The sequence below is a fragment of the Cinclus cinclus genome, chromosome Z (assembly GCF_963662255.1).
Source record: "Cinclus cinclus chromosome Z, bCinCin1.1, whole genome shotgun sequence".
NCBI lineage: Eukaryota > Metazoa > Chordata > Aves > Passeriformes > Cinclidae > Cinclus > Cinclus cinclus.
The window spans coordinates 77,752,022-78,040,379 of NC_085084.1; the positions used below are offsets into that span (position 1 = coordinate 77,752,022).

At 40.4% G+C, this 288,358-nt stretch overlaps 4 protein-coding genes across 40 annotated transcripts in view; 2 read left to right on the forward strand and 2 right to left on the reverse strand.

Annotated features, from left to right (window-relative positions):
* Positions 1-11,798, forward strand: part of LOC134057016 (aquaporin-7-like) — a 14,206-nt gene extending 2,408 nt beyond the window's left edge. Inside the window, exons 3-9 of the mRNA XM_062513985.1 lie at positions 237-309; positions 2,487-2,612; positions 6,309-6,435; positions 8,328-8,465; positions 9,166-9,284; positions 10,616-10,833; positions 11,639-11,798. Of these exons, the coding sequence (XP_062369969.1) occupies positions 237-309; positions 2,487-2,612; positions 6,309-6,435; positions 8,328-8,465; positions 9,166-9,284; positions 10,616-10,833; positions 11,639-11,798 (961 nt within the window). The remainder of the gene's footprint in view (positions 1-236; positions 310-2,486; positions 2,613-6,308; positions 6,436-8,327; positions 8,466-9,165; positions 9,285-10,615; positions 10,834-11,638) is intronic.
* Positions 11,799-13,540: 1,742 nt separating this feature from the next.
* On the reverse strand, positions 13,541-34,855 carry TPGS2 (tubulin polyglutamylase complex subunit 2). Of its 6 annotated transcripts, XM_062512772.1 has the most exons (9): positions 32,591-33,599; positions 31,707-31,762; positions 30,223-30,302; positions 25,520-25,579; positions 22,142-22,229; positions 20,648-20,779; positions 18,409-18,522; positions 16,590-16,750; positions 13,541-14,873 (listed from the first exon to the last, which is right to left on the reverse strand). In XM_062512772.1, exons 1-9 carry the CDS (start codon positions 32,611-32,613, stop codon positions 14,646-14,648), a joined length of 942 nt encoding a protein of 313 aa, XP_062368756.1. In that variant the 5' UTR covers positions 32,614-33,599; the 3' UTR covers positions 13,541-14,645. The 6 variants fall into 6 exon arrangements, with proteins under 6 accessions (XP_062368756.1, XP_062368757.1, XP_062368758.1 ...); XM_062512773.1 differs by lacking the exons at positions 25,520-25,579; positions 31,707-31,762; positions 32,591-33,599 and adding exons at positions 23,283-23,369; positions 34,783-34,855 and having other exon boundaries at positions 30,217-30,302; XM_062512774.1 differs by lacking the exon at positions 25,520-25,579.
* Positions 34,856-35,114: 259 nt separating this feature from the next.
* Positions 35,115-203,873, forward strand: KIAA1328 (KIAA1328 ortholog). The gene is made up of 11 exons (XM_062513410.1): positions 35,115-35,173; positions 39,690-39,725; positions 41,422-41,561; positions 45,247-45,341; positions 53,451-53,566; positions 103,950-104,077; positions 148,883-149,568; positions 152,423-152,518; positions 170,227-170,411; positions 176,983-177,091; positions 203,460-203,873. The coding sequence occupies exons 1-11, from the start codon at positions 35,122-35,124 to the stop codon at positions 203,674-203,676; spliced, it is 1,860 nt and encodes a 619-aa protein (XP_062369394.1). The 5' UTR covers positions 35,115-35,121; the 3' UTR covers positions 203,677-203,873.
* A 69,277-nt stretch (positions 203,874-273,150) lies between these two features.
* The window catches only part of CELF4 (CUGBP Elav-like family member 4), a 670,482-nt gene continuing 655,274 nt past the window's right edge, over positions 273,151-288,358 (reverse strand). For all 32 annotated transcript variants that reach the window (XM_062512653.1, XM_062512652.1, XM_062512635.1 and 29 more), the window contains one exon: positions 273,151-273,278. In XM_062512653.1, the coding sequence (XP_062368637.1) occupies positions 273,151-273,278 (128 nt within the window). The remainder of the gene's footprint in view (positions 273,279-288,358) is intronic.

A 288,358-nucleotide genomic window follows, 5' to 3' on the forward strand; every position in this document is an offset into this window, starting at 1 on the left:
ACTTGGCTTGCACTTGCTCAAGATCACCACATCTGGATGCAGGGAGAAGGGGCAGTCCAGCCCACCTGGCAGTCATGGGGGTGCGTTGGAGCCCATCACTCCATGTCTGTGTGCAGACACTGAAGGGAAAGTGCCAGTATTTAGAATGACTCATTAGGTTGAGCCTCAGATGCTTATTTTAGGTGAGGAAGAATTGCCCTTTGGAGCTGCCTGTTTTTCTCTGCTTATAAACTCAGGCACAGGCTCACACACTTTGGGTTTGTGTACTCACAGAGCAGAGGTGCTCAGACCAGCATGACCTTCAGAAAGGTGATGGTTTCATTATTTTACAGTCCTTGGACACTAGCAGGTCACCTTAATGTCTAAAAATGGCCAGCAGAACCTCAAAATTAAAGGACTCTCACATTTTCATCAGTCAACAGAGGAGCCCTATGAACATCTTGAAGGGAAAAATTAATGTCTCAGTGCCATCTTGTGGAATGACCTGTATAAAAGGACAAGCTCTTAGAAACATGCTGGAGTTTTACGGAGTTTGGTGGTTATGTTGGGAATCATCACCAATAATAATTGGTAATAACTGTTACCAAATGTCATCACCAAACCAAAGATTTTTGTTTCAAACTGGGATCACTTTTTTCCCAGAGAAGACTGCAAATCCATGGGAACCCAGTGTTCCCAGAAAGCACCTGTCCATTTTTCCGAATGGACAGAATCAGAATATTGAGATGCCTACAGCTGATGCCTGAATGCAGGAGACAAAGCCTATCAGATACACAGCAGCTTCACTCTTTGCCCACAGGGAAGGAATCTACTTGGAAGGCTCCCTGAAGTCTAGCAGAAAAAACAAAGTTGTAGGGCCAGTTGTGGGTGTTACTGACCCACTGACACCTTGTCCATCTGAGAAAGGCTGTGAGATGTCCAGTACATGCAGATGTGAGGATCTCAGGTGACATGTAAAGTCAGCTGAAAACCAGCTGGAAGTCACCATGTGCAGAATAAACTTGAGGGTCTTGTCACTACCCCAACCTGATGCTACAGGACACGTGGTTTGTGCTCTACCAACAAACATTTGCATGGCAGAGAATGAAGTGACCTAGCAAGGGTTATTCTGTGCTACAGCATAGGTCACAGACCCACAGGACAAAAACCTTCCCTCCCAGAAATATGCTGTAGAAACACCCTTGCAAGCAACATGATTATCATCCATCAAAATTAAATGATCCTCAGTATCAGAGACAGACCAGTAATTTACTGCATATTTAGCCAGGTGTTCACTGAGGTCAATAGTTAATCTGTCACTGGAGGAGGGATTGCCCCAGTCCATAAAACTCTCCCTGCCACAAGACATAGAATCATCTGTGGAACAGAGAGGAGAATCAGCTTCCCAGCTTCTTCCATACAGCTGCTGAGTGTACTGTGGGTGAAAGAAAAGCTCACGAACTTCTGCCATGCAGTAGAGGAGTGGGAGGCAAGGCCAGGGGCAGCATGAGCAGAGCATCATGTCCCCATCAGGCCACCTGCTGACACCTCTGCAGAGCTGTCCCCTCCAGAGCTACACTGAGAAGCTGCAGTAGGTTGAGAGAAAGGTGAAGAAAACCAGCAAAGAACCAGAAAAGGCTCAAGGGAAAAGGTCTTGAGTGTTCAGTGGATATAAAATTTTCCATGATTAATTGAAAGTATTAAAACCCTTTCACCGTGGAAAGGTAAGAGTGCCTGGTGTTCAGGGAGATAGGTAGAGGGAATGAGGAGATGAAGGAGAAATCAGGACAGCAAAGGTTCTGCTCTGGCAGCCAGATAAGACTGAAGATCTCTTGAGACCATTGCTGAGGTTGGTTTCTCCTTGCCCTATATGAGAGGACAGACAGGGTGGCTGGTGGCAAGGCTCACTGTGAGTGTGATGGCACCTGCAGACACAGGTGAATTCAACAAGAGCAAATTTTCTACCTGAAACAATTCATTGTGCTCTTCCCAGCTGCAGACAGCAGGGCATACAATCTCCAGACAGAGCAGCTTTGCTGCAGAAGAGGCATCCAAATAGCACAGGCAAACAATCCAAATCCAATCTATTTTAGAAAAAGTCACTACCAAACCACCAGTCAATGGGTTACAGTGCAGAACACAGCAAAAATTCCTGTTCAATTCCTGTAGAAAAGGTTAAGGAAGAAGACAGGTTTCAGGAGCACACCAAAGCTTCTGACAGGTCCACTGTTCTGGGGCTAGGCTCTCCTGGGCAGAGGTACAGTGTTACCAATGCCCTCATAAGAGAAATACTGCATCCCTACCGTACAGCTTTTATAAGATGGCATATGGGGGAGGGAGGGAGGGAGGGAAGGGGGTGGTGGGGGAGGAAGACTTCGAAGCTAGCTGCTGCTCTATTGGCTTGTTCATCTTTAACCAAAGGAGAGAAGGTGTCTGGGGGTGAAGAGAGGGTGCCAAGTTTCAAAGGGTAACCTGGCTCAGTGCAATGAAGTGTGCCGTCACAACAGGAGCACAAAGACAGCATTAAGGAGTCCAGGAAGACAATGTGGGAGAAGATTAAGAAGGTGTTGAGGATTCGTAACAGTACCATAAGAGAGATGCTGGCAGAAGCACTGGGAACATTCATCCTCATGGTAAGGAGGGGTCTGTGCTTGTGTATGAGTGTGTGTGTGTGTGTGTGCTGCCATTTAAAGCAGCAGTTTGTAAGGTCAGTGGTCTCCTACCACTTCCTCAGGGTTGCCCAGAGGTTGGTTGCTACTGCTCACCCCTCTGCATTGGTGGGATGACAGCTTCCCAGGAGGCAGACCATCTGCCAAAAACCTTCTGGAGCAAAAAAGTAATGCATGGAAATGGAGGTGGGTGCTGGGAGAAGATGAAGAAGGTGGGATAGAATTAAAATATCACAGAATCATTTAGGTTGGGAAAGACCTCTAAGAGTTCAAGCATTACCCTGGCACTGTGGAGGCCATCACTAAACCATGTCCCTAAGTGCCACATCTACATGTCTTTTAAATACCTCCAAGGTATTATATATATTTTTAATATCTGTAAATCCACCACCTGCCCCAGCCTGTTCCAATGCTTGACAACCCTGCTGGTGAACAGATTTTTTGTAATATTCAATCTAATCCTCCTCTGGCACAATTTGATGCCATTTCCTTTTGCCCTGTCACTTATTACATGGGAGAGGGGACCAGCCCCTCCAGCTACACCCTCCTGTCAGGGAGCTGGAGAGAGTGATCAGGTTCTCCTTGAGCCTCCTTTTGTCCAGGCTGAGCATCCCCAGCTCTTGCAGCTGCTCCTCATCAAACTTGTGCTCCTGTGGACCCTTCCCCAGCTCCTTCACTGGACTTCTCTGGACTTGTTCTTCTTCCAGTTCACTTCTAGGAGAAAACTGAGAAAGGAGTTAGGAATGAAATCAAAGAGCAGAGTCTACAAAGCTTGTGCCACACCCCCTGGAAGATCCCATGAAGTGAATGGAGGCTTTTCCTCCTGCTGTGCCAGAGGTGTGCTGTAGTTGAGGGGGCGGGGTGGTGGTGGGGCTGTGAACAGGTCTGGAGAACAGACCCAGACTCTGCTATCACTGACAGCTGCTGCAAAATGAAAACAGTGTTCATCCATCTTCAGGGCTGCCAGGGTAATGAACTTTCCACAGAGATTCTCCAGAACCACAACCCACCATCAGGAAATGAAATTACAGGGTGTGTAGCATGCCAGGGTTTCACTTTTTTCTTGCTGCCAATCGAACAGTGCTTATGTAAGTCATACATAAACTGCCCCCGTGCTTATGTAAATAATACATAAGCTGCCCCCTTGCCTGAGGGATCTGTTTCACAAAGAAATAATTAAGTGGGTTTGATATCCTGGGCTGCTTCAGAAATGTTTGGGTAGAGGATTAGGAAGGTTTTGCAGTCGCTGTGGGGGCTGGTGGGAGTGAAGTACCCACTGGGACCAGAGATTCTGAGTGTTTGATCAACAGAGCAGCAGAATGAGATCCTCCCTCTGAAAAGGTCAAGTATCTCTCTGTGCCAATTTGCTACACTGGATTTAGTCTGAGACACTTTAGGTTGTACAGAGGCTGGCATGCAAAGGGCATAATCTAAAGGCTGGGCATAATCTAAATAACTTGTACTTGGAGATTTAAAGAGGAAGAGATTAAGATTTGTGTAAGCACAGGGATTTTCTGGCACAGCTCTCTGTACCAAGAAAGGCGCCCATTTCCAAGGGCAACCGCTGCCTGTGCAGAGCATGGCTGCTTTTTATCACGTAATTTTGCACATACAGCTCTTTGAATTTCACTCCCAGGCAGTTTTGCACCCATAGCAAGTCTGAGTGTGGACATCTATGACTCCTCTGCAGCAGCTTAGCAAACTATTTTGCTTTTTCAGTTCTCTGTTATTTGGTGGCAGAAGTTCTCAGGTGATAACAACTTGAGGGTCATCTGGGCAGGGAAGCAGTACAGGTGGAGACTTTGCACTCTGACAGCTCAAGTCAGATTTTGCAGCCTGAAGCTCACACTGGCTCTTCCTTCACTGATCCCTGTGAGGGAAGAGAGACAAGGAGGGCACTACACATGGACCCCATCAAGGGCTGAAAACAAGCAGCACCCAGCATCAGAACAAAGCATACAGCACACCGGACTCTACAGCAGCACCTCTGCAACAGGCAATGCCCTGGATGAACCTCCAGGATGCCTGAATGGCTGTCATTTGGACAACAACCCTCACCCCAGGGCTTCTCAGTTTAATGGACAGGCAATGTTGGTTAAGAGGAACCAGGCAGTACGACCAAGCAGCACAAGGACCAGGGAAGAAGGAATTAAAAGAAATTGTGTTTTGGGACTGTGAGGATACAGGAGGAAGACAGGAGTTGATCTGTGTTGAAAAACAGATTCTGTGTCCTATCTTGTTGTTTCAGGGTACAGCTGTTCATGCACAGTCATGTCTCCCTCCCCTGCAACCCTCACTCTGCACCTGTGTGCTCTCCTGCAAAACCTGTGCCTTACATATTTGTATCTCTTGTATCTGGCTTTGGAAAAATCAGAGATGAATATACAGGACTTGTGTAGCTTGCAGATGTTAAGGAGATGTCACAAACTGTTTCTGGGGGCTTTTGCTGAGGAAGAAGGGCTCACACTGTGGGGGCTGTAACTCTGCACAGAGCACAGAGTGTGGTCTATGTCTACAAGAGAGATAAGAATTGCAGCATCTCTAGGGAACAGGGGATTTGGGTGATGTCTGAAAGCAATGAGAGGAAGCAGACACATGAGACAAAATTTGGATGCAGGCAGAGTAGCTAGAAAAAAAAATAGTTAAACAGTACAAGCCAAAGCAGAAATTTATGTACTGGAGAACATTGACTTTATTGTCCTTGAAAGACGTGTCACCTTGGATAAAGATCAGCACTATCCAAAGAACAGGATACACTTGCCAAACCCTCAGTGGTTTGTGAGGCAGAAACCTCAAAAGATGCCTTGTCCTTCTCCAGATTTCAGTGTAAGAGCATTCAAAGAACTGATTTTTCCACTCTTACCACATCAAAAGCAGGAAAAAGAATTCTCTCTTTCAGGACAGAGCAATGTCTTGGATGTGTGTTTTCCTACTGGAGAGTATTAACCTTTAGTTTTTTTCCTGGTTCTCCTTCAGTAACTAAAACAACAACAACAACAACAAAAACCAAAACAAACAAACAAAATTCCACAAAAAACAAAACAAAACAAAAAAACCCAAAACCAAAACCAAAAAGCAAAACAAAACAAAAACAAAAAAAAAAACCCACTGAAACTTTGGCTGTCTCCAAACTGAAAATATAAGTGTTGAACAGAAAATTTAAAACAGAATTTCCTTTCTTGTTTTTTGCTGGAATGTCACCAAATTAGAGTTGAGTCTGACAAATAGCGGCGTACTGCCCAAATTACATATTTAATCAATAACCTGTAGACCAGGAAAAGAAGGACAGTAAGAATTTGGACATTTTCTTCTAGTGGTCCACAGTGATGTTCCCCCAGTTCATGTGCCTGGTTTCAGGCAGAGTCATGTGCAGTATGGCTGTGTGAATGATCCCCAGCTCTTGGTGTGAGTGTTTGGGGTTTGTCTCCCCATAACCAATCATAATGAGAGTGCCCAATTTGGTTTGCTGGGCACCAATCTCAACCATCACTTCAATTTTTGCAGGGCAAGGTTGCTCTTTGTGTTCTGACCATGGTCACCTTAAGAGACTTCCTGTCTTTGGGAGCTCATTACTTTTGCAGAAAAAATAGCAAAGAAACCCAGTCTTCTACAGCAACAAGAATACTTTTAACACTCCTTTCTGTCTTGCTTTTTACGCAGGTTTTTGGCTTGTCCTCTGTGGCACAAGTGATATTGGGAAAAGGAAACAATGGTCAGTATCTGAGCATCAATTTGGCATTTGGCATTGGTGCTACCTTGGGCATCTATGCAGCTGGAGGAGTATCTGGTGAGCAGCACTGTGAGGCATGGGACGTATCCATGTCCTATAAAGGCCATGTGCACTGAGGACAGAAGGAATGGGGTGTGGAGGGGTGTGTTGTGGCATGGGCAGTGCCCTCACCTACAGTAAAGCCAGTCCTGGAGTCCCCAGGCAAGAAAAGCAGGTGAGGCCAGGGACAAGGCATGCACAACACATGTACAGGATACTGACCCCAAACTTGTGTTCTGAGCTGTGACAGGGCAAGTGGGACAGGGAGAGGGGAGGAGATTTGGCCAGACCCTCCTGTTGTGGCCAGCAGAGCCAGGTTTCAGCAGCTCCTCATTTGGGACATGCCAGCAAGGCCCAAGGAGACAGGGAGCTCCCAAAACCTGCTGCTGATATGACCCTTGGGGAAGTAAATACTTTATTGCAAAGGAGAGCATATGGCTGATGTTGCAAAAGGAATGGTATGCAATTTTTCTCCTTATCACACACACCCATGCACAGATGCCCCACAGGAACTCAGAAGTGGGGTTTTGGGGCCATAGGGTGGCATCCCTCACATGACAAGAGCATTACCTTTGCCTTCTGCTATTTCTGCATTCATTTGCACCAAGAGAGAACACTAAGGACTAATGGGCAGAGAATTAAAGCAACTCCTTGCTTTTGAATTGTTGGAATAGGCAGAAGTCCAAACCTGGGGCTAGCATGGAAAGGAAAAATTTTCCATATGAGCTGTCAGGAGCAGTCAGCCCTTGATTTTCTTGTCCTTTTGGAGCTGATGGAAACATCCTGGGGAAAGCAGACTGAGGAAAGCAGGTTCTGCAGTCCCAAGTGACTCTTGAGGAGGAGCTGATCTATTGAGGGCAGAGGGCAGTACAGAAGGGGTCTCAGCTCAGCCAGCAGTAGTATGGTTACAAAACAAACTTCAGATCTTCCTGACATAGTAATTTGGATTCATCTGTGTCACAAGGTGCTTTTTGGGTTCTCTGAAATGGCTGGCCATACCCACAAAAGAGCAGAGGGTCTAAGAAGGATCTGCCCCCACTCCAGTAGTGGCTGTTGGATTGTAGCAGGTGCTGCATGCATTTCCATTTCCCTCTGTCCTGCACTTTGATGAAATGATGGGTGTTTGCATCTTACCACTTTTGGAGTCTGGAGTATAAGATGGTCATGAAGGCTGGATTGTTTACTGACCCTCAAAGTTTATATCTATCAGACAGGAAAAATAAGTATTTTCTTTAGGCTGCTGGGGACCTCCTGGGGGCCTGGAGAACACATATGGTTTGCACCCAAGGGCACGAGACTGAGACCCATTTAGTCTTCCAAAGCACTGTTGTGATATCAACCTCCACAGAAAGTGTTTCATCAAAACAGAGGTCCTCATCGACCTGTAGCTACTTAAAATGTGCTGAAGTTTGGGCTCTTTTTAATGGGGTCAGTAGGGAAAAGGCCATTGAGAAACTCATAGGGAACCTCATGCCATCCTAAGAGAGCTATATCTGACAGGTAAGATGACCCAGTCTCTGGAGGCAGCCTGTGGTCTACAAAATTTTTAGAAGACTAGCTAGGAGCTCTTTGACCTGCATGATTCAGCTGTCAAGAGAGAAAGGCTCATTTTGTGTCTGTGCAGGAGTAAGACCCTGACCTGAGAGAGTCTTGCTGTTCTGAGTCAGTGTCTGGGTGATTACTGCAGGGCATGGGGCATAGAACCAAAGAACAGTTTGGGTTGGGACAGACCTTTTAAATTCATCCAGTCCAACTACCCTGCAATGAGCAGAAACATCAACTAGAGCAGGTTGCTCAGAGCCCCGTCCAACCTGGCCTTGAATGTTTCTAGGAATGGGGTACTCACCATGTCACACGGTCCAAAACAGCTGCATCAGTGTTGAGGCCTCTCTTTTTCTGTGATTTTGCAGGAGCTCATCTGAATGCTGCCATCACCATCACACAATGCATTTTAGGAAACATCTCTGGGACAACGCTTGTAGCATATATAATCGGCCAGTTCCTGGGCTCCTTTATAGCAGCAGCCACAGTCTTTGCTGTCTACTATGGTAGGTTTGTGTCTTTTGTCAGAGGTCAACTCACAGTTTTGTCAAAAAATGTCCTTTTACAGTACCCAGCATGATTTATGGGTGAGGAGGCCAAGCTCCTGGCTTGTGGGATAGACCACAGCTCAAATTCAGAGCAGGTCCTCTGAGGACGATATGCAGCTCCTGGAGACCACAGTTTCTTTTACTCAGGGCATTCCCAATTCCAAGACCTGCCTTCACCAGAAGGGCGGTAGCTGCATTTTGTCAGCATTTTGTTTCCAGGTCTGCAGGGGCTTTATTTACATGAGCTACCATGTATTAGGTGCTGTTGGAGCTCTGGGGGGACTCTGCTGCTCTGTGGAACACAGGTTTGCAGCCATTGGGGGTTTTGTGCTGTAAGCAGAGGACCCACCACCACTGTTGTCTCAGTCTCTGAGGGGCAGAGGGCTGGAGGCTTGCAGTGCATCCAGACCATCCAGGCTATCCTGGGCTCCTGGAGCAGGGATAGGAAGCTGGTAGGTGTAAGGAAGTGACTGCAGACCAAAGTTTGTGGGTAACAGGTACTGGTGAGATCATGCCACGTGAGGAGTGTGTCACCTCCATCACATCCTCTACTACCTCCCTTCTCCCTGATGTCTGTGCTGGCTGCAACAGGTAGACTTGTGTGCATGTCCTGTGAGATGAATGCTGTGCTAACTTCCATAATTCCTACTTCTCCTAGATGCTATTTATCACTACACCAATGGGAGTCTTACAGTGTCAGGACCAACTGCCACAGCGATGATCTTCTCTACTTACCCTGCTCCCAATGTATCCTTGCAGGGAGCTTTCTTCACAGAGGTCAGTGGGAATGGCCGTGGAGTGCTAGGAGAAGGTGGGTGGTTACAAATGCTGCTTCAGGGCTGCTACGGGTCTCCACAGCCCTACATGCACAGACACATTCCTCCTTTACCAAGAAGGCCAGCACCCAGGCAGGCACCTGAAAGGTAAGATCCAAGGCACCTTGGTGGCTGGGCAAGCCCAAAGGGTTTGGCCTAAAGCCTAATACATGTAGGCTGCTCCACAGCTTGGTCCAGGGGCTCTCCAGACACCTTCCTTGCATGCTGTGCAAGCAGTGAGAAGCTGAGCTGTATCACCAGCCATTTCCTCTGGGTTCTCGATGAACTGTTCCTTCCCATTTGGATTGTACACACAGTCCATGCTCCTTGGCAGCTGTGCTGGCTGCCCCTCTCCAGCACAGAGAGCCTGGGACTGTCTCTACATGAGCACAGCATGGACTGAATCTTTATGCTTGAACAGATCCATTGAGACTGTGTGCAGTGAATTCCCAGCTTACAACAGAGTGTTCAGCTGCCCAAAAATAGGAAAGGGATTCTCCAGGGGATGTGGGACACTGAGACACCAGAGAAGGAAGATTAGCTTCCATTACAAATCTTTGGAAGCCTGTGATTTGAACTGAGCTGACAAAACTCCTGCCTGGGTATGATGAAGAGGATGGTGGAAAAGCTTAGAGGTGGGGAGTGGATCCCCTCAGGCTCCTGTGGACGAGGTAGTGTCCTTGATGCACAAGGAACCTAGTAAGAGTGACAGTGCCATAACAAAAGCTGCAGTTTCTGTTTTTGCTGGTGTCTGTACAAACAGTTCAAGTCTCTCCAGCTGCATTTTCTGAAGCAGAAAGAGACAGGTGTCATCACCTCTATCAAAAATACGCTTCTTGATGTCCTGGGCACTGCAAATCTACAAATACCAGCTACGTAGTTAGTCACTGATGGGAAATTCAGTTTCCCAGGTGAGAACATGCTATCTGATACAGGCTGTACAAAATGTTACTTCCTCAAGGGATGATCAGGTTTGTCTTGTGAGCAGTTTGTTATGGCTCTGCTTCTATTAGAATGTACCTAAAATAACCCATTGCTCTGACTTGAAAGATAGAGACAACATTGCTGAGAAATTTGTATCAGTCTTAGTGATGAGGTTTTTGCTGAGATAAGAATATTTTTCAGTCCACCTGTGAGGAGAGAGTAATATTTGGGTCCCTCCTACCTTGATCAGACCACGAATCTCATCTGTTCTTTCATTCTGGGGAGTCTCTCCTGCTCTACTGAGCGGGATCTTTCAATCTTCCCCATTCTCTCTCCTGACCTGTTCTTCTCCCTTTTCTCCTCCCACAGTTTACAGCAACAGTTATGCTGATCCTGGGTGTTCTGGTCATCCATGACGAGAAAAACAATGCAGCCATCAAAGGCATTCAGCCCATGCTCACGGGTATGCTGGTCCTGGGCATTGGTCTGGGAATGGGGCTGAACACAGGCTATGCCATAAACCCTTCCAGGGACCTGCCCCCCCGCATCTTCACAGCAATTGCTGGCTGGGGAACAGATGTCTTCACGTGAGTGACCTATTTTGCTCTTACTCTGCTTAGCCTGCCAGGGGAGAAGACAAACACAAGATAAAATGTGTAATGAAGCCTTTTTTCTTTGCATGAAGTGGTCACTGCAAAGAGGGTTGTGGCTACAGGTGCCTTGTGCATTATGTACACAAAATTTGGAGTACACTTATCTGGCATGGGGCTCACCTTGACACTCAGATACCTTGGTTTAGGCACCAGATTTTCTGCCTGTTCACTGGAGATCCAGCTGGTTTTTGCAGTGAGCAGAGAGTCAGAATGCAGCTCACCTGCATGCAAGTGGATTGCTGAACAGGTCTCCTAAATTTAGAGTCTGACTTTGAACATGAAACCTTGCCTTCCTCTAGTAAGATGGTGTCATGTTATGGCTTTTCCTAAGGCGAGATCATTACCAGAGTCTCCTGTCCCGCATGCCCGTTTTCTACAAATTCCCAGAAAATGTATTTGAGGGCTTGGTAGAGGAGTCACAGATTTTATTGGAAATGGGGAAGAAAAATGCCTACGTCTGTCTGAGAGTCCCACTCATCAAGACCACTCAGCACATTTCTTTTGGAGAACAAGAAATCTTCAGTGTGGAGCCACCCTTCCATGCTGATGGGGAAAATGACCTTCCCCCTAGCAGTTAAATGGGGGGACAGTGAATTTGTCTAAGACAATTGTAGGGTTAGTGCCTGGAGTGGGACAGACTCCTCTGCTCACACAGCTCACTCCTGTCCCAGCAGGATGTGGTGGCAGGGCAGTGGTTCCAGTTGGGCTCACCAGCTGCCTCTTCTGTGTTTCATTTTAGGGCTGACCACTCCTGGTGGTGGGTCCCAGTCGCAGCTCCAATTCTGGGATGTCTTGCTGGTGTTTTAATCTACAAACTCTGCATTGATTTTCACAACCACCCTGCCCATGAAACTGAACATGAGAAAGAACAGACAGGCATGGAGACTTCCAAATTGTGATGGCCACGTGCTGTGATGACACATGAGAAAGGCACATCTGTTTGTCCACTGTGCAGGTGGATGGGGATCATGTGATGGATCAGGGATGAGAGACTAGATTTCAGTAAACCTACTCTGCTTAAACAGACAAACTTGGTATCTGAGATACTGAGCAGGCCGGTGTAGGGCTAGACCTGACTGTGATCTGAAGAAATTATTCAATCTCCCTGTGTAAAAATCTACATAAAAACCCCCAAAAGCCCATAAAACCCAATCCAAAACTCAACTCCCAATCAATCATCATATTCTGAAGAAAAGCAAAGCAGAGCTACAAGTCTCCATATACATATATATATAAATTTACATCAAAATACAGGCATCAATAGTGGCAGATACAACATGATTTAGTTAATTAATGCAGAAATTCTGACCTGGAATATTCTTTGGTAAGAGGCAGATACTACAGTGATGAATCAAGGGTCTTGTCACGCCTGTCACCCTAACAAACACCAAGACAGAACAGAAGAGAGAAAAACAAGGACAGTCTAAAATAGAAACATGAACCTGTTGGGTTTGGGGTTTTTTCATGCTTATGTTTTTTTGTATCTGAACATTCAGAATGCATTAAAAAATTACTGAAGTAAACTACAGAGTCTTCTGAATCCTGCCACAGTTCTGCTGGAACACGCTGGCATCAAAGAACCATGTGTGTACTGACACTTTAGACTTGAGCTACACCAACTATCACCACAGAAAAGAAGTCAGAGAACTTCTGTGACAGTGACTCCAAAAACTTGAACAAACTGCCCCCGCTTATAATTTTTTTCTACTCTGAAAGAATGAGAAATGTAAGAGGTTGCCCTGCTGCTGCAGGAATTCTGCTACCTCCATCTGGATGAGGAAGTGGGCTTGTGACAGCCTTACAAGTTTGAGCTGTCAGTGGATTAAAAGCAGAACACTATCAGAAGCTGCCTGTTCCCAGGAGGGTGACAAGTCTTTAACTTTTCTAGAAAGTGCTTAAACAGGCATGGTATGTATGTCAAGCACATAACTGCAGTCCCAGGGCTGGGTGCTATGAATAAACAACACAGAGTTCTCCAAGAGTAGGAAGTGACAGAACATCACTACTGCATGGCATTCCAGAAAAGGGCATTTAATGGCTGTAATGATCATTCCCATCCCAATATGAAAAGGATAACTGAGCTATTGCTATGGCATGGGGTGGGGTTGGATGGGAAGTATTCAGGTGTGCTCTCTTATTCAAGCTCCCTTTATATCAGTAGAGCAGCTACAACAGATCTTCACCTGTCTCAAGATGCATATGGGCCTGAGAGGGTGCATTAGAGGATTTCTTGTCCTCTGGGGGTGGCAGAGAGTGGCTGCCAGGCAATGCAGCAACAGCATTTGAAGATGGGCCTGAGCAGGGGCTGATGGCTGCAGAGATTTTGTACAGTGACTGCAGGATACAAGTAGAACAGCTGCCATACAGTTCAGTCTTTTGGCCTGTGTGAAATAAACAGGGAATTTCTGTGTAGCTCAAGAGATTAGCTAAAAGCACTGTAGCCCATCCCTTTTCAGTGACAGATTCTCTACTGCATTAAAAAAACCACCCCAAACATTTAATCCTGAACATTGCTCTTGCCATACATCCTTTGCATCCCATGTCCATGTGCTCCCCCAAAGCATACTCAAATACCCGATCACTTTGGATGAAAATATTCAAATATTTATTTAAATACTATTAAGCACTTACAGGATGGCTTCATCTTTCTGAAGGCTATACAAATACTCATGAAAGCCTCACAACATCCCTGTGAGGTAGGTTTGTCTTATGTAATTATGTGGTGGTTTCAAAAATTAAATAGTCAATGCATACTTGAAGACAGTGATTTCAATTTCCATATTCAGGCACAAAATGTGTTGGGTGCTACCATGATTCCAGCCTATTTGGAAGACAGAATAGCATAGAAAAGTAATGGAAACAAACAGGAGTAACTGATAACCAGCAGTGAATGGATTAAAGTGCAGCTCAAACCTGAAAATTTACAGTATCGAAAACAGCATTGGGGGTCTCTAAGGCTGTAGGATCTCAGTGGCTCCTGATGAGATCCTGCCCAACTGAAAAGTGTCTGTTTCAATGGTCAGCTTTGCAAATGAATGTGTGACAAACCAAGGGGTCCTCCTGGCTGATGGGACTCAACACCACTGACTCTCTGCTCAGCAGTTCCCACAAAAGGGAGGCAACAAAGGATCTTGTAGCTTCTGCTTCAGGATTATTGTAAATCATGTCATCATCTTAAAAGATACAGCACAAAGGTCCAAAAGTGGTCTGGGATGCAGAGCAAGTGGCTAGATCAGTGCAGAGACATGGAAGTCCCAAGTCCCATTGTACCGTGTATCTTAGAGAAGAAGTTGGATGAAGCACAGGGAAGTGCAGAGTTTGATTCTATCTGGACTGAAAGATACTTCTGCGTCCACTGGGTTCCAGTCTGCTCTGACAACATGCAAGGTCAGGACAATTTTCTGTCAAAGGACATGGCAGAAACATCTTCACACCTACTTCAGCTTAGGTCTGTTAAAGTTACAGTGAATTACATTTGCTTTCATTTTGCTGCTGCAGTTGTACAAAAGCTTCCTTATGGAGCAGTGACATCAAAGGTTTCTTCATGCCCTCTGAAAAGTACATGCTGTTTTAAGTCTCCAGGAACTACATCCACATCACAGCTATATTTCATGCAAGTGCTGCAATGTGTTTTTCAATGGGCACATCTATTCATGCACAAGGAACTTGGTCTGAACCACTGAGACTCTGCAGCAGAAAACATCAAAGCTTATTGCAAGTGTTGTCCAGGGCCAGATCAGGTGGGCTTATTTCCTTGAAGAATTCCCAGCTAGTGAGGATGTCTTGGCAGACGTTGTGCTACTGTGAGTCTTTTGGGAGCCTGGTGGCTGTGAAGGTGGTTTCTTCTTGAGCACTGGAGTTTTGTTCTTGCTTTTAAATACCTTATTGGGGTCCAGCTTGTTCACAAAGGAGTCAGCTTCTTCAGACAGGAGTGCAGTGTTGATGGTTATGGGTTTATACATGTTAAACCATTGCTAAAAGGCAGGATGGTGGGAACAGGTTAAATTCAAACTGCAGTTAGACAATTCCACCTTGCTCCCCATCTTCCCCAAGACATGATCTTAATCCTACGCCACTTATCAGTTTGCTGTTTACAAGACTTGGAAGAGTGCTTGTGATAAGGATACAAAAGGCATGGCTACAGCCCCAGCCCTGGAACTGCATTCCAGATAGGGAAGAGGAGTACCAGACACAACCCTAACACCACCTTTCCTGCAGTGTAACTCCTATCAAAAGTGAATCCTGATTTACGCAGCAGGAAGAAAAGCAAAAGGAGGGCATGAAACTAAGTAACATTTATTTAGATTCAGATAAGCAGAAAGGAATTTAAATGTGCTTATAAACTGAAAACCAACTAAATGAATTTCTCAAAATGTAACCTTCCTCCCTCTCTTCACACAGAAAATAACAATTTTTAAACTGTTTATACAAAGAATTTTGTGTTTGTTTGTCTTATTGTTTCTGATTTCCTATCTACAAATAACTGTAATGATTTGGTTTATTTTGGTTGCAGCAGACACCGCAATGTTATGCCCTACAGTTCTCAACTCTTTATTTTTTTTGTATAATTTTTCCATTAACAAAGTAAGGAAATAAAACTATAGTACTTATGGTATTACAAATCACAGTGAAACCATCAGCAAAGTGTTGAACAAGATAAAGAGAAGATCAATACCAAGATATAGATAATCATCTATTTATGTACTGCTTAGTGGAAAGCAGCTTTAATATACCCCCTTCAAAACCTTTAAAATGATAATGGTTAACATTAATGATAATTAGTTAACAACTAGGAGGATTTTAACTAACAGGGCCTGCAAATGATTAGGGAATATACAAATGATTCCTCTTAAGGTTTGCAAATATACTGAACGTAATAAAATATTTATAGCAGGGAAGTTACAGAAAGGCAGAGCACAGTGCCACATACACAGCCTTGACTGATAAAGTCCAGTGCAGTGTAACAGGGAAGGCAGGAATGAGAAGAACCAAATTCTACAGCTACTGTCTGATGGGAAGTCAGGAGTGACTTTAGTAATTCCCATGAGCACATAGGACCAGGGAATCTCATGCTGGTAAAGCCAGCGGTCATGCCTGGGTGAAGTGCAGGACACTCAAGTCCCAACAGGTCTTGCCAAGGTGCACTGACACTGTGCTGGCTCATGAGCTGTGTTCAGTAGGACCATCAGCTCCATTCCCTGACCTCCCACAGAATGGGGGCAGGGATAGGGCTGAAGGCCCAGTCAAACATACAAGAACAGCAGAAGCCTCTAATAGCAGCATTTTGGCATGGCAGAATACTAATTTTTATTTTTTAAATAATAATACTAATAATAATAATAATAATAATAATAATAATAATAATAATAGTAAGTGACTGGAATGCTCACGAGGTTTTATGTAGAGATCTTCTGTAACTAACTCTAGGACTTCAAATTGCCCTTCCTTGGGCATAATTTTTATCAAGGCCCAACTGCTGAGAGAAAAGCAGGGTTAACACAATATTAGTGAATTCCAATTACTGTGAAACAAATGACTGTTCACATGTTACAGGGAAAAAAACTTATGGTCCCTTCTGTGGCTCACCAGGGAGGCCCCTTGAGCTGACAGACAGCTTGCCAAAAGGAGGAAGATGTTTTTCCAGTCTATACTTACGCAAAATACTGACAGGCTGGACACTACTGTCCTACCTTGGCCTGGGGGCTGACCCCATAGCTGGTGAAGGCATACTGCCACTGTGGGAGACCCAGGTGGGTGATGAGCAGGCGGTAGTAGGCTGTGAAGGTTTTGGTGAGGAAATGCCAATACAGAGCTCTGTCTAGGAACCAGATCTCTGTGTCTGGGGAGACCACTAGAATAAAACAAACACAAGTTACACTGTTGCTCTGCGGTATTAAGATTAACCCCTGGCCATTGTCAGGTGGGAGAAACAACACACTCATCAGAAGGGCTGTTTTATGTACACCCAGGCTTGTTCCAGCCCTGGTGCAGAATCCAGAACCTGACTTTGTTAAACTTCACATGGCTGGTGGTTGCACATCTCTGATTTGTTGAGGTGTCTCTGCAGGGCCTTCAAGGGAGACATCAGCTCCTCCCAATTTAGTATAATGGACAAACTTAGTTTCCTTTCCAGACCTGTGTCCAAGCTATTCATGAAGACACTGAAGAGCACTGGGCCCAAGACGGAGCCCTGCAGAGCCCTACCAGTGGCCAGCTGTCAGCCTGATGTGATGACTATTGTCTATTTAGCCGTATTTACTATAACCTTTTGTGTCCTACCCATCAGCCAGTGTTCATCCACATGCACGGGGTATTTGACTAGCTGTGCTCTGGAAAATGAGTGCAATGCTGCACCTTTGCAACCTGTGAGTGACACACTACATGGAATATTCTTGGACATCAGCAACTTGGTAGTATATGTTCAAAGTACAATTATGGCAAACATTTATCCACCCCACGAAGTAAAAAGCAACTAACTCAATTGTCAGTCATCTGGATTACTGAATAGAGTCCAGAGTCTGGAAGTCATGGGAGTGTGTGCTGCCAACAAAAACACATTTTGCAAAATCTTTCCACAGTGCTCAAATATTTCTCTGGTGGTGACATCCTTTGTAGCATAAAAAGAAGTTATATTCTTGGAAGACTGAGATGCTGAACACTGTAATTTAAATGGATTGCTCCTACGTTGACATTGACACCTGTAAGCAATGCTCCCTTCCCTTGCCCAGGTTATCCACTGCATGTGCTGAAATCACTAACACTGGGAGGGAAGAGGACAAGAACTTCCTACCATGGCAGTTGTAGTCCCACTCAATGAAATGCACAAAATAATAACACAAGATTTTTCTTAAGAACCTGCATATTGCACAACTGTACAGAGTAAACACACATACATCTAGTGACCTGTACACTGTGTCAGATGGCAACTGTTTTACATGTGCCTTGGGTGTTTCACTACTCTCCCACTGGTTAACAGTTACGTCTGTATCTGTCAGAACAAACAGCTCAGATCCCATTTCTTGCTCTCCCATTAACTCTTCCTGCCACATTTTGGCCTAGTTAGCACCTGGAGGCTCAGCATCCATACACAAGGTGGAAGACCCAGTCTAATTCTGTCCCAGCCTTTTTTTACCATCTATAATTTGTTTCTAAGCAGAGTTATACCCTTTTTCATCAAAATGTCATGGCTTTATTCCAAGCCATATAAGTAACTGGATTAGTGGAGCTCTGTATTATTTCAACATAATTTTCTGTAGGTCACATGTGAATACTTCCCTGTTTCTATGTATGCAGAAATCGTAATTTATAACTCAGACTCCAACACTAAAAGGAGTGAAAACGTTAGCTCTATTTAAGATTTAGCTTCTGACTTCAGTGGAGATGGGACATCCCAGTAAAAGTTTCACTTGCAAAATGCAAAGAAGATCAGAAATACTAGATAACTCTCTGTATGTGGCCTCCAGCTACAATCCACAAGAGTTAGCTAACTTTTCTTTTTTTCAGTCGTACCTGGTTCAGCATGCTTATAAACAAGACAGACTTTCCCATTCCCATTGCATGGGTCTAATTCAAAGATAAGACTACGAGAATCAAAGTGTGGCTTCTCTGGTTTGTCTCCATTACCTGAAACCAAGGAAAAGAAATTATGGGACATGTTTGGAAAACTGACTGTGAATCAGTTGCAAAGACTCAATCTGTTTTATACATTAATAAATCAGCTGACAAAGAACTGAATCAAACTATTACATTTATACTTCTTGGAAATTATTAAGTTCCCTGTGTTTAAAATAAAACCAAGAAAAAAGAAAAAAAACGTGACAAAATTTTTCATCTCTTTTAGGAAAACACACCACAGACTCAAAATCAGATGGCTGAAAATAGACAAATTGACTTCTAGCTACTCCCTGGCATTAAGCAATACAAGGTTTACAGATGTCACTCGTGAGGTTTGTCTAATCTTTTCCTAAAGTTCTCCAGTGTTAGAGAAGGTACAGCTTCTAGGCACTCAACCTAAACCCACCACTTATCACTTAGAAGTCTTCCTCATGGATCCTGAATCTTCCCTGCTACAATTGAAGCCCATTATTTCTGTTGTATATATGATTCCATTTTTCTGTCTTGATTTATTTTTTCTAAGGAGGACAGGGAGAACAATTTATTCTTTTTCTCTTGGGACAAGACTTGAATGAAATTGCAGAGATATATATTTCTCCATACATTTCAATGTGACATCAGCATCCTTCTCAACAACCAGATCTGACTCTTATTCAACTTGTAACCCTCAACCACCACTGAGCAGTTCTACAAAACAATTTTGGGATTGTGTAGCTGCACGTTCCTGCAGAATGTAATTTTGAAACCTAAACCTGATGGGGAAGAAGTGGGACATAAAACCTGTACTGTTCAGAAGAATTTTCCATGAACGTCAACTTTTATGGGGATGTTATTTTTTCTCAATGTACTTTATAAATGCATCAATGAAGGTTTAAACCACTAAACAGAAGCAGAATTTGGTGCATTTCATTACAATGCCTAGAAGATGAGGACTGCAGCCAAACTGGAATGTCCAGAAATACTTTCAGCCACATTTAGAAGTTAGAAGACCTTATAGAGATCCAGAGACAAGACTGAAATCAAATAGCAATCAAATAGCATTTTAAGAAATTGGTATGACACCTGGCTGTGTTCTTCTCTTGATTTTTCCAGCTGGACTGTGAGAGCTCTGACAAATGAGTGGGCTTTCTATTTCTCTTTTATTCTCTCCAAAGAGCAGCATTCATGCATTTTTAGGCATCCTGGAACATGTGTTCCAGGGTAACCTTATATGTACATATCAGTTACTTTTCCAATTCCAGCTGTCTTTTCACTACCAAAAAAAACCTGTTATCTTTTGTTCGTGTAACACCATAAGCACACAAAAACTCTGGAAGCTGAATCACTGGAGCAAGGCTCAGGTGAGAGTTTAAACAGGGAAAAGGCAGAACAAGCTGTTAAAAGAGGATGCAAATAACACTAATCCCTATTACATTTACAGCATACAGAACTATCTGCCAAGGCTGTAGGGAACTAATAAGATACATAATAGATCCAGCCAGGAGACAGAGAGTCATAGAATCACAGAATGGCTTGGGCTGGAAATGGACCTTGAAGATCATCTTGTACCAACTGCCCTGACATAGACAGGGATACTCTCCTCTAGACCACGTTGCTAGACCAAGTAACCCCCATCCACCTGGAGTGAACTTTTCTGTTGCTGTATTTTAGAATGGAAGGGATGTTAAAGATCATCTTGTTCCAATTTCTCTGTCATGGGGAATAGCTGAGGTGCTAAGAGAATTGGGTTTGTACAGCATGGAAAAGACAGAAGGCTTCAGGGTGACCTAAGTGTGGCCTTGCAGTACTTGGAAGAAAGCCTACAAGAAAGATGGAGAGGGACTATTTACAAGGATATGTAGTGACAGGACATGGGGGAGTACCTTTACACTGACAGGAGACAGATTTACAGCAGATATTAGGAGAAAATTCTTTACTGTGAGGGCAATGAGGCACTGGCACAGGCTGCCTGGAGATACTGTGGATGCCCCAACCCTGGAACTGTTTAAGGCTACGCTGCATGGAGCTCTGAGAAACTTGGTCTGGTAGAAAGTGTTTTGGTCCACATATATATGTATATGTGCTATATCCTAACATTAATAGAACAAAAGGGATGAGACAGAGAAGGTTATCTAGCCTGTTAACAGTGCCTTACCTTCCTCGTCTGTATCATCTTCCAGGTCAGCGAGAGTTGGAGCACTAGGCAGAGTGTACATAGAGGAACCCCCAAGCCGACACAGCTTCGAGACACTGTTAATCACCATGGAGCCCAGGGGCATTGGGGTATCTGCAACAACACCAATCATTAATCACATCACATTTCTGTCAGGAAAGAATGGGAGGTATTTATTTTCCTCCAGACATCAACCTCTGTTGGGTAAAGATACATGTTTATACCCAGAAGACTTGGACATTTAACTTAAGTAAGACTCCAAATGAGCAAATGTGAGGCTTTTTCAAACACTGTCACTTACAAAAACTGTCACTTACATGTGATGCAACACATTCTCAGAGCTGTAAAGGTATGAGAAGTACACTGCTGGCAAGGACTGTGCTGCAGTTGTTAGCTTCGTCCTCTGAAAAATTAAAAATCCTGGCTACAGGATTTCAGCTACAGCCTCTTCCTCAAAGCTCTTTTCCCTGCTACTGCTGCTCCCATCAGAAACCACCCCACACACTCCCACCTTACTGGGTAGCTTGTCCTCTTCCTCTCTATTTACCTCTTCAGGGTACATCTTCTTGGTTCCCACTTCCAGAGGATTTTATCAGTGTGTCAACATGTGGGTGCTCCTGAAAGAATCCTACAGGACTTGTCACTTGTCCATGTTTCTGAGGACTCAGATTGTTACCAGACATCAAGGTAGCAAGCACCCTGTTCAGACATGTGCCAATGTGATGGGTGTCAGAAGGCACTGCTGGACGTTTGCTCAAACAAGACAGTTGTACCAGCAGTTGTGGTATCTGTGCATTTGCGAGCCCTGAAAACAACACTCCTCAGAGGTCTTAACACAGAAAGCCCCACCTGAGACATGATGGGAGTCACTGCAGGTGCTAAAGACTGATGTCAACTGTCCCTGAAATGTCACTTCACTTCCTGAGGAAGACCCTGCATTTGACAACCATCTCCAGAAGTCAGCGGTGTGCACAGCCTGAAGGCAGTAACAGCCAGGATAACAGCTGCAGAGTGAACAAGCTACCTGAGTTTTGCCGAACAAGGATGGAAAATTGTGCTTTAGCTGGTAGAAAGCAGAATTGGGCTCCAACATGTACATACACATTTTAATGAGAAAGAAGCATCATAAGAGGGTGACTCTTCCTACTTTTTTATGATGGCATAATGAGCTACAGCTGTTTCTCTCTCCATGAACTACAGAGAGTTAAGGTATGAGGTTTAAATGACACACCTAAATCTGAGCATCAACAGATGGCCAGTGTATTACAGAACACTATTTATGTCCTGAATAATCAGTTTCTTGACAATGTTCAGTGTATGTACCTCTTCTGCAGGAGGCCAGAACATGCAAGCTAGAGATTTTGGTCTGAGAGATGTCTATTGATTGTGCTGAAAGTAAGTTTTAAATTAAAGAGCAAAGGAAGGACTGGCTGCAATGAAATGAGTTTGTCAGTGGAGGGGAACAGAGGGACTCACCATCGGTTTTCACACTCCAGGTCATCTGGAAGCCATCGGTCATGAGATAGAAGTTCTTTAAATCCTCAGGTAATACACAGGAGTTTTTCTGCAAATTACAATCAAAGCGTAATGGGAAAATGCCGAACATGTCTAAAACTTTAAGAACAACTGAAAATTAGTAGAGATATTTGCCACCAAGTTTTTTTGCTTAACTCCAAGGTGACTCAAATCAGTTCAAATATCTCATTCTAATACCTTGAGAGAAAACTGCATATTTCTTGGGAGTCTGCTAGTCTTAACAAAGGCAGCTTGGGAAAATTTTACAATGAGCAATTAGTCATCACAAAATTATTACTGCACTGCTCCCAAACTGAGACATCATATTACCATTTGAGATTAGCAGCCACTCCAAAATCACATAAATCAGAACAATCAGCTTTTTCATACGGCTTAAAAGAGCAGGGTTTTGCTTTAAGTGAAATCAGACTAAACTTACCTGTTCCACTAAAGCATGTACAAAATTATCACCATATCTCTCTTCTTCTGAGGGATTTCAGCTTCAAGTAGATGAAAAAAGCATAGACTCAAAAGTTGCACATACTCAAGTAGATTTGATGTTTCACTTAACAAAAAGTATGTGTGCAAACACATGCATATAGCCAGACTCACAAACCTGCTGGTCTGGCTTCATCTCTCTGAACTTCCTTGCATGGCTGTGGCTCCTAAGCCTGCTTCCTTCTGAGCCACCAGTGAAAGAAACAATCACAGTGAGCTCGAGTCTCTAGAAACCAGAACACTTCTCCTATACCTGTCTTGGTTGTGGAAGGAATCTTTCTTAACTTAGACTCTTCAGCTAAGCTGCAAATACAAGGAAGGAAGGATAAAGGCTTAATCCTCAGAACAAAAAAACAAGCCCAAAACCTACAGGCATCTGTAGATGCTGTTTCTGGGGACAGGACTGGCTGCAGACTAGTGACCCTCTGTACTTGCTGAAGTGTCAAGTACATAAAATTAAACAGGATGGAAGACTGACAGCTTTAGTAACACAAGCAACAAGCGTGACTAGAAGAGTTACCTGTTGGACTGTTTTGTAACTGTTTTAGAGAAAAAAACAGATTGACTCCAGTGAGCTCAAATTTAACATAGCCACACTCAGTACTTCAAAAGAATCAGATCTCAAAACTCTGAAGAGTGTCCCATGAGGTTCCACAATCTGTACATGTTGACTTGTCCAAGGGCTGCACCACTCCCCTTGTGGAAAAGTTTATTAAATAAAGACAGAATATTCTAGTAACCAGTAGCTAAGGAAATGGAAGATGCACATGCAATTCAAGTGTCTCTGCTTCACTTGGGACACAAATTTTTTAACATTGCAAGAGAAGAGAAATGTTTCTCTCCAGCAAGAGCAACCTGCCAGCTATGCATCCAGCTGCAATGCTGGCCTCTAGTCATCAGCTACTGGCTGAGCAAGGGTAGGTCTCATCCTGTCCACATGTCTTCCCTCCCTTAGGACCAGAACAGCCTTTCTGCCTGTTGAAGCCGTGTTCACAGACACTTTCTCTGGGCTGTTACAGTCTCTGTCCCCTGAACTGGGGAGTATACACTATGTAGGATCCCCTAATCTGCCCACAACCTTGTGCTTGTTAATTCACTTTTAAAGCACATCCATTAATTTTGACTGGCTGCTACTGACAAGTCCCAGACACTAATAGCTTTGCAGCTTGCAATAGGGCAGGTCACTTGCCTCATCAAGGAGCCTGGTCACTAGCTCAGAGCTTTCCTAATCCAGATAGAGAAAATTTTCAGGGTCCACAGGTCTTAAAGCAGATAACCTGACACTGCAAAGGCTGTTTTGAGAAGAATGTACCATCCTATGACAAGAGTCTGCTGATGACTGAGGACCTGGTGGTAAGTCTAAGGCGATTAGTAAACCACATAGCCATATCTGAAGTTCTTCAAATATTTTAACAAACACACCTTCTTCTGTGGTTCTCCTCAGTCCTAAATATTTATAATTTCATGCTATGTTTTCATCACTTCCAGCTTCAAGCCGTACCTGTAAGCACAGTGACTATGACTAAAACTATGAAGAAAGAATGACAGACCTGCTACAAAGCCTCAGGAGAGTACAAAAGTTTACTTAACACTCTGAATACATTTCAAATCCCCCAATTTGAACCAATTCATTGCAGCAGTAAAAACATGTATGCGAATGGGTCTCTTGGCTTCAGGGGGTGTTCTTCTCTGAGCAGGAGAACCAGATCCATTGGAATGACATCTAAGATTCTAAAACTTCCACTGTAGTATCCAGATAAATCCTGCTACAACTCAAGACACAGAACAATTTTGCAAATATAGTTGACTAAGACAACAGAAAAATCACATCTGAATAACTTATTTGCTCAGAAGCCTCCTTTTGAAAAAGATCAAGATGAGCATGTTTCTCCAGATGGCTGCCCTCTGAACTTATTTCAGGATTATCTAAACCATGTCCCTCTGCATGAGTTTCCAAATGATAGTGCAAAATATATGGGTAGAAGAAAATGCAGTACCAGAGCAGGGGGTCCATAGGAAAAGTCCTGTAAATTGAAAGCTTTATTAGCATTCTCTCATTCGATGGAAAGGATTGATTGATCTGTCATATTATGCTTAATCACATGATCATATGACATCAGAACAGTAATCTTCTGACAGCAGTCAGAGAAGCCACTATATATTAAAAATGGCTTATCAAACTCTGTATTCCTCTTGCTCAACTGGTAGTTCTCAGGGTTGTGTTCTCCAGCACCATAAAATACACTGTTCCTAAATAACATGTCAGAATTGGCTTAACCACAGCCCTGGCAAGCAGTTGTTTTCATTCCAGTTATCTGGTTATCCTCATCAGCTCATAAAACAAAATATCCCAAGTGCTTAATATGGTGTGTGGGGTCTATTCCTTTTGTTTGTTCTCTGTTATATCTCCAAATAGTCTCCTACGAAAACACAAACCATTGAGTACAGAGAAAAATACTAGAATCTGATTTCTGCTGCCAGGACCTGATTAGAACTGGATCCAAAGCTAAGAATCCTGACATAAGGCAATTCACTTGAAACACCATTGAAACAATACCTCTCAAGCAAATTTAATAAAGAAACACAAAGCAATCAAAACATTTAGCTCTAGAGAGACTTTTCTAAAAGCATGAATGAGTTTTATCCAACTTTTGGGGAGAAAAGGAAGGCATTCGTGTCACTTTAAGGGCTTCCAAGCATTAGACCACATCAGCAGCTACCTTTCTCTCTCCCTCATGTCCTGCTTGTTTCATGGCTGGTTTGTCCTAGCTGCCAGTGAATGCTGATGTTAATTTATGTAACACATTGACATGCTTTTGTTGCACCTTTAATAAATCTCACCTGGAGGGCTCCCAGGACATCACCTGGATTTTCTGGGGCTGGAGTAGACTTGATCCCCTGCTACAGAGAACAGTATTTAAAAATTCTCTTGAGGATATTGTTGTGTAGCCAGTTTTTCTGTAAGTTGTAAAGCTTAACAAGAGGGGTAACACTGTGTAAGAAACACTATCTATCTCCCAGAAGTCCTCCAGCCTCTTACCCACTGTTTAGGTTGAAGAAATGTAGCTTTCCTCATATGCTGGCCCTGCTCCACTTCTTTGCCTCTCCCACAGTCACAGCCATAAGGCAAGCTCAAGGTGGATAGATCCTGTACTCACAGGGATCGGGGTGGCAGGCTTGACTAATGTTAAGAGAGGACAAGATAGATGCCAAGAAGGACTGCTGGAGATGTGCGTGCATATTTGGACTCAAAAAGAGATGTGGTAGAATCAAGGATGGTGACATTTCAGATGTGCTGGAAAACACTACACTAGAGAGGGAACAACTCAGGAGGCCCCTGGACTGTATGTAAGGGTTTGAATGAGGAACTAGACAACTACAGGTGTGTCAGCCTGACCTTGGTACTGGGGAAGCTCATGGAATCATCTTGAGTGCCTATCACATGGCACATACAGGAGATCCAGGGGATCAGACCCTGCCAGCATGGGTTTGTGAAAGGCATAACTGCCCGACCCAGTCTCCTCCTGTAACACGATGACCCTTTTCGTGGATGAGAGAAAGTCCAGGGATGTTGACTTCCTAGACTTTAGAAAAGTCTTTGACACTGTATCCCATAGAATTCTCTTGGAGACTCCAGCTGCTTGTGGCTTGGATGTTCTCTTCTCTGAATTAAAAACTTGTCTGATGGCCTGGCCCAGAGAATGCTGGTGAATGGAATTACTTGCAGCAGGCAGCTGGTCTCCCGTGGTGTTCCCCAGGGCTCTGTACTGGGGCCAGCTCTGTTATTTGTATTGATGATCTAAATGAGGGAATCAAGAGCTCCTCTAGTCAGTTTGAGGACAGCATCAAGTTGGGTGGGAGTGTGGATCTGCTGGAGGGCAGGAAGGCTCTGCAGAGGGATGTGCACAGGCTGGATCCGTGGGCTGAGGCCAGTTGTGTGAGGTTCAACAAGGCCAAGTGTCGGGTCCTGCCCTTGGGTCACAACAACCCCCTGCAGCTCCAGGCTGGGACAGAGTGGCTGGAAAGCTGCTGAGAGGGAAAGGACCTGGAGGTGCTGGTTGAGGACAGCTGGACATGAGCTGGAGTGTGCCCAGGTGGCCAAGAAGGCCAATGGCACCGGGCTTGTGTCAGCAATAGTGTGGCCAGCAGGAGCAGGGCAGTGCCCATCCCCCTGTGCTGGGGGCACTGGGGAGGCCACACCTGGAATCTTGTGTTCAGCTTTGTTTCCTCACAGCAAGAAGGGCACTGAGGTGCTGGAGCATGTCCAGAGAAGGAAGTGGAGCTGGCAAAGGGGCTGGAGCACAAGTATGGGAGGAGTGGCTGAGGGAGGTGGGGGTGTTCAGACTGGAGAAGAGAAGGTTGAGGGAGACCTTCTCACTCTCTACCACCTGAAAGGTACTGAAAGACCCTGAAAGCCAGGTGTGGCTCAGGCTTTTCTTCCAAGTAACAAGTGAGAAGGACATGAGAAAATGGTCTCAGGTACACCTCTGGGTTCCTCTAACAAAGTGCAATTTTCTGGTTTTTGAAAACCTAAACAATTATGTGAGTGACTCATTTTTCTTCTAGTTGAGGCAAAAAGAAAATGTGATTCAGACATTGCACTGGAGTGCCTCCTAGCAGTATTTTAGTGCAACATCTATTTCTAAAAACTGCATGTGGAAGGGAGTAGGGCCATTGCCAGACTAATTTTAGGAGTGGAAAGGGTTCATAGGATGATATACAGCTATTAGCACTGTTTTTCTGGTGAACAGGTACCTCTGTTTCCACTCCCTCTTCTACTGCTTGTCTCTCTTGCTTGGAGAAAAAGTAACATCTTAGTAGGTTTATATATGAGGGAACACTGAAAAATTATCTGCTTTTATTAAAATATATCGAACTGCTTACAATTTTTGGGGAAGTGATGCTTCACCCATGTAAATACACTTGGTAATCATATACCTTAAATATTTTCATGACTATGCTGATTTCTAATAAGTTCTTAAGGAGTGATTTCAAGCTTGATTTCCTGAGCTGTCACACTTAGCAGCTCTTTCTGCTTTGGGAAAAATCTATTCTGCTCTCCTACTTAGTTACTGCACTAGCTGCTGTCACGAAGCTCAGCTTCCCCTGCAAAGCTTCACAGCAGCAAAGGGACAATCAACAAGCTTATGATTTTTAAGATTTTTTTAATCTCAGCAAGGTGAGAATATAAAGCACCACAGTATCCAGTTACATAGTAGCAAAAACATGGCACAGCACAATTTAGAAAACATGACTGATGGATAAAAAAATGCATATACCCAGCATGAATAAAATATGCTAATTAATAACTTTTAAAAGGCTGATTTTAAGAGCTTCTGAACACTCGGATTTTTTTCCTCAGTAAAAAAACCTTTCCTTGCAAGACTGAAATACAACTGAAAAAATTGATTCCATTAAACAATAAAGAATAAAGCTTTTATTTGGTGAGTTTCAAGAGAGAGAGAAGTTGTTGGGGGAAATATAATGTCATTTTGGCAAAAGTTTTGCCAGTTTTTCCTACACCACAGAAAAAGTCCTGCAAATAGTTTCATAACCAAAGATGTGGAGGGAAGTTAAAAATATACTCTGACAAAATCTTGTTTAAAATCTCAGCCATGGAGAAATGATTACGTGCATAAGTATTGCCACCTAGTGGCCAAATATCCGATAAAAAAAAAAAAAAAAAAAAAGACTGACGTATTTGAATTCAAGAAAGCAAGTTTCAGGAAAAATAAGGTATACAAGTTAATCCTGGAATGGCTTTGTGAATTGTTGAGTGCATTGCACATTTTTTTCTGCAACTCTGTAGGCTGGGGTAGATTTACACTTCATCCCCAGAGCTCAAGGAAAAAAAAAAAAGGAAAAAATCCAGTTACCTTTCAATTTGAGAAGGGAGCTTTAATTTGTCAATGCAATTGGAACCAAAACCAAAGAACCAAAGCCATGTACTTCACTATTAGAAGTACAACTCAACTGTACTCATTTAATTGTCAATATTTACTTCCTCAATTGACTTAGTCCATTGCTGGTTGTGGGGGAGGGTGGGAACTGAAATTTTGTTTAGGTTTCTCTTGAATGAAGTGTTTCAGCTACAGCATTTGTTTGGCTTTACAAGAACACCTCAGTTTTGAAATAAACTCATTTTAGTTGAGAGGAGACACCTGAAAATGAGAGTAATGAACACTGTGTCCAGGAGAAGCAGTCCTCTCCATTCAACAGAAGAATGAGCAAATATCACTCTGTTCCCAGACCTGAGCTGGCTTACAGCCATGGTGCCTCAAACCTTCCAGCTCAGTTAACCCAACACCTGAACAACAGCTACAGGAAACCAGGAATCAGTTTACACAAACCTGAAAAACAGGACATTTCTCCCTGACCACAATTGCTGACTTCTGGACAAGTTTCAGTAAGTAACACACAGGTTTACACCACACACATTCCAACCTGGAATATACATATACATATACATATACATATACATATACATATACATATACATATACATATACATATACATATACATATATTCTTGGTAAATATCACTAATTGGAATAGGGCATTACCAAAACTAATGTAAGACTTTGCCTCACTGTTTAGGAAAAACAGTAAAAGGCAAGGTGTCAAAGGGGAAGGTATTTCATGCAGTAGTAACTAGAGCAGCCTGTGGGAGTAGTTGCTTGAGGCCAGAACCAGGGTTAGAGCAGAGGGAGGATGATTCACTCAACTTCATCCTCTGCCATGTCCCTTTCCAAAGGCCAGAGAGCTTCTACTGTCCTGTCCCTACACAAGCAATACCTACCAATGCAGTTATTCCAACATGGCCATAGGCTTAATGAAGATATGTACATTCCAAAAGGGGATGAAAATGTCATCTCTGCCCATGAGAGTCACACAACAATTTTCAGGAGCCCTCTGATCACACAGACTGATGCAGTAAGGTCAGATAATGCAGAGTGAAGGAAGCACGTGTCCTTCACAGACTTCTAGAACAGGCAGTGGGACATGCCCTGGCCAAAAGATTGGGCTGGGTAGCCAAAGACAAGGTGAGAAAAGGGATATTAGAAATTGAAGTGAATGGCTGAGACTAAAAAGAGAAACAGATAATTGGGACAAACTGCATAGCTCAGTGTTATTTGCCAGTTTGAGACCTTTACCTTTAATGGCCATGGAAAATAAAGCGCTGCTTCATTTTGTTTGAAAGGGAGTTGGAAAATGTCTTCAGACCTGAGTCAGAAAAATGTCTGCTCCCCACTGAGTCACCACTGTAGCTGCCTACTACAGTTATGTGGTTTCTTTTTAGAGCTGTCATGCTGAATGTACCCACACTAATGATATCTCTCTAACAGACAAGGTGCATGTGACAGTCTTAGAAGAGCAATACCTGACTAAGAAAAACCCAACACCACCTGTTTAGGCTGCACTGCACATCCAACTTGGTAACAAGCTGTCTCATAAACACAAGGTTGCCATTGCATTTGACATTCTCCATGGGCTGCTGTACATTCAAACTGACCTCATGGCAGTTTTATCAGGAAAACACTCACTTGCTCCCAAGACACGATTGTGTGGCGTTCAGCTGGCTCCTTTTCCACAAAAGTCACTTCAGCAACTCCTGGGGAAGTCTCTGAAAGAAAAAGAGAAGCATGTTTGCAGCTGGCATGGGTGATGCCAACACTGTGAGACAGACAATTTTGCAAGTTAATTTGAGTGACAGCCAGAGAAAAGGCATTAATGATTGCAAGCATTGTGCTGCTGACTGAGCAGTCACTTTCTTTTATCTGTAACTGTACCCTGCATGTCTTGGCATGAGGAGGTCTAGTGCTGCAGAAAATGTTATCCTTTCATTTTTTTTGTACATATATATGCACATATCAGGATATATCTAAACATATACTGATTTAGTGGGTGGCATTCCTGCCCAGGGTGGGAAAGGTTGGAACAAGATGATCTTTAAGGCTCCTTCCATGACCCTATGATACAAGCACACACCATTTGTCTTCAAGGTGTAATCTTTTGCAGAAGTTTCATGGAAAAGTGGAAAAAAAATCATTGATGAGTTTTGAGGCAAACTCTTTCACAGGGATGATTCTTTATTTGTAAGCATTCCCTGTGGTTTCTGTTGGGTAGGTATCCTCAGCTGGGGACAAGATGTAGTGCAGTGCTGCTGTAAACTCCTAGCAACCTTATTCCACAAGGACAGGTACACTTCAGCTCTGGATTCAGTGGGTTTGAACAGACACAGAACCTGATCCTGCTGAAGGGATCTGCATGAGCAAACATCAGTTCCCTGGAATCTCAACTGGACACAACGAAATTTGTTACAAGCCCTGAACTTCTATCAATCTATAAAAATCTTCTGAATATTTTATGGGAAAAAATGCTATATAAATGTAAGATACTAACCCACATGGTGCTTTCAGGTGTGTGATGGCAGAACAGACTCCCTTACAGTTACTATTTTATAATGTTTTACTTCATCCCCAGCCAACTGAAATAATTCCCACTGAGATAATTCTCTTTGGATCAAATCCAGAAAGACTACTAGCTTTTTGTGGGAACTGCAAGCCCAGCAGACAGGGCCATGGAACAGAAGGCATAACTATGCAGGGCTTTCAAGACTGGCTCTGCTGTGAAAGTATTGGCCCCTAAAGCAGTCACACACATTACAATTGCTTTCTGGTAAAACATACACAGTGCATCAGACAGGAAAAGCAGGCACTAGAGAGCTTTGGTTTGTTTTTTATCTTCAATGCCAGGCTTTAAATTCTATCAATAGCATTGTCCTTCTCTGTTCTGTTGGTGGAAGAGTGGCTCTCAGTTTCAGAAAAGCTAAACTTCACTTCAGTTGGAAAAATTGATTGGTACATTGTTAGATAATTGAAAAGATAAAACACAGCATCAGAAAAAAAAAAACCTCTAAGTTAAAGACATAAAAGAAAAATCATAGTTGGTCACATAAGTAAACTTGTCTGGCCAAGGGGAACCTTCAACATTCAGAAGACTCTGACGTTTCACCAAGTGGACTCACCACTTCTGGTAGTGTCCAAGGCAGAGTGATCTGTCTCTTGCTCAAATATAAGCTGTCTTAACAAGAGAGTGGAATCAATTATCTGACTGGTCTTTTCCATCCAAGCTATGCAAACCTTATGACAAGTTGAGGAGATTATAATAATAGCGTAATTGTTATTTCCGTGATCAAAGAAAACAGCAGGGGTGTTTAATTCATCATGCACAGCATCTTGGCTGGGATGGCAGAAGATTAAGTATCATATCAAGTCGATGTCTAGAAATGAGAGAATGCAACTTCTAAAGAGGTCTGAACCAAATCCAAGATCAAAAGAAAGAGAAATCCCATTTTAAGAGCCCAAATATTACATTAAAAATATACTGTGGGTAAACTGAAGACCTTGTTTAACAGATGCCCATAGGTATGAATAGGAGCTCTACTGAACATTTAGGGTTAACTTTGCCATGAGCTGCTTTTCCTTCCAGATTGAAGAAATTAAGAAGCCACTTTAATGGAACCTAGATGCATGATAAAGCTTAACTTCTTCAGACTCCACCCTATAAATTAATCTGAATCAAGATCATAGTAAACTCTGCTGTATTTCTAGGACATTTCATGTGGAAGCTTCCAAAAACGCTTGGCAGTATTAATCAGAAACAGTCAATGTAATGGTGTGACACAAAGCAGAAACAGGAAATTACACGATTTTCAGTCTTTACAATACTGCTAATACTGTCTGTAAGTTGACTAAACTCTCAGTGTAATTTTAAAATGTTTGAACAGTTATGTTCTTACCTAATAGAGAGTGCTAGCAGGTTCTGTCCTGGGTAGTCCAGAAGAACTAATACCTTCCATTCTGACTTAATTATGAATAATAAATCTTTCTGGAATTTTCTATTACTCACAGAACTTCAGCCAAATGAATCATACTGGCACTGGGGAAGATCTCTCCCTTTTTTTCCTCAAGGTACAGCCTCCACAATGCTTGTGAGAAATAGCCCTTCTTGTAGGGACTTCCACAGAGACTAAAGTTAAAAAAAAAAAACAAACAAAACAAAGAAAACCCCAAACCAACAAAACAATGTCTGATTGTATTCTACATTAGGCAGAAAATACCAACTGACTTCCTGAGACTTTCCAAAAGATTTAAAGATAGGTTCTAATAGTACTAAATACTGAGCAAGATGTTCTGAATGAGATGCCCTTTGTTATTTGAAACAAACAAGCACTGAGCAGACTGGTAATGTTTCCCAATTAGCTAAGAAATTCTAATTAATTTGGTGGCACAGTTGAAATGCCTTGGACTACTTCACTGGAAAAAAATGTGCCAAATTCCCAGAAGGTGTGAAGAGACAGAGAAAATAAGAGAACTAAAACATCACTGTGATGGACATTGGTGCACTGTACAATACAAATTGTCAGAGACATAGACAGAAAAATAAGGAAAATACAAACCAGGAAACACCTTCCATGTGAAACGGATGTCACAGGACTTTCAGAGCCATACCTGCATTGCCATGTTGTGCTGGTGTAGACAACACAACAACCCAAAACAGTTTATATGGCAACATGACATTTGGTCACAGTTCACATCTCACAGCTTTCACACACCTGAGGGTAGTGAAAATGTGGGCAGGGTAGTAATTTTTTAAAAAGAGCTACTTCAAAGAAGCCTTTACAATGATGATGATCATCAGTTTCACTCACAGAGTAGAGATAATTCTGACCTCACAACAAGCAAAACAGAAAAAAAAATCCACCCACCCCCCTCTCAAGAAGTCAAACAATAAGTCAGTATGACAACACTGATCAGAGATTGAGGGTGAAATCCTGTCCTCACTGAAGCTCAAAGAAAGAATTTAACCCTGATCTTTTAATCTCATCTGTCTGAGCAGCTATTCAAACCCATGTGAAACTACAGAATCACTGAGGTTACTAGGTGAAACTCACTGTCCTGCAATGCAGCACTGGGGTGAGATAATTACAGAGCTCACTTTTGGTTCTAAAATTCCCAGGAAGAAATTCCAAGACTGCAACTTGTAATCTTGTTGTACACATGGTTTGGGATAGATGTATAGATTTCCAGCCTAAAAAATAAGACAGTCCTGTGCTCTGTGCTGCTGAGGTATGAAAGGTTTAAATCTGAAATCCTTTGCACACACAAATACTTGCACAAATCCTTGTGATTCCGCTGTTATGACTCAAGTTTTGTCTGAGAATCCTTTCTTTGGATGCCTTGCAGTCCTGCTGAACTTCAAAGGGAGCTGAGGGGATGCAAGAAGGCTCAAGATCTGACCAAAACCTGGAAATGGCAAGCAGGACATTTTGTGGAACAAATCTCACAGTACAGGAATGAGCTGCAGGGCAAATATTTATGGGGATCTGTTCCTGAGCAGACTCACAAATCGGCCTTCTACCAGAACACAGAACCATGCAGAATTCCCAGTCATGGGGCACACTCCCTGCTGACCCCACACTGTCACAGAAGATCAAATTTAGGCACAATTTACACAGGAAGGTAGTGTGGAGACCTCATAGGAACATTGCAATATCTGGACGGGGCCTACAGGGAAGCTGGAAAGGGATTCTTTGTTATGAACTGTAGTGACAGGACAAGGAGTAATGGATACAAACTGAAAGAGAGAAAATTTGGGTTGGGTATTAGGCAGAAAATCTTTACTCTTAGGGTGGTGAGACACAGGCAGGTTTGCCCAGAAAAGCTGGGGATGTCCATCCTTGGCAGTGTTCAAGGCCAGGCTGGATAAGACCTTGAGCAAGCTGCGGTAGTGGAAGCAGTCCCTGCCCTTGGCATCAGGGCTGGGACTGGATGATCCTTGCGGTCTCTTCCCACCTTCTAACATTCAACAATTCCATGATTTTCCATAAAACACCACCTTCTCCTTCTCTGATGTTCATGAAACTCGTAAAGTCGAGAGATTCGGGGTGCCTGCCGTTGCTTCCAGAAACAAGGATGCGTCTGTGTGTGTGCATGGGCTGTTCAGCTGCGCGATTCACAGGAGGGGCCGTGACAACCTGGTGGCTCCCCCCGCCCCCGGCCTGCCCCCGCCCCTTGGGGCTGTAGTTCAACGCCACTCACCCAATATCCTTGTGACGCCCAGGGTGAGCTTGTCTAGGTAGGGCTTGATGCCGGTGGGGAGTTTTTCCTCCATCCTCCACGGGACCCTCCTGCCTCTGCCCAGCCCGACAGAGAACAATGCCTTTCTGTCCCCCCTACTTCCCCGTAGCCGCAGGGCACGCTGGGAATAATAGTTCTTCCGGGCGGTGCCCCTGTCGGCCCACGGCGGCAGCCAGCGCTCAGAGGACCACGATTCCCGGCATGCCCCGCAAACTCCGCGTGCCTCCGGCGCAGACAGCCAATGGGCGGCGAGAGCCGGGGAGGCGGTGGGGGTATGCGGGGAGTGGCGGCTGTTTCAGGATGGCGGCGGCGGCCGCCGCTGTGGGTGGAGGTGCTCGTTGGAGCCGGGGCTGTATCCTTGCCTGGGACTCGGTGTGACGGGACAGGGGCGGGCGAGGCCGCCAGGGGCGTGCGGGCGGCCTGTCGGGGGCTTTGGCGTGGAACCGAATGCGGCGCTGTGGGTCGGGTGGGGTTCTGTGGCGGTGGCAAAAGCTGTGTGGGGGTTCCGCTGGGGAGTGTGGGGGGGCTTGACCTGAGGAGAAGGATTGGGTATGTGCCTGTTTGTAGAGGGTACGCGGTATGTCAAAGGAAGAGTGATCTGGGAGAGAAGGAAAGGTCGTAAGACCTCTTCAGTGTGACCTAGCTGTGAAATTCCGGGTCAAGTAAATATATAGGAAGTGGGAAAATTGCGTTGAGCTTATGGGAACTTGTAAGGGAATCAGCAGAGAGGGTGACATTGTACAGCCTGGACAAAAGAAGGCTGAGGAGTGACTCTGTCACACTCTACAACTGCCTGACAGGAGGTTGGTTTTATCTGTGTTGGTGGTCGGGCTCTTCTCCCAGGTAACCAGTGACAGGACAAGAGGACACAGTTTTGAGCTGCTCCAGGAGAGGTTTAGGTTGGACATTAAAAAGCATTTGTTCACACAAACGGTGATTGGACATTGGAATGGACTGCCCAGGGAGGTGGTGGAGTCACCATCCCTGGAGGTGTTTAAGGAAAGACTGGACTTGGCACTTGGTGGTTGACACAGTGGTGTCCGGTCATAGGTTGGACTTGATCTCCTGTCTTTTCCAACCTCATTGATTCCATGATTCTTTAAAACTGAGGCTAGAAGCTGAGGAAGGAAGAGATGAGTCTTTTGTTTCTGGCACCTAAGCTTGACTACAAGCATAACATTTTGGGTGAGCCCATGCGGGACTTGGAGGGCTCTGTCTGTGAGGGATGAGTGTGAGTTTGGGGTGGTTTCATCTGCAAAGGATCTTCAGGCTCCTGTTGTGGGACACTACATGGGGTTGGACATGTAGATGGTGTGGGTGGTGACTGTGGTGTTAGGAGCTCAGCCCGGACAAGCCTGGCTAGGGAGAGATGTGCTTGTGTGGCTCAGAGAACCAAGAGTTGCCACTGATGTTTGGGCTTGGTGGCTGAGTTGGAGGCTTAGCAACTTGAAGTTGTTGGGGTAGAACTGACAGACTGGCCTGGTGGAAACTTGGAAGCTGATAATTTAGTTTAGTTATGAGAGGTTTGAGGCATTCCTGTTAGTCAGACGGAGAGTGGGATTTCAGCATCAAATGGAAATGATTGGGAAGAAGAGTATGTGTGTGTGCTCTTTTATCTATGTTTGACTGCACACCCACTGGGACAATGTGCAAGTAAAATGGGCCAACTGTCCCACAGCCTGTTTAGGGAGCACATCATTATGATTTCCCATCTGTATAAAGTAAAAAAGATTGTCTACAACTTTTTCTGTGCTGTGAATGGGATGAAGGTGTGTGACACATACCAGATTCATTGCTACACTGTCACTATTCTGCTCAGTAGTGGAAGTGTTGATGCAATTACATTGGCTGTCTATCAGTTATTAGGTTGTTTCCCATGACTAAGTATGGTTTCTTGAGCCCACCAGCAGACTCATGCATCATGATATTCCAATAAATTAAATTCTTTCTGACGAACATTTCCATTCTGCATGTTTTGGTGAATAGGCAGTGTTGCCTCTGATCTTGGAAAAGTTTAAATTCTTAGAAAAGCACATGACATAATTTAAAAATAATGGTAGTGTATGCTTTCAAAGAAACAGGAGCGGGTGGGGAATTTGGTAGGTTGTTTTAATACATTTGGAAAACTAAAATTCTCTCCATCGTTGAATCGACTCAGCACAGTAAGGCAGGTTGTGTAGGTGAGCTGTACCCAGGTGTTGAGTTTCTCCAGTTTCTCTCTCTGCTGTTGCACTGAACATTAGCCATGGTGGTACAAAGTTTATAATAATACTATAGAGCCTTACTGGCAGTCTTGGGAGGCACATGGCAGCAGATTAATGTTAAAAGGTTAATGATGGTGCTGTCCCCAATCTGTTACTCTGAGGCAAGAAGATTGCTTATGAATCATTCTGTGAGTCATTGTGATTTTCAGTCCAGCTGGTTGAGGTATCTGCTCTAACTTTGAGCTGTTCTTCTGGGCTGCAAAGCTTCACCAGGAGACTTGTCCTGGTAGCTGGGGAGTAATAGCGACAGCTTTGACTAGTCCTTGCATCCTGCTACTAGGAATTTATCCACAACAGCTGGCAGTACCAGAGGGACACTCTAAAAGCAGGATGTTGATTAGGCAGATAGATTTATTTCCATGTGTTGACATGCAGATTAACCGTATGTCAGTTGAGCAGGAACTGCCTGTGCTGAAGTTTTTTGTTTCCTGAAGCAGTGTGAGCTGAACATACACTTCTCAGTACCCTGCAGCTTGCTGTTGTGGTTGTGCTGACACAGCTGTTTGGGCTGGGCTATGTTCCAGACTCAGACTTTTGATCCACCTTGGTGCTTTTTGAAAAGAGGGTACACACAGTGCCTCCACAAAGTGGAGTTTGTTCAACTTCCTTGCCCCATTCGTGCTATGCCCCCATGATGTGTTCTGGCAGCTGGAGGTAGCAGGCTGCAGCTCACTAGAACAGAAATGGTCTCGGTGTTTGTACAGAGCTGGCTTTGACAGCAGTATTCACTGAATGTGTTTTTAAACTGGTGTGAGGTGGATGTGTGATAAAATTGTTTACAGGTGATAAAATGTTTCAACAAGATGGTAAGTGAACCTGAGATCAGGCCCTTCCAGTGTGACAGGTACCAGTTGTATCATGGGCAGTGGGTGTTGATTGAAGTTGCTATCCACACGGGGAAACTCCTAAACTTTTCCTAGTTTTCTCCACTGTGTGGTAATTTACTAAATTAAGTTTTTGAGATGATATTATCAGAATCAAATTCTAGTTAAGGCAAGAGTTTTTATAGGGTCATTGAAATATTTTCACACTTTTACTTTATTGTATGAATACAGCTGCAAAACCTTAAATTGATTTATCTGTTAACAGTGCAGAAATTAGATAATTGAGTAAATTGTCCAGCACAGAAGGTTGAGGAAAGTAAAGGGGTGTAAACAATAGATAGTGGAGGAGAATTTTGTGCCCTGTGCTTTTGTTTTCCACTTTAGTATTGCCCTGGTTTCAGCTGGAATAGAGTTAATTTTTTCACTTGTACTTCGTATACTGTGTTTTGTGTTTACCATGAGGATAATGCTGATAATATGCTGATATTTTGGATGTTGCTCAACAGTGCTTACCCAAAAATATGGACTTGAGTGACCCATGCTCTGCTAGCGAGCAGATGCAGAAGAAGCTGGGAGAAATGCTGTCCAGGAGAGCTGACCCGAAGTGGCCAAAGGGAGATTCCATAACAGAACATCATGTCCAGTACATAAACTGGGGAGTGTTGGCTGGGAGCTGCCAGTTCCTGCTGGGGAAAGGGTTGGGCTTTGCTCAGTGTGTGGCTACACTGTGCATTACTTGTTTCTTTGGGATTTTAATTGTCTCTCCCTCTTCCCTGTATGTTGTAATTAGTATTATTATCCTATTTTATTTTATTTTGTTTCAGTTATCAAGCTTTTCTTATCTCTACCCATGAGGTTTACTGTTTCTCTCTGATTTTCCTCCCCACTTGGTACAGGGAGGTGGACAGGGAGTGTCTGTGTGGTACTGAGTTGCTGGCTGGGATTAAGTCACAAGCCTGTTATTTATGTGGGAGTAACAATCTTTACATTCAGTTAAGTGAAACTGCTCCTTTAAGGAAGACAGCATGATTTACAACCTTCCCTGAATTATACTGAGTCCTATTTTTAGTGGCTTTTAGGAGGCAGGGATTCAAGTTCACTGACTGCTAACAGTCACAGTGACTGCTAATAGCACAAATAATATGATGCCCTGTTGTTTCTGATTCTAAAGTGTTCTTTGTGGTCGAGTTATTCAGTAGTTAAAACCTCTGAGATATTTGAAAGTTCTTGAAACTTCTTAAAGAAAATCAGTCCTCAGGCTTTTATGTATTACTCATCATGTGATGATCAGATGGGAATGACCATTTTGAAACCTTTTGCATTTATCCTCATTTGTGTTTCTTAGATTGTATTGTTCAAAATGGATTTCATTGCAATATCAATGAATACGGTTTCAGAATTTGCTTTCCTTACACATCAAGATGTTCCCTATACAACAATAAACTGTTTAAATTTAGATAAATATTGTTAGTTCACTATCTTAGTAATTGCTCTTGTAACTGGGGCTGGTCCCTGGGATCTTTTGCAAAGGTGGCCTCTAAGATGATCTTTACAGGCTGAAAGTTAATGCGCAGTAAAGAAGAAGTAAGGTCTTTTGTTTTAGCAATCTCTGTGGTGCTTTTTTTTTTCCTAATCAAGTTTTCCTTTCTTTTCTTGCTTCCAAAATGTTGATAGTTTACTTATCAACAGCTGTGTATAATGAAGAGCCCAAATACTTTTTACAGTCCTGTTTAAAGAACCAAGCTTGCACTCTTATTTCCTTTAACAAAGCCACATGCAGCTTCTGATGAAGAAGATCCACTGATATCTGTTTCAGGTATGACCTTCTAATAGACACAGACAAAGTTGTTGGTTTTTTTTTTTTTTTTTTTTTTGTTTTCTTGTGGATGATAGAATTTGCAATGTCTTTTCATGTATGTGGTCTGTGTACGTAAGTGTGTTTAAGGTAAAGAGACCTTAAATTAATTGTAAGTTGTAATGGGACATATATGATTATAGCAGAGGATTTATGCTCTGCTGCTTAGATAAGCACACTATATAAGATGAATGGTTCCAGGGGAGTTGTTTCTGTTGCAGGTACAGCATGGCTTTATCCAATTTATAAGGCAAGGTGAATATTTAATGTGGTCTCCAAGGGTGCTGAAGCATTAGAGGTGTTAAGTCTTTCGTAAATTTTGAAGATATCAATTGAAATGAAGATTCATTGTGTACAGATAAAGCAATTATTTTTTTTTATTATTATTTCTTTTGACCTTGATTTACTGAGTGCATGTTTGTGTTCATTGCTGGGAAAAAGATGAATGTTCTTAGTTCCCCTTCAGAATTCTCTTAATTGTTTTCAAACACAGCTCTTTAAGTGACACAAGGTCCTGGTAGGATATCTGGGGATGGTTAACTGTAGACTGAAACTGTGTGTGTGTCATCCAGCAGTTACAAATTTTGAGGAATTTTACTCTTTAGGCTTGGGGTAGCATGGTTTATACTTCAAAACTACTGGCCAAACATCTCTGTTGAACTAGAAAGAAAACACATGCCAGGTGATGTTGGATTGTTTTTCTCTGTGCCCTGGAAAGAAAGCAGGGGTTATAAATTATGGAAATTGATTAACTCTGGGAAGTTTTCTACCACTTCTGTGGAAGAGGATTTCAGGGCCATTGTTTTTCCTTGTGTATGAGCATGGAGATGGTAGAGTTTATGATTTAGTTCTTTCACTTGAATTGCTGGTACACTTCTGAAATAAATTACCCAAATAAATGTGATCTGCTAGTGTGAAGTTAGTGTTTTTTTTTTTTTGAAACTTTTTGCACTTCTGAACAGTCAAAAATCAAACCTTGAGGTAGTACCAAGTAGCTGTGGGCTTTAATCTGGCCCTGAGAGGTTTTAGTGTTAGTGTCTGCATTGGCACTTTGTAATTGCAGCATCAGGATTTTCAGTGCTTTCATGTTCTTACCGTTTGTAGTGGTGATCTAATTCTAATTATGTCAGGAAGTGTTTGACAAATGATCTGTGGAGTGTGCACTGCAGTATTGCCTTACTCTTGTGCCTGGTCCCAAAATGAACAAACAGCTTGAGCATCAGCAGGTTGGCTGTGTAACAGAAAAAGTGGTGTTTTATTATATGAGTGATACTTTTAACAGCTTTACTGCTGGTTGGTTCCTTACTCTCTTTGGGTATCAAAGCAGAAGCTCAATTTTATGCTTTTGCGTCTTAATCAAACAGTTTATTTGCACTGAACTTCAGTCTGAAGACATAATGTGCCTTTCAGAATTTATGAAATGATCATTGTGGCTGGGTGTGCTTCAGTGCCTCTTTTTCTGCTGATGCATTCATCTTAATGAAATTTTGTATGGAGTGAGAGGCTGGGGGGAACTGCAGGCATATTCCTGAGGTGTTCATTCTTATCAAAAAAAGAGCTGCTAAGGCACGGTTGCCTTTGTGGCAGTCTGGTTATACAAGAACAGGGCCCCTTTTCACTTTATAATCTCTATGTTCTGCTTGTCTTTCATTTACAGGAGTGTCTATAAAAGGAAATTTAAGACCAAGATGTGTGCCAAAATATCAAACTGGTCAAACCGAACTGAAGGTGCCTGTAGCTGTTGCTTCTGTTTCCATGGATCCTGATAGAAGTACAGGAGGTGTGAAAGGGCAGCAGGTCAGTAAAGGAAAATTCTTCTTGCTCTTAAGAGTGCACATAGTGTAAAAAACTATGAAAAATTCTTAGATTGGAGACTTTTAAACTGTTTTAGAGTAGTTATTTTTATAGTCTGTTACACTTTTTGCCTGCTTCACATGGTGGGTTTCTAGCAGAAATTATCACATAAAGGGAACAAAGGCAGAATGTGCTAATTTGTGTAAATGGGGCTGTGTGAAACAAATTATTTATATTTCTGTGTGTGTATTTGTACAGAGACAGTGCATATAGCCCTGGGTAGGGCCTAAGCTATACTTTACTAGCTAAATGTGCAAGAAGTTTTGTTCAATGTATTCATTTTCATTGCTCTAGTCATCTAATTTAGAAATAACATGAGTAAAAGCTCATTTTAGAGACCCTTTTGCTGTGCCTGCTTATGTTAGAAGGGTAAAATCACTTTTTGTTTCTGATAGTAAAAGTTCAAAATGCATTTGAGCAGTAGAAGTCAGTTGATGTCAGCTGCTTTGAATTTTGTGGTCTCCTCCTGTGAGACTAGGTGATGTTTTCCTCTAGTTCCTTGCATTAGAAATTCCAAAGCAGCAGGGTTTCCTTTGGAAGACTGTAATATATTGTGATAGATGCTATAATGTTTAGAAATCTTTTGAGAGATGCCATTTTTCTAATGTGTTTTGTGTAGTACAATGACTGTGTAAGTAATTTCAGTACTGTTGAGTCTCTTGCCTAGCAGTCATCCTGGGCCAGCCTGTAAATCACTGGGGTTTGGCATCCTCCCACTTGCAGGCAGGATCTAAAATCTTTGACTGCTTCTGCATTGCTTTTATTATCATGTAGTTAAATTTTGTTCTTCATCTAAGATGTCCTTCTCTGCCTTCTGTGTGCTGAGTAACTGCTGTATGCTGCACATGTAGGTTCAAAACTCTGATGTGAAGACAGGTTACTCAATTCTTGTTGCTTTGACAGTGTCATGGTCCTTCAAATCCTTCAGATGACACATGACTAGTTATTAAACTAGTATTAGTTTTTAGGGCTTTTCCTGACTTGTATATTTCCCTTGCTCTGTTTATCAGTGCTTGTTTTTAGAGGCTGGTATGTACCTCTACTTTGCAAATGATGCTGTTAAGTGGCATGCAGATAAATTCCACAAATAGCCCCCATTATGCAGAGTCTTTATGTAGAAGCATCTCTTCATAAGTATCTACAAGCCTGCTGCCTCACAGATGCCTTCATATGTCACATTAAAATCTGTTTTGTTGAATGGTGCATTGATTGCGTTACTTGTTGTCTAGAGAGTTTTTACTCCTTTTTTGTGAAAGCCATTGTATAAATGGGTTTTAGTGTACTCTTTTTCTAAAATGTAATGCCTGATATGTAAAGTCTTAATTGGTGACTCGTGCTTTTGTATTATTGACAAGATGCATTCAAAGCTATGTTTTATTTTTGTCTGTTTAAACCTTCTGTTTTTCGCTTACCTTGCCAAATTCTCATGGAAATTTTGTACTTTGAAGATAAGCTTTGAATACGAGGAACAAAGAGAACAAATGTTTTTACTTGTTATTGAAGAAGAACTACTTTTGCATGGAATTTTCATCAACAACACAGCTCACTTTCTGCAAAGTGTTGTGTGCATGTCTAGGGAGAGCTGATGGCTTTACTATGGCATAGAGTCACAGAATGGTTTGGGTTGAATGGGACTCTAAAGATCATCCAGTCCAACACTCCTGCTGTGGGCAGGGACACTTTACACCAGTACCAGCTGCTCAGAGTCTCATACAGCCTGGCCTGGACATAATTCTGAATAAAACGCTCTAGGCTGGAGTAGGTGAGCTGCTGTGGTCCTTTCTGTGATTCTGTATGATTTTGTCATGCAGATGTCACCTTCCAAGGTGTGGACATCTCCTCAGTACTGAGTTACAAATTTCTTCTATCCTGAGCTGTGTAGAAAGGACAGAAGTCTGGGAGAAGGTGACAAAACAGTCTTGGCCTCTGCCTCCTTTGTGGTCTTCTTTTGATGGTCGAGCTGTTGCTGTGCATTATTCCACAGCTTTATTTTGATGTGTATTAAGTCTGCCTTTGAGAATTTCTTTTGTATCATGTGTGCATACCTGTGGGTGATAGAAAAAACTGATTTTCCTCATCATCCCACAAAGGTTTGTCTGACAATATGTACATCAGTTTGTGTAGTAGTTTTAGAGACCTTCCATTAAAATCTCCTTCACTATTGTGATAAATCTTAATTCTCTTTTTTGAGAACTGTAACTTTTCATTTTTTCTTAAAGGAGTTCCATTGTCTGTCTAGTAAAAAAAAATGTAATTTAGCATTTGTAGCACAGGAAGTGAAATTCCTTTGGTTGAGTTTAGTCAAGTTAGACATTCTCTCTTCATTTATAAGTGATATGTTTGGGAAGAAAGATGTGAAATTAAATGCCCCTTGAGAAGTGCTGAAATTTGCCTTGTGAAATTCCTTTCCCCCTAGCCCCTGAGAAGAATCCACTGAAGTTAAAATGAAGGGTCAGGCAGGTGTAACATGAGTCTGTGGGAAAACACCACCTCTCTTTGTAATGGACATTATTTTTAAATTGTTTTTAAGATGCTGTCGAAGAGGCAATTAGCTGAGAAGGGGTCACTTCCTCTCTGGTGTACGTAGATCAGCTGCTGTTACTGATAATGAGAGAAGTCCAGTGGTGGTGTGTTCTTTTGTGCACGGTTGTGTTGACTTTGCCAAACTGCAGAGCATCTGGTGGCATTCTTTTATCTGATGCAAAGCACGGCATGCACTTCGGGGGCGTTTTGTAAAAGTATAAACTGAAACTCCTTCAGATTGACTGGACATACCAACACTTGCCAAAATCCTGGACAGAACATTACGGCTCTTATTGCTGCGTTTATCTTCGGGTTCGTATTTCGTGCTTGCCAATAGCACTGCAGAACTGAATACCCGGTATTAAGCCGGTATAGAGGAGTTTTTTGGTGAATAAAACCAATTTGGAGCCGTTTCCTGCGTGGGAGCAGCGGCAGTCGGGACTGCCGGGCGGCAGAGTGCCCTCTGGTGAGCACACATGGCAAGTGCAGCGGTTCCCTCTGCGGCCCCGGCGCTGTGTGGGAGATCTCAAGTGCTGCAGCTTTCTTTTCAAAGGCGTTATTTACAAAACTACCAAATAAACCTTTAAAACCAAACAATAGCCACATGTGAAGGTGTGTGGGCGCTTTTGTCTGTATTAGAAGAGTGAAGTAAGGGACTTGCTCTCTGCTAACAGCATTTTGCTGTTTTGTATGCTTTGGTCACGAATGCTAAGGCAGAATTTTTTTTCTTACTCCCTGTGTTATGATCTTAGTATGATAAAGTTCGAAGTTGGATTTGGATATTGCTGCACTAGATTTCCATTACTCCTCTTTATCTAGTATGAATCAAGGAATAGTGCGTGACTTAAAATGTTACCCAGCATGTTTTAGTATTGAAGCTAGCAGCTTGAATTTGAATTACAAATCTCTTAAAATAATTCTTCACAATTTGGTAATTTGTTTCATTGAAATGTACTTACGTTTTAAAAAATATGAATTTTATTTCCAGTTGGAATTGATCTAGTTTCAGCTTCTAATTATTAGGTCTTGAAATGCTTTTAATAGCTTATGAAATATTTGTTTTCTTTTAAACAGTACATTCTAAAATGTAACTTTAAATTTTCAGAGTGCTAATGAAGGAGGAATGAAGAGTGCTTCTTTAAAGGATTTGTGTCCTGAGGACAAGAGACGCATTGCGAACTTAATTAAAGAACTTGCCAGGTAAGAAGAAGCATCACCTGAAAACGCATTAAATTTAAAGAGTCGTTTCTCTAATTAATGTCAAGCAATGTAGAGCTGTATTAAAAACCTGAATTTTTGCACAAGGTAATTTTTCTTGCTGGATAAGGTATGAAGCAGCCTGGTTGATTTTTTCCTTGCTTCCTGAGACCCTAAATATGTATTTAAAACAGAGGCCAAAATTTCATGACCAGCAGTTAATGTCCTAATGACAGGGCTAGGATTTTGTTTGTTTTGTTTATCAAGTGCTATAAATAAACACATTCTGCTTTTGGGACAGACTTTGCTGCTATGAAACTTTGTAATACTTATTATTTGGCAGAGGTAAGCTTTTATGTGGAAGGCCACATTAAAGGTGCATTGCTGATCTTGTGGCTCAAACATATTGAAAATGATTTGCCTGTGTAATTTCTGCTTACAGTGTCAAACTTCTTCTTGGTTCCCTTAAGATCCAAAGATTCTACCTGTTCCTTGAAAGGAGAGGTAGAAATAATGCAAGTTTCTCAGCTTTAGCAGAAGTATTTTCTAAGTTTCATTCCAGTACTAGTTACATTCTCAAAGGTAAAGGAGGTAAAAAAGAGGTTAGATTAAAGTGATGAGATTTTTGTCCTACTTTTTGTCCCTAACACCTCAGAATCTCTGGAAATCTGTTTCTTACAGAATAGGTGTAAAAATGAGGAAGAGCACATGGGCCATTGGCAGGCTTTGCCCTGTCAGTGGTGAAGCTCTTGTAGATGATCCCAGGTCTTTTGAGCTAAAAGTTATTGTACATACTCAGAATTTTTAAAGTTTTTCTAGAAAAAAATGTAGGTTCTCTGGTAATAATTAAATACTTTTTTGACATAGATCCCTCATGTCTGTGCAATAGTTGGCAAGCATCACTGTCCTTTTTCATTTCATATAGCAAAATTTGGAGAATTAGAGAAATGAAGTGACTTGTTCAAGGTCATGCAATAACTCTCTGGTGCAGCTAAGAATATTTTATCTCTGATTATCCTTATCCAGTGGACCATTTTACCTGCTAATAATTTGTACTAATACAGAATTTCTTGCCATACAGTATTTTAGTAATTTCTGAAGTTCTTCAAGCTTGCAACTCTATTTTATCATGCCTTGTGTTAGAAAATGTATAGTTAAGACTGTCATAAAGAGTAGATTGGTTGGAAGCCTGGTTACAAATTGTCAGATGTTGGAGCTATTCGGACACTGTTGCCACTGTTGATATATAGAGGTATATTCTAGTATTAAAAAAAGCCTTTCATTACATTGTTCCTTATAATACACTGCTCCCTAGTGAATAGTTTTACAGTAATTCATTTGAGCATGGGATTCTTCTTAAATCTCAGATGCTGTGATTTTTCCCTGAGGACAGTTTGATATTTCTGCCTGACATTTCTTTGAAGAAAAATAGAAGGTGCAGCAACATTAATTTTGAAAAGTAAAATTAGTGGAACACTATTATTTTATACTTAGTTCTCTTTTATTTTTAAACCTAATCATATTTTTATTGGATGTAATTAAAAGTCCTTTGCAGAGTAATAGGGAAGTTGAACTTTAATTCCGCTCACCTCGTCACTTTTTTAAAACTCTCCATAATTTTCATCCTTGGTTGTGCAATATAGAGAGTTTTTACAAGCAGTAGAACATTCTTAGCTACTTTGGAGAAGAAAAAGGAGCAGCAGAATCTTGAAAGTTTTACAAGAATGCTGTCCTGCAGTAAATACTTGGAATAATAAAGGTCTCACTTGGACTTTATCTCACTGTTCCTTATTTTGCAACAATTTATGAATGGTAGTTGATGCTCATTTGTGCACGTTTGTTTCAGGATGGTGAACAGAAATAGATTGCTCAGTAAGTAGATGTATGAAGGTTCTTGTAAAGTGGTAAAATTCTGTTTGTGTGGAAACGAGTTGCAAATTATGATTGACTCCTGAGGCCTTAATTTCAGCCAGGTCTTGCTGAGCAGTTCAGGGTAGTCTTTCTCCAACTTCTGTGTCTGCTGAAGGAGAGAGTGTTCTGGACTTTTCTTCCTCTTCCAGTGTTTTACTTCTCTTCCTCCAACTCTCACTCCCACTGCATTTTTGAATATTGGGGTTGTGTGTGATAGTGCATTTGTTAATTTGCTGAAGTGTGAGACTTTGTTTTGGTATGAGTAAAATCTGATGCTGGCTACGTTAATATAATTTCCTCTGAAAATAAAGAGCTTCTGGGCCTTAAAGACCTGCTGCTGGGGATTCCGTGGCTGACATCACCTTAGCTGTTTGTAATTTTATGGAATTGGATTTTGAGATAGGGTCTAAAGAAAGAACTCAGCTGTATTCTTTCTAATCGTCCTTTCTAGGCTAAGTAGTTGTAGTTTTTGATCTGTGCTGCCACCTGTAAATCTAGCCATTATCTTGCCCTTCTTTGAATGTATCCTTTTAAGGTGAAATGAGAGTGGCAGACTGGAGACAAAGTTTAAAATACTCAAAAATGTTGCAAATTTGAGCTTTTTAATTTATTGTGTCAGCAGATTCTTGTAAAATTGCTTTTGTAGAGGAATTTCTGAGAAGAATGAGTCATGCAGATGAATGCCAAAGTGCTTTGTGAGTAAGTGGGGTATTCTTGAGTGTGATCAGTCATTATTTTCCAAGACAACCAGCATGGCACCCTTATGTTTTCAGTAAGGTCTTCCTGGTGTAGTGGTGAAAGTGGCACAGTAAGAGGAAGTTTTATCTCTCCCTGTAAAGAAAGTCCTTTCAAAAGGGGTAAAGAAGACTCTGAGCTTTTATTCCTGCAGGCTACTCCTGAAGCAGCCATCGGGTTATGTAATGAAATGAGCAGTGACATGGTGAAGACACAGAAAGATTCTTAAGCTCGTGCTCGCTGCTGGTGTCAGGACACATTAGCCTCTTCTGAGAAGGAGCAGCTCAGGGCCTGCTGGGATGCAGCCAGTTGACTGTTGGACATTAAGGACTTGCTAGACACCACACTGAGAATGATTATGAACTATTCTTGAGTGAAATACTTTGAGTGATATGCAGATTTTGAGAGCTCTCTCTGTCTTGGCGTTTGGCTGAATAGAGAAGATCATAACTCCTTAGCACAGAGAGTGGATGTGTGTGTGTGCTTGCAAGTATTCACTTTGCTCCTAACTGATATACAGCCAGAGTTCTGTGACTTTGGGCCTCCTAGTATGGCAGGTACATCAAAAATACTTCTCCCCTGATCACAGATGCCTGTACAGCTTACATATGAAGTTTGCCTTTTGAGTGAGCAGAGGCAAATGATGAGAGTTAAGTGATCACTTAACTAAGTGATGTAGAATGGTTCATGAAAATTTAATTTTTATTTTTAGTGGTGAAAATTGCTATCTAACTATTTTGCACTCTTCTTTGAATAAGATAAACTTGGAGAAAGCTTGCTTCCTGTTGTCTTTGCAAACAAATCTTCAGAAGCAATTTAGGTAGAAAGGTATCATAATACCCTTGTGCACCCATGGGAGGGAGTGATTTCCCTTTCCAAGTGAGATACAAGATGGCTTTTGCTATTATATTAGAGTTGTTCTGGCTAAGATCACTGGCATGCCCAGAATGACTTGTAACTGGCAGCTACTAAAACAGCCTTCAGGCAGCCCTTTATCCCTTACTGAGAAAATGCTTCCCTCTTCCCAAGACCCTGGATTCCGAAACGCTTTGTAGGATGCTAGCAGTTTGGGAACCTAGTCTGTTCTGCTGTCTTTGATGTGAAGATAAAATTAAAATTTTCTAACAAAAGGTGAAAATGGGTGTCAAAACAGAATGTTAATTTGGTTACAGAACTGGAAAACATTGCAGAGGTTTCAGTAAAGCTATTATAGTGTATATCTGCTGTTTTTCTTCCAGTCTTTAAGATCTTAGAAGGAAAACTTACCTGTGGTTTGTATTACAAATCTTGTGTGTTTGGCTTCTTGTGTTGCCTTCTCTTCTGGGTTGCACTACTTCATATTTAACCAAATTGTTACCTGGTTTTAACATAAAAATCTTTTCTCTTTTTTTTTTGTGTGTTACTTTAGGGGCAATTTTGTGCTGCAGTTTTCTTAATTGGTCAGGCAGTGAGACTGCAAATGAGATATCCCTAAGCTTGGCTGGAAATTACTTTGTGTTAATAGGTAAAGCATGCCCAGGATTATTGTATCACCAATCACACTTACTTTCTGTGGTTAAAAAGTCATTTGTAGCTATAAATTCATGCTGTGAAATCTAGTTTTGTATTTTGAAGGTTGCACATCATGAAATTTATCCTATGTGTAGCAATTTCAATTAGGTTTTGAGCCCATAGCATTTTTAAATTACTTTTTTCTAATGTGTACAAGCTGCATATGATGCTTGAGTAAAAGGTGTCAGATTTGTGAACTCTGATGCTTGGACAAAAACTCTATTTCTTTGTTTCCTCCCCCTCTGTCCCCACTCTGCATGGTGATCTTCCCTGTTCCAGGTCCCATTCTTTGCCTGGAATTTAAAACCTGTAGTTTTCAAGAATGGTCACCAAACTCTTTTCATTTTTGGTATCCAGTTGGCAGACTAATACTAGATTGGTGTTTACTGGAGGATTAGTGTTCCCAAGGAATGTAGGAGTGATCAGTGAAGTTCCAAGTGTCTATATCTCTGTTATTTGTTTAGTTTATCTTCTGTCTTAACTAGCTGAGCTGCAATGTTCTTATTGCATTTCAGACTTCTCTTGGTAAAAGCTAATTTTTAAAAATTTTGATAAATATAAGATGCTGTTTTTCATTTTATTTTTCAACTCTTCCTTCAGTCACAAAGTGCTGCGTTCTGTCCCTAGTGTTGTGTTGATGTGAGTATTATCATGGCTTTTACTTGTGCATGTCAGATTTTCATTAAACAAATAAAACTTGAAGTGGTGTTGACTTGTGCAGTGCTTCAAAAATTCCACCTGGAGAGCATAAGTCCTGCTTACTCAGTGGAATGAGTCAGTGTCATCAGCAAACTCCTTGATCAATTCCTTCTTTAGATCAGACAGAAATAATGGTATCAGCAGTCGACCTGGGAGCACACAATAATAATTGGAACTGGTGAACTAGGAATTAATTTTAACTCTAAGGTGAATGTCCTAGGAGGGCTTTTTGTCAATATATTTGCCTTACAAGTTTTTCTAGAGGCTACTCTGAAATAAAATTATTTATTTAAATGCATCTAGAATTATACAGGCTTTGAACTGTTGAATGTAAAACAAATCTTGAACAAAGATGGTGCATGTCCTGTGGCACAATATAGGTGAATGTGGGTTGCATGCATGACAATGTTGCAGACACTGAATGGAAGCAGCAATTCCACTGATTCATCATCTTTGCTCTCAGCTGTCATTTGTCTGTTTGATCCTGGAAGAAAGAACAATGGAACTGGATACCAGCATGTTGCTCAGTTGAGCCCTTTGTAGTTGTGTCTTCATTCTTTCACTGCTCTTTTCTGACTCAAGTGGGTGAACAGAGGGTGAAATTACTTTTCAGGAGCATTATATGAGCCTTGTAATGTTTTTTTACAGCATCAGTGAAGTCCTCCATAGTTCTGCTAAAAATCATCTGTTTTTTACTGCCAGAAGGCAAAGAAATAAATTTATTTTAAAAAAATCCAACTCACAGAGCTATTTATAGGAAGTGGCATAAATCCAGCATAATCTGATGACATTCTTGTATTCCTTTTCTCTAACTTCGTTTTGCCACTTCCTGTGAGTAACCGTCTTTTGTATCTTGCTTGCCCTTTATGGGCTGTCTCCTGCTTTGTGATACATAAACACATACTGCCACATTTCTTCTGAGATCACTTACTGTTCTCAGTCATTTAATGTTTAAGATATGTGACACAATATATTCATGTGTCTGGGAGTGTGACAGCTTGTTGTGATATGTGTTAAATACAAACATAGCACGTGAATGTGATGCACACTGATATAAGCAACAAATCAAGGAATCTAGAGATGAGGAAAGCCTGCTAGGTTTTGTTTGATTTTTTTTTCCTAGTGCTCTTTTCTTTCATACCTTTTTTTCTTATACTGTTGTTCAACTTCAGTGTTATTGGGTGCCAGCATAGCCCAGTGTTTGTTGCCCCAAACCCTTTTCTCATGCAGCATCACTTCTGCAAGTTACTGAGCAAGCCTCCTTCCTTTCATAGAATCCTGGAAACTTGTTCTCTCTTTCCATTTGACCACCCTGCTCTTGTTTCATTCCTGTCTTTCATCCATGTGGTCATTGAGTTCTTCATTGGGGTTTTCTAATTAACAATTTTTTGGTTTTGCATCTTTCACTGATTATTTGAAGGAAGGTCATATGTTCTGTAGTCATTTAGGTGGTTACACTGGACTCAGAGGAAACAAATGGGCCATGGTTAGCAATGAAAGCCTCTATCTGCAGCCTGTGGCAAATGTGCTGTGGCTGTTACTGCAAGGATATGTGGAGGATATTCCTCAAAAGTTTGCTTGCTCCTAGCTAAGGAGTGCAGAGATGTTGGTGTGGATCCAGAGTTTATACAGGTGTTTCCCTTTACCACATTTCTTTAATGCACAACCGTTCTGACACCCTGTGAGTGGAGGGGAAGGGGCTTAAGAACAGGTGAACTCATCACACCTTCCCAGACTGGGCCCAAGATTGTAAGTGAGACCTTGTGCATTTGATTAATGGAAAGCTTTTACACTAAATCTGTGTCTTTTTTCCCCCTGCACATTAGAAACTTTACAATTAATAGTTTGATCCAAGCTTTAAAACCACCCTAATTTGAAGGATTATACGGTATCTGTTGTTTGTCTCCCTCTAGGTTTGTAGAGAAAAAGTATGAGTTTCAGTATTACTGTTTCCAACTTCGTGGAGTCTGCTTGAGCTGATATGGAAAGGGCTGGAGGAATACTGCTTGTCTATAATTCACTCCAAGGGAGTGATCCAGGTGTGGTAGAAATGACTTTTCAGCTGGAAGATCAAAACATACCTATGCCCTCTTAAGGGAAACAATGATAACAAATGTATGGCTCAGTCCTTGAATGAAACATTCTGTTAATATTAATCTAATGGGATGAGTGAAAGGCTTAGTCTAACACTTATACATATTTCATTTTTTCCCTCCTCTTTCCTCTTCCTATAAGATTGTTCCACTTTAAGGAAGTTAAAAATTGGAGTTTTCTAAAAGTTGTAATGCTTTGGTTTCCTATCACCTGTGTTGTGGCAGCTGTTTCATCATCATAAAAGACTGAACTTTAAGAGCCTTCAGCAACAGAAATTGCCTAAGTGCAGAGCAGTAATATTTATTAGTCTAAGCTCATTACTTAATATTTTTGTGGAGCTTTTATAGAACCATCATTTCCAAACCACGTTTTTTAGCATAGTTACAGGATCATCTGTGCATAATGATCTTATTGCCGACGTGACACCAGAATAATTGTTTTTACAGCCTGCTCTTGAGGTGCAGAATAAATGGTCATTGTAAGCGTTTCTCACATTGTCATCTTTTATTCTTGATCCAATTATTTACACTAAGAAGCAAGACACAGGGTGCCATACCCCAGACAGAAAGGAAAATTTACTCTTGCAGCTTGATATTTGAAAATCCTCAGAAAAGAACAAACTATTTTGTTTGGAAAAAGCTAACAAGAAAAAATATTCTTTCCTGGACTTGTATTTAACCAGTGAAAGAAGGATTAGTTTATAGATTAAGAAACAGAAAAGTTCTCCAGAATATTCTTCCTGTCATGTCAGCTAAACTGTCCTATCTGAATTTTCTGTCTTCATGTCCTAGGTTTGTAAGTATCTCAGTGAATCTTCATTATCACTGCAGGGAATCAGACTGAACAAACCTGATTGTGGGTTTAGGTTCTAACTTTGTTCTTCTGTGCTACCCATTAATGTGCATGTACTCTACTGAGACCAGTGTTTTTGGGGAAAAAAAAAAGGATTGCATAAAGTCATACACATCTTCCTGTGTAGTATATTAAAATAAATATTGTGAGTAACTAACTGGCTTAGGGGCGGAGATGTTGTTATCCATTTACCTGTAAAGTGGTGGAGAAGTTGGAAGTCAGGCACTGTGGTTATGGGCATATATTTTATTTTTCTCAAATTCTTTTCAGGGTAAGTGAAGAAAAAGAGGTGACGGAAGAACGGCTGAAAGCTGAACAGGAGTCATTTGAGAAGAAGATCAGACAGCTAGAGGAGCAAAATGAACTTATCATCAAGGAAAGGGAAGATATCCTTTAAAAAATGGCTCACTGAAATAAAAAGAGAAGTACAGAGAAATAATTGTTCTAATTTATGGCGTAGAATAAATCTGCATGTGCTGTCATTCAAAAGCAATCAGAGAAATGACTTGTCAGCATGTGACATTGGTTCATTTGAGCTTAAACTGCCATCCAGCTGTTCCTATGATGTTGTTTTGCTATGAAAGAAATATTTGTCAACTAAAAAATGACAATAAGGAATTTACACATTAAAATATGATTATAGATTTAAAAAAAAACCCAACCTGTTAGGTGATTATAATCTAAAACTTGCATGGTATTCCAGTTTTCTCCATGTCCAGAGAAAGGGAATCCACACTAAATGGATATAAATTAAATATATGTACTGGGAGGTTTAGCTAGTTTAGACTTTTTATTTGGTGTAGGGTTGATTTGTTTGTTTGTGTGTAAAAGCATTTAGCAGATTCTCTTTTCTTGCTGACTGTGACTTGCATTTCCTTAAGATGCATATGCTTAGTCCCAATCCTGGAATATCACATGCAAAGTCACTATTGCAGGAATTGCAATTTTCCTTTTGGGGGTATGACAGACCTTTACAAAGTCCTCTTCTTCAAATAATTTCTATATCTGACAGTGATGCTTTGTTCTTAAATTTCTCAGAGCGCTAAGGATTGGCTGCAGTGGGATAGGGAAGAGACAGGCCTGTGGCTACAGGAAAAGCAAATAATGTGTGGTTTGTTGGGAGCTGCTTTGCCAATAGGGAGGGTAGTAATGTTGTTTTAAAAAAGCCCAATGTGCAGTACTGTTTTCAGTCCTGAGCCATTATTTGTTCAACTTAAAAACAAAGTTACTGACAAAAAGAGGCTCTTCAAGCTATGGGGCAGTGTTGAACCAGAAATAGAGATAATTCAGAAACTTAAACATGAATTTAGAGGAGGGTTCTTGAAAATTCCGGCAATCTTATTCCACAGTTCAACACTGGGAGGCTTAACAAAAACAGTGCTTTCTTTATGATGGAACTTGTTGGGCCTGGGAAAGGCATGTGTGGTCTCTGTCAGGACAGCATTGCCCCTGATGACCTAGAACATCCCTTTTAGCACATTGGCTGCTTATTTTCCTGAAAAGAATTTTGTCTGTTTGTCCTAAATAATATATTCATCAACAAACTTAGCTGGCTGTGAGCTGTTACTGGAAAATAGTAGATCTGAGGTATTTCAAGAGCCATTATATGTGACAACAGCTCTTTGACATTGATTTCACTGAAGCCAGTGTTTTGTTGTGTATTACATCTTGTGTATTCAGTCAGCTCATGAATGTGGGTGGGATGTTCCTGATTTTTTGTTATTTATCCACACAAAGATTTCACTAATTCACATGAAGTTTATTTGGCTGGTGGAAATAGGCATGCTTGCTTTTTTTTGTTTTGTTTTGTTTGTGGTTTTTCTCCCTTTCTTTTTTACTTTTACCAGAAATAGATTGCACAAGCATGAATACTTTTCCAGAAGTCTGGTAGACATGGCAGAAGGTTAATGCATGCAATTTTACACTTCATAAAACTCTGTAAAACCTAGATATATAAAACAAGGTTATAATTTAAAACAATGTAATTTTAACTGCTGCAATACTTGCCTATCATACATGAATGATTCAAGATCTTCAGTGTAACTCTTGATCACTTAATTTTTTTAAACTTGCAGAGACAAGGAATAGTAGAAATGACTTGCTGAGGCTGAATACAGATTATGGCCATTTCAAGTACAGCAACTTGAAATTCTTTAATTTCTTCTGGATTGTAGTGTCCACTTGCAAATAGGATATCAGGGATATAATACCGTAAGAAAAGATTTTCAAGTCTGTTAAAATAAATTTTAACTGTTTTTACCCCACATAGCTGATTTATTCTCTATGACAACTTCCTTGACTTCCTGCAGTACTAAATAAATAGGTAATAAATTGGTGCTTCTGATAAAACTGCAGCTATGCAGCAAACTGCAATTTCAGCTTGGTAAGAGTTTAGTTCACTTAGCCTGGGTACTATGTAGGTTTTTTTCAGCAACATGTATTTTTGTTATTCTGTTTTTTTCCTTGAGATTGTTGCAGGAGAAATATTGTTTGGTGCTTGAAATTCTGACTTAGGGGAAAATCCATCCTTATTTTGTTGTGGTTGATTTTTTTTTTTTTTTTTTTTAATCTCTGAGAGGCTGTGAAGACCCCTCTGTTCAAATTTGCTGCTGATGAGCTATGACAGAAGCTTTGGGTACGGGGAGATGGGTGGTGTGCAATGATCTCACTACAAAACTTTGAGTAACTTATCAGCATTTACAAAACAGCATCTGTGTGCAGCCCAAGGTCACACGGGCTTTGGAACTGTTCAGTGCTGTCTGGGTAGGGAACAACAACTAAAATTTCATGCAGATTTAGAAGTCAATTCTACCCTTCATTAGCAGATGAAACTTTGAAAATTGAGTACTTAATACTAGGGACTTCAAATAGTTGGTCTACACCTTCTGCCTAAAGCAGTATTTAGGCCTATCATATTATAATTTGATCAAAAGTAGCTGTTTTGGCCTGGTTGGTCTCATGGCATTTACACTTGAGACTTTTTTCAAAAGAAACTTGATCCAAAGTGTTTCAAATAAAGTGTTCCAAAACCAAAAGAGGATCAAAAGTTTGTTCTCTTTTGCTTATAATAAACTGGAAAGTTCTAGTGCTGCTGTTCTTAGATATGGCACTTAGTGGTGTTCAGGTACGTGTGCTGGGATGACATCTCTTGTTGCTCTTACTAAAATTTGCCCAATTGGCCTGAACTGGATAATCTAGGAGCAGCTTCTCCCACTCTTTTGATGCCCTCCCTAATGAAAGCATCTTACGACTATGAAAATGATAGAGTGTGTATTGGGAAAGTGAGATATAGAATGTGTCTTGGAAGAAAGACTTAGAAAAGGAGGTTGGGCTGAACATGACTGATGTGAAAGCAGCAAAAGCCTGTGACTGATGGGTTCAGAAATGTTTGGGATAAACAGTCAGGGTTAAAAAGAGCTGAGATGGTGGCAGGTGACCTAGGATTAGTCAGACAATTGTAAGACAGCTGATGCAAGCAGGGATGTGTCTGTTTAGGGTATTCAAGCACCCTCTGAACTTCTGAAATAGAATTTGAGACTAAGCTCATGTGAGAATTATTGCCATGTGTGACCTCCTGTGGTGCCTTCTGCATTGTCTGCTCTTAGTATTTGTGTTCTGTTTGCTGCTGTATGGTGACTAAACTGCTTCTAGTGGCAGTCTAGATTCTGGCATTGGCTTTGGAGTATGTGGCTTGCAACTTCCTTGTTCTTATTTGTGTTATTTCATTTGCATTTTCACAGTGAGGGATGAGCAGTGTGCACCACATTTTTCACTTAGACTACTTGTGCTGCATCTTTTTTCCTCTTTTGGTAGGAGCTGCTAATAGAAAAGCTTTTGGCTTTCTGTTTTTTTTTCCCCTGATGTATTTTCAGGCAACTATTATTAATTTAGGTGCCTGAAAATTATAATATAATTTACATGTTATTATAATATAATAAATATAATAACTTAACAAGTAACAAATTTGATTTAATGTAACAATCAAGAAAAAAGCCTTTGTAAGATGTCCCAATACTGTCATGATATATGTCTTATGAAAAAAAATTATAATGAGATTATTAAGAAACAAATACTGCTAATACTTCGTAGCTCAAAGAAATTTTGTGGTCTTTAGCTTTTCTTGTTATCACCACTGGGGATTTTTCTCATGTAAATTTGATGCTCTTTCATAAATGAAGAAAAAGCATCTGTAACATTTCTGTAAGAACTTACTAATAAGGGAAGAGAAAAAATAAGAATTGGTTATTGAATTCTAAGCTCTGCTTAAAATATTACTTTATATAGATAAAGAATAGGCAAATAAAGGAAAGAAGAGATTATGTTTATTATGGACTTGTTTTTCTTTTTTGTAGATTTAAGCTAGTCAGCTGTGCTATGCTGCTGTTTTGGTTAATATTTAGAATGTACCTGGGTTACATAAGCATTTTGTTGGAATTATTTTCTTACATAGACTTACAAAATGGTTTGACCCTGAAATATCATCTAGGTCCAACCCCTGGACAGGGACACCTCCCAGTAGATCAGGTTGCTGAAGACCCAGCCAAATTCACACAACAAATCCTGTATGTTTTACTTAGTTGGTCTTAAAATTGATCACAGACTCTGTTTACATATGTCCTTAATGTTATATAACTACTTAATTAGTTGGTTTGGCATGCAGTTAGCATGAATATTAATTTGACTAAAACAGTTCATTTGCTTATAGTGTTAGTGAGACATAGAATATTAATTTGCTGGAAGAATAATGAGCTTTATAAGCATTATCTAGAGACTTTAATAAAATGCTTTTAGTTTTGCCATAGTACTGTTCATTACATAAGTCTTGCATACATAAATTAGGGCCACTTAGATATTTTCTCCTTTTCCTTTCTTACTGTGTTAATGTAAATTGAGTGGTATTTTTCAGAAGAGAAAGAGTTACTGGCTTGCTTAATGCAAAGAATAAAATGTTAGAAAAAGGAGATATCAGAGTACAGAATTTGTTTGCTGGTTCTGCCTTTTTTTCCCTGTAATCGTAAATCTGGTCTTTTGAAACACTTCTGCTTCCTTTCCTTTTTTAATCAGACCCACCAAGCTGCCATCAGAGGTGAGGGAAACAGAGGTGGTCTTACACAGAGGGGCTTTGGCCCTGTGTTTTGTTGGATGTGTGGTCCCAGTGTCCTGTGTGGCAGATTCTGCACTCAAAATGACAGCACAATGTCAGAGGGAGGTGGGGCACAGATATTAACACTGGAGTTAAACGTCTGTATGTGAAAATGGCTCCCTGCCTTGCTGTGCCCCTACCCCTCCCCCCTGGAAAAAAAAAGAGCAAGCAAGAAGAAAATTTCTATATAAAAGCAAATTTGCCATTTGTAAGAAACTTGTGCTTTTGAAAGTCAGGCTATTTATTTAAAACTCAGTAACAGTTTTAGAGATTAACTTTGGATAAGTCTGTTCCTGATGGTATAGTTTTTGACAAGTTATGAACTGAGGGTTTGAAATGACCGTCATTATTTTTCTTTTATTTCTTAACTTGGCTCCCTCAGCTTATCATTTGAAGTTTTTTCCCCTTTCTATTTTTCATATGTGAATACATACTATATATCTTCCTGTGCATCATAATTTGTTTGAAGGTGTGTGAGGAGAATGGAAAATTAGTATTTTGCTCCTTTCTTCCACTTTATCCAACTACTTTACTTTTTGAAGGTGTTTCTCTTACTGTTACTTCAGGTATCCTACTAGTAAATGTTTCTAAGCAACCATTGTTCTCTGTTGAAAAAAAGCTGCACTTATTAAAAAGTCCCTGAATATTTATATGCTATTCAGTAACTGCAGTATTGGCTAAATAATGTATGTATTTACGAACTTAAATGCAGAAGAATCAGTCAAGGACTATTGGGTAAATAAGATATTTTGAATTTTTCATGAATTTTTAAACTAAAACAAGGTGAAACATATTGCAATGTTGAGTATTCAAATGGATCAATGGCTGGAGATTAATTTGAAGCTTTCTGTGCGTAATTCTAGTTAGTGCCATATAGCACAATCTAGTAATACTGACCATGTTACGAAAATACCCAGAATGAGCAGGCAGCATCTAAGCAGTCAACAACCGCCTCTGTAGAATATGAGCTAGACAGGTTTTTTGCCCTGAAACTCCTCACTTGGTGGCGCAGGATTGTCTGCGAGATGGTGCTGTCAGCATAGAAATACAGCTGTGGAATAGGAGAAGTGTATTTGCTCTGTGTTTTGTACCAAGGGTGGAATGGTGTTCTGTGTGAATTTGACTGAAGCAGGGATGTTCCCACCCAACAGCTCTTGTATAGAGTTTTGGAGTTCCCCTGAGGTGAGGGTTGAGGGCTACTAGCATTCTCTCATCTCCCATGTTTCATGATGTTTTTACATTGTGATCTGTACCTGGTACTAGAGACTTTATGATCTTGAAATTGAATAAGAGCTGGAGTTCTGCCCTGCCAGACTGATATCTGTGGGTAGCTATATGCTTCCCAGACAACCTGTCCCCCAGCTCTGAGTATCTGAAGCACATATTTATGGTATTAACTGTATTAACTGTGTGGTGGGCATATCAGAAATGGATATGATGATGGGCTGCCCCTGTTTAAACCAAACAGGAGACACCTGTCATTGGTAATGCACCTTCAGCCATGGCAGTCTCATATATCAGTATGAGGTATTTTAAGAAAAAAAGAAAGTGAAGTTGTTCAGGTAAAAAAAAAGTAAAAATCTGTAGGAGTCAGGCTGGTCAGTTTAAGTGTTTCATGTCAAAGACAGATCTCTCTGCTTTTTCCAGATACTTAAACTGACCAGGCTACTTACCTGACTGAATTTGATTTCTGGCTTTGTGGTTATTGCTGAAACATTTGGCTGTGGGCATATGAGCTTTCAAAGTGACGTTTGAGTTAAATTTTTTCTTTATGACATTTTGCTCATTTGGAAACAAAGACTGAGGCCTTTTAAAAGGAGGCACAAATGGGAAAATGAGATCATTAATTGTTGAAGCTGGTACTGTAACAAATTGACTAGAAATGTGAATTCAGAGAAATTGATGTACTTTATCCTTCTAAACTAAATGAATTCTCCATCTGCTTCAGCTTCTCAACTATAATGAGGACGTAGGGCTGACTCTGCTATTGGTTTCTCTGTCTTCCTGCACTATTTTGGAAAGTTTAAACATTTCTTGCATAATTAAATACACTTTCAATAAATCAATCTCATAATAATTGTTGTTCAGGAGAGTTCATTATTCAGTTCAGTCTTTTAAATTACTGTTCTTTAAAGGATTCTTCTGACGTAATGGCTTCTTCTAAATCCATTTGCCATGCTCTGGCTTGTAATTACTTTAGATTTGAAGAATAAAATGAATGGCTTTATTATTAATCAGTAGCAAATTTGTCTTACTGTTTTTAGAGTGGCCTTCACTCATGAAATAGTTTTAATGGTCTAGATAGCAAAACACTTCATACCTCTCTTTCAACAGAGATTTAGTGAAAGCAATCAGATAGTTTTGTGGGCTTTTTTTCTTCCATCTCTCTCCCATCAAACATTTGTCACAGTGACTGTCATCATGTGTTTGCTGTTGTATTCTGTGAGCTGCTGGCTCTCTGAAAGCCTTGTTTTGCTGCCTGCTTTTAGATTGGAAGTCTTTCAGGCTGGGCTAGGCTTTATTTCTGCCTTGCACTCTGGGGAGTACATTGCACTTAAGTATAGCGTTAATTTAACACTGGCTTTTAAGGTGGACATTGGCCTTTAAGAACTTTGTCACTGTTCAAGCATGATGAAAACAGCGTCTGTTTCTTAACCCCTTTCTATTGATGTGGGATTTCACAGTCCTTAGTGGCAGTACTTTTGTAGTTGAGAGTTGCAAGTCTGTGCCTTCCCATAGCAAAATGCCGTCTTGTTTTACAGCAGCTGAGACTGGACAGGTAACTGTCCTACACTAATCGTCTCCATTTGACAAGAGTCATTGTCCATAGTCTCTTGTAAGGTTGCTCAAATCCATCCATAATTTTAAACTGTCAGTCAATGGAAACGAATATAAATGCATTTCTAGCCTTGCTAAACTTCTTAGAATCTAGTGGATGTTACACTATTATCTCATTTCCATAGACTACTTAGAAAATGAAAGTGGGTTAGTTGTAGAGTTATAGACATTCAGTAAATCTCAGCTTTTAATTTCCTTAAGAATTCATTACTCTAACAGCACTCTTGGTTTTGTTTCCTTTATCAGTTGTGATGTTTAACTAGGGTTAAGTATTTTGAGTAGTACTGAGGAGTCAGAGAAACATCCAAAGAGGAATGAATAGCATCCTTAAAGTCTTAATTCCGTGGCTCTCTAGGAGGTTATTAAAAGTGTAAGTGTAAAACTGGATAGAATTTATTTGGATACAAGGAATTCATTGAAGACGTCCACATATACCTTTTATCCTTAATTCTGTTTGCATTATACTTTGTTCAGTCTGGTTTCAGGAGTTGAGTTTTTCATTTCATGTTTACAGTTTTCAGCTCAGATCCTAGTGTGTATGTGTTTATTTAAATACCTTTTTAACTGTGGAAATGGTAAGCTTTTACTGGTGGCAATATGGTCACTTTCATTGTACATATGTCAAGAGATTTACATAAAAGGTCATCCCCTTCTTGGGACAAAAAATACCCCAGGGTTTATAGAACAGGGAGTACTGTTGTAGTAATAAGGATTATGTTGCTGGTAAGTTCCCCTCAAGGCCCAGTGATGGTAATACCCCTATATTTTGTCTTTAAAGAAAACTGCTGAGAGGCAATAATTTTTTTTGTATGTGTCCCATTTTCATTAATGCATGGTAATTGATGGAGTTGCAGTGACTTGTAACAGTAATGAGTTCTAAACATAAGAATGCACTCCTTTCTAATAAGTGAGCACTGCTGGGGTTTAAAAGCGTACTAAATCAGTTGCTTTAGTATGAATTTATTAGTTTTTTTCAGCATTAGCTTTAATAGTAGTTATTTACATAAGCGTACATCCCATTAACCGCCATCAGGGCTGGAAAACATGCTGAACTGTTCATATTTTCATATAATTATTGAACATAATGGTATCATTTGCATTTCTAAACAGTGATGTTTCTGTCAGGCTTGGAAATAGTGTCTTTACGCAGTCCCTATTTCACATCCACTTATTTGACATCGTTAAATTTTATGCTAATGTGCTTCCCTAGAATGTCATCAGTAGGACAGATGCTTGCACTTTAATATACAAATCAGTGATGCTTTTCCCTCCCCCCTCCCCTGAACTGCAAAAGAAATAAAAAAGCATATCTGCACTTTTTAGATATAGTTTGTTTCATTCTAAAGAATCTGTAAGAAATGAAATTTAGCTTTCACCCCTGTTAGTCATTTCCAAATGTTCTAATAATGGATGCCTTCATTTTGAACAGGGGGAGATTGTCCTCTACCTGAAGGAGGAAGAGTCTTCTAAAATTCAAGGCAATTTTCTTAAAATAAAATCTGTAGCCTTGAGCTTGCCAGCTGTGTAAGGTAGGGAGTCTCATAGAGCAAGCTGCCTGGTCAGGCACTGGTCCATGGATTGGCTGAGCTGGCAGCAGAGCTTGACTGTAAAGAAGGTTAAGGGAGGGAGCAGTTTCACCTCCTAGGCTTTGTCAGCAGAAGTGCATTTTGAGTTGTACATTGTCAGGTTTCTAGTCTTACGCTTAAAATATTTTTTTCATTTTGCAGACAGGCAATGGTATATGAGCTCTTGCCAGCTAAGTGTGGATGGTAGTTGTTGTATGAACAGTATTGACTTTTCTATTTGTGTATGTAAGAGCTTTGATGCTTGTACTGAAGTCAACACTGAAAGCAGAGCATCAGGAGCATTGCCAATAATTATAGGTCTGAATGTGGAAATGATGGAATAAAAATAAATAAATATGATCAGCACCACAACCAAAACCACACTGATTTTCTTCCATTTAAAAATTAAATTAGTGTGTTGCTTCTGGTTCTGTAAACTTCATCTTGGGATGGCTTGCTTATCATTGCAAGTAGAGCGCTAAAGGTAGAGCAGGTGTGTGCAACCTGCAGTATGCAGTTGTGGTCACAGGAAAAATTAACTTCTGAAATACAGATTATGTTGCTTACAAGCCAGACATGACCCATGTGAATGAGCCTGGAAATCCAGTGGATCTCTAGCCTAAATCTCTGATTTTCCTGGTTTACCAGATGTGGAGCTGGGCAATTCTGCTGTTTTCTTTCCTGCCCACCTGTTTAAAATTTTGTGGTGCTGCTTGCTGGCCTTTGTGTGACATGAAGGTTAAATGTAAGCATGTTACTCAGTTATGTTATTTCAGGGACACACTCTGAAAATTTTAAATGTAACTAAAAATCTTGGTGTCAAGGAGAAGACTGAAACAAGTATATTACTCAGGTTTGCAGTTTTCATTGTTTTATACATAAAAATACATGTTAAAGAATGCCTTTCTTGGTCATGTCTTAAAAGAGGGTTGGAAGGAGGCACACAAGTAGAAAAAGGTACTTGGAGTTAATTGAAAAGGCATATTTTATGCATAAAGGGCCATGTGAGCAAACTGGAGATGTACTCGGATGGGTTCTGGGCTTACTGTGTCTTTAATTATAGATGATTAACAATTAGGTAGTTGCTTTGCAGACAAGTATGGAGACAAAAAAATCCATGCTGGGAAATGCTTGCAGTCTAAGACCTCATTCTGGTGGTGTGTGTAGGGGATGTGTTTTACATCATGAGAAGTGGCAGTGTTAAAACAACAACAAAAAATTTGCTTTCATTATGCCAGAGAAGGCCATAGGATTTTTGAAGGGTTTTGGTCAGAGTTGTGAGCTTGCAATAGGACAACCATTTTATAGCAAACAGTTTGGAGCCAGGTGCTTTTTGGTACACCTTGTACTCAGAATTAAATATGGACACACCAATGTAGAGTAGCAAATTGGTGAGATATGCTAATTTCTAGGCTGCAGAGTGCTGGGAAATTTAAAGAGAGCACCTCTGGCATGTAGAGCAGGCTGTTGCACTGCAGAGAGTCTGAGCTGACCTCTTGTCAATGTCTCATTTAAATCCTGAAAAGAAGACTCTAGGTAATTGGCAAATATCCGTATTTTAATATGTGGTCATAAAAAGGCAACGTATGATGATTTTTAACATCAGAAGATTAACACTTTACCTTTAAATAAAATATGATTAACTGGTACAGAATTAAAAGTAATATAACTGAAATATTCAAACTATGACTCTGTGGTGTCAGATTATGCGTTGAGTGTGGCAGTTTAAGTACTGAAGTGATTTAAAAAATGAGTCAGCTGAAGGATATATATCCCAAGGAGTAAGAATAAAACGGAATAAAACAATTGTGGCTATCAAAACTTTCTCAAAACATCCTGGCTGAGTGAACCAGGAGACCAAAATGTGGTGTTGTTTACAGTGACTGGGTCTTGCCTGGGTGCCAGTGCAGATGCAGTGAGGGAGTAGTGTGTGTTGTAATAGCATCCTAATCTATAATTTTAAGCCACTAAATCATGATTATGCTTAAATTTAATACCCAGGCCAAGACTCTTCTTGGCTGCTGGGTTCATCTACATCCAGGAAGGTTCAAATATGGTTGATTTAGCAATGCTTCTTTTTTTTCCAGCAGTTTGCAGTCAGCTAGACTTTTTCTTATCCCTGTGCAATTTAATTTCTGGTGGATTGGCACATGTTTTGATACATGAAGCTACATGTTTGGCATCTGAATTACTTAGTGTACTGGAAATGTGAAAATGCCATTGTGAGGGTTTGTCATTTGACTTCTGCATATTTTAAGTCCTTGTTAGTAAAAATGATGCTTTTTCTCTCCACCTCGTAGTTCTGTAAACTCAGCTTGAATTTAACAATGAAGTGGCATCTTGCTGTCTTCTGAAGTCCTGTAAATGAATTTTTTGAATGCAATTTGGGCATTTACTGATCTGCTTGTAGGGGTTGTTTTTGGCATGTTTGTGCATATTAAGCTGTGACACTTTGAGATTTTGTAGGAAGAATCAAGAGGAGGATTGGAATATGGCTTATTCCAAAATGCAAAAATAAAAGAAGGGGTAAAGAAATTATATTATGGTCACAAAAATTGGCAGGTCTAAATTTGTTTACATCCAGGGAACTTATTGAAGTAAGTGTGCTGCTTTCAAGTAGTTTATTCAGAGAGTAGAATTTTAGTAATAATATAAAAATGCAAACAAAGCATTTAACAGCCTTTAAAATACATTAACTCTTCCAGTGTGGGTTTCTTCATATTTCATTATCTTCAGGGAGAAGTTTTTGGTTTCTGTAAGTATTGCTGGACATATTGATGAAATATCCTTAGATGATTTTAAAGATGTTAGTCAACGTCTCTTAATGGTGCAGGGTAAGACTCAAGTGAACACAGCTTTAAATGTCCAGCTGTCACTTCAGGTAACTGGACAAGTCCTGCAAGGCCTTATTGCTCTGTTTCAATGCAAATAACCGTACTTAACTTGCCATTCTTCTTTGCTTTAACCTGCTAATAAATCTACTGCATTAACCTTTCCTATGAAAAGAGGGAAGTTAAAAATGAGAAATATGTTTCGAATTATCTGCAGACAGAAGTTATGGGAGCAAGTGAAGTGAATTTACCTTCAGGACCAGATTTGATTGTGGGAAGGATTACCTGGTATTGTCTCTGGTAGTGTGAGGCTAGATTTGGTAACCCAGAAAGGCTCGTGGTTTCCTATTTCCCCAGAAACCTATCTGGTATTTCCTAGGTTCATCTGCTCTGATGCACACACAACCTTTGAATCCCAGTTGATTTTAATGAACTGTTTGTATTGAACTTCTCTTATGTTGGCATGGTTCATGTTACTGTATTACAATTCTCTTTCTGGAAACAACCACAGGATGGGGCAAAGATTTTAACAGCAATATAATTGCATTGTTCTGACTGGACATTGGATGCATTCAAGATTCTCCTGGCTCATCTGCAGGGAACAGATGACTATCAGGAGCCTTCTGGCTCTTTAAAACAGTCCTCTTAACATATTTCTGTTCCTAGAGGTGTAAATATCTGCCTTGGTTCATTTGTTAATTCTCTCCTCTGTGCCATTTTTTAAGGATCAGTGTCTTAGAAGAGCTTCTAATTTTTTTAATGACACCTCCTAATTTTCAGGCTAGACACAGTCACAGATAGCTTAAACATGCTTGTTCTTGTGCTAGTGTTTTGCTTAAATAGATCTTCCTCTCTTTCATGTTTATGTAGGAGGGATTAAAGCAATAGACATTCCCTCTCTCAAAGGGAAAAGAAAGGACAAAGTGAGAGAAGATTCACTTGTTATATGAATGATGGGAACTCTTGGCTTCTGGATTAGAACAGACTAGAAATCTGACTGAAATAGAACAAGTCTGAGAAGGATTGTATGACTTAAATGTCGGAAAGCTTAGCAAAGTCAGAAAAGCAATGTGGACTAATTGGGATTTGTTTGCTTTTTTTTTGCCTGTAGAAGTTGTCTTGATGAAGTTCATCCTTGCAAAGCTAGATAGAAAAACTTCTGATTGGTGTTCAGAAAGTCCCCAAAGGTCAGATTGGATGCAGACGTATGTTATGATTAAAGGTTGGTTGTCTAAAGTAACTGAGATGAGCAGAACAAATTACAGTGTGACCTTAAGTTGACCTCTTGACTTCCCCCATGGCAAAGGTGTCTTCTCAATTCTTCCTGTTAGGAATTCTGTTCAGTCTTGCTTGATCATCAACCAAGGACACACCACTGTGGGTGTTCTTTTGCTTGTTGCTCAAGGACACTGAGCTGTTGTGTATGGTTTGAATTTTCAGGAAAAAAAGGCATAATGTAGCTGGATTTGCATTAACTGTTTAGCTAGTGGTATGTCAGAACTGTGAATGGTGCTACCCACAGTAAAGTCAGGGTTTGCTTCCCAGCTTTATAACTTCTACCTTTTAAATACCCATAATAAGGTAATCGGAGGTTTGGGACCCTCAGCTGCAACAGATTTACTTTTTATTTGCTTTCCACGTTGTGAGTTTTCAGTGTCCGTGAGGAAATAAACATGGCTGAAATAATTCTGACAGAAATTTACAGGACAACTGATGATTAATTCAGAGTTGCTAAGTGCTGTCCTTGGGTGTTTATTTGGGCTCCATCTTTGACTTCATCTGTCCCTCTTTTGGATGATATGCCACTTTTTAGCATTGCCGTATCTGTTGCTCTTTGTAGACACTAAAATAGATTCTTACCTCACGTTTCATAGAAAACATATGAAAGGAAAGCTCTGCAATTAATATCTTAGTGAATGAGTCATTATTTTCTGCTGGTCCTTGAAATTAAGTAGAGTGGGTAACTTGAATTGCAGGAGCTTTGCACTTTGTAGTTTTGACGTATAATTACTGTGGGCGTGCTGAATCAGTGGTATTTTGTCTTATTTTGTATCTTTTGGCCTCAAGAGCAACCCAAAACATGTTTATGGGCTGTAAACAATACTGGTTCTTTCCCCTTGCTCTCCCCTTTGTCCAAACTGCATTACTTAAGGTGTTCTACTTCCTTTTTCTTTCAAAGTCAGGAATTTTATTTTAATAGGACTTGTGAAATCTGGAGACTTATGGAAGATTACTAAATCTGCCAGAAATTTATAAGGCTCATGAAAAGTATATGAGATTATACGTAAACTCCTTTTCACTCTTTGGATCTGCTTGCTAGATGATGTGAATCTTCATTCCCTAGGAAATAAACTTTCTGCTCAGTATAGTCTCCAAATTTTCCTGGAAGGTAATTAGTCTAACTGTCTTTGAAATGTGTTCCTTAATGTGCATCTATTTTTCAATGCTGTGTATTTTGAAAGGGCTGTGTTGTGTATTTGCTGTGGGTTTATTCAGTTTGTGTTACTTTGTGTCATATTTTGTATATGCTGGAATTCAGCATTACTTTTTCATGTCTGTTTGTCATTGAAAATTGCTTTTAGTCAGGAGTAGTATGGATGTAGGAGGAGGCAGGAAGTTTTAAGGGAAGGCACATAATGGTGTGAAGCACAAGGCTTTGTAGTGTATTTGGGTAGCTGTATGGAGGACAAACATTTCTCTCCCTTGTGGTCTGCAATTACACTGTTACATCACGTGAAGAGGAGTGGGGATGATATCCTGGAGTTTCTACTCCATACATTCTGAAAAGATCATGCTTCTGGATATGTTATCTCTGGGACTTTCTGATATACTTCCTAAATGATAAATGTAAGTGATGACCCACATGCTGCCCATGCAGTCTAAGCTATAGTGAATGCTTTGGAGAGATAAGCTGGAGGCCAGGTTGCTCAGTCCTGCTTCTCACCCTTGGCAGTGTTTGGCTTGCCCACCTTGATCCCAGTGTCATCTGTGATCCAATGCTTTGGGTGGTCCTGCAGCTGATGTGTTCAGAGAGTGCTTTGTGTGCCTGTAATGTGGGCATATCCAGAAAGGAGTGCAGCAGCCAGTCACAACACAAATTGCGAGTGTAGCTCATGGAATCGTTCTCTCCTGACTCAGCTATAAATTTATGTGAATGCACACAGTATTTATCTTTTTCTGCTCATCTCCCATTTGTCAATTATGTTGTAATGAATATACAAAGAATGGAGAAACTGGGTAGTACTAGTTTATTGCATTAGATAAATTTCCCCTGGATTTGTTAAAATTTGTTGTTCATCTTTGGGATTAGTGTTCTTTGATCTCAATTTTATCTCAAGCAGAGTCAGTCTTCAAAAGTAATCTGGGTAATGGACAGTAGTTTTTCCATGCTTGTAAACTTTTATACCAGAACAATCATAATCAAAACACTTATTTTTTCTTTTTTATTTTTTGTTATGGACTATGGACATAACAGTTTCATGTTTACAAAGCAAATTTGAGAATCAAATGTAGTATTAAACGTAATGCCAAGATAAGTTGTGATAACAGGAGAATAATTCACTGTAACATTTTTGTATGTTAAGCTGCACTGAATTCACAGTAATAAAACAGATACATAGAGGGATGGTGTCGCACTGCAGGATGTTTGTCAGGTTGTTTTCATTGGCCTGTCAGAACTCCAGTATGAAAGGTACAGAGTGTGGACAGATTCAGTAATGAACTTGCATACCAAATTGGAACCCTGGTCAACTGGGAACAGACTTGCTGACAGAGATGAGACTCCTAGTATAGCCGTGTGGTGCTTTGTCTTATTTAAAACTCAGTTGGTCCCTTGTTCTGTAAGTTTAATAGAGATGTAGCCTCTATTGCCACAATGTCAGTTTTGCTGCAGTTTGTCCTGCAGAATATTGAATGCTATATGAAAGGATGCATTAGGAGTCTTGGAAAACACAGCAATGCTCAAAATAAATTTTGATTGAGATTCATTTACAAGAGGAGTCTCCCACAGTTTTTATAGCCTTGAACAGACAGACAATGGTTTGATGAAATAAACTGTTATGTGCAAAAACTACAGCGGAAGGTATAGTGGTTAGACAGCCTTGGTGCAGTGTTAGGATATTGTTGTTAATTGATCCTACCATTTTGTTATGATTAATTTTGTCTAGAAAAGAAAACAACTTCTAGCATGTTCTTTATTTTATTCTTTCTTTTCCAGTTGTTTCTTAGATTAGGAATAGAAATCTCTTCCATCAAGCTTTTGACTTATGTAGTAGTTGTTCTTCAGCAGGCATTGAAAATTAAGTGAATTAAAGACAAGCAACAATTTTTTTTCATGTAGAGCTGGTCAGCATTTTAAATTTCTACTTTGAAGGCATTGTTAATACTTTGAAATGCAATTTTGTTTCAGTAAAATGTATTTCAAACAAATTCAAAGATGCCATGTTTTGGTTTTATGCTCTTTCATGACATAGTGAGAGACTCATGTTGTGATCCTGCTGTTCTGATGATTGTGCTCTGACATAATGGAAGTGATTTATTTGTTTTTTGAAACTGTGTCAGTCTGTCATTGCAACATGCATGGTGTATCAATACTGAATCAGTCATCCAATTAGACTTTCAGCTGCTGCTGAAAAAAATGTGGTTTTTTTTTAAATTAGCAAAAGGTGACAATTTGTGATAAAAGAAAACTTTGACAAGCAACCAAACATCTGATACAAAATGAAAATATTGTCTTTGAAAAAAGGGAGGATTTTCTTAAATTTCAGCATGTTGGTTTTCTTCTGTTTGAAAAGTGATTTTGATGGAAGGTTGGTGTTGTTAGCAGCATATATTAGAAAAAAAAAACATCCTGAAAGAGATCTCTAGTCATCCTTTTTCTTTTCTAACAGAGGATGGATCACTATCTGTCTTTCTCTCTGACTGCTAGTTCTTTGTACAGATAGCCTGAATTTAAGTTTAGATTTTCATTCTGATTTGGAGGCTTTGCCATAATTGCAACCCTTTGTCTAGAAATTTGAATTGTTTCTCACTCAGCAAATTAAGCTCTGGAATGTCTACTGCTGATTAGCTTTTCAAGCTTTCCCATTTCCTCTGTCCTCAGTTGTGCTTTGTGAAACGCACTGCAGTTTAGGTACCTATCCCATAGATTTGTGGTAGGGGTTGCAGAAATGGTGAAGTTGGGCAGATTTCAAAGGGCCGTGAGTATATTGTGGGGAAAGTGACAGGTGGGTTCTTTGATCAGCATTAACTACAATGCCAGTAAACCTTTAACTTAGCTGCTGTTAATTCAGCCTGACTGAAATAACATTTAGAGTTAATGAAACTAGTTTTAACACAATCTGCAATGCTTTCTCTGTGTGAATGTGTGACATTTTACAAGTGCATTGCAAAGACTAAATTGATTCTTGAAGAATACATTTCTCTAGTCCAGACAAGACCTAATAGATCTTTTTCCTAGATAGCAGACTTAACTTTTTCCTAATTTTCTCTCTTGATTAAAATCCTGAATGGGGGGAGGTTTCACCTAAATGTCTGCTCAAAACAAGCTTAGAGCAAATGGAATGTCAGCCTTAAAAATGTCACTTTAATAAGGTTTGACAGGATAAAGTCCTAGAAGTCTCCTAATGATATATATGCAAGTATGGAGTATGTTTGCTTGCTGTATTTGGAATCAGTGTGTGCAGGAATGTATATTCCAAAACTATTGATGACACTGTGCTGGGGAGACTGCTAGGAATACGGAGCACTGGCAAAGAAAAAGGACTGGAAAATCCAAGATATAGAGGTGGATGAAAGGGAACTGAATATTTAATACCGACAGTAAAAAAAGTGGTATCAGGCTGTTGGGACCAAGAGGTAGATTCCCTATGAAATGGGAGAAAACAGCTCTTGTAAAAAAACCCCTGCCTATTTATACTTAGATTTCAAAAGGGAAGTGGTACCATTCTAAGGGATATTTATGCTTTTAGGTGTGAAAATGGAAACAATTTCCTTTGTGTCTCTATGTATGTGTGCAAGCACTTGTATTATTCTAACTTTTTTTTTTTCATAGTGCTGACTATTTTTTTAGTACAGAATATACTCTAGTTTTGCTAAGTTAATTTTTGTCTATCCATAAAATTCTGCTGACTTCTCTTTTGTGTCTAAATACTTGACTGATTATTGAATTCTATGCATTTATGTGTACTTCAGAAAGTCTTATTTAACAATTAGTGTCTGGAAAATCAAGGAAAGGCACATGTCATGCATGTGCCACATATTTAAATCACACTTTAAAAAAGCCATCTGCTCAACACTTCAATTTTAGACTGTTCTCTGCTCTACAGAGAAGTGTATCATTAATAACAGTTCAAAACTAACTTAGGTATACCTATTAGGCATAGATTAATTTTATTTATATATGTATATATGTTTGTGTGTATGTGTGTATTACCAGATGCCTACATTTCCAAACCAGTGACAATTTAGGTGACATTTTGCAGCTATTAAGTAGCAAGTTACAGAGTCTGGACAAAGACAGTGGAGTTTCATATTGAGCTGTGAGCAGCACCCCCTCATAAAAATCAAATTTTTATTAGTGATTATTTTTCTGTTTCTACATAATTTGAAATTGGGTAACAATTCTTTGGAATAAACTATAACCACTTACGTATTTTAATAATACAAGGTTTTGCAATATTGTCCGAGAGTTGCTGAATTTTTTTTTTTTATTTTCTTGGTTCAGAGAAGGGACATTACTCAGGACTTTGTTTATCTGAAACTGTTATCTAAAACAGTATTATGGCAACCAATTATTCTGTGTTTAATGTTGGTGGGCAAATTCCCCGGACTGTCTAAGCTTGTTTAATATCCCCTTGCAGTGTTTGGACAATGGACTGATGTTATTACAAACTATGAATCAAAGTTAAATTGAGGGTATGAATCATGTTTAAACTGCAGAACAAAATCATGATGATGTGAAAGTGCAAGTAAGTAAAGTAAACCATAGGATAAAATAATTGCAGCTTCTTGCCTAGGTGCAGGCTGGTTAAATCCTTCCTGATGGGTGTGCATCTTGCACACGTGATGCCTGCCCTGTGCTGCATTTGCCCTGTGCTGATGTGGCTGTTCTGAAAGCCCCTGTTCTGCAGCCTGGCCATGCTGGCTGAGCCAGCATGGGGGTCCTCTGGTTCTCACTTACATCTGAGAGGGGTGGAGATACTGCAGATGGTCGAGGTGTGCCTGCCTGGTGCTGTCGATGCTGTGGTGCCTTCTGCTTGGCAGCTTATGGTGCTGCCATTCCTGCTGGAGACACTTGAGGATGATATGGGGAGGATGTAGGGGTTTGCAGGAGAAGCAGTCACTTCTGCTTTTTGAGATCAAGAGGCAAAAAGGACTGAATAAAATTGAATTACTTTCATGCTACTGAGACTTCTGAATTTGATCAGTGAAGCTTGGGTTAGAAGAATAGGAATAATTTTTCCTCGATCTTATAAGTTTCTGTGTTTGCTTTCTTCCAAGGTAGGGTAGGTGATGTGGATGCATTTCTGTCTGATCCCAAAGTTTGCATTTCCTGAAACATGCTTTTTGTGTTCTCTACATCTCTGAAATATTTTTGTTTTTTGTTGGCTACTCATAAGTTATGTCTTTATTCCTGCTTCTTCTGGACTGAGTATTTTCTGTGTCCCATTGTCTTCTTTGAGGAAGTGTTTTGGTTAGAGTTGGTTTGAGCTTATTTAATGGAAAAATGTGTGTATTTGAATATGCACATGTATGTGTTCAAATACTTAGCTAGCAGTCCTAAAGCAGCAGGATATATGCATTTCCACATCCTTTGGATATATCTATCTCTGCATCCATTTATGGCTGACAAAAGTAGATGCTTATTGGTGTAATAAGTTCTTTTCTGAACTACACAGGCCAGGTCCAAACATAACAACTTGTATTTGACTGCCACTAAAGAGTGTGGGAAGTATTTAATGCAAAAGCATGGGCGTGTGTCTTGTAAAGTATTAAATCCAAGAAGTGCAAGGAAGAGCAATGAGAAATTTAAAATAAGGATGTTAATTGTAACTCAAAGCCTCACATTTCTTAAAACAGTAAAACCTCCTTCCCACAATCTGTGTGTTAACAGATTTTGTGATTTTCAGTTGAACTCTGGATGCATGTGTGCTGATCTCTATGCAGAATCTTTTCAGTAATCCATGCTGTTATCACTGCGTTGGTTTTAAAAATGTTCGCTCTCTACAGCACTGAGCAACTGCATGGTAAACAAGCCTTTTTGCTTATCCTTACCTTAGACTTTATGTGCAAACCTTAATACCATATTCATATAAGGTCTGACCTTTCCTACAGTTGCAAACAAACCTCCAAATAAACCTTGAATTATTAAACTACCCTTTATGTGAATGTAATGTAGTTTCATACTATTTTATATTTCTCTAGCTTCCATGCTTGTATTGCAGAAATGCATTCAAGTGGTAGATCTGTTCTTTATAAGCAAAATAAGTTTATCTTTTTCTAATTAGGCAAAAAATTCAGTCTAAAGGTTTTATTTGACCAGAACTGAGATCTTGTAATAAACATTGTAGGCACAGAAGAAACTTCTATTGATTTGTTAATAGATGTGTAGGGGTCTGTTACAAGTCATATTACAGGACTACCATAATAAACATTGAAGATTAATGTTATTAATTTAGAAGACAATCTATGACAGAAGTTCATGTTCTAGTAACTATGTTGTTTTTGTTTAATTGTGTGCATGTGTGAACAAAATATTGTCAGGTTGCAGTGGTGTGTGTATTTTTATTTGCATTATATTAGCAATTCATGACGGGAAGGTGAAACCAACAGTCATAGGCTGAGGAGCTGTTATGCCAAATAGAATTTTTTCTTCCTTTAAAGGCACCCTTTCTCTGGTAGTCAGTCTCATGAATTCCCAGTCTTAAATTTCTGCCGATCACAAATGGAATTTTAGTTTTTGTGATGGGAAAGGTAGAGATGGGCAAGTGGGAGTGAAATGTATGAGGACAGACGTGTTCTGTCATGAAAGGAAACTGTCTTAAAAAGTAAACTCAAGTTTTTGATTTGAGAAAAAGAAGAACCACATTTCAAGTTAGCATTTTAGGTTTCCTCTAAATGCAAGTCGGAAGCAATTTTTGCAGCTGTTTCTGTAAAAAAGTGCAAAAGTTTGACTTGTAAGGTTTTTGGCAGTATTTGAAAGATTTCTGTGTACTCTGTAAGAGTGCTGCTTTCAGTTATGGCTATGGCACACGCATAGAAATGGAGACGGCTTTGATTTACACTGCTTCATTGCAGGTATCTCCTTCTTTAAGTCAAGGTTCCCAATTTAAGGAGCCAGCCAGTCTCCTGAGTACAAAGGCAAAAAGAGCAGGAGAAGAATTATGGCTTATGTTTCCCAGGTCGTCATGATTCCATTAGAGGCCCTAGGAGTTAAAATTTCTCTTAAGAGAACATATGACACTTGGAGACAGGATATGTGAAGTATGCATATGTTAATTACAGTTAATGAGAGATGTGAGAAGGAGCATGAGTTGTGCTTGCTTCTTCACCTTTAATATGCAGTAACATGAGCCAAAACACCCCAAGTGTGGGGGGATTGTTAGTGAAACAAATCTAGGAATTTTACAGTAGGTCTTAGTGAGTTTTTTGGATATATGGTATAAATAAGTTCATTGTAGAATTTTGAAATGTTTGGTTTTTCAGTTATGCATGGTTTTATTTTACGCGTTTTAGTGAATTGTGTTGTAAGTCATACAGAATATGTGGCATGGCTGGAGTAATGTTTGTACTGAACTCTGAATTTTTTGCATGCCTTGCTGCTTGTTACTTTCTTCTTGTGAGCCTTAATGGTGGATTAAAATGTTTTCATTTATTTTGCCTTAGATTTTGATATATTTCAATGAAATTGACAACCCTTACATTATTATCATAGAAGCCACAGAGAAGGTATTCAGTGTCCAGAAAGAAACCACTTTAGTGTATCTCACAGAAATGCTTGAAAATACAGAAGAATTTCTATTCTGAAACTATAATTCTAGGCTTGTCATTATTGCTTGTCTAGGCAATAATTCTAGCCTTGTCATCCTAGAAAGGCACCTTCACACATCTTTAATTTCTGTAACTAGTTTTAATAATTTCCATGGGACCATCCTGAAAATAGACCTTTTCTCAGCTATGCCCTGGTTATGCAGGTCAAACTGATTTATTTTTTGCTATCACTTTATTTTTGTGATCTAGATAAGCATGCATAGACATGAAATTATGGATATTAAGCTGTATCTAGCATTTTGTATTCTTTCCCATGCAACTTTTTCCTTTTTCAGAGGACAAACCATAAAATCAACCTGATGAATACTTTACTTTCTGGGCATAGTACTATGCAATCTACCTTTAGAGTAGGTAGGCAATTCTAAGAATTGTTCAGCTTGTAACAGCGTTGTGTAGAACTCTGCATGAACTTGGAAACTATGGTGTGTCTTATGAATTGCAAAATTACACTTATGTTTTCAAGGAAGAGGGATAGTGTTGTTAAGGACATAGGAAATTTTGGGTGGCTTTTTGTACTTTGCAATTCTAAAAATAGCCTGAAATTTGTTTTTGTATGCATCATGGCTTTTTTCTTTCAGTGTTAATAAAATTAGAAAGGTGATTTATGTATGTGTCTCTATATAAATGTTTCAGGCTTTATGAGAACATAGAGGATTAGTGAATTGAAATAATGTAGCTGGAACTCCATGGAATGATCATCTTCCTTTGCAATATAATTAGGAAATGCAGTAGCTTCCATTTTATGTGTGCAAACAGAAAATGTATATATGGAGCCAGTATGTATATATCTGTACTAAACTTTATATTTACTCAAACCTTTTGACTGTATTTGAATCTTCTTCTAATTTCTTTCTTGTAACTAATTTACATAATGCTGCTGCTCACTTAAAATCAGCTCATTCTAAGGAGTGATATAATGTGTTGTGCTAATCTAGGTCCTTTCGTTCTGGGAGATCAGTGGTTTGCAAATGCTCATAATTCTGTCCGCATTCTGTGAGTTAAAATGTATTGCTGCCATCTCATCTTCATAAAAATGAAGAAAATGAAGTAGAAATTTGAGAATTTTTTCTACATTAAAGGAGGGTTGTAGTAGGACTATGTTTAAAATTCAGATGTCTTTATTCTGCCACTTGTGTTTTCCTTTGATTTTTTTTTTTTTTTTTTTTTTGGTCTTAATATCTGAGCTTGCACAGTAAAACTCTGGGAGAAAACTTTTGCCTTCACTGAAAGCAGAAGGACTAGGACTTAATTCAAAACCACATGAAGATGAGTTCTAGTGCCAATTAGGACAGCCTGCAGGAGTCTTTAAAAACATTCTTTTGCTCACAAAGAAAGGCAGCTTCAGATTTCCCATCCAATATTGCTTTTGAAGTCCCTTTCCTAAAGATGTGGTATTAAACCTGCTTATGTCAAACTGTATCATTTTGCAACTTGCAAGAACCTATCTGACAATGGTTCTTGCAAGTTACTGCTGCTTTTGTCTTCTTATATTTTCATTTCAGAGTCAGCCTTAATCTCCTCCTGGAACATTTAGGCATTTTCCATTTATCTGCACATGGACATTAATTCCTTAGACAGCTTTAGGGTTTCTACAAAATCAAGTGGTGCAAATTGAAACAGTGCCTTTTGCCATTTCCATGTTAAGTATCTGTTTGGATGTATGGCTGCTGATACTTTATCTTGTTCTTGAACAACTTTATATTGCAAACTTAATTTATTGTCTAGTGGAGATAAAATGAGTGCAGTATGGTATCTGTCACCTTTGGCAACATGGTCCTTGAGTAGGTGGAGGGATTTACATCAGAGAAAATATCTTAATACTTGTATATTGATACTTCCCTTTTCCAGGAGTAGTTTTAAAACACAGAGGAACCTGACTGATGGTTTTTCTGGTTGCTGTCTAGGGATCCTTGATAACTTAAGTTACTGCAGAGTGTCCAAGAGCAGCGCTTCCTTTTGTTTAATCATTGCGTTTTTATTCCCTCTCTTAAGAGGGATTTTTGGTGATTGGTGGCAGCCTGTATGAGGAAGCTGCTTTCAGACCATGTCCAAAGACTTTTCTTGAACAATACACCCATCTTCAAAATATTTAGAGTGTGTTTTTGTAACTCTTCTTTGTATGTACAATTTTTGTATCTTTTCAATAATTAGAAATTATTTCTTTCTTCCCTCCTGCTTAGGGAAGGAAGGAAAAGACTTGCATACCTGTGGAGAGGTTTGTGACACTGCCTGCGTGTTTGGTGGGACTTGCACAGATTTCTGTTCTAGCTGGAATTATGTAGTGGGGGAATTGATCAAGTGTATAATGCTAGGCCACTTTTCCTCTCAGAGGGGAACTGCCATTTGCAGACAGATATCCAGCCTGGTATGATCCAAGCCTAACGGAAGACCTAAATTTTGGGGATCTAATGGAACACTTCTAAAATGCAGAAGCCTCAGTTTGGCAGGTGGAGAGATGTAGTGAAGATTGTGGGAAACGTGAATTCTCTTTTAAAGTTGAATGCAAATTATCAGCAGGATTTCTTTATAATATCAAAACTTTAGAATGATTAAGTTGGTGTGGCCCTTACATGAGCAGGCAGGCAGGTGTGGATAAAAAGTGACATGAGTAGCAGTCCTCTTTCCTTGACATCAGGGAACAGCCTTCTGTGGCTAAAAGATTGTTTGTGTAGAGAATGCAAATGAGTTCCTCTTTGTTTTTGCTTAAATCCATGAGGATGAAATTTCTGGCACAGAATTGGAGCTTTTTAAGGACTTTAGAGTTCAAATGAAAATATGCCTGAATTCTCTCATTAGCAGCTCATCTGTGCAAATGCAGGGGACAATGGCATCCAACAGATTCCTTTCAAGTAATGGCAACCCTCTGGTTTTTAATGCCTAAGCTGTGTCTTCCTACTTAAGACTTCGAAATTAATTGCTAAAATTACAACCAGTCTTGTTTTGGAAGGGAATATGCAGCTGAATATCCATACTGAAAAGGATGAGGATGGAAGATTGTTCTCTGAGCAGTGAGAGGTGCTGCAGGGTGGACAGCTACCATGCTCTCAACCTTTCTATGTAGGTGGGTCTTAAAGAATTGGTAAAGCACCAGCAGGAGGGATTACCTGGGGGGAAAATGCTTCTTTTGCGCTGGTTAAAAGTACAGTTCTTTTGCCAAAGTTATCATCTACTCTCATTGCACAAGAATGCTGTGTTGCGTGCTAGAGGCAGGATGTTCTTTTCAAATGAGCTGCTTTTCTCCTCTCTTAGTAGTCACTTATGCTTAAATATTAGTTTTGAGGTTAATACAGGGTGATGTAAGCTCTCTGGAGGTAAATGTTGAGAATAAACATTGGGTGGTATCTTACCTATCTTCAAAAAGACATTCCATACTTTCCATCGTTACCTTCTCTTTGCAGATGATTATGAAGAAAATAAGTGAAGGTATGGTATTTAAAACTTGTTCCTCCTGTAATTTTCTGACAGCTCTTTACCAGACAGTGATCTTTATGATCCTCTGTCTCATTATTAAAGATGAAGGTCATAGTTCAGGACCTTCTAATAAACTCCAGACTGCTGTACTTTAATTTGCATCCATGCTTTCTTTGAGCCAAATCTCAGTTAAAGCTTAATTGCCCATATTGTGTGTCTTGATCTCTGAAGGTGGCGGATTCTTTTCAGAATGAACAGCATCAACATTATTGCTTTGTATAATGATATCTCTTAGAAAATAAAAAAAAGAAAATTCTGCTGTTCATTCCACCCTGAGGTTGGGACCTTTCTGTACTTTACTCAGAGATACTGTCTTCAAACAGGGTTCAGCTTTGTATTGCAGTAATCCCAAGTAAGATGTGCAAGGCTTTTTTTCATGGGTGTCTTGTCAGACACACTTAGTTAAGATTATCCATGTTTTTCTGCATCAGATAATACAAACATTAACCCCATGAGGCATTACCCTTACGAAACAGATTTGCTCTTTTAGGAGCCAAGAGAGTAGAAGTAGATAAGCATATGGTAGTATTAAATTTGGCAGAAGCAGAGTAATACAGTTGTGAAAAATAATCCAAGTTGTTTAGTAGGTATGTATTATTGCTGTCAAAAGTGTTAAACATTTCAGGCTTGTAAATTCTAAGTCCTTCAGGGTTAGTGAACATACTGAAAGTGAAATCTGTGGACAGAAATGTGACAAAATACCCCAAACTGGTTAATGATATCTATGATAGATCTTACAAGTTGGAGTTTGAATTTAGTTTCATATCTCTGGTGTTTGTCATGTCCCATTCTTGAGGCGAAGGGAGCACCCAAAATTTGTAGATGCTCTTGGTTGAAAGGAACAACAGGAGTCAGAGGGTCTGCAAACAATCGCAAAGTTATATTAATAAATGGCATACTTGGCATGAAAATTGGTATGTCAGTCCTTAGCCTGCTAAAAGCACATGGCAGTGCATTTTGGGTAAAAGGGTAAGGTGAAATGGAAGAGAGAGGGAGAGAGATATTAATTAAACAAGGGGAGGAAGAAAGGGAGAGAAATCTCCGAAGAGATCATCAGTTCTGGCTCCATCGCTGATGCAGCTGATGGGGTATGCAGAGTCCTGGTGTACACACACACACGGGCTTTGTGAGAGTGTCTTTTCATAGATGATTTCCCTGCACTGGAGGTAAATTTTCAGTGTAATTTAACAGTCACATGCAGTCAATTCTTCCAGACTTTTCTGGAAATGAGTTGGAGACTTCAGGGTATTTGGTATATCCTTGTATAGCCCATGCCTGCCTCTTGACCTCATTCCTACACTTGTGCTGTGCTGTGTTGTGCTTATTTCCAGGAGCCAGGACAAGGAAGTTGGTCCTGGAAAAGTGCTGCCCTATCCCTATGTCCATCTTTCTCCGGACACATCCTGGTTTTTTTCTCATGCTATGTTAGTGCCAGCTATCCTTAGTTATTACCAGCAATTCTTATCCATTATTACCAACAGTCCTTGGTTGGCTCCACAGCCATCTGGTTGTTGGTGTTTGAAATGTACATATGAGCTTACTTGCCTTCTGGGATACTAGAGAGTTCCCTATCTTCATGGATTAGTCAAGTGTTACAGAACTTGGGTGAAATCTGTATTTTAGGAGTAACTTGAACTGGGATGACTGTGCTTTAAAAGAAACAAACCAAAAATCAACAGAGAGGTGGAATTACCAGAATGAATGAGAATACTCAGTTGAATGGAGCACAGGTTATAGAGAAGTAACACTGGAATATGTGAGATTCATTAGTCATGGTTACTGACTGTGAACTTTCATGAAAGCTGAGGCAAGACTGTTTACAAGAGCCTGTAGTGACAGGACAAGGGGGAATTGCTTCAAATTAAACGTATAGGTTTAGATTAGGTGTTAAATTCTTTGCTGTGAGGTTGGCCAGACATTGTCACAGGTGGCTTAGGGAAGCTGTAGATGCCCCATCCTTGGAACTGTTTAAAGCCAGGTTGGATGTGGCTCTGAGCAATCTGATCAAGTGGAAGGGGTCCCTGTGCACGGTAGGGTGTTGGAGCTAGGTAATTTTGGGGGTCCCCTTCTAACCCTAACCATTTTATGAGTCTATGACTGACCTGAGAATGTGCAGTGTCTTACTGCAGGAAAGGGCGAGTTTTTGGGGCATTGAATGAAGCACCACATTCTGTGGGAAACCTCTAGAAAAAGCTCTTCATTTTCATATCCCCAAAGTTCACATTTGTGCTGAAAAAACAGATAAAAGAAAAGGCAGAGGAAAAAGGGGGAGTGGAGATGGACTCACAAAAACAATAGGACGAGTAGGCGTTTTTATCCTGTCAGGATAGCAATTACAGCTCTGTGGGCTGTTGTTGGTTTGCAATTTACTGTATGCATTCAGGGAGAAGAGAATTTCTGATCTTTATAATTTAGAATCATGATGGTGATTAGCTACAGAAGAAATCAATATGTTTCATGTTCAAATTGAGTTTACCAACTTGATTATTACACCCCCTACTTGAGATTTATTTTGAAAGCCGATTGGAATATTCTGCTTGGAGCACTGCTTGCTGCTTATTGCAGCCGTGTGAGCCATGCTGAACATGGCACACTGGAGATCTCTGGTCTACTCCCCTGTTTCATCCAAAACTTATCTCAAAGTGCTGGTGCTTTACTTTTGCAGCCTCAGTTTGGCTGGTTCAAATGTGACTTGCTCAGAGCTGTGTTTATGCTTTTGTATTAGGCACATGCATTTACAGTGTTTTTACTATGATATTTCCCATCCAAGTATCTTGCAAACCAAGACAATTAGAAATGGAAACTTATTAGATGAGATTGTGGGGTAATCATTAGTGATGAGGGCAATCTGCCTATGCAGAACATCTTTGAAAGCAGGTAACAGATCCTCTTTGAAGTCCAGAGAACAATGGGGGTAAAGCCTGAAAACATTGTGGGTAGCAAGCAAGATAGAGAAGTAAAGCACTGAAGTCATAGGAAGCGGTGGAGAAGCCAAGAAATGACAGCTGAGACACAGATACAATCAAGATTGAACATTAGATTGAACTAAAATAATGAATTCCTAAAGCTGATTGAATTCAGGATATGTTTGGGGAATCTCATTCAGAGAAAATACAAACTCCAGCAGTTGTTTTATGATCATGATGAGGAAAGAAATAAGGTGCAAAGTTTACTGCAAAGATTGTATTCAAGTGCGAGTTATTTGGAACAGGTACAGTCTTTCTGTGCTGCATCTGAATTTCTAAGGCAGTAGGTACTTAGCCAGAGTTATACAGGCAGTGGACAGTGATACAAGTTTACCTGAATCTGACTTTCTAGTAAAGATGTGGATAGGAAGGTAGAAATCTGAATGTAGTGACAAAAAAAAAAAAAAAAGGGTAGTGAAAACAGTTGCAGTCAATCTGCAGAGCCTATGGAGTAAAATGCTCAATAACAAGACAATAGTCGTATGAGGTTCCCAAGAGTTACAGAAATAGGAGAACAATTGCATGTCTTGTGGTTCCAATTAAAAATTTACAAATTGAAGAGGACATTACAGATTTAAAACAACAGAAAACACAGCAAGCTGAATGTGTTATGGAGACCTGCTGAGGGAAAAATGATTTGATTTTGATTGTCCTCCTGACTTGTGACATTTTCAGAAACAAAGAGGCACTAGAATGAGGATGCAGGGACTGTGTGCTGCATTTAAGGATGCAAAAAGTTAATAAAGAAAGTGTTGTTTCACTTAACAAAAGGAAGACTTTCAGTGAGCAAGGTCAATCCATTGCTGGAGAATTATGAGAAGAAATAATAAAAATCCGCTTAATGGTACCTTCTAGTCAGAAGAAAAAGAAATCAGAATTAGAAAGGCCTGAGTTGTGCCAGTATGGCCATTCATAGCTGCAGTATTTAAATTATTTAGAAAAATAAGCATGTGCTTTGTGAATTCTTTCCCCATAGAGTTAAAGAAAGAAAACTGACATAAGTAATCTTATGTTTATTGAAGCTGGTGCTAAATTACAGGGTTTCCATTGTTAGCATTTTAAAAAACTAATTTATTTATTTATTTATTTATTAAATTCCAAGTGCTTCAGGCTTGCCAGACCCTTTTACTTAAAACTGTAATCTAGACTAGTTGAAACTTAAAAGGTGATAGTTGCTTGGAGCCAAGCTTCGAATAGGATTTCTTGCCTTCAAAGCTTTGTCATTCCTGACAATCTTTTGTGCCTGTAGAACTGTCTGCATCAGTATTTTTTCTAATTTGAGACTTCAGCTATGGCATAATTCTTACTAGTTCTTTGGAGTTCTGTTCTAAAGTGTTGCTCCCTGTTGGCCAAAAGGATTTTAAAGCAAATATCATGTAACTGTGTTGTTTTTGACATGAAGAGGTGCTGTGCAGAAAGTGGGAAGCTGGAGCTATGCGTTGTCTGGAGAATAAGCCTGGGATGCTGCTTTATAACATAAGTCCCTGTTTCATGTGTAGCCTGTAGTACATTTTCCTAAAACATTAACCTGCTGTTGTTTTTGTAGACTTTAGTTTCTCACTTCCATGAGCATAAAGGTATGGATGCTGTGAATCTGTGAGAGTTTCACACCTGGGTTCTGGAATCAAGATGAATGGTCCAGCTTTTCAGAAATGCCTGGTGCATAGGGAGATGTGGCGAAGAACATTATTCAGGTTAGGAGCATGAACGCATGAGGTGGGAAAGGACAGTGATGTGGCTGGTTAAATGCCTTTGGGAGGCTGTGAAGTACAGAACAGGGTATTGTTCAGGTGAGTGTGATGTGGTTAAATAATATGTCTCAGCTGAACCTGCTCTTATGCTGAGAGTCTCCCAAGGAGGAGCTGGGCTGTAGGGGTCACTGGGAATGAGAATGGCAGTGTATAACCTTTCTTTTAGGCAGGTTGAGAGTTGCTGTTCTTACATTTTCAGATTAAAGGCTGGGATCTAGCTTATGGCCTCTCTTCATTCTCATTTTTGAAGTAGTTTGATATGCACAGCTCTGTTGTTACTGTGCAATTCTTGTGTTCTGTCTGTCCTATTCCCAAAGAAGTATCTATTTCCCTTGATTGTTTTACTCAGAAGAACTGGTTAAGATATGACTTTTTTTTTTCCTGTGGATTCAGGTAGTTGTCTCATCCTGCTAAGTTTCATGTAGCTCTGTCAGTAAGACTTCTGTGTTTGTCTATGTTCTGTTTGAAAAGCTAGAAATTGTACATAAATTCATTGTTATGTATTTGGGTAAGTTTCCCTTTGTCTGGAAGAATGGCCTGTGACTTTGAGGCATTTTTGTTAATTGATCTTGAAGCAGCCTTAGTTTATTTATCTTGAATTAATTTTAAAATTACTCTTTATCTTCTTTCTAAAAATCAAATGCACCACAATTAATTCCATTGAATGTGTCTTGATTGGAGATTGTTTTTTGTTCTTGTAGTGGTAACAGTTTATTTAGAACGTTCTGGTCAATCTGTTTGGGACGATTGCAGAAAAGCACAAACACAGACGGAGCAGGAAGCGTAGAGGGGTTTTTCTGTGTCCAGAGTGGTGATCCAGGGGTTGGTAGCTGTGGAAGGGGACAGAGCGGGTGACATTCCCGAATCGTGTTTTTGGGAGCCGGAGCTGTGTCGCCGCTCCGTTTGGCCACCAGGTGGCAGCGTTGGCCAGCGAGTGCCGTGTCCAGGTACCGGGAATCAAATGATGGCTTTGGGCTTTCTTTTGTTCTCCTTCTTCCCCTCTGTCCTTTTATTTCTTCATTATCCTCTGCAGCCAGGAGCTCCACATCTGAACAAACCACAGGTTTCATCTGTCTATTGCAGCGTTAATTTGTGAAAGGGTCTGTTTTTTGGCCATGGTGCAGTGTGCTAAGAAATCATTCTGAGGAGTGTGAACAAAATTTCTTTGCAGGAGGGTGCAGAGTGAGGGGAGACACTGCTTTTTTGCTTGGCTCAAGAAGGTTCGTTCTTATCCCAAACCACATACATCTGTCCTTCCTCTACCTACTTACAGTACAAAATGTCATCTGGAAAAAAAAAAAATTAGTTATAATGTAGCGGCAAAACTGTTGCCTGGAGAGTGTGCCTGCTGAGAGCCAGGCGCAATTTGGAAACAGTAATAAGTTTCCCTTGATAGGATTATTTTCACTCTGCTTTCAGGGGGAGAGAGGATGGAGAAGTGTTTGTTCCTAATGGGAATGCCCTTGAAAGAACAAGTAGACGCAATCAAGCGAAAAATATACATATTCTGCAGTTAAGATTGTAGTTCTTCTATAGACTAAATAGATTCTAGTTAAATTAGAAAAGAGGTGGATTATGTGCCTAAGTTCAGTGCAGCAGTAAATGTCAGCATCTCAACAGTGATAAGTGGTGTGTGGTGTTTGTGGCATGAGATTATTTTGGGGTTCTTAGTCAATGACTTCATTTATGAAGCAGGAAATACAAGATATTTGTACCAAATTCATATTATCCTTAATGCAAAGCGCCATTAAGCACCGTTTTTCCCCCCAACCCTGTCTCTTGTAAATAACACCCCATCAGTTTCTCGGGATGAAAATAAAAAAAAGCATTGGCTACATTGCATGTTCTATTCCAGGTGTTGAAAGTCATCTTTTGTTTTTGCTGCCTCCCGCGCCAATTTTGCATCCCTCCTGCATTAAGGAAGTGGAATAAAAAAGCAATTGTCCATTTGTGGTGGTCGATAACTAAATTGGCTGCAAAATATGAGAAAATTCTTTTGGTGTTCTATGTTGTGCATATATAATCTATAATCTACTATATATAAATCTATATAAATCTATATAAACTGTAATTATGGGTGGGCTTATTTGCATGTATAAGGTAATTGGGGTAGTTCCTTTTGGTCTTTGGAAATATATTGAGACCACCGTGGTAGGATTTCCAAATCATTTAGAAACCATGAAATACCAGCTTCTCCCTCTACAAAGTCCCCAGGTAGATTTGGAGAGATGTAAAACTGGTGGGAATGGTCCTTCCCCGAGACACTGGAAGAAAATAAAAAAGAGGAAGTACACAAAGTGATTTTTACATATTTGGTATGTATTCACATTGTAAATACCCGCTGCTGTAGCTTTGACACAGTCAGTATTGCACTGGGCCTCCTGCTGTGTAATGAGTGCTTTATCTTTACTTTTTGTCGCTTAGTTTGTACCTTCTTTGCTTGTAAATAATTCCTCATGAGAGAATCTCTGGTAAATCAGGGCTGCATATTCCAAGTTGCCTATTACATTAGTGTGAATCTGGTGTATAATTCAAGCAAATCACTAGTAAAAGATTTAAGCCTTTGTCAGTTAGCTGCAATGACTTTAGCCAAATTTCGAACTAGTTCACCCAAAGAAGTGCTGATCTATCTTGTACCTGCCTACAGTATATAGAAGGTTTTTCCATTAAAAGTAGAGTAAGAGACATATTTTCCCTGAGCTGTGAGGAAGGTGGCAGCAGTACAAGTGGCATCTTAAGGGTGTTGTACCAGTTATTTTCCAAAAGAAAGGCTTTTCAGACTGTTTGAATTCCTGGCAGGAGGCACTAGAGGGCTCAGATATGATCCATTTTAGTATTGATTAGCCCGATATACATAAATCTGCTTCTGTTTTGATACCTGCTGCAAAAGTGACAGTCTCTGTACATTTTCTCTGGTGTGGTGGTGTGGAGGCTCCCATACCTTTCCTGCCACACACCAGACCAGGATATGCTGTGGACAGCTGATTCTCATCACTTTTTTGGGACTGAGGTTCAGAAGTCTGCTCTGAAAAGCAGTTTTTATTCTGGTTTTATTCTTTATTCTGTTTTTGCAATGCATTTTCTTCCAGTTATTATTTGCCCAACTCTTACTTGTAGGATGTGACAAATTTTAGAGTCCCAGGACTGCCTGTGTATATTTCTGCAAAAATTTCAGCTTTTGTAAATTAAAAACAGTGCAAGGACACATCATCTAATATCAGTGTGAGGCTGACCGAATTAGTGTACGTTAAATTGAATATTGCTGGTACATAATGGACTTGAACAATGTGGTTTTTTTTTTCTTCTTTTTGATGCCATTTTCTTTCAATTTCAGTACAAGCTACAAGAAACAAAGAATAATTTGTAAAAAGTTTTTTCAACCAAAATCAATTTTTGGTCAGTCAAGATGTTTTTTAATGTATTTTGTGTTGTGTTTATGGCTTTATTGTTTGTGAATCTGTTGTCTTGACCCTTGCTAGGAAAGAAAATATTATTACTAGTTATAGACTCTTGCAAGGAGAGGAAAGATTTCTAGTTCTGTGTTTGGCCTCAGACTCTTCACCAAATGTGATCGTGTTTTTTCAGGGGTGGAGAATTTATGAAGAACTGTGAGGATAATTACTTAGTTTAGCTTAAAAATATTAGTAAGTTAAATGAGAATTTATAAATCTGTTGGATTTGAGTGTAATTTGGTGCATTTAGCATCTGGGTTGTATGTTACATGGAAAAGCTGCAAGGGCAGACATACCATTGACATCAGACAAGCTGGACAAACATATTAAAAAAAAAACCCTAAACCCCCTAATACTAATACTTTCCCAGTGCAGCAGTATACAGATTCACCAGTGTCAATGAATATTGTTCTGCTAGTATATTTCTTATTTCATGCTTCATTTTCTCTTCTCCCAGAGCTAGAAGTGTCATAAAGTGTTTTGCATTCTAAGTACTAGGGATATAGTGTAGAGACAGTATTTGCCATGTTCTAAGAAACAGAAGGCACACAGTGGAATTTAAGAAATTGAATAGACAGTTACACCTCTACCATTTTATAAAAGAAATTGGCAAGAAGTAAACATGTGGGCATGAGGAAGAAACTGTGCCTGTATGTGGATGACTTCTTTTTTCCCCCTGTGCATTAGAACTGAGAGAGGCACTTGCCATAGTCAGGTCTGTACTTAGGCTTTGCATATTAGCCTTCACAGCAGTTAATGATATTTAGGTTCAGCCTAGCTATCAAAAGGCAGGGAAAAGAAAAAATGCAATAAAGAAGTGGCTCAGCTTCTCTCAAATGGGCTTTAATTGAGCTTTTTGTGATGAAAAGCTAATGCTGTTTCCTAGAGATGACTAATTCTGTGTTCCAGTTGTTAACTGAAGAGATAGGACTGTAGTTAGAGACAGCTTGTACCAAAATATGGTAGCAGGCATTTGGTCTTTAACTAAAGATTTTAAATATATTAAGTTATGCTGGAGGGGGAGGAAGAAAAAACTATCTATTTTTGTTACAGGTTGTACACTTAGCTGTAACAAATAGGAACACTATGGCTGGTGCTAGACAAATATTTTTAACATGGCTGTTTCCTGCCCTAGTTCTTAGAACAGGAAGTAAACATCTGTATCAGAGAGGATTTGCTATTACCACTGATAATTGCAATGATTCTCTTCTATGAAAGCTCCTTAACTCCAACAGCATATTTAACTACGTATTTTAACATATTTGTATGGCGTGCATACAAATAAGGTCTATTTTCAGTAGTATTCTATACCTCATTTCTGCATTTATCAGCTGTAATACATTCCAAGTACTTCTGTATATCATTGAAATGAAAGATTTTACTGCAACTTAAGAATGAACATTTATACTTCCAGCTTCCTCCTTTCTTTTGCCAAGGTTTCTTCGATCCAAATATGGTGAGGTGCAGAAAAAGGATAGTCCCAGAGACCAGTGGTACTCGAAATACCAGTGTCTGAAAGTATTGCCTCAGATTGGTGAGCTTATTCAGGCAGAACAAATGAAAACCAAAAATGCAGATTCTGTCAATAAGTCTGCACTTCATCTCTTGCTGAAGCAGGGAGCATTACTAGATCTCATGTTTCTCTGCTTGTTTAGCTCTTTCTGGAGAAAGTGAGCCTTTCTTGCTGTTGAGTTAGAGGTATCTGCTTTAACAGTCACAAAGGAAATGTGAAGAAGTTGGACATTTAAAATTGGTCATATTGCTTATTTGTGCTTAGACCTGCACAATTTCTTTTCTTGTGAGAGTTTCAGTCTAGGAGTTGGAATATTGGCACTAATGTTCATTTGCTTCTTATACTACAAGCTGGAAGATATTTAGCTCCCAGAACACTACTTAAGATTAAATTTGGGTGTTTTTTTACCCCTCTGTTTTACATGTTTGAAAACTCTGGCACATTATAGGCTCAAAAAGTTGCACAAGAGTGGATCTCTCTGTGTAGTGTAAGTGGAATGGGCTCTGTTCATGAAAAAGGAAAACACAGTAAAACCTTTGTATCAGTTCCTTTATGGCTGAGTCTGCAGTGAGCTTCAAACGTCTTGCATCTTAGGAAAGTGATGGCATGAAGAAAGTATTCTGTTATAAGCGAGAAAATAGAAGATAAGTTGGGAACTATGTCTAGTATGAAAGGTTTTAGGAACAGAAGGCATGAAGGTGAGAGCTGAAGGAGGAACCAAAGGGAACAGTTATGGCCATAAATATGTTATGATGACTGTAGCAGGACATGAAGTGAAAGAGAAGCTGGGTGTTGTAGGACTGTGAGGAATGGATCATGAATTCCTGTGTAAGGTACTGGGCAGAGAGCTGTTACCTCACTGTCGAGGTGAGACTGCATCTAGCAGCTGTGAAATTTGAGGGCACGTGCTTGTACTGGGGGCAGTTGTGCTGTTCCATTTAATGTTTACCCCGGGGTGTGTGTGCACAGCCCTGATTCCAGTAGAGGCTGCATTATCTAAGTGCAACTCTGCACCAGCAGACCTGCAGTAAGCATCAAGCATCACTGATAGAGTTATTTCTAGCTCTTCTAGTTGTGGAGAAGGTGGCTTTTCCTCTCTCAATCAGTATGCTGCTGAGGTGCGTGGCCTATGGCTATGTGGATTGCAAAAATACTGAAGAAGTCTGAACTTCAGCATTCATCTTATAGAGGTGACTGAAACTCCTTGTCCCTGTCCATCCATTTCAACACCAGAACTTTCACTGAAAATCAAAATTTGTGTTAAACATAATTCAGAGCCTTATAATAAAACATGTCACGTGGTTAACCTTTAATACAGTGTAGCATTTAAAGAATAGTTTGCATCTTTTGCTGGTAAATTACTACATAAATATTTAGATTAGGTGTGAATAGGAATGTGGCATTATTTATGGATCCATATTTCTCTGGCATTTCAGATGCATGGTTGTTTTGCTCCTTAATAAATGCAGACATTAAAAGAACAAGCATACACAAAGTGCTAATTTTAAAGCTTTGCAGCTCAGGGGAGGAAAATCTCCCCATGTTTTGTTAGAACTGCTTGTCGTCTCCTTTCACACAATAGAGGGAAATCTTATAAAACAGTAAAAATTACATTAAGCTCCTTTATTTCTGATACTTGTCATGGAGTGACATGTCTCACCTGCCTAGTGCAGATTGCTAGCAGAGCAACCTGTCAGATCTGAAGATATTTTGGTGCTGTCTGTTCCTTCCTGCTTCAGAGGCAGATGTGTTCTGGTACAGTTACTGCTTTAATTTTTGTCCCTATTTTGCTTCAGTTCTTTCTCACCTTAATACTCAGAAGGGGAAGATGAGAATATATGAAATGTCTTACTCATGAAGACTTGGAAAAAAGAAGAAAGTGCACATCCATTTTTTCCTGGTTTAACCAGGGATTGGACTGTTAGGGAGGCTGCCCAGAAAGCCACATCAGCAGCATGGAGTGAAACAGGTCAGAGAGTGGTGCTGACAGAATGGCACTGTGGGCTCCTGTGGAAGTACTCTCAGGTCTGATATGTGGGTTTTCTTATTTCTGTCAAGTCCTGTAAATCACATACCTTGCCTGTATCTCAGCTTCCCCCATATCAAATGTGACCTCCCCTGCAGAGTGAACATACAGGGATGATGACAATAAGTCTGTTGATACCTATAAGCTGTTGAGATGCTGCAGTGGTGAAGGTTTCTGGCTATTAATACAGGAATAAATTTCCGTTTGAGATGGAAAAGCTATGGGTGTTTCCTTGATCTGTTGAAATTAAGGAGAGATACTGAGCAGCTCTGCTACTGTTTTGGCCTCTAAATTAATCCTGCACTAAAGAAGTTAAGTCTTTGGGGGCTATTACTCCTCCATAGACTCCATGATGTTTATCAATCCGAAAATCTAACTAAATGTTGAGTGCTTTTGTGCCCTTTATTTGTCTTCTGTTTTGAACTTCTGTGAGGAAGGTAGCTATAGTCTATTATTATAGTCTGTATTTATTTGTTTGTTTCTTCAATTTTATTGTGGTCCTTTTTCTGAAAGCCAGTCACTTCTAGTCTAGGCTCCTTGCAAGTTACTCACATATAGTAATTTTCCTTTTCTTCTTGCTGTCAGGAAGTAAGCATTCCCATATAGCTTGGTGTGCAGGTTACCTTGATCACCTCTTGGTCTGGAACATACCCCTAATTTCTCTGATTTTTCTAGGGCCCTGTTATATAAAACCTTTTGTGTTTGATTTTTTTTTCCCTATTTCCTTCTGTTGTATTTGATTTGATGGCTTAGAAATTTATTATAACCACGGGAATGTATTTGACAAGAAGGCCTATTCCATTCCTGAGTTGACTAAGCTCTTCTAAGCATCCGTGGTGATCCCTGCATTATCAGCAGTTGCTGTATGCATGGAGTCATCTCACTGTGATTCTGACTGCGTTGCAATAAGTAAAGAATTTGCCAAAGAACTATTTGCTTACTCAAATATTAATCCTGTGAGAGGAGTATATTTGAAAGTATCATTTTCTTGCTGCCTGTAACTGTCTTTACGCAAACTCTTTTCAGCTATTTTTTCTTCTGATGAGCACTTTTGAGTTTAGATTCAGGAATTCCTGTCTCCAGGAGTAACAGCCCTCCAGCACTGATACCCTTAAGGCTAACACATAGCAATATTTCTCTCAGATGAATGGAGAACTATAGTGGGAGGGGAGAAAAAGTTATAGCTAAGGGGAAGAGGTTTTCTCTCTTACCTACCAGAACCTTGGGCTTCTGTGATCCATACAAAATCAACTGTGTACCTTAGTATGCTCCTTTTAAGAAGCCAAGAAGATCTCCAGGATGTCAGCTCTTCTTTAGCGTTAATAAATGTGAGGCTTTAGGGATGAGTGTTTTTTTTCTTCCAGGAGGTAGCAACTTCCAAAACTTCGTGACTGTTTTTACCTGAAAGCATGGATGATTCCAGAAAGCCTGAAGTTGAGTGTGAATGGGTCACTCTGGCCTATCACAGCAAATTGCATTTTCTGAAACAAAGTTAATCAGCCAGAGTAAACATTTTTATCTCTAAGAAGAGTAGAAAAAATCTTAGGAGAAGTACATTTGGCCTGTGGAAGTTAAGTCTTTGCTATCAGTACTTCCCAGGAGAATCATTCCAGGTAATTAATTTTCTTTCTTTCATGAAGTATTAGCCATTTGATTTAAAAACCTTTATGATACAATAGGGTGGCTTCAGAAAGTAAGGTGTGAAGGAAAGGGAATTTTGTAAACATGCTTTCTAACAATGTACAGGAAGTTAAAATTCTTCTCAGATGGTTGGAGAAGATGTATCTTCACTATTCTTAGAATGTTTTGGTATGTTTAAATTACTAATTGTATAAACATAAAACAAAATACATCTGTACTGTATTAAAAGTTCAGTTTTACATTACAATACAATACAGTGACCACAAGCATATAGCAAAGTATAAGTGCAGGATAATACTTAACCCCCAAAGTCTCACAAGGTCCAGAGACCTGTAAATAAAAACTGCAGCCAGAATGTTTATCTGTGTTTGATAACACTGGATGGTGTTGGTGGTGGTGGTGCTTTTTTGTAGGATTTTTTTTTTAAAGTGAGTCCCTATAAACATTTGCAGCCTTCTGTGGAGAGCAGTTCCACAGCTTAGGGGAACTCAGGAGGGATTTTAGACTCCTGAACCTGCTCAGTTGCTGGACAAGTTGCTGGCATTTTCTCTGTCCTGAGACACAACTTGCAAGCTCGTAACAGTTTGTGCAAGAATAGGGGCCAACCTGCAGCCTTTGGTCTCCCGAGAACATGAAAGTGGATATTTTTTCGCCCCCTTCATATAATTTTAAGCACATTGTTCTGGCCTGCCCTGGTATATCTGTGGACACAAAGGAATGTATTCTGGGGAAGTGTTGTACTGTTCTTACCTTACAGCTTCCTTTTCTTCTCTGATTATCCAGATCTGAAGACTTTTTAAATGCCTTTTAATTTGAGGAGCTGTGGGTCACTTTATCTACTTCTACATTTCAAATTGCCAGGAAGAAAGGGTACCATCATTCATTAGGCTGAGAAAGCAGAAGTTTCCTTATAATATTGCATAAGGAATATAATACTATAATATTTGAATGGTCTGGGTGTGAGGGAACTAAAATCAATTAATGAAATCCAGAGTGTTGGCAAAACAAATTATTTTTATTTTAAATTTCTCCCGGTTTTAGCCAGCCCTGTTTACCTACATGTCTCTATTTTTGAGTTGTGAAGCTTATTTTTGAGTTCTGTTACTGCAAGAAGAGGCTATCACCAGGAAGAGCAGCAGAACACACCCTGTTTCAAGCAATAATATTTGATTCCTGAGTGCTGTAAATGATGTAGAAATGTGCATGTATTAATGAAGGGTATAATAGGTTTGAGTGAAAGTGGGAGATAAGATGTGTTAATCTTGTATATTAAATAGTCCTACAACAATGAACCTTATAATGAGGCTGTTATTAAATCTTTCCTTCACTGGCCTCAGTTCAGTGAAACTAGGGCTTCTGATTTTGGCATGTTTAAAGCCAGATTTCACAAGACAGGACCAGCTTTCTCAGATCTTTGTCATTTTGAAGTCCTTACCACATTAGAGGTGTGTACAACACATGGTGGAAAAGATCTTTCCAGCACTCCATCATGTAATATTTTCCCTTTTTTGGGTTTGAGGACACCTCCCTTAATATTAGTGTGCTGGTATGAAGTCTGTTTTGACCTCAAGTGTATCTTGGGAAAAGGAGCACTGCATTTCTCTCGTCTGCATCATGCAAACAGATTGTGTTCTAACAGGGTTAGAAAGACTGTCAAAATAGCAATAGTTTTAAAGGAAAAAATTAATTATCTAGAATGATCTGTGATTTTTACATTTGGTGTTCTTCTAGCTGTAGTGCTGAATATGTTTCTGTAAGAAGGGCAAGATTCCTTGGTTCACTGGTATTTATTTCTTTTTCTATTTTTGTCCAGCACCATTTACAGGTTTTCATCTTGCCTCTTGCACCATTTGCCAATAGTCAGTTTAAAATCTGTATGCTGCTGTCTGATTAAGTTCTAGTTTAAAAGGAGGAAATAATAAAGTTTAAATACCCAAGCCTGATGCCCACTGTGGAGGATAGAGTGTGACAACCATGTTAGGAAGCAGCAACAAAAACTTTCCCTAGCATTCAGATTTCCTTTCCAGTAAGAACCCAACTGAGGTGGTGGGAACTGAGCAGAAGGAGAGACTGATTTTCTCCATCAGCATTATTCCTGTTTGAGAGTAAGGAAAAGGTTCAGTGAAAGATATCAAATATATAAAATTAAGAGCGATGATTGAATGTTACCTGAAAGGACAGACACCATTGTGTATTCTCAGATGATCCCCACTGTGATAGTAACCAAGACCAAACCTGATTAGCTTAGTTATAACATGAGTTGATGTTTTGTGATCTTACATTCTCATTCTCTGCAAAGCAGACACCTTTTTGATTTACTATGCATGTTCTTCAATTGAGATGGAGGGGCTGTTGTAGCTCTGCTCTCAGTAAGTTCAGCTTTTACATTCTGTTTCTCTTTTGCCTCTTCATCCCCTTTTCTCCAGGCTCCTGACTCCTACCTCACATTTATCCTGTTAAATAACTCCTCTTACTGTTTCTAAATGTAAGAGGCTGAGCATCCTTTCTCAGATACCTCCATTCCCACCTTATCTCTCCTCGGCCTTCTGCCAGGAGCTCCATTGTCAAATTAGAGTAACGAACATGTCTGTTGTAATATCGAGTAGGACTGAGATGACAAATGGCTTTGTGTAAACGGTAACAGTGTTTTTAATTCTCACAAAGGCCTGCAACTAAAACAGCAAATACTCCCAGCGATGAGTGTTTCACTTAAAGCCGTGACTGCCTCTGCTGGTGGGGCGGGGTGTAATTTGATGAAGAAGAGTTTGCTGAAGCAGGAGGGTCGCACGGCGGATTTTCACCTTTCAGAGCGATGCTTTTCGGTGAGAGAATGAACCCCGAGCGTTTGCCCGGGCGCGCCGCGCGGGCCGGGCAGCGGCAATACCCGGGGCGGGCACACGGTGGCGCCACAGCCCCGCTTTTGGCGCGGCCGGGGCCGGTCAGCGCCGCTGCCGGCTCTGCGGATGCACATATGGCACAATATTATCATTTTATGGTTACAATTATGAGCAATTTGATACGAAATGAAAGCTAAATTATGCAGTGTTCCTTTTATTTGTTTAATTTTGCGCTCTAAATATGTAGAAGGAAAAATAGCCCCGGTATTGTGTGGATGGTGATAGGTACAATGCCTCCTTTTGGCTTCGTGTTCTCGCAAGGCGCAGGTTGTGATTATTTTCTCTAGTGCGTGGTGAAATGTGTGGAGTTGTTCTCAGGTGCTGGGACTATTTCGCACAGAAATTGTGTATGCCTGAGTCTCCAGGCTCCTTTCTTCCATAAAAAATGCATGGAACATTTTACTGGCGGGCAGACAAATACATAAGTAACAAGTTCTTTCACAGTTTCCAGTGGAAGAGGCTGGGTAGCTGTGACGTTTAAGCAAATGCCAAAGGAAGTATTTAAATTCTGAAAGTCACTATAGTTGTTGGCAGAGCGTCCCTGAAAGGGGCAAGTATGTTCTGAAAAAATTCCTTCTTGCCAGTGAGGAAAATCTCCTGCCATTGCAGTTATTAAGCTAAAAGTAAAAATGTTCATGGCCCATGCCAGGACCAGTATCTTGGTACAATGATCTGTGGGGTCTGTATTTTGTGTATTCAGGTTCTTAGTTTTTCTGTCATCAGATCCCCTATGTCCATTATTATGAAAATGCATATTTTTGCCAGTATATGTAGCAGTGTAGCTTGTCTTTTGTGTGTTGTGTTATGTTGTTCCTTCCTTTTCAGTAAAAGACAGTTGTTAGCAGAGCCAGGCTGTAACATAAATCTTTGCTTTATTTTTTTCTTTGCTTGTAAGTATTCTTTTGTTTGTATTAATGAAGATAAGGCTGGAGATGTGCTTTCCACTTGGAATAGAAAATGCAAACTCTGAGATGGTATTTGCATTTATTGATCCAGGCACATCTGCTGGCATACAATGGCGTGTGATATTTTTGTCCTTACCCACCTTTGAACCAGAGAACATGGCAGATAAGCTGTCCAGCTTGATTGGCATATCCTGTGGAAAGGATTTTCAATATGTAGGATCAAATCCCGTACCCTAAACTTTTTTGCATTTGCATTTTGAAAGTATGTTAGAGGCTTTTCTGAGTTCATCTGCTATATTGGGAATTAGATTTAGGTTTAAATGCCTTCCTTGCTCTCATCAAATCATACGGGCTATCTTCTTCTTTGGCCAATTTTAGATACACTATATTTGTATTGTACATCTCAGTATTTTCCAGGGTGTTAAAAGCAAACTTGGGAATTTCATCATCTGTGTGGAACAGAGTATCTTGGTTGATGATATAAAACTTAGGCTGTCTCTAAAAGAAATTACAAAATTACAAGTACTAGGATAAATCATACTGGTGAGTTTAACCAGCGTAGGAAATCTTGTGTCTTTTATTGCTTCTTCTTTGGGATTGGTTTTAACAGGGGCTCTACAGGTGCTATAGGTGGAAATGGAAAGATTATTTTTTGAAAGCAACTCTTTAGCTGTTTAGGAAACTGTATTTTTTATTTTTGTTCACACCTGACATCTGCGATTCCAGAGACTAGATTTGAATTTGATGTTTCTTGCTTCCTGAAAGCTCCAAAGGACTGCCCTGGCTTTGTCCCTAACTTTCTTAACTCGGTAGCTTTTCTGTAGATAGGTAACCATAACTTAACTAATTTGTATGCACCATATGCAGTCTCGGCTCACTTCAAAGTGTAATCAAGTCATGAACTAATTACAATACCATATTCCCAAAGAATGTAAATTTAATTTTCCTTCAAACAGAATGGGAATGTATTAAGCAATTCCTTTATATGAGAGCTGTGGCATTCAACAACATAATGCTGATGCTTCAAACAGAAGTGAAGTTCTTAACTTCTGTGGACCTTGTGACCTTTTTCCCTATGCATCTTCCCTTTTTATTCTTGCATCTTGAGTTAATTTACTGACTGGATAACAACATTAAAATATTCAAGTGTAAATTAAAATGTAACTGTTGGGCTTCAGATTGGAGATCACTCTGTCTTATTGTATGTGACTTGCTTCTTTATAGTGTTTTCAGAATTGTGCTTCCTAAGGCATTTGGATCAGAAGGAAATTGTGTTTTGAATTGGATGCTCATAAGGTTTAGACGCTCACCAGATGATTTCTTTAATACATTGAAAAGTGGATGCATAGAAGGTTCCCTACAGGTTCTTAGCATCACTGTGCCAGAGAGTCCATATAAACTCAGATATACAAGAATATATAAGAATAAGCAAAGTGAAGTTGTTCATAAAACATTTTATTACCTTCAGTCTTTGCCGCAACTTCAGAGTTTAGATAATAAACCTTCATAGAAGTTACTAGTCTCTACCCTTTCTCAGAACAATTATTCACATAGAGATAAACCACTTATTTTATTTCTCCTAATTTTAAGGCAGAAGAAACAGGGTTGACTTTGATTCGTGCCTGGATAGTCTGATTTCTAAAGTGCGGTCCTGTTGTTTTTCTGAGATGAGATTGTCAAAGCACAGGACTGTATGTATTAAACACAAGTAGTATTTTAAAATTAAATGTGGGTCAGCTCCCAAGAAGTATGTAATTGTTAAGTGCTAAAGGAAAGAGCTTAGAATATCTTAGTTTATATTTTAAAGTGTTCCTTTTAGATGTTAATTCATTAATACCAGCAGTTTATTTTTATTCATATGACTTTTCATATGTAAGTAGTTGAAGCTGCATTATTTTAATCCTTTCTTTGGTTAGGAAGAAAAAAGCCTGCAGGTGGAAATCAGAATGACATACATATTGCCTCTTTCCCAAAAGGCACGGTATGTCTTTCGTACTGATATGCAAAATATTAAGGCAGAAAATAAACCCCATTGCTTTATGTGTCAAAATTCTGTGAAAAATAAATGCTTGGTTGATGTATGAAAAAAAGTGTGGGTCCACTTCAAACTGAACACACATGTAGTGGAATTTGCCATCAGTCTGTCATGGGTCTTTGGGGCTCTGCAGACTCTATAAATTTGGTTCCTTTGTACTATGACTGTTTAGATGTAGCTTGAGCCTTACTTGTAGCTATAGGGATAGCACTGTGAGGACACCCAGCTGCATGGATTTTAGCCTTTGCCTGCGTTTGTTGAAATGCTTTCTTACTCTTGCAGCATTCTCTAAAGTAATTTTTGGGCTGCTAACTGTACAGTGAAATGTAGTGGTACATGGTGCCACAGTTATGGATGCAGTGATGTGTCTGTTAAACAGCTGTGAGCTTGCTGTGGCATTCTTCAAGTGCCAGGCATAGGCCAGCAGCTTTTTGCAAGTGGTGTAATGTTGCTGTTGCTGCCAGAAAAAAGCCCAATCCCCAAAGAAGTCCCACAAAAACATCAAAGCAAGGTGAGTCAGATCAGGCATGTGGTGCTTGATGCTGTCCTGCTGGGGTTGTGCACAGCTCCTTGAATGGTCTGACGCACACACCTGGTTGGAGAGCATGCAGACAAGCTCAGGTCTGCCTGCAATTCATCTGAGTAGAATTTTCTTGAGAGAACAAAGACCTCTCAGAGCTTAGTGTAGCTTCATCCACCCACTGTCAGTGGCATTTCCTCAAAATCTCCGTCCTTGTCTAGTTTTTCTTACAGCTTTTATTTTCAAGGGACCACTTTGGGCAGTGAAAAGAGTTGAGTCTGCTGAAACTGCCAACATGATGATAACTAGTCAGGTTTCTAGATGCATGTCCTTCAGCAAGAATTTAAAAAGGCCAGTGCTTTGTGGCTATTGGGTCATGATTGCACACGTGAAGAAACTTTCTTCGTTACATCACAGAACGTTTCTTGTATCTTTACCACAGAGTTCAGGTTAATGCTGTCTGATTTAAATTCCAATCCAATTTGTGTGTGTTTGAGTTTTTTTCCCCTTTGATTGCTTTATTCATCTTTGCATATCTCTGTAATAGCTCTGAGTCTCTAGAGAGTCTTCCATTGGATATGGGAGCTGATGGGACTGCAGCATCTGGTGTCTGAAGATGGAGATTCAGCTCCTGTGTTCTGTTCTGGCTATGGATCAGAGAAGGCAGCCCTGAATGAAAGGACAGTCCAAGCTGAAGCTACAGTCAGGGACTACAGGAATGAGTCAGCTCTGGGCATCTTGTTTGATGCTTGGGAGGTCTGTTAGGGCTTTTCTGCCTGGGTGAATGCAGGCAAACTCAGACTCTGAGCAAATTGGATGCAAGATGAATCTGGTCTGTTAATGCTGTTCCTGAGCTCTGCTAGTTTACCATGCAGCTGCAAGATGCATGTCCTGGAGCTGGCTTGAGGAGTGTGGGACTGCTGGGCTTCACCTGTGTACTCAGACATGCCCAAAGACTCCCCATGACAGTTTTCCCATATGTAAAAAGGGGACAATAGAGTTGCTGCCTGTCCCAAAAATGCTCTTCGCAAACCAATGAAGAAAGTGTCACTTGGTGGTGAGTTCTCACAAACACTCTGAAATTACAGAAGGGCCTTTGTTATTAGACTGATTGCAAAGAATCTTGTTAGCTGTGTCCTCTTCCCTTGCTAGAAGCTTCTAGAAGAGTTTTTTTTCCAGCCTCAGTTTGCTGTGATCATTAGTTGCTTTATTTTTTTTTTCTTTTAATAAAGTGAGATAAAACTGAACACTTTTTCCTAAATGATAAAGGCCCCCAAAGAAATCTTTTAAGGAGAAGATTATCTATCTTGTGGTTTGGTTGTCTTTTTGCCTCTTACAAAAGGTGATATAAGAAAAGGAGAATTTTGGTAAATAGTCGGAGAACTATTTACTATTTAGTGGAGCAACCTGATGTTTTCTATGTTTGAAAACCTGGATCTGAAGAGACTAATAGTCATTTGAATTGCTGTAGCATGAGCAGTGCTTGCATAAGTATGTGCAGGCTGATGTGTAGAATTCAAGAGCCCAGTATGGACTTCACTTCTACTCAAAGTGGCAGTGGGAACAGTGGACTGGGAGCAGTGAAGGAAGTCAGTGGACATGCTAGACACTGGCCCTTCTCCTCCCAGTTTCTGGGGAAGTAGGAACTGTGGTTTTTTTCCTGCTTCAGCCTGTGGAAGGCTGACAGTATTTCCGCAAGGAGTAAGCTGTGAGTAATTGAGCTAGCCATGGAACAGATTTAATAGCCTGAGGATTAAGAGCAGAACTGAAGGGAGGGGTTGAGATTTTGCAAGGTGAATAAACACTCCCAGAGAGGTAACTGTTGCTGGAAGAGTTGTCCTCTGCTCCAAGCTCCACTCCCTCTGCTTGCCTCATGCCAGATCTGGTGCCTGGCTGTCCTGCCTCACTGGGACAGTTTGCTCAGAGTGAGGGGTCTGGGTGGTAGCAGGGCTGGTGTTGGATGGAAGGAATGAGTGGGAGACTATCTTTGGAAGCAGCTGAACATTAGGGTGGCTGTGCCTTCTTGTGAAGCTTCACCCCAAGGAAAAGCTCTTTGTTCCCTGTCTGGCTCCCTGGACATGCATTCCTGTCTTCTGTAAATGTGTCAACATTGTGTGCTGGCTGGCAGCTCCTGCTCTCAAAGCCAGCTATCTTCACTGAGGTTATTATCTCTTAAGAGTCATAAATTAGCTCTTAATTCTTTGACTTACATTCAGTAAAAAAAAATAACTAATTTATTCTATAAAATATGTAGCACTTGCAGTATGACATGTAAATGTGGCTGTTGAAATCCTAACCTTTGCATTTCCAATTTTATTTTCTCTTTGGTTCCCCCCCTTCACATACAACCTTGATACTTTAATAATAAACTGCATAAAAAGTATTAGTCTAATTCATTCAAATGCATATTTCTTGGACATAAAACTACTGTTCAGTGAAATGCCAAGTACCACTTCTCCCGGGTAACTAACATCTTGCAAATCCAATATTTGTGCACCTGAACATGAAGAATTATCAAATGTGTCCATTTATGTGTATTACCTTTTTTGGAATGCAAATCTGTGGGACTTCTCCTATACTGTTTTTTCAACCTTACAACTTTTTTTTTATTATGTTTAAAGCAGATTATGAAAATATTTATAGCGTGCATGTCTGTCCAAAGAGTGTACTACCTTAGCAGGTGCGTGATCTTGTTATATCTGAATGTCTTAAATATTTTTGTGGCAGTGTTGTGTGCCTGGTTAATTTGTAGGAGAAAAAAGGAAATCATCTTGCTGCTTTTAGCAAAAAATTCAATAGAATGAGAGAGTAAGATCTAATATTAAGGCTTTTTTTCCTTAAGAAGATATTTTGCAGTAAATGTACCAGCACATTTTTGAGAATTGCCATACTTTTCAGCTATTCTGCGTATGTCTTAAACAAATGAACTCTTTTTTCATATTTGAAGCTTCATGTTTACTTAGTAAGCAAAGCAGGGCTTTAAACTCATAGACTGTTGTGGCTCTAACAATACTTTGCTTAATGTAGAGTGATTGTGTGAATGAGGAAGGTTTTAATTGTCTAATGCAGCGAGTTTTACCATGGCTGACCAAATCTCACAAGAATTTCAGGGACATCTTGGCCACCATTTTAGCTCATGTGAGCAATTGCTCTTCTCGCTCATGATCACATAGCTGGCCTTTGGACAATCAAGATTTGCTTGCGTACTTTGCTGATGTTAACTTTGTTCATCCTGTTTTAAAATGTATTTTAAATAAATTTGGCAGCCACATGCAGGTGGTGGCATCATGTGTACCATGAGGGCTCTGCAGTCTGTAAAACACAAATGGGGTATGTTTTTAATGGTGCTTGGGAGTGTGGGAAGTCTTGCCTGGCTCTCCAGTAGGACTGATACCAACACTGTAGCGAGAGTGAGGATGGCTGCCTGGCTATAACTTGTGTGCCCTGAGGCTGTTTAGGGTGCTCGTTTCTGGTGCCAGCAGTGTGCCAGCTAGACGGGGGAGAGGGCAAAATCTGTTTTGTGGGGAAGGGGTTGCTGGAAGCAAAGTGAATTAAGAGGACTGTAAAAAATTGATAAAGATAGATAGGACTGTCCGTTTTTATATTCTGCCACATAACATGGGTTTAAATGAATTTCCCTATAATTTGTCTTCAAATACCGACATTTAACTCTTAGGCTGTATAAATGAACTGGCTTTTGCTAGAGTAAAATTCATGCCCTGCGTCCAGGCTAATATGTTCACCTACTATAAACATTACTGCCTATGGTTACAACTGGAATAAAAAATTCCTTTTATATACATCATAGCTGGCAGAGACTCCTGAGACCACCACAAATCACTTCAGCCTTTTGGTGCTCTCTGACGAAATGAACTGAAATGTAAAACAGCTCCAGCTTCAGGCAGGCTGGCTCTGGAAAGCAATTAGCTTGTTAAGACCATTGTTTGTACCCTCCCATATTTCCAGGTGCTGAACAAAGGTGTTATGAGGCTCTCCTGATTGATTTCAGCATTGGGGTTTATTAACCTCCATTCCTTCCTAAAATGTTTTGCTTATTCTCTTGCTAGCCTTTTATTTAAAGGAAAGAAAATCAACCAAAAACCAACAAAAATAAATCCCTGGCAAGGCCAACCCTCCTGCAAAAAAATAAGAAGGGGGTAGGGGGTGGGGGGGAGGCAAGGCAACAAAATCGAACCAAAAAAAAACCCCTTAGGGTCATAACAGGGAATAACAAAGCAGTGAGTTATTTATGCAGCCATGATTGGCAAAAGTGATTGCAACATGAATTTGCCCAGAAGCAATGATTAGATCATAAAAATGTTAAGGAAATCTGTAACTCAACACCGTTTTAAAGACTGAAGAAGTTTTTGTTCCCTACCTTAATTGCAGTGACTTGTTATTAAAGTATTTATTCAGAGTAATCTCTTTGGACAGCGAGCCCTTATCCCATCTGCATGCATAATTAAAAGTGAGGGGGGAGAGAGGGGAGCATAAATGGTTTACCATGCTACATGAGCAAGGGAGGGAATTACACAATGACAGGTGAAGAGCAGATTTATCTCCTGTTGGAATTTCAATGCTGCAAGCAAGGCAGGACACTGTTGCTAATATCCTTGCAAACACCACAGTTGCTGTTTCTCCAGATTACTGTCCAAAAATTATTGCTGGTCTGTAAAAGGCCTGTAGCACTGCATCTGTGGCTGTGGGGTTTTGAGCCATTGGCACGCAAGCAAAGAGATTGGATTTGGGTATGTGGACTTGTGAATCGATGTCTGTGCTTAAAAATGGACTATTTACTTACTTGGCTGCCTATTTATTTATTTATAAATAAACATTGGTAATGGCTGACTTTGCTGAATACGAATAAGTGGGTTGTAGCTGTTCCAGCTGAAACAATGTCATCACCTGCCTCCTGCTGCTGTCCCTTTTCCAATGATAAAAGAATTTGGTGCAATTCTTTTTCTACTCTGAGTAGGAAGACGGTTGTATTTGAACATTCATCTCTAGGCAGATTTATCATCATTAGGCACTACTCAAACACACGGTATCTGTTTTTAAATTGAACTGTTATGGACCTCAATCAGATTCACACAGAGTAAGTTGGTATATATTTGGCTATAACTGTTCGCTAAAGAGTGATTTTCCCTTAACTTCTGATGCCTCACCTCTGCAGCAGCAGTACAGAGAATGCCAAGAACTCTTGAGCCTTTATCAGAAGTACCTGGCTGAGCAGCAAGAAAAACTATCACACTCCCTTTCTGAACTCAGTACTGCCAAGGAAAAAGAGCAGAAGGTAAGCTTTTTTTTTTGTATTTTTTTTATGACCTAGTCAAAACATCTTTTTGAGTCTGTGAGCATATTATCTTACATCATAAGTGTTGAATACTATTTTGTGATTGGCTTCCCATGAGTCCTTGCCTCAATACATGAATTGCAGGAAAACAAAGAGAAAAACCCTGACAAGTTTTGGGTCAATAGAATGGTTGAAGTTAATTAACCATGTTATAATGGAGTAGGAATCATGGGAACCCACACCTTTGCCAAGGAGAAAGTTAAGATGCTGTTTTGTTTTTGGTTCTGTTATTTAAACAGGAAAATAATTGCAGTTACTGTAGATATAGCCTTTCACATTTTCACTGTCTTTTGATGATTGAAAAGGGCATTACAGATGATGTATTTGGTCAATAAGAGCTTTCTCAAGTCTTTAAAGCAGCTCATCTGATTTGAGCTATTTATAGAAGACCTGTAGCTCTACCTACAGTTAAAACCAGAAAACTTTGACTAGGGATACATGTTAAATTAACTGATAAAGTGTTTCTCAGATGTAGGTGCCCAAAGCCTTTAGAGCATGGTTGCTTGAGATTTTCTTCTGCTGCTCGGTTTGCATCCCTGCTGATGGCAAATAATGCCTTGGAAGACAAGACTGCCTATGCAAGTGCTCTACCCCAAGTTCTTGCTTGTTCTCTGGTAGCAGCTTCTATCTGCAGAGCTCCAGAATCCATCCTGCCTAAGACCATGCCTTTTTATAGAGGTTATGCCAAGATCCCCTCTTCTGCTGGAACAGTCTTAAAGGCTTGTTTATAACAGGGCTAGAAGTAAAGTCATCAGCACAGAGTATCCAAAAGGAGGCCTGATTCTGGGATGTCAGTGGTTCCCTGCTGTGAGAATTATACAGGGAGATCCTGCTTCTCAGGAGACTGGAAGCTGTGCAGGAAGGAGTCTTTTAATTCTCTCAGGAAGCAGGTAACAATATTCTGTGACTTCACTGGCATCGGGAATGTTTTTGCTTTTTTTGTCCTAATGATGTGGATTTTTAGCCATTTTTAGCTTTTTTTTGGTCCAACATTGTTGGACACTGAGCTGTTAGGCTTTTAACATTTTATAGATATTTTGTTTCTTTTGTGTTTTTATCTGCCACCCATTTTTGTGATGGCGTTGAATTAAAACAAGAATATCCTCCCAGAATGGATGATGTCTTGTATGATGTGTTGCTGCTTGTATGACATGCAACTTGCTGGGAATCTCCATGAAAAATAGTCCAGGGAAGTCCATATAGTCCAAAAGCACCGTGGTAGTTGTGTTTTGGGTGATGCGAATCCTTCTTTCAGGTTTTGCCCTGAATGTTTAATTTCTAGCCTTTCAGCTTCAAATACATTTTCTTATAGCAGATTAGCCCTTAGTATTGAGGGATCCAGTGTTATCACATCCACTGGACAACAGCATGGAAGCAGATAATAGGAAACCTTCGGCCCACTGACTGTCAAATTAGTTCAGCAATCCACATTCATCTCCTCTTGTTCTTCTGTCTTCCTAATCACTCTATCAATGTATACACAGAGACTTCTTTAAAATTGTTTTTCTGGTTTTGTGTGCAAAGTTCTATCAAGCTTGTCGTTGATTCCATTATTTCTTTTCTCTATACTTACAAGTACTTTTGTCCACAAATGCAAATTCAGATATTATATTGGGCTTTGCCTTGACATTTCCTTTATGGTGACATACTCTACAGCTCCTGCCTAGCAGGCCTGAAATTACCCTAGTCCTGTTGTTGTGTGCAAAGCATTGTAGGCATAGATAAAAACCTGTCAAAACATGCTTCAGCTGGTTTTTCTTAGTGTGCAAAATGTTTCTGATGTTTCTGACCTTCCTCTTCAATTTTCTCATTCTTTGCATTTGGCTTTATAAATTGTTACCATTTTTCACCCAAACAAGAACTTTGTGCTGTGTTTCTCCTCACAGTTTACAAACTGTGAAGAGGTGGGTACGGCTGCCCAGCTCTGTCCACCCGTTCCTTCATGGGATAGCTTTTGAAACCCAAGAAGTGTCACTGGGTGCTTCTTGATGGACTTGCCTGTTAATTTCATGCATCTTTTCCTACCTGAACTGTGAGATCTTAGTGTCCTGATGGTTCTCTCTGTATTCTCTTGGGGTGTTGTCTTCACACAGTAGTTCAGGCCAGCGCTGTTCTGTCTGCCTGATGGGATCTGCCTAAGGGGAGCGCAGCAGTGGAAGATTTTTGAAAGGAAAGGATTGGAGGAGGACAGACCCAGAACACTTCCCTCCTTTTCCAAGTACTGCCCATGCCAGCTCCTTCTGCCCCATGGGAACTTTTGTGCTCCTCATTTCTATTTTTAGGAAGACTTTGACAAGAGCAATCTTATTGAAATGTTAGGATTGTGAAAGTCTTAGTGAGTTTTGTTTGAATCCAGATCCGTTTGAAATCTTTTCCTTTTCGCTTGATTTTGTCTGAGTTAAGGAAAACTTGGATGTGTCTGGGTTTAAAGCGAGATAACTAGCTTGCTACATAGTTTTCATAGAACTGTCTAGGAGACATAATCAGTGTTTCCTATTTCAGGACACTGCTGATCTTGTCGGGATCTCTGTTTCAATGTATGATGTTGTTCTGATTTTCCTGTTTCTTGCAGAAACATTGGACTGCACAGCTCTACTCTGTAATGAAGCACTTCTTTGTTCTGCCTGTTTTGAGCTGTTCTTTCTTGTTTCTGTTCACTTCCCCCCCCCCCCCCCCCTTTTTCTTACCTGTTAGTTTGGAGTAATTTTTTAGTGCTACACCTCTATCTTAATGCCCCCTGCTTCTGCTTGTCACCTGCCTGTCTCCCTCATTCTTACCCTACCGTAATTCAGATCATGAGCTGTCACTTTCCCCTGGGCTTAGATAGGTATTTGGAAACATCTCCTTTCAGTGTTTAAATGCAGGGTTTTCTGTCAGAATAAGACAATTGACAGGTCAAGAGAACAGCAGTGTTACCAAACATCGATGGCATTGTTGTAAAGAGAGGTTGAGTTCTCTAGGATGTAAACCTAAAGGATGCAGTAGCTGTGTGCATGTGGTTGAAATGCAGCCCTGGTTTGTAGCTGTACTGAACTAATGCAGATGCTTTGGTGCTAACTTACATTTTTGTCTGTTTTAGTATCACCTAACGATGGCAGTAACTCTGAAACCATGTTTTCCTCTTAGCTAATATTGCTTCTTTATAATGAAAGTCAGCCCTCAAAATGTAAAGAAGCATCCTGGTAGTAGTGAAATAAAATTGCTGGGAGATGGTGGTAAGATGATTTAAGTCAGAACTCTCATGAAGTCAATAATCAGTAACTGGAACATGGAACTTGCTTTTTTTGTGAGATAAAGTTAATTCCATTTGAAAAGATACTTAAGGTGACATGAATTGAATTATTCAAACTGGCCTCCTCAGCATTAACTCTAGGTTAATATCTCATGATGCCTCTGGTTTCATTATAGGAGTTTTAAGTACATAACTTTTTATAATAAATTCAATACCTAGAAGCTGAACTGAAATTGGTTTACCTTCTACCAACCCATAAAAAGAAGCATTAATTGTAAAGTGAATATTAAAGTGGTCACTAAAGTTGACTGAGATTCAGAGAGATAGCACTTCGGTTAAGGAAGAGCTCTACTGAAAAATAGGCTTCTGCCTTGCTGTTAATAGAAAATATCATTCATATTAAAATGTAGTTAAACTTTTCTATCAAAAATTGTTTTTGGATATACTCTCTGCAGCACCCAAACGTTCAGCCTTTGCCATTTTCAACAGCTTTACACAGACATGTAAAGAAAATTGCCCTTGTTCTAGGTAATCATGTCTGACCTAGTTTATATACTCACTACTTCACTGCCATCTCAAACAGTGGCAATAATCCAGTTTGATTTGGCAAATTCTGGCTGATGAATCTGTAGATTCATGTGTAGATCTGCAGTGTAGGTTAGGACTTGAGGCACAAAAGGCAGCTGCAGAACTTGGGTTCTTGAGGTCCATCACCTTAAGGAAAGATAATACCTGTAGTCTTAGCACTTCTTATTAATGCTAATCTTTGAATTTACAAGTACAGCTGGCAGCATTTGCTTCTTATTTGTCGAAGATTACCAACACATCTGCTAATTCCCTTGATTCACAGACATGCTTGTGTGTGTGAGGCTTCAGTTCTTCCCTTGTGTAGAAGCATGGATATGGAGTGAGATTACAGAAAGAAAGGAATATCAATAATTTGTTTTCAATGGTGTATCATCTCCCCTCTGCCTCTGTGTTGTTTGTCCCCTCTTCTGGGATTTGCCAGTGGCTCTCATCAGGAAGAAGGTACTGTTCAATGATAAGCACGGTGCAAACATCCTGAAAGGCATGGTCTGCTTTGGGCATATGGTAAAATCCTAACGAAATATACTTTTGGGAAGGCTTTAAAAAAAAAAATAATCTTTTTTTAATAATTTTTCTATTTCTCTTGAATCACTTCTTAAAAATTTTTGAATGCAGTTGTATCACTTTACAGTAAAGTCTGAAAAAAGTCTTTGCCTACAAACACTAGTACGCCTTGCTTTCTTTTGATATTGTCAGCAAAGATTCTTGTCCATTGTTTTTTGGTTTTTTTTGTCTTAGTAAGGTTGATTACATGCTAAAGATTCAAACATTACTTATTTTATTTATTAATTTTTCCTTTGAAAAAGATATCAAAAGACATGAATTTTCAGAAGCCTTTCCTTTGTTATTGTCCCCAGACTTCCCCAGTTCCATTTTTTTCAGCACAGGTCACCTTTAAACACATTCTCAGGTTGCTTAAAGAAAAAAAATCCCACATATGTGAAGTGTTTTGAATGCTGTAAGGTAAACCTTCATGATAGAATTGACTTTGTCTGTTTACCCAGCTGTATGGGAGCAATGGATGAGCCCATCTGAAAGATACTTGAAAACTGGGATAATAAATAAAGAACTAATTTGACTAGGGACTCAAGGGTATTGGAATAATTTTGCAAGGCCAGACAGAGACAGTTTTAGCATGAGTAACTGTCAGGAATAGCCTTGCCTTACCTGTGTTACTTTCTGCAAATCCTCTGATCTCTCTCTGTGCCACTCTTATCTGTAAAAAATGAGATAATGTTTTTATCCTCATTCTTTCTGTTTTTTTTTTTTTTAAACTGAGAATGTCAGGTTTTGGGTGCTTTTTCATGGGTGTTCAAAGTGATTAGCAGTGATATTTCAAAGATAGGGTGGTCTGGAATAGACTACCCTGTAATAGCATGAAGAAAAATAATGTTTTTTTTCCTTTTACCTCTAAGATATTAGGTCATATTTAATTTACCTGTCTTTTCTAAAAAATGTTAACACCGAACAGGAATGCAGATAGATATAAATATTTAAGCAAAAAGGAAATATCAGTGTTGCTATACCTGTGCATTGCTAGCATTCACAACAGAATTCCACTCACACTCAATCCCCTGGGATGGGTGCCACAGTGTTTGGCTTGCCCAGTCTATTTTTTTGATGTGAATGACACTGTATTCCAGGTGATAAGCACTTAGCCCTCAGCTCACCTAGTTCACTGCTTAGCTGAAATCTGTGCCAGTTCACCATCTCTTTGTTCCACAGTTTTAATCAGCCTTGTCCTCTAGTCTCTTTTAAGGTGTTTTCATTAATCTTTTGTTTTCTTTGAATATGCCTCTTTCAGTTTCATCCATTTAGCTTTAAAAACTGTCCCTCCTATGGAAATCTTTTCCTTGGGTCAACAGTCATCTGTGGTGTATATTTTTCTTTTGGGGGATAAATCTGGAAGGAAGACAGTGCCTTCCTTTCCATTCTCTGAGATCAAAACATACTCTTGGCTTTGTAGGCTTCTGATGATACTGTTACACTTGTGAAGCATCACCTCTGGATTTACATGAGAATTTAAATTTGCAACAGAACTGCTTGTCCTTGAGAAGCACTTTGCAAACTCTTAGATCTGATATTGCAATTTCTCCAGTTTAATGTTGTAGTGGCTCTTGGGAGAGTGAATTGTGGCCATACTCACCATCATCCTCTGACTTTGAAGTGGGAGTAAGGCTTTCTTCAGTAGATTCAAGGCTGCATATGAATGCACTTGCTGTCAAGATTCTGTGTTATGCTACAGGCCTTGAGGAAGGAAACTTCTGTTCTGTCCATCACTTTGTGGAGTTACCCGTTTACCTGGCAGTCATTAGGAGTGTAAGCATGCCAGCTGCCTAGCCATATGCTGTCACTGCTGTTGTATAGTCCATTTGGCCTGTGCACATGCCCTTTGATTCAGCAGTATTTAGCTTTTTTCAAAACTTGAGACTCTTGAAAATCAGTTGCTCATGTACTTACATCCTTGATTCACCAGTTCCCAGTTCCTAGACTTGTCTGATTCCTCCAAGTGTGGCATGTGCTTCATGTTGTGATTAACATTACTTTTCTGAGCTCCAGGAATATCGACACTGGCAGCTTTCAAAGTCCAACTGAACCTAACTTTATTAGGCTTGAAGCTTTGAGACTTTGAAGCTTGCCTTGTTTTGGTGCAGTGTAGACCAAATAATTAGCACAGTTTCCATCCAACTTGAATTTTTCTTTGGCTGTTGTGTATTCTCTTTTCACCAGCCTTTCAAGAGGGAGACCATCCTGTGAGAACATATTCTGGTAAAAAGTGAAAATGTTTCTGGGCCAATCCAACGATTGAAATTCTATTTCTGAAAATGCAAACAGAGTTGCCATTTCTTGCTTTTGAAATGAATACAGTCTGTAACTCATCTAGGTTTTCATAATCTAAATACCCTTATTCATCACTGTAGATTACAGATAGTGTGATATAAGTGATTACTATATTGAAAGATAAATTGCTTGCCATCTCTTGCCTGCAAAGCACACATTTTTGTGTGTTGATCAGGTTGTTTAATTAGAAGTGTCTTTATTTAATGAAAGCCAGGTGATTATCAGTTCAGGGCACTAAAGGTTGGTCTTTGTATGGCAGAAAGATTTTTCATGAGAGCCGAGGGTGTAATTTTCTTTCAGCTAAGAAGGTGGGAATTCGTTATCTGTCTGTACCAGGATGATTGCCTGCAGAAATATCTCTTCGAGTTAGTTCTGAATACCCTAAGATTTAGCTTGAGTCTTTCATTTTGAGCTGCAAAAAAGTTTGAAATTAAAGTTTTTCTGATGCACAGTTTGCCATTTGAAGTTTGTAAGGAGTCTCCTTCTGGGATTATATCCACCACAGGACAAATTTCTTAAGTTCTTGAGACATCTGGACTCACCTCCTTATATAAGGAGAATGTAACTGGTGAGGTGGCATCAGCAGAGACCAGGCATCTACAGCATTTACTGCAAGTCTGCATATATGTTGCATGTGGTTTTTGGCTTATAGTAGTGTGATTACCTGTCTCTGATCTAGAGAATGCATTAAATATCATTGTATTGCAATTTTTGATTGCTGTCTGTTTACGGCAAGTGCCAGAAAAGGTCTGATGTGTCTCTCTGAGTTATAGTAACACACATTGCTCTTCGTTTGGAAACTTTGTTTGTATAATTTCAGATTTTGGAACATGGGTAGACATTCAGTGCCATCATGTGCCAAGGATTTTCCAGAGTGCAATCAACAAAAAAAGGGATGCATGAGTTTCTCCTGTCTGTGCAAGAAAATACTGAATCTGAAACATAAGTATTCAAAGTAACCCGCACATATGCATGGGCTCTCAGGATGACTGATTTACTTACTAAGATTTAGAGTACGGGAAAGCAAATTATGTCCTTTGACCTCTCTTGGAAGTCTGGATTACCTTGAAGTTGGTCTCTGCCTTGAAATAAAGTAATTTCTCATTAATCTTTAATAGATGCATTAAATTACATGTTAAATTTTCCCCCATCAGTTCTGCATAAATGGTAGCAATTCTATTGACTGGAGCAGACCAGAAAGAAGATGATGTCTTCTGTTTTCTGGTGTATAATTTCAAAAACTGGTCTTACCCTCTGGAGCTGAGTGATTAACATTGTTACCTTAATTATAGGATGCACCTGATAAATGTCTCTGCTCTAACACTTCAGAGGAATTTTCACAAAGATCTGCTTGGTGGATTAGACTGGAACTGGTGGCTGCCTGTAATTTAATAAAGCTTTTGACTCTGTCTTCTGCAACATTCTCCTGGAGAAACTGGCTGTTCATAGGTGGGTGCACTGGTGACTGGGGAAAAAAATACTGTCTGATGGCCTGGCCCAGAGAATGCTGGTGAATGGAATTACTTGCAGCAGGCAGCTGGTCTCCCGTGGTGTTCCCCAGGGCTCTGTACTGGGGCCAGCTCTGTTATTTGTATTGATGATCTAAATGAGGGAATCAAGAGCTCCTCTAGTCAGTTTGAGGACAGCATCAAGTTGGGTGGGAGTGTGGATCTGCTGGAGGGCAGGAAGGCTCTGCAGAGGGATGTGCACAGGCTGGATCCGTGGGCTGAGGCCAGTTGTGTGAGGTTCAACAAGGCCAAGTGCCGGGTCCTGCCCTTGGGTCACAACAACCCCTTGCAGCTCCAGGCTGGGACAGAGTGGCTGGAAAGCTGCTGAGAGGGAAAGGACCTGGAGGTGCTGGTTGAGGACAGCTGGACATGAGCTGGAGTGTGCCCAGGTGGCCAAGAAGGCCAATGGCACCGGGCTTGTGTCAGCAATAGTGTGGCCAGCAGGAGCAGAGCAGTGCCCATCCCCCTGTGCTGGGGGCACTGGGGAGGCCACACCTGGAATCTTGTGTTCAGCTTTGTTTCCTCACAGCAAGAAGGGCACTGAGGTGCTGGAGCATGTCCAGAGAAGGAAGTGGAGCTGGCAAAGGGGCTGGAGCACAACTGTGGGAGTAGTGGCTGCAGCAGCTACAGGGACTCTGCCTGGAGAAAGGGAGCCTCAGGGGCACCCTCTCTGCAATGACTTCTTGTCCCTCTTCTCACAATGACCTTGAAAGGGTGTAGCCAGGTGTGGGTCCATCTCTTTTCACAGGTAACAAGTGAGTTGGATATGAGAAAAAATTTCTTCATTGAAAGAAGGGTCAATTGTTAGAACAGGCTGCCCAGGGAAGTGATGGAATTACCATCCCTGCAAGCATCTAGAAGATATGTAGATGTAGCAGCGCTGGGGATTTGGTTTAGTGGTGAACATGTCAGTGCTGGATTAATGGTTTGACTTTGTGGTCTTAGAAGTCTTTTCCCACCTAGGTGGTCGTGTGATTCTAAGAACCTTGATCTCTTCTGTGACAAGGTCAAGGACCTACTCTTGCAGGCTGTCACTTTTAAATCTGAGCAGAATAGCTTTTATTTACAGTAACATTGAGAACATAGTTTTAGTCAGGAACCATTTATGTTCATGGTTGCAGAAAATGAGACTGAAAATTTTAAGGGAGAGCTTGTCTCATTGAGTGAGAGCACAGACTGCAAAGGTAGTTTGCAGTTTGCCTGTGAGCAACTGAAGTCACTCATTTGGATGGTAAGTGGCGGGTGTGGAGACAATTTCTTTTCAAGAGATCCTTATGTTCCTTGTGTGAAATGCAACATTCTGCAGTTAATGTGGCTTTTAATAGTTATCCCTCAGAACTTATTCAGCTCTGGGACTCCTTGTCATTTTTGGTTTTGGTGTATTTGGGAGTGTCCTTTGTAATGAGTGCACATTTAGGCATGGGGTTGAAGGAGGCAGAATGGTTGTTTTTAGCTGCAACTTTTGCATTGTGTGAGTACACTTCCTTGGTGTCCCTGGTGATTTTGAGGTTGAGAGGGATGGAGGACCTGGGATGTACAGCAGTGTTTTGGTATCAGCATACATGTGGGAAGGGCTTGCTTCTGAGCAGAACTGCATTGCTGAAAGCTACCTCTTCTGTGTTCCTGGGTGCATGTGCAAACTTCATGTGAACAAATACACAGACTGGCTTGTAAGTAACCTTTTTTTTAGGAAACCCATGTTTGAACCCCCCTGTTGAAGACACAAACCTATGTCTGAAACATCAGCACCATTTCAGCATTCCCTGTCGGGCTGATATATATGTGAGCAAGCTTTGACTATAATAATCTGTCTGGTTGTGTGACTATAATATTTATAATTTTTTCTAAATCTTAACACAAAAATAAGTCCCAGATTTATTTATATATTTATTTATTTATAACTTGAACATTCTGGTTAATCAGCCAGTGTCAGCCTTTTGAATCATTATTGTATGCTCTATCTGTAGATTCCAAGCTTCAAGGTAAAATCAGAGCCAGGAATAGGTCTGGAGGCAGTCCTTTTTATTTGCAGAAATGAGGGTTCAGACACACATTTAAAAGGGGTCTTTAAATATTTAGGCCATTGTTTTTAATTTTTTCCATGGGAATATCATTAAAGAGACATGAGAAATTTTGATTAATATTTTTCATTACCTGTGCTGACTATGAGAATTCTTCATGCAAGTGTGCAGCCAGGACTGCTACTGTGGTCTACCCAGATAGGTGAGGACTGGCAAGCAGATGAATTGGGATCTAATTCTGTTCTGTTACTGTGTTGCCATCAGATTATTTAATTGTTTTCTGGATTAGTTCGTTGCTCTTTAAATAGGAGATGATGCCCAATGTTTGTTGGAGAATGTAAGCTCAGTGAATTTAAAATGCTGTGTAAATGCAAAATTGAATTGTAGGTCTAGTTGTAAGATAACATAAGAAGAGCTTAATTAGCCTGGGACTCCTCCATACATAAGCTAATTCTCACAAAAAGCTAGTCTTTTTGCTTGTGCTGGGTTAGAAAAAACAAGTACTTAACATAGGGGAAACTCCTCCCTCCAGTGCTGTATGATGCAAGGCAGATGCACATATTATAGGATCCATTTCAAAGGTGTATTTATTCATCAGAAGTAAAAAGAATAACATATCTGAAATGGAGAGTATGTGCTTCTGTGAGTAGAATACAAGAAGATGACTCTGGAGTCCTCTATTATATAGACACACTCCTATGCATTTTTATTATCAGTTTATTTAAGGATTAATTCTGTTATAATAGTGTTTGAAAACACTGTGGTTGTAATAGTGTGCTTATTTAAAAAGAAGTAAATGTAGAGGACTACAGATGTGCTTTATAAGAAGTATTTGCAAACTTGTAGCTTTTCCCTTTCAGTGCTTTGTCAGTCAGATCATGTAACTTGGTGGACACATGCATATTGGAGAGTTCCTGCCTGATTCCTTCCTTCTAAATGATGAGTGACAGCAGTGTCAGTCACTCTTGGGTCCCTGTGTACATGGCAAGAGTAGAAGTGTGAGGCACCTGCTGAAAGTTACTCAAATCCAGCAGATGATTCATTTTTAGATTAATCTGGGAATCTTCTTTCAGAAGTCCTTGTTATTTTTTTATTAAATATCAAGATACTCCATTTACTTTTTCCTGAATGATTAGATGACATCATCACTAAGATATGAATACTGCATGTGATATACACAACTCTGAGTAATAAGCAGGAGCATTCTTTTTTCTGGTTTGGTGTATTGATTTTCAGAAATATTATTAAGGATCTTTTACATGTTGAACTAATTCTTTCTCTTAAAATTAGTAAGTATTTTGAGTATTCCTTTTAATTCATCTTCAACCTTTGGACCCATAAGTCTACACTTTTGTAGAGGAACAAAAGGCAGATAGCAAGCAGGCTGTCAAACAGACCTGGGCAAAACCAGAGATATTCTGTATTATCTTTTAACCCTTCTTTCTCTAATAGAAGAAAGTTAAAATATTGAATTAAGAGATTAAGGCTTCTGTTAAAATAAATATGAAATAAAAAAAACTTAAGGATGTTACAAAAACACTTGAAAATGCCAGAAACATTGTAAAGTGGAGGGCTGGTATTTTTTTAAATTATCAAAAGCCTAAGAGAAACTTCTTTTTACTTTGGGTGTAATCACCATTTTTTTTTTTTTTTAATCTCTGTGTTAGTGAGGAGTCTTTCCATATCATGATTTGATGGACAGGATAACTTGAGTGAGAGCTCAAGTGGAACTTGCCAGCCATCACAGTAAGATGCACTATTTCAACAGCGGTAGGGGGCAGGAAAGTTTATTATGGGTACATCTGGGAGCAAGTAAGGCTCAGTTATTTGGGTGGCAAATGCTGTTTGAAGTACGAAAGATCTCAATGTGTGTGTGAGCAGATGTGATCTGTTGCAAGGCCAGTAAGTTGTGGGTCCATGTGATACCCCTCTGGGGCAGGAGGCCACTGTTCCCTTGGTGCCAGGCACAGAGCTGGGAGCTGCTGCTGCCATCACAACCATCACCATTGTAAGTCGGGAAAATTGCCTTTCTCTGATGGCCGTATTCAAGCAGTGAAGATTTAGACACCTCTAACAGAAAGCTGTTCCTCCCAGAAACTGGTCCTCACAGTTACAGTTTTTACATGTATTTATCTCTTTTCACAAAGGGGCAATTAAACTCCCATAAGTCTGCCAAATTTATTACATTCTGTCTACCTAAATATTTCCTGTCATTTCAGTTGAATGTGGCATTTTCCGGTTCTTTTTATCTTGCAACTGCTTAACTGTCACACATTCTTTCTGAGCTGGCTAAATGTCGAGGGTGGAATAAATTATTACTCACATACTGTTATTTGTATAACTGTACTATTTGGATTGGGGACCAGTATCCTCTTGTATTAGGTAGGCATCTGAATTTGAATCTGAATGATGGTCACTGTTCCAAAGAAGTCACAATGTTCATGTGTTGAAGCATTTTTTTTAAATCAGTTGGATATGAAAGCTGCTTTGAAGATAAATGCGGCATGATTAAATTAAGTATTACTTACTGATATATATTTCTTGCATAAATTTGATTTTCTATTTACATTGCTTCCCTGAAAATGCCATTGTTAATAGAGTTCTGACATCTTATTTCCCTTATTGCTGTCTCAGTAGCATTTTATTTCTGATGCTTTAATAACTCAGTGTAGACTGAAAGGATAAAACTGAGGGAATTGACTGAACTAATTAGACCCTGATTTGTCTGGCTGTCCAGTGCCTGACAAACGTGTCTTTGACATAAACAGAATAAAACATTTCTGCTATTAGCCACTTGCAAATATCTATTTTGGCAGAGCTTTGAAACTATTTAATTCTCAGGGCGTATTGTGCTGGGTAAGGAACCAATTCAGGATTTTTCTTTTGCCATTGTGACTCCCCCTTCCTCTCTGTCTTGAAATAGAGTCATATTTAGTAGCTTCACAAAAACTCAAAAACAGTTAATGCACTTAATACCCTAACAAACTGAGTATTTCTGAGAAAGTGGAAATGTTCCTATTTCAATTTCTGGTTAATGACACACTTGAGTATGGGATCTGAAATGTCAGTCTTTGTATTTTCAAACCTGTAGAAACTTGAATAAAGCTTATACATGAGAGCAATCAACTCTGATAGGAGTAGGCTAAATATCAGTTTCTGAAAATAAATTTTATATGAATCTATTCTCCAGACAATTTGACTTTTAAATGTTTAAAAATGTGACATCTTTATATAAGTGAATATAGATTGAGGCAGGAGCTATAAAAACTTGTAGTTTCCATGCATCACCTACTTTTCACTATCACCTGTTAAACAGCACAACTGGATACAATGTGGCTTTACTACTTTCCATTGCAATAATTTACTGCCCTTCTGACCTATAAACAGATAACCATTAGCATGACTTGATATTGTTAGAAGTTTGGACACATTCTCAGGTGTAATTCATGGTTTTAAATATTGTATGTGTGAAAGATTTTATAACCCAGCATTTGGAAGACGGCAGCATTACATTTCCTTGAGCAGTGTTCTGGGAGTAATGATTTGTCACTGCAGCCTTGTTACAGGGCTTCCAGAGTGAGTGTCTTCTCACCTCCTCCTGGATTGCTGTATCCTTATTGTAAGGACCATTGAAAAATTCATTAAGCACCTTCCCTTTTGTCATTGCTTTCTCTGAGGGTGACTTCACTGCAATCTGCATGCAGAAAGTTTTTGGTGACCTCAGTTATTGATTTACACTTAATAACTTTCTTAGAGTGGGGAGGGGGGGGATGGAATTTGGGAGTGAATGTAAGTGGCTCCTTGTCCTGCATCTGCTACTGATTCGCTCTGTGACCTTTGGATAATTACTTCAGCTTTCTGTGCCAAAGCTCACTATTTGTACAGTGAGGTCAGCTGTGCTTCCCACCAGCGCTTGTAAAGCTTTTCAAGTTCTGTGCTTGAAAACCACAAGAACAAAGCACTGTCATGATTCATAATGGCATTACTCCCTTTCTACCAAAGTCCTCTATTGAAATAAGAACAGCTGGGCAGGGGTAAGAGTGGTGAACCAAGTCTGTTGTCCCTTTTCTGTTTTTGAGATATAAAATAGCCATGAGAAGTGTTCCTGCAAAATGGCAAACTATTTAAATGCTTGCAGGGTTGCTTTAGACTCCTCAGGTTGCTGCTTCAGATCCCTGTTTCTCATTTTAGTCCTAAATAAGGCCCAGAGCACCAGGTGACACATGGGTTTTCACAGTAATTAAACGGAGGGGGCAGTAATGTGCTCAAACTGTGTGCCTGTTCATGGAAACTGAAGGATTGGCACCAGGTACTGGTGCTGACTAAGCAGTAAGCTGATGACCAGTGACCACTTGGTAAGGTTAATTTCATCATTGTACTAGTCAGCTATTTAAAAAGGTTAGGGGCATGGGAAGTAGTCTTAAAGCATGTCAGCTAAAAGGGGTGTATCCTTTGAAGAAGAATGCATGGAAGGATCTTGAGTGACTAGCTGAAGACTGTATGTTAGTGAGACCTGAGACGGTTAATCTTTATTTCTCTTATGAACTTAGTTTTTAAAGCTTCTTTTAGGACATAATTGAGAAGAGGACTCATAGTAGTTGACAAATACTTTCCTTGGTAAGAGAATGTAGCTTAAGAATGGTTGAAGATAATCAGAAGACTTCTGACATTTACATAATGTTTACCTAAAGCAGGCATTGTGACTTGTTTGTAACATAAGTTATTACCTGGAGATTAACAGTAAATATGTGAAATGAGAATCTAAGAGCAGAATAAGAAAAAGACAGAGGGTAGAAACAGGGAGATGATGTAGCTATACTCTGTTGATACTTGTGAACTATGATAATGCTATCTCAGTAGATACTCCTGGAAGAAGAATTCATCCAGGTTATTGTTTCTTGAGAGGGTAATCTTCTGAGATAGTCATTGTGAAGAATGTCTGTAAGTGTGTGGTAAGAGGGCTTTGTGGATATCCAGAAGTGATATTTCTCTCAAACTTGGGAGAAACTCTGTCATTTACTCTATAAGTAAGGGTAAGTATGTGCCTTTGCTACACAGCGGATGTCTTCAGTTTGCCAAGTTCAGCTGCCCATCAAAGATGAGATCATTTAATTAAAAAAAGGCTTTTATGCTTTTGTGGTAAGCTGTAGAGAGAACGTGGGTAGGGAATAAAATGATTGGAGGAATAGTAGAAAGTACGCAACATAGGTCAATGAGAGGTCTTCTATAATGACAATAATTGTTGGGAACATTTTAAAATACACTTAATCAGTACTGGGATTATAAAGATTTAATATCTAACAGGCAGAGATTTCTACATAGTATAATCAGAGAGCTTGTTTAGGCAGTGTAAGATCTCCACTGAACTAGTGAAAGTTGGGTTAGGGTCTGATTGTGGCCTAATTTTATATCTTTAAGATTTTGGAGGCATGTTGGGATTTGGTGTAGCAGTTATGCTGCATTACTGAATTGAAATTAGTTTTTCATACATCAGAAGCAAGTACTACACACTTGTAGTTTTACTGAAATATTAATACAATAAAAAGCCCTTTCATTCCTCAAATGCTCTTAAAATGTTCTTCCTAACAAGATAATAACTGTAACCTAACAATTTTATATGCATAACCTTTTGTAGGCCAGGCAGGATGTGCAAGCAGAAATGGCAAGTTGTAAAAAATTAGTGTGGATGTTTGTATTGTGTTAGTGTTTAGAAGCTCAAGCTCCATTCTTTTAGGTATAGCATGGATACTAAAGGAAGATACAGATTTCTGGCCCATGTTGCAATTTTGCAGAAGCACAGCTTCATGCTCACATCTGTGTATGGGTTCTTCACTGGGCAGTCTGGTGGTGTTCTGAGCATGGAAATGTGTGCTGACAGCCAAGGGAGCTGTCAGGTTTTGTGAACTGTTGTAGTAAACTAGAAACAAAATTCAGGTTTTCTGCTTTATTTGTGTCACTGCAGTGGTGCAGGAAAGTGGAGGGGCCACAGTCATCAATGTTGGAGTAATTTAGGAAGGCACTGCGCATGTAAAATAACAGAGTTCCTGTCCTGTCTGGTTTATGGTTTGGAGTGCAAGTAACAGAGAAATGAAAGAAAAATATGTAGGGTGATAGCAGAGATGGAAAGACAAGGATGTCCACAGAGCATATTGCCCTATGCTTGCTGGGAGCACAGTGGTGCTCTGTGCCTGCCTCACTGTTATCTTCCAGCAGTAGTAGCCAGCCGTTGTTGTTAGCCCTAGTGGGGTGTGCTGTTGTGGTTACAATCTTGCTTTTTTCCCCCTGAGCTTGGATTTCCCATGTGATTTTAGGAATATTCTTATGGAGAACTGTTAGAGCAAGATAGGAAGCAAATGTTTTATGGCAGTTCAAATTTGTGCTGGAAAATGGCTTAAAGTGTTCTCTTTTAACCTGAGCACTTTGGTACAATATTTGTGGCAATCAAGAATGCAGGAAATGAGGATGCTTTGTAACAGAGTTAATGAAGAAGTGTGTGCAAAACCTTGTCTGCAGTTATGCTAGTGCTCAGAAGGTGCTTATTTTCCTGTCTTTCAGTAAGTCCTTCCCTGCTCAGGCAGTCTTGCTGGAGCATTTTCTGTCTGTGGCAGATGAGGCACAGAGGAGAGGGCCTATGGGAGATCACATGCTGGGTCACCGGTGAAGAAACAGGATCTTTATTTGTTGTTTGTTATCAGAAATGAATTACTTGAGGCCATGGTTGTGCCCTGCTTTGGTCAGGTACCCCCTGAACAGGCTGATATGTTGTACCACATAGTGGTATTAGCTCAGCTCCCAGAAGCAGTAGAGCTGCATCAGTAATTAGTTCTTCTCAGCAAGCTTAATTAGCAGGCTCAAGCAGATACTGCACTGACATGGATACTTAACTTCTGGTTCCCCAGCCAGCTTAAGTATGTGTGCAAGAGCCAAGCGCTGTGCGGTGTGAACCTAAAGTTTTTCCATCTTTGCTTTATTTCATTTAAGAAACAGACCTTAAATCTCCTTTTAAACTTCTTTCCTCAAACTTCTGCTAAAGCCAATATTTTTGGAGGTCCTTTTTATCTATGTGAGAAATGAATAAGTACTGCTTTAAACAAGGCCCACATGTCTGATTAGAGAATATTATTTTTGATTAAAATCCATTGGTTAATTATTCAAACAATTTTTTTGTTGCTTTTATTATTATTTTTTAAATCAAATCACATTTCAGTCATCTCTTTAGACAGGAGATGATATATATGAAATGATCTTAGTGTTTATTTGAACACCCAAATGCAATAAATCTGCTCAGCATTTCAATAGTATGCTTATTAATAGAACACATTATTCTGTTCAATATTGCATTGTCTTTAAAATTTAACAGAGCATTAGTAGTAATGAAAGTAGCTTAAATCAATATATCCCTGTTATGAGCCCATCTCTGTGAAGAAGAAAATTCAAAAATTAGCCTGTAGCACAGTAACTAGGTGATGATTGCACAGATATCTAAAAGGAAGACTTTCAGTGAACTTATAATTTTTAATTTACAGTGTGTGCAGATCACAATATATTAACATTAGTTTTAATAGAAATCTTTCCAGAATTAAAAAAAAAAAAAAATTCCCCAGAAAAAACTTTAACTGCTTAGAATAAAATTTTGGTCTCACTGTCAATAATGCAAAAGCTCCAACTAACTGGAATAGGCTTTGTAACTACACCACATGCAGCGACTAAATTGAGCATTGTGAATACAGTCCAGAAAATATCACAGATATTTTCCTATTCAGTTGCAGAAATTGTATGAAAAAACAAGTGCGCAAAGAAAAACTAAAATTAGATTTAACATTCTCAGCTTGGCAATCGCACGCTTCCATTAAATGTATGGGCCAGAATTTTTATACTTAGATGTCTAAAATTAAACCCCCAAATAAAAGACCTGATTGTAGAAAGTGCTTAAGCACAATGTTTGTAAAGAGATGCATGACCTAGTTCAGATAGTTTAATTTTAGTTTTCTTGGTGGGTTACTGTCACTTCATTTAACTCGGCGATGCCACAGAACAGTGTCCTGTTCTCTTGACTTAGGCTGGTTGAGTTGAATGGCAGTGAGTGCTGGCATGTGCCCTTGCAGCACATGGACTCAGGTGGGTAGAACTGTGTCTTACCACTGAATATTTACAGGTAAGGAGACAGAGAGAAGACCACTGAAAGTCAGACCACTCGTTCCTTCTAGGAAACTCTTAAAATGTGAAGTAACTTGCTGTTGTTGTGGGGAAAAGCTGCTTGGTTTCCAGTTTTGAGAACTAGATTAACACACTACACAAATTGATTCTCCAGTTTCTAAAAGGCAATTTGGGGTTGCATCTCAGTAGTGTTTGCTAAGCATACTTACATATTGAACACTTGGTGGCTTTTAATGTGTTTTGTTTTTTTTTTTTTTTTTAATTTTATTTTTGTTGTTGTTGTGTCTTGCCTGCAATTTTTTTGCATTGATTTCAGCTTGCTTGAATCCTCCAGAAATACCCACTACCCTCCAAAAACCAAATTAAAACAAAATAACCCTCACCAAAGACCCCAAAAGCTCCCTCCCAAAACTATGGAGATACTGTGGAGAAAGCAGTTTTCTCCTCTTCTCTATCATCCTCCACATATGGAGCTGAAGATCTTCAGCAAACATTGCCTCACAGTGCTTTCCTGGGGTGGGTAAGTAGTAAAGTATTGCAGATGGATATCTTGAGTCATGAATGGGTTGAGTGATTCACTGTTGAGATACCAGTGGAAGAGACAGATGAGTGGCAGCATTCCTGCTCATGAACTTGCTAGCTTTTTCCTCTTCTTAAGATGTTGAAATGTAATGAAACTTAAACATTTTTAAACAACTTACAGATTAAAGTTTAATAGGAATGAAAAATGAACAATATTCTTACAAGTAAGAAATGGTCTTCATTATTTTTTAAAGTTCGTATCATAAGGAACAGCACCATTAATAAGAGCCTTGAGTTTTTTTATATTATGTACACTGTTCAGATAGAAATTTAACAGGGAATTTTAATGAAATGATGGCAGAATTCACATTTTTATTACATCCCTTTGCAGAATATTTCCTGTGAGACCAAGATAGAGAGAGGCCAAAATTAATGGCTTTTCATAGGAACTCAGTGATAAGTTATGGAAAGCTTATAGAGATAATAATTTTAGGCTGCTGTTTGGATAGCTAAACAGCCTTATGGAGAATTGCTGCTTAATAGACATATCATGGGAATTAAAGACATTTGGATGTTAATTTGTATACTTATTTTTGGTATAGGACCACAAAGAGAAATTCATTTTACAGATACTTTGCCTGCTGCTCTGTAGAGAGAGGGAAAGAATTCACTTAGTGGATAGTTCCTGTCACTCGACTGCTTAAGAGAACAGGGAGAGTTGTCAGGGGGCTGCCTCTTTTTCCCTTTTTCTCCCCTCTTGTGGTTTTTAATCTGAATGTAAGAGAGCATGATAAGATCTTGCCATGGTTTTGTTCTCATTAAAAATTAAAGAAATTGTTATTTTGGGAAATGAGAGTTATGTTTAGGGAAAATAAGCACCAAAAATATTTATGAAAATCTAAGCAATCTAGCATATTATGTTGACTTACAGTTGAGCTTGTATTGCCCACTTGGCAAATATATTTTACCATATTGCTGTACAACTATAATAATAAATGAACATATACTAAAGCCCCCATATACTATGGCAACTAGCATTTTAAAAGCACTTCACGTGCTCAGTTTCCTGTATTTTAAATGCAGATGTTCATCCAAGTTTTAATACCAATGGGAGGCTCTGTTCAAAACCTGCATTAGAGTGAAGCACAAGGTGGCAATAAACTTAATTCGGGCTTTTATCTTTCTTGGTTCCACCTCAAAGCTTTTAAATATTGCAGTTCTGAAGTGCGAATTTCTTTTGTGTTAGTCATTTCTGCGAACACCTGCAAGCGGCTGGGTTTAATTGGCCTACAGCTGGCACTGACTGTATGGGCTGGGGGAGGCATTCCTTCGCGGAGGGCAACATTATCTCCTTGCCTTCCTTTTCAGTCCCTTAGCTGGTTTTTTTTTTTTTTTTTTTTTTTTTTTTTTTTTTTTTTTTGTTGTTGTTGTTGTTGTTGTTTGGTCTTACATACAGGTTTGGAAGGTTTAGGGATTAGGGACTGAAAATAGAAGGGGCTCCATCGAGATTTGATGGCTGCTGGATGAAGTAATTTCGGCAAATATATCTGCATCAACACCTTATTGCATCACCACCTAAGTCAAGCGTGGATTTGCTAATCTTGTTAGTCAATTTGCAATACTTCTGTGGCTTTCATAGAGGTAACTGTGCCAAGGGCCAGGGAGGCTGAAGTGCACAGCAGTGACAGCAGGATAGAATGTGGGAGTAAATATTTTAAAAGTTCCTTCTCCATGTCAGCTGTTACCAGTGTAGTGGAAGGTGTCACCTTATGTATGGCTGAAACAAAAAGAGTTCAATCCTGTACTCTTGGTGGGATGGCTTTGCTTTAGTAACAGACGGTCTCATTTTCATGGAAATCTCTGGATCTCAGTAACTCAGTTTAAATTGACAGACTTTTTGTTTTCCTGAGTGTTTTGTCCTTCAGCTTTGAAATAACTGTTGCTCTGCTTTTATTTGATTTTTAAGCTGATTTTCAGAATTAGGTACTGGCATGAGAAATCTTATTTTATACATGGAACTGCAGAGTGCTTGATTAAAAGTTAAGAGGAAGTAAAGTGTTCTTTACCAGTTACTGCTTTGTAACAGATCAGTACATTGTTCTCTACCTATTGGCTTCCCTGTGCTTTAAAGATAAAGTTGAATTATATAATCTTTTATTGAAACAGAACAAGGGAAGGGAGAAATGCAGCCAAACCACTTGAACTAAGCCAAAATGCCCTAAAGGTCATATTTACCAGTGCTAAGAAGGAGAAAATAGTCTTTATATGGAATACATTATTCACTACAGGAGCAAAACTGAAGTTTTGAATCTAAATTGAAAGCTGTGAACAGCCGCAAGCCTATAAATACAGCTTTTGAATTATAATAGGCCTTATAGTCTTTGTGTGTCTCTTACAATTTGTAATTTGGAGAAGGGTGTAGTTTGTGAATCTGGTGAGTTTACTGCATCTTTTTTTTTTTGCCAGGTGTATTTCCATTAGGGATTCATTGTATGTGGCCTGTAAGGGCCCTTCATGCCACTGCATTGTGAATCCTCTGCACTTTGTAGCTTAATGGTCTTCTGCCAGGTGAGACTTAGTCTAGAACAAAAAGATTACTTAAATAGGCATGAAAACTAAGGAAATACCGCTTTACTTTCCTACTAAAGCAGCACATATGTTACTCTAGCTAAATTTCTTCATTTACATGGGCCACAGTCTTGTTGATGATTGACTTTATTCCAGCAAAAGGCATGCAAGTATTATTTTTGAGCAAATGGAGTTACAAAAAATGAATGCACACCGGGTGAGCTGGAGATACAAGGTCAATTAATAAACTCTCCTAACTTTATTCCTTGTTCTTTTTTCTTGCTGCTGTTTTTCTGGGATCTCACTCCTACTCTTTATGTTAAACTCGTTGCTTCCCTCTAAAATATTTTTCAGTGCAGATAGATACTTTAGGGAAATGCCGTTCTACAGAGTGCACCATTGCTAAGCAGAAAAGTGATGCACAGTGGAAAGAAAGAAAGGGTAACTATAGACTGAGCCTGTATGTGTTGCTCTGTTGAAATACATGGACAATATTGCTGAGATAATTTAGGTTGGGGAGAGCTGAGTATGGGGATTTTTTTCAATCTGACTTCAGTATAATGTCTTTCATCCTTCAAGGTTTCCATTAGACACTGTCAGTGTGACTGACTGCATGCCCAAGAAAGTGTAGCAGCATTCCCTAACTTCAATACAACTTGTTCAAGTTTCCAATTTGTGTTACCCAATTGTGTTTAATTGCAATACATTAATATAGCAGACACCTTGCCTTCGTCTAACCAGATTTAGGGCTGAGAATGAGTAGAAAGGTCTTATCTTAATGAAAATGAATTTTCTTCTGTCTGAACAATAATGCAATAAAATGATCAACCTTCTTTTTTAAGCTGTTAATTGCCTGCATGTGTAATGCTACCTAGCGACAGTTTTAGCGGTGCCTGGCGAGGTCCCTGCTGTTGGTCAGAGATTTTCAGAGAGGGCTGATAGATAACATTATTAGTAACAATTAAGACAAATGTTTCTTTTGTGGCTTGAAGAAAGCTCATTTAGCAAGATTTCTCAAAGGCAAGGCACTGAGCATTTGCAAGGCTTTATTTATTTTGTAGGAAAGTAAATTGTTTGAGGGAAGGGAGGAACTGTAGAGTAGATTGGACCCATCGTAGCAGCAGTCAAAGGCATTCCAGTAATGGCACCAGTGCAGGCCCAAGTGCAGAGGAGTGGGATTTCATATACAGTAAAGGGTGAGAAACAGCTACCTCAAATATTCTTCTTATAGTAACAGAATGCTTTAGTTCCTGAATTAATTAATCAAAGGCCCTAGACTGCAATGTCATTATGTATAGTCAGAACATTTTCAGCTTGGTGCTTGGCTCATCAGTCTGGCAGACACTGAACTCTGTCAATCCCTATTGAAGTTGTGCCAATCTTCTCAGATGAAGTTGATTGATGTGAGCTCTTTCCTCACCATTCATTTGGACAGCCAGACTGTGTGTGACTAAATTCTTGGCCATCACAGACATTCAGATGAATTTATTTTGATTAGTTCTAGTTGAGACTTTGGGGAAACATGAAGCCTGAATTGCTGTTCTTTTCCTCCCTTGCCCTTTGTCATTCTCGGGCTCTTCCCTGTCCATCCACAGACATTATGCTCATGCACGCGTGCAAGTGAATACACATGCACACATTTCTGTTGCTAGGCATTAATCCATGGGTCCAGGCAGAGTTCAAGAGTTTTTTTATACTAATTGTCTTTTACCAAACTACTTCTCTTCTCTGTACGATGCAATATTGGAAAATCGTGCTGTTTTCTCAGTTGCAGCATTTTAATGCTTGCTCTGTCGTCAGTGAGTTGCTTTGCTTTTTTTCCTGCTATCTGGGACAAATTTAGTGTAAATTAAATGACCAGTTCATTTTTTTGCGCTCCATAGGCTGCAGCAAGTAATAAACAGCTTATGTAATCTCCTAATCATCAACTCAGCCAAAAAATGTCATAAAACTCTGCAGTATACAGCACCTCGCAATGATTTTTGTAGCCTGCAGAAACCGTATATTATGAATATGGTTTCCTATGGGTTTTTTTTTATTTAAATTGTCATTATACTCCATTTGCAGATAAGAGAAAGACTTTCTTTTCTTATTAGATGTTCCATTTTAAAACTGTATTTATTGCCTTTCTGTGTGCTTGTTAATTTTACTTGGAGGTTGCTGCTTGCTTTCTTTGCATTAGAAAAACGATGTAAAGATCAGAAATATTAGGGACAAAGAACTTTCTTAGTCTTTCCTTCTTTGCCCCTCTCCTACCTAGAGTGTTCCGGGCCTCTCTCAAATTTCCAGTGTTACTTTGGTAATTCATCTTACCCTTGCATTCTCCATCTATGTGTGTAACAAAAATTTTAATCTTTGACTCCTTGCTCCCAATATAGGATTTTTCTCCTTCCAGATCTTATTTTAAACATTTTTGTCTAGACTAAGTAGCATGAAAGTCGGTTTCCATTACTTCCCGTGGGAGGCTTCTTTTGTGGTTTGCTGTCACAAGACATTTTTATAGCCGTTATTTCCCATTTCATCATTTCACACCAATTTTTAGTAGCCTGTATAACTATTGCCTATTATTTGGTATTAACCTGTTAGTGCATTATGTTTTTCTTTTTAAATGTCTGTTGTTTAACCAGATGACTGGTGTTATAAATTGCTCTCTGTATCTTAATACATCTTAATTTTTTTAATGGTAGTACTTTGAGAAAGCATCATAAACAACATGCTCTGTTTCAGACTCTGTGATATGAAAAACAGTGTAGAGCATTTTCTTCTCAAAGCCTTTTAGAGATAATTTTTCAGTTTTCATGGTGCTGTCATTGATGCCAGCCGTATCTCAGCTAGTCTTCCTTAGTGCAATGCATTGAAGAGAATTGATTTGAACAGAATGATAGATCAGTCTAAAAGTTACTTTGGGAAAAACTTTTTAGGGTGATCTTACAGTATCAGAAGTATTTGAAATAGGTTTGTGTTCCTTCAATTATAAGGGAATATTGCCTTGGGATTGTTCTGAAGGACTTCTTGGTTAGGTCTTGGAAAGGTGATTTGCTACTCTCTTGTAGTTGATCCTCTGCCTTGGGAACTGGCCCTCTTAATTCTGTTCTGTGCAATTTTCAGTTTTATATGTAGCTTACTTTCCATATTTAAATATATGTTCAGATAAAGTGATTTGACACGGGCTTGAACTAATACTACTGATGCTGAGTGTTCTTGACTCTTTGAAATTGTTGAAAGGTGGGAGCACTCAGCTCCTCAGCACCTTTCCAAACTACTACGTTGCTCAAATGTCAGAAATGTATTTTATATGGGCAGCAGAAACTGCCTTCTGGTGAGGTGTCTTCTTTCTTTATAATTTGAGCTAAGGAATTGCTCAGTGTCATTTCATGAAATTGTAGTGAATTATGTATTTTCAGATCCAGCCACTTTATGAAGGCAAATAATCTTTTAAGGTGAGCTGATAGGAGTTTGAGATGCAGTACAACATAGCTGGGGTTCATCCAAGAGAAGTAAATGCAACACCTATTGTGGAGGAAGTGTAATGGGAATCGTTTCTGAAAAGGAATTGCAAATTCCTGCCTAATGCAAGGAGGGAGGAGCTGGCTCTCCTTTTGTGGTGCTGTAGGCACTAGAAAAGAAATCCACATACAGGTTTATGGGTCATCATTGCCTGTGGTGCTCTTGCTAAGTACCTTAATAGAATAGTGTTTGTGAAAGGATAGGAGTTGAAATGCTTTAGTAAACTACAGAAAGATTTAAAAGGGGGAAAACGTGGGTGTTCTAACTACCTACAGCTTTGGCACCCTGTCTGCTTCTTTAATTACTATAACTCATTTGACACAGTTGAAAACTTTTGAGTTAAAATCTTTGTGTGCATTGTATATAGAGTATACCTTTTATATTTTCTCATCTGGATTGATCAGTTCTTTTTTTTTTAAGGCTTTATTGCTGTAATACAGCCGTTGGTTATTTTTCTTTTTAATGCTTAGCCCTTGCCCAAGGTGCTTTAAAGAGAGGAGGAGTAGATCAAAACAATAATTTTTCTTCTCCTAACATTAAGATAGGAGGTTTTAAATGACTCAAACCAATTTATTGCAGAGTAGATTAATTGCGGATACACTCAAAATCTATTGGATTGATTGATGATGCTGTTCTGTTGACATGTCTGTTCCAAAAGAGAATGTAGGATAATAGGTTGAAGACTTGATGAATACTTTTTTGTTTAGAGAAAATTATATTTTGTGCATTTAGCATATTTGTAATGTGGGAAACGCTTTGAAATTTCCCTTCAAAAAGTGTCTCTAGAAAGGCTTCCACTGTTGATACCAACAAGTCTTGTGGTTATGGACAGTTCTGGCATGGCCCCAGTTCCAGGGAGATCCCTCTGCTGGAAAAACACATACAAAATGCATTTTTCTGGGTTTTGTAGACTGAAGGCTTAAAAAAAGCCCACCAGACAAATCCAGAATTTTAGTTTGCACCTGACTTGTGCTTGTTTGTTCCTTTCAAATATTGGTGATTTAAAATTGTCATAGTGAAAACGTTTATAATTTTCTACATCTCTCTTTTATAAGTGAGCAGCCTGGCTCACTCATTGCCCTTGTGAAATGGAAGGTGATACTTTTCAAATTCTTCCAATTTATGTGATTATTTTTGTGGGTTTTACAAAATAATAAACTTTAAAATTAGTTGAATTTGACATGGTATAATTCTTAAGAATGCATGTGAACTCCTAAGATTCACAGGAAAATAAGCTAATAGATTCCTTTTACCATTGTTGTATTGAATCAATGCTTCCATCTTTACTTTGGACATAAAAAGAGTATTAGATTGCATGTTGAAAGTTCTTTTTCATCTTTTCCACATTAGTTTTACTTTCTGAAGCATGACATCCTGAAGTTTAAATCTGAATTTAGAGCAGAGGCATAGTCTGAGTGAAGCAAGTAAGAAACACAGGAAGGAAAAGATTTATTTCCAATTCTGTCTTCCTTATGGTTTATGTATGGCAGAAATGAAAGGCTTCTCCCAAATGAGTTCTGCGTGAGATGTTTGTTTCAAGTGTTTTTTGACACAGCTTGCTGATTTAATGATTAAGCTTTCTATCCCACAAATCTGTGGCTTGGCATTCCAGCCAGCTCTGTGAAATTGTCTCCAGGCTCTCCCTTCTGTATTGAGGTGGGACGGAACAAGGACCAACAGTTGTTGGCACTTTTTTGGCCATCTCTCGGGCCACTTCTACTGTAGCCTTAATTTGAAGAGTCCCTAAGATATGGCTTACTCCAGCATTCACACCTGGGTCACTGGTCAGCCTGGGGTGGAAGGAGAAAGCCATGGAAGAAGTGAGACTGTTAGCAAGCAGAGAGCAAGACTCTTGCTTTTTTTCTCAGGGACCTTCAGTATGCATTTAGTAATGCCCATGGCTTTGTCTCTGCTCCATGTGCAGGGAGAATGGAGATTTCAGGATGAAATAGGGTCTTCCAGGAGAGAACAGCACCAAAGTATTATTTAATCCTGGTGTCACCCTTCCAGCAATTATCATAACCTCATTTATTTTCCTCTCAGCTCTGATATGGGGACTGCAGTTTTCTGTGCTGAAAGAATTTACGACTATTACTTTGGTTATTCTACTTGGGTAATGGCATGAGTACTGTACATTCAGGTGCCAATTTTTTTTTTCAGTTGGAGAATTGAATTCAGAGGTTGATATTGATACAGTTGAACACCTACAAATTTCAGTACAAAATATGAGACTCCTAGAGTTCTAGTTAGTTGCTTTTTATGAATTGAAATAAGTTCATATTCTTTTATTAAAAGCCCCAAGAAGAAACCAAAATACAACTCTGTATGCATGATTCTTTTTAAAAATGAAGGCTAAGAAAATCCCAATTGATACATATAAGACATAGCTTTTTAATTTATTACTCAAGCATATGCAAAAAAGGCATTAATTTTCAGTAATATAAAATCCTCGCTATGTAGTGCCTGGAGCTATGGTTTTGAACCTAAATTGCCTGTATTTACTAAGCCATATAGCTCTGCAATGTGGAAAATAGAAGTGCATTTCAAATGTGTGCAGGGATTGTTATTACTAAAACCAGTTGCAGTTTGTAAGTGAGAAAAATAAAGCTTCACATGGCAGATGAAGAGACACCTTTATTGACTCCATATGCTTGACTGCATGAGGTGCGTTCCTGAAAATGGGAAGCAAGTGGCATATTTGAAGGAATTTCAGAAGTCAAGCATCAAGGGGTAATAGAGTTGACCTCTAATTTCAGAAATCACAGGCTAATGTTTGAGAACATTTTGCTTCCAAACTTTATTTAAAGCTCTGTTTAGCACTCAGTTTTATGACAGTAAGGATTTTTGGCTGGGAGGCACATCAGTTATACTGTTACCTACCAGACTTTTCCACTTTAACAGCAGACACCAGTGGCCTCTAGGAATGAAATGCTGCTACTTGCAAACTGTGTAGAGGTGTGGCTGGGCTGGTCTTCAGTCCTTGGTTTCAAATGCATGGTTTTGCATCTTCTGTTCTTTTTACCTTGAACAAAGTACACTGTACTTCTTTAATTTATTTCTAAGAGGGGATTTTTTTTTCCGTTCTGAAAGGCTTTTTGTCTCCTTGGTGTTAAAATATTTTAACTGGCATTTTTATTATCTGCCACTTCCTAGAGTGTCCATTATACATTGCTGCCATATGTTATCTAAAGGCTGTGTCTTGGAATTCTCAGTAGGCAATTCTCAGCACGGATGCTGCACATCTTACAAAGGTCTTACGGAAATACAGGGTTTGAATGTGTATTTAGTGTAGAATTGATTCCACCCTCTGTTCCCTCCACCTAGAAGTAAAGATTCAATATGAACACAGTGTTGCTCTTTCCAAGATGATTGAACTTTTACTATCAGTATGGGTAAATTTTTAGAAAAAGTACCCATTTTCCCACTAGATTAGAAGCTTCCAGTACAAGCTAGGTAAAACTGTGACTTTCACCTGCTCTTAACTTGACCATGTTCTTGTATGTCTGCTTCTTATGGTATGAATAGAAAAAGTTTTGTCAGCATGGTAACTGCTACCAGTAAAATACAGCAACGTAGTGAAACATCCCTTTGCATCTTCCAAGTGATTATTAGTGTAGCAAAGTACCTGTCATCCTTTATGAAAAATGAAGGGAGAAATTTAAATGTATTTTCTGTAAAGCAATTTTCTTTGAGTTATTCATAAATATCCATATATGCTTTCTGGATATAGAATTTGAGCCTTATTAATACATAATACATAAATTTTTACAGGAGCAAAATATTTTTTTTCCATCTGGACTCTTAAAGCGACAGGTTTAAATATTATTAGAATACTGTGGATGAATATGGCCTTCTATTAAAAAAAAAATATACAGCATAGATATAAAAGCAAATGTGGGGCAAGATTTCTAGGTAGGTTTACTATTTTTTGTGAAACTAAACTGATAAGACTGGGAAAATTAATAAGCTTTTGGGCAGTGAGACTTCTTTTGAGATCTGGAAAAGAAACAGCAGATTTCGAAGGTATATGCAACTTGAGAACAGTTAACAGTTTGTTTAAAATCTAGTTAGGCTAGTTAGATGTTTGTCCATCAAGTGTAAAATCCCAAGTTATCTTAGTGTTATTCAGCAACTGCTTTACGAGAATTCATTGTTCAATTTCATGTATATTACTTAGGTTTTTTCAAGTGCAGTTGTCTTATTCAGATACTCAGACTGGTCTCTGTTTTAAGCTATCTGCTCTCATGCTTGATAATTCTTAAAGGGTGGAATGCTGTTTATAGCCCTGCTTGTACTTATTTCAGATTTGGAGGAAAGAGGGAGTTAGCTCTAAAATATAAAGTGATTAGTGGCAAAGTCAAAAAGTTTTTTCTGATGAATTGCTCCTTTGTCAAATGGCACTTTTATTTACAATAGGCAGGCTATTTGGACAATTAAAAGGAGTTAAAAACGGTCCTGATACTTCAGCACCACAAATCAGAGACTGGAAAAAAAGAGGAGGGAAGGCACTGTTTTCATGCTAGGGTTTCTACCCTGCACTACTTCTGAGGGAATGAGCTGCCACGTCTGCTGTGCTGTGACAAGATCTGGACAGGATATGTCCAGAAGACTGTGTGGGAATAGAATACAGGCAGATGATGGAATTGTTTGAGCTGTAGGCTATCTATGCTGTCACATTTAATGGCATATATTCAGCATCATCACAAGAAATAGTGAGGCAGAACACAAGAACACAAGTATGTGAAGCAGTGCCCCCCTCCCGCCCCCCCCTTTTCAGAAATGAATTTCGTGTATTTTTTTAATTAGACTGGTGCAGAAATACTGGCTTTCTTGATAAGGGTACAGTAGCAGTGCTAAGAAGAACATGGAAATTTAAGCATTTTTCAGTTTAGCACTGCTTTCCCAAACCTGAATAAAAGAATAAACTCAAAATGAAAGCAGGCTTATTCCTGGTAGATGTTTTTACAGCAGTCTTACAAAGTGAGCAGTATCAGTGCAGCTGATTGGATTTCTCTTTACGTATAAAGTGACTGATGTTTTGGATCTGAATTGCAGTTTTAATTTTTTTTCCAGCAACTTTATATTGGCATTCAGATTGATTCTAGCTATCCATTTCAGATGGATTAATTTATGAATGATTTTTAAAAATATAAAAATAGTTCATAATTCTTTTAACTCCTTGGAACTGCTAAACCAGAATGGCCCTTCTGCAGCAGCCTCCTGTTGGACTGCTACTGGAGCTATGGGTTTTCTGTTCCTCCAGAATTTGTGCCACTTCAGCTCTGAGTTTTTTAATGTGTTCAGCAATCTGTTTGTGACTGAGATTCAGAGAGGTCCTGTGTATTCTTTCACCTCAGTGTCTTCATCTGTAGAGCAAGGAGAAGAGTGCTTAGTTACTGCCAGGAATATATAAGTATCTCTAAAGGTTACAAGTTCTCTCAAAGTGCATTGTATTTCTGCTGATTTCATGTTAAGTAGAAAACTGTGTATATGTGTAGTGGGGGGAGTTCAATCATCAGATGTCAAGTTTTGTTGTGTTGTTTTTTTTTGTAATGATTTGTGCAGTTGTTAATCAGCAGCTGACTCCTCAGAGGGAACTTCAGGGAGATCATGTATTTAGAAACAATCTGGCTTCTAGTATTTTTCTCTCCATTGTAGCTTTCTCCCTTTGTTCTTTTGTTCTCTATTATGAAGGACATTTGCATGAAAACAAGATTTTTGTTTCTTAAGAGTTCAACTGCTCCTGCTGTTTATTCCCCACCTGGCCATAATCCTCCATTTGTGACATCTCAATTGGTGGCTGTGCAAATGATTATGATGTCAAAGGCAGGATTATGACTTCAGGTGAGAAACAAACAGCAGGAACTGGTGAACTCAGGAGAAATACCCATCTAGATTTTTCTCTAACCTTTTTTATGCTAAAAGCACAAAGCAAATGCAGACAATAGATTATGTATGCATATATAAAATAACGGATGTATAAGCAAATTGTATCATACCAGTGAGTTAAATGACAAATCTATTTTTAAAATTGCTTCAATTGTTCTTATTCTCTAGTTTCATCTACAGAAAATTACATAGTATCCAATATAATAGTATCCAAAGGCAGTGTGACTGGGACATTTATTTTGGCTTTACCAGGTTGGAACTCTTGTGAGAAACTTGTTTGTTGTAACATGAAGTCCTTAATTCAGTAATAATAAGGTTGGATGAAACATGTAGCATCAGACCCAAACTCTGTACTACTAATGAGTTAACAAGAGTCCCTGGTGACAGTGTGGTTTTGGACCAGATCAAGTTGATAGAGTGGGAGGTTCTTGAATTTATCTGAGTCCTTATGTGAGTTTTTTTCCCTCCTATTTAGTATTGTGTTCCTGAGGAGCCCCACTGCCTCCAAAAATTAATTCCCTAGAGGAGTTTTGCACAGTACCTCCTTTTAAAAGTTCTTGTCTGCAGTTTGAAATCCTGTGTCAGTAAATGGCATGTATGGCTGTGCAATCATTTGCCACTGTGCACTGGGGTAATGGGAGGGATATATTTGCTACAAAAGCTTTGCAGGTATAAGAACCTCCTTACAGTGCAAGGAGGGTGTTTGTGTGTGCATGTGTTACAATACCAGTTAATGTAACTAGCACCTGAGATTATCTCTTCAGTATGTTAGTGGTGGATTCTGAAGAAATTGCTCCACAGAAATCTCCCCCAGGGAATCAGCTTGTATGCTTCTGCTGTTGGAGTTGTTCCAGTCAGAGTTGCCACTTCTGCTAGCTAATGCTAAGGTCATCCTGTTGACAATTTTTAGTTGGGAAAAGTTTTCCCTTGTGCATTATTTCAAGACTATTTACTTATAGGTGTATTCTGTTTCTCTTTTGAGGTATTTGGCACTTTTTTGATGTGGTTTGTGAAATGAAATGGAAGAAACTGTGTTATCCTATAGGCACTTACTGTCCTGTGTCATGGTGACTGGGTGAAAATAGAAGGGAAGAGAGGAGTTAATGATCACAGAAATAAAGACATGGAGAATCATCAAATTCACAGTTTTGGTATTTGAAATATTCCCAGCTTCAGAGAAGCATAGGGAGTGCTATTTTTTTGTTGTTGTTCCCCGCCCCCCAAACAGAATTGAAGTAGTTACCTTCAGGAAGCCAGTAATTAAAATTAGAAAGTTTGTAACATTTTTATTGCAGGCAATCCTAGTGGTGAGATTAACATTAGATAATCTTATCATGAAATAACCAGGCACCCTCTGATGATCTGACACATAAGAGGCTGCACAGAGCTTCTGGTCCTCCAAGGGCTGTGATTGTTTTATGGTTTTATCTTATGATAACTGTGCTTTGGTTTTGCCCTTTTCTGAGAGTTTCATATGGTACACATCCCCTCCCACCCCCCTGTAAATTTGTAATTTAACACTACTCTAGGAAATGGCAAATCAGCATGAAACTATTAATCTTATCTTGTATCATGAGACAGACACTGATCCAAGAGATCTGATTACTTTGCTTCTGGTCATTATCCAGACTGAAAGCTGGGTTTGGGCATTTGTATCATCAACAGTTCTGCCATCAGAAAGCAAAAAATTTCAAAAACAAGGGGAAATTCTATAATCAATCCAGTTTAACATTTCATGCCAAAAATACAGTATGGGACCAAACTCCTTTATTAAAGCCTTCATTTCTGCCCTGTATCTGCAGCTTTTTTTCCTGGACATGTAAAGCATAATAAAGGACTTGTCAGGCATGAAGACTTTGAATAATCTGTAGTGATGAGTTTAGTCACAATTGCCACAGGTTTGTTGTGCTTCATAAGTATTTCCGAGATGGAGCTTGCAGTCAGACTCTCTGCTGCCAAGTTGCTTTTTGGTCTTTTTGAGAAGGATGGAAACTGGCTCCTGTTCAGTCCTGCAGAACTGGACTAGATTGAACTGCCCTGGAAATAGCCAGCTGCATCCCCTCCCCTCCAATGAATATACTATGAACAAGGAATTCAGTTTTAATTTGGATTGCACTTCAGCTAATTAAAGAAAACTAATTTTAAATACCTGACTGAATCAATGTGATTTGCTTTCTTCTTTTATCTTTTCCCTTCTTCCTTTTTTTTCCCCCTCCCACTTAGTTCTTCTGAATACTTGCAACTTCCTGTCTTTTCCCCCATCATGTTTTTGACAGTTCAAAAGATGCAATTATTTGACATGTAACTGTGAGGGATGATCACTCTCTCTTTTTTTTTTTTTTTTACTTCTTCAGTAGGATAGAACATTCTGCTCTACAACAATATTACAATATTTGGAAATTGTTTTTTCCTATTTTTTCTTGTTTTTTCTTTTTTTTTTCTTTTTTACTATTTACAAATCCCAAGGGACTTTACAGATATGAATACATGTGAGAATTTCTTCTCTGATCAACTGGATGGTTCAAACTCTGTTCCTGGAGGGAGTGAATTTTACTGTTGACCTAATTTTGCTCCCGTTAAAGTTGGCACAGAGTGGTTTTAGAGATTTTCAGCCTCAAAGCGTTACTAGTCTTTGTTGAATCCAGAGTTTCAGGAAGATAGCAGAAGTGCAGCTCTTTCACATGGAATAAAAAAGGCTTAAGCCTGGTAATCAGAATACATTTATTAACTAACTCTGTCCAAAGAAGTGGCCTGGGAACCCAGATAGAGGGTTCAACTTGGCATTAGAATTTTGTTAGACCTTCAAAAATTTATACCTTTTTGGCATCGTGGCCTGTCTCTGCTTTCTGCATGATGGGCTGTTTCAGGTTTCAGCATTTGTTCAGATGTACTTGTACAGATTGAGTTTACAAAGTGGAGAAGGATAAACCAGAGGAAAAGGTAAATATAAAAACAAAAACTTCTATGATTTACCCTAGGAAAAAAAAATTCGCATCACAAATTCCCTTCTTGATAATAATTAAGGTCAAATACAAGGTTGTCTTGTATGTGCTACATTAATTGCAATAATGTGGGAAAGAGTTTTTTTTTGTATTCATATCTGTTAGGATACTGGTTGGAAATGGTACAAATGAGGTATGGAGTGCTTGCTCATTGCAATAGAGCTCTTGAATTGGCACAACACAACAAAGTAATGGTTCTCTATTGAAAGGAAGGTACACGTCTGCAACTTGAAAAGATTGTAATGTAGGTGTTCACAGCTGGAAACTGTCCTTCCTTGTGCCTGTCCTGAAGCTTGTAAGCAGGACACAGTGTTTTGCTATTAATGTGAGACTATGATCACATACTTAATTACTTAACATATTTTTGTGTGCCCATGACCAAGGCCCAGCTTTGTGCAAAGATGTCCTTTCCTCTTGCTCTTGCAATTGCTGAGACTTTGAAAGTTTTATGAAACTGAAGTCACTTAAAAGAATTTGTGGGTGGTTTTACTTGGTCTGTCTGTCCAAACTGCAATGCCACAGAGTAAAAGCGATTGCCTCACAGTCACTGCTACCCTGGAGTAGTGAAAGGCCTTTCAATTTATTCTTGGTCATGCCTTTTTAACTTAATGTTCTTCTTCACACAAGCTGGTATTGATGGATGTCCATTCAGACAACCTAATGGCCTATGGTTACTATAGAAGAGCCTTTATATCAATATTCTGCAGCTGAGACCCATCAGGTTGGACTGTCAAACTGCTCTACGACACATCTAGCACCATTTTATGCAAATAATAGCTGTGACAGTATTGCTGTACTTTCTGGTGTTAAGCAGGACTGTAAAAGATCTATTTCCATAGGTCAAGAGGAAGCTGGTCTTTGTAGCTTGATATATCAGAGGTCATTTCCTCTGTCAGCGGTTGCCACCTCCAACAATACTAAACCCACTTCAGAATGCCCTCAGCTCTTCAGGAGCCTCGCCATACATGGAATGTCTGCTGGGACATCCATTGTGGCATTTCAAGTGTGGTGGGAATGTTGAGGAGTCAGCATCTTCGTGGTGAGCTTCAAAAAGTAGCAGCTGCTTTACTCTGGGAATGAGATATTGCTATTTGCTCCATGCCTGTTCCTATTCCTTGATTCAACTTTGCATGCAGTCTTCATTAGTTAATTTATGTACCTGTTTGACATAATGCAAGCCTGCTAAAGAGAAAACATTTAATCTCTCACTGAAATCACAGCAATGTGCCAAGAGAACCATGAATTTTTATGTTCAGCAAGCTGAGCCTTCCAGACTCCCATGACATCATTTGCCTGTGTTGCTCAGAGGTCTCAGGGATTTGTGCCCCATACAGAGACTGTCAGATTAGGTAAAAAGATTATGAGGTATCATGCTTCAGTGTAACTTCTTCAGGACTTGTTGTATTGTGCACAAGACTTCCAGCTACATATGTTCTTAGTCAAAAAAGTTCAAATCCTTTCAATTTGCAGAGTGCTCTTCTTATGTAACTGTATATTAAGATGTTGGCTTCTTGCTAAGGCAAGAGAATCTAACAAGAGCACGGATATGAACTATGGAAAGACTGAAGCAAGAAATGGAAGCATAATATTTAAGTAATATAAATGCCCATAATAGAGTTGTGCCACCATTCAGGTACAACTTAGTGTTCTGAGCGCTTTAGTGGTAACTCTAATGCGCTGTTTCTACTGTTAATTTATCTCTGTTGCATTGTTGCAGTGTGTTGGGAGCATGCACACTTGTTCAATATTGCTCTAATATAGGAAATAGTCTGTGCTCCCATTTCTTTGGATTCCAGCAGGTTAGTTTGTAGTTTCTTCACTCCCTTTTTCAATAAATCAGTCACCTTGGCATGATAGCAAGTTTTGGCATGACACTAAGTTTCTCATTGTCAGCTGCTCCGGACTGGCTGTTTCCTCTCTTAGCTTCATACCCAGTGAGAGAGACATAAAGACCACTTAAATGCAAAAGGTTGCATTTACTAAGGGTTAGCATAAGGTAAAAAAACCCACACAGGCTGGGATCTCAGGGCTCACAACCTTGGGTTGCTGGTGAGACTGTTAGACAACTGCTGTCTTATAAATGGTATCTCTGCTTTTTTGAAAAATGGAGAGGTCAGGGACTATGGCTCTGACTTGAATCTTTTAGAAGATGCTCTTAATTTTCTGCTACCAAGACTATTTTCCACCTAACTGTGTCTTCCAGCATTTGGCTGGTTAATGTAAAGCTCTGTACCAGTCTGCTGCATTAGTCTTGTTCCAGTCTTTGTTCCGAAGAACAGCATCATTACAAAATAAAAGAGTCCTTCTAAAAATCTTGTATTTCTTGTGTGAAACTTCTTCTTTGACAAGATGAAGTGAGTCAGTCTGTCTTTAATGGGGTTGCATTGAAATGTCTGCAACTCTTGTTGTCATTCCTTGGCATGATCGTTACTTGAGGGGCAGATTAGAGGTCAATCAGCCAGAGCCACAAGGGCGCCCACAGCTAGCCTCAGGATACTCCCTACAAATGTAAGATCAAAAGGGCAGGCATATGAAAATTACTGTTTACTTTTTATGAATTATTTCCCAGAGATGGGATCATTAGCAGAATCTAAATGCTGTCTAGCTCTTAGTGCAAGGACACTCCTGACAGAATGCACTCGCTTAGGCACACATTTCCCACTCTTAAAATCAAAAGATTTTCTGCTTTTGCGTGTGTGGGATTTCTTTATTATTTGAATAACTTCTTGTTTGTTTTGTGGTTTTTTCCTTCTTTCCCCCAAAACACTATCCCTTCTTCTGAACATGCTTTTAATTCCTAGATGTCATCTATTCCTTTCTTTGTGTAGCAAAAGTATTTCAAAGCCTTCATCCATACCCCAGGGTTGCTGCAGGAGACACCTGAAGGAAGTAAAACTTTCTGTAATTTCCAGAGTGAACAGTGGCTGTTACATACAATTTGTCCCTGGCCAGTGTGTACCAGAATTATCCCTACTCCAAATACAGGGGAAAGGTGATACTGGCTGTCATGGTGAGGTGCATGTTGGCAAGTGCTGATTCAATGTCTACTTGTGCAGTAATGTTCACACATCAAACTCTGCACCTTCTTTTCCAAATCAGTATCTGGCTTCTGTTTGATCACAGTAATCAGGGCTATTTAGAAGGCTCACAGTATATTTGCCCTTTTGTCTTGTGTCTGAAGCTACGAAACCATGACTTTGCAGCAAACGTTGATTGAATTCTAAAGGGACTGGCAGTAGCTGGGAACATGTGTAGGCTGTGATATGCTCAACTTGCGATTCCAACTGGAAAACTGTTTGCTTTTTAAAGTAACTTTGAAAAAGTTACCTTGAAAAACCAAATACATGGTGGATATTACTCTTTAATGAAAACCAATATGAACTTCCCTCTTATCGTCCAACATGTTACTACCCTTAATGTGAAATAATCAAGTGCTGCCCAGTGTAGCAATAACAGCTAAATCTGGCTGCCAACCAAAATAAAATCCCTTACAGCTATTTTTGTATGTTCTTAAAATGTGTGCTTAGAGATTAGGCCGTTGTCTTTTTTTCTCCCCTCTCTGCTATTTTTCGTAAAAAGTTTTAAAAGTTTCAAAAACCACAGAGAACTCTGTTGCAGCACCCTCCTATGATAAGGTCAGGGAGCAGAAAATCCAATGCTGTGTTCTTTATCTAAATCCTTATTCTTGCTAATCTGGCTAGACATTTTGGATACGTGTGTTTTTACTTATTTGGCATTATGTTTTCTCAACATCGTTTTTTTGGCATTTATCTTGACAGCAGTAGCTAGAGAACTTCTTGCTAGTGTTTAAATGGATAAGCTGAGCATCTCCCTTTCTATATTTTCCTTTTGGTGTTGTATAGATCTCAGGAAAATTTTTAATCCTTGCAAAGCAGTAGACAAAGGAAATGTGTTTGCAGATGAGTGAAGTTGCTGGGTCCTCCAAGATAGGGGTCTGCAAGTGACCATCTGGAGGTATGGGTCTGGGGTTTAGCAGCCTTCAGAAAGCTGAGGCACAGGTACTATAAAAATAAGTCTATTGGTGCTAGGCAGAGTTTAGGCTGGTACTGAGCACACCCAATCTCTGAAGTTTTCTACCGTGTGACTTGGACTCCTCAGGGTGGATCAGCAGAGGATAGGGGATCATACTCACAGGTTCATGAGAGTCAGAGCCAGGACATGGCACGCTTGCCATGCATTTCCTGCAGTCTTCACATTGAAGCAGAGCAAAATATCTAATATCTGTGGTGCTGTTCATCTCATCATCTTTGTTGTTGATATCTTCTTGTTCTTCTTGTAGTCATAATGGAAAATGATGGCTTTAAGATATTTTATTGCGTCTGTGCTTCACTTTGCGTTTGTTACATTCATTTTTTTTATTTATGATGCGGTGCAATCTTAAACTTCTGTGAAGTGTTATGTCTTGAAGCCAGTACCCAAATCCTGATGGGTTTCTACATCACTGGTGTCTCCAGTGCTGTTGGAACAGAAGAATGGTGGAAGTCTTTTTGGCACCCAAATGGTAAGCAATAAGAGATGCACCTGTCAACTGATCACTGTTAAATTAACATTTCCATTTCCCTCTGTGTAGCCTTATCTTTTATAGGCAGGTGTATCTGTGTTGGGAAAGGGGTTATTTTTGGCTCTACTGTAGGAAAGGCTGAAGGTAATGAGTTGTGCATAGTAAATCTTGCTTGCTCCATAATTTCTACTACATTTCAAATTAAGGGCCTAAATTAGGGTTAGTGTCAGACTTCCTCTTTTGCTATGTCCTAATTTTGTTTTAAAAGCACATAGCTAAGGACTTTAATATGTTTTAGATTCAGGGCTTGTGAGTTGTACTAAAATCCCTAAGGGAGGCAAAATAACTTATTAAAACCTTGCAAATGTTTTTGACTGCTGCATTCTATTATTTTCTATTCCAGTGGTAGCATACAGCCTCTGCTGCTGATGGGTGGAGGAACGCAAACCTCCAGGGCCCATTAGACTTAACTTGTTTACTGCATTGATATCTATATGTTAAATGACAAGAGAGTTCAGGTTATTGAATAATTTAAAATTCAGCTCTAATTGGTGTCATATGACCTGGAAAAGGCCATGGATGACGCCAGGAGCATGCTGTGAAATTCTTATAAATAATTCATAAATTAGATCATTCATTTGCCTGGATGTCTTGTTAAATGCAGAAGTTTGTAAGTAATAACTGATGATATAACACCTGTAAGTATTTAGTTCATATGCTGGAAGGTAATCTACCTTGATGATCTTCTAGCACAACCTGCCAGAGTACAAGAGTTAATTGCACTAGGGAGAATGCACTACATTTATTTGGGATGGGCTTTGGCAAGGCGTACAGTGCAGATGTTGCATTACACATTCTCTATCAGCTAGACAACTATTTGGTATATGCCCATGTTAAAAATGCAGCTCATCACTCTTTTGCCCTTATTTCGCATGAACTCCAAATGCACTGGGAAATGGTAGTGACCTGCTCTGCTCACAAATAGTATAGTTTTTGAAATATTTATCTAGGTCTTGAACTACTGATTCTTCAGTAAAATAAAGGGCAGAAGTAAAAAATTGAAGTCAGAAGATTGGGAGATTTTTTTATTATTATTATTTTTATAATGTTGGCAGCACATTGAATCTTAATAGTTGGACCTGGTGCTGTCAAGATTAGTGTAGTTGCATTTTCCTATAGTGCAAACAGGAATGATGCAGTTTTGTTTAGAAAAGCAAACATGTTTGCTTAAATTTAGTGGCCAGGTTCTGCACTGCCTTGTGAGGGTAGCGTGCGGGCTTAATGGACATTTTGCTCACAGTGACTTCCAAGACTTGGCACGCAGACACCTCTCTTTAGTTTTCTTGGAGCACTGTATTATTAACTGCTTTATCAGGCAGCATAAAACCAGTTTGCTGATCTGAAAAGGGAGCCTTTGTTAGAGATTATCTACAGTGTTTGGGTAGATGGAGAAGAAGGGTGGCATGTTTATGAATGCAAAATATACACTTAAAGCTAAGCGCCAGCAAATGCTCACATGCTACTTTGAATGCAGGTTTTCTGTGCACCTGGCATGCCAGCTCAAACCCTCTTAACAAAGAGGAGAAAAAAATACTGAAGGCAGCACAAACATAGGAGGTGTTCCTCTGCTGTCAGCTAGCAGCTATAGATTCACTTTTTTGTGATGTGATATTACTTTTTTTTAGTTATGCCTGTTCAGTATGTTGAGTTCAGTAGATTTTTACAGGAAAAATACAGGTTAGTGACTGTCATTCATGGTCTCTTTCATCTGAGACCACTTGTTGTATTCAGTAGAATATGGCAATCATAGCTATACATAATTTCTACAGAAAATAGTGCTTTGTTTCTTGCTTGAAAAATGGTCATCTTACCTTAGGAGTTATCTACTGTATTTATCTTAGGTAGTGACAGAGACAGTTGCTGTACTATTACATGGCACTTTGTAATAACTGATATTGGGTTATTTATGGTACAGATTTTAACAAATGATTATATGAATTAAAGGAAAAAAAAATATAGACTTCAGTACATCCTACTAATACACTTTAAGGTCTTAATGCTTTTTCCTTCTCCCTGATAAATTCGTACAGAATCTTGGAAAGAGTAGCTCCTTAATCACTAGTAACATACTTCAAATAGTCCTATAATTTGATATAATTGTTCTTACAAACAGAATTTCTGTTGCCCCAATATCTGAGCTTATTTATAATACATCCTCCTCATTTTGCTGATGAAAGCAAGTGCTTAAACTGTCAATAGACCTGAAACCTAAAGCCAGTCTTTATTTTGATGAGACCCGTATATCAACAATTCAGAGCGGTGACTGAGTTCCAGGTTTAGGTTGTGTACCTTAGTGAGGGTGCCAGCTGGGTCACTGATGGAATTACAGAATTGTTTAGGCTGGAAACCGCCTCTGAGTCCAACCATTAACTCAGCACTGCCAAGCCCACCACTAAAACTTGTCGCTGATCACCACATCTGCATGTCTTCTAAATACCTCAAGGGGTGGTGACTTCACCACTGCCCTGGCCAGACTGTGCCAAGGTTCAACAATGCTTCCAGTGAAGAAATTTCTCCTAATTGTTTCTGTTGACCATGTCCAAAGAACAACTACACTGGTGAAGAATCTCAAGTATGTGCCCTTGGTGGTCTTGAAGGTGTTTCTATGTATGGTAGTCTCTGTGTAATCTTTAAAAATCATTGTGTTTCTCCTCTGGTTGCTGCATCTGTCCATTCTTCTTGGTCTCCTTCAGGGTCCCCACTTAGATGAGCACAACAGATTAGTTCTGAATCAACATGTTCCTTCCACTCTTTCTACTCCACCAAAAAAAAACCTCCTGATCTGAAAATCCAGATTAGAGAAATGGCCTCAAGATAGAACTGAGAATTATTTTATTTCACTGTCCCTTTTGCCTGTATTCAGACATATTTCAGCTAAAAACTAAAAACCTGGGTGCTATGAGCTAAACTCCTAATGCTGTTAGCATCTCTAGCAATTTTGCTTTGCACCTTAACAGCATTGTATTTTGCTGGGACCCCAGCTTTTGTCCCTCTAAAGGTAATGATTTTGGGCTGTTTGTTAAACATATTTGTACATGTAATAGAATCTGTCAGGACCTTGCTTGTGCTGATATGGTAAAGATATGCTCAGTTACTAGTTCATCCCTTGCAGTACAAAGCCCTTTGTGTTAGAGTCTGTAACTGTGCTTCCTCTGCCTGTGAATTAGCACTGTGCATTAGAACTGCAAAGCACACAAGTTGTGTTTAAGAACAATTTGCAGAGATCATAATGCTGCGTGCATAAAACTGGTGCACTGTTTGTCTGTTTGTAGGAAGTTTTAAGGACTGGATGTTTGTTTAAGCTCTGCGCTGAATCCCTGAGCAAAAGTTAGTAGGGTTGCAGTAAAGACTTTGAAGACCTCCACATGTCTCCATCTTTAAGTCCTTCTGAAGATTATTAAGACCATTTTTAGTATCTCTTTGTTTCAGAACAGTTTCACATCTAATCAAGTCTTATTAACTCCTTACCTTACAAAGAGCATTCTGAGTTTGTTTAAGCCTCAGGTAAAGGAACTTGTATCTTTAAATGTGGCACAGCAAGCCTGGAAGAGCTCCATGGAGAAGAAAGCACAGCTGTTCCATCATGGTCCGTCATGGTTTGCATGTGTCCCATAGGCAATATCTTTCTTAAACTCATTTTGCAAAATTGCCTGATTCCTTATGCTTGTGTGTCTTTAGACTCACAGTAGTAGGTGGGTCTTTGGAATATTTCTTTCCTCTACTTTTCCTTGTTACCTGGCCTGCATCTTACAGATCTGTCATGTCATGCATCGGTCTCTTCTGACCCCTCATCTGTGTAAATGTCAGTCCATTTTCCCTGCACTGGCTACCATCCACTTGTATTTTCAATTGAGACTTGAACAGAAAACCCACAAATTTTTTTAAAAAAATGTTGACTAGTTTCTGACTCCCAGTAGTTAATTTTTCTTGGGAGTTAGACCCTGCCAAGTACTGAGTAGCCATAAAAGGCATGTTGGAACTCAGTCTTCTGCCTAACATGACCTCCTCCTTCTAAAGGAATAAGAAAATCCCACTCACATTCAATGACATTAATGAGAGTTTTCCCCCCTGCAAACATATTGTAACTGTGAAATAACATTAAAGTTTCTCTGCCTTGTTATGAAGTCTTTAAATGTCAATGCCATTTCTGAGACCATCAGGGCAGACTTAATGGCAGCCAAGGTCAACAAATGCTAACTGGTACCTCTCTTTTAGGGCCTTCAGGGACTCTTAATAGAGTCTCAGCCATGAAGTTAATTTGCAATGTGGACCTTTATTCTTAAACCTGATGATTATTTTGTAACATCTTCATTCATGTGCTTAGATTTCTTAACATTCTCTTGTCTCTTCAGTTAGCAAAACTGCTAAAATAAAGATATTCTCAGGCATTTAATCTTTTGAGTTTCCTTTCTTTATATGTTTTTTAACTACTATTTATGGGATGCAGAAAGACGGGTGTTTGCTTTCTGTGACCACCCTACACTGCCAGCCCTGATAAGATGTTCTAAGAATATCTTCAAGTCTGAGACCTTCTGCTGTCCATGGGGACCAGGAAACCCTCCACCTTGAAAGTCTCTTCCTCTAGGTGCCCTAAATGCTCTACAACCAGAAGCAGGTGATGTTGGAAATGAGAGACTGTGTCATCTTTTTCTGTATTGTCTAATTCATATTTAAAAGAGCTCTGTAGCCTTTATTTGTCTAGAAGATATTGCCATCAAGGATGGCATGTTACACATAATAAATAACAAAACTCCGTCTTTTTGGCAGCATGTTGCAATTCTGCTCAGTTGCCCTGCCAGCCCCTCTGACTTTAAAATATTTTAGTGTCCTGCACTTTTCACCCAGTCCAAGCACCAGACTTTCCTCAGACATTTAGCACTGACATTAATGCAAATGCCTTCAACTCACTGGGCCCTTTGGGGCAAAACATGACATCCTTGGCTTTCAATCACATGGCAGAGAAGATATATTTGTATGCACAAAACTAGAAATAATAAAATACCAGTATTCAGGTGATAATACACATTAATTTACATTCTGTGAAGTCTACAGGAAACTTGTAATTGGTTGTCTTGAAGGGCAGTTGAGTATATTTGGTATTTTGTTTATTTATTAAAAAGAATTTAAATTATACATAAAAATACTGCATAGATTTGTAGTGTATATCTCTTCTAATCATTGCTGGACACTTGCTTGCATTCTTAAATTCGAGTGTTTTGGATCTGGCTGACTGTCTTGTGCACTCTATGCAGAATATCTATCTATTGTAAGCATTCCCAGAGGGCAAATAATTTTTTTTTTCCAGCAGTGGATTCCAAATTTCTCTTCTAAACCACTTACACTGCAGTGGTTTCACTATCTTTAACAAATCTGGCTTCTGTAATTAAAAAGCCCCATATCTTTGCGGAAGGTCCCAAAGGCTGGAGGAGCTTAAATGCAGTTTGTTATTGAAATTAATGCACAGTTCTAGCAAAAGAAATGTATGTGCCTGATACTCTGTTGTGATGTGCATAAAAGCTCAATTACTTAACTACATAGATGAACCTTAGTGCAAAGATACTCCAGGATGTATCTAAGATTGTGATGTCTATTACATAATACCCATGACTATAACAAAACCACTAGAATTTGTTTGTACTGGGTTGACAAATGTGAATTACAGTTGCTTGCTTTCTTCGGAGTTTTATCAGAATATAATCACTTGCCCAGCTTAATTGAAAAATCACTTACTTTTATAGCTGTATTTAAGCATGTTTTGTATTTAAATGGCAGCTTTTGATGTACAACCATTTTTTAGAGAAAGTAGTTGGTTTTATCTGTGTTTCTGTAAAGATATTTCAAAAACTCTCATCAAATTTCCAGCGGTAAGTAATATACCATTCAGTGTAAGGTGAAATGTTTTACATCAAATCTCCTGCTGTGTAATAGCCAATCAAAGAGTATTTATAGTGGCTGAATGGATTTTTTGGTTCAGTATTCAAAATTAAACATTTTCAAACCTTAACATTTAAGTTTTTTTGCCACTCTTCAAGTTGATTTTATGTAACCCTAGATGCTCACAAGTACTTGATACTCTGAAGTGACTCATTTTATGCTGAGGATCCTGCAGACAGCAGTTTTACATTTATTACACTTGTGTAGATGAAATGAAATGTAGATTTGATAGCAGATTTGTGTCTGTGCTCTGGTAAACATTTTGTTGGGTTTCACTGTATGTCCATCAACATGGACCAGCACCTCTGTTTTGAAGAGAACACATTTGCCAAGGGAAAACGGTGAACAAAGATTAATTTTAGTGATTTACAGGAAATTATTTCTCCTATTGCAGGTATCCAGTAAGAAGAGCTTGTGCCAACAGCCCTCTTTGGGGCTGGACAGCTCCTACTTGAGTGTTGGGGGACCTTGGTCTCTTCATCAGAGCAGTAGAGCACTGAAGGCTGGAAGCCCAGCCTGTGTTGTGCTGTCTCAGCCTTGCAGGAATAACCATGATTACAGGACTGAAATGCATTACAACCATCAGGAGTGTCTGAAGGAGTATCCAATGGAAAATGACCTGCACAGAAAGTGCAACAACATGATTTCCTCAGCCAAGCAGAGGAGTCCTCACCATGTAAAGCAAGCTCAGGAGATGGATCAGAGAGCAAGTGAATTTCAGAGCACATGTCCTCCGCAAGTGAGTCATGGCTGTGCCTGGAGGCATGTGGGGAGCTCAGGGAGTGTGGAAGAGAGCTGCTCTGTCAGCCAGGTACTTAGAAAACAATCTGGAACAGTTCACAAAACCTGTGATCATTCCAGGCATTGTCGAGGTTCTGGGCTGAATCACAGTATGGACTTGGGGCCTAAGGAAACAGAGCTGGCCAAAAGGTTGTATGAAGAAAGAAGGCAGAAGCTGCTTCTTCAAAAAATGGAGCTGGAAATTGAAAAAGAACGACTCCAACATGTATTGACTAAGCAAGAAGCAAAACTGCTCCTAAAACAACAGCAACTACACCAATCCCGTCTGGATTGTAACAGGTGATTTTGAGACTTACGGTTTAAAAAAAATGCTAAAATTTCTAATGAGCGCATGGACAGTAGTTAAGTGGGGGAATAGAAAAAGGTAACAATAGATAGAATAAAACAAGACAGGTGAAGCTTATGGCACAATTTTTAAGAGTGATTCAGAGGAGAAGAGACTTCAGTATGTTAGTGTATGCTGTTGGGAAGCAGCATGACAGCTGTGGAAAGCAGCAGAGGAAAACAGTATGTGGTAGAAAGAAAGGCAGAAGAAAAGCACTGCTAAAAGACTAGGTTGGAAAAGAGAAGCAGTAGAAGTAAATGAGAGGTTGATCTTAGTGTGGGCACCTGAGAGGAATACAGACATTTGGCATGAGGGCAGTGTCACTGTGGATGACATAGATGTGGCATTTTCCTTCTTTCTTTGGAAAGGTCAGTTTTGAAGTGTTGCACTTTTCTAGGTCCAGTGTTTCCAGGTATTCCAGTATTTTCAGGACTGGGAGGAATGTGTTTTACAGAAAATACGATGATCATTACATATAAATACACACACATATATATGTGTCTGTGTCTGTATATATTTTTGTATATGGAATGTATGTTTTTCCCCCTATATTTATGGAAGAGGAAGGGACCTCAGTGCTGCCAAGACATTTTCTTTACAGTGATGTTAGTGAGAAGGGAGAATGCCAAGTCTGAGGCACAATATGTGTTTAAAATTTGAAGGGGGATGGGTCGGCCACAGAAATGTGAGATATGGCTTGAAAGGCATGTGAGCTTGTTGCAGAAGGTAACACTTTTCTGGCAATGTAAATAGAGTTTTTGAGAGAGGGGGAACATCTGTTTTTTTGGTATGATGTTATTGAAGTGGGTGAAACAGTAAATGGAAACAGGTTAAATTAACCACTGTAACTCAGCTGAGAACCAGCATTTCAGCATTAGAAAGGAAAAACAAGAGGGAAAATCTGCAGTCTTTTGGAAGAGATGGTAGGAGTGTTTCACTGGGATGGATATTTCTATACTGTTGTAATATGGCAGCTGCTGGCAGCAGCTCATGAGAGTGCATTAGATGATCACTTCCTACATCTGTGTACTATAACCACCATGGAGGAAGATGTCTCTTTTCCTTCCTCATTTCAGCCCCCTGGTTACTTTTCAAATTGTAAAAGAGAGTACTGTAATCTAGGTGGCCTTTTGTTTGTCTTCTTGGATTGTTGTTTACATTGAAAATAATGTTTGTATGTGGCTTTAAAAGTACCTCTCTTAGAGGAAATCACAAATGTGTGTGTTGAAAATGACTGAGGTCGCTAACAAAGGATTATGACTTCAGGTGAGAATTAAGTAGGAACAGATGGATTCTTAATCATCAAATGCCTTAATTCTATGCATGCATCCCTCTAATGAAAAACAAGTAGATATGAAGGACATACAAACTGAGTTTTTTGGTGGATTTTTTTTTTTTAATGGAAATTTTTCAGGTTTGGAGGCATAAATTCAGAAACAAATGCACCTTAAATATCTTTAATGATGTGGTTGTTATTACCATTATATCTATTATGACTGCTTTATTTTTTTTTTCCTGAGAAAAATCCCTTTATGGTTTACAGAGCTTTAGTTACCTAAAAAGAATTCCATGGAAAAAAAATAGTATATGAACAATGTGAGGACTTGGTATTTTTTGTGATCTCTTCTCAGAAGTGCATGTGAAGCCAGATTTGCCATATTCTCTCTAAGAACACTACTAGATACTTTTTCTTAAAAAATATTTCAGTATCTTTAGAATTAAATGTTTGATATTTAGAGATAAATCTCTCAGGCATCACAGTTCTGTTTCAGTTCCAGATACATAATTCACTTTTGCACTTGGTAACAGGGTAACTTTATATACTGCTAACAATAAAAATTTGTTTATCTAAGCTCAAATACTCTTTGCTTCATTGTCAGGAGGTTCTAACTGAGTTAGAGCATCAAAACAGTATAAAAAACAATACAAGAAGCATCCTTTTCCAGATGAGTGTTTATTTTTGTCTGTCCTTCTGCCTGGGTAGAGTGCTGGTTAAGATCCATTGTCATTGAATGACAAATCAGAGGTTTGACCGCTTGCAGTTATTGGCAATTAACTTTTCTAATCTTTTAGCTAAAGTGCGAATTGATTCTTTTAATTTTTTACCACACTGCATCATAACTGATTTTATTTCCCAGATTTCTGTATTTGGTCTCACGTGACCATAGTACTCTCAGTTTGCAGTTACTCTTTATGTGAAATAGTTGCTCTGCTATCAATAATAGTTGTGTATGTGCAGTTCAGTGGTTCTTCCTTGTTCAAGCCTCACTGGAGCAGACCAGTAACAGCAAAGCTTGGAAACAGTAATTTTAGTCAAATAGAAAAGAAATACTTCTGTCTTGACTTTTCTGTCTTTGCTAGAGAGAAAGAAGGTGGAGTGATCTGTTAAAAACGGAGCATCATTTGTGTGCCCACAACCATCTCATACAAATTCTGTTCTATGCAGTTTATACATGACATCTTTGAGCTGTAGTGCTGTAATCTGTAAATTAAATTTTCTGTTTCTCTAACAAAAAGACTGCAGATTTTTCCCAATTGTTTTCCCTTTCTAATGCTGAAATGCTGGTACTCAACTGAGTTATACTGGCTAAGGTTGTCCCAGTGGTAACCTTTAGAAGCAAAGGCACTGTGCCTGAACCAGCCTTCCAATACAAAAGTATATTTGAAAGTGTGAAGATAATTGTGAAAGCTTCTGCATTTAGTGTGTGTAAGTGTCCCATTTGTAGATACACAGGTCACCTTCTAGTGGCAAGTTCTTGGTGTGGTTTGACCAGCTGTAGAACCAACTAGCTAACTAATCTTTTCCAGGATTAGAGGCCTGGAAGCTGGCTCAGAAGATGTGCCCATTGCTGAAGCACCCAGGGAACTTGCTCTGATGATGAATGGCAGCAGCATGGGGCTAAGGTAATTTCTCTCTTCACTTCTAAGTGCTTCACAGGGTCAGTATATCTTCTTGACAGTGTGCTGTTGCCTGCCAAGTGTATTTGTTCATGTGTTTGTTTCAGATTAAGAGCTTTTTTCTGCAGGAAGAGTAAAATTCATTGACTGCTGTGTTTTATGATTCAATTCAATAGTTATGCTGACCTGTTATTACTCAAATATTAGGGCCTGACTTCCTGAAGAGGCTTCAGATTTTTTGTGCCACCTCTTAGCATGGTGCAAAATGGAATTTTCACGAAATCTTGGTTTTAGTTCTTTGTTCTAGGTGCTGCTTGTGACTTTTTAAATTAAGATCAGAACATCTCTTTAGTCTTTATTTGGACCTGATGTAAATAATGCATTATCCTTTAACTCTAAGATAGATCGTCCATGGTTGGTGACAGTTACTTGTTTTTTAAATACCTCTGCATTGCAACTCTACTTCAGTGTGATCAGAGCAAACCACCACTATAATAACTGGAAGCAGAGTTAAGCCAATATTTAGCTCTTTATCACCATCCTGCTTGCTATTTAAAACTTCAATCAGTACAGTATTGTACTTTCCTTCTGTCCTACCCTGTCACATTCAAGTTAACACTGAAAGAAGATTCAGGCTTATTAGGAAGGCAACAAATAAAAACTGGCAAGGTTTTCTCCTTTTCCTCATAAAGTAACAACTTCTTGTTCTGTGCTGTAACTATAGATGTTCTTTTGACCAAAGAACGGTGGACAAGATGAGCAGCTGTGCTTTGAATGACTCCTTCTTTAGTGACAAGAGAATACCACAAAATAATAAACTTTTCTGTTCTGAGAATCCTGGACAAACTGATAATTCATTTATAAACTAAGGGTCTAGTACCTTCTTTTTTCTTACTTTTTAACTTTGTTGTACAAGTTTTACTTTTCTTTTTGAGATCCCTTTTCCCTGAAAAGGGATAAGCCTTTTTATCTCTAGAACAGCAGGAGTTGTTAGATTCTTTGGAATACTTCACTGCTTAGCCAGGTGTTTGGCTGCTGTGAGTTCCTGGCATATCTTTGTTGCATTCGGATGCTTTTTGCTTTCATTTTCACACAAACTGAAGTGATCAAAGTATTATCACTGTAACAAAAAAGATGAAGAGTCATGACATGTTTAAGATGCAGCAGCATTAAGCCCTGTGGAGGAAAAATGTAACCTAGAACATCTGTAGGGCTTCTTGGTAACAATTTACCAAAACCTGCAAATATCTACATAGCCTAACAGGGAAAATTAGGAATACCTGTGCTATTTACAAAATGAGATTGACAGATTTCAAAAGGTTCCCCACCCTCCCTTCATTCCCCTGGTTTAATTTACTGTAATTTTTCGAAGTTATTGTGTGTTTGAGCAGTCTCAAGGTGCTGTGCCAGCTGGTTAGAAAGTTTGGCAGCAAAACACCTGGAAGATTTTCTCCCTGTATGCCATCTTCAGTTTTGCAAAGGTTACCAGATGAATGGTTCCTAAATAATTTACTCTAATGTAAGGCTTAAAGAGACTGTGGAAGACAAGTCCATTTGTCTTTTTTATGCATTTGAATATGTAAGTGATGTTTTCTTCAGTGCAGGGAGGCAGAGTGTGCAAGTGTGTGGTCATGTCTTAGAAAAGAGGAAGAGCTGACTGTGTCTTTTGGTGTTTTTCTTTCCCCCACCCTGCTTTTTTATTTTTTAGAGTTCTTTGGTTTGTTTTTTTTTTTTTTCCATGATGTGAGGCTCTTTGGATTTTTTTTTTTTTTTGTGGTGGTGGTGTTCGCTTTTTAATTGACCTGTCAAGCAGTTCTTGTTACAGCAAATGCCAACAGAACACTAATGGAAAATCAGCCCTCTCTGACTTCCAGTTCATACATGAGAGCTCTTCTAGCAAATCTCACTGCACAGAACTTGATTTCAGTCTTCAAATAAGCAAAACTGACTTTAAAAATATCCTGGTATTTTAAGGGAAATGGTGAAATACCTTTAAAATATGAAACTTGCTGAAGTGAGAAGTAATATTAATAATATAATCAAAAACTGAAAAAAATATTGTTTTTTATATAATTAACAGCTCATTTTGAGTTAATTATCTACAATTACAAAAATCTAATTGCAATTTATCGTCTACTGTCTGTAGGAAGAATTGTAGACAAGGGAATGTGCATCATTGCCAGGCATAAATGCTATAGGATGGATACAAATAATAGAGGAACCCTTAATGAAAAAAAGCAAATAGGAACATGCAGCTGTACCAGACTATTGAAAGGTAATTGTAGTCAGAAATGAGGTATGTAGTTTAAAAGGCATCTTGTCATCTCCTGTAGGGATTATTTTTTTCCCTCATTGAAGAAAGCAAAAAAGATTCCACAAGCAAATCCAGTGCAGAGTTTGATTTCTGAAACAGATTTTCCTCATAGTTTGTTATTGAAAGTGAAAACTTTGATCTCAGGGGTTACTTCAAACTATAGCCAGATTTTCAAAAGTTGCCTGTTTGGTTTTCTCTTGTGCTATTAAGGTCTTCTTGTTTCCATTGTCAACAAACATTGTCCATCTCAGCCTATTTGGATACCTATTCTGGTATGAATTTGCAGTGTTGGATTTGTCCTTTCCCTGATGTTGAGATGAAGTGTGCCTGCCCCTTTGCCTACTTGCAGCTGGGCTAGCATTTGGGACCTTAACCATCTTCAGATGCAGGATCTCCATTTTTCTAAGATATATCAGTTGGAGCAGGTTTTATTCAGGGTGGTTTTCAGTAGCTTGGAGTTCTCCTAAGTGAGCCCACAGACAATTTGCAGCTATGGAGATGGTATCTTGTGCAATTAATGGCGAGTTGTCTGTATAATTTCTTTTTAAGTCTGCCCCAGTGTGCAAGATGCTTTAAAATATTCAAAATAAAAACATAACCTGATGCATTTGTTTAGCATAAAACAGCCTTTTACAAAGTGCTTTCCATCTCCCAGACGCAGATGCTTGGTACATGCTCAAGTACCCACTCCATGTGTATTCAGTAGGATCAATACACCCAGCACCTGCTTTTGTGTGTACTCCTGACATCTGCGTCTGGGAGAAGAATTTTAAAACTCTTCCTTCCTTCATTTAATCTTAACTTTGATCTGAATGACATGGAAGTAAGATGTATTTAATGCCACCAACTTGAGGATACACAGTTTTTCACTTTGCAGGCACCCCTCCCCAGAGCACAGCTAAATCTTAACATTCAAGATTCCCTGCTTTTCTGAGTCTTAAGTTTCCTATAAAGCTCTGCCAGTGTGGCTTTTTACTGCCTTCTCTCTAACGGGCATCCTTGCCTTGGATTTCACACAATTCTGCCACTAAGCCTCCACACAGACCCGTGCAAAGCGTTCTAAATAGGAATTGTTGGATACAGCAGCTATCAGATGTGTTTACAGTTATCTGCAGGCACTTGTTCAATGTATGCTACCTGGTGAAAGGATTCTTACCTGGTGTATTAAAGATTTGCAGGTGGAATTTGCCGTTTTTAATTTCATTGAAGGCTCTTTATTTCCATGTGCCTTATTCCAAATCACCCATGAGTATTTTTTCCAGTTTGTATTTTTAGTTACTCAAAAATATCAAACACAGGATTCAGCGGTACTTCCTCTGTACTTGGATACTCATTGCTATGGTGATAGTTCCAGGAGGGAGTGCTGTCAGGGGTCTTTTAAAAGATTTTTATGTTTATGGTGTAACTATTTTTATTATCTAGTGAGAGAAGGTGACAATTATCTGTTGCTCCTTGTTTAATGCTTTGTTACGAACTCTCTTTTCTGAGGCTTGTTAGACGTACAGGCATCTTTCTGAGGTGATGTGCAAGCACACTTGTGTACTTTTGTGCAAGTAGTCAATGCAATTAAAGAGACCTGCAGAGGAACGCAGACTCGCAGCTCCCCCTGCTGTCCCAGGCATATCCAGGTTTATTCACTTAATTTCCCCCTCCAAATAATTTAAATGTAAAATAAAAATTGCATGCAATCACACGGTTTTGCTACTGCTGGCCTGACTTTTGCTGGCCCCATTTTTCCTGTTTTTGAGAAGATAATTGGAAAAACAATGGTAGCACCCATTTGGTTTCCTATGAGGAGTTTTCTTTTTGGTTCTTCATTGCAGCACGTCACCTCCCAGGTCATGAGGTGTGTCCAGGTCCCTAGCCTCTGAAGGAGAAACTCTCACCAGGGCTGCAATTGGCACACTGTCCAAGACTCCCAGGTTTCAGGTCATCTCTCAGTTGTCCTTGGTCTCTTGAGGTGTATCTGAATAGGACTTGGCCAACTTTTAGGAATGTACTCAATACACTTTGTTGGAAATTCTTTTTTCTAGTTGCTGTTTTGGCAGACTGGCACATTAAATTGGGATGAAATCAACTGTGCTTGCAAATGGCCCATAAAATCTGTGTATCTGGAAGCTGCTTACCCACCTGTTAGTGCTCCTTTAACAACTGAGTTACTTTCTTGTTCCAGATAATTTTACATTGTAGTTTGGATCATTTTTAGACAGGATATTTGTGGAGTGAACACTTGTTTGGCCGGTAAAAAAAACCAAAAAAAACAAATGTGCTTGCAGATCTGCCAATAGTGCACACGCTGAATTAGGTGCAGATATGAGTTTTTCTTTCTCTCGTGGTGGTGTCTAGCTATATATAGGCACAGCATCCCTCCAACAGATGGCTGCTGGAGTCTGCTGTGACGTATGGGAGAGTACAGTCAGAGTTAGACACACATTTTTGCTTCATTAATGCCACGTGCAGACTCTGAAGGTAGTAGGTTTTCTTGTACAGGGTGAAGGTTTTTGTTCTGATGTGGTTAGTAAAAGCATAAAAGGGGAGTGTGTGACAATTTCTTACATATCCCTATGCATGCATTTAATGTTGGGGGCTTTTTGTTAGGGTAGGCAGTGATCCTCATCGGACTGGAGAGAGTGGAGTTCATTTCTGCTGATCCGTTTGCTTCAGTAATCTAATTTTCAGGTTTACTTTCAACTGCAACAGTGATTTCAAGCTGCCTATCTAACATTTACCTGAATTATGCTGATTCTGTTCTCATGATCACATCTGCTGCACACAGCACTATTACATCATTCCCATTGCAGTCCAAAGTAACCTTGAGCAGGAATCCTACTGAGTGACTGTAGGTAAAAGATGTAAGCAGGAAATGTTATAAGTGGTTTCCATAGGCAGATACACTCAGCCTGCAGGTGAGGTCTTCAAAAAAGCACAGACACTCGGGCATTAAAAACACTGCTAAGCTTAGGAGGACAGTTGGTAAAAACAGGCTTGTTAAAACACAAGTGCTTTGGTATTTTCACAAAACTTGCATTTCCTGACAGTGTTCTGCATGGGTTTGGTTCTGGTAATATCCCACATCAAAACTGAAAATGCTTGGAGAATTTTTTCTTTGAGTTGAAATATGTGAAATGCATGTGTCTCCTGAAGGGGTTTGTTCCTTGCCAACACTTGCAGACAGTGAGAGACATTTTTGCAAGTCATTTGCAGATGCCTCCTTTATGGGAAAGTGTACACACTGTTAGTTTACTTTCTGAATTGAATTTTGAAAACCTGAATTCTATTTTTATAAGTTGGAGTGGATTACTTCTTCAGACATACCATTTTGTTACTTTTTATTTTTATGTGTAATCTTGGATGAAGAGAATATTTTGTTTAATCTAGACATTCATATGTCACAGAAATTTATCAGTTGGAAAAGTTTAGAAAAACCTCATAAAACAAAATGTTCTAGAAGGTAGTTTTAAATCAGGAAATTTTAAACCTGCCCGCACAACTTTCATGCCATTTAAAGCTTATATCAGAACTGATGGGGCAGGACTAAGAACAAAAGCTATTGGTATTATAAAGTTAAGCAAGAAATCCTGTGTACCCTGCTGTTCTGCCCATGATCACAGCTGCACTAAGCTAAAACCCACTCCCCCACCCCTCCTGTGACCTTGGCTGCACTTCAGCACTCAGAGAATTGAAGCAAAGGGCAAACTTCAGTAAATACTAGGTTCTGCCACTTGCAGATTTCCAGACTACTTACAAAGATAACAGCACACGTGCTCTCCCAGCTCTGAAGTGGACTTTGTGTATTTGCCACTGAATTATTCTGACATAAAACTTCCCAGACCATACTGATGTATTGAGTTGAACTCTGTGGCTTTGAATGGTTGCTGAGGCTTTGCAGAACTACCCATTATATTTATAAAAGTGCTAATTTTTGAGACCCACGCAGAGAAAATTTTAGATTCAGCCCAGCTGATTTGTTCTTCACACTGCTCCTGCAGTGAAGAGGATTGATTTTTGTGTTTCTTTCGATATTTGGCTTCATTTTCTCTGGTACCCAGTGCTTCAGGCCTTAATCCTTTAACCTTGAATGTAAGCATCAGTGCTTCAGGACAGATCAGGCCTTTTGATGGAGAGAAAACATCTTTTGTTGTACCAAATGGCTGGGAGTGGTATAAGGCAAGACAGATCTCCAGGCAATATATATTTCACTGTTGTGTTAGAAGAATATAAACAGAGAGTGGGTTTAGTGGGGATTATTTATAATCTGGAGGAAGGTGGGGTATTAGAAGCAATGGAAGAGAGTTAATGACTTTTTCTTTAACATTTGACCAATAACCAGTCTATCATGACAGATGTGTACTGGGTTGCCAAATGCTATAGTCTGATTTGGGTAATGGTTCAAAGCTCAACATGTCATGGAAATGGCACTGTGGTCCCTGATGGAAAAGGGGGAAAAAAGCTTTTGAGCTTCTCAAAGGGCAGTATTTGTAGAAGCAGATGCTTGCTTGCCCTACCCAGCATAAAGAACAGTTCTGCGGGCAGCTGGGAGAGTTCGTACTGTTGGATTTTTATAGGATCATTAATTATATGTTATAAGGCAGCTAAGCATGGCATTCCTAACTCGATGAATTCCATTATGAATGGCCTTTTCATATTCCTCATCTCATTATATTAAATGCATGTGACCTGAAGTTTAGCTAAAGTTATTGTTCGGGTTAACTTTCATTTAGTGGTTGCCCTAGTTTTAGAAACAGTATGATCTTTAGATTTTATGGAAAGTCAGGTTTTTTTATGCATGTTTTTGCAGCACTATTTTAGATAATTTCATTTGAAAGTAGGTAGGAAACTGTGAGGTGGCAGGGAAGGGATTTAGTCACTCCTTGATTTGACTGGAGATTTCTGTACCCACTGGATGACAACATCCTGTTACACGGATTTTGGCTATCATCTCCCTGCCAATAACTCTTAAACCTTCTGCTCTGTTCCATCTAGTCTTGCATATCTGACTGCCTCTCTGACACATAATCCCAGTTGTTTTGCCTTCAGATCATTCCTAATCTGGCCAAAACAGAACTCCTTACTTTTTTCTTCTGAATCTCTCTTCACTTCTGATTTTGATAATGCCACATCCTCCCTGCCACTCAGACTCATAACCTCAGGATCACTCTCCTCTGCATGCATCTGGGCTGCTGACAGCTATTGCAGCTTCCTTCTCCTTTGCAGCCAAAATATCCTTTTGCTGTGCCAACCATTAAAACAACACCTCTTGCTTTAGTCCTTCTTGCACCTTGACTACTCTAAAGTCTTCTTTAATTGCTCAGTCAGTATTCATTCACCTACTTCAAAATAAGTTTTCCAAATGGGTATCTTGGCTGCTTCTTCAGGTCTTGTCTGCTTTGCTTCTTTTAAACTCACCTTCAGGGGCCAGTTGTCTGTTAGAAGTCATAAAGCTGTTCCTTATTTTATTTTCTCTGCCACCACCTCTTATTTACTCCATCAGTTATGTGGCACTCAGAATTTTTTTGTGTGCTGGATTAAATTTCAGCCATGTGCTGCTACTGCATTCCCTAATTCTTTCTGTCTTTTACTGGGTCATGTCATGGTGACTTCTGCCTCCATCTGTATTTTCTGACAATGTCTTTCTTATTTTACATTTTATGACTTTGAGCTCTTTTTTTTCTTTTTTTTTTGTCCTAAATTTTTTAAGAGTGCTTTTTTCCCCTCCTCGCTCTTAATCCTAATTTGGTGAGTTTCAAATGAATGGATTTCATCACACTGATCACAAAGATGGTTTCTGTCTGGTAAATCCACCTAAAATCTAAACCATACTCAAAATATTTCACTGGTGATCTGGGGGAAAAAGCATTAGAACTCAACTGCAGTGACAAGTCATCAGCTCTCCTTTGTGGAAATGCTTTTGGGTGGCTTCTAGCATGCACAAGAATTTGAAACTAAACAATTTGCAAGTGTCTCCAGTCTTCTGTCAATAGTGCCAGTCTTCGCCTCTTTGTATAACTACATGCTCTTCTGTTTGATCAATGCATAGTTAATCCTTCTTTTCAACTCTGTATTCCCTTGGTCTCCATTTACATCTCCACATCCTTTTTGAGTAAACCATGTCTCTGAGAGATGGGCTAAGTTTATATACCAGCTGTGGACTCAGTAGGGCTAAGATGGTTTGGCAGCACAAATAATGCAAATCCCTAAACCCACATCACAGTGTCAGAGTGGCACTCATGGTATCTGCTGGACACATATTTCTACCAGGTTGTAACAAACATATGCAAAGGTAGACTGTCACACTTCAAAATCAATAACGGTAGCTCTAAGATGGCAAGAATCACTTGTGTCTGGACCAAAAGGGTTTCCAGAGGCTGGGAACTGATAGCCTAGAGCCCAAAGCTTCGTGGCAAACAGTCTTGTGCCAGAATCTCTTCTCTTTGTTCTTCCCCTTGATACTGGACATCAGAGCAATCCCAATACATATCTCAGTGATATGTGCCTTTTAGTGAGGCAGTGGTTTCCATCTGGTTTCAATTCTATTTTATCTGAATATTTTCTAAATACAAGTGCAAAAACATGTTAAATCTGTAAACATCTTGGTTGAGTCAATATTTGGTGGTGCTCTCAAATTCACATAACATATATGCACTGAAAGGAAATCTTTAGTGTGTTGGTTTTTCTGTGGGGCACAGGCCATGGTTTTTATAGTTGCATGCCATTATTTAGGCATCTAAGTCTGTATTGCGCTTGCAATAAATATTTGATTTTACAGTCACTAGCCATCAAGCATGCTCTGTGAAATATGTAACTTCAGTGAATTTAAGGCAACTGAAGTGGCTAAAATTGTTATTTTAAATCTTTACCAGGAGCTATCTTGTCAAATCTCCATTTGTTGGGCATGGTAATCTACTAATCAGAGTAAAGTCCAAAGTCTCAACTTCTCTATTTACTTCTTTTCAGGATATAGGATTTTTTTTTTTAAGCAGATCAATAAACAATCTCAGTGTTTTCATTTTACTAAGCAATATAATATGGATGAGTACTAGTGTAGTGGTAAATCATTAATATACTCTTTAATCATAGAGTGACCATGTCCCACAGATGTGATTTAATCATGGAAAAAAGGCCAATGAAGTGTGAAGATGCATCAGGAGGGGTGTTTCTAACTGATCTGGGGTAGTGTATAACGCCATTTAAAAAGATACTGTAGTATGAGAATATTTAGGATACCATATACATTTGTAGTTACAGACCTGGCACAATTTTACCACGATTGTATTTATCATTATAAAACAAAAATCAAAACTCATGTCAGGTTTGTATTTGGCAGAGGAGCCAAATGGCTTTTTGAAATAAGGAAAGCAATGCGGCTTCCCAGTTCACTAGTCCCAAGATTTGTAAGACTTTGACACTAACACACTATAACCCTAAAGACCTGTAGTAACCTGTGCTTAACCTACTTGATTCAATCATCCTGTGGTACAGATAAAGGTGATTAAAATAAGAGGACAGAAATTTCATGGAAAAATATGGATCCTGCAAGGGTGTTTCTGTGTTGTTTTCAGTGATAATAGTTCCAAGTTAAAGAAATCAGATTCTGCAGTCTCAAAAGAATCGACAGTATATAACCTCTATTTGTGTTTATTATGGAATTTGATGCATTTATGAAAGACTTTAACTGTGACATATTCCCTGATATCAGGAGAGCTGTCAGAGGCCCAGAAAGTCACCTCAGGATCCTTAGTGATATGTGTATTTGCCCAGTTTAGTGGTTGTTAATTTTAGCTTCTGTTGGTGTGAGAAATCTGAAGCTTTGTTCCTTCATTTCCTCGCCTAGAAAGCAGGTACGAAAATTTGTTGTACTGGTATATTAAGCATTGAAACTTGGCATCAATCAACTGTAACTTTGTCAATTAACAGAAACAACTGTGGTTGCTGTGTCTTTTTCAACTGTTCTGATCCTCCAAAACTCCAGATTTTCTGTGCATGTGAAACTCTTAATACCTGCACAAAAAAGTGCAATCTTATATGTCTGTTTCTCCAATGAGGAATTTCTTCAGAACATATTAGTAGAGGGGCATACTGAAAACCCCGTGTCTATTGTTCAACTCTTTGTGTGTCCCTCCTCTGATGTCTTGTCTGTTACCCTTAGCAAATGATTGCTCCATTATATGATCCATGATCAGAAAAGAGGCTTTTACAATTGCTGCTCATTTACCGAAAGCTGCTGTTATCAACATCTATCAGCCTGTCTGGAAACTTCTGTAGAGGAGAGAGTGTTTGTGTACTAGTAGTCTTAGCAAAGGTGGTTACCTGCACACCCGCACCCATCTCTGCCACAGCCTGTTTTGAAATGCAGCCAATCCACGGTGACACCTTTTGTTCTCAGTGAGCCAAGTTGAGAAAAGATGATGTGTTGTTCTTCTATGTCTTTATCACAACCAAATTGAGATCCAATTTGGGGCATGTTTGTTCAGGATATAGCTTGCATATGGCATTTCAATGGGTATCTTGTGATTGGGGCTGCCTCTCAGCCAGACACTAGTGGTGCTGGATAAGGCAGTAGGACTGGCATTCACTTTGCTGAAGAGCATGTAATTCTCCTTTGGAAGGGGAGAGTAATACTGCCTGATGTACTTAAGAAGTTTAGATTTAGTTCAAAAACTTTGTCCTAAACAGGCTTTTGCATCATTCCTCGTGGTGCTTTGACTGATGACAGCCAGGCAGGCTTTTGAGATATACAGACACTGTTTCGAAGGATTGTTTTTATACCTGTGACTTGACATTTACATGAATTTCTTTTGTGAAGGCTGACAGCAGACTTTGCTGGAATGACAGCTGCTCTACTCTGCTCTATAAGAAAGGCCAAACACACAGCCACTGAATTTTGCCCTGCTGAAGCTTGTCCGGTCTTCTTTCCTGTGGCCATTTCTCTGTGGCCGTTATGCTAGAATTTTCATTGAATTCAGAAAAGATAAAAAATAATCACAGCTGTAATTTTGCTGTTTATTAGGAAAACTCAGATATGTTGGAAAGGTGCTGGTAGGGAGTTGAAATGTAGTGAACTTAAACCAGAGGAAAGAGAGGCCTTCAAAGGAAAGGCATGAATATAATTCTAGCTTAAACTTAGCTTGATACTTGCTACAAATGGACCTCTAACCATGTGTATTAAGTGAAGTCCTGACTTCATGGAAAATAAAGGCAGTATTTTGATTGATTCAGTGGGGCTAGGGTTTCACCTGTTACTGGTATGATCTAATAGGTCATTGCTAATTAAGAGGATATGTGGTCTCAATTCTTGCTGGCAGAATTAAATGCTTGAGCACCAGGCACTGAGGGAATGGGGAAGGAACTGGTCTCTGAAAAAGTGGTCTGGGGAAGCCATGCTATGGATTGCTGTACTCTGGTACAACTTCAGATATGGAAAAAGATTTTAACATAGGTACCAGTATATCACCTCCAAGATGAGAGAAAAGTAAACCAAATGCAGTAGGTTCGAGAGAGCTCAACAGGAGGGAAAAACTGAAAAACAACAGAGAAACCTGACACAGCCATGGGCATTGCTGGATTCAAGGGCATTGAGCCTGAACAGTGCTGTAAGAGATGAAATCTCTGCATGACAGCTCAGCAATATATTGTCTGCATAATAACATGTAGATTGTAGGCAATCACTGTCTATTTTCTGTGATGAAAAATCCTTTTATTACAAGGAGATTTGATAATATTTATATTTCAGTTCCAGAACTCTCACTGACTGTTGAAGTGTTTCCCTACCTGTCCCTGCCCTCCTGCCTTTTGCCTAAATAATATCTGAGAAGGGAGATGGATGTGGTCCTGACAACAGCTGGGGGAGAAAAGGTGTTGGGGAAACCTGACTGCACCTTTGCAATGGTTAAAGTGTTTTTTATTTTTTTTTTTTAAGAAAGATAGACTTCAGACTTTTGAATAGTATCTGTAGCTATGGGACAAGTGGTCATGCTTTTCAGCTTAGTTGACAGATTGAAGTTAGATGTGATGAAGAAATGTTTCACTATGAAACAGTGGTACAGGTTGCCCAGAAAGGTGGTAGGTGCCCCTGCCCTGGAAACATTCAAGGTCACTTTGGATAGGCTCTGAGCAATCTGTTCTAGTTGAATATGTCGCTACTCCTTGCAAGGGAATTGGACCAGGGGACCTTTAAAAGGTTCCTTCAAACCAAAACTATTCTCTGATTCTGTGATCTCAAAGCTTTAAATGCACATGCTCTCTAGAAAGGAAAGCAGCTGTTTCTTATTGTCATTCACTGGATCCCAGCAGTGCCATTAACATGCTGATGCATCTAACATAAGCCTCAAAATGCCAAATTTCATAATTGGCCCATGAAATCTCACTGTGGGCTTGAATATGGTCTGCAACTTCTGTATTGGAATAGGACTTCTCCTACTCCTTAAAGGGAGGAAAAAATGCTGAGGTAAAAAAAAATTTTTTTTTTCAGGAAGGGAAAGGTGATGGTATTCAGTGATGAGAGATTGCCCTGAAGTTCACACTGTGCTTCTCCTCCTCACCTGCAATTCTCTTACCTCCCTAGCAGCTCTGCTCAGCTGCCCTGTGGATTTGTACACCCTGCAGAAAGCAGTAGCAAGTAGATCAATCTTTCTTTCCTGTGTGCTGCTCTACTGGCTTGTATATTCTGACATGTTTCTTCTCAGGTCCACTTGAGGGGACTGGAGAAGTTGTAGTTTTTCAGTAGACCGCTGCCAATTGTTTTCAGATCCACTCATCCAAAGTCTACGGTGCTTCTTTTCTCCCTAGAAATATGTTTTTATTTATTTGCTGTGCAGACAATCAACCTCCCAAGCAGCCCCACTTTTGAATGGGTGGTTTTCAAAAATGCTGTTTGATAACAAGCTTGATGTGAACTGATCTAAATTTGGATCCCTGCTGAAAAGAAGGTCCTGGCATCTTCTCTTTTGTCCCAGTGCTTATAGTGCTGCTGCTTTATACTGAGCTGACTCCGGAAACTGATCTGGCTGGAAAACACTCCCAGCCAAAGTGGCAGGGGAGGAGGCAATTTTCAGCCTGTTTGTCAAACTGCATCTGAAATGGCAATTCAGGTTCCAGCTACAAAAACGTATTGCTTGGGTTGTCTACTTATCACCAGTTTTGCATCATTAAGTGTTATGCATTCTTGGCCTGATATAATTGCAGCAGATTGCACACATGAACTGTTAATTATTTTATTTTTAAAACAGAAATTACGGAACAGGAAAATAACATTTCAACATGTTTGCTTTTGGAGCTAACCTACCACGGCAATCTGTTAGTTTGATGATGGTTAAACTCGCAAGCCCTTGCCTCAGCAGAGTGCAGTAGGGTACCATTAAAGCAGCCATCTGTTGAACATACATAGTGGAGGCATGAATTGCCTCGCGTTTTGGGCTTCTGAGTAGTTACAACATTAATTTTTTCTCTGAATGCTACTGATCCGTACTGAAAAATTCATGGAAAGATCAGAATTCAGCGAAAGGTGAGCATCCAAATCTGGGATGAAAGACTGGGAACCCAGTCAGCTGAATGCTGGTTGTGGAGCAGGGAAGCCTCGTGGGTGAGGTAAATCACTCACTGATGGTATGCATGACTCTGGCAAGAGCCTGAACTGCTTGGGTTGCTTAGTGGTTCAACAGATCTGCAAAACTCCATTTGCAGAACAAGGCTGCCATTATGTTGGATTGATTCATCAGGATCAGCAGCTAAAACAAGTTATATTCTATCAGAGTTTTCCTGCATTAGTTTAAAAATTAATTTAGTTGGCTCCAAGTGGACATTTATTTTAGTATCTTGAAGAACTGACTTTCCTCTATTATAAACCAGAATAATGTATCTATATGATGCCCTAACTTGAACAGTACATAAAGATTAGTAAATAAGACCCCATTAAAAATACTTATAATGTAAGTAACATGGGTCCCAATAGCCTTTCTAATGTCCATTAATGCTTATTGTGAGGATCAGAGCTCATTTTACTGAGCCATTTAGTCAAACCGTGTGATTATTTAGAAAGTTAATTCATGCATACTAAAATCTAGCTTAAGTAATGCAGAGGGTAGGAGGTAAAACTCTATGGAGACGATAGTCCTTTTTGTTATTTAATGATCAGCCATAATTAACTTGCAAATTTGAAATAATTAGAACAAATTAAAGGTATTTAACTTTGCCTCCCTAAAGAAAAATTCAAATTGCACCAAATGCAGCTTTAAATTATTCAAGTCTCAGAGGTCTGTGCTGGGTTTTTTTACAATGCCTTTTCTATGATGAGAATACCAATCTGCTTTTTGTCAGAAAGCATCCTATCAAGTAATTGTTCTTTGTGTCTAATAAATGACAGCTATTCTTCTTGGTAAAAGTATTTCAGTCTCTAAAGACTACATCAGCATTTCCATGGCATTTTAATTCAATAAAACAAAAGGTTAATGTTTTTCTACTTTTTAAGGAATGCAAATACTAGCAGTATTCAATGGGTCCTGAATGACATTTAAATTTGCCATTCGCGCTCAGCAGGGATATCGCGATATGAGGCTCAGACAGGATGGAAGGAATGTTCAAAGTGTGTTTTCCTTTGGTGATGGTGTGCTTGGATATTCATAATGAGGTAGCAGTGCTGAGACTTTCTTCTTTTTTGGTCACTACATCTCCTGCCTTGGTGTGTAGGGTGGGTAGGTTAATGAAGTCTTTATTTAGACAGTCTTCTCTGTTAGGCAGTTTCCAGGAGTACCATGAAAATTCATTGGATATTGTGGTGACCTGCAGGAAGTCCTACTAACCATGGTGCCTTTGAATGACATGATAGATAGTTGGATTTGAAAATAGACAAGAAAATCTTTCACTGCTAAATCTCTCCAGATATAAATAGCTGATTCCCTTTGACCATATGATGAGTTTAAATTTACATGTTTCAGTGGTCACATCATTTGTTTTACTAATTATTCCAGAGGTGAATAAGTAATTATGTTCTGAAACAGATTTTTTTTCCCCTTATGTTTTCTTTGTTTAATTGTGGTAGATAGTTAATTACTGGATTTTTTTTTTCTCTCTCTGCGTTATCTCTTTCCCTTTTTAGTCTGTACACCTTTCAGATTAAGTGCCATTTTAAGATTTGGGACTCTATCCTTTACTTGAGGAAAACTTTAGTATGAGCTCTCTTCTATTATATACTGAACAATGAGGCTCTAGTTGTTTATTGAGGTTAAAATGTAAATACACATGCTTTTCTTATTTATTGTACTTAGCTTATGTAACTTATTCTTGGTGTCTGTTCCTGTTTGAATTGCCTCTGCCACTGCAGTATTTAAAACAGAACTCATATTCTAAAGGTAACGGCACCATGTAGAAGATAGAGCATTCAGAAGGATACTCAGTTGAGTAATCACCTCCTTATCTGCATGCCAAAGGTCACTGTCTTCACATGAGGACTGTAGGTTGTAATCAAATGTTCTTTCAGCAACTCAAAAAGCATCCAAATTATGACAACCTATCTGGTTTTTTTAAATGCCATTAATCATCCTGAGTACAGGCAATTGAGATATCAGGTCCTGTTTTATCAGAGAAATCTGTACAAATATTACATGTTTAAGACTCTTTAAAGCAGTTGCTAGCATCCAAAACCACCTCTTAGTGTTCTTGTAGTTGCAGGAATTAGTAGGTTAATAATTTCATATAATTAAAGTAAGATACTAATTTAGTCCATAGATCATAAATTTTAAAAACATTTTGCAGTATTATTAGTGGTCACACAGTTAGAAGCCCTAAAGTAAACGGAGGTTATTTGGAGAAGTTATATCCAACACTTCAGTCAGTTATTATAGGTCATAAGCCATTATATACTGTTCCGCATTAATAATACAAGAGTAATACTAATTGTCCAACAGGCTTAGTGGGCCCTATTAAACAATATCTTATACAGCACTTTGATGGGAGACTTTTAATTTAGCTATAATTTCCTGGTTTTTTTCTCAGATCTACCATAACTTCAATCAGTACAAGCTTCTAGGTAAAAGATTCTCATGATTCAACCTCCATGAAGCTGTATCCTAACTAATAAAAGCTCAGTGACAGTCTTTAGGTTGCCAGTGTAAAATTGGTGCTTAAACAGGAAAATGATTTATCATAGAAATATAGAATGGTTTAGATTGGAAAAGACCTCTAGAATTGCAGAGTCCAGCTGTTAAGATTTGTTTAATCTTCTAATAGTTTCAGAAAACTGTTTGTCACTTCCAGGATTACAAGTAGATAAATACAGCCTTGGGATAAATTGTATTATTTCATGTGGATATTATAAAGATACTTTTTAAAATACGTTAAATTTATTTTATAAATGGGCCTTTTATGACAGGGACTAATGACTTACATATGTTGGGAATTGTCATTTAAAGCAGTAGATATTCCCAGAAAGCAGAATTTGAAAACAGTAGCTTTTCTTTACTGAGAGAAATGTGGGTCTTCATAGCCTCGTGTCTGCCCAGAACTTTTTAAGATACCTGTGTCTGCAGAGCGTGAGGTTGTGATTGCTCCCCATCACCAGATTTCCCCCCTGGTTCTGTCCATGCAATGTTTACGATTGTGTCTTGAAGTTCATCTTGAATCATAATGGTTCTGGTCAACTTTCTTTTTTCTCACTTTACTCAAAGTAGTGCACTTCTGCACCAGATTCTCTCCCACCAGTTTCCTCAAATGTTCTCTGTCCTGTTTAAAAGTACCTCTGTTCATCACTTTCACCTCTTTGTCTCCTTTCTTCTCATCCATTTTCTTCTTGAATCAGCTTCTCACTGTCCCTGGAGGCTTTTAAAAAGAACATGTAGATATGGCGCTTGGGGATGTGGTTTAGCAGTGGCCATGACAGTTGTACTCAGTTGATCTCAAAGGTCCTTTCCAATAAAAATAATTCTGTCATCTGCTTCCCTTTTGCAAACAAAAATTTCAGATTTTTCTTCACATAATCTTCTTTGTTTCCCCTTTATTCTAGCAAAATGAACATTTTTTTTGATTATCCTTTCTTCCAATTTTGGCCCATTGTGCTGGACAAAGTCTGTCTTCATCCTCATTTGCATGTCTTCATCCCACTGGTGCTGTTCTAACCACTCAAGAAATCCAGGACCTAATGCTTTAGGAAATGTGCCTAATGCTGCAAAACTCCAAATACAGTTGTCAGGGTGCTGCTGGCTGCTGATAACCAAAGACTCCTGGTAAAGTGGGTTGGTAACTGTTCAAGCCTTAGGCATACTGCTTTCAGAAATTATAAATGGATTCAACAAGAGCTCAACCAGCAGCATGATGTTTATGCTTCTGTAGAGTAAAAGTTGGGTGGAGAGCTGGGTGCAGTGTTAATGGGCTGAACGCATCATATAACAGTGCAATATTTCTTTCTTCCCAGTGTCCCAGTGGTGAAAGGTGAAGATTATTTGTTGAGGACACCTCCAGTGAGCAAAAACTCCAGAAAACCAGGGAGCAGTCGTGGGAGCACTTCAGGGAAGAAAATGGTTGGCTTTGGTGCAAATGTGGATGATGGGCAGAGCCCTCTAATGCAGACCAAGAAGAAAGGCACCAGGTCCAGGAAAGGTGAGGAGAAGCATACTCCATTGCAGGGTCATGAGTGTGCTGGTGTGTTCAAAAGGATATCAGTCAAATGCACAATTAAAGGAAGAGGTTTGCAGGTGTTTAAAACAACCTAAGAGAAGGTGGTAGCTCCATTTAAAAAAAATAAAAAATATTTTAAATAGCAAGTGGTGATCCTGTCTGCTCTTCCTGATGGAAGAGAAACAAGTAGCCCCACAATCTCAGGAAATTCCTTCAATGATTGTTTTTTTTTACTTTCCCAAAAGGCAGTGAGAATAAGTGCTGTGGGGTTTGCTCTTTAAATGGAATCTTTGCATTCTTTTCCTCCTTGAGTGACAACTTCACCTTCACAGCCTGCTATTTTGTTACACAGGGATGACTGTACTGCTAGAACCTATCCTGCCCTTAGCTTAGTGCCTCCACTTAAGGAGCAGAGATGCAATCTTTTCTCTCTTACAAAGAGAAAAGGTTGGGAACAAAAGCAGCTTGGATGTTTCACTGCTTAGCCTTGAACATAATCCTTGGTTCAATTATGAACTAGCTTTTTTTTGTATTTTTTTTTATTTTAACTTGTCAGCCAGTTTGCTGTATATGTCAGCATAAAAATAAAGTAAATGGCAAAATGAGAAGAAATGTGGTGCAGTTCTCAGAGGAACAAATAACTTGTGTTATTGGTTAAGACCATACCAACATTAAAAAGCAGTCCCTGTGAAGAAACTTTCAAAAGGGTATCATCAGCCTGGACCCAAACAGTGGCTGAGGTTAATCTCTTCCAAGGCACAGCTACAAAAGTTGGAAGCCAGTAAAGGGCTTGTGTCCAAAAAAATCAATTTCTAATTTGAAACAAAATCATTTTTGACTAACAGGGGTTCAGGACCCATTACTTTTGCTGTATAATCTGCTGACATTTCACACTTTCTGTTGTGCACAATGAATCCTAATAGTCATTTTATAACATTGCTACACCAATCAATTTAAGCAAGAGAAAGCCGTTACAATTCTGCAAAGTTTCAGGGGCAATTTTCACTGATGGCTTTCTTTTATGTTTTTTTTCAGCTATCATTTTTTTTTCTTCTCTTTTTGTCTTCCTTCTGCCCCCTCCTTCTCTATGTTGCAGTGATGAAACTAGGATTTTCCACAGCTGGATGATGGGTTTTGTTCCTTGGATGGCAGTAGTCCCCAAAAGTAATTTATTTTCCATAGATTCAGGGGAAAATATCCAACCTGGCCTCTTCTTCATTCATTAATTTCATTTTGTAGGACTGAGAAGTTAAAAGCTGCATCTGGCTATTGTACATAGCAGCTGAGCTGCACCTATGCTGATTTAGTGATTGTTGTGGTCAGCATGACCTCTGAAGATGGTGGGCATCTTTTGCAAGCACTTACTGGGATTACTGGCTTTTATGGTGTAGAGCTGCATGGCAAAATTTGACTTCTAAACAGTGGCACTGCTGTGATAGCTGATAAAGTTTAGAGGAATGCTTTCAAGCTGTGGAACAACCTCAGGTCTATTACTGATTTGAATGGTTGTTTATCACAAGGCAAATTACCTAGCACTAATCACTGAAGTTGAAGTCATCTCTATTTAGTACCTTTTAAATTGGCTTCCTTCTGTTATATATTTGGACTCATTTAGCAAGCACACATACATACTTGTAAACTGTTTTTTTCCATCTTCGGGGGGATCACCAGGACACAATGTTGAGATTTTAAATTCTGGATAGCCTGAACTTAGTTGGCTCTGTCCTTGGTTTTGCTGGATATTCCCCTCTGTTGCTGACCTGGAGTTTCTGGTTCAATGCAGTATGAGAAAGGAGAATGAAATCCACAAGGTGATATCTTGAGGCATGGAACTCATCATGTCGTTTAGCCACATACCTGAAGGTGGCCTTTTGGTCAGAACACAGCAGTGCTGTGTACAGAAACATGTTCAACTGAAAACTTCTCAACCACTAGATGCTGACCTATTGATACAGAGGTTTATTTTTTCTCATGCCTGTATCAGTCTGTTCTATTTAAATTGTATGTTCTCCAGGATGGTGACTCTATCCAAGCATACCTTAGTGCAGTGTGAGTGCTGATGTGAGCCCTTGGGCTTGCTGTACTACTGGGAGTGGTGGCTGTCCCTCCAGAGCAACACAGGCACTTGTATCAGGTTTAAAATTATTAAACCCGGGAAGCTGCCCCTATCCTGGAATGGCAGAAGGCTTTTCTGCCTACAGGACTGCTCACTTGCTGTGACAACAGTGGGTTTGAAAAGGGTGATTTCCTAAAAGATACACCTCCCTAATGATGGTTAGTAATGGGTAGAAGAGCATAGTTAACATGATCCCTTTAGCTCATGGGGTGGAAAAGGTCACTTCTGCTCTCTTTTCAGGGTAGAAACTTAGTGGATCATCTTAGGAAATCAATTTTTATTCCCTCACTGTTGATTTTGTCTTCTGTTTCTGCTTGCTCCTTAGTTTTTATTTCTGTGCTTTAGCAGGTGTTTGTGTCTTGTAGTCAAACTTTTTTTTATATTACTAGCAAAACTTTAAGCAGTTGAAGCAATTCTGAGGTCTTAGATCCTTTCAGCAGTAAATTGTTTTTATTGGTGTCACCACCAGCTATGTCAACGCGTACTAAAATCTAACAACTTGTCTAGTTAAAAAGAGCTGGAGTACAGAAATACGTGTTTCTCTTCCTTTCTGCTCTTGAAAATTTTTACTGTGGGGCTGGGAAACTTACATCCATTGCACTGTGCAATATTGGGCAATTCTCTGCGTTTCTGTTTAAATTATTCCTCTCTACAAAAGCTTCCGGAAATACCTCTTCATTGAAACAAAAGAAAGAACTATTTGCCCCTTTGTTTTTTCTTGTTGGACATAACATCTGCATGGTGTTGTAGAGTGTGCATAGCTTCCTTTTTCATATGCAAAAGAAAAAGCCACAGAAGGAAAATTATTTTAGCTCATTTTAGCCCTGTACTTTTCCAGGGGCTGATTTCTCTAGATAGTGTTTGTTTTTCAGTACTTTTTCTGATGTAGCTTCTTAGGGATTCAGGATCTGGAACTTCTTCCCTTGAGGGAAGACTCTTCCCTACAATTGAATAGAGCAATTAGTTAATATTAGTGAAGTGCTTTGAAGATGTGAAGTACTATATAAATGTTAAGTCTTATGAATATTATTATTATTCAAGTCATAAAGATTTCTTTTATGATTATAAACCTAGATTTCCCATTGCTTACTTTCATTCCATTGCTGTTTGAACTAGCCTCAACCATCTTTGTTCATTCTTAATGTTTACACTTCTGAAATACAGACTGCTTTATTTCCCCACTTTCATAATGTTTTGGTTGTCTGTTTTTCAAGCAGAAATATATGGCTATTTGAGTTTTCTCAAATGGTTCTTTGATTTGCTTTAAATCATTCTTATACCAAGTTAGCTGAATTGAAAATAGTATGCTTAACATTACCATTTAGGAGACATATATAATTGCTTTGGGGTAGCCTTGCAAGCTTATATGTAGTTTTGTTTGTTTGTTTGTTTGTTTGTTTTCGTTTTTGTTTTTTTGAGATTCTTTGCTATTCCAAGTTCTCTCTTTCCATTGGTGTCAGGATTTAAATTACTGCAATATGGAAGAGCTTTTTATTTTTTTCCAGGGGTAAATGTGTCTATTTGTGTCTATTATTTTTCCATGTTACTTGTTTCTCTAGATCATCTGCAATGTTTCTAGTCTCATACTGTCTTCTAACACCTGCAATCTAATTAATTTGCTGTCATTTGTATCACCCAGTTCTCCATGACTTTTCATAAATAATTACCAGTCACTTCATAAATTCATTAACTAATTCCCTTTAGCCCTGAAATATATATCCTTCAGTCTAAAGACTTTGTGTCTTTTTTCCCCTGGTAGTTTCTTTTCATCAGCTTTATATAGGCAGATATTATACATCAACAGGGTCTTCATTATCCTCTACTTGCCAATTTTCCCTCCCTTTATTTTTTTTCTCATAATATATTTTAAAATTAGTAGTAGATTGGACATTTTTGGAAATGTTATTGATTTAATTGTCTTTATATATTTGCTTGTTCCTGAGTGCTTCTTTCCCCTCAAAAGACTTGCACACCTTTTCCAACATGTATTTTTAAAGTGGTTTTTTTTTTATTTTTTTAAGGCTTTATGCCTGTGCAGCCTTACAGCATCGGTAGATTCCTGATGAGTTCCCTTTCTTGTTTTCTGTCTCTAGGTCTGGTACTATTTTCAGACTTGGGTATTTGAACAGTCCCCTTGAGGCAGTGTTGGCCACTTCTGAGTCCATAGATTGTCTTTTTTTGCAGAGATACATATAATTTTCTGTGGATGTGGTATGTTGACAGTGTGCCAGCCTTGTCTCATGTTAGCAATTGAATATTTTTCTCCCATGTTAACAAGTTTGGTTTTTTTTTTTTTGCTTAGGTATCAGTTTCTTGAAATCCAGATGCCTCATTCCACTTTCACATGAAATGATTTCTAAATATCTCTTATTTGATTGTAAAGTCAAAACTCTAAGCAAGAGGCTTCCAGTCTTTATCTACCCACACTTCTCATTATGGATTGGCACACTATCAGGTTACCAGGGACACACAATCAGCATATATCCCCATGATATTTCCAAGACTTCCTTCACTGATAATTAACTCTTTCATAGGCAAGATTTTTTTGCTGCACAGTGCTGAAACACTGTTCATTATTGCACGGTGATAACATATTTTTTTTGTGAGTCTCCCTAAAATACATCTTAAAACATGCAGGGTTACTGAATTATATATATTTTAATAAATCTCAGATCAATGCATTGTTTTGAATAATTCCTTGGACATCTGTACATTTTACACTGAAGCTGGAATTCCAACTTGTGTTGCTTCATGTTTCAGCATGCCTCACAGATAATGCTTCTGTTCACAGAGTTGAGAAATATTAGGTCATCACAGGGTTTTATAAGGAGCTAAACACTGATTTGACTTCAGTTTTTGTTGATATGTTTAGTTTTCCCTGTACAATTTCTTGTTAAGTGGTGTTGGTTACACACAAATAATTAGACTAGATTAAAAAAGCCCAAATCCACAGGATTTTTCTGTGGTAGATTAGATAACTCCTAATTTTCCTATTGCCTTTTACCTCTTATTTACCTGTATGCTATTTGTCTTACTAAATCTGATTAATGATACTCAGCTCTCAGGTGAGCAAGTGAAAAGTTGGCTGGACCACTATCCTTCAAGGGTTGTCTTCAGTCCAGCTGGCAGCCAGTTCATAGTTGTTAGCTGCATAACATCAACAGCCTGGGCCGTGGGACTGCACCTTCAGCAGGTTTGCATGCTTGGGGAAGCAGTCAGTGTGCTGGAGAACAGGGCACAGTAATCAAGGGACCTTAACAGGTTGGGAAAAAGATTTGACAGAACCCTTTATTAGGTTCAACAAAGGGAAATGCTTTGTGTCATTCAACTGGGTTGAACTGATCTCATGTAGCAGGACAACCCTGAAGGCAGTTTTGCCTGAAAAGAAGGGAGTGTCCTGAGGAACAGCAGTGAGTCAGTGATGTTCCTGTGTGATAGAGTAACTGGACCTCTTACTGGGCCATAATCATACGACTGTGGTCATCAGAGTGCTGAAATGACAGTTCCCCCAGTTAGCTCAGTGAGACTGTGTCCATAAATGCTGTGTCCAGTTTGGGATTCCACAATGCACAAACAACACTGATGAACTGTAGGAAGTCTGGCAGAGGCAGCCAGGACAGCCATGGGGCCAAAGCAAGAGGCTGTGAAAGCTGGGGTGCATTCAGCCTTAAGAAGAGGTGACTCAGTATGGATCTTGCTTCAGCTACCTTAGGAAAGGGTGTAGAGAAGAGGGAATGGGACTTGAAAGTCATCGTCAGCCATTCAGGAAACAACAGGGAAAAGTCACAACTCAGAAAATTCTGATTTAGCTATGCAGGAAACATTTTTGACTATGAGCTGGTCAGACAGTGCAACCAGAGGAGTGTCCCAGAGAGATTCTGTCAGTGGACACATCACCTAGTGTGACAAGTGCCTGAAACCTGTTGATGCTGTTTGAATGGAGGATTGAACTACATGATCTCCGAACTTTGCCTTTAAACCTAGATTATTTTGTAATTCAAGAGTTATCTGGAGGTGGGAAGAAGGAATTTACTCTCAGTTCTATATTATTTAAGTAAAAATACTGTTATAGTGATATTTACACTTGGAGAACTAACATCTTAAAGCACATCATGAGAACTGCATCTGTGAAACGAGCTGAATCCTCTGGGCTACTTAAGGAATAATAACTATGCAGTTCTGTCAAACTCTGGGCAGTAAGATGGAGGTCACAGAGTGTGTCTTATTCTACAGATTTGATTCTGCATGGTCCTGAAAAGGATGCTGTGCATAGTACTGTTGACTGATGAGCTCTCTGTCGTTTCTCTGTATATATGTTTCACTTGAAAATGGTTTCAATTTTTTGTCACAATGTTCTGTAATAAGGCAGAATTGAGGAACATCTGTTCCAAAATTTCTAGCTTCTGATGCATGGTTTGTCTTCACTTCATTCCACAGGGACAACTTCGGGACCTAGGAAGGATGCAGCCATATCTCCTGGGTTGATGGACAGCAGCAAAGCATTTGCACCCACAGCCATATCAACAATTCAGCATGACCCTTCATGGTAAGCTACTGGGTAATCTCTGGCTTAAGATTCTGCAAACACAACTATCAAATTCTCCTAGATGCAAGGAAGAGTCTGAATTTCTATAATGTTTCATATTAGCACAAGCTGAATAATATAAACTATAAACTGCTCTATCTTTTTGGCATTTATAGTAAGCCTTAAGTTGCGTGCTAGAGTAAAAAAAGCAAGAATATGACAGGTTCTAGCATTTTAATTTTACTTAGATTTTGAGCAGAAAGTATTTTATGTTCCAATTCCTGACACATTAAATACCTTTGTAAATAATTTTAATGGACAGTGTTAACCCTGTTAGGTTTTACAGTTGCTTGAAGAATTTAATCTCTCGTCATTTGTCCGCCTCCTCCCCCACCCCTATTTTTATCAAATGACATTTCTTTTAAAATGTTTTGTATGAGAGTTATTTTATGTTTAATGACAAGCAACAAAATCACATTAAGTCAGCAATTCCTGATTATACTATATGTCTGCACTAAATGCACTGGAAAAGCAGCATTATCACTTCTGTTCCAATGAAAAAACTGAAAGCAGCATTGTTGTTACTCTTACAAGCCTGAAAACAACTTGCCTTCTTTGGGCAGGATTACATTTCTAGTGTTAAATGCCTAGAAGAATGGCATACAATCCCTACTTTTCTTCATCATATCCTACATTTTGTCATAATAAAATCTTTAGTTAAGCAACAAAACACAAGCAGATTGAAATATGAAGTTGGAGTATTTTATACCACTATTTAGATAACAGTGCAGTGGCACAACAGGAATGTGCAACTGTTCATGAGAAGAGTTAAATGTTTCTTGGAGGATGAGAGGGCAGGAGTCGGATTTAATCTTTTCTTGGCCCAGTGGACTTGGTAAATGTATGCTTGATATCACCCCTGAATTCTTGGCAGCAGCTGGCAGTTTATTTCAATCTTCTGAGAGAACTTGTGATATATAATAGGTGAAAAACCACTATCAATATTGACAAATTTTTACTCACTTGTTATGGAAACACTTTTTTTTTCTTCTGATGGAAGGGATGATAATTCTTGGAGGATTTAAGAACTGAGTTAAATTGGGCTGTTTCCCACAAGTAGCTGTATTTTGAAACTAACAGAAACCCCAAGATTCCCTAAGCATTTCTCTTAGAAGCAATGGTTACCTTTGCAAGGCAGGCATAGCAGATATGGTGTGTGTAAAGATACTGCTTGATACTGTCTAATAGTGCTAGGTTGAGATTCCATTCAAGCACTGAGGAGTAGATATAATTATGCAGATCATATGAAGACTGCTCAGAGGAAGAAATTTTATTCAAGAGGATTGATGGTCTATTCTTTTCCACAGAGGGGAGTAAAATATTTGTTGAAATATGCTGTTAGAAATCATATCAGATAAAGTGATCAGTAAAAGGAGTCTGATTAGCTGTCATCTTTAAAGTATTATTTTACCAGTTGATGAAAAATCCTGTATTTCTAGGCACTTTCTCCCATTCTTCTTTCGTTTCTTTCTCACCATTGGTGCTGTAGGTGTTTTTGACTAGGTTAAACAGCCATCTGCTATCCCTTACTCCTGGCCTTCTCTAATTGAAAATGGTAAATGGACAAGTATTTCTGAGGAGACCTAAAGCTGATTCTATCCTTCATCAAAAAACCTGCTTGGGCAGCAGGTCAGTCTCAATTTATCACTGAATGGTTATAAGCTTAGACTGCAGGTTTAACTAACTAAATTAATCAATATTGAGAATTATTGCTGCTTTTGTGCCCCTAAAGTTAGGGTTTGTCAGCATGTTCATTATGATCTGTGATTTGGGGGGGTTAACAGCTTAACCACAACAGCTGGCACAGTTCTGAAACTTGCAGCACAAAGCCCTAGCCTAAGAGCAAATTTATTTATTCAGCAGTACATGTAAACCTAATTACTTTTGACTATTTAAATTTATAGGACTGCATTCAACTCGTGTTTGTGCCAGCTTCAACTAGCACAACCCCTGGCACCCAGCAGCAGCAGCAACGCAAAGCCTGCCAGAGAGAAGGTGTTGGAAAGTGACAGAAGCTCCCTGGCAGTGAGAGGCATCAGGGTGCTAGCACAGCTTCTGGAAAGGGCTGGCTGGGTAAGCAGGCATGGCAGGTAGAAGATGTGTTGGCATGATAGCCTGCCTTGGTAGGGCTCAACTGGAGGCTTCAGTGTGTTACAGCTACCTCCTGCTTGAGAAAGAATTGCTGCAGTCCTGCTTTCTTCTCTGTCTCAGAGTCAATCATGTCATGAACAAGAAATAAGTGTCCCTAGAAAGCAGACATAAACCTTCAGAGCCTTGGTGCTAGACCTTTAGAAGGACCAAACTTGCAAAATGCGTATGCACAAGGTGATTCCAGTGGTATCTCTGAAAGTAAAATAAAGCCCCAAATTTCCTTATCTGGCATCTGGAGCTGGGCTAATAGTGAATTTGTTTGCCTGTCAGGCTTCTGTGTATATCTGTCAGTGCCTTCCATAATATGGCCAAGCACTGCAAGTTTGGTTGTCCAGTGTTATTAAGCCAAGTGTCTACACCTGCATGAGGCCCTTAAAATTATGTTCACAGCAGGTATGGAAAGCAATTCTACTCCATGTGCTTTTTTATCTAGACCGAAGCCAGTATATTTGGGAAAAAACTTCACAGGCAATACTGGGGTAGGCAAATTTGGAAGAGTAGGTTTGTTCCTAAAGCATGATTGTGTTAAACGTTACCTTTTTGGTGACCAGGTGAATTTTTTTCATAACTGATGTTTGCCTAGAAGAAAGGGTCTGTGTTTCTGCTGAAATGGAAGGGAGCTGGACAGGGGAAGTAGTGGCATATTGATTCTTTCATTTAGTAATTATGTTTTTACCTTAGATATACCCAGGTACTGATTTCAGCAAAACAAATGTTGTATTGCATACAGAAGTGAAACTGCTCTAAATTAAAGTATTCAGCTGTTTCGGGGAGAATAAAAAAGGGAAGTTTTAAGTTGTACATTCTGAAATGCCATTTAATTTGATTCCAACCCTGTTGCAATTGTCAGGCTCTCTCCACGTAGCGTTGAGTTTGGCACAGTAAGTCCTATAACACTGTGGAAATTAAGCACTTAAAAGGACACAGGCAAAGTTTTTTCTGCTCACCATGGAAACAGATAATTTCTCCTGTAGCATTTTTCACTTTGGACAAAGCGAATTCAAGAACAGTTAGATAAATTAAGGGACTGTGTCTGGGATTTCAGCATTAGTGTGGTTTTTGATTGCAGTTTCAGATCAAAGCTTTCATACTTGCTGCATTGTCTTGGAGTGAAGTTTCTTGTAGCCAATAAAAGAAGTGATTGAGAAGTTCTTGCAATATGAATGCTGTATTTGAGCTGTATTTGAGTCTGTTAGACTACAGTGGTCTGATGGAGTTCTTATAAACAGATTGTATTGTGTAAATTTGTGTTCAGGGACATTTTAAAAACAAAACTATTTACTCACTTGCCCAGCACATCCCAGTTGAATGTGTACTCAGGGACTTTTAAGCAAATTAATATCTGATGTAAAATATAATGTGCAAAATTGTATACTTAATAATGCACACTGGAATAGTCTAAAGTAGATCTGTTGTGCTGAGTGTTAAGAAATATGATAGTGATGAGATTCAAGTTTTTGTCTTATTTATGTGGTAGTTGTTTTTCACATCTTTGCATTTTGGATGTTTTAATATGGATATCAACCTAAGATAATTTCTGAAGTTCCTTATACAGAGTCTAAGCAAGCACTGACAAAGAAATAGAGTTGTTTTTTTGCTGTTAGGATCGGAACCACTCAAGATTCAAAAGGAGCCAAATACTTCCATTCCTGATTTAACTTAGGAACATTTAAAAGGATAAAAGTGTGTTTGGAGTGGGTTGGTGAGTTAGTTTCTGAATGTGGTAGAAGATGAAAGTTTTGCTACTTCCTGAGAAAGCCAGCAGTGCAAAAAGTCCAATGTAGTTCCATATGCAAGTGATAAAACCAGACATTGGCAAATTAATCTCTCTTATTTGCAGTGTAGGTTGTTAATTGTTCTCTCTGCTGGCTGTCGATATAATGTGAAATTTTCATTCCCCATTCAAGATGGAAAAAGTTGTGGCTGAAAATGTTAACATTTGCATTTTTATTTGTTGATTTATTTAAAGGACAGCCTCTCTTACAGCAATCCATCACTCAGTGACACCCCAAATATGAATAATGTATTGTAGACTTGCGGTTACAATGTGTAATAAGTGCCAGAGACAGTAGAAGAATGTTAACTATGTTGCAAATGTAATATTTATCGACTCATACTTTATTGCTTTCGAGGTTCAATAATACTGACCATGGGACATTAATATCACTTATCTTGATTTTAGTTGGGCACCTCTATATGTAGAAATAAGCCATCTATCTCATACTTAGAAAATAAATGTGAATTTTACAGCTCTTTGTAAGAAGTTCATTGTAGGTTTCTTACTGCTCACAGTTCTCCTTTTTTACCTTCTCATTTACTTGTATCTGACACTGATCCCCTCCAGTTGCCTGACCCAGGTGGTGAACACCTCAGCACTCTTCTAGAGGCTTCATTTACCGGCTGCATTGTGATCTTGAGCCTCAGATAGGATTTTAGTCTTTTTTTCCTGTTAAAGACCAGTATGAAAAGAGTTTTCTATTGCTTTTCTCTGAAAAGACAACAGCAGAGAGGCTAAAACAGAAATACCTTCTCTTTTGGAAAGACACACATGGCAAATCTAAATCACTTCTTTGAAGATTACAGATATAAGAAAGGAAAGTGTCTAATGAGTTCAACATTTGTTCTAGACATGGAGCTTATTTTCAGATAATTTTTTTACTCAGGAAATATGTTAAAGCAGTTTGGGAAAATTGAGATTTAAAATTCAGTGGGTTTGAGAACCAAAATTTTATTGGTAACCTGCTTAAAGGAAAGAATGTGCAATAAGGTTTTGCTACAGTTGCAAATCCTTCAGCAGTGATTATTCCTGTCTTTAGTAGTCTCTCCAGAGTTCTGCTGTGGAAACTGATACTGACTGGGCAAACGCTCTTCCTTATCTGCTCTCTTCGGTTACAGCCACTAAAAGCTTTGAAGTCTCAGGGGGGAAATGTAGATGTGAACCCAGGGCTGGGATCTAAACCAAATTTAACAATGGGAGATTTCAAGCTTGTGTTGAAATCAGATTTCACCTGTGAAGCCTGGCTCTTGGGAAACTTGGAATTGGGTTCGGCTATGAAGATCATAAGCCTTGATTATATTTTGCGTTGTAGACATCAAGTAAATTTTGAAGTGACATTCTGTATTTACATCTGAGGTTATCAAATTTAACACATCATTGGCTTCTTTCTTTACTGCGTGTAACAGGAACACCTATTTGTGTCAAAGCAGCCTACCTAATAGCTACTTTGCAGTAACAGTTTTGGTGTGTCCATTGCTGACAATGAAAATCATATTGAGAAATTCTGATTTGCAGTGCAAAAGGATTAATGTTAATTACCAACTGTTGGCTGTAATTGTCACCCTCATTAAAATGCAGAATTATGTATTTCTTAGTTATAAATAACTCTTCTAATTGTACTTGATGTATGCCAGTTTAATCAAAAAGTACACTTGCAAACAAGCAGATATTTGCATTAATCTAGCACTGGATCTTTGAGTCTTTTTTGATCGTCTTTTATTCCAAACTTGACTAGTTGGGGGAGGTCTGTTACAGCTACATATCCTTTACACATTTTTTTTTCAGCTCCATGGTTCTGACATGATTTTGTATTAAAATGAGGGGAAATGTCTTCTGGGAATGCTCAGTGCAACAGAAAGCGTGTCAGTTTTGAAGTAGTTGGCAAGGTTTCCATCATTCAGTGGTATGACAATAACTTGATTGTAGTTTGAAAGAAATAATAAGCAAAAGGAAAATAGAGTACAAATCATGTTATGAAACTGACTTAACTCTTTGAATCATTTTCATTGTTATTTTAATTACAATTTTTGGAATTTTTCCCCATGTGCATTTGCAGGTTCTCAAATACCATGTCAAATCTTAAGAGAATGCTGGTTCATTGGATGTGATTTCTGTTTGCATTTGTAATCTCAGCAATGGAAACAGCCTCAAAATATCTTCAGGTTTCTCTGTATGTTCCTCTATTCCTTCATTAAAAAAAAAAAAATACTGTCCCTTTTTCCTGCACTGATATCTTGAGTGTTCTGTCTTGTACTTTTAAAAACTTTTTTAGAATTACTGTGATGGCAATTTCTACAGAGCTTAGCAAGGTAAGATCAGTCTTGATTTCTGTCTTCATGGTTCTCTAAGCAACTGTTCTGTTCCTAGTAGTGTAGTAATTTCTCTTATCTTTCCCAAGCATTTCCTCTTGTTTTTTGGAGATTTTTTTTTATTTTTATTTTTAAGATGGGAGGAATTGATGAATAATATACACAGGGTAATTGCATCTTACTTTAAGAAGCCTTTATCCCAAAAGATATCTCTGCCATCCTTCCACCAAATTACTTATGCTTAATAAATTCCCCTTTTCTTCTCTCCTTCAGTTTCCTGGGCCTTTCAGGCTGTCAATTCCTTAGGGCAGGATCTTGCCACAGCACATCTTCTTGCTTGGCTGGTCCATGCAGTAATGATGTTTAACTGTGATGGTATAGTTAGGGTAGAATTTGTCTTGCTTATCTTGAGACAGCTCAGCTCACTGTTTTATTTTAGAACCAGCAAAATATCCTTTTGGTGATACCTGTTATCCTGTGAGCTGTAAAATAAGCCTGGAGTAAAACACACTGACACCTTATTCCTCTTGTAGCTGAATATGTGGAACTAAAAGTAAGTTGTTTTTCATTCATATTTTCATTATGGAGTGGAGGCACATGCAGGGTTAACCTATGTGCTGTATGGTCAGTGCCCTGATTATTAATGTACTTTTAATGCTTGCACTATGAATTGAAAGCTTAGGCATCAAAGATGTAGTCCTCCACTCTGGTGCAGGTTGTACTTATGCCCGATTGTGAGCATGAAGCATCTATTTCAACAGTACATGAATTTGTGATGTGGTAACATTGTCAATAAAAATCGTGGTGGCGGAAGTTTGGCTTTGGAGAGTCCTATTTTGGGCTGTTGTGACCTGGTGATGTCCTGTAACACAACACCAGTGACTGTGGTACTGCAGTGATGTTTGGACTGAGCAGGGCCTGTCCCATCCCTGCCTGTCAGATGTGCCCTGCACCAGGGGATGGTCTCACCAGGCAGACACAGCTCTGTCTTCTCAGGTATTTCATCAGTTGTTTTCAGCTGATGAGTTTCCTTCTTCAGAAACAAATTCCTGCCTTTCTGTCACTTAAGGACCCTAACCAGCGCTTGCTTTATAGTGTTTGATTTGCCCCATTTCCAGTTCTTAATGCACTTTTTTAAGCCTTTGTGATATTCTAGTTTTCTGCCTCAATGAAGACTTTAAGCTTTTCTTTGAGTTACCATTAATAGCTTAGTATCATCTGCAAATGTCTCTTCCTTATTTGTCCTTTCTCTAGACCACTTGTGAATGCATTAAAGAGTTCAGGCCCTCCCAGATTTTTGTGAGCTCCACTGGTGACCTCTCTGACCACTTTGTAGCAGACCACTTTTAATGTTTTCTCTTAATTTTCTGAGTTTTAGCCAGTTATATCTCCGTTAATGTATTTTTCTCTTAGTTTATGTCAAATCTTTGGTAATAGATTTGCTGGAGGACTTTTGGAACTCCAGATGGATTATATAAGCTATATTTTCCTTGTTTAGATGCATAATAATCTTATGAATCTTGCAGAGGTCCCCAGTGAATGAAGAGTTTATATTTAGTCTCTGCCAATATGTCGTGTTTATTAATTCCTTATTATAAATTATAATTTCTATCAATCTGCTTGTTCTAAGACCTCTTAATTTGTAGATTTTTTCATCTTTTCAGATACCTTAAAAAAATAAAATAAAAATCCTACATTTGCTCAGAACTGAAGCAGTTTTAGGCAATTATTTACATGCTACAGTTAATGGTTCAGCTGTTTTATTAATTAATTTATTTATTACAGTTAATGGTTCACCTGAGCTCCTTCAGCAGTTTGAGTGAGTACCAGCTGATCCCAGCAATTCATTATTGTTCATTCATGTCAATTTTTCTGTAATTTATGTGCAGGACATTTCAGCTTCAAACAGGTCTTCCACTGTGTCCTCTGCAGCTTCAGAAACTTCATAAGTTCCCACCTCGTGAATGTATGTTCACCTCACTGAGTCTTTCTGCTGTACCTTTATCATCCTGTTCCTTTTGTAACTTAATTTCCTTCTAGCTTTAACTTAAACTTCCTATGTTTTATGTACTTAAACCTGGGATTTGTTCATTATTGGACCTAATGCTTTCAACAGAACAACCCTTAGTCTTTGGCTGGAATTCTTTGTGGGGTTGGATTTTGTGGGGATTTCTGGTCAGTTTGTGGTATTTTTTTCCTTTCCTTGAGCTAGCAGTTTGTTCTATTTTCTTTATTTAGACCTGACTGGATGACAGTTTACTGTTTCACTTAAACTGGCAAGGTTTCTTTTCATCCTTCTGAAGCTTTTCTCCATAGGTCGAATCTCCATTTTTGGAGCACTAGTATGACTATCATTTTTAACAAGCTTTCTCATTTTTATATTGTTTCCACTTCTGAAGTGAAAGACTGCTTATCAAATTTTTGCTCAATAATGGTTGCTGTGTGCTGGTTGTCACATCTGGGCAGTGCAATGGATTGCTCCTAGATGTGAGAGAGATTTTATGGAATGAATAGCACAACTAGGACTCTTCAGCTTGGAAAAGGGGTGGATAGGTTTATGACTCTATTAGAACTTTATAAAATTAAAAGTGACCTGCAGAAAATGAGAAGGGAACATTTTTTTATTGTCTTGTCTACTGGAAAAACTGGTGGGTATCAGACAGAGTTGTAAGGTGGTACATTCAGAGGAATGTAAATGAAAAGACAAATCAGCAGAGAGCTTGTATCCTGTCCTTTTATCATTATTGTGTTTCTAAACTCCTCAGATTTCAGAGATTGTTATTGTAATTTCCTCTAATTTATATAGCTTTTAAAAGTAATTTCTAATATATATAGATAATAATAATGATTTTTTAAATAGCTATCTATTTTTAAATAACTATTGTCTCTTATCATCCTTGTTAAGACATTTCTGATTGGGAAAAACCCAGCATCTGGGCTTGTGCCTCAATCTTACCAATGGTACATATCAACATGTTACATATCTTTCATGAGTTCAATAGGACATCATAACAGAAGATTTGGGCCCTGATTTTTCCTGGGTAGGTTAATGAAAGAGCCAAGGTATCTTCCACATTTGTTTAGGGAAAGCAATGGTGGTGTTTCAGCATAAAAAATATTGAACTTTGAACTACTGAACTGAATATGTTTTTATTTTGTTGGCTTTAATTTGAGGACCCCTGAATCAAGTAACATGCGTTTAGATTTCTGATACAGAGTTGAAGAAAATAGAGAGTGATGATGTAGTATCTGTTTACAGATCTTTATTCAAGTTGAGTGCACTGGTTTCTATTGTAGGTGTGACTTTTTTTCTCTTCCTAGGAGACATTTCCTTTTCAAAAACACATGCTATTGATCACTGTTAAGTTTGGCTTTGTGATGGGCTGTGACTGCAGCACTGAAGCTATCAGTTCAACATTTAGATAATCATGAAGGAAAACAATATCTCGCTGGGTTTTTTCACCATTTATTTAATTGTGAATATTGATTGTATTTAACATTTAAATTTCTCCATGCAACATGTTTCTAGCTCCCCAGTAGTTTGGGGCCATGTACAGTAATTTAGATCTGTTTTATGTTGTTTTGAAAAAATAAAATTCTTTCTTTTAGTCTCAGTGTGTTGGAAGGGAAATAATTTGGAAGTGTGATGTGATGAAATCTAAACCTTTTTCTGAGAATAATATTGTGTCTTTGTTTCTGCCCTGTACTGAGTGAGCTCTCTCTGTTTTGATGGTAGTGACTTAAGTGTTGTTTTTTTACCTTTGTTGCTTCCCACCTGTAAGTTTTGAAGTATTTTGCTTTGTTCTGTACTGCTGGAGAGCATAGTGAAAATTACCTAGTTGAAGATGTCCCTGCTTATTACAGGGGATTGGACTGGATGACCTTTAAAAGTCCTTTCTGACCCAAACTATTCTATCATTCTATGAAAGAAAAAATGTTGTTACAGCTCTTTTTTTTTTAATGTAAAAACAATCAAAGACACACTAGAGTACTAATATATAATTTATGTATTTAACAGCTTTCAAAGTATATTCTCAAAACCTCTAATGCCATTGTACTTTTAACTTTCATTTTTGCTTCATCTACGTTGAATCATCTTTTACTACTTAAAACAGAAATTGCGTTTATTGAAACATTTCAGTTCTGATTATTTTATAATAAAGATGAAGAAGTCCAACCTAATGAAATCACTGGAATGAAATGAGAAAAATAAAAAAAAAATAATAAGCTGAAGACTTGAAGTTTTTATTAAGTCACATTTGGATGTATGTTTCTCTGTGTGTACTGTCTTGGATCAGTAGGATGAAAACTTGTCTTCTAAGGAATGACCTTTGCACTGTTTGACTTTCTGTTACATTTCCAGAAGGGTTACTGGAAGCACATTGCCAGTGGTTCTTGCATGCATTAACTTCTGTGCCTGTGATCGCAAAATTGTGGTTTGAGATGAACAGTATTACTGAATTCCCATTCTTCCCCCACAGAGTTGAGGCCTGTAAATATACTTTATTGAATACATACATGTCTGTCAGTCTGTTGGGTCTCTGTGAAACAATCTAATGTACAAACAACTTTATGATTTATGAGAGACTTTTCCATACTCTTAGAAATAAAATGCTTCCTGCTCCCTGCAGAGTATCTGGTGATTCCCTGTGGGACTGTGTTGGTGTAACTGCAGTATGAAGGTTGCTTGCTTTGCAGGTGACCACTCTGTCTTCTAAAGTGTCTGTGCCTGGTTCTGCCAAGAATTTTTCAAGCTCCTCTCTTGTTCAGATGACCTTGTCCTTGCTGAGAAGCCAGTGTTCTTCTTTCCTTTTTACTGTAACAGGTGAAGCAATTCCTACAAGGACTTTAACAGTGCTCCAGCTGCTGCTCATCCCAGCTTCTGCTTGACTCTGTTAATTGCTCTGTGCATCCCTGTTCTATCCATATGCTTGGAATTTTGAACCTGTATATCTACCTCGTTTGTAGGCAACAAACTGACCTCGTAAGAGAGTTGTTCTCTCCCTTTCCCTTCCTTGCCAATCTTTTTCTTATCTCCTAATGGCCTCTCAGCACCTAGATTTCTAGACATGAAAGATAAGTGTGTTTTCTTAACTCAGCCTGCACTGACAGCTGGATTAGACCGTGATGAGCGTCTTAAGAGATATCTGGATCACTAGAATATACAGGTCTATTGTAATTAGCTGAACAATTTTATTGCTTTTGCCTCTTCTGTTTTGTTATGAACTTTTTAGCAGCAGACCCTTTCTACCAGTGCACAAACTGTAACATCACATGACATTGACTTTACTCAAACCAGAGGATTTTTGTGCCAAGGTTGTAGCATTGTATCATTACTTCATTGTATCTGTGTGAAAATTTTAATTTCACGCCCTGCGGACTTCACTGTCTCTGTGCACTCTGATCGTGTTGTTGCATAGAAGGGTAAGTCCCTGGGTCACATTCAGTTTGTAGTGTATTTTTTTGAGTTTGTTTTTTTTTTTTTAAAGTTCTGTTTCCTTTGAGAGATCTTGCTGGAAAGTTAGTTCAGGACTTCTCCCAGTAAAATATTTGCAAGCTTAAAGGAAATACACTAAAACTACTTTTTGTTAAGTTTTTTACAGTGTAGCTATAACCATCTTATTAAAAAAGAAAAATTATGTAGAGAGTGAAGGCTACAGTGTGATAAATTTGCATGTGAATAGTTGCAATTGACTTGGTGAAATATGTGGGAAAGGGAGGGAAAATGCCTGTTCAAATATATCATCAGGTTTCCCACAATCCTGATTTTCATGAGTTGCAAACTTTTCTGGGAAGAAGTCCTCGGTTAACATTTGGATTTGTTTCTGGAGATTTCTGGTTTGCAGGCATTGATTAGTGTTTTAAACTTCCCTGTTTGTATCATGCCCATACTGCATGAGTGGTAGGTCAGCATCCAGTCCATGGTAATCAGTCTTTTGGTCTGTATTGATGAGCAGTCTGTGCCCAATGTTCAACCACCTACATTGCAAGAAAACTTTTTTATTTCCATTTGAATGGAATTTCCTGTATTTCAGTTTGTGCCCCATTACCTCTTGTCCTTCCACTGGGCACTCTAGAGAAGAGCCTGGCTCCATCTTCTTTCCTTGCCATATCAAGTATTTACACCCTTGGTGAGATCACCCTGAGCTGCATTTGCTCCTGGTTGAACAGTCCCAGCTTTCTCACATTTTATTTTCGTGTCAGATACATCAAAGCCTTAATAATCTTCATTGGGTCCGTGTCTCTTAATACTGGAGAGTCCAGCACAGGGTGCAGCACTCCTGCAGTGTCCTACTGGTGCTGAGTTGAGAAGGAGGATCAACTCCCTTGGCCTTCCAGCAGTTCTGGCTTTGCTGGCTTCTATTTAGGGTTTTTTGTATACTGGGACAAGTATCCAGGTCCTTCTCTGCAAAGCTGCCTTCCAGACAGTCAAACCTGCTATGTCCTGGTGCCTGAGGTTATTCCTCCCCAAGTACAGGACAAGTCATTTTCTGTTTTTGCATGTTGTGAGATACTTGTGAGCCCATTTCTCTTGCCTGTTGAGGTCCCTCTCTGTACACTTTCTGGCCTCTCTTAGCCTAGAGTATATTCTGAAGAGTATGGGAATGAGAGACTTAGCATCAGTTTCATGAGCTGTTAAGTGCCCTGCCTTATTTTGTGGTGTATTAATGACCTTATGTAGTTTCTAACAGAATCATGGACTGTTCGCAGGTGTGTGGTTATCTTAAAGTAATCCTCCAGCAGCCGAGATCATCTTTGCTAGTTATTGCTGGGAATGAGCAAACTAAAATTTCACTTCCCTGCCCATCTGTTCAGCAGCTGAAAGTAGGTAATTTATCTCAGTGGGACACCTACCACCTGTGTAAAGTTTTTGAAAGAGGTTTTTAGCATGTGATGACTATAGCCAAGGGACACCAGGCCTGAGCGCCTTGTGCTCCGTGCCTCACTGCTGTTTTTTTCTGTAGGGTGCCTTGCAACCCGGTACTTGCACAGTGCCAGACCTGCTCTGTGTGTCTGTGTCCCTGTGAAGCTTGCAGAGGCTGTGCCTGCTCTGCCACACGACCTGCTCCTGTGCCGGCGGCGCGCGGCTCCTCGCCAGCAGTGGCCCCTCTTTGACATGCTAAACCAGGCATCACCAACACGTTGTATTTTTTAAAACTACTGTTTTATCTCAGTGGCTCCTCTTGAATTATGTATCCTCATCTTTGATGTATGAAATCTCAGCTGATTTAAATATTACCCCAGAGAGTTCAGCACACCTGGAAATGAACGGAGTGACAGATAGTCCCAGTCTTTCCATGCTGGAGCACCGAGTGGGAAGTTTTACAGCAGTTGGGTACTGGAATACAATTTTTATGAGAACGTTGATTTTTCACATATGGTCTGCACTGAAGCAGTCAGTGTTTTGGGATGATGGGTATTTGAGCTCAGTTGCAATGTTTGTTCTCAGGCAAATTGGAGGGAATGAGTTCATATAAAGAGCTGGTGTGTAGGGAGATCATGGGCTGCTGTTCTTTTAGGAGCTGGGCACCAAAGGTTTCTCTAGATAAGGTACCCAAAACTGTGTGTGCTTGTCACTGGGAGGTGAGTAGAACAGAGCAAGTGAATGCAAATCTGGCTGAAAAGCAGTTGCTATCTGATGTCAGGCTTCTGAGCATGGTGTGAAGATAAGAAAACAACTGAGTATAAGCTATGTATGTAATGTTAGTAAGATACAGAAATCACAGTGTATATAAACCCTAAGCAGTCTAGCCTATGAAGCATACTTCAGTTTCTTCTGTTGTGGTCACTCTGCTCCCTGCAGGAATTAGACTTTAGATTAACTGCAAGAACCTATTCACCTCTCTTGTGCTAGCATAGCTGGCATAAAGATGGTGCCAATTACTGTGTCATAAGCAAAGTGATACCAGTTGAAAGCTGAGGACAAGAAGCAGAGCTCAAGTTTCTAGTGCAGTCTGGTCTGAAAAATGGGCTTTTTGAAAGACAAGCTATATTCAGTCTTTGTATTTTGACTGTTAATATACTTTAAATTTAAATTCCTCTGTATTTCTACCCAATTTCAACTTACTAGGTCTTCACCGTACCTCACTATACTTGTACTTACTTTTGCCCTTCCTCTTTTTCTGCCTGTTCCCTGCCAAGGGACTGCTAGCACAAGCACAGGGTCTATCATCACGGCCTTGCTTCCAGGGATCAGAGGCTGGGAGATGTTTGCATTTACCTCTGGAGGATAATTCTGACTGATGGGTTCTTATCAGGTTTGTGAAGTCCATCCATCCAATTGTCTGTTTCTGTTTTGAAGACCAAGCAACCATAAAGTTGAAAACGGTGTTGTATTTTTGGAATCTGAAATTTCAGACAATGCATGTATGAATTATTTATGAGGAATGTGTTTTCAGTAATGTGCAGCATAAAATGGAATGAATGCGTATCCATACTTGCCCTGAACTCTCCAAAGTGCATGCTAATAAACAGAATGATAACCTACCATCACTTCTGCCCTGTAAGATTTACAGTGCAAGCACTTTTTTCTGTGGTTTAATTCAAGTCAGTTTTTCAAGTTAAAGCTCTAGTGTTTTGTTTTAAAATACAGCTTGGTGAGTGATTTTCTATTACTTAAAGAAATCTTACTGCTTTCCCCCCCTTCTTTCAACCAGAGTTACTGTCTAATTTTTTCTAGTCAGGTTGGCATACAGCCACCCTAAATTATACTTTAATTCACAATTAGAAAGGAAGTGGTAACCGTGCAGAGCAGCAAACCTTTCATTTAAAACGGCCATTATATAAGATCATGATTCTCCTGGATGATTAAGATATTGAAGAATAATTTAGATATCCTTAGGTTTTTTGCCATTTAGACGTGCTGGGCTTATTTAATTATTTAAGCCTTCCTGAAACAGCTTTTTTCCATAATGACAGTAATGCAGGACTCTATATTATCACAACTTGATGTTTACTTGTATCTGAATTATCTTATGCCAACTTGTTTTCACTGATATAGCTGACAGGGCAGAGATAATTAAGAAACAGAAGAATTTGAGTGCTAGATTTGCTATTACACACTCCATGCCACAGCAGAAGAAATTAAGCTGACAAGTAGGAAAGGAAGGATCATGCAGAACCACAAGAAGAATTGCTGTTTAGGTACAGCAATTGTCTGTATGTAAAATATTTTGCCAGGATAGAGGGAAATAAAAAGGAAAATAGAATGGTAGAATAAACTATTTCCAAGCATTGTGAACCATCTTATTTCCAGCATGTAAAACAGACATCCTGCAATACTTAGTCACCCCAGCACAAGAAATGGCATGGAAGAAAGCTAACCCCAGTGAAATGGTGGCAGAACTTCCATTGCCTTCCTTAGGGTCACAATTCCACCCCAATATATACTTAAAATTACTGCAGTCTGATTTTACTCTTCTGCTCAGTGAGGTTTTAAATCTTGCACAGCTACTTGCAGTTCTTGCCACAATGGTTAGAAAGTCAATGAAAGCTCACAGTTCAGTAACTAAATGACAAGGTAAGAAACTTTGGAATCATAAAAAGGGTATAAATGCTTGACCTAAAACTATGCAGATCTCCCAATGACTGTACAACTGAAGCAAAAAGTTGATTTATTATCTGGCAGGCTGGGAATTTGGACTGAGCTTGCGAAAAAGACAAATGATTGCTAATTCATGTAAAATGGTGATAGGCTTTGCAAGCAGTATGTGGTGGGGGTCTTTTTCCCCTAAGCCATGCCCCTTTAAATTGTTTTGTAGTTATTTAATACCCACAAAGTTGTAGGGTGAGGAAGTCCCAGCTTTGCTGAGTGTGCTAGGCAAAAGAGATGAAAAGTGGAAAAGAAATCAAAATTAAAAAGCAGGACTGAGACTGGCAGAGAGGAGGTGCAGGGTTGTACTGTGACTTACATATGCAACCCTTTGTCAGATGGGTTTTAAACCCTTCTAGTGCATTATAAAAGAAAAGGCACAATTTTGAGGATGATTCATTGAATTAGAGTTTGCTTTGAGGGGAAGGATGCTTGGGGATGTACTTGTAAGAGTAAAAATCGAAAAGAAAGGCTGTTATGGCAGGAGATGTAGTGGGATGAAGTATGGCAGAAAAGATGATGACAGCTTAGTTTTGGCCCAGAACAATAAAGGGTGAAGATCTTGCTGAAGATGTGCTGTGATGACAGAGCGCTTAAAAGGAATAAAAGCTAAATGTACTCTGAAGTACAAAGTTGTTATGTAATGTCACAGCAGAATTAGGGCCTCAGGTGCTGTACATATACCAAGGTTCATTTTCTGATCTGAAGAGCTTTCAGACTTGATGACACAGAAACGGCTGTGTGGGAGGGGAGAGAAGGACAATACAAACAGAGTGATTGCAGAAGGTGGTTGTTAAACACTGTGATAGTTACCTGGTTCTGTAATTTCTCTTGTTTGTACAAAAACTTCATTCTAAATTATTCTTCTGTCAGCGGCAGATCTGATTTAAATGGTTTCTTTACTTCCCAGCACTCATGTCGTGGTTCACCCTCCCCTTCCAGAATTATTGCAACCTCAGTTATGCCAATTCAGCTGCAGCCTGCAGCCATACCTTAAAAGAAATGATCTGTGGTGTTTTTTATTCTTGGTCTTTAGTTAGTTAGGTATTATTTAGCTACTAAAAACACACAAAGATGAAAACAATGAAACAGCACTTTGAATTGTATTTGGTAACTGGGCAGGAGGATCTGAGTGTAATGGGGAAATAACAGAGGCTGAGTTGCCATCAGCAAAGAGGTAGGATAACTGAATTGGGAGCATTGAGATGTGAGTGTGGAAAGGCGAGGAGAGCAGGTGTTGGTATCTGGCGAGCAGGTAAGTGAAAATGTCCTGCTTGTGTAGCAAGGAGGAATGAGATCAGCAGTAACTCTTGTTTCCGTAATGACAGCTGCTTGGATGCTATCACGTGAAGGATGATATCACCCAGTGTGAAAACTGGGGGGGGGGGGGAGGGGGGAAATCTCTATATCAACCTTTCCTTAGGGCACAAGTTTTTTAAGATGCTGTTGTTGGATCTGGTGTTCTGGCACTGCTTGGTGTGCAAATGGCCAGGGGCAAACCAGAGTCCTCTTTCAAAACCAAGTCCTGTTTAGCTCTTTACTATGATTTGTCATGCTGGGGAGGGAGGCTCATCCCAGAGCACAGCCAAGCACAGCATATTTCAGTTAGCAGACGTGTGATACTGGTACTCAGTTCTGCTGGTTCTCTCCAAGTTCTCCTGTGCAAGGGCTGTAATCTGTGATGATGCTTTCCACGTGATTTGTAGATAATTGTTAGTAACCCCAGAAAACGAGGCATTGAATTCACTGCTCTGCAAGACCTACAGGTAAGGGAGGGACCTGTGGAGCAAGGAAGCAGCAGAAGGGCTGAATGTGCACAGGCAAGCATTGCATGAGTGCTGGAGGGAGCTGATCTCTGTTTCTGTGCAACCCCTCTAGGGGAGGTGGTGCTTATTTCTGGGTGATTGCTTACTGGAAAAAAATTGTCAAAGATGGAAGGAGAGTGGCAAAATCTGTTGTAATGCTGGAGTTACTGATTTATGAGAGAATAATAAAATATGTGTAGCTCAGGTAAATGTTGACAGAGAGTGGAGCAGAATGAAAAAATGTAATATTGTTTAAATACTTTAGGTGTATTTGCATTTAAAAAAATTTTCTTAGTACCATGCCAGATCTTTAGCCATAACTAATAGGGTGAACTTTGGAGGAAGAAAATCTTCTTTGTTTATGTCTAAGTGACTACTGGAAAGATGTTCTTATTTGTGGCACATAGCTTTCTCTCCCACCAAACTCTGAAGCAAAAATTCATGGAATATTTGTGGCACTTCCCATACTAGTCTGTTCTCCTTAATGGTATGTTATATGTTCCCTGCTGGGCTTTAGCTTGCCTCTTTTGACTGTGTGCTCTTTTGGAGAGAGGAATGCTCTTACAAGTGATACTAGAGTTGGTCCCCCTGATCCTGATCAAGGCTCTTTAGGTTATACCGTGGCCCATAAATAAGTAATAATGGTAATGATAGCATGAGATATATTTGGCTGTGGAATGGCTTCCCAAGGAGAGTAGCGAGAGGCTGATTGTTAGCAACAAATGTGAGGAAGCACACTGTAGGGAGCAGTTCTGTCAGCAGGGAGAGGGCTGGATGATCTAATAAGTCTTTTCCTTCTCTTATGATTCTGTGAATACTGCCTTGGAGAGCTCTCTAAAAGTCTCTGATACTGTAAGCTCTCTATTACGTGGGTGTGGGTTTTACAGCACTCCAGGAGGCTCTTGTGGAGGACACTGTATAAATATATTCTGTTTTACATTGTATGATATATTTTAAATAAAAGGCTCAGATTTTTTTAAATTGCTTTGAAATATTCTGCAGTCTGATCTTTTTCTTTAGGAATTAAGAAAACTCTGAAATGCTTTTGGAAGATACAGACCTGTTACAGGTGAGAAGTATGTCTCCACCTGGACTTGGTTTAAGTACATATATAACATTGTTAAATTTGCCTCCTCCTGTATCCCACAGTGAAATATCTGCTCTGAGTTCCAGCTGGCTTGAAAGAAAAATGCGAATCTTAAGCTGTCACAGTCTCTTTGTCTCTAATTCTCAATTTCATCTTCTTCCTTCTCTTGATATTTCAGCCTCATGAATTGTCCTTCACTGTGGTGGTTTCTTTCCCCACGTGTTGTGGTTTTTTTCTGTTTCGGTGTGGTGATGTTCAGTGCTTTGGAATATCTCCCCTAGGGTGTGTTTTGGTCACCCAGGGTGCAATTCACACATGAAAGGCAAGCTCCCTTATCCTGATGTGTGGCCTTTCAGTGAATGACTGCAAAATTAGCTTCCCTTTCTCAGCTTTCATTTCCTACCCAACCAGCCTCTAATGCTCATTGACATATTCATCTCAGGTTTCCTGGGCCAAATAGCCTGCTGGTTAAGACTTGGATTATTCTCACAGAGCAGGGAAGAAAGGATCTCTAAGGTATCAGCCCAGCCCCATGTATTTTCAAAAGGCTTTTGCCAAGGTTCCACACCAAAAGTTGCTAAAGAAATCAAGTTTCTGTAGGATTGGAGGGCAGCTCCTTCTAGGGATTTATGGGTGGTTAAGTGAAAGCAAGCAAAGTGACTTAATGCTCATTTTTTAGAGTTAGCAGAGGGATCACCCAGAAACTTTTTGTGCTTGTTCTTCATCACTGACCTGGAGTGAGAAGTGAACAGCAAAATCTTTGTAGTGAGGTAATAAATTTGTGTGTTTTGATACTAAGTTCTTTCAGGCATGATATGTCAGTAGCAAGCAACTCCAGAAAGGTGAACCAAAATGAGGTGAATGGAACTGTAATTCACCTGAGGAAGAATCAACACCATGCCTACATGATACTGAACTCAGAGCAGGTGGTTAGGATTTATGGAGTTCAAAGCTTTCTGTAATTTCTCAGTAGCTTGTGGATACATTGGTCTTGCAGCACTCACATTTTACTTGGTCTTTACCTCTCAAGAAAGCTGTAGTGGAAGCTATGAAAAGGTGCACAGAACAATTCATTTGATCAGTGGGATGAAGCAGTTTAAGGAGAGGCCAAGATGCAATGAGTTTGGATAGGAAAAGACTGAGAAAATGATCAGGGGTGCAAAATTGTGCAGGTGGTGGATAAATTGGATGTGCAGATGTTTTTTTACCAGATTCCGCCATGTGAAAGAGACTAACTGCAGTCAGTCCTTAAGGCAACTCTAGCAAGGTATTAAAACAGAAAACAAAAGTATGTCTGTCAAGAACAGTGAACTTCCTGAGCTGCTGTCACAAGATGTTGTGGAAACTGCAGGTTGAAAAAAACATTAGGCAAATTCATGGACAATGGGTTGGTACATGGATATTGTAAGGATAAGCCATGGAAATAATCTCTCATCCCTTATGCTGTAATTGTGGATGCCAGACTAAAGATGGCAGAAAGTGCTTAGGACACTTTTATTTGGGTTGAGTTCTTCCCTTCACCTGTAGAGCTTGGGTTTGCTTGGGTGTGGGTGATTAACTGTTTCTTCCATATAACCCCAGGTTGTATCACTAGTGTGGCTTCTTCATGTTTCAGGTAGTATGACTGCTCAGGCCACTTCTTATGTGCATCTGTTTTTTCTCTGCTTTTATTTGCCCTGTTTGTTCCAGTCAAATAGTGATTTGATATTTGCTCTATCATAACAATAAACTGTTTAATTTTCTGTAAAATGGGTCTATTCCCTACCCCTTGAATGTGTTTTTAGCTGTATTTAGCATTTGTAAAGTGCTTGGGGGCAGGTGGTGTTTTATGAATACAAAGTAGTGTTAGGCTTCATACTTAGGCACAATACTGTACTGTAATTCAAAGGCAATTCATGTAACATTAGTAAATCACTTTGAACTTTATGTTGAAAATATAAGCAGTAATATAAAAATAAACCTTTATATTTCCTCTGGTATAAACAGTTAAATAAAGTAAATCTATATGGCTACAAAACCATATTGCCAGTATGCTTTGTTGAAATGCCATAACCTTACAAAGAGACATTCCATGTATTTTCTACATGTTTATGGTTGAAGAATAAATTTTCAGAGACTGTAAATGAAAAGATGTCTCTAAATATAGTGATCAAATATTACCTGACACTGCTTGTTCAAAAAAATATACATATATTTTACTGCCAGAGTATTTATGACTCTAATAAGTTTAGTTATTTTGCCTCATAAGGAGATTCCTGCTCCTCGAAGTATCAAACGTGTTGAAGTTGTGCTGTTTTTTTTTTTTTTCCTCAGGAAGGAACAAATGGTATTATTAGCTGGATTGCATGATATAAAAATACAATAGTGTTTAAAAATTGGACAGTTTGTAAGAAATATATTCTACCAGCAGTGGGAAATAGACAAACATTAAAAATCCATTGGCATATCCCAAATGTCTCAATAAATTAACATGACTGTTCAGCCAATTGAGGCAAGTAGGCTTTGTGGTTACCTTCAAGAACACTGTTCTTTCTAATGTCCTTCACAGTTAGGAGTTCTGTGCATCACTCTTGCATAATCTGACCATTTTTTAGGTACTGAACATTGTGGGACTGTCTGAGCTCTGATTGTCCTGTAGGTTTATTCAGAAGGTATACCAAGTGGTTTCAGGTGATTTCTCACCATCATCCTGGACTTAAGTAGCCATATAGTTCTCTGAGCATCAGCCATATTTGTGTGTTCATCATAAAAATGTGGAAGTCTTCCTTCCCATTCAGTTTGGAAACATGGGACAAAGTAAGATTCACTTGCAGGTGTTCAGAGAGCTGTATTCCTGCTGCATAAGCAGTAAAAAAGACACACTGTGGAAAGAGGGATTTGGGTCGGTGCCATCTTGTGTTTATTTTTGTTTTCCTTTTTAATATGTAGATGGTTAATGATCTATTCTGAATCATAATGGTTTATAATGTTTCCTGTTATCTTAGTGATAGACTACAAAACTCTTTTCACATTAAGAGTTTATAAACTCTACTAGATACTTATTTAATTAAGAGCTAATGCTGAGAGTTTCTAATACAATTTCCAAAAGGGTTTTAGTGGCTGAGAAGACACATTTCTAGCAACCTGTTTTAGTAATGCAGAGGAGATTGAAGGGAATGCTTTCACAGCACTATGCAATACCTGACCAGGGTAGATTTGCTACCCAGGTCACTGTTTTGCTCTGACCCAGCTGTACCAGCTTGGTCCCAGAGGTACCAGCCTCCCAGATTAGGCATCTCTGTGCTGCTCTGTAAGATGTGTTTGCATTTTTATGTTCTACAATAAAAGCAAAGGTGAAAGTTCTTCATTGAAAGAAGAGTTTCAAAGCTCAGTGTGGTTTAGTTTTCCCTACTCTTGTCTCTATCATCTTGCCCATGGCCCTACCTTCCTTCTGCTTTGTACGCTAGTTCTTAGTGTTCTGTCTCCTGATGAATTTTTTGGAGACTTTAGAAGATTGCTTTCACCAAACTTTACTTGTCTAAATAGTTAGATTTCTTATTCAAACTTGTAGACCTTACAAATTTTATTCTCCCATGATGAAACATGCAGACTTTCAAGCTCATTAAAGTTAGATGAAAAAGTATACATGGGGGAAGTGCCAAAAAAAGAGATTATTTTCCAGTCTGTTGCAGAGATGCTGTGAGAGGCTGGACTATTAATGATTAATGACTCATATCATTTGCCCATTTGTGGAGGTGGCAGGATGCTTTTCAGAGGCCAGGTTTGCATCTCTCGAGGGAGGAGGTGAGTTTTTGGGTGTACATATGCTAGTCTGCATGAGACACAGGAGGTGAGCTATCACAGCTTGGATCCTACAAGGCTAGATGGTGCTTCTTGCTATGCTAACTGCTCTTCCTTACGTAACTCAGCTGTGAAACTGCACCTTCTCCCTGGGGAAGACCTGATGGGGCATTATTGGCTCAGCTGAGAAGCAATCCCTGAGAAGGGATCATAAACTATCAAAGACTCCTTAGGTTCTCCCAGACTCTTTTCTGGGGTCTTCCACCAGAGAAATGAAAGCTCCCCCCCACTCAGAGGAGGTACACTGGGTATTCCCACCGAGCCCGAGTATATTTTAACCCACTGGACTCTGACATTTCATTCTAATCCACTCCCAGGGGTCCATTAACAAGAACCTGGGTTACACTCCCCTTGCTCACTGACCTTCCAGCACACTGGCAAATGTACCGAAAAAAAGTGAGGATAGACTGCATTATCACCATACCTAACGGGACAGTTGCCCATGGCATTTTCCTTCTCTTGTGAGGGCAAAACCTATCAATGAAAATGTGTGTAAGCACCAGCACTGATGGGACATTTGGTTGCTCGGTTGAACATCTATACGTGAGGAATATCTGTATGTGGCTTAATGTATAGTGCTGGTACTTCTGCAGAATGTTTGGGATTTTTTTCTCCTCTGGAAGCAGGAAAAATACAAGGGGATCCTTGGCCATTAGTTTGCTTTAAAAGAGCATTCACTGTTTACAAGCCAAGTTTGCCAAATCAGTTTTCCTGTTTGAAATGTTCTGACTCTTGGCTGGCTGATTCTGTAGCTTTGAATTCACTGAAGCTATTAAGTGCAGTAATAATTATAGCAACAATAATAGTAATAATAACAACAATAATAATGAAGCCTGTTTTTACTTATATTTTTATTTAATTCATGCAAAGAATATGTACCCTAGTTTTAGAGAAAGTTGCATTTCAGGATACAAGCATTCTGACTATGTCTCTTTAAATATTAGGATACAAATAAATGGTGAGAAAATTGTCTTTGCAAGTTTCAGACCATTCTGGGTCTACTCTGTTGCCTCCAGCCAGATGCTGTCTGATGTTACTTAGACAAACCAGGGCAAACCATTATCCTGGGATTAAACACTAAATACCTGCAAGGAGCATTCTCTTTATCAGATAGTGCTCTGTTAGCAGAGTTCATTCATTTTATTGCATATATAACTGTGGTGTCAAATAGGCTGATTTACAACACCTGGTCTTTTACATAATCTTAGCTATTTGCTGCGCTTCTAATCTGCCAAATCATTTAGCCTTCCTGATAGCAGAAATGCTGTAAAACTTAGATAAACTTGCAGAAGAAATGAACTCCAAGGTACTGCTGAAATCTAGGGCCTGCACGTTTGCTGTAAATGCACTGGCTGGTTTGGTTTCCCCTGCCTAATCTGTGATTGCATGTGGCTGCTGGAGAAATTGAAATTTTATGATAGCACTACCATCAGAGCAGATAAGCGTTTGTATGCTAGACTAGATTAATCTCAAAAGAAGTTTTAGGTGTGGCTAATGAAAGCAGTGGATGTGCTAACTGGGTTTCTTTGGGGTTCAAAACCATATGTGTGTTTCTATATAGAGTCTAGTCTTAAACTTTCTCCATGTTAAAAGTCTCATATATCCGTGCGCTAGTTCTTGCTATCAATGCAGCTTATTCCATTTTATGTTGGAGATATCTTTGAGGAGTTTCAGTTTTTAAAGGGTATTTCTGAATGCTAGTACAAACAACAGATTTCTCTAAAATGGTCTGATTTGGCTACCCAAACCTGAACTTTTTGGTTAGGGTAACTAAAAGACATCACCTTTGCTTAGGGTTAGCCACAAACAAGATCCAGTTGAAACAAAAGCTGTAATTTTTCATTTTGAACCACTCATTTTTTTGCTACTTAGACAATAGAAAGACGTGTAGACAAGCTTAAAATATGCAAAAGAAATTTGCAAATTGGATTTTTGGTTGTGAGTGAGATTAAAGCTAGAATATCTGCAGGAAAATAAAATCTGTAGTCAAAAAGGAGAGAGCCCTGAGAGGCAGTAATGTCAAGTCTGACTGTGTAGAAATGACACTCGCTGGCCATCAGATTGGAAGAAACAATAAATATTGAAAGAAATAGCTTTTATAGCATAACTTCAGTAGTCACCATTAACATTGGTATTAACCCAATACCTTTGAGTTGAGGGAGTAGTTCTGTGTCTCAGACATGAGTTATTTCGTCATGGACAAAGTAACTTGTCATGTCAAGCACTGGAATGGGCTTCCCAGGAAGGTGGTGGAGTCACCATCCCTGGTGGCTTTCAGGAAATTACCACACCTGGTACTCGGTGCTCTGGTCTGGTTGTCAGGGCAGTGACCAGTCAAAGGTTGGACATGATGGTCTTGGAGGTCTTTTCCAGTCTAAATGATTCTGTGACAGTGTTCTGATGACGGGTGGGATGTAGCACTTACTTGTGGAGATAAAGAAGGGCGTTTTTCATGGCATGGCTAGTTCAGGGTGGTAAAACCTTTTACCTGCTGCTGCTGCACAAGGCTGTTGGACAGCGCAGGTGAGGATCTGCCTTTAGGAGGTACATTGGCCACTGCTAATCTCTCCCATCCATAAACTGCTGTAAACATATGTTCAGAGTTGAGAAACCTCCCCCAGCTGTCTTAGTTGCTTAGTCTTTCTAGGTTCTTGCAGTCACAGAAGTAGAGGCTTTTCTTAAAGCAGAGAGTGGGTTGAGATGTTTCCTCATGCTACAGATGAACTCTGCTTACAAGAGAGGTATGCTATGGATCCAATCACCTGTGCTGATAATTTCATTTGAGTGAATAATGTGAATAATAGTTTGTGTATGAAAGTCTTTGAATGTGTGAATGACTTCAGGGCTGGGAGCATGAGGCAGGTTGGCACTAACAACAGTGTGGAACCAAGGAACTTTTGGGTAAAAATCTGGAGTAATATCTCTTACCTATCACTGAGAGATCACTGGAGAACAAGTTCCCTAGGGAAGCAGTGAAAATGGTATTGTTTAAGACATTTAGAATTGGACAGGAGGAAATATATTGTAATGATCAATCCTGTGCTGGTCTTTAGATCAAGTCTTGTCTCCTGTGAATATTAATGAAAGTCCCTCTCTCAAGTACCTGCCATTATTCAGTGAGCATTACCAGATCACACTGGCTTGCAACCTTCCTCCATGTCTTTACTCGCACTTAAAGGACAGCCTGAGTGATGCTTAGCACCTTTGCCTTTTTTCTTGGTGCCTCAAGTGTTGATTTTGTACTGCCTTGCTTAGATTCTATTCCGTCAGTGCTTCCACCAGACAGACTCCATACAGTACACAGAGATTTACAGGAAGCACATGTAGTTTGCAGCAATAATAATAAAGTCTCCTGCTGTTTTCAAATCCCTGGGAAACTAAATCAAGTGTAGAGGTCTGAAAAAAAAAAAAAAAAAAAAAAAAAAAGAGAGCAACGTGGATCTGCCTTGTTTGGTATATTTTGCTGTCATCTCTCTGAGGTCTGTGTTCAGGTTCCAGAGTGCAACTAAGGCATTACACACCTCAAATGGAAAAGCTGATGAAACAGCCTAAAATATCCTAAGCACCTATGCTTTGCATTCCACTTTTTCAGTACCTCTGTGTTGTCATTACTGGCAGGAGTCCATAGAGCAAAATTTGTTCTGTGCTGATGGCCCCTGTCAGACTAATCTAGGTCTAGTCTGATTTATGGAGGCAGGAAGACTGGATTAAATTCCTGCATGATGCTGTGATCTTAATAAGTTCTGTTTTCTTGGTGTGTTTCTGTAGGTATGAAGCCTCTCTTCTTGACCTGGTGGAAGCTATAAACCCAACATCGACTCCGGGACACATCTGCCAAGAGCCTTGTGACAGGAAGAAACTGCACCTGCCCTGCTGTGCGAGCCACAGGCTGTCCTCGTCTTGCTGCCAGGGCCCCTGCAGCCCCAGGAGCAGAGCAGATGAGCTGGAGGAGAGTTGGCTCCTCGAGGAGATATTCTTCATTTGACACAACTCCTTGGCCTACAGCTACTCTTAAATTATTTGAGTGATCTCTTGCTTTTTTTTTTTTTTTGAGTGATCTCACTGCTTTTTTTTCCCCACTTCTAAAACATAGCTAATTAGCATCCAGGTTCATTTTGGATTTAGTAATCATGATGCAATTGTATTGTTGGGGTACACCAATCAGAAAGAGTTAGCTTTTTTCCTAAAACTTTCATGTGCCAAGTAATCAATTTAAAATAGCTTTTTTTTTTTTTTTTAAATCTACAACATTTTCTAATAGACTGAAGTCACAGTTTTGCCAGCCTTATTTCGGAAATATATTTCATTATCGATTTCTTTTGCTCTAAAGCAGTTTGCAAGAACTGCGTAACATTCAACAACCAGCATGTTCAAAGTAGATTATTTTCTAATTAAACAAGTCTGTTTAAAACCTGGCATATTATAAAGGTACAAGCACTTTAGTACTTTTTCACTGATTTTATGATCCACTTTTTCCTTCAACATTCTGATATTTAACACACTGAGTTTTTAGGGGATATATCGTAAGCTCAAATCAACTCTACAGTGTCTGATAATGTTAATAGACGATGTTGCAGGTTGATATACTAGGCACAGGTTTGAATTACATTCCTCTTTAAATCAGTGCTATTTGACAGAGTTTATGGGCTGGGTGACATGACCCTGAAATGGCAGAACAGAGTCAGACATTGTAGAGATCCAAAACCTATTTGATGTACTTTTCAAGATGAAATACATAGTAGTGCTAGTATAAGAATAGTCTTAAGACATTTTCACTAACTTGCACTATTTTGATCCTGCACCCAGGCTCCATTGTAAATAAGACAAATCAGTAATTATTTCCACTAGCAGCTCACAATGCACACTTTCTTGCCAGCTTTAATTATTCATGCTGTATCTATTTCACTTTATTTAAATGCATTTCCATCTACTGCATGTTCTTGGTTATTTAAAGAAATGTGCCGAATTGGTAAAAATGACTGCATATTACAGGATTAATGGTCATTTTCTCCACAATGCAGTGTTCATATTTTATTGTAACAGTAGCCACCGGCATGTGTTCCTAGAAATATGAGACAAAAATACTCATTTTGCACAGTAAAATTGCAGCGAGAGAAAGGTAGAATTGATCCAGTATGGGCAAGTTCTAGGCCATTTGCTCCCAAACACCACTTCATGGTCCAGTACTGCTTTTCAGACAGTCTCTTTAGGCAACCCTGCTTATCTTAATGGCTGGGTTGAGTTGCTGTACTGATGCTTGGGGTATGGCTGCTGCCTGCCTCCCCACGCTGCTCCTGTGTGATGTTCTACGAGGTGGATCTCAGAAAAGAGCACAGCAGCCCCTGGCAGCACTGTGCTCCATCAGTGAAACAAAAGGAGAATGAAGGGGAAGAACCACCTCAGGATACTCTGGGCTACTTCATTCAGGCCCAGCCAGTCTTAATCACAAATTAGGTGGTATCCTTTCTGTGCATCCCAGCTGAATTTTAAAAGCTGCTTGGAGGAGTTTAAAGGAGGGAAGCAGCATTGCTGGACCAGAAAATTACTGCTGTGGAAAGTCCCTGCATGATCTGTCCTGCTGTTAGTGAAGTATTATGCTTTTCTGGAATATGTCCATCTGCTGTTGACTGTCCCTCTTGTTCTACTCCCTGAGCCTGTGAAGGCCAAGGCTTCTGCTAAGAGCCCCAAAGATGTATTCAGTGCCCTGGCCCAAGTAAAGCAGATGGGGACATAAGTTTTCGTATTCTATTGGCTGAGTAGTCTGCTGCTTAAAGAGAGCAGGAAAGAGGAGGAGAAATAAGAGAAAAATGTACAAGGACCAGCAGGAAATTTGGGGATAACCATCACACAGATCTTAGAGTTTGGGGTTGTTTCATGGTGTTTTTTAACTTCGTTGGTATTTGTTCTACGTGTTGGCATTTATAGAGAAACAGTTCTCTGATTTTAGTCCAATTGCTTCTTGTCTCTTATCTGGTTTGACTGAAACTTTAATTGCTTTTTCTGATAAATGCTAACTGACCTTTCAAAACAGCAAAAAATACATGTATATTTCTTGAAAGGTGCCTTTGTGTTGAGAATACTCCATGGGAACATTCCATTCTTTGATTCTTTAGTGGGTGCCAGTATATAACTGCTTTGGGATTCCTTATGATCACTTAGTCTGTAAAACATTCTGATTCTGAAGGTGACTTTTGGCTTGAATCTGTATTTTTTGGTTGTAGCTCTTTTTAGAAGGACATTGTCAGGATTGTGGGCTCTCTGTGCTCAAGGTGCTGTTTGTCAGTCAGACCTACACAGGGGGCGCACCTTTGTGAAACAAAGTTTTCTGGTAAAAGATGGTTGAAATACCTGATGGGTGAAGAGCTATATGCACTAACTCTCTATGAGATGTGGATTAAAAAAAACAAAAGCTATTAATTTCGTAGATGCTGTGGAAAGTAATTTTTTATAATGTTGGTTCTTGCTCTAGTTATCAGCAGTACATTAGGAATAGTGTTTAGCAGTCAGTGCAAGCAAATATATTTTGCCATGAGGCACTACAAAGTTGAAGTTATTAAAACATTTATAGCCTTAGAAAAAAAAAATCAATGATTGTCAAATAGGGAAGGACAAAATCAGTAGTTGGCACTGGGAGGGGAATTGTTTTTCATCTGCTAAAACAGCAGAGGAAATGCAAAACTAAACTAGTGAAAGCAACGATGGGACAGTGTCCTTTTAAGTTTGAGCTTCTGTATTGGGAGCTGCTGTTGGGGAGCTGGTCCAGCACAGAACTGGTTGTCCAGAGTGTTCCCGGTGAATATCCTTCAGCTACACATCAGGCTGTGTTTTCCATGAGGCTTTGTGGAGTAATATGACTGCTGCTAAGGCTCCTATCCATGCCTTCAGTTTGTGTCCTTCCCACATGGTTTGTACACACACACTTGCTGGCTGTTTGTGTAGTTACTGCTTTTGTGCACCTTGCACATTACAGACCTGTAATAATCACACCCTTTTCATTTCTAGACTTTCCAGTCTTGCTGTTGAATCCCGTCTTGAGCACGTATTTATATGTGTATGTGAGGTCTTAATCTAATAAATTATCTGGGGGTTTAATTTCTTCTTCCAGACTTTTATTTGGCTTACCTTCTGGTTTTTGTCCAGCTCAGATGTCAATACTGCCATTGTCAATGTGTTCCACTTCCCACAGCATCACATCATATTATGTTGTGAGCCTCCAATTTGTTAAACACCTGAAGAACTTGTTTTAAGCCTTCTCTTTCTCTCCAGAACATGGGTCTTACTGTGAGAAGGAGCAAGACCTCCTTTGGAGCATGAAGTAAGAGAGAGGTCTCAAAATATAAAGGAGAAGAGAATTGGAGAGCCAGCACCATGCTTTGGGACAAAAAGGTGAATTAAAGAGTAAGGAAGAAAGGGTGGAGTTGAAGTCAAAAAAGGACAAAGATGCAAGGCAGATAACTGTACCAAAGGTGAAGATCAAGTGGGAGTGAGCCAGAGGGCAGGGATGAGTTGTTAAATTAAAATAAGCTAAGGAAAATTGTGCACTTGTATCTTAAAGTGAGAAATGTTTTCAAACGGGTTCCCATATGACTCCACACCCTTTTCCAAATCATGTTCCTGCATTTGAGGAGGTAACTGTCCAAGTTGGCAAATGAGGGAAAGACGGAAATTATCTTGATATGATTTTAGTGTTTTCCCTTTAGAGCAGCTGGACAGGGAGACCAGAGCACCTGGAGAGAACTGTACAGAACCCAGGTATAACCCAGGGCAAGGACTGAATGTAATTGCTCTAAGGATGGTGACTTAGATGGCCAAAGAAGACTGGAGAGCAAGAATGAGAATAAACAAAATTTGCAGTGATCCAATGAGTTGTGTGGAGGTTTGGTGTTAAGGAAGGAGAGAAAAGGTCTTAGCTGCACTTCAGAGAGATTGAGGCTGAGATATTCAAAAGATAGCCCTTGAAAGTGCATGTCAGCCTGCAGTTAAACTCTAGAAGTTGCAGCAGAGATTTTCTCAAATACGACCTCCAGGCTGTGTTTGAATTTGTACCATCTGTGGGGGAGAGAGCACAGTCTGGTTAGTTAGAAACCTCCTTTTTCACTGTTATCAAATTTATGAAATTGTGTGCTAATTAGTGTATGATTTATAAATTTACATAACTGCATGCTACATAAGACAACACAGAATATTGAATGAGGTGATTTAAACCAGCAGAAGCAGCGTAGTCTGCTCTGACTGGGTGACTTTCCTCTGGAAATGCCTCTCCTGATCCAGACCTGTTCCCTGCATCATTGGAAGGCTTGTCTGCTCACAGTGACAGTAAGTGTTTTACAGTATTGTGACTCCATGTAGCTGAGAGACATCTACCTTGAGCATCTCTGGCATAGCTGTGTAGCAGAGCTTTTGTGGTGATCCCTGACTAGGGTGTTTGAAAGCAGAATTCAGCTAAAATACAGCAAGAAACCTAACTTGGCCCGGCCAGTGTTGGTGCTTGAGGACTCCTGCATTTGTTAATGAGGGGTGGGAGAGCATCCCAGCTACAGGAAAAGGATGGACTGGGGGGAAACTGGATTTTTTTTCTAGCTCTGGGGAAGCCAATTTGCCTCCCTCCACAGCATTCTGTGAGTTCTGTGCTGAACTGTATTTAGCACTACATCTCAGAGGGTCTGTGACCTGTTTTACTGCCCACAGGGGAAGGCATTGGAGGTATCTACCAAAATACAGCTGTGAAATGTAATCCATAAGAGCAGAAACATATGGGTCAGACATTCCTATTGAACAGAAGCTGAAGCTCTCAGGCTTCATGTATTTTGAGACTTGGAGGGGTCATTTCAGGCACTGGGGAGTTAAATTGGAGAAACTTAGGTGTTATTGAGAGGTGAGGTCCTGACATATGTGAGGTGAGAGATGCCCAGCAGATGAACTAATCCATGAGCTGCAGTGGGAGCCTAATTTCCTTGATTCAGGATTTCTCCTGAGTATGTAAAACAAAATAATTTTCACTCAGCATTCAATAACCAGTTTGAGTTATTTTTTTCTGTCTCCTGTCTACAGACAAGAGGAAAGTGAGAAGCTGAAAAAAAGGGTGTATTTCCTGGTTGCTTACTGGCAACTACATTACTACATTAAAGCCTTGAAGCATGGGTTTGATTAAAGCACTTGCCCAAACACAAAGTGTTGAGTATTGAGAGCATTAAGAATACAGTGGGAACTCCTCTGCTACACCTGGTAATGAAGGGAAGGACAAGATGAATTCACAGACACAAAATCCAGCTCATTCTTGAATTAGAGATGACTGTGAGGAAGTTGTACTGAAATTTTAAAAGTGCCTTGGCAAAATCTTCCAGCATGCAATTATTCTTGCTGCTACAAAACTGCCTTATTTTGAGGCTGAGGTTATCTACCTCAATTTCCAGCTACTGGACTTTGTTGTGCCTGTAGAAGGAGGATTACAAAGTTGCCATGTTGCTAGCCTGAGTACCCCAAGCACAGTGATAAACTCCTGGTCAAGCCTTCTCTTTGTTGAGATGGCACATTGTTATCCTTGTGTCCTAATGTCTTTTCCAGCCCCTGGATGATTTGGAGGGCCTGTTTCTGAACTTTTTATAGCATTTACATTTCTTGAGAGGTTTACATTAGAGCAGGATACCCAGTTCCAGTGCTGCTGATGAGAGATCGTGACCTCATTTCTGCACAGCCTTTCCTTTTTGCCACTTTCAGAAGTATTTTTTTTTATTTTTTTCCTTGGAGGTGTTGGGCTGAGTACCAGATCTGGTTGCATTTCAGATCATGGTTCTGTTTCTTGAAGTAGAAATTCTGTAAGAAGTGAGATCTGGAGACCCTGCTAAATTTAGAAGAGTTGAGGAGGAAAGAATAATGTGAAGTAGAAATACCAAGCAGGAAAGAAAAAGCTTACGAGACAGTTTGGGATGGAGCATGAACTTGTGGGTGCAGTACCTGTGAACTCAGACACCTCGATAACAATCTTCCAGACACATCCTTGATGGGATGGGGGAGCCCCAGACAACACAAACTCTCAGAAGGAGAAGAGTGAACAAAGCACAAGGCAGTGATAGCAACAAAAACGGACGAGAAGACTTTTGAGCTGCAGGTGGGAAGGCAATGACATCTCTGAATTGCAGAAGAAATGGCTCCTTGTCAGTGGAGCTGGTGCCCCTCTATTTGCACTTGTGTCTTTAGCACAGGGATCTCATTACCAGAGAGCTTACTGGCAGATTGGAGAGATCTCAGTGAGGAGTAATAAAAATGATCAGGGACTGCTATAATTGACATAATGAGGAAACAAGATGAGAAGAGTCAGATATTTATAGCAGGGGTGAGAGAGACAATTAAAAGGTGGGGTGGGAGATGGACTGGATGACCTGAAAGCCTTGTCTACTTCTAATAACTCCTTGTCGTCTGCTGAACAGAGGACTTGAATTTACTGAGGCTGTCAATCTGACTCTTAACAGCCCTAACTTTCCTGTATTGAAAATCTCAGGTTGGTGTACTCTGGCTGTATTGGCACTGTCAGGATGTCACTGGTGCTGTACTTTGTTTAAAAAAGTAGTCATTGCCCATGTTGTGGAAAAAAAATTGACATGCTGACAGTAAAGAGAAAAAAATTAGGCCTTCATAAAATAAAATGCCATAGAAAACCTTGCTAAGGGAAGGGCTGCCTGGTTGTTCAGCTGATGATGCCAAGCTCTTCCTGCTTTCCTGGAGGGTGGCCTGTGGAGAAGGAAGGTCCATAGGGAGGGAGAAGATGTGAGGAATTTTCTCTGTGAGCTGGCACCCAGCTGTGCACACAGCTGAGCAAAACCACTGCTCCCCAGGACACACAGATGCACACAGGCTGTTGTCCCCCACAGCTGCTGAGCTCCACAGATAGCTCTTGGAACAAGCTCTGGCCTAGGCAAAAACCTGCCAGTCCCACTGATGGCTACAGCCACTTGTGGAGTTTTGCTTCTCTTCCTAATTCATCTGTGTGTATTCCTGCACTGAGGCCAGGGTCAGTGTCCAGGCAGTTTTTTAGAGCCCTGTGTTTGCTCTAGGCTTAGGACACTGCAGCAGGGTTGGAGGCAACCAAGCTGGATACATCTCATCTCCTTGGTTGCAGTCAAATTAAAACACTGCTATGGAAAGCAGTGGGACTGTGTGTGTTGGAGGCACTTTGGGGAAATATAAGAGCGGTGCTTGTTGAGTCTGGTGGCGGAGTAGCCACTCTATTTTAATGATACCTGTGTGCAAAGGCCACAGCTGCTGTCATCCGTTTCACATTAGTCTGACTTTCACAGAGCAGACATAGCCTAAGGTGGTGGAAAGGAGAGAAAGGTGACCAGAAAAAAAAAAAAAAAGCACCATTCATTTTTCACCGATTTTTCCATCCCTCTGAGCTGTGATACCAGTCTGTGGCTGAGTAACAGTAATCTCAGCCAGCGTACTGTTGATTTAAGCCTCTTGGATTTATATAACTTTGGAAATGGTAAACTATATTAATTTGCTGTGTTTTCAAGGGAAAGTTATTTATTGAGAGACATTTTTAACTCAAGTGCCAGGAGCCTTAAATCATTATAATAAATTCATGCTATTCAGGGTTTCTTACATTGTAATAAATTTGTTTTAAACATGAATGAGGAGATCCATGATTTCTTTAATATACTGTTATGTATTTCCTTTCAAAATGACACAGCTCACTATATCAAGTGGGAGAATAATAGTGAGAGATTTACAGCACTTAAGAATAACACAGCCTGGGAATATGACATGTGAACCAACACGGGGCAGGGGAGGCTGGAAGGTGCAGGGAGCCCACCACTGCTCCCAGTGGCCCTGCTGAGGGGTAAGCAGCAGACACTGGTCAGGATCAGAGAGTGAAACCATAGCTGGATGAGAGTCTCCATGCAGGCTGGGAATTACAACATGGCCTTGGATTTGCTTCCTATTTTAACATGCAATGTGGTGTCAAAGCACCTGAAAGGTGACGAGGACTATCTGCTGTGACCTGGGGGGTGACAGCCTGCCTGACTGGGGTGCGACCTGAACCCAAGGTTTGCTTGCTCCCTTTTACCAGGGACTCACCCCCTCTGGCTGTTCTGATGTGTGGGGAGCAGACCCCTCAGTGGTGGCCAGTGGCCATGGAGTGTGGTGAGGAGGCACCAGGTAAGCACTCAGATGAATTTCAGTCTCTGTTCTTAATCCCTGACCCCCCCATTAAACCTCTGCTGACCCTTCTGCTCACTGTTACACACATGGACAGCTGTGAACACAGGACAATAAAACTTGTAGCTGGCTTTACATCAAGTCCTCCCAGCTTCACAGGGAGGAGGAGCTGGCACAGACACAGCCTCGGTGGTGTCAGCATCCAAGGGCTCAGACACACCCACTTTGGCAGCACAGTTCTGGCTTTTTTTGGGAAGCAGAGCCCCTGTGCCCCATGTAACATTTGCTGAACTTGTGTCCCAGCTTCATCTCATTGTGGAATGCTGCAGAAAGGAGATTGCACCTTTGTGGTGACCTTGGGATCGGGGTTGACTGGGGCAAAGCATCACAGCGCACAAACTACAAAGGCCAATTGGTTTCCTAGTGTCTAATGAGAGTAGTTACCCCTGGAGATGCCTAAAAACCTTCTAGCTCATCAAGGCACAGCGTCGCTGTAGAGACTTGTGGAGCTATCCTGCCGCGATGTGAAAGTCTGCCCCTCTGGCTGCCTGTGCATGGAGCCAAGCCTTCCCTAGCTATGAAGGGCGAATGGGTCTTTGGTGGGTGAGGCTGTAGCAGGGGGCAGTTAGATGCTGCTAGTTCCTGGGGGAAGGGATGGTCCTGCTGCTGCTCCTCACCTGGCTGCAGGTGAGGTGTAGAACACTGAGGACTTCAGCTGCCCAGGGAGGGGGCTGATGGTGCACGGAGCATGTCTGTGGGCTGCTGGCATCATGGGGTTGGACAGCTCGTGGTAGGGGAGGAGGGGATGGGAGAGGGCCTCTTGTGCTCAGAGAAGTGATGGCAGGACCTCATCTGTCAGTGCAGAAAAATGTCTGGCTAATAAACTTGCCAAACGTCCCTAATAAAGGGCTGGATGTGTTATCATGTAGAATGGTTTTATAGGGGACAGCCATAAAACGTGCACATTGCCCTTTAAAATGCCAGGACAAGGATTGATTCCAGCAGGGCGGAGGGAGAGGAGGAGGGGGAATGAGGCTAATTGGAAAAGGGGGATAAATCCAGGGGCTCATTTCTCTGCCGTGGGTCCCCAGGGTGTCAAGGAGTAGTAACAAAGTGGGATTCACTGCATTTTGGGCTGTGCCCGAGCCTTGGCTTCTCTGCTGTGTCCCCTACACCCTGTGCAGTGCTGGGGTGACCTTTCTGGCATCTGTTTCTGCTGCAGGACTCTTGCTCCTCCTGACACCCAGCCCAGGAAAGCTGTGGAGATGCTTCCACCAGCCTCCTTCTCATCTGTACTTCTCCTTTTAATCCCAGGTGTCTAACATCCGTTTCTTCCTCTTGCCAGTTCTGGTCTCTGTGCCCTGCCTGCCCAGTGGTCCCATCATCAGCTTGTCACTCCCTCTCCTTCCTGGTGATTTCAATTCCTCTGAGAGTGCATCACTGCTGAGAGGTGAAACACAGAGGCTGGGGTAGCAGTTTTGTGTCCTGTGTTGTATGGACAGGGCACAGCCTGTCCTGGGGATGCAGGTGTATGTCTGTGCTTTGAGCTCTGCTTGAATAAACAGGAGAGAGGAAGCTGGAGGCAGGCCCAGGGTGTGTTTAATAGTAATCAATAAATATATTGTATTCCAGCTCACTTTTAATACTGTAGAAAACAGGCAGTGATTTCACTTAATAAATGTAGACAGTGTTGCAGAGCTACATGAGCATGTATTGTGTGAGACAGAATTTCTGCACCACAGGGCTGGACGTGACCACTGCCCAGTACTATCCACAGCTGAGGCTCATCAGCTGCCATGGGCAGAGGGGCCAACCTCTGCTTTTTAATTTTCTTCTTTCAATTTCCCTGGACATAGGCATTGGGTAGCCAAACCTCCACGTGGTTTCGTGGAGGGAGAAATTAAAGAACCCCAATGTCCTCAGAGTCACTGAAAACCTTGTGCGATTGACCACTGGGTGGAAGGTGGGCAGGTACTAGACAGATGGAAACAGAAAGAGCCAGGAAAACCCAGGTTTTCTGTTGGCCAGGTCTGCTTCAAAGAAGTGTGTCAGTGTGGATTTGTTGGTATGTGCCAGATCTCACTTGTCTGCCCACTCTGTGCATGTGGCACTGCTGGATTTCAGATTTGCAGAGTCCCTGGCAATCCCCCTTGGAGCTGGAGGTGACACCCCTGGGAGAGGAGAGGTACAGGCAGGACTCCCTGGCTCTGAAAATGCTCTTTGGCTACCCATGGTGATTGACAGAGGTTTTGCATTCTCCAAGCTGAATGGTGCTCAGGTCCAGCTCTTTCATGCCTGTTCCACAGTTGTGAAGTTCAGAACAATGTCCAGGCTCCTGAGGTCTGGCTTTGCTTCTTTGCTCTCTCTTGGCTCAGGCCAATCTCTGCTGCACTCACCAGAGTGAAATTTTCATTGAACACAGTTTTAGTTCTGGATTTGTAATTAAATTTAAGGGCTGGTAAATTTTGCTATGAACATTTTTCTGGCTCTCTTCCTAAGCATTTGGTCTGTTCAAATAGTACTTAGTGTTTTGCAGATGCTGTTGGATGTGACACTGCCAAACACAAGTATAAAAAAAAAAACGTGATTTGGAAAAATACTAATGCATTTGAGGTTTTGCTTTTACTTTTATTATTACGCTTCAAAGATTTTTTTCAATGTTTTTTCACTTATAAACTTATGTGGCACATGGGAATATCATCCTAGCACTTGACTTCGAGAGCTGTGACCTTTCCACTTCATCAAACTTATGATCAAAACATGGGCATGGCAGCACTGCCCATAATTGCTTTCTGAGTTAAAACATTTCTTGAAATCTTCAGTAATAAGGAAAATGAAATCTTCAGGTGGGGTTTAGTAGTTCACACTGAAAGAGTTCCATCTCATTCTAAGCATTAAGCCACATAGTGATTTCTGGGCACCTCTCTGCTTTGAGACCTGTGGGAGAATTAACTCAAATTCATTTTTAAAGGGGACTAATTAAACTGAATCAGGACTCTGTTTCAATACTCAGAATTAAGATGAGTTGAAGTAAGACCCCTTCAATTAACCAGAAGAGATGAGATACCTCTTTGACATCAAGTGAACGTGCCTGAGGAGCTGCTGGTGTGGTATGACCAGTGCTTTTTTCATATATTTAATTCAGACTAAATGATGTAGTGTGGACAAAACCTGGGATGTTAAGACTGGCTGTGATCACACTGGGAATATCTACCTTCCTAGGTGTTTTGTGAGGGGACAGAAAGTGTGTAAGATGCAGGTTGATCTATAAGAAGAGACAATCAGTCTTGGTCTGTTTGTAGTCCAGTGACACTGTGGAGCTTTCAGAAGTTTAGGAACAGACATACTCGTTAAAAAAAAATGAAAGTCATTAATCAAGGATTGGAAATCTCAACAGAGAAGGTAAACTGGAGATAAGAGCTCCAAAACTTTTGTTTGACCAAGTTTTGTACCATATCACCTTGACTGGGGTCTCTTTATTAATTTATGGGGAGGGGAGGGGTTAAAGTTTAATCAGCTTTTGTGTACATTGGAAAAAATTTTACTTTTGAGTAAAGGCTCAGACTCCTTTAGCTAATTAGATACCAAGGTGATGTGTGAACTATGTACACTTCTGACAGCTTCTTCTTCTTATCCCTGTCATCAGTTACTTGGCTATGAAGTCTGATGTCTGAAACTCTGCCAGGATTTCTGAACTGAATCCTTCATGTGGGATTTCTCCACCTTTTAGTTCCCATTTGAGGTTGTAAGAAGTTTTCTGTTTACTTTTCTTTTTGTTTCCCCTCCTTTCTTATTTTTCCAGCTGGGGATCTGAAATATGATTTACTCTTAGTGTTTTGTAGACACTCTCTAAGTGTCTGTGGGCACCTCTTTTTAAGAGGAGAATGACCAATACACATTCCTGCAGCAGAGTGTAGTGAGAGCAGGGGAAGTTCATGAAATTGTTCCTCCAAGCTTTGTGCCAGTGTGTATTCATATGGCATTTTACCAGTATCCAAATAAAGCTACTAAATTCTTGAGTTGGGTGTTTGAGGAGCATCCCATGGCTCAGAGCTCAAAATCCACCCATGGAATGAATATTCTAGTGGCCTCAGTGTTAAGTCCAGCTGGAAAAGGACAGATTCCCACCGTGCCACACCAAAACCCACTTGCATGTGGGATCAATAACGCATCAGGCAGTGTAAGACACCAGATGTGCAGAAGAGCTGCCTAAGTGCCCCTAGAAAATGCCAGGAAGAGATCTGGGCCAGCCTTTGTGAGAGCTGGGACAGCCAAGGTGGGATGTGCCAGGGCTACTGGGGAACTGTGTGGATGGTGTGGTCTGGCAGGGTCTCTGAAATCCCTGAGTGGGGAGTGCTGCACTGACAAGTTCTTTGAGGGGCTGGGGGTGATAAGGACAGTGTGATGTGCTGGTTATCCAGAGCAATTTGCCAAAGGTCCTTTAGCAGGTCCTGGGGGAGCTTGAACAAGCCCCACAGTTACTGCCTGCTCTCACACAGCCTCTCCTGGGTCAGTGTTCTTGTGCTGGTGCTGTGTTCTCCCACAACACGGAGCCTGGGACTAAAGGACAGGTGAAGATATCCTGGGGTAAGAAGAGCTGCAGGAGGAAACTTCCCAGGAACAGCCTGAGAATTTGTGGGTTTTGCTGATCAGGGTAGGGAGGCTGGGGACCTTCCTATCCCTTCACTAAAGGAACAGCACAGAGTTTTCTGAGCTGGAAAATTAAACTCTTTACATCAGAGAAATCCAAAGCCAGGAATTAATTTTGGAAGAAGAGTTCCCTATTTTACAAACTCCAGCTGCATCTGAACAGGTTCAGTGTGGCTTTGCTAAATGCTTCTCTGAGCCCTGACAATCTTTGGAAAGGAATGTGGTCCTCCCCGCCAGCTCCCCAAGAAGGTGAGCGTCAGCATGGGATGTGATTTCTACAATTTCTGCACAAAGCAGCTTAGCAATGGGCTCACTGGCTGGTGCAAAAAGCTCCTGGTGCTCCACTTCGTTGCTCTTTCCTGAATGTCAGCCATGGCTCTGCAGAGAATTGTTTGCAAAAAGGCAAATGAGTCCAAAGAGAATATGGTAAGTGTAGCCTTGCATTATACTGGGGACTTTTAGGGTGAATGTACTCCTCTCCCTCTAATATTAGCACTGTCCTGGGCAGGGTGTGCCCTGGGCCATATACTACAGGGGCAAATTAATAATTTTCCCACTTCCCATCACCTACCCCTGGATTGGGATACACCCCCTTGGCACGTGGGGCTGTACCAAGATACTGCGTGAAATCCTATGCATGAATCCAATGTTCTCACAAATACAACTGGGGCCAAAATCCGTTGTTTTTACTTTTAAAAGCTGATGTTATTTTCCTTCCTTGCAGAAGCAGTTGATTCACCAAAGGCTTCTCACATGGAGTTTGCTTTGAGATGATGTTAGGAAAATAGAAAGCCTGGACAGGGCAAGGAGCTGGGAAGCAAGAAGAAATTTTCTCATGGTTGCAGACTGGGATGTGAATTGCTAAAGATTCAAGGGGCCTTGCAGTCAAGGGGCTTAGCTGAAAATGTTTCATTTTGACACAGAGCACACAAAATCATTATGGCCTGCTTTCCAATTCTGGTTGTCACAGAAAATTCCTAGGAGGAAAGTGCCATTCCCAGGAGTATCAGGGTGTTGGAGTAGACAGAGATGTGCTGAGCAAGAATGGTGAAGCTGTCTGTGCCACCAGGGAGCAGAGGCATTGGGGTCTGATTTGGATCACAGGATGATTCAGGTTGGCAGGGACCTCAGGAGGTCTCTAGGGCACCCTCCAAAGGCAGGGCCAGCTATGAGATGGGACTAGGTTGCTCAGGGCTTTATCCTGATGGTTCTTGTAAACCTTTAGGGATGGGCATGCCACAGGTTCTGGGATGGATAAGATCCCTGGGCGGCTTTGCCATTGCTTGACTGTCTTAATGGGGAAGAATCCTTTTCTTCTATCCATCCCAAACTTTTCTTGTGTCTTGTCTCTGTGCATAGCTCAGAGTGGTCCCCTAAGTCTGGCATCCCTTGCAAATTCTCATCCTCTCTCCAAGCTGTTGTTGAAGAAGTTGATCCAGACTGGTCCCCAAAGAGACCGCTCCTTTTTTCTCTGGCACTTCTGAGATCTGCTTGAGAAACAGATTTTTTCCCTCCCTCTGTGTCACATGCCATGGGCTGTGGGGCCACCCCAGATGTTCATCACATGGGCTTGGCTCATCCAGCCAAAGCTACAAAGATCCTTTTTTTCATAGTAGTTAACATCCATAAGAACTATCCATCCAGCTAAAGGTGAGGGCTATTTTCACCAAATATCTGCCTCTTCTCCCTCACCCTCATTCCCTCTGCTCTCCCACCAGCAAATAGAGGGAGAACTGATCACTGGAGTCCGGGGAAAGCCAGACTGAGCCATAACTAGGTGAGCCAGTCTTTATTGGGATCAGAGGGTTGTGGAAAACAGAGTGCAGAAATGCTAAGAGGAAATTACAATTTCTCTCTTTTAATTTTTTTTTTCTCCCTCTCCTGTCACTAGTTTTTCCTCCTAGGTGTTGGGGTCTTTCCAGAGGCAATCGTTACTGTTAATGATTTTAGCTTGTTGGCTATTATCACATTTGTGCCTGGGGACTGCAGCTGGCTATCTGGGCTCTGGCAGGCCTTGACAGCAATCAGCTCCTTACAGCTTCACACTAATTTTCTCGGGGGAGCTCAGAAGAAAATACTTTTCCGTTCATTTTTCCCTCTCTGCATGTCCCTCCTGCCCTGCTTTCCTGCCTCCCTTTTCTGGGAGCTCTGGGCGGCACACAGGGGAGTCTGGTGGAGAAACCCACAGTGAGGTATGGGGCATTTGGATGTATCAAGGGGGGAAACATCTCCAGGGAAGGAGCACCCCAGCTTTTGTTACCCAGGCCATGTTTGGGCTCAGGTTTGCATCACTGCTGATCCCCCAGGTGTTACAGAGACAAGAAGGGATCATTGCAGTTATTTCATGAAAACTGTACGTGGATCTTTTTCAGTGGCTCAGCCTGAGTGCAGAGCTTTTACAGCCTTGAGTTTAATATTCTCTTTTTTCCCTCCATCATCATTTTATATTATTCAAAGCAAATCAGACAGCCTTTGAAGAACGGCTCAAAGCCTTTTTTCTTACTTTCTTTTCTTCCTCTTCCTTTTTTTTATATATTTTTTTTTTTTAAGGCGGGAAAGAGTGGGAGCCACCTGGTACATTTTCTTTCTAAATTCAGTGGTTTTATTCATTGGGGAAGAGATTGCTTTGCATTTTGTTCTTTAAAGAAGTGTAAAAGACAGGTAAGATCTGTATTTCTAAAAGTACCAGAAGAGAGTGCTTTTCTGTAAGGGTGACCAGCACCTTTCTTGCACTGAAAGCAGCCTAGCTGGTGAAAATGTGGCTTCTCATGTGGGGAAGGGCTCTGGTCTGGAACCACTGTTACATCAGAGCTGCTTAGCAAAAGCATTGCTCTGAGGCATTTCAGTGACTGTCCTGACTAATCTGGCAGGTTGAAAGTCTCCAAGGGTCACCAAGTTGGTGAAGTGACCATCAGGAAACACATTACCCTTGTGTAAATTGCCTTTTTGAGATTTGGGCACTGTGCTGGCAAGGAGATCTTTTCAAAGGAAAAGTATTTTTCCCACTGGGAAAGTGGAAGCAGAGATCTGAGGATGCAGTTTGTCAGGTGTCAGGGTGTCTGCTCTCAAAGTTGTCCTGGGACTCCCCAGGTACCTGGTAAAACCATCCCCTCCCCAGTGTGTACGTGGCAGCTTTTGTCCCTGCTGAAACTTGGGCTCATGAAGGCTGGGAGAGGGTCTGCAAAAGGATTTTGCCCAGCTCCCCACTGAGACCACTGAGACATTGGTGCTCAGTGGGCATTTCCCCAAAAGAATCATTTCCACCTCAGTCAGAGTGAAAACACAGTCTGAAATGTAATGTTTTAATGAGTTTACACACACCATGCTGTCACACGATCCCTCACCCCTCACAGGTAGTAAGGGCATTGTGTGACAAAGAGGATGTCCTGCATGCTTTTGTTTAGCTTCACCCTTCTTTTCTCCCAGTTTTGCAGAAATCAATTTGTCAGGAGAATCCCTGACAGAGTCATGTTCCCTGCCAGCTCTCTTCGTTGTGGCCTCTTGCTCCCTCTTAAAAGGAGGGACAGCTTGGGGCTGTCCCAGGGCACATGGTAACTCCACTCCGTGGTGGTGGGCAAGCAAAGATCACCAATGCACTGAAAATTTGCAGATGTGGAGCTTCCTCTGGATCTTCCCTGTGCTGCTCAGGATCTTCCAGACCTGTCCAGCTCTGCTGCTCTCACCACTCTGAGAGGTGCATAAAACAAGTCATTAACCCCAAAGGTAATGGCCTCTCTGGGCAGGCTGCCAGTCATTTAATGTCTTTGCTAATCATCTAGAAGTGGGAATAAACAACATGTTAATGAAATGTGTGGATGAAGCTAAACTGGGAGGAACTAGAGGGGCTGGTTTGGACAGTGGAAGTAAAACAAAAAGATTTGGGGAGGCTGGAAAGACAAGCAGGGAATTATAGTTTGATGTTTGGCTTGGGAATAATGTAAATACAAGTGGATAGGAAAGCGGAGATAAAAGGCCACATGAGGACATTAGATGGCTGGGGGTGAAGAGGAAATGCAGCTTCTCTCTGTCACAGAGCTCTGCTGCACACTCCTGAAAGTGGGGACAGAGCTGTCTGCGTCCATGGAGTGATGGGAACAGCAGGATACCTCTGGAAAACTGTGTGATGCCTTTGGCCAGGAAGGTGTGGGGAAGACTGACAGCAAGGTGGAGAAAGAGTGAAATCATAAAGAATGACTGAAACACTACAAAAAGGTCTGTGCCCCACATGAGTGGCCTTTGATGGAAGGCCTTTGAGTGAAAAACACTCTCAAGTCTGTCTAAAATAGCAGCACATCAGGGGAGAGTGTTACTTGAAGAGAAAGGAGGCTTTTTACTCAAAGTCATGATGTCAGTTCCTAATGGCAGGATCTGCTGACCGTGGGTTAGAAGAGGAGTTACTTTACTTCAGGTAGACAGAGTCCAAAGGTTTGGTTTCCTTAACCCAACTATCTGGGGGCCAAGAGGGGACCCAGTGACACCCCAAAGATTCTCCTGTGGGCAGAGTGGAGGAAACTGTTGTGTGGCAGTGCTAAACAGGATCAAACTGGTGTAAGTGTGCCTTGTGTGAGTGATTTAGAGGGAGTTTTCCAGGCTTCTGTGATGATGGCTGGCAACAGCCTGATCTGGAAAAAAAGCAGGAGCAAAGAAGGAACGTATTCTGAAGATATCCCTACTAGCATTGAAAACTTTTACAGTGCTAATAGTGGGTCCCTGAAAGTCCTCTGTGGACAGGACAGTCTCTATCTATCCAAGGAGGTAGTGGTCTCATCTCAAGGGGCCAGTGTAGAGGCACTGGAGGACAGATCAGTCAAAATCATCTGAATTAGAATTTTCAAGTGATACTTCTGACATTTCTGTTGACATTTTTGCCAGATATTGGAAGATTTTGAATGTGCCTGTTCCCTTTCATCCTTCCTTCCCTTCAGCATTCCCTAGCAGAAAAAGGGGAAAAAAAATCATATTAAAAAGCAAATGGATGAATATTTAATGAAAATGTGCAGCCAGTTCTCTGCTCTATTCACTGCAGAACAGCTGTTGCAAGGCACCAAAGTGCCTTCGCCCTGGTCTTAGCTTCCTCCTGGCTTCATAAATTGTCTTGGGTTCATTTCATACTTGGTCTGGATTACTAAAAAGATTTTTGGAGTTCCTGAGTTGAAGGCAAATTTTTTCCACACCTCTGCAAAGTTCCTTAGAAGAATTTTCTGAGGGAACCTTAAGAGAACCTTAAGAGTCTGAACTGTGGAGATGAGTTCACTTGTAAGGAGTTAAATCCCTATGCTAGAGGAGGCAAGACGACAGACTGAAATTAGTCAATAAGTTTTTTGGCTCATCTTTCAGTAGGAAAACAGAAGGAATTTGTGATACAAGGGGCCTGAAAGGAGATTAACCTTCAGTCCTAGATGTGGACTCATTGATTCCAAACGAAGAGATTTTAAGAGGAGTCAGGGGTGGCAAAGGCTTATTTCAAGAAAAGGGTCCAAATAAGGGTATCAGGAGCATGTGCATTAGAGAAGGACCCACATGTGTGAGGAATTTAAAGGTGAAGCAGAGTGAGAAATTTACTAGGACAGGCAAGAAAGCCACCTCTCTCATCTCTGCTCCTGGGTCAGGTCTGTCCATGGCCACCCAGCTCTGATGCTTTTGCTGCTCTCTGAGGGAGGGAAAATAAAACAAGTCATCAACCCCGGAGATCACAGCCTCCTGGGCAGGCTGCCAGTTGTTTAATATTGCTGCTAATGATCTACAAGCAGAAGTAAACAGCATGTTAATGAAATGAGTGAAGGAGACTGAACTGGGGGAAGCTGCAAGAGCTGGTTTAGAGAGGAAATTAAACAAAGGTTTGGGGAGGGCAGAAAGTCGCTAGGGAGAGTCAGGACAGAATTGGTTTGGGGGTAGTTCAGGAGGATATAACAGTTGGAAGGGTAAGGAAAAGGAGGATAGAACAGTGCTTGGGATTTTGCCCAAGGAGTGTGGCTGGCACAGGCCCCTCAGTGGGAAGGAGAGCTCTGGGTGAGGGATCAGCAGTGGAGATTGCCCATCACAAATGCAGCTCAGACTGTTGTCTCCTCTCCACCATGGTGACTGCCCATGGATTTACCTCTCATGGGAGAGAGCCTGACTCTGAGCAGAGACAACACTGCTCTAGCCCAAAGCTCTTTTCCATAATACAACCATAAGGAAATGTACTTGCCTGGCATGATTGCCTGGGTTTGAATCAGGGAGTTTTGAACCTAGCCCAGTGAGCCAGCTGTGAGGAGTGCGAGCTTTATATTAACACAGCAGATCTGGAACTCACTGGATTTATGGATCTTGCTTATCTTGAGTGCAGTTAGTGTGAGAGGGAAGCTCTCACCAGTGCCACTAGCCCAAGCCAGCAGTGGGATGAGTTTGTTAGCATCCAGTCCTTGTACGGCCTGCAGGGAGGGGGAAGTCACTTTGGATAAATGGTTCCCCCCCCCAACATTTATTTTCTCCTGCTTTTTACCCTCCCCCGCCCCTTATTTAAAATTCATTGGCTCTAATTGCAGAGGTAGTCAAACTTTGGCTGCTTCTGAACTGCAGGTCTTTGAGGGGACACACACGCTAGACAGAGAGATGAATGATTTATTATTATATTATTATTTATTCATTTAAATTCATGAATGCTTATCCAAATCCAAAATTGCCCAATTTCATCCAGATCTGAATTTATAGATTTTCAGGCCAGATGGGACCACTCTGATCAGCAGCCTGACCTCCAGCATCGTGCAGGCCAGGGAATGCCACCCAGCAATTCCCATGGTGAGGCGAAGCTGCACCACTATGTAAATCAGCATTATCAAGCTCAGTGGCTTCTCTGAAATGGTCTCTAGTGGAATCTGTGCAACTGCCTGGTGGTTTGCAACTCTGCTTCCCAGGATGCGGCTGTGCATCACAGAAAAAGCAGTTTCTGCTCTGCTCCCCTGTCTGGAGAGAGATAGCAGCGGGTAAGGGCCAGGAGATCAGGCACTCTTCCCTACAGCTTGGGATGGAGAAAAAGTGCACAGAACTAATCAAAGCCCCTGTAGTTCTAACATGAAAAAAGTTGCTTTGACTACAGAGGCTTCCAGGAGCCCAATAGAATGAAGTCCCCAAGCCAAGCACAGTAGCTGCTGGCTCAGGGGAATTCTTCATGGACATCTGAGCACAGAGAGCTGTGGCCTTTGCTGTTCCCATTTCTTGTCTCCTCAGGAATACCCTTCTCAGTTTCCTGAATTGTGTCACTGCTTGTGTTGAAGTCCCTGAACAGTGACATACTACTGAAACCTCAAAAGCCAGGTGGCAGTTTCTGTGGGTTGCCAGGGTTTTGAAAGGAGCTTGGGATGTGTTTGGAGAAGAAATTGGGAAGTCTCACAGGAAGCAAGTGAATTATTAGAGGCAGATAAGTTTGAGAGGAGGCACCCTCATAATGGGATCCAATCTACATCAAAGAATGGGGATAAGTACCCCAGTAGTTCATTGAAATGTGTCTGTCCATAACCAAAGGGAATGCTAGAAATCTGGCAGCAAAAACAAGATAAAGGAAACCTCATGGACATTATCTTATTCTGTTTCCAAAGATTTTGTGGTTTTGCTGTAAATCAGCTACTTGGAAGGATTTCTCCCCTCTCCAGACACTGAAACGTTGATTCCCTTCCCTTCTTTGCAGAAGGGTCTGGAAAGAGACCATATCTCACCTCTAGTGCCACAGATCCTGCAAGTTCAGGCTGTGTAGTGGATAGACAGATTGAGCAGGGGGACCTGTTCTGCCTTTAGGCCCCATCCTACCAGAATCCTGGTTTATTCAGCTTTAATGAGAGGAAAACTCTGAGCTGCAGAGCTGGGTTTGCACAGCAAAGTCGTCATTTGTAAGGCCATATTTATCCTCCCAAGGCTGATCTTCCTCATCCACCCAACTTGTGTTCTTATAAAGCACAAACTGGAAAAGGTCTGTGCTACACGGGTTTGTAGGTGATTGCCATGTCTCCCTCTTGGCTGAGATTTGTTACCTGCTGCATGGTAATAATGATCCTGGTTATTTGCTTTCTCTGGTCTCATGGTGAGTAGGGCTGGCTTGGTGGGCTCAGCAAGAAAGGCATGCTAGCCTCACAAAATTAATAACTGTTTTGAATAATTTTGCACACATGAAACACAAGCAAGATAGAAAGAAGAGACCCTAGTGGTTTATGCTGCAGTCATATTTCATGTGGCCCTTCAAAGGAGCTCCAAAGACTTTATACACTCTAACTTTCAGAAATTCAAAGATCACCTTATCCAGGATCAAAAGACAGAACCATTTCAGTGGTCCACAGAAGCAATTAAAGATTAGAAGCATTGTGGCTTTCTTTTGCAATTGAAGCTGGTGAAATTGAAAGGAGGGTGCAATCATCGTCTGGATGATGTCCAGGATTCTGAGGCTGCATCTATACCTGTAAATTAACTGTAGCTAGGTCTGCTCTCTTGTGCAGAGGCCAGCTGGCACAGGATATCCTGCATCTGTACTATTGAATTCTTTCACCCTCCAAAAAAGGGGGATTGCATCCAAATTGCCTACTGAGAATGGGCACTAGTCTGTGCTAATTCCCAGGCTGTGTCTAGGCATCATTTGGGAGCATCCTAGCTGGACTGTGCCAAAAACATGCCAGGTAGTGTTTTAACAACTTACAACACAGAAGATCAAGTTCCAGCATCCAGGGATGTTTTCACAACTGTCTGTTCAGGTGGTAAAGATACAGTATATAGATTATTTTAATGCTTTAGCTAGAATATCTCTGGGTTCTGTGAGTACTGATGGTTTGTCTCTTGTCCTCAGGTGCCCTCTGAAGGTCTGTGCACTACTGGGATCTTCTTTGCTCACAGGTTTCCTCTGATCTCCTGGTTGTGGTGCCAAACATACTTTTGCCATGGTGTGGGTAAAACAGAGGCAAAGGGGATGCAGGAGAGAATCTGGCATTGCAAAGTCCTTCTGAATAGCATTGAGGCCACAGCAGTAGTCAGACATTGGTATTTCAGATCTTCAGCGTCTTTCCAGATTGGTTTATGGAGAGACCTGGACAGTGCTGAAGTAATCCTGGGGCACAGAGGTGTTATGGAGGAAATGAAACAGAGACTGTCACTGGTGTGACAGTGATGTGAAAGTTCCTACCATGAAGCCACCCACTCTACAGATTTGGTGATTATACCTTCATGTGCTATCTCAGAAATCTCCCTTCCAAGAGTGTTTTCCATCTTATAGGAGAAGCTGGCAGCATGGTGCAGGATCTGGACTGCAGTGTGCTGTAAGCTGATGTCATCTCCCTGGTCCAAACCTGGGGTCAAACGAGGGTCACAGGTTTGGCTATGAAAGCTGTGACGTTGGCTGTCAAAGGCTTTTTGGGAAGGAGTGGGGAATGAGCTGACCCCTCTCGCCCTGGCTGACACCCTGTGCCCTGCTAATGGCAGCCAGGATGACTTTCTGCTAATGTAAATGTTCACAGCTGTATGCTGGATGTTGCTGAGTGGATAATCGCTGATGAGTTTGCCTGTAGACAGTCACTCCACTACCAGTGTGTAATTAATTGCTATGTAAAGTGCTCTGAGATGAGGTGCTGCCGAAATGTTGGGTGTATAAATGCCATCCCCACACAAAAGGGGACAACATGCAAATTCTCTCAATATATTTTTAAATACGAGCATTTTTCAGCTGTTTGCTCTTTTGTAAAATTTATTAGGCCCCCTCCTGGGAACAGGGAGGCAGCAAGGGCAGTGTGCATGGATGAGCTGGCTTTCAGGGGCTCTGACTGTTCGTGCTGCTCAGCCCCAGATCCTTCACGGGATGGAGCGGGGGGTCATCTGTTTTTCTTCTCCTATTCCCTTAACCACTGCTTAAATTTTGTTTCCCCTTTTGCGTGCTTGCTCGCATGGTGAGCTGCTGCCTGCCTGCCTAGGGAAGGCAGCAGGGAAGGAGAATGCTTTTTGTGCAAAGGGCAGAAGCTTGCGAGGACTCCACCTCCATTTCCCTGTGAACCAGAGAGGTTCATGTCCTGCTTCCTAAGAAAATGCATTGTCCCCAAGTGGATGCAACCCAGACAGGGATGGTTTCAGGCCATTGGGAGCTGCAGAGGCAGCGTGGTGTGATGGCAGCAAAGGACAAAGCCCTGCCTGGCTATCTGCAGACATCTAGCCCCAGTTTCAAGGAAGGAGTGGGAATGATAGAATGACTTCCCTGGAAATAAGTCTGACACAATGAGGCTGACAAGTCTCAGCAAGGTGGCCTGAATGGAAGGCTATGAAATCTTGAGTGCTAGAGATTACAAGAAGGCAAAATGACTCACTGCTTCCTAGGTGGCATAAAGGAGAGAACATCCAGTGAAGATGTCACACAAAAGTTTGAAACAAAAAAGGGGAAGCAATTTTTCTTCTGTCCTAAAATTCTGTTAGGGAATTAATTGTGACAGTGAAAAACTAATATGCAAACAACTTAAAAAGAAGCAAAGTAATTCAGTTCCACTGCTGACTGTAGGACCCAACAATTTGGTTGCCACTGCTGATCTTAAACATCCAACTGCCAGAAGCGTGGAGAATATGTGGGGGTGTGGATGTGTTGCAGTTGTTGCAGTCATTTCCTAGGTCTCTGTTGATGTTAAATGGAGAGAAATAGGACATAAAGACTATATGGACTGGAAATCTATGTTTCTTTTATGTGCTGATATTTGATAGATTGAGCAATGGGTAGTTGACAGATCTTGGAGCGAAATTATGAGCAGGAAATCTGTTTAATAGCACTTTTCTATGGCATTCCTGAGGAGGCAGTCATAACTTAGATGCAAATTAATGTTTCCATCAATGGTCTGGAAATACATAAAAACAATGCTTCTGGCTAAATTGTACAGATAACCTAAAGTTTGGAGGAGTGATTAATATGGCTTGAGGATGTGTGTAATGGACATCAGCAGTCCAGGCATGTAGGACATACATTTTCACAGCATCAAACCAGGAGAGAGAACAGGAACCAGGAGGACAGGTAGAAGTATGGTGAATATCAGCATCACAGAACTGCTGAGGTTGGAAAGGTTGGAAGGCATCTCTGGGGATCATCTGCTCCAACCCCTTCTGCTCAGAATAGGGGCAGCCAGAGCAGGTCGCTTAGGACCACATCCAGTTGCGTTTTGAATTTGCCCCAAAATGTAGACGCTTCAACCTCTCTAGAAATTTGTTGTAGGTGTTTAAGCACACTCACAGTTAAAAATAGCTTTTTCTTTCATTTAAATGGAATTTTCTGTATTTCATTTTATGCTTCTTGGCCTTTCCCTGGCACCACTGAGAAGATTCTGGATCTATCTTCTTTACTTCCACCTGCCAGGTATTTATGCTTTTTGACAAGATCCTCTTGAGATCCCCTTCTCTTCAACACACTGGCCAGTGCAGCTCTCAGTCTTTCCTCACACATCAGATGCCCCAATAAATTTGTAGTTTTTGTGGCCCTTTCTGGAACTTGTTCCAATATGTTGTTCACTGATACTGGAGAGAGTGGGACAGTGGGACAGTGGGACACAGCACTCAAGGCCTGTCTCACCTGTGCAGAGTGGAGGAGAAGGATCTCCTCTCTCCATCTGCTGGCAGTGATCAGCCTAAGGCAGCCCAGGAGCAGCCTGTTGGCCTTGTGACAGGGGCACATTGATGGCTCATGGTCAATTTGGTATTCCCAGGACCCCTGGGTGCTCCTCTGCCAAGCTTCTTTCCAGCTGGCCAGTCCCCAGGTGCAGAGTGCCTCTGGAAGGCAACTGAAGGTGATTAAGAGGCCCTAAAGAAAAGTCCTTCATCTGGACCAGAATCTCAGTATGGTGCTGGGACCAGCTGATGTCAGCTTGCTGTTGACTGGTGAAAGGACAGGTCTCATTTTACCTTTGTCAGGGGTTGGACAACAGAAACCCATCTCCAGTCTGGGGACATGTGCTTTGTTAAGAAAAACAAGAAACTGGAAAGGATGCAGAAACCCACACAAATCTGGGCTGGAGAAAATGCTTCCAAGTGTGAGCAATTTGTTCAGCTCATCAGCAAGCTCGAGTGGCAGCTTGCTGTGTGTGTGCACCTGCTGTAAAAATCTCTTAAACCTCAAAGAGGAAGAAAGGCACAAGACAGACCGGTGCCCACAAGCTGAACACAAATACACATGAGGAGGCATCCTGGCATTTGATGTGTTGGTCATTGTCTCTAGGAACAAACTGCCAAAGGTCTTGGAAGAGATTTCACTTGTGGAGGTCTCTGAAGCAAGGCTGTGTGGCTGTAGTTGAGCCCAAGGTGGCTCACTAGGGTGATGTGATGCTCAAATTGAAGGCTGGGTTCCTCTTGCTGTGGTCTTTAGCTCTGATTTGAGTGTTCCCTGAGGGAGTAATGATCACAACACATGAGGGCCTTTGCGTCCTCTCCATGTACCTGCCAGGCCATGTTTAGCCCCTCTTGATACATCTTGGCCTGCACAGGCTGGGATTTCAGGTGGGAGGAGTAGCAGGTGAGTTTGGTGCAGAGGGTGGATGTTACTTGGGGATTGAAGAGATGCCATCACTCACAGAGCAGCCTACAGAAGAACGCTACAGAAGGTTTCTAGGGCATCCAAGGGGGCAGCTGGCTGGATTCCTTCTGTCTCAGAGGACAGGAGAGACCAGTAGCAAGCGGCTGTCATTATCTTTAGGCATTGATTGGGCTACTGAACTTGAAAGGAAGAATCTGTGGCATCTTCACATGGCGTGTCATCATATTGCAATTCTGGATTTCTCAGTTCTGTCATGCCTCTTTTCTTGGGTTTTCCTTGGGATCTCTGCTGCTGCTGACAATACCAATATCTGTGGCTAGTAATGGGTGTCCTGTGCAAGGAAGACCATTTATCCATTGATAAGCAGGCAAAAATTTTTCAGCCAAGTGCATCTTTAAGCCAGCAAGGGCCACTACCCATAAGTACTGCTGTAGCTTCCTACAAACAAGGCAGAAATAGAGTTGCAGGACTGTGATGGGGAGAAACCTGTAGGCACAAATGCATTTTCCTTTTTCTGTGCTTTTACTCATCACCTACAACAGCTTCTATTTCTAACCCTGTGCTTAAAAAAACCCAAAACAAACCCCTGAAAGTCAATATTTATTTTTCAGTCTCCCTCTCCCCTGCTGTTCATCTCTGAATTTAATGCTTTTGAAAGGTGAATGATTGACGATTTACTGAAAATGAAGTTAAAATATAAATAATTCCATGATTTCACTGCTGTATTAAGCAGGCATATGAGAAAAGCCCAGAAGACCAAGGTTGGCTTTTATTATTAACAAGGAAAGAAATTAAATTTAAATAAATGTAATATTTATTAAAATTTCCTTTCACGCTGTTACCTGAGGTTCATAAAACTTTTGAGCTGTGTCAGCTTTGCACTCCCCAGTACATTGAACTCCAGGGAAAACTATAAGCAAATTCTTAAGATCAATGCAAACTACTTCTCCATTACTCAAAAAAGGGAATTTTAACTATTTTTGAAGGCCCCAGGACTCCACTAATCCAGATATAAAGACTTTTTTCACCTTCAAACTTCACAGCTCCAACTACCCTTTCACCTTCTCCCATCCCCACCCTAACATACACAGGTCTTTATGTACTGAGGAGAGTGACTGCACATCCTTTAACTCAGTTTCCATCCTTCTCATGGCCAGTTGCCAAATGAAGCTTGGCAAAAGGTAGAGAAAGCCACTCTGAAACTGCCCCTGTGCCCAGCCTGTGCCTGTGGCAGTGCCAGTGCTGAGGAGAAGAGATGCAAGGTTCTTCTAGGTGGGGATTACCAGGTGATCCAGGTTTGGATTTTAAAGATCCTGTGGGACTTGCCTTGGTGTTTTTAATGAAAGCAGACATGTATGAAGTGGTCTTGCCTGGAACACAGTTGCAGACCAGTCTGGGCCTTGAAAACTTTCCTGCCTATGCCACGCAGACATACTCATGTTTCTTAAGCTTGAGAGAACATGGCTGAGCTCTTCCTTAAAAGAGAAGAAATCAGGGAGAGGAGGAGAAATTTTTAACAGCTTTGAGGGTGTGGGGCTAGAGGCTTAGACCTGTTCTTGGTCCAAGTTTTCCTCCACATCAGCTGTGTAGATACCTATTGCTAGAGCATGTCACCTGAGGGGACCTGGGGCTACATGGGGAGGGAACAGCAGCCTGCAGCACCTTCAGCACTGCCCTGTCTGTGGGCTGGCTGAAAGTGCCCAGGAAACTGGTCTGAAAGGAATTGACAATTGGCTGACCCCTGGCTGCCTGCAGTGCAGTGTGGTAGCCACAGGACCAAGACTTCAGCATCTCTCTGGTGACAGCAGCAGAGAGGAAAGCCCTTGTTTGTCTGGGCTGAACATCCTGAGTGCAGCCTTTGAACATAATGCAGCGTGAACCTCTGGTTTGGTTTGGGAGGTAGGAGAATTTCAGAGATGTGGAAGCCATCAGAATTTAGCTTAGGCACAGTGGAGTCTGCAGGAGTGCCAAATACAAATTCTCTGTTCTCAGAGGAATTCACCTGTGTGTAAGGAGTCTCAGTCCCTGCATTAGTATGGCAACATTGCCTGGATTTTAAGATTTTGTGTAGAGAGGCAAGTTTTGCTTCTGGTGAAGTTGCTGGGTGTGGAAAGAAATAGTAGTTTGGATTTTGCAAGAGTGGATTCAGAAGGAAAAAAAAGTGAGCTGTAAGAGAATGTGCTTTGATGTTGATAAACGTGCCTTGTGAAGGCACTAAAAAAAAGAAAAAGCAAGAGAAAGAAGGATGTTGAAAAGGATGATAAAGCAAGAAAAAGATCCATGGGATTTGGAAGCATTTGAAGAAACCTTTTTATAAAGCTGTGCTAGGCATGTCCTGTCAAATCTCTCCTGCTGTGAGGAATTTTCATGTTACTTTGCAGATAAACTTGTTGAGAGCACGCTGTCTGCCTCCATGGTGACAGAACAGCATCTCGAAGGGAACGGCCCTGCATCATCATTTCTCCTTCAGTTCCAGGCAGCAACTGTCACTGCAGAGCTGGGCTGGGAGCTGTGAATTAGACCCATGCCCTCCCTGCACAGGAAAGCTGAGCAAAGCTGAATTTGGTCCATTTTTGCCTGACTTTGCCAGGGTTTCCTTTCAACTTGGTTGGGCAAAATATTACTTGTTCATGAGGGACTTGTTGCTTAGGTCTCTGTTCCAAAAAAACAGCTCCTGATAATCTTTTAAACTGCTGTTTTCTGTCTCAGGTTTGGGTGGGAGGAAGGGAGAAAGAGGTGAGGCTGACATAGGATATAAAACAATCCAGGTCTGGGGTTGGTCAGGCAGCATGGAGGAGGGGGGATATGTGTCACCAAAGTCTGGCTTCTGAAAGGTGGAAGGGTAAATGGAATTGTACTTCATGTGCCAGTCAGCTGGCTGATGCCCCCACAATGTTAACTTTTAATTCCTTTGAAGAAGGTATAGGTAGAGGAGAAAGAAATCTCAAAGTTCTTAAGCTCCTGTGTGTTTTGTGAAGAAAGGTATGGAGGAAAGGGTGTCTGTGGAACTGCCCCTGATGTTCAAGGGTGTTATCCCTTCATAGCCCTGGTAAGCACAGGATTCCCATAAAACAAAGAGAGACAAACACACACACACACACACACACACACACACACACACACACACACACACAAAAGGGCTTGGCCTTGAGTCATGGGAAATCAGTCTTGGTTCTTCAGCTCACAGGAATTTTGGGTGGCTCAGCTGAAAATGAGGAGGAGGAAAAAGAATAACAAAAAATGAAAGTGAGAAGAAACAAACATATAATAGCAGAAAGTGAGGAGAATATTTTAGATATTAGAATAGGTAAGGTGTTTCTTTTTGGAAGGGACTAGCAGCTCTGGGCTTTTCCTGCATGTTCTCAGCTCACACCTTTTCCTGGTGAGACCAGCAGTTGTGCCAGTTTCCCATGGCCTTGCATTGCAGGGAATAAGGATGCTTGTCTTTCCACAGAGCCATGTAAGCCAGCTGGACATGTCTCTTGGAGGAGGAGGCAGTTCATACCCTATCTGCTTCTTTCCTGCTCCATCCTTATCTGCCTCACTGTCACTGCACTACCTTGAGAGGTCTGATGCTCTTTGTCAGATAAAGATTTTGTTAAGGTCTGGTAGAAGACTGTTTTGGACATTTCTGGGCTCCTGCATGGAGCCAGGCAGGGCTTGCCTGGCTGGGAGTCAGCTGTTTTCAAACATGCTCTGCTTTTGGGCTGTTCTCTCATGGTGACTTGTATCTGTGTGATCTTGTGATTGCACCTTCATCCCACTACTTGTTACACTCAGCTCTTCCCAAAATGATACCCCAGCTCTATAAGACAAGGACTGCTTTGGTTTGGTCAGTGGTTGAAAGGTGAGTAATAGCTGACAGCCCTTACTGAAATGTATTCCCTGAAAATATTTCTCATTGGAAAATTGACTTTTTTCATTAAATAGAATATTTCTACAAACCAGTATCAGTTCTGTAGAATTTTTCCACTTTTTCTTTTTCTTTAACAAAAAAATTTTTTTTTTTCACCCTTTTGGTTTTCTTTCCTATTTTGCTAATTTAAAAATTATTTTTGTTGTTCAGTTTGAAACAGGAAATGTGCTACAGAAATGTGTACCTGACAGGAGTTCTTCACTTTTTTGTTACTTTGGGTTGTAGAACAGTGAATAGGTCACAACTGATCCCAGTATAGCACTCAAAGAAGAATTCAACTTCACTTAGCCAGTCATGTGCTCTAAATAAATGAATGAGGCCATTAGTTTAATAGAGATCTCTGTCATTTGGGGGGTGGGGGGGGAGGATGAGGATTGTTTTTGAGCTTGTGGGTTCAAATCCTCCTTTGGACTGCAAGATATTTGAGTTTTGCATTTCTTCTCAGTTTAAATCAGTACCCTGTAAAGGAGGAAGGCAAAGGGTGAAGGGAAGGGATATGTCAGAGGATGGGAGGGGAGGGGACAAGAAGAAGGAGAAGGAGGAGAAGAAGTAGGTGAGCATGTGTGGGAATTCCAATGCCAGTTTCATGATTCCTCCAGCTTGACTTTTAAGGGATCAAGTCTCCCAATTCTTACAGGATGGTCCCTGAGGCCATGTTAAGTCACCCTTGCAATTACTGTCTTTAAACAGAAAATTTGGAGTGCTTTAAGAGCATATTCCCTCATATTAAGAGACAGTACAGATATGAAGCAGTGTGCTCCAGTGAGCTGGAGTTAACTCCCCATTTTTCCACCTCTGTGACTCTGGTACCAATCTCTGGTAATTTTGCTTTAGCAGCTGGGCTGTGGCGCGTTAACCTGTGCTCTGTGAGGTGAGAACACGGGGATTGCTGTGGACCAGGGCGCTCACGCAGCTGTGCTGAGCTGGGAGGGGCTGCAGCTCCCCCCACATGTCAGACAGAAGTGTCTCAGGCTAAGCCTTTATGATAAATTAGGGAATGTGGTCAGCCCAGAAGCAGCCGGAGCACTGTTTTATTAATCTGCGGGTGGATAACAATAAAAATGATGAAAGATCTAATCAGCTGCATTATTACCTGGAGGTTGGTGGGGCCAGGAGAGAAGAGGGGTGTGTGGGTGATGTTGGTGCTGGGGAGAGTTCAAAGACAGGGAGAGGCAAGAGCATTGTCTTCAAGCACTGTCAGACAGTAAAATTGAGGGGTGAAAACCTTGCTAGAGATGATACCTTCAAAATTTCATCCTTCAGCACCCCTTTCTCCTTTGCCATTTTGCAGCTTTTTAACTCTGGGATTTTTTTTAGCAGACAATTTGGCCATCAGTGCCTGATGCTCCCACCCTCAGTTACACCTTCCTACAGTTCCCTTGGGCAAGGCCATGCCAGGACACCAAGACATTCCTGTGTGCCAGAAAGTGGGGATATGCCCCTTCTCTGTAGTGTATTCTGCTGGTGTGTCTTTAAATTTTTTCTGCAATATTTAGGAGCCTTTGGTGATAGATATTAGAGGGGTGGGCTACTCAGGGCCCTTTGTCATTCATTATTAGCTGGAGGGGTGTTGTACAGGGTGAGTGGGATGGTTATGGTGGTGGATAAAGCCTCTTGTGTATTCTCTGTGTCCTTTTTCAAATTAGGTATTTTTCTCTTTCTTTTGGTGTGGTAAGGTGAACACAATACAGGGGAGTCTGGGCTAAGCACCTGGATATGGAAGAACTGGAAAGCTCCAAGTCTCCATTAAAGCTTTGATTTGGCAGCATCACAAACTCTTGCAGTCAACACATCTGTATGAAAATGCATTATGGGCAGATAAAGATCCTCTGTTCTTCTCTCTCTGTCACATTTTGTGTATTATTTGCTTACAATTCATGTCTGTCTCCTAGTCTCTGTGGTAAAAGCATATTGAGGAAAGTCATCTCCTTTCCCAGCAATTTTCTCAGCTTCTCTTGATCATTAACATGCTGGAAACCACTTGAAAGAAACACTGCAATTTTTTAAGGGATTTTATTCATTTATTCATCAAGGTTAAGGACCCTGAAAAACTGCTGTCTACATCTTTTAGCACTTACTTCTTTCAAATCTCATATACATTATAGTTCTCAATCTGGAGTTCTCTTTTGCTATGGGGTTTTCTCTGCTCGTATCTTCTGTTGCAGTCTGAATATACAATAACCCCCTCTAAAATTAGTTATACTGCTACAGTTGTCAGGAGAACTCAAGTAATCTGATGAATTTAGTAAGAATTCCAGGCTGTGAAACAGACACAATGAAATTCTCTCCTTCAGCCTTCTTGCCTCATTATTATACCTTCAGTTTATAGTGTGCAGACAGTCGTGCACTATAATTGAGGTTGAATTGCCATTCTCATTATAAATCCCCTTTTCTCACGTGCACATAACTTCAACCAACACATGGGCTGAAACTGTGTGCTCTTTCAGCCCACAGTAGAATATTTAACTCTGTGATCTATGGGCCTTAGCTCTGCTGCCATGGTCTGCTGCCCCATATATTTCAACATAACAAGAGCTTCTCTTGAGGTTAAAATACAAAAGTTGAACATTAGCAGGTGTGCCTGGCTTAGGCACTGGACTTGCCACTGTCTTTTAGGTAGTTAGGTGCCCTGGTGGGGGCAGTGGCATTTGCTAGCCAGCCAACTGAGAGGGTGGTTTTTTTCAATACCCTATCTGACAGTTTCAATAAAAATTGTCTCTCTGAAGCCTTGAAAAGCAGCTGTTCCTCCCCACTGGCTGGACAGGAATTTAGGTGTTTCCTTCATTCAGTGCCTAGAACTTAGATACAGGTATAATCCAGCAAAACTATCCCTCTGCTTACTTCTTCTATGAAGGTGAGGTCTGCAAGCATGCTGAACCTCAGTAGGGAATCCAAATATTGACTGGATCCACTTCGACTCTGGACTGTTCTGTTAAGCCCCCAATGCCAGGAGCAAGGAGCTCCTTTCCTCCCCGTATGCTTACGTGTTCTGACTCCCGTCTGCTTTTCTGCCAATGCTGACACATAGAGAGAAGCACTTGGATGCAGTTTTACACACCTTGGTATCAAATCCTCTGAGAAGGGGTCAGTTCAGGAGGACAGTTCAGTGTTGCATCTCAGTCTGCAGCCAGGAAGAGCAGAAAGGAGCAGACTCATGGCTGCAGCACTCAAGGAGGAAGCAAAAGTTTGGGGTTTGGACCTCGGTGCTGGTCTTTGTCACAGGTTTTGTGCATGCAATCCGATGAGGCAGTCGGGTCTGATGACTAGAGCTCTGCTGTCCCAAACAGTGATGATCTCAGACTCAGATGTTGATATTGGCAGCTAGATGGGACCATTTCCACTATAACAACGACTGAAGTGATGCCTGCAATGAAATAAAACAGAATATCTACAGACAGACCATGCTGCAGTGTCCTGGGCACATGCTCACTCCATGTCTTGTCCACTCTCCACAGACAGAGGAAGGGCTCCCCTGACCAGCTTCAGCACAGTGACTTCTCCCAAGGTGCTTCAAGGAGAAGGCTCAAGAGCTGAGCTTTGCCAGAAACTCTTGCTCACAGTGGGTGGAGAAAAGTGAAATGTGAAGCATAAAGAAACACTAGTGTTTATCAAAATAACCTGAGCCAAAAGGATTTAGGTCAAGAGTTGGTTGTTTGGTTGTTGTTGGTTTGTTTGTTTTTTCTCATATATTTATAATGGGGGCAAGGAGGTGGGGGAAAGACTTTTGCTTGAAAAGGAATTTGTCACTTTGGAAAGTATGAGGCAGAGAAACAAAATGACATCTTATAGCCATGGGAACCATGGACCAAGACCAGTCCTGTCTGAAGACAGCTGGTGCAGGGGAATGTTTTTGATGCCTCTGTCACAGAGGCCAGGGCTGTTCACTAAATCCCTCCCTCTGCCCTTGCTGCCATGGTCCAACACCTGCTCAGGGAGTAGACAGGAGCAGTGAGGGAAGCTGCTGCCATTTATCCCCACAGTTTATTACCAGCCCTTTGTTCCTGAAGCAGAGGGGGGAACCTCTGCCTGTCTCTGGAAGTCTGGCATGTCATCAGTTTTCCTTTGTCTGTGCTCCAGCCTCCCCTCCATCCCCCTGATATGTGAGGGTGCCCATGAGAGGGACTGAGGATGCAGGAGCACGTGGCAGGACCTGAGGACACCATGGCAGTGTTTGCAGATCTCATCTGGCAGTGCCTGAATCTCTGTTCTCCTCCAGGAAGATGGCTCAGCTTTCTCACACCTCTCCCCCACTTTCTTTGCTCTCCAAGCGCTACTTGTGGGAGTTGAAAGTGAAGTGACAGAGCCCAAGGGAAAGGGGAAAATACAGTCTGTGTCTCTGAAAATGTAAAAGGGACCCTTCTGTGTATTTTGTTCCAGTCCTGATACTCATCCCTGTCCCCAGCTGAACTTCTGTGACCAACTGCACTGAGAATTTTGCTCCAAAAGTGCAGTGGAGATGAGGAAAAAGCTAAGGGGGGGTGGGGGGGGTGGGGGATGGGTTGGGTGGAGAGAGGGAGTAAAGTGACTCCTATACTGCTGGCATGGGGAATTTTCTTTGACACAAAAGTTTGTTGGTTTTTTTTGGGTGACAAGGCTCAACATCTTCCTTAGTGCTGCTCCCTGCATTTCAGGTCCACTCATCATGGACTCCACTCATCCATGCCCTCTCTGGAAGCTGTCAGTGCTCCCCTGTGAGGTATGTGGTGTTTTGTGATGGTATCAGGCATCCTGACATTCAGGCAAAGAACTTTCTAGTGCTGTTTCCCTCCTTCCCAGTGGCAGGAGGGGCTGGGCAGGAGCTCTCCAGGCTGCCCTGTATCACTGGGCTTAACAGCTCCTTTCAAATCCTTTCCCTAAGAAGTTCTTCTGGTGATCACTGCCCACATGTGCCTGGGCTGGACAGGGTTTTAAGAAGTAGGTAGTGTGGAATAAGATAGCTCTGAGCTTTGCTGACAGAGCTATCCCTAGGAACCATGTGAAAGTTTTCTGCAGCCACCAGAGCTGTTCTGAATTTTTAATGAATTTGAAAATCATGCCTCAAGCTGGGTCTGTCCAGAGACAGTGTATAAAAAAGAATCACCTCCAGTGAACACTCAGCCCAGAAAATGAATATAGGGTGTTTTGGGTAATTCCAAGTTTGTCTCTGTTCAGACACTTGCTAAGAAAATTCTGCTAATCTCCAGTTTTGACCATCTGGTGAAAGCTTACATGCAAGACAACAAAGGGCACACATTTTAGGCTGAGTGGTTGGCTGGATTTGTGTATAAGTTTGTAGATGTGGGAACATAAGAAATAGATGAAGATTTGCATCAACATAAAAGACAAAAATTTCTGTGGAATTGTGCTCACTAATCTCCATCTAATTATTATGTTCAGCCTTCCTCTGATGAACTGACCAGTCTCTGTAGAACTGTGTTAGCAAACAGGAGGGCAGAATATTGGGTGTGCTGTCTGTCAGGCGCTGTCACTGAGCTGACCTGAATAGTTGTCATCTATTGGTTTTGTGTTGTTGTTTTTCTTTGATTTTAAGCTTTGTGGGTAACACCATTTTGTCTATGTTCCTGCAGTGAAGGGTTTTAGGCACACAGAGTGTGACAAGTCAGATTATGATCACCAGAGAAGGACAAATATTTCCTGCTTAAATATTTTTCACAAAAGTCTGTTCTGACTCCTTCTTTATTTTTCAATTCCTTTGTGATCACTAGTAATAAAAAGCACTTAATTTTGAGCTTGCTGGACTTAAAGGATTTCATTATTGGTTGTATATGTCAAGGTCCATGTGAATTGCTGCAGTACCTGACAAAACTCAGTTTTGTAAGCAATTCTTCCATCCTCCTATCTTGTGCCATTGGTTCCTTTCCTTCACCAAGTGCCATTTCCCATTAAATACTGAAATACCTTGCTAGCTAGAAACTTTTCTGTCAAGTTTTGCTGCTTTTGATTGAACAGTTTTCTGTTCTGTTTCTGTTTTCATTAAAAGTTAATATATTTTCAATATTTTGACCCCATCTGGGCTGAAAGAAATAGATTTTGCAGGCTGGAATTTTATTCCCCCCACCCCCACCCCACTTTGGTCTGCTATAGATACGTGTGGGAGATTTGGCTCCTTCCTTCTTTCCCAGCAAAGTTCAAGTAGGTCAAATGCTACCACTGATGTTCTAACTTTATCCTTATCTTTACGCCTTCAAATCCCCACCAGCCTCCTGGACATGACTTTACAAGTCCTTTCATGTCACTTCAGACTGTGGTAGGAGGAAGTGAAAATTACGGGCCACAGGCAGGGTTCCAAAAAGTGCTCTCTCTCTCTCTCTCTCTCTCTCTCTCAGAAAGGGGCTGGCATCTTTCCATGGGCCTTCATTGTGTTTTATAGCCATACTACAGTATTTAACAGCATAATTTAGTAAGTGTCGGTACTCTGTGGTGGAGTGTGGAGAAACTGTCTCATTCAACCCCTGGCAATGTGTGCCGACTCAAATAATGCACTGTGAGGTAAAGTTAATGCTTTCTGGAAATGGAATTGGAGTCAGAAATGCCCTTTTTGGCCATCAGCATAAATACTGTTGTCATCTTGATCAGCAAGCAGAATTCAAAACCTTTTGCCCTTAAAAGGTGACTCTCTTTCATGTTTTAATTAATCCCCCACCAACATATAAAATAATTAAAGAAAATCAAAGTCCTTGCCATGGATTAAAAGTATATCCTGAAAGTTTCTGAAGACGTACTGCAATAAAAAATCTTACTGAAACTGTTTCTCACCCTTTTGACTGTGGTGCCTCTTCATTCCTTGTGTGCTTTTAATGCTTGGGGGAAGATAGGTCTGGCTGGGATCCTAGATTGCCATCTGATTTAGGGATGGGAAAACAATGACTCTTCTGGGCTGTGACAGAGACCATTTCATGTTTACCTCAGCTGTGCAGCTGCCATCTGTGTCTTACTTTGATTATCAGGGAGGTCAGCTGTCAAATGGAGTAGGAGGAGGCAACAGTTGCATAAGAAGCTGGTCAGATATCATCTCCTGAGGAGATTTTATTATGTTCTTCAGACCAGAAAGCTGCAGTAGTCCATCAAAATTTCCCTTTGCCTTACTAGATTCTGTACTTGGATTAAAAAACCCAACAACTCAAACATCAAATCCATGTAAAAATCATTAATCACACTTCCAGTCACAATGTCAGGCCTTTCCTGCAGAACTGGTGCTATTTGGTTTATTCTGTATTGATTTCTGACTTGTAGCCAGGTTAAAGCTGAAGTTTCCTCTGCCTGTCAGCCAGGGAGCAGTGGGAATTCCCTTAGTTTGGAGCTGAAGACTGTGCCTGGAACGTGTGAGTAGCTCACAGATGGTACAGGTGGACCACGCCTGGTGAGGACAGCCACTGATGGATTATAATTATTATATTGTTATATATTATTACCCTGGTACATCTGGGAAACCACCTATTCTCCACTGGGTGGAACTGGAGCTGCTCTGTGGGGCAGAGCATTTCCTCATAATGTGTGCTGGGGTCCTGGTCCCTCTCCATACCCAAATATTTCTCTGGGTGACGCTTTTGTGCTCACCAGTCACTCTACCCACACTGTTTTTCCTTGAAGAGAAACCCAGTCCAGAAAGGAGATGCAGCAAATCCTGGTCCATCTACCAGGCTGGACAATGGTGAGGAGAGGGGCTGCACTGGGGGACAGTCCCACAGCACAGGTATGATTGTGGTCATACAAATTTACCTGTGTAGCCCTTAATAGCTTTATTTCATGAGAATAACAGGGGACATACCCAGAAGGCCCAACCTGATCTCAGTAAGAGGCTGGATGAGAAAACCACAGAGGTCCTTCCCATCAGGACTGCTGTGATTTGGGGGACACACCTGCTCTCATGGGGAGGTTCAGAGGGCTGATGTCTGTTGTGGTAACATACTCACACATCTGTGCATACCTACAACAACCACAGGACCACAGAATCATGGAACAGCTCATGTTGGAAGAGACCTAGAAAGTTCATGTGGGACAAATTTTCATGGGAAAAGGATCTTAGATGAGATTCTCTAGCACCCAGCAGAATACAATGGCATGTTGAAAACCCCCAGTGATGGAGGCTTTACCACATCCCTGGAGAAACTGTTCCAATGACTGATAGTTTTCATTGTAAAAAATGTCTTTCCTCTGTTGAGAACAAACTTCTTCTGGTGCAACTTGTACTTATTCTCCTTTGTCTTCTCTTGAGGCTCTTTGTGAAGAGTGTCCTCTTTGTAGCCACTTTAAATTAATAGTGTAATTCCTCTCCAGCCTTCACCTGAAATTGTTGAAGCAGGCAGGGTTGTATTATAACAGGAATGAGCTAGCTGGGCAATGGACTCTATTTTTAGAAGTGTCCTTTGTAAATCTCAAAACCAGTATGAGGCAAAGGCATATGCCATTTCACAAATGGGTAAAGTGAAGTGATGCGACCCAGAAACGGTGCTGAGCAGCACTGCCACAGGCTAAGCACTGGTCCATAACCTCCTCTCAAGATGGCATGTGGCTTGGTAACTGTCCAGCTTCACCATCTGCAGAGACTGAAACTCAATTGCTGTTAACGAGAATGAAATTATGGCGATATTAGCATAATTAAAATGAGAAGAATCCTAGTTCAGGGATGATTGATGCCCCTGGAAAGCTTTGGATGGAGGCAGAAAAGGCAGGTCCAAGATTGTTGGCTCAGATGTTATTTACCTGCATGATTTCTCCAGGTATGGGGGGAAATGTCCTCAACAAAAAAGGCAGAAAAACAAAAAGCTTAATGTGGCTAGTGACTGGTATTAAATAAATGATGCATGTTGGCAGAGCGATAGATGAGAATAGCGGAAAACACATTGTGAAAGGAACCAGAAGAATTGCTGTCATAAATCTCCCCAAACTATTCCAGCCTGAAAGAGGTTTGAAACTAAGGAGGTTACTAGGAGCATAAGGAAGGGGGCTTTAGAAGAAACCCATGGCCCTGTAGGTTCATTGACATAAGTTTTGCCTGTGTGTCCACCCTCTTAGAAGAGGGAAAATGCATGGCCAGGGAAAGGAAAGGTTTGTGGAAGTGTGACATTGCCACTTGGGTTGTTTGTCTCTTGGGTTTTATTTTTTATTTGAGGCAGGTTAAAAGAGCTCCAGGTGTTCTCTCTAGAAAGAAAGAGATTAGAAGGCAACATTAATCAAGTTTACAACATATTCAAACAAGTAGATAAAGAGGAAAGAAAAAAATACCCTGAAATGCTTTTGTAATGAATGCATATTTTAGCTGAAGAATTCACAGGGGTCAACATGTATATATGCAAAACTAGGGTTAGAAGACAAAGTGGGATTATTTTCAAAGCTCATAAATAATTTAACTGTTGGAAGAAAAATGCAAAGGTTTCTGTTGATCTTATTGCCAAAGAAATGACTTTAGGTCTGATAAGGCAAAGGGCTAAAGGTGTTTTCACACAGAAGAATGACAGAGCATAGCTGTTTGTCTATTACAGCTTGTCACACCAGTCATGGATTTTATTGGGTAAAAGATGGGCATGTTGGGACAGGATATTCTGGCTCCTTTGGCATACTAAAATTGCAGTTTCTTGTTGACTTTTGTAAGGTGTTCACTGAAAACAGTTGTAAATGTTCTTATTAACTTATTTTGCTGCAGAAAGAGGCCCTTGTTGAATGCCTTTCACAACCCCAGTTGGAAAGACACAGGAGGAGCTTTATAAAAGACCAGCCACTGGAAAAATCTGTGGAGCAATGTGCCTTCTTCATTGGTGTTTCCAGTCACTGTGAAAATGGTGCCACTTTACAGCAACCAGGGCAGGTCATACAAGAATTCTGTGATCTGCTTAGCATGTGCAGTGCTGCACGCCACCCTCAGATCCACTCACTCTCCACACCAGTCACACTGAGCTGTTTAGTCATGCAGTGAAATGGCTGAAGATCTCAAAGTCTCTGTTCATACTATTTCTGTTCTTGCCATGTGATGCTGACCAATAACTGTTCCTCTGGCTCGAATTTTGCCCCTCTTCTATATTTGTCTTTGAATTTATATTTCCAGAGAGTGGGAGAAGCTGCATTGACACCTCTCAAATCCTGCTTTCCTGTGAACCTGTGGCCTCTTGGCCTTAACACAGCTCAAGCCTGTTGGCTGGAAGTTGCTGCTGCTCAGCTCAGGGTAGAGGTGCACAGAAACCTCTGTTTCTGCCACCACTTCTGCCAAATTTCCAGCACGTCTCTCCTGCCTGCAGTCCCTGATGTGTGCCCTCTCTGAGGCTGTTTCAAACAGCGAGTACAAACCATGGCTAATCTCTTTCACTTCCTGCTTCACTTGGCTTCTCTCAGTCACTACCTCCCCAATGAGATGTACTGGTTTCCATCTGCATGGAAGATGTTTCCTAATTTAGCCAGGTGTAATGCTTGGCCATGACAACCCTGTGGGACAGTGAAGCAGCTCTGTGGGCTCAGGTCCTGGAGGACCAGCCCCTGAGAAATGACATCTCATGCTTCTCCTGTGTCTCCAGCTGAAAGTGCAGCAAAAAATCCTCATGAGCAGTGATAGGGACCCCTCTGATCCAGGACCACCAAAGACTTCACACGATCTGGGTAGAGGCAAAGCCTTGTCCAGTCAGGCCAAGTCTGTCTTCTCACCCCAGCTGCAGACCTTCACCTGCTGTTCTTCACTGTTTGGGGTTTGTGGGGAGGAAATGCTCCTTTAAATCTGATGCATGAAAACCTGCCCTGAAAATTGGGATTTGGTTGTGTCCACCCCTCCATGGAAGGAAAATCTCCCCAGTCTCCAGCTAAACTGGATTTGAACTGTAAGTCTTTCAGGTAAATGTGTTGCTTCATGTAGATTCCTTACTTCTAAGAAAAAAAAAAACCCCAAACCTTAAATGTCCAGTATTTCACTCAAACTTAACCCCCTCCCAGGACTGCAAAAGCTTGGTAATCAAAGACAGAAAATGTTTGCTTAGTAAAGATTTAAGGTCAGGCTTTTGGGCTGGAAACTGAAAGGTGTAAGCCAAATACAAGATAAGTCCTGCTTAAACTACAGAGTTTAATCTGCAGAGCAGGGTAGCTCTCTAGCTCTTTATCCAGGTTTGGCTTGGGGTGTTCTGTACAACCAGAACAGAACAGCATTTTTGACTGAGTGGAATGTTTAGGCTGAGCAAAGGAGCCTGATGACTGTTCCCACACATAGGGTCAGCCTGCTCCCCTCAGTCTTGTGTGTCTCAGTCTAAATCTCATGTTTCATCTCTTATCCTACACTTGGTTGCTTGCTGTTAATCAGCACAGGGACTCAGACCCCCTTTGGCATTTGGGCTCTGGAACACAATTAGAGGTGTTTGGGATAGCTGTCCCTTGGAGTTAGGAGAGTTAGGTCTAGAAGGCAAAGTGTCTCATATCAGTGTCCGGGTTGCCAGTCCTCAAAACAAACCCACCTGCACCCCAGAGCAACCCAGATCTGCTGCACTTGTGTGAAATGTGGTGCAAAGTGCAGTTTGATGGCTATTGTGAGAAATCTCTGTGGTCCTGCACATGCTGGGGCTGCTACAGGAAGCAGCAGTAACAGGACAGACCAAGTGGATGGAGTAAAAACAAGGATAAGTTGGGCTGACGCTTTTCATCTGTGCTTGTGTGCCATTGTAACAGTGGCTGGGGGCTTCTATTGGCTTGGCTTAAAAAAGGCATTGCTAATGTCTAACGCTTGATGACAGATGGTTCACCAGTGCTGCTAGGCCCATTGTCTCACTTAATAGCTCTTTGTTCTAGCTGAAAGAAGGTAATCTTTTCTTGTAGGAGTTGGTAGGAGGATCTGTGTACAATATGCATTCTGACAACCGTTCCAGTTTTGGAGCCTGTTCTGTAGCTTGCTGAAGCAGAATCATCTCTCACCCTCTGTAGGAAGGACTCACAAAGGAGGCATCACAGTCATGATGCCTAATTTGGGGGTGTTTTGCTATCTGGTAGGACTCACCACACTGAATTAGGGAATTGAATTCTCCGTGCTGTGTGTGTAAGAAAATAAAATATGTGATGTGATCTGCCTCAAATGATGAGGAGAAATTTTGGGCCCCTCTCTCTATGGGAGGGAAGAGGTACCCATTTTTGGGATGTCAGGCTGTGGTTCCCCACTGGGGAGAGTTAACCTACCCACTCACCAGCTGACTGCAAACCTCCATGTGCGTATCTCTTCTTTATGAGAGCTGAAAGCAATAACTGCAACCCAGGAATGATTACACCCCAAGAAAATGCCAGGAGGAGCAGACTAAGGAGTACCAATGTGTCCTGTACAATGTATATCATATTCCGGAGTGGTGTTAGGAACCTGGGTCTCCTATGAGAAGTTATAGAGTCACTCACTTCCTGATTCCATATCTATTTCCACCTTTTAGAAAAAGATGAGGCAGATCAATGAAAGGAGTTGTGAACACCTGCCTGGACTGAACCTACCATTTTATAATCAGGGCCATCTTCTGTGTCACAGGAGTCTCAGGGGGCAAACTTCATCTGGATGGGGAAGAATCTGAACCTGCCCTTCTTGTGTCTCCTGGGAAAGCACTGCACCCTTCATGGCTGCTGCTTACAGGAGGAGGGCATGTGCTTACCTACACCTGTGAAAGGAAACACCTTCCCAAATGTTGCTTGCTGGAGGTGGTCCATGCCAAGTTCAGAACTTACCAGACAGAGACCCAGAATTCAGGATAGCTCATGATAGTTCTGAGAGGATGTTTGCTTTGAGGGTGTTTCTTCCCTCCCACCAGCATTTGTTGTGTGTTTACCTGTGCTGACATTACAGAGATTCCTCAGAGGCAGTATGGGGAAAGTTTCAGGTTGCCTGGGCATTAATGGAAGTCTGCACAATGGTTTGGGCAAGTGTGCAGAGGGATGAGGTTCTGAGCAACCTGATTCAGCCCCCTCCCTGCAGGGAGGTTGGACTGGATGACCTTTAAAAGTTCCTCCCAACTCAATTCCATCATTCTATGAGACACCAGAGTGACCTCACACTCTTAATTAATTAAACAAAAGGGCTGATTTGGAACCTTCTGACTGTTTCTTGGGGATGTGTTTGCTGAAATGTGAGCATTTACTGTAGTGAGAGAGAAGCTGTGGTATTGAAACTTGTTTTAAGAACTGATTTCTTCAACAAGTAGACAGCAATTCTATTCCAAAAGACATTTTCAGGCTCATCAGTTGGTTGCCTTGAGTTTGCAGCCTGTTCCCATTTCACTGGCTCTGGAGTGGCAGGACAAGTCTAAATGAGCTTTGCCAAGGGGATCCAGCAGCTTCCTTCTCCAAGTGGTGCAGAGTGCAATCTTGCACAGTGCTGCAGTGGAGCACCTGGTGATGAGTTTCCCAATCTTCCCATCCCCCTCTGATGTGTGAGTTATTTCTGGGATAACAAACATCTTGCATGGTTCTAGGCCTATGGGACAGTCACTGCCCCCAGGTCATATTTGGGACTGGGAGAAGTATGCTGTTGGAAACTGAAATATTGGAAGTAGAAAATGTCCTTTGAAAGGACATTTCCAAACGTTTTTTTAATATTTGTTATACAAAGGGAAAACAGGCAGAACTCTGCAGTCTTGCTCAAATTTCATATTATCCTTTAATAAAATAAAGTTTTCTAATGGACATCTGCCTAGAGTGGGAACAGGAGGGAGGTAGGAAGAGGAATTGTTTCACCTTGTGTGTACAAAGGGAGAGTGGCTCAGTGCCTTTGTCGAGAAGTGCTGATATAGAAAAATGACCCCAGGAGGGTATGAACTGTTTTTTAGGGAAATGAAAATGTGGTTATTGTCCCATTGTATTGTGAGGGGTCTTCATGGGACTCCCCAAAGAATGATAGCAAACCATATACTTGTACCAAAGATTGCCTTGGTATACCTTCATGGGTATGGGATTGAACTTTAGTATAATCACAGTGGTACTAAGGAGCACATTGGTGAAAGATGAATGTTTGACCTTTAAAAATACCTTTAGTTTCATGTAATGAAAGAAGCTACAAACTAGAGAGAGGAGCCAGCATCAAATGTGCAGTGGCTTTTGAACCTCTGTAATACAGTGTTCTGTGTGCTGGTGTACTCAGACCTTCAGCTATAGGCTTTCAGGTCGACCTGGTCTCTCTCTTCATTTTCATTGCTTCAGATTGTGATGTTTCTTTGGATAATTGCCTGCCCCCAACAACACTGCCCCATCCTGAAACAGGCTTGTGCTGCAATTTGTTTTGCTTTACAGCACCTGCAGTGTAAATGAATGAACTTCTGGAGAGAAGCATGGAGACTCTCTGAGACAAGCCCTTAAATCAGGGATGGTATGTCTGTACAGCCCAGAGAAGGGTGTTTTAACCACCTGTAAAACTGTGTCTACATTTGTGCTTCAGCCCATTCTCTTCTAGTCTGTGCCTCTACTACACCCAGAGAGCTGAGTATGGCAAGTACCTATCACTTGGTTTAGGCAGCAGTGTGGTGACAACAGTGCTTTATTTCCCATTCACTCCAGTGTAAATGAACCTCCAGCAGGTTGACAGCCTTGTGGTGCTTCCCTGTTCACTGGGGGCTGAACGTGGAGATTTGACCACTTTTTGAGCTTGCTATATAATGCATGGGTATGCACCAGGAGAAAAGGTCAGGACCAGGCATGGTCTCTCTTGTGTCACTGGTTGTCCCTGCTGGTCCTCACATCCAGTTTCCCCAGCCCAGTAACCCCAAAGGTGTCTCTGTAAAATGGAACATTTTTGGGGTGTTGACCTAAGTCACGGAGTCATCTTTAATAGTGTTTTCTGGTCTCCCCCTGGGAGCTGATTGCCTTTCAACACTGGATATTTTATCTGCCATGTATTGCAGGGTACCTGAAACAAGATGAAATCTTGTCTCACAATCATCAGTCAACAGCCCCCAGCTGTATCTCATTGGCCAGAAGTGTTCCCAGCTGGATGCCCCAGGGGTGCAGCCCATCCTGCTTGGATGACATGGATGTGTTCTTGCAGAGCTATCAGGATGTGACTCACACCACAGAGACACAGCATCTACCTCAAGCAGGGTAGGGAAGAGCTCTGGGGACAGTGAAGGTCACAGAGGAGGATATGGAAGGTGGCCTGAGAAGCGAGGAGACAATTGGGCAGCACCTTTTAGTTCTCCTTTTGCTATACCATTTTGGGAAATTGAGCCCTCCCTGTTTGTTGTGAGATTTTCTTCCTTCAAGTAGTGATTTCATCAGCCCTCCCCCACACTTCTATTCTCAACCTGGCCCAGGTAAGAGGCTCCTTTTGTCTGTTCCTCCCTGCAGCTCAGGACAGGATGCTGAGCGACCTCTGGAATAGAAACCTCTTCTTACTAGAAATGTGTTCCTCCTTTTCTCCCTCAGTGACATCTGAGACTAGTTCCCACATTTCTAGGCTACTCTGTCCTCTGCAGAGCATCTTCTCTGCTGAAAAGCAGGGATGGGTTTGGTGTATGTGCTCTTCTGTATTTGCCTTTACCTTTGGAAGAAAAGCAAATACTGACCATGTTCCCTCCTTGTACTCATCTTCTTATTGATATTTTATTTATTTCTACTGCCCTAAACAGACTTAAGTAATTGATAGTATTAATAATAGTAGTTTCTACTAATAGAACTCCTTCCAGGCATATTACACTCACTTAGAGGTAGATTTAGCCTGTGAACCTTGTGCAAATGCAGATGTGGCTGCACGAATCAGGGAGAAAATGTAAAGGCTCCTGATCTCAGCCCCAATCTCAGCTCAGCTGATGTGGTGTAGCCATTTCAGGGGAAAGGAAAATAACCATTCAAAAGACAAGATGTGAGGGATGCTGAGGAAGAAATTGAGCCTCATCTCTGGAGACTGCTGAATTTCACAGGGTTTTCCCAAAGCAGCAAAAGGAGAAACATCCCGAGCTTTGGCCTCTATACTTATCAGCATGAAAAAACCATGAGCGTGAAATCAAACAACAGGCTTCAAATGGGAGCTACAATGACACTAATTTGTATGTACCATTATTTGATCTTCTAACCTACTAGGTTTAAGGTAAACCACACTGGAATATCAAGCAGACATTAAATGAAATGGTGTCATTAATTAAATCCAATGAGATACGTTTTATATAACAAAGGGATTTGTTCTGATACTCAAACAATGTATATTAATGAAAGAGTCGAAATAGATTCATTTTGTTCTCAAAGCAAACACATTAAGAAAAGCCATCAAGAAGTAAAGAACACGGCTTTTTTTTTTTTTTTAAACTGTGCTTTATTTAGGGCTAAGCTGGAAAGCGTCATTCAATAATTACAGAAGATTACAAGGAGTTTTAGGGAATTGAGAGTGAAAGAGCAGTTGTATGGAACTGCAGCTGCATTACACATCTGTACTTCCTAGCTGTGGGCTCAGTTTGCTTCAGTCCTTACTCTGGCAAAATGCTCGTTATATCCCCATGAGAGTTTTGGAAGAGTAAGGACTGCACGGTCAGGCCCAGTATGTAATCAAAATTAACATTAAAAAAAAGAAAAGGAAAAAAAAACAATACGGAAAACAACAAAGAAAGTTCGAGATCAAGATAAAAAATACTGAGATAAACAAACAAGAGCATAAACCAAAAACAAGAGTATAACCAAATAATAATCAAAAACAATTATCACACTGCTCAATCGATGCAAACAAGTGTGAGAATTATGTAAATCAAGTTTTAAGACTGTGAAAATAAATTATAATAAATATGATATACTTTAAAATATATGTGTTCTTAAATAATTCATTGTTTTTTCTGAGTCAGATTTTTTAAAGCAATGTCTTATTTTTAACTGCTCTAAAGTCATTTACCAAAGATAAATATCGTGCTTTCATTAAATAGTTTTCCTTGTTTTTTCTCTATCATTACAATTAAAAGTCCTACAAAATATGCAAATTTATTTACAGAAAACAGAGCCAGCATCTTTTTTTTTTTTTTAAACATCCCCCTGTTTTTCAAAATTCCTTGTAAACAGTTTCAGAAATTCTTCAAAGAGATTGTTTCTTTAGTTTACTTTTTATGTTTTTTTTTTTTTATGTTTTTTAGGCTTTTTTAGTTTTTTTGGTTTTTTTTTTTTCTTTTTTAAGATTAAGGTACTAGGCTAATCCCTTGCCCTGAAGGTTTCTAGAGCAAATATGGAAGCTACTGAAGCATAGGATGATGGGAATTTTGCGGACAGCAGATCATGAAGACATGAAGCGTTTAGCTGTGTTTTGTTGTTCAAGTTAGAACTAACGTCTGATAAAAAGACAGCTGTTTTTTTTTTTTTTTTCCCATTTGCATTGTCTACAGAATTGAGTCTTGTCTTGTTTATTTTTTAATAGCTGGAATGCTTGCAGTTAAAAAAGCTGCCAAAATAGCCATTTTTCTCCTTTTTCTCCTCGATAAATAACAGCATCCAACAGCAATTGGCAGAGAGTAGGAATTTATGCTCAATCTAAACTCTACAAAAATTACAGTTCTACAACATCTTTGTTTTTAGCATTAACGCTAACTTCTATGTAGTATTATTTTTTTTTGCTTTTTTGTTTTTTTTTATTTTTATGTTGTCTAATTTTTCTATTATATAGGTATTTTAAACTTTCTTTTTTTAAATTCTGTACAACTATTAGGATTTTAAATGGGGAGAGTTAGAAGCATTTACAAACCTTTTTGTTTTCCATTTAATATCAACCATCTTTCCTTTTTCTTTTCTATGCCTTTTTATGTACTTAATTATGTATTTATTTATTTACTTTTTTTTGCTTTTCATAGATATCCATCTTACCTGCCTTTAGCAACGCAATCCTTGCGTATTATACAGAAAACCATATGAAAGCTTCATAGACTCTAATTAATGTATAACCAAAGAACCTCCCAAAGTATCAAAGAACTATTATCTTGCCATTTTAAAAGCATTTAAGCATTTGTAATTTTTTTGTGGCATTTTTTTGGTGGTTTTGTTTTTTTTTTTGTTTTTTTTTAAGGTTTTACATATTTCATATAATCGCTCTCAAAAACTGTTTTAGGAACAGCTCAGAGAAAAGGAAAGAACTTCCATATTTTACATACAGCTACAAGTCTGCGGTAAAAAGTTTTGTCCTTTGGTCCCTATATAGCTAAGGAATGACAGATAAAGATGCTCAGTGACTGTTACCATGGGTCTCACATGGTAACTGCATCCTTGGTGGCAAACAGGCACTCCTTTGCCAGAATCCAGGTTTGCATCTCCTGTTTGAAGAAAAGCCGCTGTGGTGATATCAGTGTCTCTTCAGAAATCCCGGTTTCATCTTCCTCCTGCTCTGATTTTACTTTATGTGTTTGTTTGTTTGTTTTCAAGCGCATGTCCTTCGAAGTCAGCAGATGTGATACTTTTCTTGAAGAAATGTTACAGTCTAAACAATCAAAGAGAGAATAGGTCTGAAGTCTTCAGCTTGACTGATATTTGCTGATATGTCAAAGGTGTAATCCAACAGTTCACTTTTTTTTTTAATATATATATACTTTTTTTTTTTTCTAAATGTGGCCCATTCAGCTGCTGCCCTAAAAAATGAAGAACATCATTGCAAATTAAATCAAAAAGGGGAGGAGGAAGTAGGGAAGGTGTGGGGGGAATATTTGAGACAGGAGGGGGGGGAGAAAAGACCTAAAAATGAAAATGAAATTAAAATCAAGCCTGTTCTTTTGGGCCCAATCCTGCTCCCGTTGAAAGTAATGGATGTTTTCTTCTCCCTTCAATTGGGACAGGATGGGGCTTCTGGCTTGGTGTTTTGCTTTTGAAGGCCTTGGCTCTGATTCTGCTCCCACTTAACATCAATAGAAGGATTCCCCTTGACTTCAGTGGGAACCGGACCAAACCCAAAGTAAGCAAGGTAGTCACGATCATGATAAAGAAAAACACAATTGTTCCTATTAATAATAATAATGATAAAAAAATCAAAATAATATTAGGGCGTGTCTATATAGATATGTATCACTACACATGTGAAGACAGCGGCATTTTAATTATTTTTAAGCGCCGCTTTGCAACGCCAGATCACAATCTTGCTTGGCAGGCTTTTGTGGGGTGAAAGGCATCAGGAAAGGGTAGTTCTATATTTTTAATGGGGTGCCATCTTTGACAGTGTATGAGCTTTCCGTGGACATGTAGCTGCCAATGACATCTACTCCTTTGTGAATGTCAGAAAGTAGGACTTTGAACAGGCAATTTACAGGAGGTTAAATAAAAAGGACTGTTGGAATAAACAGGGTTTTTTTTTTGGGGGGGGGGGAAGTAACGCTAACATTTCTTAAATAAAAAAAATATTTAAAAAAATATAATCATGATCCGACTAGGCTTGACATTTAAGTAGGATGCTTAATCATTAAGGATTAGCTCTTATCTCCTTCTAGCAAGCAGGTTCTTCTTATACACTCGGTGATTTATTACATCAAGAAACTTAGAAACTGCAAAAGGTCCACTCTGGTGGAAAAGTGTCATGCGGAATATCAATCCATGCTGGCAGGTTTTCACACTGTTGGTTCAACAAACAGCAAACCGTACACAGCAGTCTAAACAATTACAACACCAAAAATAATAATATAATAAAAAAATAAAAAACACTCGTCAAGGACCCTTTTTCAGTTGTAAACAAAAAGATGCATTTTGCTTTTTGATCTGGATGGGTTTTTTCCCAGTCAATCCCTCCCTCCCTCTAAGCAATTAATTTTTGCTGGAGTTGCTGTAATACGGCACCTTAGAATTAGGAATTCTTGAAAAGACATACAATGAGGCTTTTCTTGGGGTTGCTTTTTTTGATTGCTATAGTTTGCAAACTACCATTACTATCATTAGTCTTTTTAGTTTTGATTTGTTTTTTCCATTTTTCTTTTTTCTTTTTGTTTTTAATTTTAGAAAGTGATTTGAAATATCCTAAGGGGGAAAAAAAGGTGTCAATTGAAAAAGGCCCCAATTCTCCGGAAAAAAAAAATAATCACAAGATTTTCAGTGCAAAAAATTAACCACACATTTTTCTCTCTATTTTTTTCCAAATCATCTGTGGTTACAACAATCCCATTTTTTTTCTAAAGAATTAGGAATCCATCTTTTTTTTTTTTCCTTCTATGTGACATCTAAAGAAGCATAAAACGCTGACGAGAAATCAAACGACAAATAAAGAAACCACTGCAAGCACCAAAAACAAAACGAAAATGAGCACAGCAAAAAATTGTGGCAGCACAAAGTCAAAAAAGGCACATGTGATCATGACTGGCCAATCATCAACTGATACAACATCCAAGAAAAATGCTTCAATCACGGCACCTGCACGAAACTTGACGGCATGTCATGCAACCAATTCTTAGCTTGTTACATGACGCCATCATGTCACACTTTCAACTTCGAGTTGATTTGAACTTACGGCCTGGGGAACTGTATTCTCCACTTTCATGTCATTACGAGAACTTTTTTCCTAGCTCAGCGCGAGACTGTGGTGGATTTGACTGGCTCTTGGTTGGAATTTGATTGAATGACAAAAGAAGAAAAGATTTTTTTATATATATATATTTATATATAGTGTGGAAAAAGGGAAAGGTGGGGAAAGAAGATATATATAAAAATAATAATTAAAAAAATGTTACAAACACAGCATCAATCAAAAAATTCTAATGGAAATACTTGCCATTAAACTATAGAAAACGAAAACAAGAATGAGAGCAAAACAAACCAAAGTAAAGAAAGGAAAAGAAGAAAAGGAAGTAAGGAAGAACAAAGAAAAAAGAAAAAAGAAAGAAAAGGATGGAGTAGGCCTAGCCAGAGACACAGACATAAAACACACACTTAAATGTGGACACACGGTCAACAGCGAACAAGAACAGAGCGTGATGCAGCAGCTGTTGAGGAGAGCATGCACTGAATGGATGAGCGCAGACACTGATCGGTTTGCAGAGTCTGGAAAATAAATACATTCACTGCCAACCAGAATGCTTTTGTTAGCACCGGCCTTCCCCACACCACCCCCAGCCTCCTGGGCTTCGCTGGATGGCTGGTCAGAGTCCTCCAGGAGCCTCTCCACTGCCTCGGATCAACTCCGGAGCAGGCACCACTCTGATTTGGTTTGCATCCCAAGTTTAAAATTTTGGGGGAGTAATAGGCCAAGAGCTGCTTTGGCTATTGAGAATAAATAAATAAATAAATAAATAACAGGAAACAAAAAGACCCAAAACAAACAAAACAACAGCAACAGAAACGGAAAACTGAAAAGGAAAGCAGCTACTGGTGGTTGCTGCAAGTCATTTAGCAGTTCACAGGATGGCGGGCTCTGAAACAGCAGTGCTGGTATGGTGTGGGAAGCAGACTTACAGAAGGACTTGGATGATACAATGATCCCTAAATCAGCATCATTAAAAGGACATTTGGTGCTTTGGCATTTAGCTCTCGCCTGAATTGAAAAGATAATGGAAAACCAAAGGGAGAGAAGAGGAGAGGAGAGGAGAGGAGAGGAGAGGAGAGGAGAGGAGAGGAGAGGAGAGGAGAGGAGAGGAGAGGAGAGGAGAGGAGAGGAGAGGAGAGGAGAGGAGAGGAGAGGAGAGGAGAGGAGAGAAAAAAAAAAAGAGAAAGAAAAGAAAAAGCCAAGCACAAAAGAAAGGAATAAAACCTAAAACCTGCCAGGGGTTGGTTGCTACAATCTATAGAAACACCCTCTTCCTTTCCTGTGAAGGAAAATGTCCCTTTACTGGCCCATGGAGTTTTGCCTCAGTAAACACCAAAAATCACTGCACACAACAGTACACTTGTCTCAGTCAGCAGCTCTGCACCCTGTTCCTCAGGTACTGCCTTTCTGTTCCCTTGCCAGGGCTCATATCTCTCCTCACAGCCTATTTCTGAAAAGTCACTGCACACGAATGAAATTTCACCTCATGTCGGGGTGTCACAAGAATATTGTTGGCAGTTTTTATACTGAAGTCATGCATGCTGGTAGAGAAAATTCCTTCCCTGGCATTTTGTTTGTTTGTCTTGGATTTCTCTCTGCTGTTTCTGTGAACTAAAACATGGTTTCTTGGCTACAGCAGTTATGCTTAGCTGACAAGAGATGGTGCTGAACTAAGCCCCTGATTTGAGTTCTGGCTTCAGCTCCACACTTTTTCCACAGTTGGCTGCTGTCTTGTTGAAGCTGACTCCTTTTTGATGGTCTGGCCCCAAAGTCTTGCCCTTTGTTGATCTGGAAGTGTCAGACTGAGCTTCCTGGGGTTTGGCAAAGACAATAGGCTGGTATCCCCAAGGCAGATGCAAGATCTGTGTCTTGGATTATTTCACAATCCAAGATGGGGAGAATTGTCATTTTGAAGATAGCCCAGGGAAGAATTGTTGTCATTTGTGTCCCTAGGTATCCAAGAGCAAATAGAGTCAGCTGTACTGCTCCTGGAAGAGGAAAAGATCTCTAGCATCCCTCTTACCCCTCTGGGCTTTCTGGCCATATCATAACACAGGAAAACAAGCAGCTGTGGAAGGAAGGAGAGCTGTCAGCAACATCAAAGCAGGACCTGTCTCTTCCCTTACCTCAGCTGTGCCAGCAGGAAAAGGAAAAGTTAACGGGCTTTGATTCAATGAATGGAAGAAGGAGGCAGCAGGAATGCGAGAGATCTGGTGGAGCAAACAATATCCTGCTCTATTCCTGAGAAGTAGCAACAACACATATCTCCTGTCTGGGGTTGAAATAAAGAATAGCACCAGCTGCAGGATCAGGAGAGGAGCTTAGTGGGTAGTGGATTTACACATGGATGCTAGATCCAGGCAACTGTCAAGGTGGGGAGAAGTTCTTGGCTATAATATTACTGAGGAAAATTTTTACTGTGCAGAGTGGGAAGGACAGGTCTGGTCAGTCACTGACCACTGCTTTGAAGGTGGTACTACCATCCCTCTGCCTGTTCTCCACAGACACTCTCAGACACTGCAGATGAAGCACACACTCTCTCACATACACACAAACATATATGTGTATAGATGAAGGACTAGGACTTGCTGAGGCTAAAAAAAAAAAAGGCAAAAAAAGAACACCACTTGTAAATATTCTTTCACAGCAAAGTTCTATGTGGTAATCCTGTCTATCTAACTTGGGTCTGTATTTCAAGCACCAAATGAAGCTTCTTTTCTAAAGCAGGGGTCTGCAGCAACTACCTAGTCAGTGGGCATGAGAAGACACTTTGATAATCTCTAGGGACATGTCCAAGGTCTTGCTCCACAAACCATAGCCAAATAAATCTGGTTAATGTCCAACTTCTATTTGGAAGCACGCAAGTGCCTAACATCCTGGGATTGTTCTCCTTGAACACTGGAGAGAGATAAGGGCTTGAAGTCCTAATGATGGAAGTCAAGATGCAGACATTTTCATCTGAACAGATCACTCTAGGACAGCATTAGTGGAGACACACAGGGATTTTAGGTCCCAATTCACTCAGGCTTAGGAACTGTTTTAGATAAGACTGTGAGTCATGGTCAAAAGGAACCAGTATCACTCTCATGGTTATAATGAGGACCTTGACTGACTAGCTGTGAAGGGAATAGTTGCAGTGTAGGTCTATACCATCAGGGGAAATGAATCTCAGTTAAAGCCTTGGTTAGACAAGCATAAATCTAGTCATGTCCTTGCAACCTGTGCTGTCAGCACAGCAGTCCTATTGCTACAAACACCTCTGTCACAGTAAAGCTTTAACAGCAGTTTCTGGATGCACTGTGAGGATAAGCTCTGCATTGTGGGGGACACTCATTGCCCATGTAGTATGGCACTGGATACTGAGGGAGCTGGCAAAGGTGCTCACTAAGCAACTCCATCATTTATCATCCATGGTTAACCAGAGAAGTCCCAGCTGATGTAGGTTAGCCAGTGCCATGGACATCCAAAAGAAGAGGAGCATCTAGTGAGCTACAGGTCTGTCAGTCTGACCTCAGAGCTCCTGAAATAGATCATCCTCAGTGATGAGTGTGCACACGCAGCACAACCCAGCCAGCTGGAGCTCATTGAAGACAGGTCCTGCTTGACCAGCCTGATCCCCTTCTGTGACAAGGGGATCTGCTTAATTGATGAGGGAAATGCTGGGAATGTGTATATGTGAACTTCCCTAAAGCCTTTGACAGCATTTCCCAGAGCAGTTTCCAGAAGAAACTGACTGCTCATGGCTTGGATGGGTGCACTGTTGCCTGGGTAAAGAAATGGATGATGCTTGGGCCCAAAGGGTGTTGGTGAATGGAATGGCATCCACCTGGCGCTGGTCAGTTGTGGTGTGCCCCAGGACTCAGTGCAGTAGGAGGCTAACCTTATCACTCTCCCTCTGAAAGGTTGAAACAAGTGAGAGTCAGTCTCTTCCCCGTGGTAACCAGTGACACAGCAAGAGAAAACAGCCTTGGGTCGTAATAGGAGTGGTTTAGACTGGATTTTAGAAATAACTTCTTCACTGAAAGGCTTGTTGGGCACTGGAACTGGATGCCTTAGTAAGTTGTGGTGCCACCATTCCTGGAGGTATTTAGAAGAGTATGGATATGGTGCTTAGAGCCAGAGTTTAGTGGTGGACTTGTTAGTGCTGGGTTAATGATTGAATTAACTTTTAGAGGTTTTTTTTCAACTTAATCTGTGGTATGATTCCATTATACTCTTACAGCAGGTAGGTGACCTGAGAGAGATGTGCAAGTGGCACAAGCCTAACAGTCCCTGACTATCTGGTGAGTGCCACAGGAGCTGACATTGTATATCTGCTAAGCTGCAAATGCAGCAAGCTGCAGGTACAAGCTTGCTCTGTGCCCTTCACAGGACCACACAATTGTCCCAACACTGCCAGCCCTGGGGGGCTACTTCCACTGGGTTCTTCTTCCACTGCAGAAATCTATTGCCTCTAGTTCCACATCGTTTCTACCATGTCTCTCTCCCAAATCCTTATTAGTCAAGTCTCCACTGATCATCTCTATACCTTTTTTCTTATCTTGGAGGTAAGAAACCTCTCCCTGATGAAACTCAAAGACCATCACTTCTTCCAGCAGGAAAGTGGCAGCCTCCTGTGCTCACACCTGTCTCTGATCATGACACATGCCAACTTCTTCACCTTCATACAACATATATTAATCTCCATTTACACACACGTGTGCCTTTACACCCAAAACTGCAGTCAGAATCCCATCCTTCTGTCTGCTGGAGTCCATGGCCATGCATACTTACTGGAAGAAACTGGAGATGTTTTTGCTACTGGTGATAGATCTTCACAGCTATTGCCTCTGAAGCTGATCAATATTATTAAAATTCCAGCCCATGTTTTTCTCCCCTGCCTTTTGTACTGTTTCTATAGCAATTTCCCACTCTGATTTTGCCTCCAGTGCTGCTGGATGGCTCTGCTTTCCTTATGCCTAGTCCTTCTCTTCAGTGTACTCTGATACCAACCCATAGAGATTCCTCCCCTACCCCAGTTCTTGCCAGGACTCTCTGGGAAGAAGTGGAAAAGGGCACTCCCAAACAGACTCCATCCCTATGACAACCACTGCTAAGGCTGTGTGGTGAGCCCAAGATTAGGAGCCCAAATGTGTTACAGTGGGAAGGGCAATGTGGTGAAGGGGACTTTGCATCCATGCTGGGATTAAAAGAAGCCTGACAATTTATACCAGCCATCAACGCATTTACCTGGACTCTTGGGGTGCTATTTTTATTGGGGGGGGGTGGGGGGAAGGGGGAATAATGCTTTTGTCAGATGCTTCAGTTCTAACATCTGAAGGTTAAAAAGCAGACAAATTGTATATATGAATCTTTATATACATGAAAATGCACACCAACATATCCATATGTATATGTACATAAGTATTACATGTACATATGTATCAACAGAGACAATTGCACACATACAGAGACAGAGAAGCTGATGTGATCTAACAGGGAGATGGGAGTCCAGCATTTCAAATGCTAATGTTGTTTTTGTGTTGTTGTTTTTTTTTTTTTTAAATATTCTTGATGACCCTGCCTAATTTTTTTCCCATTTATAAATTTAAGGTGATGATAAAAATTAGCTCTTAAATTGCAATGCCCTTCTTTCAAATCATTGTATGACTTACTTGCTGTGCAGTGTTGTTACAAGGATTGCTCTCACTTAACTATGTTATATTAGGAGCTAGTTGAAAAAATACAATTATTTTCTGGAGGAAAATTGTCATTATTTTGGGTTTCTTTCCTGTGAATATTTTAGTTAATAAACAAAATAAGTCTGGGGTGGGGGAGGTAGCCAGAGAAATAGATTAATTTTTTTGCCTTTTTTTTTAATCAATCTGAAAACCAGTTTATTTTTAACAGGAATTTAGTGTTGTGGAGTCCAACATTTTTAATCACGACAGTTACGGGGTTTTTTGTGCTGTTTGCATTTCTTTTTTAATCCACTGGAGTGAAAATTTGCTGCGGAAACATCCACTTTGGTCAAAATGTCACTTTTTGGTCATCCCCTCCTCCCCCAGCTTGTTTGATGAAAAATTGTCAAGCAGCAATAGCTGTGTCACCTCTGATTTATCTATTTTTCTAGTGCCATTAGTCTCAAGCGGTGGATGAAAAAGCACCACAACGGAGCAGCTGCTCCTGGAGAAGCCAGCCTGGGCAGTCAGAAAATGTCACTGGCTCCCTGAGCAGGGTTGCCTTTTCTCACTCTGCCCCCAGCAGTGGCAGAAGAGGTGGCCACAGGGCGGTGAGGGTCACAGGGGTGGTGGAGGTGGTCTGGAAAGGATGTGGAGGTGTGTGGTGGTAGGAAGGGCTGGGCAGAGTGGGAATTCCGACTGGGCTAGTTGCAGGAGGGAGCTCTGCCCACCCCCAGGGCTGCTGCTGGGAGTAACCAAGGGTCTAAGCAAGGTCTGAGTAGTCACAGCCCTGTCCACCCTCCTCAGCAGCAGGCAGCATTTACTTGCTCATGCAAACATAGCCATGGCTCTTTTCCTCTCTCAGCTCTGTTTTGCCAATCAAGAGCTTTGCAGACAAAGATCAGCGCAATAAACTCCGTTCATTTTGGGGAGCAGTGATGGTAAAGGTTAAATGAGTGTTAAATGGCTACTTTTGCAGCAAAGGATGTAGCATCTTTCCCTCCCACTGGCCAAATCAGTGGGTCCTGTGCCCTGAGGAGCATTTATCCTGCCTCACACACAGTGCTCACCCCTGCTTTTGCTGCAGGTGAATATTAGGTGGGAGAGGAAATTAAGCTTGCCTTTCTGCATACAATGAAAGGTTCTTTATTACGAGAGGGCCTTAAGGAGTTTTCTATCTCCTGAGCATTGTACCAACAGTTTAATTAAAAAAATGTACATGGTTGAGAACTAAGTCTAATTGGGAAACAGTAAGAAAGCCTCTGTGACCGGTCTCTGCTGTTTCTGCTTTTTCCCTTTATAGATTACCTAGACCTTATCAAAATGCTGATGAAAACAGTGCTACACTCTCCTGTTTTTGTTGCTGACAGTTAGATGGGGATCCTGCTCTCCTCTTCCTTTCCTCAGCAGGCCCCTAGGATGACATCAGGACCCTAATCAAGTCCAGCTCCTAAATCTCAACAGGTTGTGCCCTCCCAGGAGGTTGCCTGATACACCCCACCAGTAGCTCCAGTATCTGTCATAAGAAACCAGAGCCCACAGCTGCCTGCTAGGCTGGAGGGGGTAAGAAGTTGCTCCCCAGGCACAGTAAGGATGTGTTGGAGTGGTGCTTGTGTGGGGCTGCAAAAGGAGGAGACCCCAGCTCTTCTCCCAGCCTGACATTCCTTTCAGGGACTTGTTCTCAAGTGACCCTCTCATGGCTGGTCCTGTGCCAGTGGCAGGGCTGCTGGGTCTGTGATGTGTCCTGGGACTGTTCTCTAGGGGTGAGATTTCACTCTCCTTCTGCCAAGGCTGTTCAGCTCTGTGCCCAGTCTCTATACCTCTTTAAATCAGAATGCAGCCAGAAACACAAACTCCCAGCTTGCAGCACTCAATTACTCCTTCTGATATTTTATTTTTTTTGCCTGCAGCTTCAAATTACCTTCAAGGTGCACAGTGCAATTAGCTAAAAATATTTCCTGCTTCGTTTTAATTGCACTAAAGCTCTGATGTACCTCCAGTGAGGAGCAGTAAGGTGGAAATTGGTGCCCCAAATATTTCAAATTGATTAAAGTCCAGGGTGATTCAATATGCTTACATAGTTCTATTAATTATTAAATATTCTTAATATTCTTTTTTTTTTTTTTGTTAAAAACCCCACAAACATTCATAAAGCCAAATTCTGTATGAAGCTTCTAAAAGAAGATACTTTTACTAAGGAGATGGTAACTCTTTCTGAGTTGGAGAAAGATAAGAATTCCACCATATAGTTGGAGTGGCTTCCATAGGAAGAATTCATATCTCATGGCAAATTTTAGTATCTCAGAATTTGATTCTGAAAACACTTATGCTTGTGACTTATGTCTGTGACTCATTTCACTGTTATAGCTGAGGTATTTATATGGATTCTAATTTAGAACTGGATCACATTTTTGTTCAAAGCCTTTCTGGGTGGAAAATGCAGGTGATCAGTCAAACATTATCACTGCTTAAAAATAGTCAAAACCTTTTGCCTGAGAATTTAAAAAGAAATCCAAAACAAAACAATTTTTTTTCTGAAAGCCCTGAAAACCAAAGTGCTAATTCACATGATACCTGGTTCATAAGGTTACTTCAATGTACTTTGAAAAGGGTATTGAAAATAAATCCCAAATTCTGTTTGCATCCAGTTGAGTCTGATCAGTCTCAGTTCTTTGGGTTTCTGGTTCATTGTTACTTCAGACAGCCTGTGCTTATGAAGCATGTCCCCTCGTGCAGCTGTGCTGACTTGGGAGTGTTATCATTGCCTGATCCACAGGGCTGAACCAAACAAATTCAGCAAGTTTCTCACCAGTGTCATACAAACGATAGGAGCATGTTAACGCAAACCTTTATGCTCCCCCTTGTGCCAAGAAGCTCAGGATTAAACTGAATGAGGAATGGTAGTGGTGAGATTCAGTGCATGCCTCACCCACTTCCACGGTTGTGAAGGAGACCTGATTGTGATGGAGGAATCCAAGGCAAATATCAGAAAGATGCTGCCCATCTCTGCAACTGTCTCTCCCTCTTCTGTGCTCACCAGGGCAAGAAAAACCCCTGACTGTCTCCAGAGCATCTCACATTGGCAACTGATTCTTACACAGTTTTGAGGGAGATTGAAGGTATTCAGCCTCTTGCCAAAGGGCACACCGAGAAGATGAATCTCAGAAAAAACCTGAACCCACCAGCCCCTTGCTTCTCATGTGCAAATCCATGCACTTGCTTCCTCTGAAGCAGAACTCCAGGAAGGCAGGTATTGGCTCCTCCTTCCCCTTGGGAATACAGGAGACAGATTAAAGAGTAGGGGGGGAAAAGTTATTTCACAGTTAGTCTGCCCTGAACAAGGAAAGGTTCCTGACACCAACAAACTAATCAACGCTGAAAGCTCATGAGGTCAAGCTTTCCCTTCTCCTCCATTATTCTTTTGATTTTTTTCTAACCGGCTAGGACTCAATAGCCCTGTCAAGTCTATAAATATAAAATCCTTTCTTGCCTTCCCCTGGAGCACACCAAGGACCATTTGAATGCCCATAGGGATAAGTTAAAGCTGGAAAAAAACAAAGCAACTCACAAGAAACAGGTTGTCCAGGCAGTCTTCAAATGCTGACCATTCTGTAAGTCAGTCCCAAGAAGCTTGTCTCTGCTCAGCAGGAATTGGGAAAGGCAGCTCTCCCTCTTAAGAGCACTCCCTCTGGATTCAGTGTTTTGTGTGGAGACTTATGGCCAGGAATGTTAATGCCAGATAACTGAGCTGGCTAAGCTGGAACAGGGTGAGAGCTGGGCCTGAAGGAGGCTGCCCCAGACCATCAGGATTAAGCTCTGGATATGAAGGCTCCCTCCAGCACCTTAATGTCTGCGCCTGTGCTTCCTCCCCTGTGCTGCCTTGGACAGCCACCAGTGCACAGCTGCAGAAGCTTCCCTGACCTGACCACCAAGAAGAACCCAACCTTTGTATAGTCTGAAAAGAGGGAAACATTTGCCACTGGAAATACTGGTCCCTACCCTATAGACTATAAAATGCTCCTGAAGTCAAGTGAGAAGTGTTTATACACTGTCTTGGTATGGGAAGGAACTGTGAAGATTTATGACTTCTGCTGCATAGGAAATACCGTGCTCTATCCATTGCAGCACAGGGAACTTTACTCAGCAGTCTTTTCATGGCAAAGGAAAGGCTGCTCCCTCTGTCTTTCCTGTGCTTGGGCTCGTTGCTGGGATCTGTGCTCCTTCAGAGCTCTGTCTGGTAGAAAAGAAGGAAAGAAAAATGCCACATTCCCTACCAAGGGCTGAAAAACAGGAATCATAGCTGCAGCATGAGCTTCTCTGATGGATTCTGCCTCAGCAAAATGAAATTAAGATTTCAGCAAACAAGCTCCAATTCCATGGTACCAGTAGAACAAATGACATCTGATAATTGCTAACTCCTTTTGCTTATTCTTTGCTCTGTTCACCCCATCAGTCTCTCCAGATTATATTTTCAGCTGAGTTTAATGAACGCCATTTATTAAACTAACACCAGGGTTCTGCTTTGGCCTCAGACAGATGTGCCTGCTAATATGAATCATTTTGTTCAATTGGATTATTCTGATGGAGTGCGGATCCCTGCCACTCTGAGGAGCACAAACAAATGGGGAACAGCTCGCCCCCAGTTGTGCCCAGCCGCTCGCCTTCATTAGGAGGCAGCTCCAGGCTCCGCAGGCAGCTTGGCAGGATGGTGTCCCTACTGCCCCCATCAGCCAGCACTTCTGCTCCTTTTCATTTCCCTCTCATGTGTAGGGAGAACCCAGATCTCCGTGTGGCCCTGAGCCTGGCTGGTCAGGGGGACATAACATCACTTCCCTCATCTTCCCTGAGTTCACCAGCTTCATGGGCAGCAGGATTTACCTCCTCCTTTGTCATGATGAAAGTTCCTTATCTGAATGTATACCAGACATCCCTAACTGTGTATCCTTCCCTTCCCAGTATGGCATGTCTGACCTCCTTTACGTTGACACCTGAGAAAATGTAGACTGCTTATTTGCTATTGATCCTTCTTTACTCTGATCTTCTCCAATTATTTGGGCAAAGAGACAGGGATGATATGCTTTTAAAGGCTTGTATTAATCAGAAAAAAAAGAGATAAAATCCATCTGAAATCTCCCAGACAGAAATTCCTTCAGTCTATCATTTGGGATTTTAGTGTTGAAAATTTTGGGTCAATCTCTGTAATACATTGTGTGCAGGCACCAGACATCCATCTATCTGTCTATCTCAACACAAATCCTGCCTTCTGTGAACCATAAAACTCCTAGCAGAGTGACATTACCACTTCTCACATTGACAGAACACACCGAGCACACAGAACTTGGGGAAAAAATTACAGAGGCAATTTGAAAGATTAGAAGAGAAAAAGCAGAAGATTTCTGCTCCCTGAGTGTAAGTGGCCAAATCGCACAGCAAGCCTTTAGCTGACACAGATCATCATCACTCCTTTAAAACCTGCTTTCTTTCCCCAGAAAGGCCCAGCACTTCTTCAGATACCTGTGAACCTCAGGACAACTCATTTATTCTAGAGCATTTCTGAAGAAAGACATTATGTGCATTTTAATCCTAAGCGGTATCCTGGGGTTGCTTCCAGGAATCCCCGGTGAGTACCAGATGTCAGGCTGTCAGGAAGTGGGTCTGTGCTAAAAGAGAAAAGACTCCAGAGGTAACCATGGTGCCAGTCTTTGTGCCTTTCCTAATTACTAACAGCACATTAGCAATGCTCCTCAACAAAGCCATCAAAGGACATTAATTCCTCCATTAAGGTTTAAGTGTAGGAATACTACAGGTGTGAGCTATTCCCTTTCTCCTGATGAGGATCTGGACACCTTTCTCTAAATTGCATTATACTGGTCTTCATGGGTAATGGGATCAAGGCCTGTAGGAATTCCTGTTCGTATTTCTTGCCAGAGCTCTGTATGGCCTGTACTAAAAAATGCCCTTGTAACCTGAGCAGAAGACAGGAACCCCCCAAATAAATCCCCTTCTGAAAGACCAAATCTCTTAAAACTGACATGTAGGAGCCCAGTTTCCTACAGCTGGCACTGGGCTGCCTGCCTGTTTTCCTTTCCCAATGTCCAATCTGCCATGATGGAGAAATATGTACCATGCAAGGAGAATGCACAGAGGAAAATAAAGACCATGGAAAGCATTCACTTGTCATACATCACAGCAAATAGGATGCAACCTCTGCCCATGAGTGGAGATGCTTCAAGATAGTAGAGAAAAATAGAGAATCTTATCCAGAAAGACAAATTTTTAGCTGACTGCACAGCCCATGGATTTAATGGCCCAATTGTTTCCAACTCCTTAGAAATAAAGGCAGTGAAAACCTATTTTCTTTTGGAACAACCTGCTTTTAAGGACATGACAACCAGCATGACAACTGTGGTCTACAGAACATCCAAATCAAGCAAAAGATATCTTTGGTGTCAAGGAATGGGCATCATAGAACCAGAAATTTCAAAGGTAGGCATCTTGTCACTGAGGATTTTAGAGTGTTATTGCTCTGTACAGTATAGATGTTTCAAGCAGCCCAGCTGCTGGATCTGTTTTACACAGGAAGGAGGGATATGTGAAGAGCTGGGGAGGGAGAATGTATCCTCCAATAAGTGGAGAAATCTGCTTTCTAAAAAGGATTACTTGGGTGTGGAGCAGCAGCTTTACATGGGTACAACATATCTTCTTCTGTTTGCAAGTCATTATCCTGAAAAGGTATTTTAAAAATGGGCCATGGTGGTACTTGGAGGTGGGCATGATCATTCTTTAGCGTCTCTGCTTTAAGAAGACCAGAGCGGCCAGAATGGTGACATTGCATCTCCCTCTAGAATTGCAAATAATTGAAACATCTCTGCTAGTAGAACATTTAGAATTAAATAAGTAATAGTGGGTCTGAATCCTTGGTTGCCATAAATCAGTGTCACTTCACTGGCTTCAGAGGAGCTGGTGATTGATGCTGCCAGAGAACTTGGCCCGATCATGGTTGTGGTTAGTACTTTTCCAGACAGAACACTGAGTTTTCATTTACTCTGCTTCTTGCTTGGGAAATGACTTGACTGCTGTTCTCCTTTCCCCTCCAGCTCTGCCTTCTACCCAGTATTTCAAAAAGGTTGGATGAAGCTTAGCTAAGTGGAAAAATGAACCGTTTGAAATAAAACTCCCTTTTATTTTTTTTTTCCTAACTGCAGTCACAGGGCAGGATGAAAGACACCTGAGAAGCAAGGTTTGTACCGTAAACCTTCAATTCTCTGCTACAGCTGAATCAAACACTTCAGAGACCAGAGTTTTGATATTCACTTGTATCTGGCCAAAGTTACCGTACCTATGAATTATTCAAATATGCAATTATTGCATTTGATATATCACTGGGTATAACCGTGGGAACGAGAAACAGTGTTCTAGTGCAGCTGATTGTATATGCCTTCCAAACCATAAGGACATCAATTTAAGGTGCTCACATTGATGGAGTACTCTGCAACCCCTTATTAAGATTCTTGCCAACTCCTCTAACAGTTTTCCCCTGCAGAGTAAATTTCATGGAGTTTTTAGCCTCCCTTTTCTTTATCTCTACAGTGTAAGTGCCAAACACTACCCCATAGAGTTTCAATTCATGGTTCTACAGTAGCTCTCAAAGGTCAGTGAGAAAAAGATCAGATCATTTTCAGCTTACTGATCTATGCTGCACAAGTGACCTGAGTCCTGTGAATCACATGTTGAGACTGACTCATAACTCTGATTTCACTGTGAATTTCCAGTTTCCTGGAAAAAAGTTTTAGCCTTCTTCTTAGACCTAGAGGGCTGTTCCCAGCCTTTGGCCTATGCTGTTTCTATTGTCTTTACCTGGACAAAAACCCACATTCATGGTTTGTATTAACTAAACACCAGAGACAGCTCTATCTGCCTTCAAATATGGGGCCATCTGAGAAGAACATCTCTGAAGTTCTAGACCTTTCTTTGCTCTCTCCCTGAGCAGCATTTGATAAAAGAGCATTGATAAAAGTGCATTTGATAAAAGACCAGCAAATTGATAAAATGTCTATTTCCCGTTTGCTCACCAGTACTCACTGGTCTCTCTAGTGCCCCAGTATCAATGGATTTTGCTGACTTGTAACTTATTTTGAGGTTGTGTAGAAAAATGACTCTTCTTGTTTTCTAGGACTCATCCTGTTTTTTCACAATCCTCTTTCACTGTGGGTCTTTGCCTTCTCTCATTCATTTTGTACATATTTTATTTAGCAGAGGATTCATTCTGTTGGTGTTTGCTGCTGCTGCTGCTTGAACAAAAAATTTGGCTCTGGATTTCTCCTGTGTTTTTCCATCTATTTGGCTCTCATTTCAAATCACTGCTGTTTCAAACGCCTACTCTTTCCTTTTCTTGTATTTTCCATTTTTTCTTCAAGTTGCAGTCCCTCATGCACTGGCCCAGCAAATGCTGAACAAACCTGGTAAAAATGTTCCTTCAAAGGCTGCTGTTTTCAGATTACTGCAGCTGCCCATTAACTGATGCAATTGAAGCTTACACTGAGCTCAGAAAGGCTCTAAAATCTGACTTACTCAGGTAATTTGTGTGACAGTGTCCATGTGATCTTCCACACTAATCTTGGTCAAGTGGCTGAATATGAAATTACCACCCTTGGGTCAACCCTGGAGCTTTGGGGGTTTTGCTGTTGAAAGCCTTTGGAGAGGGCACCAGCATAACAAGCTCCTGGTCTTTTCACAGTATTGTATATGTGAGGAAAAACTCAGAAAGCTCTTTGCTGGCTGGGTCTTTGGCAAAAGTTCTCACATTTCTCTACAAGTTTACTTCAGAGCACCAAGAGTATCACAGCAAGATGAGAAGTGAGAGGCTGCTTTACTAGCTATTATTTAATTCTGAAGTATTTATATATCTAACATTAAAAAAAAATAGGGACTTGGGTTTTAATAAAGAATTCCTGGTCCAAAGTGAGGGAACATGTTGTGGTATTGCCTTGTGCTGCTCTATCACTCCCATGACAAATAGCACGGATCTGTTAGTGACCTACATGGACTAATTTAGATGCAAACACAGCAATACTCCTGAAAAGCTGCCCTGCTTTGAGGAAGAACAAGTTCCAAATATTGCTGAATGGAATTCAGTCTCAGAGCAGTAATTACGGATTGTAATTCTGGAGTAAATGCAGTAATTAATTATTGTCGTTTTCCATCAGTGCATTATATTGTGTGCCAATCTTAGAATAAAATAATTAGCAAATGGGATTTTGCATGCTCTGGTATTGAAAGTGTGGTTTGTAGAACAGACATGAGAATTTTGCCATAATAAAGTTATCAGTAATTTAAATGGACAGACAAGTTAAAAATGATCAGGCAGAAAAAAGAAAGAATTTCCTTGTCAGTCTTGCAAACACCTTCAGGAGTTCTGTTTTAGCCTCCCCTACTAAAATTCACTTCCATTCTCTCAGCACAAGCACAACAGCACAAAGTTTGGGTTGCAAACACAGTTGAGGGATGCTTAATTTAATCACAGGTGTCAGTGGAAATGAAAAGCAAAAGTAATCCAAAGAACAGAAAATAATATTGGCTGAGGTGATGTTTATGCAGTACCTGAACAGACTTCCCAAAATTAAGCTGTGCTGATTTCTTTTCTCACTTTATTCACTCATATTAAATCTTGTGCTGGAGTACTGTTTTGATGCAATTATACTGGTGCAAATTTCCATAATGTAAGCAAGTCCTAAACGATCTAAGTGATGACTAAAAGAGAGAAACAACAATAATCTGTGCAGGTGGAAGAGGAGCTGGTTAGCATGATTGTAGGAGGCATAACTAGAAGAAATGGGATTTTATCTTGAAAAAGGATATTTGGAATGAACCTCAAGATGAATAGCCTAATAGGGAAGAGTGAGATCAATGCAGCTGCAGAATAGCCTCTCACTAGAGGTAATAGAAAGCTATCTGGGAGGCATTAGCAACAGAAATTTCAGTAAAAAATACATTTTCACTAGACTTTGCATTGAAGCCATCTGAAATGGCAGGAGAAGACAGAAATTTTTCACTCACATATTTTTGTTTATGGCTATTTGGAATTTTGCTTTTTTTGTTTTATTTTTGATTTTTTTATATATTTTTTATAGTACAATCTTACTTTAAAATGGAGTTTGGATTGATTTTATTTTTTTCTCTTATTAGGGAACAAAAAAAAGAAAAATGGAGTTTTTCAGTTTGGTAAAATATACACTCCAAAAAAAAAGACATTTCTTCAGCGTAGAGGTACCACCTATTTCAGACAGCTGCAAAAACAGGTACTTCACACATTTTACAATAAACCAGACATCAGTCCATGTTCAAGAAGCAGTGAAGGAGGACCTGCAAAATCTTCTTTATTGGCCTATGTTATTTCCCCTCGTGTTTTGTAGAAACAGGTTGCCTGGACAGTGCATTCATTTAATGTTTTATCACTACTCTGGAACACAGCTTAAAAAAACTTGCTGTTGATCTTTTTTCTATTTCCCCCCCACAGTTTTCTGTTTCCCTTTTGCCTCACTCAGTTTGTTCTCACTCACCCTCACTTTGTCTCACTCAGTTTCATGCCAGTGCTCTGGGTTAGTCTCACCCAAATGTCTCTGCATCTTTAGCTTTAAATAAAACTTCAGCAGAGAGTGTCTGTCTGAGGTTGGAAGCCTCACTTTGACAGTGACCAGTCACTGCTGTGAAGCCACAGAAGGGGAAATGGACAGGACTTTGAGGGCTGTTGTTGTGTTGTCCTACCATGCCTGCCTGTCCCAGCAGCCCTTCAGCATCACATCATTCCTTCCCCCACCCCCCCCCTTTTTTTTTTTTCCTACAAACACCTCTTTAATTATAAAGAAAAAGACACAACAGGTGCAGACATTTTGCCATCTAAATTCTTAAGGGCTTTGCTTGCTGCAGCTTTGGACTTATTTGCCACATCGCAGAGCCCTTTTCAGTGTTTGACAGCAGGTTCAGAGCACTTGCAAAGAAAACAAAGGACTTCAAATCACTGTGGTCTAGACTGCTTGTGTCCCTAAAAAGGAGAAAAGGAGATTTGTAATTTTTTTTATAAAAAGTGCATCCAGAATTAAAATTTAGTGAAGCTCTTTCTTTTTCAGTTAGGAAAAAAACACTCTGGTGGATTTTAACAAACTGGGTGCTGATTTTTTTTTTTGTTGTTGTTGTTGTCATTGGCAACTTCTTAATTTTTGAAAGCAATTCAATAGAAAAAAGCCTTTCCTTGGAAAAATCCCAATTAAAAAGTTTCTTGAGCATCCTCTTGAAGCACATGAGTAATTATTCTGGTGTCAATATGGTTATACACATGCTTCAAATTGGAATTAAAGACCCTAAAGAGCTGCTTCCAAAGTTAAGATAGATAAAAACACAGCGGAGTTATTATCTTTCTATCAGTTAAAGGAAGTTGCAAATCAAGCCAGCAGTGGAAGCACAATAATACTGTGCTGAGCCAAGAACAGCTGACCTGTCTCTGAGCCAGGCTTATTCCTGAGGGCTGAGCTCTCTGCTGATCACTGTTGTCCAGCCCTGGTGGGAAGGTGACCTGTAGCTCCCTGACCAAGAATCCTGCCTGCTGCTGGAATGCTGGTATCAGTGTTCCCAAGCACTGGGAGGCAGATGAGCTGAAGAAGGACCTGGGTTTAAGCCCATCTGACCTTCTGGGTATACTTGCTGTCACCAAGTGTCCTCTCCAGCCTATAGCAGTATGGTTCTCCCTGTGCTAACCCAAATCCTTCCCTGGGGAATGTTCCTGCTGTGTCCTCCTGGGATCACACACACTAGGGCAATTTCTTCTGTCAGGTGGAAAAACGTATGTATAAAACTGCTTTTTTCTTTTTTTTCCTGGAGAAGTCCGTTCTGCTAAAAGTCAGGCTCCTACAACAGGTTCAACAAGGTGTGAGTCTGCAAGAGAACAAGGGCCTCTGAGATACATTTTGATAGGGTCTCTAAACAAGATTGTCTATGCCAAGGGTGGAAGTGATCTGGTGGCAAAAGCTGAGTTATTTTTCTGGACAGCAGAGTACTAAAGCCAAAGTAAAACACAGGAAGGCTAAAGTACTTCCTATCTAGAGGCAACGCTTCAAGACTGTTCTGCTTAGTAGAAGGAAAATAAAGGAAAAAAATTGCTCTAAGAGAGACAAGTTGGATTATATTACTATTTTACCTGCTGATTCCTTTTCATATGATTTACTGGGGGGTGGGGGGTAGGGTGGGGAAGAGAAGAAATACCCAAGCAACAAATCTCAGTCCTGCTAGTGAATAATATTTTTGTAGGAAACAAGCTGAGACCTCAGAGCACTTGATGGTGAACCATGATAATAAAAACCACCTTAGACTCGTACTGATGAGTCTTGATCAACACAGATATCCACAGCCCTGCATCTTCTTACACCACCATGAGAAAGAAGCATATCCTCAGTGAGCACAGCTATGCTGAGACATAAAGCCTGGTGCCTAACTAGGGAGATCTTTGTGTCCCTTGATCCCTTTGCGGGTGTCACAGAAAGCCTCCCTGACAAAGGCAGCCCCTGCTTTAACACAATGGCATGCATGCATCCCCCGCTCTCCCCCAGCAAAGCCTGCAGAAAAAAAGCCAGTGTGATGAAGCAAAAAGCATTTGGGTATGGCAACATGTTTTGGTTTCAAGCTTCCAAGAGGCCTTTTCATAAGCAAGGAAAAGAAAAGAGGTTTTTGAAGGGGGAAAATGACATTGACAGTTGTCTTCATATAGTCACATATAAAGGAGATTCTAAAATAGGTGACTGTTTCCTGCTCATGAACCTAACATGTTTATTGAAAGGTTTCTTAATCTGCTTTATGCTGTCTTCAGTGCAGCACCTCTTTCAAAGACATTTTTGATCCCATTCCTGAATTCTCACTGGAAAGGATACTGCTCTGAAGACTGGAAAAATATATTTTTCAAAGGTATTTGGGATCCCAGTGAAAAATTAAAACAATCTGTTTTTCTTTGGGAGAGTTGAAGATAGGGATTTCCTGCCTGTCTTAGATGAATCAAAAGAGGCCCGAATAAAAATCACAGAATGTTAGACATTGCAGCTAAAATGACATAGAAAGGTCACCTAGCCAATCTCTTTATCACTAATTCAGGAGTACAAATTACTTAGGGCCTCCCTAGGTGCTGAGTTTATTGGGGAATCTCTGGTGTGGAACAGTTTTAACAATAGGGAGACTTCCTGTCTCTGTAAACAAACACATAGGGTTTATATTTCTGTTTCTCAAAGAATTACCTAATGAAAGACCCAGCCAGTGATGGAAAATATTTCCAGTTTGGAAATATCTTCATTTTTGTTATTGGTGATATGTTAGGATTCCAGTGAAACAAGCTGTGGCTTCTGATATTTTTGGTGTTGTTACATGTACTAGAAGTTCCCTTGGAACATCCAGCTGGTTCTTTCCAGCAGTACATGGCACATGAGTCTAAAAGTGAGACACCAGGTCCTTACTCCAGCTAAGCTTCCTTGGTTTTGGTTGGGTTTTATCAACACACAGGAGTTTAAAACAACTGAGCAAGAAGTGAACGTGGATCCTTCTATTACTTTCTTGGGTTTGTGAAGAAATAAATCAGGGGTTATTTAGTTGTCAGGGAGACATATTTACATTCAGAAGTTATGCTGAGATGGAATTGGATACAGACTGTACCGCATGAAGAATGAAGAATGCTTTGAAACGTTTGCAACACAGAGCTATTGAGACAGACACTGTCCCAGTCCAGCCACCTGGGATTAAACTGCAGCTCAGTCCCACCTCTTAACTGCAGATTTTCTTCGAGCGCCAGAAATGCTTTCTTTCACTGACCAAGGGGAATCAGGATGTTTGCTGACTCTCCTCTAGTGACCAGAAACACTTTCTAGAGATGCAGGATGCCCTTGGGATGAGGAGGTTATCTTATCCCTCAGTAAGCATCCTTCCACCTCTTTTTCTAAAGAGACACACACACAAACAGTTCCTGGTTTATGCGTGGGTGCGTGTCTGAGCAGAGTGGCTCTAGCCAGAGTCAAAAAGGCAGAAGATAGAAAGTCACAGAGCTGAATCTCCTTGAGGGTTTACAACACAGAGAGATGCTACAGGTGTAGCTGACACCCCCTTCCCCATGCAGTTACCTGTGCTAGTGCTTTGTATCCAGTGGTTCCCACAACCCTTCAGTAGGGACGATTAGCATCCTTTGGCCTCTTCAGCTGCACCTTCAGCCTCTTCATGCCAATCTGGAATCCATTCATGGCCTGGATAGCAGCTTGGGCACTGGCAGGATTGTCGAAACTCACAAAACCTGTCAAAACATAAGGCAAGGCAGGGGACTTAATGAGCTGAAGGGTGCCAAGGCACGTACATGCAACGACCACTGAGAATGAACATGGGGAAGGGGGTGAGGGTGCTGAGAGGGGGGAAGTGAGCAGGTAGGAGGGTGGGCAGGTGGGCAGGAGAGTGAGGAGAGGATGGTTGCCAATGTGGGACAAAGGATAGGAGGAATTGTTACAGATCAGTGTCCCAGGACACAGTGCCTGGTCTGAGTGCCAGTCTGAACACTAGACTGTGTGGAGCATAGGGATCCAAATGTTGGTGCCACAAGAGCTGGGAGTCAGCAGCTGTAATGCATAGTCTCAAGGCATTCTCTATTCCTCTATCTCACTCCACTGTGACTGGGGTAAATCTCTAGACTTTCCTTAACTTGCCAGCATAGCCTTTTCTTTGCCTTCTAATACTAATGGTGAGGGGAACCCGACACAAATACTACTACTTCCTTATTATGGCAATATAAGTAAAATGTGAATCTAATATGTTCATTATCGTATTAATGGTTTGATTGTTGGCCAGCCAAGCAATATAAAGAACTTTAATCACTGGCAATTTCTGTAAACTCTATGTTACTCCGCAGTAAGGTGATGAACACAAGTGCTTTCCTAACATGGTTTCCCTATGGAATTTCATACTTTTCCAGCAAACCTCCCAATCAATCACAGAGCACATCCAGCACTAGAAACAACTACAGTGACTGAGTATTGTATCTACAGGTCACCTAAGACATTCTTTGTCTCGATTTGCTCTCTAGCAATCTGATGAAATAATATAGGTAAACCACACGGGATGCAATGCATCTAATGAATTCAGCTTTGGGGAGGGCTTTTGGTGTGGCTTTTTCCTTTTTTTTTTTTTTTTTTTAATTGAATATTTAATTTTTTTTTTCTGATGTTAGATCCAAAAAAAGCCCCTCATGTTCCCAGACTGTATATGACTGTAGCTGGGGTGACGATGGGTCTGTGATATTACTGAGGGAGGCAGCCATCACACTGTACAAGTATTGCCTCTGCTACCTTTGCCAGAAATGTCCCTGTGTGCCAACAACATTTCTGAGTACAAACCTTGGGTGAGACTAGCCTGGACCAGCTTGCTCTCCAGACAAAGCCATCTGTTTATCCACCCCTGCAAGGCTCTGGCAGCACAAATCAATCCTAGAAGCCTGGTGTTGCTCAACAGACAGGCTGAAATGAAGAGATGATTTTAGCAAGCCCCTCAAAAAGCTAATGCTGAACATTTGCTGCCAGGTATACACCTGGTCCTGACAGCAGCACCAGGCCTGGTTTACAGCCTTGGGCTGTGCTGTGGATTCATTCAGCAACCCCTCCTCCCTGGGTTAGTTCTTCCTCAGAAGCCACTCTTACTGGTGACACAGGGTCATTTGCATCTGAAAAAGACACAGAGCTGTGCATGCAAAGGCAACTTCTCACTCCTGCATTCAACTGGACTCTCTGACCTTGGCTAACAATGTAACTTCATGACAAGTCATGAAACCTATGGTCTTAATCTGTCAAAGTGAGACAACAGGTTTACTGAGTATGATACATGGGGCTTTAAAACAGAGGCCCATGGAATAAATAGGGAACCTTCTTTGTTCTCCCCTCTTGAAGCCAAGGCTCCGAGTAAACTGGCTGTCCACACAGTTTTCCTGCCAACCACCTGGATGAGGAGGTATCAACACTGCAGCTCTGAAGATGAACAGACAAAAAGCACTCTCAAGCCCCACAGCACTCATCAATTTCTAGAGAGAAAACTGGCAAGCTGTAGTCAGTAATGAGCTATGGTTTTATTCAATAGCAATAGATCTGCTCTTGCCATCACTTTTTAGGCAGTAAAAAGTATGGTGATGTTACCAGCTCACTTCTGACTACTTGAATAATCTATCTACCAAGTCCTATGATTCACTCTCAGCAAAGGAATAAACTAAACACTTTCTGGTTTTACCTAAGTACATTCATACTTAAAATACTTCTGGAAACTCCCTTGGGGATGCTTCACTTAAGCTTCAACCTTAAATATGTTGTCTCTATCCCTCATATCCTTGAATACAGGATGTAGTGAAACCCATTTATTTTTAAAAATCACATCTACTTTGCTGATATTCCTGGCCAACACACTTCAGTTACATCTAAAACAGTAGACTAAAGCTGTTCCAGGGAAGTTCAGAGAAACTGGGACCTAATAATCTGTAGTTCTGATTTTTTTTGACTTTTGTTTAACATCAAAAAATTCCTAGACAAAGTCTGAGTTTTAGCACAGAAGACAGTCTGTGCTCAGTGGTTAACTTGGATATGTCCATGATGTTCTGGAAAGTGAGAGAATTTAATAATTTGGGTGTAGGCCATTTTGTGCCAGCTGTCCCCAGTGCTAGGGAGAAGTGCCAGGTATATTTACTTTACTGATATGCATACGGCAATCCAATATCAAAGTTGAGCTGGATGCAGCTATATGATTGCTTAGCTCGTGTCATTGGAGAACATACCTTGCCTCAGAACTTTGATTTCTACTCTTGCAACAAGTCCTTTTGGGATGTCCCTCCTACTGACTACATGTGCACATCTACACTGTGCCTGCACATTCATCCATTTGTGAGCACAATGTCTTTGGACCCTACAGTAATCAGTGGAGCTCCAGCCAGTGCAGCCAGTGGAGTGTAGGGCAGGACTTCTCTCTTTTATTAGGACACCCTTAGCTGTGCTCAGATGAATCACTGGTCAGGCAGCAGTGCTGGCTGCAGTGAAGGCAGGCACCCAGCTTAAATCAAGGATCTCCTGCAGGATCTACCTGATTCTGTAGTTAGGAGTGACATCTCAAGGTAAAATGTTAACTTTCTAGTGCCTGGGTGGGTCACTCCCCAAACTGATGTTAATTGCTGAATCAAACACCTCCAGAAATGCTGCCCACTGTGACAGAAGGTTATTATTTCTCTACTTTTGCCAAGACTAGACCTTTGAGGGATGATAAGCCCTTGTGCTGGGTTGCTAATATGGTTGTACCTCTGCAAGAGCCTTGCTTTGAGATAAGCTCACAAAGCTATACCAGTTTTTATCACTACTTTGCTTTTGAGATGGAATTCTAAGCCCATTTCCTCATTCTCTGCAAAGCTGTAAATAATACAGCATTTTAACAAATGGGACTAATAAGAGAGATCAGAAGTGCATTTGCTCACTATATTTCATTTAGACCAGATAATGAAGCTGGGAGTTGTACTCTGATTCTGGTATTAGTTGCCTACAGATTTGGACCAGTTTTTTTTTCTCCTTAGCTGTTCTGGTATTCACTGGTACAGTATAAAAATCTTCTCTGTCTGGATGCTAAGGTTAGACGAACTGAGATTTGAAAGCTGGAGAAAGACACTGGCAAATGCCAATAACTGATCTTATTCTTTGTGATCATATTCTGGGGACAGAGCAGCTAATTACTCCAGCTTCATTTCACTGTTTTAATTTTCAGGGGCCTTGATATCCTCAGAAGTTTCTGATGCATTCAAGTCTCCCCTTTCCTGTTATTTATGTGTGGTTGTGTTTCGTATTTTTGAAGGTATTTGGATGAACTGCAAATAGAAGAAGAGCTATGGCTTATCCTGAGATTTGAGACTTTACAGTGGATAAGGGATAGATAGATAGACAGGCATGTTGGGCTAACAACAGCATATTCCCTTCTCTTCTCAGGTCAAATACCTACTGGAAGATTTTACTTTTTTTTGTTGTTGTTACATGCAGTATTGGCAGTTAACCATCTTTGTTTCTCCTCATCTGTGTCAGCAGGATTCATGGTACTATCACAAATTTGAACATGTATTACTAGGAAAAGAATGTATGTAAGGAGAAAATAACTTAAAATACTTAGTTCCTAAATGGCTTTAGTATTTGAGCCCATGGGCTCAAAACATGATGGCAGTATTGCAATTGCTGTCTGTGTTTTGAACACCACTCCTGCATTGTCATCTACACGCTTGAAGGACAAAAGAGAAAGGGAGAGGTTAAAAAGCTTGAAGCTCTTTCTGTGCATCAGTTAATTAATAATCAGAGAAATATATGTTCTGGTTTGAAGACAGTTGGTAGGACAGCATTTTGTGATAAATATACTTTACGGGGGGGGGGGGTGGAATATTGGTGGATTTTTTCCTTCCCCCCCTCCCACCAAGGATTATGTAAAAATGCTGTTCTAATAAATGATATATCAAAAGTGGCAGAGAATGGTGAAAGCTGCTAGGATAGCAACAGAGGGCATCTAATCTTTGTGATCCTGCACAGCATATTCCAGGAAAGGTAGTGTTGTTGGAGCCCACTACTTCTGGACTGCTCTTTTCCTACAGGACTGTATTAACTATTCATAGGCAGAAACAGGGGTACAGTTTTGGAGTTGCTTTATTTTCTCCCCCTTTCTTCCAGAGAAAATTCTCATGGTGTGATGGGTGGGGGGAGCTTGGTGCTTTTCTCATTACATGATCAGCATGATCACCAATGGTTTTATGTAACAGATATTATTACCTAAGGGCTATTTTTCTGTTTTAATCCACCAGGATGATAAAGAAGGGAATTCACAATTTATGTCAGAATACATCTAAAGAATATTTTGTAACTGTAATCTTTTTGTTTATGGTTCATGTTTTCTCTGCATGTCCATGAATTAAGTTTGTGCACTGACAGCAGTCCTGAATGAGCACAAAGTTATGTTTCCAAAGATCCTTAATTGGTCCTTCTGAGTTTTCTGCTCTGCTTTGCATCCAGCAAGGAGAATTAGTGGTTAATGGGCGAAACAGCCTCTTGATGATCTGCTACCCAATTGGAATAACCTGTTGTCTCTCTTGGGCAGGACCTCTCCTCTGGATGGAGCCCAATGCATGGTAACTATGCTGAACTTCCTTTAAATCAGAGGAGTCAAGACCATGAATGAGGTCCAGATGCAAGTTTTTCACCCAGACTCCTAAACTGGGGCCAGATGATCCTACAGCAGGTCCACTCATGTAACTAGGCTGCCTTCAGGCAATGGGAAGGAAAAGAGGGATCTCAAAGAAATGAATATTAAACTTGTCTTAAAACTAAGAAGAATATTTTTATCTATGTTCCACATACTTATCACCATCTCAGAGATATACTTTGCAAGAGATGGCAACAGAAGCAAGTAGGAATTGCTGCTTATCAGCTATTTTTGGGCCAAACTTTTTTACTAGTTTTGGCCATCAGAATATATGTCTGACTGCCATGAAGGATCTTTCTTAGGACTTCCTTTTCCTTCAGTTATGAAAGTCACTAGCTAAGGAGAGCGTCTCTGAGCTTTTTCCCTTTGACATTCAACCCATATTAATTTTACTAGACAGAAATGAAAGTAACAGAAGAGCAAGGATCTGGTGCTCAGCTGCTGGGAGAGAAAGAAAGAGAGAGAAGAAATGCCATGCACATGGCTTAGGCACTAGCTAAAGGGAAGTCCATGCCTCTTGTTTCCCTTGTGTCCAAAGTGCTTCCACCCAGCCTGTAAGAAGGGAGCTTGGACAGATGAGAACCACAGAATCATGGAGTATCCTGAGCTGGAAGTGACCCACAAGGATCATTGAGTCCAGCTCCTGTCCCTACACAGAACATCCCCAAGAGTCACACATGTGTCTGAGAATACTAAAATAATACTAATACTCTACCTGCAGAGAGTATTGATGATTGGTTAGACCAGGAACCTTGCTCTTTTGTCCTTCCTCCAAGAATCTGAGTCAATAATTAAGGAATTAGTTACCAATTGGTTATTGGTATAACTGCTCATGTGTTCCTTGCTTTTGTAACTGACCAGTTAAAGGTGAGATCTAGGGAAGCATTTTTTGCTGTGAAGGCAACAATGAGGTGCTCACATCAAAGTAGTTTTCCTGTGGGAAGGATGGTGTTCAGTAGCTCCTGTCCTTCTCTCCCCATCAGGACCTGCCCACCTACTCCTCGGACCTTCCCTGCTACTTCAGTCTATTTAATTCCTACAACTGCTCAGTTTATTTTTCTCTGTGTTTATTAGTCTTATCAGAGAATGGAGGTTTTCCTTTAATTGCTTTGCAAGGTCTTTACCTTGCTGTGTTCTTTACACAATGTACTAGCTGCTGCCTCGCAATTTTTTAGTGCTGTAAAGTATTTCAAGATACAATTTGTATGTAAGTAGCTCTATAATGTATGTGTGCATTGGAAGGTATTGTATTGTAAGGTGATTTATGGGTACTGGAATACTCAATAAAGGAGTGTGTCTGCAGAGCAAGGGCATAGCACTTCAGCTGTTTTCCAGTGTCTAAGAGGATTGGATGACTTTTTGGATTATTTAACCTTCCACTGCTGCTAATCATGTCTGAGAAATATCGGTCTATCCATCCATCCATCCATCCATGCAACCATTTTTTTAATGTATGAACAGTCAGTAACTAATGACAGTGCTAAAAAACTAGTACTAAATATTTCCCATCTGTAGGATGAGATAATTTGAAACTCAGAATATTCTAAGAATTGGCTCAGAAATCTGCTGAACCATTAATGTTTGTTTTAGAAATTTATAGAATATTAGAAAATCTTCAAAATATTCCAGGAAAAGAAAGAAATCTAATATTATTTTTAAGGGTGTAAACTAGGTGACCCAATAAACTTAGTTAAATTTTCATTAGTGTCAGAAAAATTATGAAAATTTTGATATGAGATAATACGGCAAAGAATTTAAAGATATGCAATTAGTACCAATCATCATGGTTTCATGGAACATAGCATCTATCAAATGAAACTGATTGCATAAAATTGCAAGTTCGGTGAATAAAGTAAGTTATCATAAAGTGTATTTAAACTTTGCTGGAATATTTTAGACAGATCTTCTTTACATAAAATGAAATCAGCCCAGAAATGAGACCACCAAAAAATCTGTGAGTTGTGACAAAAAAAAAATTGTAGAGATCCTAGTAGGCTCCTTCAGTGGTGTACTGAAATATCTGTGCTATTCAATTTCTCTAGCATTACTTGGAAGACATTTGAAGTAATTACTGGTAAAATTGGCCAATCATACAAAAATGGTGAAATAATGACAGAAGTAAGTGACCCGGGTTACTCTGTAGGCTGGACACAGTAAAAGGGTGTTCATTTTAATCCAATCAAATGCAAAATTAAGTATCTGCAGGAAAAAGCAAGTGGGTCACTCATTAAAAGAGGAAATCCTCATTAGAAGACAGCGCCTCTTAAGAAGAAGCTGGGTGTCATAGTAACAGCCAAATATATGAGCACTCAGGACTGTTCTGAAATTCAAAGTCCTGAGACTTAGTATAGTTTTGGGATGAAGTTAACATCTGCTGAATATTCTCTAGAAATAGCAAGGTAGTGTTATCTCTGAGTATGGCTCAGGAGGATCCTTACTCTAATTCTGCATTTAGTTCTAGTGATTGCTCTACAAAACAAATAAGTTTTAATACTTATTCAGAAGTAGAAGAGTTATTCTAGGTCTGAAAGAATAATGAGAGTGGCCATAGTTTATTGAAGAGAAGGTTAAACACACTTCAGGCCATAGTCTATAAATAATATCTACTAAAACATGGGGTACTTTTAAAATAGGGAGTAAAGAAGAGCTTGCTGATTTCTTCTAGCTGGAAGCAGGCATTTGTCAAATTTAAAAGGAAAATAAGACACCAAGTCTGCATATTTTAAATGGTGAAGGCTAACTATTTTGGAAAACATCTTGTTTAGCAAGAGGGGTGGAGCACCTATCACATGAAACATTAATTAAGAGATTTTATAAAAGGGTTGCTATGACTCAAGCAGAAGGTTTTAACCTGTCACATGAGCTGAGGCACCTGTCATATGTTATTTCAGACTTTAGTCTAAAGGATAAGAACAGTCTCTTCTGATACTGCATATCTTGTCTGTCTATTGTTCATTTTGCATTTCAGATATTTAGAGAATCACTTGCCTACTAACCTGGGATGGAATGAGGTAAGAGTCAAGATACAGGTGACAATTGATGTTAATGCCTTATAATAAATGGCCCCAAAGTGCGGGCTGCAGACCACTGAGAGGGCTGACTGGTACTCGTTCTTCATCTTGCTTCCAGCTGAGAGAATCTGAACAGATGGGAAGGGGAGATTAAATGAAGACTGAACGTAGATGGCATGATTAACTTTCTCTAAAGGTCAGAACACCCAGCGCAGAAGGTAGCTTGAAATACACAAGTATCTTCCTTATGTCGCCTTCCTATCTTCCTGTGTATGAAACTACCTCTCCACATTGCAACAGTGTGAGCTGGAGCATGCAGAGAAGCTGGTCCTTGTTTTTGTGCATTGCCTGTTGGATGATCTCCAGATGGAGAAATATCCAGGATAAAGAAGAAACAGTGTCTCCTCTTAAAGCAGAGGACTATAGATGTTGACCCCAAATATGGTCATTAAGACCAAGAAGAACTACTCCACCTAAGAGTCTTTTTCATAATCTGTATGGTGATTGATTGTTTTTCATAGCAAAATTGTTGCCATGACTCATATTGACTCAAAGCACAAGGGTAAGACCCTAGGTTAGACTAGAATTTTGACAATTTAAACTACTGCATGGTCAGATCTGATCTGAGGGTTCAAACTCAAAGAGGGGAAATCTAGATTATATATGTGAAAGAAATTCTTTACTGTGAGAGAGATGAGACTCTGGCACAGATTGCACAGAGAAGTTGTGGATGCCACATCCCTGGAAGTGTTCAAGGCCAGGTTGGATGGGGCTGGGAGTAACCTGGGATAGTGGAGGGTGTGCCTACCCATGGCAGGGGACTGGAATGAGATGATCCTTAAGGTCCCTTCCAACGCAAACTATTCTATGATTCTGTGATCCAAGGTTTTTACTCATCTATACATCTAGGCACAGGACTAACTTTTTTTAAAAAAGACAAAAAGGAGTAAAAATTTCATACAGAAAACTACAACAGATCTCTCATTATAAGAGTGGAATAAAGATTAAACATTTCTTTTTCCTGTAAACAGAGGTTTTCTAAATGATGAGCAATTGCTTTGTCTGATGCTATGGACTCTGGTTCCACCCATTCTAAGTAGGAGTTGAAGCCATCCAATGAATTCATGGAAGAAATGAAGGATTGAGGCTTCAGCCATTTTTTGGAGGCCCAAAAATCAGATACTGGACCAGTAATCATACATGTCTGCTGTGGACAAAAAGCACTGTGTTTCTTCTATAAGAAACATAATGTTCCAGGCCAGGTGGTGATAATCTTCCTCATAAGGAACAAACAGCCAGTGATGAATCACCCATAGATGAGTAAATAGATTTTGTCCTCTTTTTGAACGATGAGTAGGACTGAAGCTATTTCCTAAATGCTCTCAGAAATGGATGGAATTCTTCTTGACTTGTTTTCTGAGCCTTACTTGAAAACATCTGATGTCATCATGTGCCAGTATAAGGTTTATGGGGGAAAGAACATAGTTGAAAAAAGCAGATGAACTTTTAAGGATATATGTTCTACAATGAGCAACTGGGAATAAAAGATGAGTATAATGCAGGTTTTACACAAGTTGTAAGCAGATGCTGATGTTCAGTTAAGGATGCACTGAGATTGTTACTGAATCAAAATGAAGGCTATTTTTACATTTGTTTTATTGAAGTTTCCAATATAAACCAGATGAAAATAATAATGGAAGCTCCCACCAGCCATGTCACAATCCATTTCTCATCTAAATCTAATTTCTTTGCTCCCTGATTCTCTCTTGGATCCTGTTTCATCTGTGACTTTTTGATGAAGAAGCCATGGATGAAAAAGGCAACTGCTGAAATCACCACTCATCCTTCTTGGTGTATAAGAGACAAGCATCAGAAAAAGTGACCTTCTTCTTGAATATATTTCATAGTAGGTAAGGTAAGGAAATTTCTTCCTGGACTAATCAAGAAAAAGAATCAAAAAACCAAAAACCAAAGCACCCAAAAACCCCAGGAAATCCTGTCAGGAAGGTGTGCTGTGAACTGTAGTAGTCACTGGTTTTTTTAGCAGTTCTTTCATGTCCCAGGGAACCTCTGAAATACATCCATTTTTGATGGAGCAATGCACAGAACCTTCCCATCTTGTTCTTGCTGACCATTACTTAAATTGACAATTACCCACCCCTTCCATGCGGTTTGCTGAACTCCTGATACCTCATTATGGGTAGTTTGGGACAACCCAACAGAGACAGAAAGGCCTGAAGCTTCTCCTGTGCAGCAGTCTGAAAGTTTCTGTTCAGAAGCAGAAGTGGTATGAACAGTTTGTGGCCATGATTTTCGAAGGAATATTTTGCTTTCTATGGAGGCGACTGTGTGAAAAATAGCTAACCAAACTAAAAGTGAACTTATCAGGAAAACAAACCTCCTCCTATGCTGTGAGTCATTGAGAAGGAAAGGAAAACAGAAAATCTCTCAGTATCTAGACCAGGAGGTTATGAACTGGCACTGACCTATGATGGATAGTAAGAGGAGAAGGTAAAGGGTTGTACGCTTTTTAACTGGGAGATAACATCTACAGATTCAACCAGTACCACATCTGTGATACTTTCACTGTCATTGTAAAGACCTCCTTGTTTTCAATCACCCCCAAAAGACAAGAAAATGACTGCCTGGCTTCTTTATTAAAAAAAAAAAAAATAAAACAAACAATGGGAAAGAAAAACCATCATATTATAGCATATATGCTGATAGATTCCTGTAGGTCCGCCAGCAGAATGTTCACCATTAGTGGCCTTCAAAGGCCTGAATCTTGGAGATCTCAGAGAAGAACAGTCTGCAGTTCCTTAGAGGAGTTACATTTAGCCTGTGGGACCTGAATCATAACAGATTTACTAAATCCTGATCTGGTACTGGCTCTGGGGCCTCTGCCCAACAACTCATTTGAGCTCTTGATCATCTCTGATCATCTGATCCACTCTTGGGTAGAAGACTGGAAAATAAGATGTTTTTTTAATTACTGAAATAAGATGAATAATGATATACCTTGAAAACATGGTTTTGAATATACCTTTGAAAAAAAAAATTAAGACCTGAGAAAGGGCATGATGTGTATTGATAGTTTGTAGAGGGATCTTAATTTGAAGGGATGGGGTAAAAATATGAGCCACCCCTAAAAATAGAGTGTCTTTTGCATGAAATTCAAAAACCCAGTAGCAAAAATTCTCTCACTAGAATTAAAAAAACTAACAAACAAAAAAAAAACAACAACCAGCAAAACAATAATACTTCTGAAACCTGTTCAGCCATGTCAGAAGATGCATGAAGACCTGGGTAAAGGCTTTACAATTTCTGAAGACCCTTCTAGAGAAGGCTTAAAAGGATCTGTAGAGACCTATCTTTAGAAGAATCATTTAATTTCACCATTAAATGGTCAGAACATAATCAGATTTTTAGGTCATGTTGTCCAAAATGAAGAAAATCTGTTTCCTGTCAGAGTTCATGGAGCATCTGGATTATGCTCTTAACTATATTAATTAGTTTTTGGTAGCTCTGAAAGGAGCAGGGGTTTGGACTCTGTGATGTTTATGGGTCCCTTCCAACTTGAGATACGATTCACAGAGGTGCAGGGTGGGACAATGAGAGACAGGGGCCATAAACTGAAACAGCAGATGTTCAGACTGAGCACAAGGAAAATCTCTTCACCTTAAAGGCCAGCAAGCATTGGAGCAGGTTCTAAAATTCAAACCATTGTTCAGCAATTTTCATTGTTTTCAATAACTTGTGTCTGCGAGTTTTATATTTTTTATTGAATAAATGTATGTGTAGTACCTATGTAATGTAAATACCTATGCATATCTTATCTAATGTATATATAATGTAAATATTATATATGTGAGATATGACAGATCAACACTGGGGAGAGCAGAGCTGATGCTGAATTGTTTTGGGGGATTTGATATAGGTGAAACCAGAAATGGTTAAGAATTATTAGTTACCCTGATGACAGCTTTTGAATATGTCAATATATACTATTTGAAGATGCTAATCATATCTGGGGTTTTTTTTTGATTTAGGTTTACTAACTTGAAAAGGGGAGATATCTCACACACAGCCATAAACGATAAGGTTGCAAAATGAAGTACTCATTTAGCAATTCAAGAAATTATGTTACCTATAAAATTTTAATTCTGTATTGCTTTGTATATGCATAAAGGCATTGCTTCTAACCACACATTTCTGTATTTTTCTCTTTCATGGCATCCTTGTTTTAATTACTGTTGAAAATGAATAACAACATAACAGGGCAAGGAAAATAGCAATGTATCAGACTTGTTATTGTAAGTGTTGGAATTTAGACAGTAAATAAGGCAGGGAAAGGATGATTTTGTAGTTGTACAACCAGATGTTGCCTTGGAAAACTGGAATTTGTCCCTGTTTCTGCCATGACATCCCAGTTATGCTAAGTATATCATATATCACAGAATTAATTTGGTAAGACCTCTAGGCTGTTTTGGTTTTGGGTTTTTTTATTAATAAATAAAATAGAGCAGGTTCTAAGTGCCAGTAGTACACCATGGCTTGAATCTATGTCATTAAAATCTCTTACCTCTCAAAACTGGGTGTACCTGTCTCTTGTCATTGCTGAGTCATGCCCAAGCAAGGTCCAGCTGTGGCTTAATTGTCATGGCCCACTCAAACTGAGATAATGACACATAAATGTTAAAAATATATGTAAAATTTTGTCAGTGTTTTTTTGCAGATGTGTGAAGCCTCTTTAGTTTTCAATGAAGAAGATTTACTGTGTTTTCCTCTTTTCTTGGTGCATGACCTGAGATTTCACTGGCAGAAAGGCTGCTGTCTATACTTGCATCTCAAGCAGAAAAAAACACAGCATGCTCTGCATTATGCTAAATTCTTAGACAAAGCAGGTGAGCAGACTGATCAGGCTTGTGGTGACTCAGATTAGAAATCCAAGATCAATAACTTGTTTTGGGTATTTCTCTGCCTCATCATCTCCTTGGTGAATTGAGGACACCATGAGCACCAGCAGAATGCCATTGCTTAGCTCTGTGAACCTCTGAAATGCTCTGTTGGGAAGGGTCTTAGGAAAACAGATGAGGAAATAAAATAAATTCATATTCATGGCAGAATTTGAATATCATGTAAAAGGAGGGCTTGGGGCCAAGCATGAAGATGTGAGGTTCTGTTGAACAGCTGCTCAGTAACTAACTAGGCAGCCGACTTCAAGATGGTGAAGAGCAGACCTGTGCAGTGGATGAGACTGGGTGGATATAAAGAAGCTGAAGACAGGTATATTGGGATATGTATGCATGGCTGCATGGATTAGTAGAGACTCATCCATTCTACAGCTTGAATTTTCCTTGCATCAGAGATCTTGGGAGAACAAAATATAAACGCAGATGCCATGGGTAGACAAAATGCTCTAGCATGCCTGCAGTCCCACAAGAGTAGGATGTGTTAGGTCGGCACTCTACAAATCCATCACTTTGAGTTCAGAAATGGGCCTGCCATTGCAGGGGTCATTATTCTGACTTCTGAACAGAACCTTCTGACTGGAATGAAAGTAGCACTAAAACTCCTCCTCTGGTGTTAACTCTTAACTCTGGTTATTTCTGTTAGATAGTGACCATTTCCCTTTTGAACATCACTAAAGGAGTAGCCACAATGACGCTGCAGTAATGAGTTCCTCCATCTAATTACCCCAGGAGAAAGAACATTTATAATGATGGTCTGAGTGTGCATGTGAATAGGTATGTAGACACATACCCATAACTTAAAAAAAAAATTCTGGGTAGACTTTGTAGCTTGTCGGGAGAGATGGATAGAATAGTGATAGACACATGGACACCCAGATAAATTGAAGATAGATTCTGCTAACATATTCTTGTCTAATAAATTGTTGAGCTACAAAAGAAAGCAGAAGTCCCTGTGTACAATGTATAGATTTTCTTTAATGTGAGTTATTGGGAAAAGACAGAGCTGTCCCTTTAACTGGAGGGCTGCAAACAGCTGTTCCTTATGCATACATGCTTGCTTGGTCTGAAAGTTTTGGTAAGTCAGTGCATAACTGACAGTTAGATTTATCTCCCCAATAAGCAATCAACATTATAATAAAGGAAAAATGCTTTCAGTGCACCTTTGAGAGTGCATCAGAAATTAATCTAAACATCAAATTAATTATAGTTTGTAAATGAATAGTGGCTCACAGCCCTAATACTTCTCCCGCTCCTCCTCCTCCCCCTAAAACCTCCCCCAACCAAATGCAATGGCTGGAGGTGCTGTACAGTGAGTTTGATGAGCAGCTCCTTCTCTTTCTTATTCACACAACTCTTTCCTTATCAGTTTCATCCTCACTCTGCAGACCTGAAATTTCAGAATCTGGCTTCTTTGGAATATGCTAGCAAATATTAAACTTCTGTATCACCTTCCCCTTCTCTCTGAGAGCTCAAAGCATCCCTCTGGGGGTGTCCTACTCCCCTTGGATTAGTTTCCAGCTGAGCTGGATGCACCTTATGAATCCCTCCTTGGCTCTCTGGCTGTGCCAGGTCCTTCAGAGTGGAGAGGACCACAACAAACCAGTGCTGATCTGAACTGAAATATACCTGGGGTCAGACATGCTTAATGTGCCTGGAAAATCAGTTCTGTTCTGTCTCAACTCTGGCACTCAAATGAGTGGCTTCTTCCACTGCTCTCTGAGCTTTGATATGTAGGCTGTTGCCATATGGGAATGACAAACAGATTTTCCAGGGCCCTGAAATAAAATGTATTGTCACTACATCATGTAAAATAAAGGACAGAGCCCAATTCTAAGGGCTACAGGGAGAAAGGATCAGGTAAAAACTTTCCTTAGGAAATTTGAAATCAGATTAATAATAAAAAGAAAAAAAAAGCAAACTTAATCATAGTACTGATAACAGCAACATAGGTACAAGTTCTTTCTAATAATGCATCTATTTGCTGAGAATTTCCTGTTTACCAAAGAAGATTCAGAAAAGAAATGCCAAAAGCCTTTAATCTGATGAATAACTCCCCTCATCCATGAATCCTAAAGACCTGTGCAAAGGAGTCAGTGTACTGATCCAAGAAAGGGAACCTAAGCCTAGCAGCTAAGCTGAGCTGTGAT

Bases quoted from the DNA above. Each gene is read 5' to 3' on its own strand.
- TPGS2 (XM_062512773.1), bottom strand. From the start codon at position 34,855: ATGGAGGAAAAACTCCCCACCGGCATCAAGCCCTACCTAGACAAGCTC. The intron at 22,230-23,282 runs GTACTGAGTGTG...TGTAATTTGCAG, and splicing joins TGAGATCTGATTCTTTTGAA to AAAAACTCCTGTGTATTACC. The intron at 18,523-20,647 runs GTAAGGCACTGT...CCTTGGTTTCAG, and splicing joins AGATGATACAGACGAGGAAG to GTAATGGAGACAAACCAGAG.
- KIAA1328 (XM_062513410.1), top strand. From the start codon at position 35,122: ATGGCGGCGGCGGCCGCCGCTGTGGGTGGAGGTGCTCGTTGGAGCCGG. The intron at 149,569-152,422 runs GTGATTTTGAGA...AATCTTTTCCAG, and splicing joins TCCCGTCTGGATTGTAACAG to GATTAGAGGCCTGGAAGCTG. The intron at 177,092-203,459 runs GTAAGCTACTGG...GTGTTTCTGTAG, and splicing joins ATTCAGCATGACCCTTCATG to GTATGAAGCCTCTCTTCTTG.